Source organism: Nyctibius grandis, chromosome 4, assembly GCF_013368605.1.
Source record: "Nyctibius grandis isolate bNycGra1 chromosome 4, bNycGra1.pri, whole genome shotgun sequence".
NCBI classification, from domain to species: Eukaryota; Metazoa; Chordata; class Aves; order Nyctibiiformes; family Nyctibiidae; genus Nyctibius; species Nyctibius grandis.
The window spans coordinates 72367404-72655761 of record NC_090661.1 but is presented as its reverse complement, the minus strand read 5'-3'; the positions used below and the strand labels follow the sequence as shown (position 1 = coordinate 72655761).

Below are 288358 nucleotides of genomic sequence, written 5' to 3'. Positions count from 1 at the left end.
ATCACCTTTACAAACACAGAAAAGCATTTCTAGACAGTGATTAAAATCATATTGCACATTTCTAAAACCCAAATGCACTTTCATTTCTTTTTAAACATGTGCTCAGTATCTAACTGTTAAAAAGAATTAGTGTATAATATATTTCATTTAAGTCTGATAGTTTCTTCTGTATTTTTCATTGCAACTTAATTTGTATTCACATAGGCTGAATGTCCAAAGGAATACAAATGCCCAACATTTCCATTAAGTCGGTGGGATTTTTGAGGATTCTGAAACATAAATAAAAACTCTTATTTCAGCTTGATTTACAGGTAGGGAAATTATTTCCTTTTGTATAATTAAAAATTATTCTAAATCAGGCCAGGTAAACAGTTTTACTGTATTTTATAACTGAATGGTTGACTGATAATCTCAGAACTCAAAAAATGGCCTTCTACTAGTGACACTGTTATGGAAATTTATCTAATGTGTTTGGGATTTTTTTTTTATCTAATCACCATTCAGTTACACAACAGAAAAAAATAACAGACTTATGTTCCTAATAATGGGCTCCAAATTTAACAGAATGAGAAAAGTTGACTGGAATTCAATGATAACTCAGTAGAATTCAGTAAAAACATTAAAATATATTTAGCGTCATATGGCTTATCTTTATGCAAACATTGTTACAAAGGATTCTGTTTTAAATGAATGCTAATCCTAAACTGATTGATGTGGATAATTTGTATTTTCGCTAATTTTGTTATTTAATAACATTTCAAATACTACGATCCTTAAAATGTTGGACAAAGATGAAATGAAACCTTTTTTGTTTGTATAGCTAGTGTCCTCCATTTTACAATATCATTGTAGTTTTTAATCCTGAGGTTTGCAGAAACAATAATCAACTTAATCAGCACACAGTGCAGTGGATAATGTAGCAACAGAGCTATACATATTAAGAAATAAAATGTAAAAGGAAAGGAAGCATATAGAAAAAGAATAAATATGGTAAGAGCATCACTTTTATGTGTTTGTTTTCATTCGACTGCTCAAAGTACAGTATTCATATTAACCTCATCCACAGGGAAGACTCTCGGCATCACGCAGCAGTTGGAAGTGAAGAACTAAACATGATCCTTTTGAGACTTGTTCAAAAAATGATTAGAAATTACAAAAGACACCTGGGCAGTGTGGTGACCAAAGATTGCTACGTGCTGTTAGCACACAAATACGTGCAATGTACAGCGTGCAGTTGTTCACTTATGCCCCCACTGACGAGTCTGTACCTTGAACTGACGAGACAGCCCAGACACGCCAGTTTGATTCTAGGCAAACTCAGTGGTACCCCCTCTGCTAGGATTGCCAATAGTTTTACCAGTCCTAACAATGGTTTGGTTATACGACGTTCCAGCAAAACTCTTTTAAAATAAAACTCTTGTATTACCTCCTCATCTGCTTCACTGTAACACTTGTTATTTTGCTCTAATGGTTTAAGGAGTGTACAAAATTACCTTTCTGAACTAATAATTTTGTTTCTTTAGATACTGTTTTTACCAATGACAGATATTCTGTAATATGGTAGGAGACTATATAAGAAACCTAAGACAGACAGAATTATAGATTAATCCCACCTTCTTTCTTAGGGAAAATTATATTGACTAGGGAATTATATGAAAAAGTATTTAATAACTGGAAGCATTAAATGAGATGCTTATGCATATGATAAGGAGGCATTAATGATTAAAATATGTCCTCTGATCAATTTAATTATCTACTTAGCAGTGCAGATAGATAACAGAGATCACAGAAAAGAAAACAAAGAGATCCTGCGCTGTAGATGAATTTCACAGAGATTTTGGCCACAGCAACCTGAAACGGTGAGGCTACAAATGCTCCCTCAGAGGTGAAAGAGCAGCTCAGACTCTCTCCCGATAGATGCAGACCATGTTCTACCTCCCTGAGCTTGGTTCATCTCTCAGCCCACTCAGGCGTCCCTGCTGGCTGTGCACCACAGGACAGTCCGTGGCTGAACAGCTGCACTTTGTGCAGGATTCCAGCTTACCAGAAGCTGCCACAGGGGATACTTCCCACTTGCTCAGCTAAAATGGTAATTCATTCTCATTTATCTCATCCCAGAGAGGATCCTTTTAAGAGGAATCATACATTTTCTGAGTCTTGATTCAGAGCTGAAGCAGACTGCAGAAAGGAATTAACTCAAAGCGATATTGTTTCCACGAATACTACTTCAATCATATTCTTTTTTTCTATGCAAATAATTAGTTTCAATTAAATTAGAGACTTAAGGAGAAATACAAGCAGACTGCTCCAGTAGCAAACAGCACTTTCAAAATACAGTTCAGGACTTCAATTTTACTCCATGTATATATTTGACCCTAATCTTTCTTGTCTGAACATGTGAAAGCATCAGAAGATAAAAAATGAAAGCTGAAATGCCATTTTTCAGTGATTAAATTACATTTTCAGTATTAAATGGCAATGAAAAACAAAGAGCTCAAAGATGCAGATTAAAAGATGCAATTGCTTTTCCCCTTTTTGTGCACGTGGCAGTAACGTGCACTGAGAAAAGAGTTGACCTTGCCCAAAATTATGTATGTGACCAGTCTAACCGGTATAGCTCAATAATTAACTGAATGTTTCAGAGCCCCACAGGAACATCAGGGACGGTAAGAGTGTATGCTCAAAATCATAGTCATCTGGGAAAATCATGAAATATTATATCAGGAAATATTTTGTGTCATGTAAGGGTTTTTTTCCTCTTTTATATTTACTCCCTCCCCCCTTTTATTAGCTCTAGTTACTCAGGAAAGCTATGTTTATATATGCATGAGTGTATAAATAAAAACATTTATATAAAATGTAACTCTTACATGTACACTGATATACATATATGTGTGTGTGTGTGTGTGTATAAACAAAGTTGTTCTAGGCATTGGAAATCACCTAGAGAACGTAAGTGGATAATTAGATGATTCCTAAATAGCAACCCTGGGCTGTTGGAGATAGAATTTGTACAGGTTGCTGGTGATTGCTCCTCCAAGCGGGGTTGGTTAGCCCATCTCCACACAGGCTGGAGGACAAGCTGTCACTGTGCCTCCAAGGTCCTTCCTCAACACTGCATCTTGCTGGAAACTGTTTTCAAAGTCAAACATAGTTCAGTTGCAATGAGTGTTAAGTACTTGCTTTCCTGTCAAGTAAGAAAGCTGAATTCTCACAAAGAAAAAATAGAAATTTTATTCTTATAAGCTGGCGCCTGCCCCTGATCCATGGACTTCTGAAGACATTATCTCAAGAGATTCTGACAGTTTCCTGAAATACTGGCACCAGAGATTCAATCACTGCTCTATCTAGTAAGGCACTTAGCAAGGTTCTGCTGTACTTTTGAACCAGGAGATGTTGAAGGTGTTTTTCTCTGAGTTAACAATTACTAGCTGTAGATAGCAGCAAGTTCAAAAGTGACTGAACTATTTGAGAAATGCATGCAGCAAATAATAATGCATATGCTTTAAATGGTTGTCACAAGGCTCAAGGACAAATTCTAAACAGCACGACTCTAGCATTTTAATGGCTAAAAATATGGCTTCAATCTACATTTTGAAATAGAAAATGCTGGCAGACAAAAGGTTTCATGCAAAATTATAAGTGAGTAAAACTGCAGCTCTTTCAGTCTCACTATAGACAGCTATGAAAAATATTTTGCGCTCTAGATCTCTTGAAATCAAGGAACTCCTGGTGCTCTGCAAACATGCATGTATCCCCAGAATATGTTTCAGAGTTAAGGCTACTTCTAATTCATTTTAAATAAATGGAGGTACAGAAAGGTGCCAGGATCACACTGGCAAGCTAGTGTCAGAGACAAAGCTGGAATTCACCCTTCCTCACGGTCAGATCGGTATATTTAGGACTGAACCATGCAATACCATGTACGAAACTCTATCCCATCCCAAACTGGTGTAGAGAAAGAACATGAAATTCAATACACTGAGTGTAAGAAAGCTTTAACAGTAATAACTGTGAGTAAATTACGAAATATTTGTGGATATTCATCTAAATGTTGGTGGATAAAAACAGAGGTTCTGAACAGAGGTCCAGAGAGTCTCGGAGGTGCAGAAAAAGGGGACAACACAAACAAGCTGAAGGATATTTCTTTCCTGAGAACGCAGTTAAAAGTGAAGAACTAACTCAAACTGTGATGATGATGGACATAATGAAAGTACTATTAGATAAGCGCTTAGAAAATGGTAAACCTACAAAGAATGCACAGATAGGTGGATAAGCTTTAGGGGAACGTCTGGCTTTCCTCCATCCTTTAATGTAATTTTAAACTGTTTATTTGATTGCAAACATTTTTTAGATGTCTGTTGGGTTTTTTATGCTACATTTTTATAATCCACTGTAATCCTTTTTCAAGAACAGTATGGTACTCTGGCAACATGACTCTCTAAATTGCAAGAAAAAGTGAGGACAAATATTTTAGAGAATTCAATCAGTAATATAATGACGGCTGCTGGGTTTGAATATGGTATCTATGGGTAAAGGAGGATCTTGGTGAAAGGGGAATGTTCTTCTGAATAATTCACTTACTAAAGTGAGAAGGGTACTACCTGAACTATGGCTTTTCCAATGCATGCAGTGACATGGGTTGTTGTATGTTTATAGTATTTAATTCATACTAAGACTCCAGATTCCTCTGCTGTGTAAGTGACATACAATGTTACACACCTTTGCATGGAATATGATTTTCTTTGTGTCCATCAAAAAGCACTTAAGGAAAAAAGTTCTCCTCTTGGAGTCAGAATTTCTAATCATAATTAGCTCAAGACACAGTGTGGTATCCAGAGGGAAAAGAGGTTTGGAGGCGTTTTCATTATAAAAGAGATACCTTATTAGTCCTGTGAAAATCTGTAAAGATGACAACCCTCATTAACGTGAAAATTGAGCAACTTAAACTCTCTTACTGATTCTAAAAGACTTCACAAGAGAGAAATTAGATGGAAAAAAGTTTTTATGTTAATTTTCCTTAGGACAGAATCCTTTACAGGTATAATCACTTATATAAATAACTGTACCCTTCCATCCTGGCAGAGGTAGTGTGATAGTGTGCATTTAAATTGACGTATTTCAGTATTAAGAAAATAGCAGCATGTGCTGCTGATGCATCTAAATCATGAGCGGTATTGCAGACTAGCTAAGAGAAACGAGCCTTAGTTTACCCTGGAGTTGTGCTTCTCTTATAGTCCTAGTATCCTGGAAGTCTTTTGCTTGTGGAAAGCATAGAAGCATCTGCAGATAAGAATATTAAGCAATATTTCTCTAGATGCAGATGACCTGGAGTGGTCCAAATATAGGCAAAACCAGAGGGGAATAAGAGATTAGAAAGAAGGGGAAACAGGAAAATACAAAATGAGACAGAAAAAGGTTTTCTGAATCAGGAGTAGGCAACGCTGTTAGTAAGAGAAGATCAGATCTCATGAAATATTGAAGAGAGAAGTAAAAAAACATAGGCCTGCCGTTTTCCCCTGGAGTGGTGGAAGCCCCTACTTTGCACTCGCTTCATGCTGCTTTTGATTCCTGATGCTAATACAGGGGCATCCCCTAGCTAGATAGATACATGGGAGTATCACTGGGGAGGCAGAATTACGATCTCTAAAATTTTACACCTGAGGCCAATTTTCAGTACTTAGCTAAATATATAGTTTGCATATTCAGTGAGTGAATTAAAATATATGTATCAGATGGAAACATCATGGTCCTTAGATCTGTCTTTTATATCAGTGTTTATAGGTACACGTGAATCTCTCTTAGTTTGTTAGTTGCCGAATGAATAGGTGCCATTTCATGAGCCGTGGAAGTTTGTTGTCATTTTAAATGCAGAAATGCTTACCGGGCAGTGTTAATGCATTAGTACCCAAGGTTACTGGCTTTTGGAAAAAAGCTCAAGCAAGGATCTGCAGTCCTGTGACACTTATAGCTCTGTCCTGCTCCTCCAGGTGCATATTGTAAATTCAATATCAGCTTAGGTAATATTTCAAATATAATTTAAATGAATGCATTCTATACGCTTATTTTCTGTAGGTTGATGATGGGTATGCAAACGTTTACCACCCTCATAAGCTTTTGGCTTAAGCACAATGAATCTACAGAATTGCTGCTTAAATTAATGTGGTCCCATAAATAAATTTTAAACATTAGGATTTTGGTTAAGAGCATATTGGAAGACATTATCATTTTTCCTACAGACCCAACAGGTCTTTATTAAAAAAAATGCACCTAATCTCTTACTGCTGTTAAAGATCATAAAAATCACCCAGCTGCCTGCTTTCTTCACCAGGTTGTTGCACAAAAGTATGTTGAGACCAAATTACAAAGGGGTCCACAGCTGATGGTAAACATCAACTCTAACAATAAAAGTTGATTTGGAAGAAGAACAATGCAAAAATATATTGATGGATCTTTTCAGATCTTTCCATGATTAATAATTCAGTGGAGGGTGATTTAGGCATCTTACAAATTTAGAAAGCTATGATGATAAAGGTACCATATCAAGAAACCTGAAAACCAAAATCCTATATTTATACGTGACTTAGAAACAGCTCTAAGGACTGTATTGCACTGCCAACACATCTATCCTCTAAGCTAAGAAATCCTCTTCAGAGGAAAATACAGTTCATGATCCATGTCTAATTAGTCTATGGCCTTTTTGCCAAAACTGCTAACATAACATTCGACTTTATTCTATAAAGAGCACACGGTCACAAGACAGAAATATTGATACTCGCCGAGAATACCAGTTTTCACTGGAAGTTTGATCACTGAGGACTAGACTAAGACTATCAAACTTACTCTGTTGCTCTTTTAATAACCATCAGACCATATTGTCTGCCAGAAATAATACATCGTCTTCACTGAGATGTGACCCAGTTGGTGACTGCGAATTGAATCTCGCTATATTCCCTTTACTACTCCTTTGAGATAAAGACCCTATTATCCATTACCTCTGACTTTGTAGAGCATATAATTTCTTACAAAATTTACTCATTCAGAAGCTAATAATATGTTTAAAGCTCTATATTAGATGGTCTTCAGTCACTGCCAAGAGGGAATGAAGTTAACACTAAAAGTTCATCAATGTGTACAGCAAACAGAAAGAATAAAAATAGATTAGTGAGAGTCGTTTTTACACTTGCTCTGCAACACTGAGTGCTGTAAAAGAATATATACAAGTCAATAAATTTCCATGTCAAAATGCAGTCAACAGCAGGAGACTATATTTTGATTAGCAAAGTAAATTCTGTATTGGTCAGCTTACAAATAAACTGAGGGGAAGAATGAGAAGGAACGAATATACTGGAGATCTGTTGACAAAGATGTTTCTTTTCTTACTTTGAGGGGAAAAAGTTATCATTATTACAGGTCTGGTGCTTTCCTGTTTTCATTTAACTTTTAGAATGTAAACTAGATCCATATTTTGGTTTTATGCTTATTTTTATCATTCATTCACCTGTCTTGACTTTTTACACCTATTTTTATATATGAAAATATATCTTATATATTTATATACATATACCTTGCCAGCTTGTTCTTAGAGGAATGAATTCAAGCACTCAGTCCCGTTGGCTACTCAGAGACTTGGAAAATATGCACCATTGCTGAGCCATTTCAGTCATTGCTTTTAACTGCTTTACAGGCCATCAGCTTATGGAAATACTGAGACAGAGTAAGTCATGTCTTGCTAATGCCAATTTTTTAAAAGTAAAAGATGAGAGAAGAAGAATAAGGCAGAGAAGGAAAAAGAGGTCTCCCCAGCTTTTGTTTGCTGGTGGAGATGAGACTGCAAGCTCAATATTCCTTATCTCTGGCTTATCTAATCAATGTGTATCCCAGGATCAGGCTAGAAATGATGCAGTCTTGAGGAGGGTGTGACGGGAAGCAGATGGACTTCTCCAAATCCCAGGGATACTAAAGATGGCAAAGATGACAGTAAAATTCCTTCCATCCTCCCAGCCTTTCTCCACAGCCACTTCCCACGCTTTTTAATGACTTCAGAAGACATAAGGAGCAGAGTCATCCCCCCATTACCCTGCCTGCTAGGTTGTTCTAATTGCCAGCGCATCAATTATGATCCATTAATTCCTGGTTCCATTCTTCCCTTGTTTACCAGACATGATGTCAACCCAGTCCTTGAGTTGTATCAGTAGATGGGTTTGTTTTCATTAGTTCAGTAATGCACCCTCTCCACCATCTCTCTCAACAACCATTGTTATAGGTAAATAGGACCTTTTATGAAATGTCTCTCACTTAAAAATCCAGTTTACAGTTTGGTTTGGCCCGATAAGACCTCAGCAATTACAAGAGAACATCTAGTATGTGAGTGTCTCCTAAGTATTTATCATCTTTGCTCTATTTAAATGTTAAAGCTAATGCCATTATAAATCCAAATTATCCTGCCCTCTAGACCTGTAATAACATTTAAGTAGGAAAAGTATTATGTGCTGTGTTCTCTTTGACAACTCTGTCACTCCCGAGTGCTCCTGGTACGGAGAGTATTTCCACAAGGGCAGTATTGGTTTTATTCACCCACTATGTGCAGCATGTCAAGTCATTCTTTTCACATTATGCACTAATTAAAAAATAAACATGTAGTATGACAAGTTAGGTTCAAAAATCTCTGAAGGACAGACCTGCATACAGCAAATCAGCTGATACTTTGTGCCCTCAACTATGACTTACTACTGTTCTCTTAAATTACATTCTACCGGCTGATCAGTTCATAAAGTAAATGGACATCTGCAGCAGAGAGCAGACATTTTAATGGTAGAGTGCTGTAGATGTGGCTGATGGCCAAAGAACATATTGTTAAAGCAAGCAGCATAAAATGAAAAATTAAGATATTGGCACCAAGACCTACTGGTAAGAGCTGAGGGTCAGTGAAGGACAGAGCAATAATCTAAAAGATTTTTTCCACTAGATTAAATTTAGGACAGGCAAAGCATCCTTGCTTTGGATAAGTGTTCTGCAGTGCTGGGAACTGAGGCCAGCCTCAAACCAAACATAAAAGACCCTGTTGGCTGTCCTGGCTGCTGCCGCTTCTCTTCTTGGGCAATTGGCAATTTGGTACAATCCTTCTTTATAGCACAACTGTTGCAGCTGGACACACCACTGTTCAGATCAGTTCTGCAATGTACTTTGTCAGTAATCAATATATATTTTAATGTATGCATTTTATTTGATACTCTATTTTGTTTTGTTTATTTGGAAAACACCAATGATTTCTTGAAACTGCCTTTTGCCTGAAACAGATACAGAATAATAGCAGCAAGGGAAAAGAATATATTCAGATGCTCCTTCCTCAGTAGCTGCCACTGTTACCTCCAATTAACATACATTGCATATGAAAATGGTTTTGAGAAGTTCTATAGTTCAATGGCTGAGCATTCATTATTGAGGAAACTCCAAACATGATTGCACATCCCTTCCTCTGGGTACGTGCATTGTGCTCCAATCTTTACTTATCATCATGTACTCTTACTCAAATAGCATCATGATTTTTTTATTGCCGTCTTATACAATTACTACAGTATAGCCTGTGATGTGTCTTTATTCCCCTCAGTAGCTCTATTGTCCCTGTGACCCACTGCCTCCTTATTGACTCTGACTTCTTTACGTAAGCTGTATTTCACTCCACAGATGCATTTAAACAGTTTGTCAGCATCTGTATACCATGCCATTTATTTCTGTGCCTGAGAGTACTCCCTCCTTTGGAGCAATTTAGAGCTGACGCAATTAAGAAAACAGCTACAAATTGAGATGATGAAACTCTTCAACAATGTCTTATAGGATGTGTAACTTAATATTACAGTACAGTCCTAAACTTTTATTTGCTTGTTTGTTTATATGGAGTCTGTCTAGGAGTACTCCCAGTGGTCCCTGGAGACCACAGCTAAGAATTAGGAGAAGTCTTCTCAACCTATGGCTGCTCACAAGCAACAGGCAATCAGAGACGCAGATTTCATTATTTGGAATCATTTAGCCAAAACCAAAGGTATGAAATACAGCCTGTGTGTGTGCCAGGAAATCTTGTCAGCTCAATGCAGTGAGATTTTCTCTTTCAAAGCAGAGCAGCTTTGAAATCTCTAAGGTGAATCATAAAGAACGTCCTTTTATGAATTTTCATTATAAAGTGGGAGCATTACTAACTCTTTCAATGATTTACAAAGTTTATAGGGATTGAGCCTGAACATCTTCAACACAGTATTCATTATTCATCTGTGGTAGTTGAGCATAGCTCAGCCTTCTCCATGTTGCATTGGGCAAGAAAGCAACGTGTCTGCGATTGTCAGCACAGAGCCAACCCTGCCATGCGAGGTGATGAGAAGAGGGAGAAAGAAGGGGAGATCTACTCAACCACGTGATGGCAAACACGTCACAGGACGTGGGAGTTTTTGTGCCACATCCAACCGTGCTCACATGGGAGAAGGGAGGTGTATGCCTCCCGTGGGTTTTTTTTCTTTCCTCTTCACGCCACCTAAATCCAGGATATTTACCTGCCGCCTCAGACTGTAATTGCCATCTCATTGGACAGATTGCGATTCTTACACTTTAAAGTTAGGACTTTAATGTAAGGTATTTGTCTGACCTGCTCCAGATTATTTTTAGACACCACGAATGAATTACTGTTATGAATAATGCTGCTTTCAGACATTTTGGATTAGCAAACTATACAGAAGAGCTTGGGAAATATTACTGATTTCTCTTCAGTGGCTTAATACAAGCAGATGAAACCAATGGAAAAAAATTAGCCTTTTTCACAGTACACATTTTAACAGGAAAGCGTGTGACATTTGTACCATCATCTAATTTCTCTTACACAAATCATCTCAACAGGGTATGAAATGAAAAGTCATAGCTTCATTCTCCTAAGCGTCCTCCATGAAATTTTCAGCTTGGGTAGCCCTGTGTCTGACACCCTGATCAAAAGGTGTTTAAAAATGCAAGTCTCTAAGATACATAGTCGGATATAGATGTTTTATAACTGCATGCGTACGGATTTTTTTGGGCTTATCCATTCTGGCCCTAATTGATTGTGAGTGTCCACTCGCTTTATTTTAGAGCAGTCAGAGAGCCTGGGTCAATTCCTCATTAGAAAATTGAACTGCATGTGCATTATGTTAATACAGGATGAAGAAACAGGCTGAATATAAGGAAAGGTTAAAATCTGCCACAGAAAAATCAATCTGACTCTGCTTGTGCACGCCTTGCTTGTCACAGGCTGTACCAGTCAGGGCTGATACAAGCACAGATATTAAGCTTCCTTCCATTTTAAGCAGCATTATTAAAAAAACCTGAAAAGTGGGACAACGTAGCAGCTTAATATCACTCTAACACAATATGGAGACTAATCTCTAATATCTTTATTCAGGACGCTCCTGCTCTGGGTCCTCTGCCAACACCCTTTCGCTCAGCCCTGTCTCAGCAAGGGAAGATCTAGGTCCTGGAGTGATTGAGGTCACTGGGGCAGCCAGCCCCAGCGATATAATCACAAGATTGCAAACCACAGGCGTTTGAGCCTACCATAGCTGACAAAATTACAGCCGCTGGCTGACCCACATTGGGGGAGAGAGGAGACCCAGACAGACTCACAGCTGAGCCAGCCATCAATGCAGATGCCTCAAGGCCCGCGAACAAACAGACTTTCTCACTGGTCCTCAGTCTCTTTGAGAGCATTTTAAGCATCGTTTGTCGCTAGAATCCTGAAAAGAAAAACACCACTACTGGTGGTTAAGAGAATATATTAAAAAGGCTACAACAACAGATTCTTTTCTGAGGGTTGTATGGAATAGGCTAAGTCTAATCAGGGGCTGAAGACAGATTGAAGGCTAATATGAATAATCCTTGTCCTAATACCTCCTACACATATTATTGCTGATAAAGTTGAGCTATCAATAAGAAAGGCAATTTTAAGGAAAAAAAATTGAAACACAGGCATAAATTGGTGAAGACGGAGTAAAAAATAACAGTTACAACAATAATGATTGCAATAAAGAGTATCAATTTGTTGCATCTTCTAGAGATGAGACTCTCAGAGTAATAAAGTAATGTACATACTAAGTATGTTAAAGGTTAAAGTAACACCAAAGCTCACTTATTCCCATTCCTCTGCCTTCTGAAATCCTCTCTTAAATTTTAAGGCTTCAGTGACATCTGCTGTTGAAGGCTTACTTAATTAATTAGTTGTAATTTAACAGATATTCCCTCTAAGTAAACATGTCTTCTACAGAGTTTCTGATATTCGATTCTATTTGTAAAGTTCCCTACAACCACGGAAACCCTTTAATCTGATCAGAAAACCCCCAAGACTGAGCTCTTCTGTTGTTCTATTCATCCAACAAGCTGTTAAATCACTCTTGGTTTTTCAAAGCAACAGAAATTTTCTCTCTGCCTTGCTCCTGCCCTCCCTTCCAATTTTAATACGTGGAAACTTGCACGAGCACATGTTTAACTGCCAGTAAAGCTATTCCCTATGCATTCAAATCCATCAGTAGAATACCAAGATGGAGGTTATGATCAAACAGCAACCACGACAAAAGGCTCTGTGTAAAATGATCCCAAAACTTAGTAAACTAATGCTTCTGCGCTCTCACAATAGCCTTTAAGGAGGACTAGCAGAAAAGAGTACACTAAAGATTACCCTCATTAATCAATCTGTGGTTCCCTTTCATGTGTGAGGTTAATGCTCCCCAGAGCAGAACAGAAAGGCCAACGGGCCCCTGCCAAGCCCCTAATCCAAGCACTTCAAGAAAGGCTCAAAGTAAGGCTGAAAGTTTGATTCTTCAGCTCAGAGGAAAAAGAGAAGAATTCAGAATTAAACGTACGGCATTGCTCAGTTGATACCACCAGTTGTGTGATAACGGTGATTAGAAGGTGTTGTGTCAACATAATACTCCATTAACAAGATATGGTCAAGCAGTACGCAGAATACTGCTGCTTAGTTGCACTTCTTTCTTCTCACTCTGGAAAAAAAAATATTTTCATGTTAAAATTAATGGCCCACAATTCTGTGGTGCATTGGAGTTAAGGCTGAAGAGTTGGGGTCCAGAATTTTGCATCGTGGTTCTGCTATAAAATTGCTGTATGAACGTGAGCAAGCCACAAAATCAAATCTTCAAAAGCATTCTACATTTCTGGGTGATCAACTTTAGACACCGGATTTCTCTTGCAGAAGCACCCAGTGCACCCATAGCAATAATAGAAGTGACTGGAACATGCGAGTGTTTTGCACCCAAGAAGCCCTAGACCAAGGTCTACCAAGTTGCTCACCCAGAAATGGAAGCATTTAGCATTAAAGTGTCTTTTGGAAATATAGATCTTATGTCCCATTTCACCGAGCTTTTATGGTTGATACATTAATTCCCCAGTATTTAGGCCCTATTCATTAGTATTGCTGAGTTGTCAACGAATAAAAAGAAAAATGTGGTGTAAAACCCAAACTACCAAAATCCTGACTCCTATCTTCTAGTTACCGAATATTAGACACATATTAATAGTGCATTGTCTGAGTTGCTTGCCGACAAAGCAAAAAGATACAAGCTGACATTTTTATTTTAACATTTGAAGCCCATAGCAGGCAGTGACTTTGTAATTTTATTTCATTAAAACACTCAACACGTTAGAAGTCAGAGGTAAATGAGCAAAGTAAAGAAGCCAAGGGGAAACCTGCTATTGCCCCATCAAATTTTCAGTCCTCGACATCATTGCAAGCCGATGGAATTTTAACACTTACCAAACATAAGATTGTATTATTTATTTCTAGTCTTTTTCAAACTGTGCTGTGACTGAAACATCCCTTGTCTTAGCATTTTGTCCCTGGCTACAGCTGTACTAAACAGAACCAGTTCAATTTAATGTTTTTTCCTCACTGGAAGGGATCCAGATCCAACTTGAACAACTGTTTGTAGATTCTTAAGAGCTTCTGTACAGCTGCCTAGGCAAGGCAGGGTCCAAGGGTGTGAAAAATAATTGGCTGAGGAAGAGAAACCTCTCTCCACCAAAAAGGAGGTAAGCATCAGCAATCCACAAATTTAAAGAACTAAACTAGGTGGTAAGAAATCTAAACTCCATTTTGGCTTATCCTTTTAGGAGTAAAATGTTGCACAGTGTAAAATTAAATAAGAAAAAAAACAGGAAAAGATAATTCTCTATCTTTCCAAAATGTGTTTTCAATGTACTTACAAAGTTACATTGTTATATATTATTTTTAAAAATTTGATTGTCATAAGACTTTCTTGCCAATATTTATCAGGTAAAGAAAGCTGCTTTAGTATGGAAAGCTTATTCCAAGGTTATTTCCCTATTTTTGGAATCAAAGCCACACAAGTAGTGTACCAGTGAGAGGTTCCTCTTGCACAGAATAAGCAAATATTTGTCACTTCTTTAGTGGAGTGTTGGTTGCATTTTTACTTATTTGTATTTGTTAGATTTCTTGAACTATAAAAAAGCAAAAATAAAGTTGTCATATTTAACAAATTTAAATGTGATATTCTTTTACTAACATGTAAAGTCTACTTAGTAATATTCTGTCAGTAATATTAGTAAGTCTATTAGTAGTATTTAATATTCTGGTAAGTTATATGATACATTACCTGATAAATTCTCTTCCATATTTAGACCTTATGATGAAGACTTCCTTATCAATCTGATTTTTTTCCATTCCAACGCAAGTGGGATATGGATAATAATATATACCTTTTTTAAAAAATCAGTTTTCAGGAGAGATATAACTAGACAATTTTATTTGGAATACAGTGCTTATATTTTGCATAAACCCTCACCGCACAATGGCAATGCAAACACGATGCCCAGAAATCCAAAGCTATGCTGAAAGCAAGAAGATCTGAATTTATAAATGAAAAGTTACACAGTCCAACCACTGTAAGAAGGTAAGAATCGGGCGCTGCTAGAGCTCTCTTTCAATGTGACGCGCATGCTCTGGCAAACCCCCTGCACCAGCACAGCTTTCCTTAGGTGTGTCTCGCTTCCTCTGGGGTCAAGTCACATGGGGAAAGATATGTTTACACAAAAGGATTGCTGCTGCGAATAAAGTTCCTGCAGTCTGTCGCAGGGGATTTGTCTTTTGCTGCTTGGAATGCCAAGACTCTGAAAGAATGACAAGAACTGGAATAATTACTGGGGGTTTATTTCAGGATAGATGGTAATTAGGCTGCTATATTTACTCAGGTAAAATTATGTTTTTACTAGTTGAATTAACGTCATTTTTTGAGCTAAGGAGATGCGGGATTGATTTTTTTTGAGCTTCCTGATACTCCAAACTAGGATATAAATTCCTTAAAAATCATATTTCAGCTTATATAAAAGTTTCTTTATCAAATAATTTACAGTAAGTTTAAGTCAGGCTTTTGTATATATATTCTTCCTGAAATAACTTCCATTAGAAATTAAGGACTTCATCCCTAAGTGAAATCTTTAAACACAAAGGTTATGATTATCTCTAAGACCTTGACTGCTAATTGCACATTTTAATAAAAAAAAGTTAAATACGCTAAGCTTGACTTGCGAAAGCTACTGCCAGGCTGTGATGCACTTTGATACCCACTGTCATTTTTTCAGGACCCTACAGGACTCAAGCTGTGAATACCTAGTGGCAGTTCATCGTCACGTACCTGATTTTACGCCCTCTCACAGATAGACACAAAAATCCCCAGGCTGCGTTATTCTTTGCTAAAACATCAGCAGAACCAGAGTGCCAATAGTACACTATGCCCTGAAAGCTGTGAAGGGGATAGATACGGAGTTGAGTAAAACTTTAAATACCCTGTTTTCACAGGTCTGCTCTGAACCCTTTCTCTTATTTATCCAGCTGTTTTAGACATGCCTTCCCCCTTTCTGCGTCTGCTGTAGTTGATGTGAAAAGCCTCTGTTTGCTTTTTCATTGCCTTGAAATTATGCTCCAAAGCTTAAGCATCTCCTTTTAAATGGCTTAAACACACTTTTCTAGTCCTTTGACTTGCAAAGACCAGAAATATGAGATCAAAGGGGAAGCTAATATGTTGATACCTGTTGAAGTCCAAGACCACCCAAAACGTCAATTAGTTTTAGAAATGAAAACTGGTGCTTTCATCTGAATTAACTGTTAGTTCTATTACTTGCAAGTGAATATAAAATAATGCTTAGCTAAAGTTTCCAGCTAACACATTTATGACAGTTCTGAGATTGCTGCCCCACGTTTGCAGATATCCAAAATGCTAAGTGTCCTACTCGGATAGTTCCACTATATCTGAGTGGTTTTAGTATAAAAATATGTAGCTCATAGGCAGCAATTGCTAGATAGCAACCTGAATTCCATCCTAATGCTAAGGAAATATGCTTGTATATCTCTTATTATTAATGTTGCATTCAATGAGATAGCTCAAATGAAACAAAAATTGAATTTATGTAAGAATCTTAGAAACAGTAAAAACAACAGCCAGTAACCCAATTGCGTGTTAGCTCTTTGTACTATGATTGCAAACCCATAGACATCCCTAAAGTAAGGCTGACCAGGAGATGGAGTTCATAGTTTTAATGTATAATCTATGACTCTCAGGCCAGACACAGGCAGTAGGTAGGCATCATCTAGGCACCAATTCTGCCAGCATGCTAAAATTTTCCCAAACATTACAATGACTTAAATAAGAATTAAAGTGATTGCCCTCAAGAAGCCCAGCTCACTCCCGTTTGCATGCAAAGACCAAAGTTTGAAACACGACAGTCCTAGCAACACCCTTGAGCACATTTCTTTTAAAGGCTGGAAGGAACAGATGGCTTCTGAACCCTGACGCTATTGGCGCTGTCTGCATGATGGAGCACCGTATCCTCATTTGTACTGATTGGGGTCAAATCAGCTCTAGCCTTTAATTCACCCTAACCACTGAGTATTTTTTCTAATTAGGATAGATGTCATTACCTATTCCTACAGTAGTGATAACCTACTGAACTCTAATGAATCAATCCCATCTGCCATGCTGTGCCTACACTCAGCCATTTCACCACTCAGAATCAAAAGAATTCACCATGGCACCCAAGCTAGGAATCAGAAGTGCTGCTCCATGTATTGCAATGTAAATTGAGCAGTTATTCTGGGTTGCACTGTGATTTTCTGCAGAATTTTATTACCGAAGAGTCTGTAAGGTCATTCCCATGAGAACCTTTGAGAGCCTGCAGAGCCAAACACAAAATACAGAAGCACGGGCACTGTTCTTCAGCTGAGAATTGATGGTCTTTTGCGAAGGACAGAGATAACGGGCACCGAACAGATGCATTCCATCTAAACATCAAATTTTAAGCTCCGGTAGGAGTTCATACATTATAGATTGAATTTTGCTGACTTTGACACCTGGTTTAGATCAGAGGCATTTGAGCATCACCCCAACAGGTAACAGATGGGATCCTGGCAGCTACTACAAAGCGATATTCGGAGCCCTTGCAGATCTGTTGATGTCCTGGAACGCCAGTGCAACAGTTCATTTTATCCTACCAAAGATGCCTTCCAGGCAGGAGAGCCGTGGAAAGCCCACATGCCATGTGTTAAGCTCAAAAACAATTTAGAAACTGCTGCTTATTTAAAGAGGATTTAACTACTGATTCCAGCTCATTCTGCCATAGACAGGAATGTTTCACAGGAAAGAGAGGACAACAGCAGTTAGATTACTAACATTGCATCAGGTTTAAAAACACTTTTCACAGGTCTACAGTTTGGGGGAGAATAGATTTGCTATTTTTTTCCCCCATAATTGTGCACATTCAATATTTTATTGCCTTCCATTTTTTTCTCTTCATGCTTTTCTTCCTGCTTTCATGCCCAACTGACTGTTAGTTTAGTAAGACAAGGTGTGGAAAAAAGCTCAGGAACTAACAAAATCAATTCAAAATTGCTAGAAACAATTGTATGTGATACACGATCTGACTACAATACAAGAGGCTGAATTCACCTGGGAGCTCAGACTCCCTGTGCAGAGGGGGTCTGCTTCCTCCATTATTTTGAACTAGAACATTATCAGCAGCCAGTAATGACAGAGTTTTAGGGAATATGGAGACCATGGCCATGTTTCTTCATCCCAAGCCCTGCATTTGCCTGCCTAGAGGGTGGCAAAGGAAGCGTATGCATCCTTCAAACAGATGCTTTTAAGTTTTTGACCATAAATAGTGTTTTACTGTTGAACTGTACAGCAGCCAGAGTTCACCAGAGAAGCAATCTGAACTGGGAAAAGGATTCATAGACTGGGAAAATTTAGGCTGGCAAATAGTAATCCTTATCCATTAACTCACAACAGATCCCAGGTGTCTGGATGAGTTACAACAGAGCAGCAGAGCTGCACAGAAGTTGCTTAGTTGTGCATATCAACAGTGGCAGAAAAAATCTGCTTTGATCAGCCCCCTAAGACCTTTGTGGGAATACTCTCTTTCCTCACAAGGGTGTTCTTTGACACACAGCCTACTTACGCTAGCAGACAGATTTGATCTCTCAAGACTCGCTGCTTTGAGTTGGCCTGCAATTATACCAGTGGCTGAGAAGGAGGATTGATTAAATTGTTAAATTCTTCTGGCTAAAACACATTTGTGCTTACCTTACATGGAGCTTATAAGTGAAAAGAGATGCTTCTAGCTTTTCAGTTTCAGAATAATCCACCCCAGATATCTCTATTGTTTCTCAAAGGAAAGGCTTAGGAAAATTTGGCTCGACATGCGAGACATTTTCTGATCAAATTTGTATTGCTAGATTTTGGCAGGAAACTCAAATTCAATTTCCAGATGCAGGTATTTGCTTCTGGAGTACGAAGAACAAAAGGCTTGTTTCTGGATTTCTCCACTGCCAATAAAATACAGATGCAGCAACAAACCCCAGAGATTTTGTCAGCATAAAACTGATGCAGAACAATGGGAAATCTGTAATGACAGACTCCACACCAAGTTCTCACAGAAGGGACGCACCAGGGATTAATTTCTATAGGGAGGGATGTTAGATCAGTATTGTCCGGCTACCCACTGTCAGCTGGTCTGGAGGGTCTCCTGGGTCTTCCAAGCCAAATGGCACCAGGAACACCAGTGTCCCTTTAGTATTAATTATCAAAATAACAGGTTGCTTTCTAACAGCTTGGTGTACTATTTTTTTTCTAGTCTGGGATTAGCACAAAGAATAGATGACAACTGCCCGATTGGACAGAAAAGCAAGATCACGTGCAGTGTGTCCGTGGAGCTGTATCAGTTCAGGAGAAGGCTTATATGACACAGTTGCCTGCAGTACCAGGGAAGTAGGTAGAATGGCTGAAAAGATCAGTTCTAGCCTCACAGGCTAGCCTGCTTTTGGCCTGAAATACCATAGTCTGTTAGCAAGTTTTTGATTGATCAAAGAAAGCATTACATAGGTGTAATAGTCCATTAATGCAAGTATTTCGTTATTCCCTCTGCATGTAGGAGGCATAAGAGTGGAGGAGGCCTTATGAGAGAGCATAAGCAGCCTTTAGTAGGCAACATCAGCACAGATCTACAGCTTCACAGAAAACTGGTCTAGAAAGGACCAGATCATTAACAAGAATTAAAATAAATGTTCTGCAGCAAAGCGTGGTTTCTCCTCTAGATTTTAGTTTGGAAAAATAGACATTAGTTATTTCACCTTAATTATTACAGTAATTGTTACACATATTAGTTACCCTTGTTTATCAATGGCAATGCACCTATGCTATGTTATATTTCTACTTCACCTTGACAGACATGTAGATGTACTAACTTAATTAAATTCTTTGCAATCCTTTACTGACTTGGAGGACTTGGAGCTTATAATCACTAAACACTTTTCAGTCAATGGGATGCTTGACAGGAGTGCCATATAGCATGCAGTAAATCCAATTCAGTTAGTCACTCTTGAGAAAAAGCTTCAGATTGCTTTTGACAAATATTCTGGCACCAGTAACTGAACAGGCTGATTACAATTCAGTCTTGAGGTAGGGATTTGCATGATGTATTGTTTCAAGCTGCCAAAGCAGAACGGAAATAGCTTTCAGGGTATGTCCTCATGGTGTTACAATGGCAATAATAGGAGTTGCTCTAATGTTTTATCTAAAATGTAGCCACTGAACTACAATTTTCAAAGGAGCCTATGAAGCTAAAACGTAGTAGAATAGACCTATGAACACTGGCTGAAATTCCTTGCAATACCAAAGCCTTAGATAACAAATGAGATCAGGAAAAGCTTCCTGTGAAAGTAAGAAATCCCATCCCAGTTCCTCCCCCAGTAATTTCCAGAGAGTTTGGTATATAACCTTAAAAAGGAAGCACTATTAGCGCACTATGGAGCTCCAAGTGTTAGCAATTACTTCTAGTATAAGCATAGACAAACATTTTGCAAGCAAACCCAGGAGCACACTTATACTGCAAAAGCTTCTTTCTCCCATCACCTTCAGGAATATTCCTGACATTTCCCACAATGTCAGTTCCGGTAACACTCTTTATTTTCACACTTTTCAATTAATGTAGCTGCATATTAAAGTGCAAACTGAACACAAACTTTTCTTTATAGTCCACACCAATGAATAACAGAGGGTCTAAACTATTATTTACTTATTTACGTATTTGCTTATGTATGTGAAAACACAGTTTAAGTATACAAGGCCAAATTCTCACCTGGAAAGGAACCTAGCTCTCACCCATGTAAACACACCTCTGACGAGCAGACCCTTTCTTTGCAGAAAGCCTGAGTTCAAAAGTGTCCCACCCTCAGAGGCAGGGAAGTGTAGGTGAAAAGATGACAAGCAGAGGAAAAATTACAGTTAGTGTTCATCAAGAGATATTGGGCCAGGACCTGATCTCTTTTACCCTAGTGTAAAGACCCGTTTCTCTCTCTCACGGGGGTATTGAAAACGTTTAAAACAACAGCACTACTTATTACAGTACTCCTAGTCCATGTTAGTCAATGGGCAGTGGGATTACACGGTATCAACATGGGTGATGCAGCAGCCAACCTCACGTTGGTCCCATTTCTCAAGCAATGTACTTCTTACTTTCATGGGACAACAACGTTTTATATATGTGCTAGTGAAAAGGCTGATCCCACGTGCCATGTCCCACCATCCAGCTCTGCAGTGCTGCCTGCGCGTTGTTCAACATCGTCACATCTTTTCCTTCACAGAAAGCTCCTCTTGGACTGTCAAGGGAGGGGAAAAGTTCTCCCCATGCTAAGGAAGAGCTAGGTATCAGAGCCACACGGGTTAACTGAATGGGCCAGGGAATTGATTTGTCCGCAGCCATGTAGCAGAATGATGCATTGCAGGATGACACTGCAAAATGAGGGAGTCATAACCCCGAGGAATCCAAGAGGAATTTTCCTGGTATCTGAGCACTGTAGATAGGTGTCTGAAATGTATCTTAGTGTGCTCATGAGACCGAAATGGATCTGTGTAAGGGCATCCTGCAAATTCTGCATCAATAAACAAAATGTTTACCACACAAGTGATATACAAGTTTAACTTGCAAACTCTACAGAATTTTCCTTATGTTTAATACAAGGGACAACAGTTACAGGACCGTGATGGAAAATTAATAAAACCTATTTTATTTTTTTTCCCCCTTCAGTCTGCAACAGCTTTCCCAGCTGCAGGCTGGAATGCATTCAGCTCAAATCCTCCCCGAACCGATTCATAAACCAGCTTCTCTTTTTCACTCTGACTTTTGCCTATTGTATATAAATAGCTTGAAAATTCGAGAAGCTATCTAAACTTGTATTGATGAGTTCATCTCTCAGGCTTTCAGCTCTTACCATCATCCTAATTATGACAGTAATAAGAACAGTAAGAACAGTCATTTCTTCAAAGCCTTTATCCTGTGGCATCTAAAAATCTCCTTGGCCTCAAAGGAGAGTACTCACAAGGCAGGCTGTGGAAAGGCAAGGACGCAGCCACCCTCCAGGGACCTGGCCAGCTGCGCCGAGTGTGCCTGTCACAGCCAAACAGCAAGGGTCATTTGGTTTCTTTGTCTTAGTCATTTGTTATCAGTCTGGCAGCTTCCAAGCCAGCACAGAAACAGGCTTCTTGTGCTAGAAGCTTAATCCTAGCCACTTCAGAATATTATACGTATTACTTTCTTCATCTTGCTGTGCTGGGGGGAGTTCCTTTCTGAGGTACCATGTTCAGGAAGAGCAGAGAGTGGATGCTGAAGTTTCCTCCTGGACATCTAAAGAAAGAGCAAGGAGGGCAGTTGCTGCCCAGTAGCCCCAAGGGCTGGGTGTATATTGAATATACTGTTACCTGTGAAGGTACTCAGCCTCTCAAACATCACTTCCCCAGGGCACCGTGCAACTCTAGAGGGCTAGAGGAGTACAGAGCATTAGCGTTGCTTCAACCTAGGCTACAAAGCAGATTAGTGCTGCAGCTAACCTATTTCTTCATAGCACCCTTTATTAGTTTAAGCCTGGCTACACGCAGTATGGTGAATACATTGCAGGGTTAATTCTGCCCAGATGTATGACAGTTTATGAGAGTTCCTTGTAAATATCCAATAACCAAATCCAGCCTAAATAAAAGGGGAGAAAAAATTCCAGGAGAAAATATTCCAGGAGAAAAGGAGAAACAAGTTTCAGCAGTTAGCACGTTGAACAGAGTATGCTGTGCATCTGCTCTTGAGTTACAGCAATGACATTTGTGGCTAAATTGCCATATCTAAATGGTGATGCTGTAATTATAGTTTAGGAGCTTTTTCTATTCAGAATAACATTTTCTTCCTTTTATAACTGTCACAAGCTGTATAATAGTCTGAAGTAGATAATGTAAGTTCTAGCCCAGAAATACTAAATGAACAGCATAACCATTTTTAATTAGGTCAGTAAAAAAGCTTTATTTTCATATACCCCATGCCACAGACTCCTGTGGTATGTGCATCTACCTAATCCAGCTCTGCTTCTTCCCAGCTCATAAGCCTGTTCATGGCAGTACCTAGGGATGAGAGATTAACACTTCCCCTGGCATCCAAGGCCTTTCCCCTTGCACACAGGCAGTCTTTAGTGCAGTCTGGATCCATCTGGATCTCGAAAAGCAGGAGCCAATGAAGGGCATTTTTATGGACTGCCTTACAAACATGGGAATACTGCAGAGCTGTTGAAGTGCTCTGCTCCTGTTGGTTTCCTAGTGTATTTGCTGGGGTACTGATGGGATGTGTCAGGTTTTGGAGATTTCTGGATGAGTCACTTCTTTCTATTTCAGTTGCCAGCACCTCAGTGACAGGGATTTTTGCCTTGAGTAACAACAGAGAAGTTGCATCAATAACCTGGCACTGTCATGGGCTTCACCTGAGAGGGATGCTAGGATGTGTAAATCCTTGGCATGCAGGTGACGTTAGAGTGCCAAAGCAGCCTTATAGTCTGCTTATCCTGAGACAGAGAGTGCACCTGCAACAGCAGGGCAGAACCTGGGCTACGTTTCATGGACACTTTACGCTATGGGCACATGGGACACGTGGCTGGCATGTGGACAATTTTGTCCTGCAGCAGCTGGGGAAGCCCTGGGGTCAGGCCAAGGTGGCCCGATAACACCTTAGCGCTTGCCAGGTCCCTGGTTAATCTGACACTATCCTGACATTATTAAGGCCTGTAATTTATAGGAGCTCTACCTGCTTGTGTGCAGACTGCCAGCCAACCTTCTGCCCACCCTGGATGACTAGTAGGACTTCCTTGTGCTGGAAGCTGCTGTGGGGCCCAGGGGAGAGCCAAGCACGTCAGCCTCGCATAGCCCTTGTGCTGGGCAACTTGTAAAGGTGGCTGTGCAGGCACTGCACAGAGAGAACCACATCTGGAACCCGTTCCCACATTATCTTTTCAGGAAACCTACTCATTGAGACATACACACTGATGTACTCCTTAATCGCTTTTTTTTTTTTCAGGCATTTCTTACAGCTCTGCTATAATTACAAGCCCTACCCACATCTCCTGAAGTCAGCAGAACATTCCCATTGGAGCAGTTCCTTTGAAGTTTCTTTTCCATAGTCAATTTAGATGTGAATTAACATTACAAATTTTCTACTGTATTAATTTCATCATAAGTCCTTTTATACAGTTGAGTAATTAATTTCAATTCTCATTAAGGGCTTTCATTAAAGTATTGCTATTGTTGAAACCCTGTTTTCACAAAAGAATGTGGTATTCTCTGGAAAGAGATTTAAACGGTTCCTCAATTTTAGATAAAGTTACAGTGTGATTGAAATTACTCATTGTATACTATTCAATTTAAGTTTTATAACGTTTCCAGGCTCATATCTAAAATTAAAATGAAGGCTAGCTTTTTTCACAAGCTCATACAGGAACTGCATTGTTTCTGGCTCCTTAGTAGCCAGCTGTTTTGATTTGAATTCACATTGTACATAGATATCTATAATAAAATAATTTAACAAACTGATATGCTCTACTTAATAATTTCACATTTTAAAATAAATGTACAAGTGACAGCCTACATTTTTTATTTATACGTTGCCTCAGCAGCATGAGATTGAATTATTCTATTGAGTTTTATATGGAATTGAAATCTCTTTTGTTCCCTTTTTGTTACATGCCTGTGAGGCACTAACCAGCGCTACAGCATTTTATATACATGTATCAAAGACTGTAGGTAAACAGCATGCGAGATCCCAGTTCTCCAGGCCCCACATGGGGAAAAGAGCAGGGAGAAGAGGTTGCCATGCAAAACCTTTGTGCTTTGAAGTTGTTTTTACAAACCTGGACATAATTCAGATTCAGTACAGCCAGTACAAACTGGAACCAGTTTGGGGCATTTCAGCATCTACTCTGTTCCTTATACCCACTGAGGGGGTGGAGAACAGCAGTAGTTCAATGTACTGACCTCCACCCTCCCTCCTCTGTCTTCCACCCTGCCTTGCCAAGGCTGGGCTCAGAGATGCCCAGTGCCTTAGTTGCAGCTCCAGGATGCCTCCCCCATAGGATGGTTTATGTGCTATTTCCAAATCCTCTATCCGCTGCTAGATCAATGAAAGGGAGCCGTAAAAAAAAAAAAAGCAACAGCCCTACCCTAATGAATGGAGTGGTTGACAGCAAGGAATTTCAGCGTCCCTGAGGGGAAAAAAAGGACTCATTCCTAACCGGCACTGCGAAGGCTGACCTCAGCTGCAGCACCATCTCAGCTGGCCTGCCCTCGGTGCTGGCACTCACTGAGGGCCCTCAGAGCCTAGGGCTCTCCTGTGAGGGGCTCTGGCTGGAGTTGGGGGAGAAATATAGTGTGGTATGGGGTGCTGTATTGTATAACATATGGCGTCTGAGTATTGACTCCATACCCTGAAGGCTGAGAATAGGGCTAGACCTCTCCCTGTACACATGGCGGTTGCTTTGTCCAGGCTCTGGAAAACTGGGATAAGTCTACACGCTTATTGTTTGACTTCCTGCATTGCTTTTCAGAAGCAAGCAATTTTTTTTTTCTTAGAGAAGGAATGGAACAGGTATTTATTCTGCGAGAACAAACATGATTTTTGTGTCTGTGTTTGAGAAGAAATAAAAGGGCAGCAGTAAACAGCAAAGCTTCAGATTCAATAAGCTACTTAAAGCAGCTGTGCTGATGCCTCCAGCCAGCAATGTGCTCATTTCAACAGCTGCATGGCATAAATAGAAGCTGCTCACTCTTATCTCTCAGCTAAATACAGACCTATGGGCTTTAACTCCTGCAAAAATCCTGCACTGTTCCTTCAGGGGAAAGCAATTGTTTCCTAATTGAAAAGCCTCTGGCCCCATAAACAACAAGTTAAATCACCAGGAGACCTGCTATAGCTTCCTTTTGTATACATACTGAGAGTCCCCGAGGTCTTTGCTGGGGTCTGAACTAAGGGAATCTGACCTGCTTACTTATCCCAGTATGGACATTGTCCAGACTATTAAAAATTTTTAAAAATTAGTTATTTAACTGAACACTTAGTACATTTCCTAGGCATCCACAAGCATATTTCAAAAAGATACCGTTACAGCCAAGACTTTCCCCCATTTACACTTTCTTGTTGTTTTAAAAGCATACCTGAGTCTCCCATATGCACTCTGAGGCAGACTTCTAGTCCATCAGCCACTTGTACACCACAGCGGTCTGGCATGTTTCTGCAGTTTGGGAAACTTTTAACTTTGGCAAAATAAGCAATTCCAATGTCCCTCAGTGCAAGGAACCCAACGTAACAGCTTCACAGCAATGTGGCTCACTATGAGGGAAGCGTAGCCAGCTCCCTCCCACCCCTAAGTTTGTACTACGACAGCACAGAGGGCACAGCCTGCCCTAGCACACAGCCCTGTTATACCAAGCACCAAAAAAACAGTTTATGTTGCTAACCATCAGCAAAGGCAGTACATGGAAAGGACTACACCACAAAAATCACAGCGCAGGTCAGCAACCCACTGCCTGACTCTTGCTAAACACAGTATTTGTGATACATTTAAGCAGCGTGTGGTCCCTGGGCAGGGAACTGCGGACCGGAGGTTGAAGAGTCCCTGTGAGGGAGAGTGGTGCTTTCTCTGCAGAAGCCAAGTTCCCCCCCAACTGCTGCTTCATATAAACTGTTAGTGCCAGATTTAGGGTTTGACGGAAAGGGACCTTGACTTGATGTTTCAGAAGCAACTAAAACTCCAGCAGAGATTGTTTTACAGAGTCTTTAGCATTAGACCAACAAAGTAAAAAGCAAAACATTACTTCTAACACTTGCTTATTAAAAGTAATAAGTAAAATATTTCAGCTGCAAAACAAATAGAATTGTTTTCCTTCCTTTAATTTATGTTAAATTAAATCTTTTAGACATAAGAAAAACATTTTCTAAATATAATTTGCGCTGTCGTCTCCTATGTGTCTCATAAATTGCTTTTCAGTGTATGTTAAATAAGATTCAAATAGTTTATTGGATAGTCAAATTTTTATGAATTGTTTTTGAGGGTTTCCTAGTGAGGTGTACAGAAAAGAATAGACGTAAAATGTAGAAGTGATTATTGTGGAGTAATTGCCATTTATTCCCCATGAAGGGAGCTGTTTAACAGCATGCACTGTAGCAGAATTTTATTGCATGTATGAACAGGCGTGTTAAGTAGTACTTTAAGAAGACAGAGGCTGCAGTGCACCTGACACCACATCTTCAATACAAGGAATAAGTTACCCTAATTATACAAAAGATACATTCCAAGATGAGGAATTTTATGTGAGAAAAACAAAAATATGGTTTGGGGGGGCTTGCTTTCCACTGTCTACTGAATTAATGATATTTCAGAGTATTTAATAACGCCTTGCAATCAAAAGTTGAGGCATGAACTATGAAAGCTTCTCTTAATAGAAAACCCCAAGGGGCTGTTCATACATTCTCTTCTCAGAGCTGAAAAATGATTTATCTATTGCTCTAAAAACTGATTGTGTTTTTCAAATTGAAAAATCATAGCAAAAATAGATGTTACGAGCATTTCCAGATGCAGCCTTGTAATTAGCATCATCAGCTACTTAGTGTATTATGCTAATTATGTTACCCAAATACATGCAAATAATATGAAAAGGGGAGGGCATTTTTAGCTGCCTTTATAGTATTGGGCAATTATCCAATTAGACTAAAAGATGCCTCTAGGCTAATCCCTGCCTAGATGTTCAAGACAGCCAGGCATTTTTTGAAACGTTACTGATAGTCTGGAAATGTACCTTCTATGTAAAACTGCATGAATTTTAAGGCTAGAGTGTAAGACCGCCCCACCCAGATAGGACACGAGAGGTAGCTGTTAAAGAGAAAGCTTTCCCAGTAAGGAGAGCTGGTGAAACAGAAGTCTCAGGGAATTTGTAACAGGATAGCAAGGTTTTTACACTTATGTCTCTGGTTCAGATCCTGTCCACATGGGAAATTAAAGTAACTACAGGCTTTGGCAGCTGGCTAAATGGGTTTGTATTCTCAAACCAGTTTTAATGGGTGAAGTCTCTTCTTCAGACTGTAGACATTACTGCAGGCGTAAGCACCTGCTTAGAGCAGGCATTCTTCCTTGACACGCTGCAGTTACAATCTCTGATTACCAGTGCAAAGCCCTGTAAGATACTGAAAAAAGTGTTTTGCAGTGCATTGAATAGATGCTCTACGGACCTTGCCCCAGTAAGCAGCTCCATTTGTTTTTTTTCACGTTAGCTCAGGATTTGAAATCACAACTGAGGCAAAACTCACTAATTGCTGTCTTTGCCACTATTTTGATTGATTCTAATGGGAGCAGGACATGACTGCTTCATGTTTCAGCTCCGCCTCCTCAAGACAGCAGACTAGCTGTAAAGTCTAGTCCAAACCGAACAAACCAGACTGGAGTAGCAGTATCAGTTACGGGGCTGCCTGTGATTATGTGGCACTAGGCTAGATGACACTACTCCCTTCTCATCCTGTGTTCCTGGCAGATGAAAACTTCTAGTGTTGTGAGCTGAACTTTGCTGGCATACCAGGCATACACCATGGCCCTCAGAGTGCTTTACAATGATCTGTTATTTCATATGTAGCTGTGTTATACTGCACGTGAGAATAAATGGCACAGCTGTTAAGATATATGGCAGACTCTATGCATGGCTTTTTGTTGCTGTTTCCTGAACATACAGATAAGCACACAATTTCTGTCACAGTATAGAAAGGGGTCATTTTCACTAGCCTTATTAATCCTAAATAAATAATGATGATAATCGCCTACTGCAAGCTCAGTTTATAGTTTAATTAACCTGCATCTGCACCCAAGGATCAAAGGCAGAAAAATATTGTTGAAGTATTAAATAATAGCTACCGTTATACTTTCAGGGCATTACACAGAATTGCAGTCAGACAGCTCTTACTGATTTTAGAGAGAATCATGTGGCTTAAATGGTATGTAAAGCTTTGAAAATCTAGGAGTTAAAAGAATCCATCTGACCTGCTCAGCATGCTGAGCATTTCAGAGCCATAGTGAACACTTAGCACAAATAACTGGGGGAAAACAGGTTTAAAAACAGGTTTAAAAATTATTGAAGCTCCTAATATGCATTTAAAGATTTGAGTTGTGCAGAGATCTCTGGAGAAACCTCTGGAAGAGGCAAATAAAACTAGGAAATTCAAGAATTATTCTAGAAAACAGTACAAGTCCTTAAGGAGGTATGTCACAGCTTAATACATAATACAACAGTGCTATTAAGTAATATCTAAACATCACTCAGTGATCCAAGGCCCTAATTCTACAAGTGGGTTTATTCACAAGCTAAGCATCTCTGTTCTCAGAGTCAGAACATGGCATAACGGTGCTCTTTCCTGAAACAAGCACTCCATTTTTGCTGTTCACTTTCTTAACCCACCTTTCAAACACAGGGCTGTTTTATCCCAGGTGGCGATGCAAGGCGGTGTAGATAATCTTCTCAATTCATACCTTGATGTAGTATCTCTCCAGGGAGGTTGTGCTGCAAACAAGCAAAGGCAGTTATGGCTATAGAGGTTTATATGGTAAACTCCTCTATTCTGGTTTAGATGCTCATTTTATAAATAGTAGTGGGGTTCATTTTGTCCATTACTCTTGTGTTTCCTAGCTATCAGTTAGGAGGCTGTATAATGCAGCCAAAAATCCTTAAGCCTGTCTGTCTGCCAGAGGCTTAACCCTAGTACAAAACAAGACATAAGCGACAGAGGTAAGCATAGGAGTACACCACCAATAAAACAGCATCGCTCATTGTGACAGGCAGCGATCTCGGCACACCAGCAGCATTGCTTAACTCTTAAACCTCTTCATTTGCCATTGAGACAGTGGACAGTTTGGAAGAGATTCAGATGGAGATTCACATAGAAATTTTTAGTAGAATTCTTACTAATATTTGTTATAGAAAGCCCAGAGGAATTTGAGAAATCTGTTGTACTGGAGTAAAAAAATAATGATATCTTTTGCAGCCAAAGGGATGGTCAACATTGTTGTTGTGGGCCAGTCAGAAGCAAGGTTTGACATCCCACTGCAAAGGGTCAGAGGCACTAGACCGTGAAAGAAGTCAAAGGAGAGATCAATAACATCTTGTGCTAGAACAGGGAGGAGTGAAAGATAGGAAACTCAAAACAGGCTCTAAACAAGACAAAGTCCTTGCCTTGGCATGCCACGAGGATTCAGGAACGCTTGCTAAGAATGGAGAGGTGTATACTGCAGTAAGAGAGATGTGAAAGGGTTACCATCTGAGCAGGAGATTTAATGTGGATGGAAAGGAAGGACTGTATCCTTTACAGCTTTCATTCAAGGTCAGCTTGTGAAATATACACCTCTTTTGGACATAAGGACACTTACAGAGGTCTAGATGATACCCACACAGTGGATATCACCCTGAGTCACAGCAGGACAGTGGTGATGCCTGCAGTAGTCAGAAAGGGAAAGCTGAAAAGCTGGGCTAAAGTGAACACTGACATGGTGCCAGCAAGACTGGCAAAGGCTTTCATTTGGAGGGAGGGGATAACAGAAGGAGAAGGATGCTGAAGTGTGTGCATAAAGACAGTGGTTACCTGGGGCTTTGCAGGCAAGATTTCCTGCAGTCAAGGTGCAGAGGAGGAAGAAAATGGGATCAAAACTCCTGTGATCTTTCCAGCAGTCTCTCAGATCATTACAGAAAGATCTTCCAGCAGACACTGCTGAAGGGCAGACAAAGGACTAGACAATGGCAGCACCACAGAAAGCACAGGACAGGTTTTGGGTGGAAGAGCATAGGGAGGGATGTGGAAGGCAGCTGACTGGCCCAGAAGGATGAAGAGGGTGTGCTTGATACGAGCTCTGTGGGGTCTGGGAGGCTTTAGCAGCACGGGCAGAATTACTAGAGAATAAACAGAGGCCCAGGGCCAGGCTAGGAGGAAAGGGACTCCAGACAGCAAGGACAGACAGCAGTCGCATCACAGCAGTAAAGGGGAAAGCAGGCAGCAATTGGATAAGCAGGGGGAGATCGTGGGTAGGTTCCTAAAGAACATGCTTTCACATTTTACGTTACCAGCTAGCAGACCCACGTTTCACATTGTCGAGGCTGAGTTCCAGCTTCCATTATAACTCCTCTCTCACTCCCTCATCACTTTCTGAAATAAATTCTTTAGGGATTGTAATTTTCCACATTTGGTTGCAGCTTAGAGGGTGAAAGGTGCAGAGTACTGAGGCTCAGCAAACGCATGCAATGCTTGTGGTTCCCCCCGTCCCGTACTACGTTTCTGCAGATGCAGACACACATTCGTAATGTAACACGCTCCACACGCTATTGATAGTATATTGCTTGACAAATAACATGCAATAGAGAGGTGGTATCGCAAGTCATGTGAGAAGTGACAGGGTCCATCTGGGCTTTGAACCCCAGTTCTGCATTTCTGCACATTTGATTTCAACCTTAAATTGCATTTCCTGATAAATGCTTTATTGTCAGTTTTACTATTCATATTAGCATTATAAATACAAAACATGAAGACAAAAGGATAAATACACTATATATGAAATATACGTACAAAATATCATTCTAACAATAGATGGAAGAAAATGTTTCTCAGATGTAATGTAAAATTGTTTTAGAATTCAAGCTGAAAAATGCCACCATTTTTTCTTCCTAACCTGTTTTTTCTAACAATGTATTCTGAAAGTCCTATTTTTTTTCCTGGTAACGGTTGTATTTCACTTTTCCACATGTAGTCCCTCACAGATGGGAACACACGGTTGGATTGGAGAAATTAAGAAAATAGCAATAACATATTTTCTTGAAAATATGAATGCAGGTCACAACTTTGCAGTGAAATATTAAAGTATTAACCTTTTTTTTGTAGAGGGGAAAAAACTAAAATCCATGGGGGTGTCACAGAATGAGCCAAAATGGGCAGATTTGTTGCCTGCAGCCTTGTGTTCAGCACCCACTATCACCATGCTCCAGATGCCATCCAAGTTGCTTGCTGCCACAGCCATGCCCAGCGAAGGTGCTCCGAGGGGATGCAGTACGGCTGGCACAGGAGCACAGCAGCCCTGCTCAGAGGCAGCCCGTGGCCTCTGATAACAACCCAGGAGCCGCACAAGTTCACCAGTAGCGACACTGCGTAACCGCTGTAAGAAACTTCATAAATCTCACATCAACTGGCCAATACTTCTATCCTCAGGTCTGGGGCGGCAGAGTAAGGGGAAGATTTCCCTGCTACAAGAAGCTGGCAAGGACTGCAGCCTGCTCCAGCAAGGGACCCAAACGTGTGATATGCCCCACGTAACAGGAGCAGGGAGAGCCTCTCTGCAGCTCCAAGAGCTCAGCAGCACTAGTCTGTGTATCCTCCCAGACGGGGACTCTGAAGCATTTATGTGTTGAAATGGAGACCAACACAGTGAGGCCATGCCTAGGGCTTACAAAAATAAGCAGCAATAAGCTAGCAAATGCAGAGCGTGATCTTTATCCAAGCCTGTCTGAAAAGAGGTGGGGTAAAGGGGTCTAACACCCCTCCCAGTGCAGGACAGACAACATCTGGCAATGAGAGATGGATTACACTAGCTGTGACATAAGAGAAAATGAAGTGGCAAGAGGATAAAAATAGTGGGTGAAAATTCCATGTTAATCTTAGAGGATAAACACTTTATATTGATGCTTTCAAGCACTAGCTTTAGATATACATTCTTTAAAATCAATTTTTTTTTTTTAAATAATGAAATTACTTTGTGACTGCACTTACAGCTTTGTTTTTACTAAAAGCCTCATTATTAGCATTTATTAATTTCTGCAAAAGATGCCATCAAGGATGTGCAACAACATACACTGCTAACTGAATACTGAATAAAAATGGCAGTCATTTACAAGACTGGCAAGTTTTAAATTCAAATGTTTCAATCATAAACCAAAGCAAATTTGCATAGAAAGGCAATTTAAGGATATAAGCATTTCTAATTGTTTTTTGTCTGTTATAGGCCTCTCAGTTATCAGAAGCACAGCTTTTATCCTCAACTTTGAGCTCAGACTGACAGCAAAAGGAAACTTTTTTCAGCATTAACCTTTCATTGAGTACCCTCTGCTGGCCAAAACAAGCACAGTCAGGGAAGCCAAAACCCCAACCTCCAGTAATGAAAAAGATGCTGAAAAACCATCAGTGACCTTCAGCAGAGATGACCTAATCTGTCACAGGGGAGAAAGCTAACAAGCACGCTCAACCCGAAGTAGAAAAATCAATACAATGCAATGCAACGCATCTCTCAAAGCCCAGGCAGGTTTTCACAATGCAGGAAGTGACACAAGCGCTCTCAGATGTATCATCAGCTCTATTCACTTCCCTAGCATTAGCTTTTGTTAAAAATAAAATTGCTGCTTAGTCACCTGGAAGGAATGGTGAAAGCCTTAAGTATTTGGCTGCTTCTTCCTCCTTCTACTCCAGAAGCAATATATGTGAATCACATCATAACCTGATCTTCCCTTCTTCTCCCTTTCTACAGCGAGACATTTTTCAGTAGCTATTATGTATGAAGATTTCCAGCCATGAACTGTACTGTCTATAGCTGGAGACACAGACAATCAGTAAGCAGGGAGCCCCTCACCACTCCTCCAGCTCTCCTTGCAACCCGTGAAGCGCTTTCCTTCGACCAAGCTATCGGGCATGGGCCACCTTTGAGCAGTGCCCTGCTTTGCACAGTGACTTAATGTACCACAAGAATATGATCAAGGGAAACTCCAAGTAATTGCTCTCAGCCTGCGCTCTGCTCAAAGTTCACTGCTGCTTTTCAAGCCCAGGAAAAAGCCTTCCTGCAGCTTGTGTTAATCAGTCGATCCTAGGCTTTACCTCTCCCCACAAACTGCGAGGATGACTGGTTTAACTCATGAGAGAGTCACGGACCATGCAGAGCAGCACATTTATCAGGCTCAGCTCCTGATCCAGAGCACTGGCCCTGGCAGCGGTACTGCAAAGGCATCTGCTTTCCTCTTGAAATTACCATCCCCAGCACAAATGGGTAAAGGCAGAGCTCCTCTCTGGCATTTTCTTTCCTGTTTCAGGAAAAAGCTCTGCAGGCTCACGAAAAGCAGCAAAGCTGTTGGACACTGGTGTCAAATAATGAAAGCCAAGCAGATGTCTGAAGTGTATGAGTGTGTTTGCAGGCCTGCCGCAGGTCAGGATGCAGCATGCAATCCAAACACCCCGGGGAAACCTGTCACTGGGCAACGATACCAAAAAGCTTTGCCTACTGGGTGATATGACATGCGATTCATTTTTGTCTACAGCTTATAAAAGCAAAGACAAACCATTTCACCAAGAGTTACATCAGCATAGTGATAGGGAAAGGAGAAGAGGAAAGTGTCATAGGGAGATTTGACACAAAAAAGCCCAGCCTTGCTTACTACTGCTTCACCACATCAGGGAAGTACGTTAGTGCCAAATATGTTACACTGTGGTCTAACCCCATCAGACAGTGGTTTTAAACTATGTCCTCATGATGAGGGTAAAACCCCAAAGGTCTGGCTTTGGTTCCATATATAATCTTGTGAACCATGCTGTAAACAGTCATGGGACCGGCATTTTGTAACAGAGTCATGACCTTAGCAATTGCTGGAGTTGAACTGGGCTCTTAGGTGCCACGTTGAAAAGGAGATGCCTTTACCAGAATCCACGGGGACGCCTGAGCTGCCCTGCCAGCGCCAGCAACGTGCCCGAAACAAGTCTCCATCAGCAAGGGAGAAGCTCCAGCAAGCAGCAAGGCGAGGTCTTGTCACATCCTTTGCCAGCTAGAGATCTATTCTTTTTTTTTTAACCCTTTATCCCCAAATGAAGGAAAGCTTCCTGAGCACCACAGGTAACTCTTAGCTTTCCAGACCTCACGTGATCTTCCACCAGAAGGATTTTGGTTGTCCCTCCCAGCACGTCTATGCTTCCAGAATTTGGAAGGATAAGGCCCCCCAAGTAAAAGTGCTTCGTCTTTCCTGTTTCATCTTTGAAGGTGGCAGGAAAAGAAGGAAAACAAAAAGCAGGTACTGGGCCTCACCTACCTAGAAGTGCCTAGAGAGACTGCCAGCAGGAATAAGGTTAAGGCCGCTCAAGAAGTGTCAGCCCAGACAAGCAGTTCCCTGTCTTGCTGCTGCTGCTGTGTACACAAGGAGGTGAGCCCCTCCTGACCAAGCCTGGCTCAGCAGGGACAACGCACCAGCCCTCCTCGTGCCTGCTGGGGTGGCTCTGCCCCAGGCAGGTAACTGGGACCAGGGAGCAGACAAGCACTGCAGGCCAGGCCAGCATGAGCCTGGCCAAAACACGGCAGGGGCTCAGGCAGGGAAGCTGTGCTCATCCTTCTCCAGGCCACTCGATCTCTATTTAATAGCAACACAGCCAAGTAAACTTCCCAGGGTGATTGCCAGCCCCACGTCGCATCTGTGCTCTACACCAGGGTATGCAGCAAGGAACCAGATTATAATAAAGTAAAAACAGGAGAGGGGTAGAAAAACATTCTTCCTAGCTATAGTTCATCTGCTTAAGAAAACCTGTTTCAATAACAGGTTCATTGTTCAATAACCTGTTCATTGTGAGAGCTTCTAGAGTTCCTTTCCAGCTTAAGTCCCCGGTTTCCCATGCACCTCCCATGTCGCTGAGGACCAACCGTGGCATCAGGTAAGAGCACTCATGTGCTCTGGCACACGTTCAGTCCTGTTTTCTGTCCCGTATATGCTAGTCGCCTGTCTTTTTTTTTGACCTGTCACACAAAGTTTGCTGAGCAACACACAGTGACAACCAACTCTTTTCCTGAGTCATTCGTTAAACAGATAACTCTTCAGTACTCTTGCATGGCTTAAATTCATTCTTCCCATTAGCATTATATAGCATTTATCAATTCTGTATTTAATTTGCCATTGGAAAGCTCTGAAATCTGAAAGCTTCTTGGAGTTCCCATCACCTCATTCTCTCTTAACCTCAAAAAACGGTTCCTTGCATATTGTGTAGTTTAACCTGGGTCTTAACAAAATCTTGAGGTACATCATAATTAACGCAGATTTGTGCTGAAATTTAACTAAAAAGCTTTTCATCACTTTGTCTTTTCACCTGTAGGTGAACCAGGACATTGCTTTAATCCATAATAGCTTAGTGCTTTAATAAGCTCTTGAGTGGTGTTGGCAACAGATGGTTTTTTTGAGATCACAAGCAAAGTATGCCGCTGTCCGCTGTTTCGCTGGTGTACTTGAAGTTCAGCAAATTAGAGGAACATGATTTACTTTGAAGAAGCCATTATCCAACCAGGTTTATAGACGGACTTTTAAAAAACTGTTTCACTACTACTGCAGCCAAAATGCATGATGGTTGAAGTAAGACTTACAGCTCTGAACCTTTATATCACTCTTGCTTTCTCACATTTTTAAAAATACATAGGATATACCTGAACTTCCAGTATTACAAAAATGCTTTGATTGTCTAAGTTTATTCCTTCCTTCCCTTTTGGGAATATTGCAGCGGAGAGTCCATACCTCAGAACATAAACAGAAACCACAGATGTGGCCAGCAAGAGCTGAAAAAGCTTCATTATCTACACCTCCCCTTGGCATAGCGTGCTGAGGCATTTTTCCACTAAATCTTAAACTGAAAAATCCCCTCCTGTTAAATAACAACACATAAATTCTATAAATTGGGCAGGCAGAAAGTTCTGCTTCCTTTTCCAGATGTGCTTCTGTTTTCACTCCTCTTAAATGCAATGCATTTCATTTCCAGGTGCATTACCTGTGGCCCAGGGCCTGGGAAGGTACCTCCTGAAGGCTGCATCTCTGGAGAACTCCCTCATCATTCTCCAAGTATGGTCAAAGCCTGAAATAAAGAGCTCATGTGCTGAGTGCTCAGCAGGCAGCAGTACCTCCTGGAGCTCCAAGTTTAACTAAAAATACAACAGCATGGACCCTTCAGCTACACATTTCATACTCCCCAGAGGCTTTTACGCAGCCACCCAGTTAGGTGCACACTGCTGGTGAACTAGACTCCGGGTACCCATCCTGCCAACACTGTATAGCAACTTCAAGTTTATGGATTGGATTCTCGTCTCCCTGAGCTGATTTTTATGGCAGCTTTGGGGCAATGTAAGGTATAATATGAGATATGAAGAACAAGCTGGCAAGTTGCTTGTTAGGGTGGTGACATGCAGGCGCTCCACAGAAAAGCCTGTTAAAAAAACCTGGCTAGTACAAGCATGGATAACATTACTGGCAAACATTTGACACAGCCTAATTTGGGCTTGCAGCTCATATTACTATTGCTTTATATGAAAACTAAGCAGACTTTAGCCATGTTCATTTGAAGCAATTCACACGTTATTAGCTATCATACACTAAATAAGGAAGGTATTTCCAATTTACAGCTCTAGAAGTTTGCCTGTCTCTGTAGGTATTTGTATGCTCCTCATTCCTCCGAAACACTCAGGCGCTGTAAACATTAATGACTTACCTCTCCCAGTCCTGGGAGAGGCGTACCATTTCTGTTGAACAGATGCACTGAGATCAGATTTGCCCAAGGTCATTCAGAGGGACAGTGGAGAACCAAAATATTTTTCAAGTCTTAGTTCAACTCTTCCTCAACTAGGAAGCTTTTTAGCCTACACCAGAGAGGACAAACTGAAAGATTAAACCTTGAGAACTATTGCAATCAAACAGTAAGGCAAAGCATCATGTTGAGCACAGATGACCTCCCTTTTGGCCCTGTTGATCCAGATTCATGAACTTTAAGACCAACTTTTCTCTCACAGTGGAAGAGCCAATATTACATTCTTGGCCAAACCTGTGTACTGTTAATCTATTTTAGTCACACAAAATCCAGCCCAGAACTGAGGTCCCTAAACACTCTAATCTATTCTACACATTTTTGCAGATAAAAAAGCAGGACCAATGTTTTCTAGGACTGTGTATTATTTGAACCTAAGCAGGTGAGAAGCAGAAAAGCAGAGCAGTGGAAGGAGTGGGAAAGGAATCAAGGAAACATATGAAAAAGAAATACCAATTGAAAAGTATGAATGACATAAGAATACCGTGCTTTTTCCTCCTCCCATCTATTTCTCCTCCATCACTTCATTGCTTTCCAAACACCAATTCTGTTACTTTCTTCTTCATTCCTAGCACTGGCAAGCCTAAGCATTCCTAAATCGAAAGTCAGGCCCTCAGAATTACTTGATTGACTTACAGATCACACAGATCTTGAAAACAGCACCCCTGTGGTGTGCCTGCAGAGTTCATTTCTTCACACACAGCATACGCCCACAAGGAGCTTAGAGTACAGCTGATACACTAAATACTATTAGAGAAGAGCAAGAGCTTCTTACTAGCTCTCCTTGGCCCTGAAGGACCAGACTGAGGCCAGCTATCTAAACCACAACGTTCTAGAGGGTTTTGCATTTAAACTCAGACCTTAAAAAGACAGGCATGCTTACCTATACTAAGCCCTTTACTCTGCTTTCTGATTTTCAAGTTATTAGGACTTGCTCAGATCATGTTTCTCTGCCATCGTATGGACTTTTTTCTTTCTTACACAGAAGCTGAAAATAAAACTCATGAGAATTAAAAAGAAAGCCAGAGTTAGCAATACTCTGTCTTTCTTTCAAAAGTAAGCTTACTTTAATTGATATTTAGCTCAGAGGCATGTTGCAAACACTTGGGGCATTGCCGTGTTCCCACAATTCTTCAAAGAGAGCAAGTCTGTTATTTGCAATCCACTTTCCACCCTCTGAGTCCTGTGACACAGATGGAAACAAGAAGGTTAACCTGGATGAGTGGATCAGCTGTTTGGTAGATGGCTCAGAAACCTGGTACAGGGATTTCACATAAGTAGAAAATCCCTAAAACATTCTGTTAGCATAGGAATCAAATAAATAACCCCTACTGGGACCCCTAGGTCAACCAAGCACACACTTGGAGTTTCAGTCTACACGGTAGATTTGTTATACATATATTTAATTATCTCACAGCCAGAAGGCTATAAAATTACCTGGCTGATACCTACAGTTAAAACACATCACAGTCCACAGGCTCCCAGAAACCAGCCATTTTAAGTGCCAGCAACACAAAGCAAAGGAAAACCACATGGAACAAAAGAGTTATTTAGTAGCCAGGAAACAAGCAGATTATTAAAATTGTGAAGGACACCTTTAATTACTTGCAGCAGTTGTGGGAACCATTACCAGTTACATCTCTATAACAGATTTGAATTTACAAGTCATCACTGGAAGGCTGTAATCAACCCTGAATTTGTTTTGCAAGCCAGTTCAAAGAAAAGTTTAAATATGGAAACAAATACTGTGTCTTTTCTATGGAAAGAAGAGAATATTTTTTATTTCTACCAGCTTCAGATTTCCAGCAGATTATCTTAAAAAAAAAAAACCTTTTAAAATACAGCTGCAATCATCAGGCTTGAGAGGTATTACAGAACATGGAACCATGCAAAGGGATTAACTCCTAATATCATCCAGCTGAACAGCATGAGCTCATCTGGGTTTAACCTCCTGTGTCCATTCCATTTGTAGGACTGAAGCAAAAAACAATAAATCACAGCTAACAAGCAGGCAATTTTTATTTTAAACATTAAGAAGGATGGATGACTTCCTTTGCATCTCCATTAAGGAAGCAAATTTTTCCTGGAAAGGGCGTATTTATCCGTTCATGGTTGCCATGTTCCCATTAGTGCCAGGCAAATAATTCATAAGGGATCATCTGACACAGCACATCCCTTGGAGCTCACAGATTGGCCATGAACACACTGTATTGCTCTCCAATTCATTTGTTAACACAGAACAAGGAGCACAGGGCTGGCAGGTGGAGTGCAATTGCCAGTTGGCACATGGGCTTGGGGACTCAGCATCGCACAGGGCACAGATCCTTGCCTGGCCCAAATGGAAGAGAAGTTCAGCCAGTTGGTTGCAGCGTATGGTGGAGAATGAAACCCATCTCTCCCTTGTAATTTGGCTTTTATATTCATAAATGTATCACTGGAGCCAAAACCACACTGGAGACCTGCTCCAGGTAGGCCTGCTCAGAGCAGATAGATGGGAACAGCCCTTGGGCTGCAGTGAATCCCACACAGGGAGGAAGAGGCCCCACAGAAATCTGTGTGGATAAGTTTCCAGTGAAGGGAGGGTGGAATAGCAGGTAAAAAGGCAATTCCAGTAGCTCAGGGTATGAATTTCCTCAGTGAACCTCTAACTAGAAAGCCTAAGGAACTCAAAAAGGTGGAAACTGTTCCCTCTTTACCCTGCCTGCAACCAAGCTGATAAAGTGAAACAAAAAAATTGGGATAGCGAGGCTTAGGAAAACTTTGCGTTTGGTAGAGAAAGAGGACATTACCAGTGGAATATCTAAGAAAGCTCTTTGCTGTTTTCCTGTGATTGTTGACCGTAACCTCTGCCCATTATCCACGCCTGCAACGTCTCAATCCTCATCATCCAACTAGAGTTAAGTGGGAGCTTCACAGAAGTGAGACTGAAGACTCCAGTGAAGCAGGACATGCCAATAGTCATCTCTGTGCACTGTTGGGCAGTCCTCAGGTATCCCATCCCCTGAGGTAGCGGCACTGACACCCTGGGAGGGCACAGAAGGACACACTTTGAAATGCTTTGCTGCCCATCCTACAGGAAGGGGTAACACAGGACTGAGCCAGCAAAATGGATCTCTCCCTGCCCCCTCCCAAAATCCCCCATCTCCACATCTGAGAGCAACCTTCCCACTCCCATGTGCCCTCCAGTAATCCCTGCCCATACAGCCTTAGCAATAAAAGCAAGCCCAGACTCTGGTTCCCTCTATCAGCAACATGCTGCTGTTTAACCAGCTGGCATTAGCCCTGGCTGCGTAACTGCCTGTGTAAGGGCTTGCAGAGAGCAGGCACCTTCTGGGCCCTCGGATACCTCTTGGCCCTAAGTAGATTTTAGCAAATGAGCATAATGGTGGCAGTGGGGAAAGGGCATTAGTGCTCAGAGCTAAGTTCAGACTTAGTGCACAATTTCATTGCTTTCAGTAGCGGTGAGCCAGCTGGCTGCCAGGCTCTGAAAGATGAAAAATACAAGTCTTTCCTTTTAATCCCATTTGCCCTTCCAAGAGTCTGGTTCTAGAAAAATTAGTGGCCAGTGCAATCAAACACGGAGTGAAGGGAAGGCTGTCAGAAGGACAAGATGGACCAGAAGCAACACAGAAGCACCAAAACAAATACTGAACCAGGAGCTGTGGGTAGGATTACACAAACTGAACTGCTGTGGCAGCCTCTCTGCTCACCCTCCGCTGAGAAGAGGACTCACTGCTTAAAAAAAAAAAACAAACAAAAAACAAAAAACCAAAAAGCTGAGAGACTCTTTCAACTTCAGTTTCTAAGTTTCCCCAGCATGTTCCCCTTCTGCACAGCCAGGAGGGCTGAAGGAGAAGGGCCAGGCAAGGCAGCCTGACTGCACGTCCACATTTCAAGCTCATCTGGGTAGGAAGGCTGCAGCATGGCTGCTTTTTGGCATAATTACCTAACACCCCCCCCCATTATTTTTCTTGGTCCATCCTGAGTTATGCTTCTTTTGGCACCTGTATGCATCCTGCCTGTGCTTCGTTTTGAAATGAAAGCTCCCTCAGGAAGCACCATGGCATAGCTGTACATACAGATCCAGCCTGAGCCATCCAGGACCAACCCCGTCCAAGTGATAACAGTTGAAGGTAATTAATCATTTACAGCATGTGTGACTTATTGCATAAGGCAATTAAAAATGCGAAGCAGAGTTCCAAGTCTGATGCACACCATGGCACGTTTAATAACACATTGCTGATTTCTGGGGCACGTTCCCACCTCCAAACAGCGGCTCAGGCCATGGCGGGGAGACCATGCTCCCCACTCAGCGGAGACCCAGCACATGCTCCCTGTATTGCCCTTCCTCTGCAACACTCCTCACTGCAGGCTTCATGGGAGCTTCTTTCAAACAGTTATCCTGTAATTATAAACCACACTGGATAATTATGCAATTTTTACTGACTAAGACAATTTGATTGTTTGGGATGATTCAAATGGGTCACATGATGTCAGTTCTCATGAGGGATGAATGCAAAAAGACTTTTGATATGAATATCCATCCCACGGCATTTGAATTGCAAATATCCACATGTGACTGTGACATTTGCTTGTTCAAAAGGCTTTTCTAGAAAGCACAGCTATAAACTTACAGGAGAAATCCTGGAGGAGTCTGAACAAACCTGAAAGGAAAAAGGGAGTAGAAATGAATTTAAGAGTCCAGTCCCTATGCAGAGGTGTTATTACACTCACAGCTGATATGTGGCAGTATTTTCCTCCATTCCACCAAACGACACTGAATAGCTCCATGCAGAAACACTATCCCACTTCAGGAAAATTTCAAAGCCACCAACCAAAAGGGGCATCTGCCTTCACTTAAGAGCCAGGACTCTGGCCCTTCACTCCCAATTACAAACTACACACACAAAATAAGAAGCATACAACCAACACAGTAAGGTAATTTAGGAATAAGATTCCCAAAAAATAAAAGACAGATAGAGACTTGTTGAACACTTATCAAGTAATTCAAACTCACCTGCAGGACCACTACTTGCTGAGTTTGTGCACAGTTGCTGCAAAATTACTTTCAGATGAAGTAATTTGGCAAGTTGAATATCAAATTTAACTCTGACCAGGGTAGTGCATCTGCTACGTGGGACTTTTCCTTACTTTTAGTTTTCTCTGTTGATCCCACTGGAAATGGTGAGTGCCTGAGAGCAGAGGCTGGCTCCAGGCCTTTTGGGAAAACAGCCTGCCAAGGTCATTGCCCTTGTCTGCATCCCTTCTGCCTCTTATTTATGTCCCCTGCTGCCCTGACAAGAAACGCTAACACACAAAGGCCAAGCAGCAGACTGCAGATTAGTTGTCACTATGCTGCTCACTGTGCCCGTGTGCCAAGTTGTAGGTGACAGAGGAAACAAGCAGCATTCACACACCTGCTGGGCTGGCTCAAAAGGCACACACAGGGATGCTGCTGAACAGAAAGACTTTCAGGAATTAGCTGTAAAGGCAGATTCAAAATGGGTGCCTCTAGCTACTTCCACACACTCAGAGGTGGACACCTTTTCCGTGCCTGAGCTGGAAGAAAGCCCAGCACAGCTGTAGTCATGACAGTTGAACTACATATTTATTTTTTGTTTTCTTGCTTTACCGAAATAATTGTTAAATGCCTCTATTTTTCCTCAGCTGTCAAACTGGGATCCAGCAGTCTGACAGATAACAGGCAGCCATCAACAAGAAACTGTGAACCCACAGAAGCACAATCCATTTCCTCTTCACCATTCAGAAAAGTCAGACCAAAAGTTGACCACAACTGCTGAGATGCATGGAGTTGCAGCTCCTAGCCATGGAATACATTATAGAGCCTCATCTTTCCCTGCTTCACATCAACAGCTCTCTACAGGTGTGTGCAGTGCTCCTGGATAATGCCCGGTTGATTGCAAGTGCAAAGGATGCTGCAATTGTAAATCTTGTTCTGCTCTACATGTCTTCCTGAAGGCATTGCAACAGCAACCTTGCAGAGTGCAGAAAGTCAAACAGCATGTGCCAGCTTTAGTACCTGCATGGGACATGGGGATCTCAACTCCAGGCAGCCTCCTGGCGAAAGCAGCACCTGTAAGCCACCCCTTCAAACACAAACACCTCTTCCACCAATGCACGAGGCACTTGCACTAGTTAATAGATCACAGAACAGTTAGTGCCTGAGTGACAGAAACCATGTTGCTCCAACAGCTACATGCATCCTCAGCTTGCAATGGTTTGGGATCAGAAGGGAGTCACCTAAATATTTAATGCCTTCTTCACATTTATACTTTGTTAATAGTGAGGAATTTCTTTCAAGAGCTTTGTAACTCTCAGCACTTCTGATATGATCAGGAAGCAGCAGGGGCCAGTTGCTCCCTAAGGGACAGGGAGGGAAGCAGGCACAGTACCAGGGCTGGCAGGACACATGCCTTACCAGCCAGAGCCCATCCCACAGTACCTGAGCAAGGCAAGCTGGAGATAGCAGCCCAGACAACTTCATGGCAATGAGGAAGGTCCTTGATTAAGCCAGCCCACAGGTCTGGAGCAGCAGGGTCCACAGCCAGGCGCAAGCATAGCTGAGGTGGAGACCAACGTCTCTACAACATAACTCTGACCTGAAGGCCCAGGGCTGAGCTTAAATAGAGCTCCTGGGCCCATGGGCAGGGGCTGTGGGAGGATCCCCAGGTGAGGTTGGTCAGGGCCATTAACACCTATTAGTGGGACTAGTAAGGACTAGTTTCTCTACAAAAGGTGGCAGTTTGGTATCCAGCAGAAAGACAAGTGAACTATCCAGAGACTTTGTGTGTCTTTCTATAATATAGATGGTACTGGCTTAAGCTCACTGGAGTGCCTCAGAACAGCACTGAGAGGGAGATAATAGCAAAACACACCAAGCTGTCTAACACATTTTGTCCTTATCTCCTGGTGCAGTGTGATTGTTCTCTACTCTAAAAATTCAGTGAATATTGATGAAAGTTATAGATTGACAGCTCTGCAGGTAGATTTCCTGTGTCCATCAACAGAGCAGCCACTGCAAATAAAGACATGACAAATATAATGTCAACAGATGCAGTAAGACAGTGACAATTCTTCTCCCATGCTGTCAGGAAGAAACTGCTCTGTAGAGCGGTTTCATCTCCACACAGAGTGTAAGCAGCGTGGTTGCTTAGATATTAGTCACTCAATGCAATGAGACTGCATAGCCTCACTATTTAAAAATCACTTTCAAAACTATTTAAGTGCTTATACAAGGTGATCCTTTCAGATCTCTCAGGGTAAGAAAGATTTCCGTCCAGTTTGCATAACCTCCTTGCGCCCTTTCTCTTTCCTGGTGCAGCAGCATGTTCTGCACAGCCTCTGACTGTGCTGGTGAGGCATGTGTATACTCTCCTGATCAAAAGTACCCCAACCTGATTATAATGAGGGGTGTATTGTGGGGGGGGGGGGGGGGGGGGGGAGGGAGAGACGGAGAGAGGGATCTCTCACCTGGAGAACAGGACTTACACCATTTCACGGAGGACAGTCATAACTCTCAATTGCATTAGTAGATCCCAAAGTTACCTGGAGTTGAAAAGCTCCATATTCCATTATCTGAGATCAGGAAAGTGAGATGCTCTGTAATTTAACCCCTCACACAGTGGCATTTTGTCTCCTACTTCAATACTCCGAATGCTTTGAAAAATGCTATTAACTCTTCAGAGTGATGCTAAACTACTGGTATTTTGCAGTTTCAAATACATATTGATTTTTTAATGATATTGCAATTCACCTTGTAGAACAATGCTTCCACTTGTGGATTTATAATTTTATTAACTTGCATTCTTTTAGAGAAATTATTATGTCATAGTTCATGGTGTTATAAAAAAATAAATGGCATGGTGTTAAAAAAAAAACAAACAGCCATTATTGTCAGCTATTAATACTGAGGACAAGTACCCCTCAGACTGTCTACATCTCCATCTATTACCAAAACTGCCCAGAGGCCCATCAACTTGTCCTGAGCTAAATGAATGCCTTTCAGCTCCTCAGGGCGAGCTCTATGAACCCCAGGAAACACTCAACCATTCCTCTCCTGCGCACTTCAGAATGAGAGGGAAGAATGAAGTATTGGGAACCTAAGGCCTGAATTTAAGGCTTACAGTGCGATGTGCACTCAGGCATAGCCAAAACAGGGATCTTACTTGTGATCAGGTTGCTTATCTGAGGTCAGAAAAAAGGCCTAAGAGCTGTGGACCTGTTTGGAAAGACAGAGCAAAGAAATTTAGGATTTTGGTGGAGGTCAGGAAATTGAGGAACTCCTTTTTTTTTTTTTTTTTTTTGGCAGCATCTGACTTCTGAAAGGCAGCAGTGTGGTGTAACAGTGAATCAATAAAGAGAATAAATGATGAAAACCTAAATGGACTCTCAACATAAAGCTGTGCTGTACAAATCTGTCCACCAGTCCATCTCAGATAACACTACATGTCAGATAACATTGATAAACGCCCTGAGATAAAGCATAGGGAGGAGTAGATTAACTGATTATCATTCATTTCAGAATGCATCCATCTACTTGTAAATGTGAGTCTTAAGGAAACAGTCTTGCCTCCTACTTAATCTGCTCTCTGCTGAAAATCAGATCAGTGACTCAACTTTTCCCAGTTGTGACTCTCCACAAAAGTGCACTGTTCACAGTACTCTGGGTCCCAGCTAGATCCTCACCCCACCCTGCTCCATTTAGCAATGCAGAAAGGACAAGGTCATGATCAGCAAACAGAAAACAGTTGACTTAAATGTAGGAGGAGCTGCATACTCACATACTTGAATTCTCAAGACTAATTTATGAGGGAGACAGGCAACCTGTGCTCTCATTTATGTCCACTCTGTGAAACAAGTGGCGTCACTAAGTGTGCAAGTTCTCATTCCTGTCTGAGGAGAGGAATTTTTTTTCCTCAATGGAGGAAGGAGCTTGCTTCCCAAAGGCTCCAGGGTTGGAGACACAAGTATGAGCAATTCCTCCCTGAACTCCTTAGCGCAGAATTATATGTTGCATACTATGTATTTTCTCAGGGATGCCTGGATGAGGCTGATATCCCTTTTTAAACTGGAAGCAGTATTATTTCATTCTACTGAATTTATTCTTGTTTCTAATTATGACAATGTATCTATCATCCCTAGCATGGCGCCTTTCCAGCATTATAAATACACTTGTTCTTCAATCTGCAAGAGTGCTGGATGGGTAGATCACATATTACAAATTAAATTTCCATTAATAAAAGTTCCCTCTTTCCTCCTACCTGTGAGAGAGGCACAAGAGTAGTGCTGTCTGCTGTTTTATCCTTTGGTTAGTGGCAGCTCTGCAAGGAGGGAATCTCTTCTTCCTAAAATACAAAGACACAGCAGGTGAGGCAAGAACCTAGGCTAAAATCTTTTGAATGACAGGCTAGTGGAGCGAGTACCAAATTTGTCACCAAGTAGTACTGCCAGTGTCCAAAACGCCTACATGCTCTTCTCTTCTATTTCAGTTTAAAGAGCTGCTTTAGTTTGAAGAGTTTAAAGTGATTTCCCACATAGAAAGGGTTTCCCTCTGGCCACCTCTCTGTCTCACAGGGAATTCTCCCCATGAGGAGTACCTCCACGTCTGGTGCAATACTGGCTTGAGATAAGTCTCACATCTGACATCGCCCCCCACCACCCATGTTCCCATCACTACACTGTATGTCCCACTTTTCCAAACAGAAAATGCTTGTAGAGCTGTGCTGGGAGCTAAGAGAAGGGCCCAGCTGCAAATAACCCCGCTGGAAAGGTTCACACCACAGGGCTGGGAACGGTTCTGTCCATTGGCATGGGAGAAGCAAAAGGGTTGTCACTGAAGCAATGTGCACGTTGTGGAGTGATTTTGCTTCTAAAGGAAAGAAAGGTCATTCAAGCTGACATAATGAATAGATCTGACCATGGTCTTCACTTACTGTTGCGGTTCTTTAAGTGCATGTTAAATACAAAGACAGTCTCCACAGTAAAATACAGAGGATTGTACATGTGGGCTCACCCTACGGAGCACCCAGAGCCACCGGAGCTTGGGCCTCCTCCCCAAAAAAACTTCTCCTTGCTTCAGGCCAGTGTGTTACACCCAAGGCTTGTCAGTCAAGCCCTCATCATTGCCTGACTGTCTTAAAGCCCCATTAGGGGCTGATGTAAAGTGTTAAAGCTGAGTCTGATTGTATCATCTCCTGCGAAAAGTAGCAGGGAAACATGATGTCTCAGGACTCTGAAGGTCAAAGACAGAGGCCTAATCTGTGCTGCAGAAACTATATACATCACAGTACAATTAAGAAGCTGATATACCATCTCTCACAGGTGCCTGCTGTCCACTTCTGACAGACAGAAATAGAGGCAATGTCTCCACACAGGAGTCATCAGTCGGCTTTTTAAGATATGTTTGATGGCAAAATTTTCAGGGGCAGCACAACCTGTTGAATTGCAGCCTAACTTCTCTACATATGGTTCAGAAATTGGTATTTTAATATAGAGAAAATATAAGCAGCTTCAGCCATGCTATGACTACTATAAGTTATGCTTTTATGTTGCTGTGAAACTATTGCTATTATTTCCAGATAGTTATTTAGTTGTTTTCATTTCTGGCACCTAAAACAGTTTGTGTTTTTGCCAGGGTTTGCAAATATTTCTCAAACTTTCTTTAATCTTCCTGACTCTGGCTTTAGTAAGAAGGCACAAGTATTCTATTTCCCACTGAACGGAAAGGGCAGACCAAAGACACACGCCTGCCCAGAATGATAGACTCAGTTAACAGTGGAAACAAAATTAGAAATAGGGAGAAAACTGAAAGCCTCAGTACTGTATTAAAAGTTCTTTATGGGAAAGTGTCATCTTCACAAATTGCATTGCAGGGAACCACGGTCGGGACTGACTGAGGCTGTGTGTTCCTGTGTGCCAGGCACGGCGCCCACCAAAGGCAGACACAGCTCAGTGAAAAGTCTCCCAGTGATGGGTATGAAATGAAATTAATTGCGGTGGGAACACGTAGAGAGAATAGGAAAGTGGAAGAGTAAGAGATAGGGCTCAAAGGAAATGTAACCAACAAAGTACCAGATGTGACTTGTCTTCCTCTGTTTAGACCAGCTAATATTATGTCATCCCATTTTTCATATCCCGTTGCCCATGGAAAGAAAAGCCTGGGGAGGACATCTAGGAGAAAGCAGGCTTTTTCACTTTTTAACAAATAAAACATGATCAGCAACAGAAGTCAAAACAGATTTTAATTAGACAGAGGACCTCTATAAGAGGACCTTAAAAGCATGTGCAGTTTGAAGCCTTTGCATCTGCATATTTAAATGCTGATATATATTGTCACTGTGTAATAAAATGAGGGCACTTCCCTCACAAGTGCTTGGACTACATCAGCTAAAAGACCCTGACAACAAGTGAGCTCTGCATCTGCAGCAGCTCGGCTAGAGTTGGTGACTTTACAGAGTATCGCCAGGAGGAGGAATAGATTTGTCCTCTACTTTCAGAGAAAGCTCTTAGCATGTCTTGCAAACAACATTTGACATTCAACCTATCCTACAAGAGAAGAGCAGCTTCTGACAATGTTTTCTACCAGCTTCCGACACTGTTTCCTACCAGCTTCCACTCTTTTTCCTCCCTGTTTAGCTGGAAGGAGTGTGGACATGTCAGCAGAGTGCAGACCATTAGCTAGCAGGGGTGGTTAGGGAGGTAAGTTAAGACTATTGAGCCACTCTTTGCAGGATGTTTTACGGTGGGGGAGCTCAGACAGAGAAGGTTTTTCAACAAGGTATCATAGCAATCTCTTTCTCTCAGCATTAATATAATCTGCACCTGTGCTCTCTCTGTGTCACTTTTAGGGATTTCTGGCCAAGAACAAAACCGCTCCCCAGGGTCAAGCTCAGCCTCTGCGAAAATGCTCAGCCTGCTCCTCTGGTGTGGGCTGTCTGGGGCAGCACGATGCTGTGATTGGTTTGCTGGTGATCCCCCAGCATACGGGCCTGGCACCTCTCCCCTGCACCGTGGTACACAGTGCGGACTTACGTCCCTCAAGCTTTCCAAGTAATGAAGGTAGCTGCAGTCTCAGATCCTCCTGCGGGAGCTGCCAACATGGAAAAGGGTTTTTTGAGAAGTGGAAAATCTCAGGGAAATCTCTTATGTGGAAAGGTAGATACCCTCAAAGCAGCTTGGAGAAATGGTCACACACATTTTATTTTAATAAGTCGAAAATATGTGGTCAGACTGCCAGATTTATCAGCCTCTTTTGTTGATTAAGCAGCTATATAGAGATGACGAAATTGTGGGGGGTTTCTATCTCAAAGATGAGGGGCCCACCTCTGGTTAAGCTGGGCTGTTTGTCGCATTAATCATTTTTTTAATTGGCTTTTTTAACTGTGCAATTACAAGCACATTCTTAGCACCTTTCTAAGCCAGAATGGGTTCTCTGGGCCAAAGGCTCAGCTTCATAACTGCTCACCCCTGCGCATAACTTCAGTGGCAGGAGAAGCCTTGTAGCGCTTGCAGATTGAGGCCCTCAAGCACTTTTACTGTTGTGAAGAAACGAAAAAAAGGCTTGATCTGTAAAGGTGTGACATTTATATTTAAAAAAATGAACAAAACTTTGAAAAGACTTTGTTGGCTTGTTCATAAGAGCACAATGGAGCTAACTTAATCGTCGGCTCTGAAGTTCAGAGAGCTCATCTGTGGTCTTCTGAAACTCAGGAATAAAGCCAACTTGGCCCAAACAATGTCTCATTTGTATTGACCATTTAGATTGCTGACTTTCCTTAGCCTCCTGTTGGATTTCACATCTTTATACGAGTGCAATGTGCATTCTCGAGTTTAGCTTCCTTCTATGGCCGGATCACATTGGCATGTTGGAGTGTGAAGGTGAATTTCATTTCCTTGCAGTCTTGTTGTTGAAATATGATGGCATATTCCTTTGAATGCATTCCTCTGACAACCTGCTTTGTATTTCTGAGTAGATCCTTTGAGGAAAATCTACTTTCTTACACCACCTTTCTCCCCCAACTCCATTTTAGCATCTTTCTCTGACCCAAGATGCTTTATCAGATTTTCTTCCCTCCATCAGATAAATAAGTCAGGTGCATACTGCAGTGAAAAAAGATTTTTAATCAATTAACAGAAGTCCCCTGCTGACAGCAGTGCAATCACTCAGCTAGTATGATAAAGATTCTCATGAGAGGCGATTATGAAGAGATTAACTCCTTTAGGAATTGACTGTAGCTTCCCTGACAACAGTGCTGGGACCAGTTTTGCTTAGAAAGGTATTCTCCCAGAGCAGACATTTATCAACGTTTGCTTTCCCAGCAGTTGGTTGTTCTTTCTTAAAAGTTCCACTTCTCTGTTTCTTCCCCTATTCCCCTGTGAAAAGGGGATTTATTAGCATAAATCAGAAATATATATCAGGGATACCGTATGTTGGACAAACTGACCCCAGGAGCCAGGTGAGGGAGGACATGTTTTTGTTCTTTGGCCTATGTAGTGCCAGGTTGTGGAAACTAATAAAGCAGATCACACGTTCACGCATGTTGCTCCAGCCAAGAAGATCTGATAAACCTGCATTGTAAAAATGGAAATAGAAGAGCAGCTCCCCCCGCCTTCCATCACCCAGCCTTTAGAGGCAATGACCTGGAGCTAAAATGGTGTGGCTGTTCCCACTCCCTCCTCTGCCTGACCTCCTGGCTCTCTATGCACTAACTCATTCCCTTTGCTCCTCAGATGGCAGCTCCTCTCTCTTCCTCACTGCTGCTCTCCATGTCGCAGGGAGTAGACCTGCCATCTGGAGCAGCATCCCTGATGCTCTGCATCTAATTGAATTTGAAGAGAAGCAGGGAGTTGGTCTCGGGAAGAGACATTTCCTGACCCTGCCTTATGACTCCTCCAAACACGGCATCTGCTGGAAGAATTAAACATCCCCTGAAGCTCTGCTCCTTTTTGCATCCACAAGTTCAACAGTTGCTTGCTATTCACCCTGTGGCCCACCATATCTTGAAATGATACCTTTCTCCTACAGCAGACTTGCACTGTAGCTTCCTTCTCTGGTGGCCCCTTCTGTGACAGGAACGTCCCACCCTTGGCCCAGTACCAATTCCATGTCTTCAGAGCAATGAAACGTGTTTTTTCCTGTGTGGAAGGGTCAGATGTGGCCCCCAGCTCGCCTCTCACTCTCTTGAGTTGTGTGTAAAACAGCCAGAACAATAAGTTCTCAGCAGCCCGGGAGACAGACAGCACCCAAATATGAACAGCCCTCCGCATGAAGGATTCAGGGCAGGGAATGTCAAAACCTAATGGTTTTGCTTCCTATTGCACAGGGTAGGCCGTGCTGATGGATAACCTGTTATATGGCTAGTGAAATCCAGCAACAAGCAATTTCTAACCATCACTTAAGGAAAGTATGAAAAAACGTAAATGAACATGCAATCCAGATGAACTTGGAGATGCCAAGGCTCCGTCAACATCACAGCGTGAGGGAATTTATTCTTAGTATCAGTCCTAATATTAGACAGACACAAATTAGAATCAAGTCTGACCCAAGCCAAGAACAATTCCTGTAGGGAACGAACAAGGCATTAAACTAAGTTCACAGAAGCTCACAGATAGAGAAAGAAAGCTTAAAGATTTCTGATAATCAACTCCTCTTTGACAACCTGTTCTCCAGACCTTCAAGGAAACTTCGGCCTGAAATGGTTTGGCATTACATTACCAGAACCTCCAAAAGAAAATTGGACATAGGAGCAAGAAGCTGAGGGGCTGCCAGTGAGCAGGGCTGGCAGCGTGGGCCATCACTTACGGGACAGGGTCCCCACACCACCCTGTGCTGAAGCAGTCCTACTCTGAGCAGCCTCCTGGAAAGCTGTGCACTGACAGGGAGCACTAACAAGGGGGCGAAATTTCATTTCATGCTGAAATCTACACACAAGACTTAGTAAGAAATGGCCACTGGCCAAGCGGTAAAATAAATAAGGCCAAGTGTCAGGAATAAATCTGAAAAGCTGGACAACACCGGAGCTAATCCAGTGTCAGAAACAGTATTTTAACACAGACCAAGTCTGACATGTAAGTAGCTGTGTCAGCGAAGGGCAAATACTGAATTAGTCCCACGTGAGCTTGTGGCTGCACTTTTGCATGCATTTGCCTCTGATTCAGTGCAAACCCAGTCCCAGTAAGCATCATGTAAAGGGTGGAATTTCCCCAGATCCTCTGTGGTCCTGCCTGTGCAGTGCCATCACCGCTTCCTCTTGTCATAGGGTTCTCCAGAGGCCCATCATGAGTCCAGGAACTTGCCATGGAGACTAGGGGTCATCTGAATACAGTGGAGGCACAGAAAGGGCAATATCTCTTATCCCTGCACCAGATATCTCATGTAATCCTCCAGAATGGATGTGCCATTAGAGCTGTCTTAGTTTTCCCTAGTTTCCCCTTGTGCTGCAGAAGCCTTGTGGGGTGATTTGGTGGAGTCTTTTTTGGGGGATAGAGATGAAACCACATGGTTCTGGAGTCAGGACAGAGTCACAGTTTCTACCCAGACCACGCCAGGACTCCAATGGATAACCTGTGATCTGCAGAACGTGAGGGCCAAACATCTGCCACAGGAAAGAGGGAGCACAAGGAAAGTGAGCTGAGAGTGTTGCAAAGGAAACCCCTCTTCCACCAAGGGCTGAGCAGTGCTCAGTCACTGCTGGTAGAAACTGCCTGGAACCATAGATGTTAATGTTATGCCAGATCCTGTGTAGAAGCAGAGAGATTCATTCCATTTCATTATGAAATGATACCAAGCACCATAAAGTGTCAGCTTTCAAGTTCATAATTTATAAATTAAGTGTAAATAGCCCATATTCTGAGCTCCTCTCCAGCCACTCATTTATCCTCCCCTGTGAAAAATTAATGAGTCTACAAAATAGCTTGTAAATTTAGAGGAGTCATGTTTTTTTAAAAAAATCAACAGTGCAATTTTCCTAGAGACCCTGAAGCATTAGCTGGCTCCAGCCACTGCTGTTAATCACTGGTCTTAGGTGTACTACTATGCTACAGCAAAGGTTTATCCACCTCCTGCTACAGACCAATGCCAGAGACAAGATAAAGCACGCTGTGGTTATTAGGCTGTCCTAGTACAGCAATCCCTGCTTTCAGCAGCCTGGCAGACTGCTTCCTTCAGAGGGTGCTTGAGGACTTAACATCTTATCCAAGACATCAGGAGAAGAATTAGCAAGACAATTTTTATAATCAAATTTTCTAAGTGGAAAATTCACCCTGGGCAAAACTTCTGGTCTGTGGGAAGGAAAACGAGCAGAACCAGATCAGCTAGCTCTGTATTTCCACTAAGAGGATTCCCTAAGGGACTCTTTTGCTATTTTGTGACCTTTTGGGCTTGCCTCTGGACAAAAAGCTGTGTTGGTCATTCTGCAAGGCCCTCTGCAACTCTGCAAGGACCTGTATTCCTGCGCATTGGTGTGCGCGTTTACCAATCCCATGTTAAGATCAGATAGGAGTAGAAGACAATCAGAGGGCAGTAGGAGACAGGTAGGCTGAGGAACGGACTGGGGCAGGCACAGTGCTCCAGGTGTTGGAGCCGTGAAGGACCACAACGGAGGAGTGCAGAGAAGGGGCAACAGAATGGCCCGGAGGTGCCCACGTGGGTGTGAAGGCGGCTTTCCATGCAGTTGGAGACATGCCCCAGCCTACCTCCATTCTCTTCTACCATCTCTGGGGACTTTGCTCAACACCCAAATAAATGCCCATGAAGCCTATGCCAAACCAAAGTCATTCCTACACAAGAACTCTGTATCAAAATGAATTGCTGCTTGCTGGTCTGTGCTTGGCCAGGGGTGCTGGAAAAGGGAGAGGGGGTTTCATGGCTGCTAGGGCATCACAGCAAGGGATGTTCCGTATCGCAAGGGAGGGTGATACCAAGAGATGCAGGGTGAGATGGCTGTAGGATGAGCTCCATGATTTTCTGTTCTTTTTTATACTTATGCTTAACATTTGGAAGGATTTGCTCAATAAAGAAATTTTGGCTAAAAAAGTTGTTTCACACAAACTCTTATTGTTAAGTTCTCTCATGAAATATCCAGCTCTTTTCAATTGAACAGGAAAAAAAAACACATTAGAGTAAACAAGGCAGAATAAACAAAGCACAGCAATTACTTTTCCCCTTCTGTATACATATGTATGAGTATGTTTTATATTCCTTCTTCTATACAGTCTATCATGAACGGCAAGTCGCTGTGACGATTTATGACAAAAGTGGCAGATTTTATTAGATGTAATGTTAACTTATTCATTAAATTCCTACAATCAAACATTAAAATGGATACTGTTCCTCTGGGGACAAGATGGAGAGATAAACATAATAACTTTATCTTTGTTGCATGTAAAATATTTGTAATTGAGCAGAAAGCCTGATCCCAAATGCTTAAAAATATAAGGCCAGTGCAGTAAATGTGATTGGATTTCTTATAATCTAATCATTTTGCTCCATATGTGGCCCCCAATCTGTTTAGGATTGTTAAAATTCCTGGGTATTGTCGTGCCTTCCCCAGAGAACGCTGGGAAGGGCTACGGACAGCGTGGACCAGATGGGATGCCAGTGACTCCAGCCAGCAACAGAAAAGAGGACAGTGGTTAACTCCTCCTCTGCCAGCCACCATGGAGGAGGTCCAAACAGGAAAATTAACACAGACTGCTTTCCTACACTGTAAAAGGCAGTTTACAGTTTAAAACTCCTGGGAGCAAACTGCTGCAGCCCATGGGGACAAACAAAGCAAGGATCGACAATCACATGCTTCTGAGAAATTGTTCGGTGCTGTAGGTGGAAATTCCAGTTGCTTGCAAATTCCCCGGGGTATGTGAAGGAAGGGGGGCTCCCACAGAGCCCAAGAGGGAAGCGAAAGGCTGTAAATGAAACCAGCTCCTACAGATGAAAGGCCTCTTGGTCAGATCGAAAGTGTTTTTAAAAAGCTTACGGAGTAGCGCCGGATCAGAGAGCCTCCCTCCAGATGTTGAAATTCGGCAAACCCGCGCTTGATTTAAGAGCAAGAGCCTGGATGCTCGGCATTCCCTGCCCCTCTCTAACTTACCGTTGCAAGGAGTTAAACCAGCACTTGAGAACCTCCGCCATAGGAAACACTTGGATGCTCCTCGTCCACCAGGGTGGATTAGTTCTATTTATATGCGTTTAATCCTTTGGCATATAAAACAAGCAAAACTGTAGCTAAAAAAAATATATAGGATCACTCTATTAAAATGGCGCACTGATTACGGACAATGCCACTTCTTTCCTTCCTGTGACTTTCTCAACTGAGATATCCAGCAGCTTTTAGCTGAGCTGAAAACCTCACCCTATTATTCCGTACCTACCCAAACTGTTATGCTGCTTTGATGGCTTGAAGGGAATTTTGTAGGTGTTTTCTAAGGGCATTATTTAACAGGACTTAACCTAAAATCCTGAAAGCTTAGGGGTATGGTAAAAGGAATAGGAAACGAAAATAGCAGCTCAAGGCCTTCAATATGTTTTCCTCTTTAATTCATAAAGAAGCTGTTAGTGTAATACTGACTCCTGGCTGGGGACTGGAAGATTTTTCTGCTGCACCGAATTTACACTTTTGGAGGAACAAATTCTGTCATAAAAATAAGGAATTTTCCCATTAAGTTGGATATAGTAACCTCAGAAGCAATCCCTCACATCCCATGAGATCAGAGCTTTGCACAGGAAATCTCCCCTACATCACGTCTATTATTTCTCGACAGACTGCTCTGACTAATTACAATCGTTCTTAAAAATGTCGAATACAAAAATAGTGAGGGGTAACCATGTGTCCATAATCTTTAGATTGTTGCTTACTAAAAGATCCTTCAAGGCTATCTTTAGTTTCAACAGCATCAGAAAAAGATCATTTTCAAGTGTAAAGGTGCCAGCATCTTATCCTGGAGAGGGACTGCTAAGCAAAAAATTCACATGTAATTTCAGTAGATACAGCAATTATCAATATATAATTCCCTGGAGAACTTTTCAACATGCCATAATGGGGGCTATGGATCCAAAATGTAGAAGGCCACTGGCTTTTTATCCTACAAAACCAATATGTGCTGCCAGGACAACCCACCAGCTTCCAAAACAACCTATTCCTATACTCTTACCTGGGTACATGCTGCAGGAAAATTCTAAGTCTGCTTTTGACTTATAAGCAATTCCCTGTCTCTCCTGCTTATTAATGCCTCTGAATAGGAACAGACTAGGGCTTTTCTTATCAGACAGTCCTTTGAGTGCTTGTACATTGCCAGGATTTGATAAAACCTGGAAGAAATAGAAGCAGCTGCCCCACTATGGTACCCTCAATAGGTTTTAAGTGCCAGACTTTTGCTTAGGCTTGACTTTCACAGCTTCAAAGGAAAGTGTGATTCTTTCTGGAGTCCAGCTGTGTGTCTAAGAAGATATTTTTTGAGCAATAATACTAACCAGAAGTATGTTAACTTCTCAAGGACATACTAGCTCCCCTAACTGTCAAGCAATGATTCCAACAATCCCTCCACTTGGGAGGGGATTTTTACAGAAATTTGCCCCCGCCTCCTTTCCATAGCCATAAGGACAAGTCAGAAGGTAGATTCTTTTGCCAAGAGGAATAGATTGTAACTTGCAGCTATGGAAAATACAAAATGTATTTGGATGCTATAACTCCCCCTGCAGCTCTGATATGGAAGACATTCAAAAATGTCAGACATGCCTAGCTACTTCCACTCAGGGCTATGAACATAGTTTATAAATGCTAATTAGTTAAGAAAGTATTTTGCAGGCAGATAGGTAGCTGAGAGCCAAGGACTAACAATTTCAACTCAGTTGTTCATAGGACATATGTGTGTGTGTGTGTGTAAAAGACAGAAAAGGAGACTATTACTGAAAGACTAGATTTCTGTTTCCCTATGCATTTTTAACGTGCTTACAGAGTTTCATGAAACAGAACTCCCTGGGGGTGCAGGGAAGTTGTCTGTGTTTGGGTAATGGCCTGGGTTCCAGCCAGGGCCTGATCCAGCTGGGTGGTGGATGGGAAGACCGTGCAGTCTTGTTACCTCTCTGCCACATATTGTACTAACAGGGATAGAGCTCTCATGGCCTGTCACATGGATACCATTTCCTGATGAAGGTGACCTGACCATCTCAAAGGTAAGTTGCCAGAGCAGGGGAATTGCCTTATCAGAAATACACGTGGTCAGTTTTTTTGCATCGCCCCTGCCAAGTACAAAGCAGTGGTGCATGGGGTGGGCTGGGGCACTCTGCACAGCTCTCCAAGCATCCTTTTGAAAGGGGTGCTGCGAAAGAGCAACCAAATGCTGTGGGCAGGGAGTGCTGAGGGACAGTGTGCTGTCAGGACTGTGGGATGCTCCTCTGGCTTGCAGGATCCCTCACCTGAATACAGAAACTGGGACTGCAGTTCCGGGAAATACACATCTGAAGCGTCAAGTGAGATCCCTGATGGTTTGACTCTATGCTCCTGTTTCAACAGCGCTCCTTTGTTTTTAGCGTTACTGATCTTTTAGCAGAGCTACTACATAACAGTATAAATCAAATCTCTGGTGTCAAAGGTGGTCATCTCTTGCATTTGTGAAAGGTGTTGATGGCCAGCAGGGTTGGGACAAAAGTAGGATCTCTTGAACAGCCCTCCTGAACTCACTGATTCAGCTCTGAGGCACAGCAGAGCCTGCTCATTACAGACTACATTTTTCTAGTGAGAAGTCTGCTGTATCAGTTTTATGCCAAATCAAGGGTATGATTCATCCCAGTTGTAACTCCACTGAGTTCAGTCAAGCTGTATGAGTCATGAATTTAGCTCTTAACTTTCTCCATAGAGAATACTATTTTTTCCTTTGATACGGCTTCAGTGAACCTCTAAATCTATGAACATGCATCCTGCTCCAGCAAAGCATGTAAGCACACATATGTGGGAAGTATGCAAGAAATCGTTGTGAGAGGAACTGGACTACTTCCATACTTAAACCATCTTGTCAGCCTCTTTCACCTGACATCTTTGCTCATGTTGTTCAGCGGGAGACAGAGTACTCCTCCAAGCATTTGGCTTAACACTGCTGAAATTATGGCCAATGGAAATATTCCTATTGACTTCCTTGGGAGCTGAATTGGGCCCTGGGTAATGGCTTGTCTTGATGGCAGTGGGGAGGTTCAGGGCAGATGAGACAGTGAGTCCATCCCTTCTACAATAAACATGTCTCCTGTGTCCATATTGACTAGGGATTTTACCAGAGATGAGCAATGTCTGCTCCTGAGCCCTGCCCAAAGATCTTCCTACTTAACAACACTGGTTACTTCCTTCTAATTCTCCCTGCTTACTTCTGCCCATGAGTCCCTCCAAATCTCAGCAAAACCACACTGTAATCCCTACACTTGTATTATAGCCAATATCTTGTCTCTTGTGGCCTGTTTTCAGTGCACATTTTTTGATGCACCTCATCTGACCTACATTTTCCTCTTCCAGGCCTGTTCTGGGAACTTACTGGACCTTGCAGCACCTTTTTCTCCTGCTTCTCTTTCATTAAGGGAATGGTTTGCTTCTGGCTAGGTACTTACATTTTTATTAGTTCCCATGTCTGTTACCCAGACATTACCTGTTCTGGATTTCACACCAGAATGACAATTTGTCTGAAAGATCCTATTTGCTATTTACCCTACTTTTGTCACTTGTCTAGCAAACATCTTGCTATGTCCCTTCCTAGCTCGACAGTGCCAATATTCTGATCATACAGTGCCTGTATCAAGGCTCCCACACACTGTCCCTTTTTAAAAAGCCCATTTATTCTGCAAAATTTTTCTGCAAATAAAATTTTAGCAAACATTTGACGAACAACATAATTATTCCTGCCGTCTTCTGCAGTGAGAGTAAACACACTGTAAATATTTCTTTCCGTTACATCAGTTGATAAGCAATTTTACATTTTCATAAGGACCTGCTACAAAGAATCTGTTGAAGCCTTTTTCTACTTCTCCTTCACCTGCCCCTCTTCTTAGCAAACTTTTAGTCTTGTGACGGCTTAAATAATACATCTCCAAATCCAGGGGGACAATGGCAAAGGGTTACTGCGAGTCACTCTCTTCAAACACTGAACAAGACACTTTATTTTAAAATAAATAAAAGGCCTAGCCTCCCTACTATAGGCTCTGTCTTTAGCCTCTGCAAAGTGCCTGCCTAGAAGCTGCTCATGCAGGTTTCTGGGGCTTGCCTTTCTGAGAAGACTCGAAGAAGCTGAGTACACATACCCACAGGCACAACCCCAGGGCTCCTTTCTGATGTCTCAGGCCAAGAGGGCAAAAAGTACAAGCAGCACTCGAATGCTGGCCATACCCTGCCCTTGCTCAGCAGGAGCAGACCTTTTCAGGACCATGGCTTTACTACAGCTGCTTTGTATCCCCAACTGCAGAAACAATTCTTTGCGCTCACTTGGAGCCATTTCCCATGCACCCTTTTCCTGCCTGCTCCCTCAGCCACAATACTTTCACACCAGAAATACTCCCCCAGCCCATACACTTTTGGAGTTTCTTTCTTACACAGCCTCTGCAAGCCAAGAAATCTGCACAGCTCTATTCAGTAGATTCCTGACAGTCTTCAAAGGATTGCTAATTCCAGTCTGCTCAAGGAAAATGCAGAGCATTCCCTCCCTTAGAGCTTTTCTGCCTTCCATTCTGTAAGCCAGTTGGCACCTCTTGGGCCATAAAAAACACACCAGAAACACAGTACACCTGAAACTACCTGAAACTTCTGCAGTGCTGTGGGCAAGGAGATCGCATGCTCCATGGAAAGGCCATCAAGCTACTAATGTAAAAATAGTTTTCTGGAGGCGATCCGTGTGCCCCTGGCTGGGTTCTATTAAGGGCTAACAAGGGTTAACAGTGTTTGCTCTCTCCATCTCACCCCCTCCTCCTCCCTGTGCATTTCTGTCAGAGAGACCTGCTCTCTGGGAGCAGCCACTGCTGGGATTAGGCTGCTCCAACAGTCTGGCTGACACTCTGTGCACGAACAAAGTCCTGCTGTCTGGAGGCAGCACACTCAAACATGCTTCGCAGCCCTCCAGAAGGAACTCTAGAACTGAAAGAGCAACAATCAGGACTTTGAAGATTTTAAAATTGTGCAAGTTTAAAATAACCTTTGAAAACACCCAACTTAAGAAAATACGAAAACTATATATTTTTTTTCCTTTTCTTGAAAGACTGCAAGCATTTTAGTTACTATGTCTGGTCAGGAGCCATATGGAAAAATCAGTTCTGTCCTGTTACACTGGTTGCACAGTTTTGGTTTTCATCTGTCTACAGAGATCTGAAAAGTCTATGTTGTTTTATTTAATGCTTTTTCAGCAAAGAAAGCAAGTGGTCTGGGGATCATCTGGCCAGGAACACAATAGGTAAGCATAGTATTTTTTGTGTAACGTATTTCCAATAGTCTGAGACTGTTTGTGTAATTGAGTGAAATCAGCCTTTAGGATGATGTTCTCTTTGGGATAAGCTGATTATAGGTTGGTTGATCGCTTGGTTTGTTTGTTTTCCTGGACAAGAAAAGCTCAGCTGTCGTGGTATCAGTGTGGTTTGCAAGATCCTGTTATTTAAGCAGCAGAAAGACTTTTTTTTTTTTACCCTCTCTGAAGCGCAGAGCAACTCAGATTCTACTGTCAAAGGTAAAACAAAATATTTGGGGTTATATTTTGAATCTGTAAACTATAGTTAGACTACAAGAATAACGAAGTGGCAAAGTAGTGAGTCATAGAGTCAGAGTCATAAGGAAAGTTCTAAGAACATTAAAAATGGAATTGATATCAATCTTAACTACTCTTTCAACTTGTTCAGATGGTTGTTTAATCTTGCATTCAGCCAGGTGGTAAAAATATTACAAAGAGGAAGAGAATATCCTAACTTTATTAGGATGTTAAGTAGGACAGAATATCCTAACTTTATTAGGATGTTAAGTAGGACATTCAGATGACCAGGTAGTGATAATTTCAATAATCATCTCACTGATAAAGATGCTTGTTACTTTGGGAATCACAGATGAAAGCGAATTTTGTACATAAAGACCTACAGATGTATTCAATACTATGTTTAAATGTGCATGTTTGAAATGGATTTATAAAAGAACTGGTCCTTTTCTAAAGTCACTTTAATTGTAACAGACAGCAGGTCTGCTGAATTGTAGATATTTTGGCTGCCTAAGATCTGCACGTTTGCAGGCACTGCAAGGAAAGGGCTGATCTCAGAAATGAATAAAAATTACAAAGGACTAAGCCTTTGTCTTTTATGTTCTCTTCTGTCATTAGCCAATAATCAGATTTAACAGGGATCTTTACTCCTTACTGCTTCTAAGATGCAATAAGCCGCTTTTTCCTCAAAAAAGGGATCTTGCTCACATAGCTCCCTCTGCTTTCCAAATCCTGAGCTACAGCTGGCACCTGTATTAAAGGTCTGTGCCCTTCCTTCTTCTCCCTTTTATGCCCTTTCCACTTTTGCACTTTCCCCTCTTTCTGAAACGATATGGCAGACACAAAAGTCGTAAGGATAATCAATAACCTCACACAGTAGTGTACTGTCAAAATTTCTTGTCCTAACTGGCGTCTCCTACCTGTGTAGCTCTGTGTTATATACACAGCACAGTTTAAATAATTTCAGCATTTGTGGAAAAGATTTTTCAAAGCTGATAATAAAGGCTCCTGGCAAAAGGAAGGGGCATACATGATTTTTTAAAAAAATGTCTTAGGGTGAATACAACAGAGCTGTTACAGTTCCAGTGAGCAGCAATTGCCAAGATGGGCTGGAAGTGATGCAGGTGTGAAAGGGATGGGCAATACAAAAATCTCAGACTGATTTATCCAGCTGCCCTACAGTAATAAAGCCTTCCTCCAAATGAGATACACAGAGCGTAAAATCTCCTAAGTACCAGTTTGGGGATTCTTACCCAGTATCCTCTTTACACATACCTACAGTCACAACAGGTGAAAAAAATTAAATTATCATCTCTGACAGAACAGCAGCAGCAGTGTTTGGGATATAGTGACCTCCCGTCAGTTTGAAAGTGACAGTTTCATTACAAATAACCCAGCCTTGAAATTTAGCAAATGAACACTATAAACTAGGAAAAATATTTTAAATTTAATTCTCCACTCATTTTATCAGCAGTGAAAGTTTTTTTATAACTGTCTTGTGATATTGCACTTGTGCTACATTGACTATATTTTTCTATAATAAAAGACTTCATAGCAGCTTCTGCCATTAAATCTTTGCAGAGAGATCCTCTGAGAAATATTTCTCTGTGAACTTTAAGCTATTTAGCAAAATGGAGACTGGTACTGTTTGAATGCCTGGCTTGCTATGATTATGATAAATACCAGAAAAGGCACAGAAAGAGAGGGTCACGGATTATTTTCTCCTCCAAGACAGCAGTTTCAATTCACTTCTGTCATCTCACTTTGCAGTACTGAAGATGTCCTGGTTCTGGTTTTACCTGCCTCTCCACCTTCTCATGGTGGCTTGCTTGTGTCATTCCATAAAAGCACCCACCACCAGTTTCCAACAAAGCTTCAAGACCGATCTCTTCAATTTCTACCACTCCCGGATACTTGCTGATGGTAAGGAAACTACAATTCACCTGCTGAAGGATATACCTAAAAGGTAAGAGCAAATCAGTCACTTCTATTCTCAGATACTTCCCTATGACACTGGTAGCTGCACACTGCCAGTACAAGCCAAGAATTTCTATGCACCTGCAGAGCGCTGTCAGTATCCACTGAATTTCCAGAGAAATGCCCCACTGCTGTCAAGTTCAAGTGTCATTACATCGCCCAGAATTTGGAACAACCCTCTGAGAAGTTTATGTTCACGTATGCATTTTCACATATGCATTTCAGGCAGCTTTCTGTGTGGTGTATGTCAGAGCAGCAGAGCTGATACAGACCAGGTGGGCTCCAAGAGCAAACATTCGTGTCACATAAACAGCCTGGCTTCAGAACTGCAGAGACACATCGGCCATCCTACATTCACTGTAAAATATGAGGATTTTACCTAGCAAATTAACTATCCCAAATGTCAATATAATATCTGCATAGATTTCTTGTCTTATCAGAAAAACTTCTGCCAGCATCCTGCATGCTGGAAGTGTTTTTGTTGAACAGCACTAAAGCTTGCTAAGATCAAAAGTGCTTTGCATGTGGAAATTCCATGGATTCTTCACTTCCCCCAAATATCTGCAAAGTTTTCTGCCATATCTAGATATTTAGGTGATCTAGATATTACAGCTGGCACTGCATCTTGGGTAGCAAAGACTGATCTGCTTGTTTGGGAAGAGACATGCTTCAAGTGGTTTAATCAGACTCCACTTTGGACAGTGACCAACACATACAGATTTTGACATACACCCAGAGCAGAGTGGTCATGGAGCAGAGGGTGAGCCAGATGTTCAGTCATGATATGCATTGCACAGAGAAATGGGCACACAGCACAGGATATATAATATGACAATGCTCACAAGAGCAAAACTAGGAGCTCTCCTTGTTAAAGACAAATGGGTATTGAAATCTCAGAGAAAACTGAATTTTGCTGTGCTCTTGGGGGATAACATTAAGATTTCAATTAGGAAGCAAAAACCCCTTCAGTTTAGATGATCAGGTAAGGACCTTCTGAACCCCAGAGTCATCCAAACAAGAAACCAAGAGATGACAAGTTTTGGCTTAAAGTAAAAGACTCAAGAATGTGGAGCTGTTTCCAGTGAAGCTTGACTCTGGCCCAGTAGCCATACCCTGAAAGCAAGCCAGACCTCTAGGCTGACATGATCTATCCATAATGACTAGGCTTGTCTCGCCAATGAACAAAAAAACCTCGAGTTGACTTCATTTAACTGCACACTGACTGACCCAAGTCCAAATGTTTCTGTGGCTGTATACAGTCCGTACATACCAAAACAACAGAAATAAACAGAAGACCAAAGGGGTGAAACAGAAGGCTGGGCTTTACTGTAAATAAGCAGGAATCAAAACCTGACTGAGTAGACTGATGGCGCTTTGTACTGCTCACGCACAGCAGCCCCCGTCACGAAGGCAAGTAAGTTAGAACTGGCCTGGATGAAACTGCCATTGACATCTGATAACCTTCAGGATTGGCTAAAACTATTCTGTTATATCCACTTCACCTGATACCCAGGAAGACCTAGATACGCAAGCACATATGAGAAAGTATACGCTCTAAGAGCTTTCGCTGAACTCTAGTCAGGATATCCTGGGAAAAAAGCATACCAAATTCCTCAACGTTCGCCAATGGGTGGTTATCTGGAAGGCAGTCAGTTTATCGCATTCATCATCCAAAATAACCAGGTAAGTACTGAGCTATGATATTCACCTGAAGTATGTTAGAATTCAGTGGGAAGAATACTGCCTATGTTAAGTAGATAAAATTTCCAGCAAATATTTGTGTATTAGAAAAAACAGAGCATGTATTCGTCCCACAGCTGAAGATTTCAGACATCTACCATCCCCTTGTGTTGATGCACCTCAAAGGGGAGCGGTCATTTCTACCCCCAGTGGAGTGTTCCACATCAGAATGGCTGATTACAAGGAGTCTCAGGCAGACTTGAATTTCCTGACACTTCCCCTCTGTTTTTAATCCACATTTACAGGTACTACTTTGTTTTGGAAGAAGGCAGAGCCCTTGCACCCTTCACAATAACAGTGACCCCCTGTGATGTTCCCATCGAATGGAGCATACTTGTGCACAAGGCTTCAGCAAGTTTCCTTGGAAAAGCAGCACAAGGTAAGACCCTCAGTCTGCCTGAGCAGAGATAAGGACAGTGTAGGTTACTCCTGAGGAGCTGCGTTACAGGAAATTCCCCACAAGCCTAAACATCTCATGCTTTCCTCTCCTGTAAAATGCTATGGGCTGAAGAGGACATCCCTCTTTCCATGGGTGAAATGTGGGAACCCATGGGATTTTGCCATCAACTCCAGTAAATTAAGGATTACATCTGAAAAAATCAAAATCACAGGGTAATAGCTGGGAATACCGCTGGGTGTTTGGGCCTCTACAAACACAGATCAGCTTCATAAGCCATTTGTACTGGCCCAAACTTCCCTCTGCTGTCTCAGCTCTTTTTCTGTGGCTTAAGCCTCTTGAAACAGTCATTTTACTCCCCACAGTGATGTCCAGACGATGTAGTGTTTATTCTTCTAGGAATACCATCTACCATGGCAGTGGGCATTACAATGCTTTTAGCCAAGAGGAAATTCCATTCTCTTTCATGATTTTTTGAATTAATTTTTCAAACTAAAATCTGAAAGCTACCTTTAACAAGTTCTTACCCATCAGGCAGGTACACCTGACTGAGTAGTTCAAATAACATTCCTTTGAAGTAATAAATTCTCCCTCTTCGTAGGAGACAGTCAGTGGCATAAAACTAAACCAAAGAAAACTCCTTTCATAGAAAGTATGAGTCTGCTTGAAGAATCCAAAGAGACAGCCATCAGAAGAAGGAAATTGTAGGGACATCAGGCACAATACAAGTTAAGCTTTTGCAAGTTGTGGTTTTATAATTATATTCTTTTTGAAAGCATAATTCTATATCTGCACTGCTAAATTAAAAGCTACTCAAATTTTATTTTAATAAATTGCCAGTAGCAAAAAGTATTCTTAGTTGTAATTATAGTTTTCAGAAAGAAATAGGATGTTCCCTGACATATAAACAATAAAACCTAAGCAATGTGCTTTATTTCACATCTGTTAAAACAAAAGTTACAAGTCTGCTTTTTGTTTGCAGGTGATCATGATACACAAGAGGTCTCAAAATCTCAGAAGGCTCCAAGCATGGTGTCCACCATTTTTAACTATAAGGGAAATTCTGTGGAGACTTACATGGGTATGTCTTCTCATTCTGCCCTTTACATGCTAGAGTTCTTATCCACTGAGCGAGACACACACATTACCGTGTACTTAACAACTGACACAACATCTGGGAACCTCTATCCAGAACTTCCAACGGATCCACGCATAGATGTTATTGGCATTGGGCATACAACAGTGACTCTGACCTGGAAACACAGTCCCTCTGTCTTGCAACACAGTGAAAACATCCAGTACTGTCTTCTAGTTAATGAAAAGCACAACTATAAGAGCTTATGTGCTGCTGAGACAGCAATCAGGTCCTCTGGAATGAAACTGCCACCTACATTAGCTTTGTCGCTCTCTCCGTACCTTCTTGAACCACAGCAGGTGATGATATTGTCCAACAGTGAGTTGAGCATCATCAACAAAGCAAGTACTGGGGAAGTCAGGCAGATATGCATGGGTACCAAGAACACTTACACAGTGGCCAATCTCAGTCCCAGCACTCAGTATTACTTTGATGTTTTTGTTGTCAATCTCCTCACAAATGCCAGCGCTGCTTACACTGGGACATTTGCAAGAACCCTGGAAGAACCTGAACCTAAGGTGATGGAGCTGAAAGATGGGAAAGTGATTCAGGTTGTCCTGGATGGGAAAAAACAGAAATTCTACAGTCTGCAGTACCAGGCGAGGTACAAGAAAATACAATTCACCTTTCAGTTGTGTCGTGGCCAAGTACAGGTTCACATAACAAAGAATGGTAAAACAGTGGCATCAGAAAACATCTCAGGGCTGAGGTATCTCTCACTGAAGGGAAAGCTGCTGGACACATATTTGGTGCAGCTGAGGTCCACAGAGGAATCTAACTCTTCTGTGAAACTACAGGTGTCCCCTCATTTCCACAAGCCCTTATTCCCACTTCTTCCAGAGAGCTTAAAAATTAGGTCCTTCAGTAAACTCAGGACCTGCAACTCTGTCACCATTGCCTGGCTAGGAACACAAGAGGATAACAAGTACTGTGTATACAAGAAAAGGATTGAAGAAGATCAGGTCTGGATGGAACTGCAGAGTGCAAACAGGTGCTCTGGACCTGAATCTCGGCACAAGTCAGAGAAAGTGCTGTGCAAGTATTTCTATGATATAAATCTCCAGCGAGCCGTCACCACAGAGACCATCAAAGGGCTGGATGCAGGGACACTTTACTTGTTTGATGTTTATCTCTTTGGGCCATCTGGCATCCCTGTCAGATATCACAGCAAAGCTGTGAAGACCAGAAAAAATTGTTGAAGGTTTTTAAAGAAATGTTTTTAAGTGAGTGAATGAAGACTATTATCAAAATCTATGCCCATCCATGCCATAGCCTGTGCAGTTTAAAATATGCTGACTCAAAAAATTTAAAGCCATGAGATTCTATGGAGGAAACATCTTAGTTGTCTAGATCATTACACTTACTTTTGCATCTTCTCTCCTATATAAGTTTTTTTTTCCCCTCCTCAGCTGTCTCATTCAGAGATCAAACATAGACCTGTGAAACAAATCCATGCACATGGAAATAAAATACCCCCAATGGCACCCCTGAGAAATAGATTGCTTACATAAAATGCTTCTGAAATCCAATACAGAAGTGATGGGAAATGCTTCAAGAAGCACACATCATTATTTTAAAGTCCCAGAGAGTTTTTCACTTTGTGGAAGTCCATCAGCTAACCAGGAACTGAGAGACCCCAACAAGTCAAGCTGCTCCTGAGAAACTGAACTTCCTCACTGCTCGAACAGGGATGGAGACAAAAAGAAATTTTAAAAAGTAGTGGAACTGGTATAAAGCTCCACACCTTGAGTAAAGCAGGCTGAAATACATCTTCCCCTATTACCTGCATGTTTTCTGGGCTTTCATTTCTATAGAGAAACTGTGCTTGTTAGAAACAGACAAAATTCAGGCCAGGAACTGGCTCTGGATCCAGATTTTCTGGGGAGTATAGAAATACACCGCTGTGCTGCTGCCCATTGAGGAAAGCAGCAAGGAATCTTGCCATGGAAAGGAGGTTTTTATCTCTAGTCTCTGATATCAAGCACCATGTGACTCCTGAGTGTAATATACTCAACTCTTTACATCCTTAACCCAGCCTATATCAATGAATGTGTTGCTTTAGCAAAAATTAAGTGTGGTTTTCCTATTAAATACCATGGAGGGAAATATTTGTAGTAAAAATCCTGACAAACACTTTTTTTTGTTGTCTTGCTTCCTTGATTACCTTCCTTTGATGACAAGAAACATAGTATAAAAAAATGAAAAAAATTAAGTTTTCATAAAAAACACTTATGCTCAATTTCAATTATCAGCAGAAAAATTTTACCTAGGCTTTTGGCAGCTCTGGAATTTACACATAGAGATACAATAGATTCACTGACCAGAGGTTGCCAGAGAAATCTTGCCTGCTGCAATTCTTTCTCCTCTACAATTACACTAAATGAAGATATAAATGATTAATTCCATTATTTTATATTTCAGAAGTTCGCTTGCAATTCAGGGCCATCAAGGTTCTAGTTTACTCTGAATAATTATTACCTCCAAGCATGCTTGGAGGCACTTGGTAAGGACTGAACCAGTCCTCTGTGCATACACAAAGGATCATGCGCTTCCTGCTCCAAAGACTTTACAGCGTTGTGCACCCTGTACAGTGCACACTATACATTTGCAGACTCAGTCCCAGAAGGGTTCTGGCCTTCACATGGGATCAGCTGCAGTATCTGGGTTTTGGCTAGGCTTTACATTCCCACAGGCACTATTCTGGATTGAGCGGTGCCACAGCAGGAGCCGTGTGTTCTGTGACCTCCTCCCCACACACTGTGGGCCTTTTGGCTAATTACAGGGCCTGGCAGCTGCACTGCCTTCTTTCCAAGGCAGGCCTTCTCTTCATTTTGCTCCTGCCAAAAATAGCCTGAGCTCAAAGAGCAACAGAGGTCATCCCCACTTGGAAATCTTAATGTTTTCTTCTGCCTTCCTCCTCAATTTCAGGCATTTATATTCTGGATGAACTTCACTTAGATGCCCTACAAATGACTAATGACCATAATAATAATAGAGGAGAAACATGAAGATCTGTTTAATTGCAGATACAATATATTCTTAATCCACTGCCCTCAGCCTGTCAGAGTATTAACCCTTGCTTTTGCCCTCAGTACACAAATGCCACAAAAATGTCACTTGGAAGAGGAAGATACATTGGCACCTTGCTTGATACCAGTGCCTCTAATGAAGAATATCCTTCACAACAGAACTGGCTTTAGACTTCTCAGCAAAACCTTCTTTTAGGGCTGTAGCCAAGAGGTCTGAGGAAGGGACAGAAGGACAGTGTGGGAGAGCACAGAAAGAGAGCTGAGCAGTCAGAGGTGGTACATAAGCAAAGGCTTGGGGTAGCACTGAGTTGGCTGACAGTTAATCAGCATCTGGAGGAAAGGAAGTGCAGGTTTGGAGATCAGCAGATATTTCAGGGGGACTTTAAGAACCAAGAGATTCTCCTCCTCCCAGCTTCACCAGCTCCTCATCAACCCACCTGCCCCTGGCCATTGCCACATGCAGAGGGCTGGCTGATGCAGGGACCAGTGGGGAGCTCTGAAGGCCACAACTTACTGCTCCTGCAGCCCAGGCTGTGATACAAGCAGACCAGCGACTACTGCTGCTGCTGGGAGGGCTGATGCTAGTCCCTCTCTCACAGGAGGAGCTGCCGCCCACACACACCAGTCCCTCCATCAGCAAAGGCCCCTGCGCACAGGAGGGAGATCTTCACTGTAGAGAGGAACATGCGGTTCTGTCAAAACCCATTGCCTCTAATATAAGCAGAGCAGGCAACATGCCCTCCACATAGCAGCCCACTTTGCCTGTGCATGCAGCCAGCCATGGTCTGTAACGCAGACCCCAGGAACAGCAGCGAATATTCCTCTCCTTTGATCTTTCCACTGTGATCCTGCCTGTGTGCACCAGACTGCAAACCTGTTTTCAATTCACTCATGCCCATACCCTGCTTATGAGGTAGCCTCTGGGTGCACTGGTTTTTAAGTTGAGTGTCCATTTGCTGACTGCTGTCCTGGGAGTGAAGTTTCGGAGGTTTATCCACAACAAAACTAGAGGTACTGTGTTACACCATTGCTGCTCTTCCTACCCCTTCCAGCTGCCCATGTGCACAGCTCCCTGTTTTCAACACTCACAAGCCCTTCTCTTTCAAAGCTGTTTGACATCTTTCCATCTTCTCTCCCTCCAGTTTAACTAGTGCTTGCCCACTGCAGTCTGACCATAAACATTTCCCAAGCTACATTTACTTCCTTTCTTTATGCTTTCTGCAGTCTTTCCTGATGAATTTCTAGGGAAGCTCAGTTCCTTCAGTCCAGCCTCTAAGCTGTCATCAGCTCTTCCCATCTGCTCCTCATCCCTGCTGAATCTGAGTCACATAGGAAGTGCAGACAGATATCTTCATGGAGAAGATTTCAAGAGCAATGTTTTGCTTTTGTGAACCATGTAAAGTAAGTCCTCAACATTGTTATCAGACCAAAGTATTGTGTTCAGTGGTGGGTCCCAGCTTTTGTGTGCTTCCAGCTATTGTATCTCAAGTCCTGTCACCGCTGAGATCAAAGCCTGAGGCCCTGCATCTCTTCGCAGCATTTTTACAGAATTGCTCCCATTGCTAAGGCACCCCTCCATGTGGGAAGTGGGGGTCAGGGGTATCAAAAACAGAGGGCAAGAGAAAACAGGTTTCATACCCATGTTTCCTTCCCCTCCCCTGTGGGTTCAGCCTCACAAATCACCACCACTCTGGAAATGAGGTGCAGGTATCTGAAACAGTGAAATAAAGCACAAGCATCTAAGTTTGCCATTGTGTATGCCTGTAAGTCACAAAACTGTACAGCAAGGGGCTCTTCAGCATCGCTTCCCAGTATTTCACACAACTGCTATTGCTCAAAACTTTGAAATGTAACTTAAGACAGTAATAACTGCTTGTTTAGGTTATACACTTTGAACAATACTGCTACCTAAAACCAGTGTAGAGGCTTCTGACACTGGGTTCAAGGACTGATGACATTTATGAGTTAAATATTAACTGACATTGAGAATCATCTATTTTGTCATTTCTTTTTCTTCCTGTATTTAACAGCCCATTTATTCATTCCCTGTTACTTTGAGTTTCCTATCAAATGTAAATACCGTTCAAAGTGGATCTGGTAGTCTTTTAGAAATTGTTCCCCATCTGCCCACAAATACATTCAGGGATGCATTCACAGATTTGAGTAAAGATTTTTTTAATTTCATCTTTGTATCTTTGCATGTTTTTTCTGGCTAATGCCTTCCCACTCAGAAGACTTGCTTCTAGCTTAAGAAACATTAAAAATAGTCTTGCTATTTTGGCCCCAGGTGCTGGACTGAAATCCTACTCACTAATTGCTTTCAAAGACACAGAGCTGATGTGTTTGTTTACATGTATACACATTACCCCCATTTTGGTCTTTAAACCTATTGTTGGTTTTTGGTGGGTGGAGGTTATGAACCATGGACACTGCAGTTAAGCATCCTAGCAACACGTAGCTTTGCACAAGGCTTAAAATCTAAATTTAGAAGTCAAGTAATATTAGCACTGACAGCAAGTCCAAACTAGTGACCCCAAAATGCCAAAGGCTCTCAGGTGCTGTTAGAGCAACTAAAGCACTCTGGCATTTAGAGAAAAATGGATGACGGTGCAGCTGAACACTCATAGCAAAATAACCCAGGCAAAACAGATTATTGTATCTTTGGGGATGAAGGTGAACAAAAGATGCATTGCTGCTCATCAGTGTTACCTATTCTGCACATGCTGGATTGAGAAATCGACAGCATAACAAGGTACAGACAGGTGAATGTGATTCTCTTGCAAAACAAGAAGTATTTCCTGGGCAAGTCTGTCAAGGAATATTAAGAAATAGCATTGTAAAAAGCAGCTAGATTTACTAAAAGAGGCAAACAGTAAGTATGTCACGCTCCTGCATTGCATTCTTGTGCAAAGAAACATGCTATAACTCAAGGATGAGCCCAGAGGATAGCGGGCTAACCACTGCTGGCGTGAGCTGCTGTCGCTCCAGCTGCCAGGAGGTGGTTGAGCATCCCAGGCAGCACACGAAAGGCCATGCTGCTGCCAGGCCTGGGAGCACGAGAGGGCAGTGTCATGCTGTATGAGAAGCAGAAAGAGCTTATTTGATAAGGCTTATCAGGAGCAAATATTTCAGCAAATTTAGCAAGCCAAGCATCTTGCTGATAAGATTATTAAGGCAGAACAGATATAAGAAAAATCCAAGAAGCTTACCTTTTATTTTCTTTTCTTTTAGTCTTTCAAGTGTTCCAAGTTTGGGTTGTTTTTTGTTTTTTGGGGTTTTTTTGTGTGTTTTTTGTTTGTTTGTTTAACATTAAAGAGCATAAAAATGGACAGCCAAGGAACAAAAAAAAGATAAGCACTTACTGGAAGAACTGTTACACCAGTGTTTCTGGTGCCTTTGAGAGGTTCAAGACTGCCATGCCTGAAGGGGCCAAAGCTCTCATAAAACAGAGAAATACAGTGGTGCCAAGGAACAGTCACAGATTTGATGAGGTCAAAGTGAGAAGTTCTAGTTCAGATACAATCTGCCCAGGAAATTGTGATCCCAGGCACCCCCCTGACAACTCTACCTTCTCCTGTAGTGCCCTTGCCCTGAGGGAGGGTCACTGGAACATTATTTCCCTGCCTCACTGACTACACTTAGCAGCAACTTACCTCCTACCAGAGCTGGATGTCCCACCAATACTCTGGGACATGGGCAGACTCCACTTTGTCAGGGGTTTGTTCTTCAGGAATATGGGCACTGATCTTATGGCCTTCACAAGAGACTGAAGATTTGCCATCCTTGGAAAACTGTATACCCTGTCCTATACTGCTAGTGCTCTGAGGAAGGTTCGCAGTGCTGCTCCTCTACCTCAAACTTAGGAAAGCATTTGAACAAGGGTAGCCTGCCCCTAGAAGACAGCCAAGTAGACTGAGGAGGGAAGCACCAGAGTGTGCTTTTTCTTTTTTGCAGGTATTGGTATCAGTGACACAGGACAGACTCTGAGAAGGTGACCTGGGAGCTCAGCGTAAAAGGACTGTTTCAGACTCCTATGGTAATTTGCTCTGAAAGCAGAACCCAGTAGGAAAGGAGACCTTCAGAGGGCAGAGTGGGAGCAAAAGAAAAGCATGAATAATCTGAAGGTAACAAGGTAAAATTGGAGTTTGTTAGAAGCTTCTAAGGAAAGGAAGGGCCCAGCCTGGATCCACATTTTGTATCTGGCTCCCATTTTTGTAAGATGCCTACTACTCAGGAAGCCTTTTTGCCTGGACAGAGATTTATCCAGAACAACATTTGTTTTCAGCAGGAGCTCTGATCAAGGCTGCCAGTGGGATACATCAGTCCTGGCCCTTCCTGCAGCATTTTCCAGGCACCAGCACCACAGTGGTAACCGTGATACCAATCACTTTTTCATTCTCTTTCCAGCAGAAGGAAGATTGTGCTTGATTGAGCTTCACTACTGATTCATTTCTGTCTCCAAGATTCAGTGCCAGCATATAAACCTACTAAGCCCCTAGTATTCCTGTAGCTCATGACTCACACGAATAGGAGAACTCAGCATGCAGCGTGTTGTCTGTACCAAGATTGTGACTCTAAGGAAATACTCAATCTCTGAGTCTCCTTTAGAGGCCTCTGAAAATAACCACACACAGGACACTGTTAAGGTGATATGCTGTAGGACCTGGATTTCACATCTAACAGAGCAGCTACATAAAAAACCCCACAAAACCAAAACAGGGAGTTTAAGTAAATTGGCAAAGTCTAGCTCTTCTGCTTTTCACTTTCTTCTGGGAGGCATAGGTCAAAACCAGCCTGGCAACATGCGAAGTGGTACTACACAGCACAGCTATGGTGGTACCATTGCTGAGAAAAACATCCAAAGATAGAAAGTACCAGTGTGGGCTCCCATACTTTCTGTGGAGGCATGAGGAGCCTGGAGATGGCTTTAAACAGGTTAAATGCATCTCTACTATGAGCTTAGGGTATGATCTGCCTCTTCTAAGGCCACATACATAATAACTAGAAAGTTTAAGGTCAGCTATTTGAGTGGATCTCTCAGTTACAGGACTGCAGAAAAGCAACTTTCCCGCCATGCCCCAGTGGAGAGTTTCACAGGTATACCTCTGAGAAATGGCTGAGAAACACAGCTAGCAACTTGACTGGTTTCCTAGGCCTCACTGATGAGGTAAGGAGGATTCAAGGCTGCTGAGAAGGAGCGCCATCTGGTGAGAAAATTATTTAAAGTCAACACTTCTGCATGCAAATAACTGACAACATTATGATATACTAAGTACATTTGTAAGATGTATAGGTGGGAATCTGTAGTGCCTCCTCCTGAAACTATCTTCATTTTCATAAAAACCTGTGCTCCAAACAACTTTGTGAAGTTGCACAGTGGTATCTACACATATCAAGTAATTCCTGAACAGTGTGTGCTCTAGGTACTGCTAAGGAAGGGAGCTAAAGCTTTCTCCACACACTCACCCAGACACACATGAGGCTCCTTAACAAATCAATGCTTTCAAATCCCATTGAACTTGTCTTGGAAGAAGTTAACCATGAGCAGGGATTGGAAAAACTTGCCATAAAGCATAACTCAGAACATGTTTCAAAAATGGAAAAAAGTACAAAGGAGACTGAAAAGAGCGTATGGGTCAGAGCTGAGTTCCTCATAATTTCAGGAACTAATGAAGGTACCAACAACATACACAGCATTGCTGGCTCTCACTGTGTTTCCAGGATGTTTGCAATATTGTGATAAGAGTCATGGTGTGGGACAAGAAGAACTACTGCTATTCACTGCAGTGGTGCCAAGGGTTCCTCTCCTAATGCTTCACCCACTGAACCCCTACAATTAGGGAGTTAATTCCTTCCTTTACCTTTTCCCCATTCTTGATAGGTAGAAAGTAGCTGTATGCATGAGCTACATGGCTTAACAGTATCTCAATGTCATGACTATGGGCCAGTTTCATGATTTTTAAGCATTTGTAGTTGATAGTACTCATGACAGTATTGTCAGCTGCAGATTCATGAAGGACCATGAAAGCAAGAACAGTTTATGATGACTATCAGGAGGCCTCAGGATGCTTACTGTATATGGTGGAAAGTTTTAACTTGGAGGATTCTTTAGCCTTTTTTCATATAGAAGAATTCCAGCCAAAGAGGGAACTGATATTAAGCACTACTGTCAGTGACCAGTGCCTTTAAGGACAATAACAATCCACCCACAGAGAAGGATTCCTTTCTTTACCTACAACTCAAAGAAGGAAAAAATTTTATTATTGGGTTGGCCTAAAAAAAATTCAAAGATTTGTATTCAGGCAGTTAGTTTCATAAGTGGGCCAAAACCTCTGGTTTTGTAATGTGGCACAGTCCTCTGAAAGCCAGATTTCCAAAAGCACATAGTACCAGTTGCTCAGCTCAGACTGAGAGCCCACAAATTGGCTAGACCATCAGAAGTGCTTTGCACATATTATCTCCTATTGGGATAAAATCTTTTAAAATCTGTCTGTAACTCAATGAAACCACAACAGTTACATCTGCAAACAATTTGGCCCATAATATTTTCCTCCGTAGTCATGCTTATGCAAAGGAAAAAACACTACTTTTATAGCAACGACTTTATCCATGTTATTCACATATACTCACGCTCAACTTTCTAGAATACCTGGGAAAAAGAAGCAAGGTAGGGGTTTTTTTTTGTCCCAGAATAGAATTTAATTAGCTACAAAGAAAAAGTCACTTCTAACCCCAAAACACAACTATTCTGTAGCTAAAAAGCAGATGGTTTCACTTTGAAATGAAACTTCTCTAAAAGTGATATCAGAACTCCTATTCATGCAAATAGTTTTTGTTTGCAAGGGTAGTTATTCTTGGAGAAATGACTTGAAGATGGAATTGAAAGGTGATTCAGAACATGCAAAAAAGTGTAAGTCTATAGTTCAAAACAGGACATTAAAGAAGAAATCATCAGCTCACATTGTGTTGGTCACAGTCAGTTCTGGCTAGAGTAACTGAAAATTACGTTATTTAATAGCCTTTTGAGTCTCAGATATTGGCAGCAAACCTAACATTTCAGCTATTTGGATAAAACTGTTCCTTGTCTCTAGGGTATTGCTGTTTATTTGCCTCAACTCTATTAATTCAATCTTAACCAGGTATTCAGAAAATGTGTGATAGCAGCATTGATCAGTCAAAACATACTGAACATTCTTTTCCTGAGGATTGAGAAATAATTCATTTAAGTAGTTCTTTTGCAACATCCTTTGGCTACACTGTCCCTCCCACTAGCTTCTTGTAAGGATAAAGGATTACATCTATTATTGTCCCACTACAGTTTCTTTCTCTACAGACTTTAGCAAAATATTCACATACACTTTTAATTAATTTAGAGCAGGTAATTACATATTTCCCCCCGCCCCCCCCCAACAAAACAGTTCCCCACCCACTCCCCAAGAAAAGTATGTAAATTGGCACAGCAAGGCACAATGACATCCAATGCTAAAACTGTAAGCATGCTCATGTCCCACTGCTAAAGCATATTTAAAGGTTTGCAAATGGAATTAAAAAAATAATGGAAAGACCAAATCTTAAGTGTATGAAAAGAAGGAAACTAGAAAGAATTACCTACAGCCTTCACACAAGAAGGAGCAGATCCATGTCCTTAATGGTTGCTTTGGGCAGGTAAAGAGACTGGCTTCCAGGCTGTAATTCATCTACAAGAACCTGACCTCCTCTGCATGTCTCACCAGACTTTGTAGAGTTTCTGGCTCTGTTTTTGCTCGCAGCCTCTTTCACCTTGTACCATCCCTCACCTGCTGCAGGGGGGTCCTTTTGCACATCCTCCAGCAGTCTGCCCTGTGGAGTGCGTTCACTGTAGAGCTACCAACTGTGCAGATAGCACAACTGCTCTGAAGCACTCAGAGGCCGTGAAGACTGCAAAATGAGGGGCATTATTGTCATGCATCCATACTATATTTTCCATGTTCAGAGCGGCATCTTTCCACTTGCTGGAAATCACAAAGGGCCAGCACATTGCAGCATTGTGGAAAGAATACAGAAAAAAAATCTAGACACAAACCTAGGATCCCTATCTGAATTTTCTATTCCCAAAAAGAATAAGGGTAGAACAGCATATTGAGTTTTTCATTTGGCTTTTTACAAAATTATGGGTTATTTTCAGAATGCAGCTTTGATTTAAGTTCGGGTTGGTTTGCTTCAGGCTTGTATCCAAACCTTTTAAAAACCAGTTCAGTTAAAACAGTTAAGGGAAGTAGTGTATGATTTACTGTACTTTTTCCTTTAACAGTGAAATGTTTTGACTGGAAGCAATTTGGGTCAGGAGCCATTTTTTTATTATATGTATATTCAGGCCACAGCACTGATCCTGATGGACCTAAGTGCAATAATAAACGTGGTGGGTACCCATTGTTTATTCTCACTTTAAAGTAACTGAATAGTTTTACCATTAGGTGGCACCAGAGAATATTTTAACATTAATATGAAGGACCACTGGAACCAAAATCTGGAAGAGTCTTAAAGGAGATGTAGCCACTAAAAAAACCCATAGTCATCTTTGCTATGCATATGAGCACTTTAATTAGTTGACTGTGATAGCTTTACACAGCTTATCAGAAAGCAAGTTACAGCTAAATCCACGATTTCTTTATTAACAAGTGTTTTTTCTATTTTTAATCACACATGAGAAGTATTTAATGGGAAATTGCCATAGAGTTTGATTTAACCAAGATGAATGGCTTTGTGGTGTTTTATTTGTCTTACTGAAAAGAAAAATATATCTCTGCCTAGACAATTCCAAATGTAGGCTATTAAAAAAGACCCTTTCAAGAGTCCCTGTGCATATCTGGTACAATTCCAGCTAGGTCTATGAATAATTTACCAGCTAATGAGCTCTTTTCTGTTTATGAAATAATACTCTTAAGAATAGTAAGGCAGGACATAAGCAGTAGCCATATGTTTCTTCTCAAATTCCAGCTAGACAAATGACCTGAAAATTGCTGTTGCAAGAACTTCTAAAACATATGGCTAAGTACAGGGAATTTGTTAACTTCTTGTGTCAGATCCAAGAGTTTCCAATTATCAACAAAAGATGGCATACCAACCCAATTACTCCTGATATATTCCAGTCAAGACAGATTCCAAGTAACCATAGCTGTGTGGGTGTATGTGGTTTGAAATAACAGGAATGACTGAAAATTTAGTGTAAATAAAAAAGTAAACCTTCTACATATCACATCCAGACAAATGTGTCCCAGTATGCTGAATGTGCTTTCAACAGGAAGCAGGAATTTTTAGGCATTCTACCAACACTGACTTCAAGCCATCATAAACTATTAGAGGTACATTTAGTTTCCAGTGTTACAAAAACCTCCTGCAACAGCTTATTTCATTTGTCAGAGTGGAAAAAAATATGTTTCTTACATACAATAACAAAAACATACCAAATACTTTTTTTTAAAATTATTAATTGCAGATTGCTTTTTAAGGCAACATCCTTGTAGTGCTGGATAAACACAAGGCTACAATTAACAGTCAGAACACTGGTACATTATGCACATTACTGATACATCTGACTAAGCAACCGAGTCCAGTCCCATGTTCTTACTCACAGTACTTAGACCCACACTCTGAAGACAGAATGTGTTTTCATACCATGCCTTACCCAAAGAATCTCTAGGCATTCTACTTGAGAGCAAGATGGAAAAATAATGATATATTCACAGCAGTGAACTAGAATTCAGAAAACCACTAAGGAAAAAACATGAGAAACATTTGTAAACGAAACAATATTTCATATTCATACTGTAAAATCTGTTACATCATCTTAAGAGCTATATAAACTGTCACGGATTATTCCCACTGTACTATGTCAGTGTGTCAATCCAGGTCAATGACAGTATATTCTTCACTGAATATTTTTCTGGGTTAATTTTTGTTTTAATCATACATCTTGCAAGGAACATAATGGCCCACAGGTCACTGTGCTGCATTTATATTTGAATTCAGCATGTTTAAAGCCACTGCTTAGGTCCTTTATATTTAGCTTCCAACTACTGCAACTGTTCTAAGGTTTTAGTATGTTTTGCTACCACCCATGGCTTAATGACAATTATCCATAGGCAAGCCAATTACCGAGATTGCCTTTTGATCAGTCATAGCCCTGCAGTCACTTCTCAGACATAGGTCCCCCTGGGTCAAGTTATGCAATCCCTACCAGAGCAGATTTCACTTACTACACTACAGACCTCTGGCTTTGCTCTAGCAGGAGTACAGCCTGACTAAAGGCTGCAGCAACATCCCTAACAGGCCACTTGCTGAGGAAAAAGCCTGAAAGAAATTGTGCCACTGATGAAGTGAGAGGAAAAAGCTCCACAAAGCCTGAGAACCTCCTCATCTTCCTCAAGATTTCCAGTCAGAGAAGTTGATCATGAGGAAGACTGGTCCATTCCAACCAAAGTAAACAAAATTCCTAGAAAATGACCCCCAAATACTTAGAATAGACTAAACATTAAAATAACTGCATGCACAAAAGATGTTTTTAAGAGTCTAGAAATGCAGTCTTTTCCTAATGGCTCGGTTTCCACTTTCATGAAACTGCAAATCACTAATTTAACTAATCCCTCATTTATTGTATTGACTTTAAGAGTAGTACCTGAGCTATTAGTGTAAAAAACAGGCAGATTTTTTTTTAAAAAAATAACTCTGGTCTAATTAATGTGTCATGAGGAAGGAAAAAATACAAGTGAAAAATCACTTTTTGTACTTGCCTGAAGTTATCTAACTACAGTAGGAAGATTCCTAAAGATCATTCTGAAATTTCCTTCGTCTGTGCTATCAGAGTGCAGATGACTGATGTATTTCTCTAAAACTCAAGATAAAAACTAAACTGTTGTTCCTTATCAGAGCAAATAATATCTGACACTGTTCATAGGAATTTCCAATATTAACCCACCTGTAAACCAAAGAAAACATTTTCTCATAGCTCAGGAATCACAGTGCCATGACAGCTCATTTGCGAGACACAGGAATGTTGCTTGTGAAACTTAATCTGGTATGAGCGCATGGAGGTTTTTCAATGATTAGCTACTGTTTTATCAGCTCCATGATGCAAAAAGATGAGTTTTCACCAGAATGTTACTAGTATCTAACTGGCAATGCTTCCTCACCAACAGAATAAATATTAGTAGTCAATAGGTTTTCCCTTAGTGTCCTTATACACCTTTTTCCTACTAAAGTGTGGAAAAAGTGTTCAGAAGACTGTGCCATGAATCAAAATACCTACTTCTAAGTCAGCAACAATTCACTTGCCAAAACACTAAGCCCTGCTGCACAATATGCTCCACTTGTCAAACTTGGGCGCTCTGACTTGCATATAGTAACAGCCAAATACAGATTTATAAGGTTTATATCTCCTCCTTTTCATGCTATTAATCTTGTTGCAGATAGTACTTTCTTCCTGAAGTGCATTGTTTTACATGCTGTAGCTTAAAGTATGTGACTCCATTCCAGCAACACACTTCAGCAGACACATGAATTCAATCATGTAAGTAAGCCTATTGATTTTGGTGAACCTATTTGTATGCATAAAGCCAGGCTTAAGCACCACAGGGAATGATGGCCTTTCTTTATAGTCTTATATACTGTCTAGAATCATCTAGCTATGTTAATGTCACGAAATTATGTGACATCAACCAGCTTTAGCTATTTCAGAATAGTTGCGTCCATGATTTTTTATGGTATTAGCTAAACATTGATATTGTGGTTCCACTGAGTTCCTGCCCCAGGGATCTGAATTCTGCTCACCCTCCCTCCTGAAAGACAAGATATTACAGGTGAGTCTCTTGACTACTACACTCTCAAAGGGGATCCAAGAATTCTGTTCCTTTACATCAATGTTCAGAGTTACTACAGTAACTGTACGTGCACCAGTGGATTATTTGTCTGTTGCACTGTATTTCTGGACTGTTTCATATATTAATGATTAGGTATCTTTCATCTGCTCTCACCTCAAGACCCACATGCCTTTTGCCACTCCAGCACTATTCAGTTTGTTACATCAAATGAGATCAGGAAGGGCACAGATTAGTTAAATGAGCTTCATTTAGCACACAGGATCTGTGCAGAAGCCCTTGCATTGCAATATTACACCTCATAAGTGAGAGTCCCCATCTCCCTGCTTTCTTACATCAAGCTCTGAAATTGTACTGCTCTTCACTAACTCCACCAGCTCCTTCTTGTGCGTGATGGCCGTATGGAAGGGCACTGCTCTGGTTAGTTGGAATCACTGCTGAACCTCTTAAGATAAATTTGGTTCAGTGGTCTCAGCCAGTGGTTTTGTGTTGGATATTAAAAGATTTGTTTATTTTAAATATCCCAACATAGTCAGATAAGACACACTCAGCCCATTTTAGTATAAAATGCATAACATTCTTAGAGCAAAATGTGCAAAACTCCCACAACTATTTAAGTTAATAATTGAAAGGCCTTCCCCCAGGGTTAACCAAGTCAAGTTAGTGATTCATCTCATTTAAAAGTGCACATACTAGGACAAAAAAGGAATGGAAGACTGTTTAATTATTTTGCATTTCATCCATGCATAGCTCTGTATTATGACCGCATACAGAAGTGCAATATGCATCTAGAGACATAAAATATTGCTACATACTTTGGTTGCTGTGACACAGTGCAGCAAGCCACATACCTTGAAGCCACCCAAGCCTCTCAGTACCCCTCAGATTGCTACAGAATACATACCTGCATATCTGGAACTACCCTGGTGACCGCACCAATTCACACACTATGGCATTCACTCAGAACACAGACAGACTTGTACATGTAAAAATACATTCACAAAGTTACGTGTACGTTATACCTCCTATATGGTCCATGGTGATTTGTGACTGGTAGTCCTAGCCAGTCACTACTCCAAACAATGTTTGAAAAGCAAATGTGCTTTAACCCCAATATTGTTTGCAGCTTTGCAGAAAGACTAAACCATAGGAGGCAGCACGTGGAAAAAACATTTCTGGGGGCACAAAAGAAGTTAAGTGCTTGATTCCTATTGTAAATGAATCTAAAATTGACTGCCTAATTCCCGTAGTTTTCTGAGAATCTTTTTTTTTAATGTACTCACCTACACCAACTAAATCCAGAAAGACAATAATCCCAGCAGTCTCCAGTTTAACATTTTGGAAAGCAGATCTGTCTCTTCTGCTGCCAGAAAATTGCTCAGCAGAAAAACAATGTTAGTGTGGTCAGCCTTACAAAAGATGACTATTTACTTGATACCAACCAATTGTAGCATGTAGCTCCAGGGAAGAGACTAGTTACTGACTCCATTAAACAGTGCTTTCATGCCAAACCTAACTCTGTCCCCATGCCCCCATCTATAGGAATCAAAGCATTATGCAGAACAAGAGAAAAGAAGCAGCTCCAGTTATTACTGGAGGTCCAGTAGAGGTGCTGTATTTCCCAAATGCCATTATCACTCCATGCAGGTGATAGATCAGGGACCATCTTTTTTAAAAAAAAAAGAAAGAAAAAACATGCACCACAGTCCTCAGGAAAAAATGGCATACAAAAGAAATGAGTGAAGCACCAAATCCAAACCCAGAAGAAACTGGGAAACTGGAAAGATAAGATGATCTTTAAGGTCCCTTGCAACACAAACCATTCTATGATTCTATAATACTAGAACAAATTATTAGTAAGTGATTTTTTAACAATTAGGACAAAGAATGGCCAGATTTGTCAAGAATATGTCATGGCTTCAACTAGCAGATGTAAGTGTATAATAATAGTAAGATAAGCCTTTAATAAAGTTCCACATAACATCCTTATAAGTAAGCTAGAAAATTGTGGTCTGGACCAAGTTTCTAGAAGAAAAACATACAACTATTTGAAATGCAAATTCAGGAAAAACCCTCAATACATTTCACATAAGAAAACAGAATGATAGACTTAAGGTGGAAGGTCATCAAACCCAGTCCCATGGTCAAAGCAGGGCCAATTAGATCAGATTGCTCACAGACTCATCCAGTCAAGTTCTGGTACCTCCAAGGATGGAAATACCACACTCTCCCTATGCAACCTGTTCCACTACCTGACCATGCTTAAGGTGATCATGTTCTAAATAAAATCTGTTCAAGACTGTGTGCTAACCTGTGTCCACTACCTCCATCCTCTCATCAGCTGACTACTGTTTTAAAAAAAGAAAAAAGAATGGCTATCAATCAGGCAACCCTGCTGTCTGCAACCACAGTAACACTGGAGATTGAGCTGAGGGCAACACCAATCATTCCAGAAAAATACCATTAAATTGATTGTTTAAGTTTAGAAATAAATATTAAGTTATGGCTTACACTATTTTTCAGATGAATTCTACATCAGCATACAATCTTAGTAATTACAGTGAAAGCCCAGGTTTGGCTTTACTATTTGCAGCCCATTCATGCAGTAAGATAGCAAGTATTCCTACATAATTAGTCTTGTTAATAATTGTGTTTAGAGGTATCTTTTTTTTAGAGCAACACAAACATTAGCCCAGAAATCATCAAAACACAGGATTTTGAAAGTAACATTTTAAAAATCAGCATATTAGCAAATTGAGAGTCAGGTATTTATGAGGCAAACTAAAGAACACGCTTCATGGTATTGCCAAAGAGCATTTGTTACACTAAGAACTCTGGATCAAATCTTTATCTGTTACATGTGCAAATTCATTTACTCTAACATATCTGTGTAAAAATGTCCAAAAGCAAAATGTATTCCTTCATGTCCACTGAAGTTCTTGGCTATTTACAGTCACTAACCTGATAAAACACTATTACAGACTTGTTTTAGGAATGTAATTCAGTCATTTCAGTGCTTCCTGTCTCTGCCTCCGTGGGCTAGTAAACTTGACTTCAACAGTTTAGTTACATTAACCTAGCTTTTCTTGCCATTACTATGATGTTTTTCTTTCTTCTGAGTACTGTGAGTCATTTCCTTAAATCTTTGCTGGTTTGGCTGCAGTCTTTAGGATAGTAGGAACTGCCAATGCTCCTCTTTCACTTCTGGTTTTAATTCCGCTGTGTGCTAGAATCATTTCTCTATTACATTGGTTTTATCTAAGGTATTTCTCTTGAAATAGTTAGATTTTCACCTGATGTAAATCATCTAAGCTCAGCTGTCAGCATAGCTACTTTGAAGCCATACAAGTTTACAGTTGTTGAGGGTCTGAGCCCTATGTTCTATTACCATTCTGACAAAGCCTTACAGAGGACAAACTGTTTCCCATGTGTTTAGAAACATGGCTGTATCACTCCATTCTTTGATTCCTCAGTTTAGACTGAGAGAATAAATGGAAAGACATCTTTATGCCTAAGCATGTAAAGTCTTCTGATGCATTTTGATGGCTCAGATAGTCCTTTATGTATTCCCAAGCCTTGAGCAGGGGAAAACACACAAAAAAATGAACAAGAATTTCTATACCTGAAGAATTTGACCTCCTGAAGGTGATTTTTTTTTTTATTCCTTCATTTCACTACTGGATCACACACAGAACTAATTCTTAATAAATAAATCCAGATGGAGAATACAAGTTTCCTGAAAGATGTAGCTCAAGATGATAGGTCCAGAAAAGACCAGGCAAACATGATTTGCGTCATCTTTGAACCACTTTGGCTCAAGACTGTTACCACTACTGAAATGGTTCTTGTTGATAGTTTAAAAGACTCCATAAAAGTATAAGATCTCATGCATCCTTGCAATGCAATTTGTGCAGCTTGGCTACTGCTTTACACATAGCTATGTTTAACATTCAGAGAGGTATTATGATGAATCTAAGGTAATAGCTATACAAACAGGGAATAGAAAATATTGAGAAACATCGTCTCCTAAAAACTCTGCCTGTTCTGAATTGCTAAAGCAAAACTAAGCTTCTGTAATGCAATGCAGAAAAAATCATGCAAAAGAAAGATTATTTCAACTGTCAGTTTCGTTGTGCTTATGATGAGGCAGTCTCCTTTCCTCTTGCTGAGTACTTGCATGTCTTCTCATAAGGAGAAGTTTTTTGTTCTTACAGCCAATTGAGTGCTAAAGTTCATGGACCTTTTGTCTCCCTCTCTTTACCAGAGGTCATATGTTTATTTTGTCTTTGAAAACGGAACAAAAAGTTCTTCAGGAATCATGCAAAACTGAAGACATCAAAGCTACTAAGAGTATTAGAAGAGGAATGGAATTGAATAAAAACTAAGAGAAGGTCTTTTCAAGAGTAGGTTTTTTTCCCCTGCGGTTCTATGATCCAATGAAATATCAGGTCTGCTCAAGTCAACAAATTATTTTAGATAAAACAAATTAAACACATTATTCAATTTCCAAAGGGAAAGAAAAGTAAAAATCCACATTTTTTTTGTTTTATATAACTTCTCACTCTCTCTATATTGTACAGCTACTTATACCTTCATAAAATAGACATCAGTGTTACCTTGGCAATAAATTATTGAAAATGCTGAAATAGTAGTATTTGATACTGGAGAAATAAGTGACTACACAGAGTAAAGGGTATTGGAGAAACAGTTGCCTGGAGTTCAGATTGCAGCTCACAAGGATCTCCTTTTTTCTGATTCCTAGAAAACCATGTCCATATCCTCTTGTGTTACCAAAAAGCCTGCTGTAAAACTCAGTATATCCCCACTAGCATAATTTCTACAATTCCAGTCACAATGAAACAATTTAAGTTTGCAGTATTGACACTTACCCACTTGTGAGTTGGGCTCCTTTTCAGAAGTCAAGGACAGCCAGCTGGTAAGTGGCATTCCTATAACAAGAGGGAAGTTCCTACCAGAGAGCAGCAAGGGCAGGGCTACTCCACAAAGCAGGAAAAACCAGGAGCATAGAACAAGAGTGCCTCACCAATCCAGATGCAATTCCTCACTATCTCAACAGATCAGGAAGAACAGGGTGCTGGTAACAAGTCCTACCAATAGTCTCAGACATGGGTCAGTGATAAATCACCAAGACCCATCCGATGAATCCATGCAGGAACAGCAAGAGACAGGACACCACCTACCTAGAACACAGGCCCAATGTCCAACCAAGCCAGACAGTACAAGAGGCTGAGCTCCAATGTAGCTCAAACCAGGAATAAATGCTCAGGCCAAGCTTAAATAGAGCTCCTGGGCCCCTGGGTGGAGCGTGTAGATGGGGGCCCAGGTGAGGCTGGTCAGGGAAATTAAAGCCTATTAGTGCACTCAGAGCCCTGACAGGGCAAGCGTGTGGCTACTGAGGACTGACAGATGAGTAGCTGTGTGGAATAAAAACAAGCCTGTTTTAATTGCTAAATCTATCTAGGTGGTTTTTTTACAGAATTATGACTCACAAAGTGCAAGCAATTTTACAGTAACGAAATCAAGTATTAGACTTGTATGAGAAAACAAAAAATCCTCAAATCTCATTTTTCTGTTTGATTTCTGGTAGATAACCAAAGGCTGATCTCAGCAGCTGTTAGCCTTTAGTACTAAAGTGCAAATGCATGAATTACACCAGCCATTTTACACAATTTGAAAGCCTTGAGTGACCGAGGGTACCTGTGCAGTGTCAAGGAAAATTTTTATTAGTTGAGGGACTATTATAATAATTTAGTAAATCTTATCTGCTGATACAAATGGAAGAATAGATTTTAAAAATGCATCATTGTTAAATGCAGAATTTTAGCTATGCAGGATGCTAAGAATGTACACTACGTGTACATACACTAGCAAAACAAAAATGACCAGAATATTATTAATAAAGAAGGTCGATCCATTTGGAACCTGACTCCAGAAAACACTTTAACCTATCTCTAATTTTTTTTTCTATTACTTTAGGAATATAGAGGAAAACTGCTTAAGCATATATTTGACTTCAAGTAAAGGATTAACTCCCCTCAGTGGCAAAGTTATATCACGAATTATTTTAGATGCCCTCTCCCTCTTCAATAAAGACACTGTTTCCTGCCTGGCACTTTAAACTTATTTGAGTGAAATAGAAAGAATACGAAATACCTAAAGATCACCTGTGAGGATTACAGTGACAAGAGGGGAGTTTCAGAACTGGAATAATTTTTCTTAATCCAGAAGGACTTTTTTACAGTGGCTTCTAAAGAAAAGAGAGAGAGTCTCTCTTGCTCTTAAGTAAGGAAAGAACATGGTTGATCAAATTCAGGATTTAGTATTTACATTCTAGTTTACTGAAAACATTACAAAACAGCTTTTTCTAATTTACAGATATGTAATGCAGTTTCTTTTACAGCAATGCAGGATATTACCTGACTTGACAAGGAGATTGTCAGTGCAATATTCATGTTCTCGGTCTGTTTGGTTCTTTATAGTGCAATCTCCAACTACACTCTAATTCATGCTATTATTTATTAATTACTCTCCTTACAAATTAGGCAATATCAACATATTTTTTCTAACTGGTAATATTTAAATCTCTCCTTATAGTTGTTTTCTAATTAGATTTAGAATGTGAATTTACTACTGTGCTTATGAGACCCAAAAGAGGCAGGTTCCACTCTTGCCAGAAATTGCCGGTGCAATTTCCAAGAGTGAAAATTACTGGATTTCTGAGTCTTGTACATTTGTTTCTAATTCTTCTAACATTTCAGCAAAGACAAGGTTCACAAAGTCCGGCTGTTGAAAAGTCTTCCAGAGATTAAGATGTTTAAAACTGAATGGCTATACTAAATAACAGTGTATATATATAAGGTTATACAGCACATTGAATGTTACCAAATGTTAACACCTTGTGTGTGATCAGTCAGACTTTTGAGCCTAGATCCTATGGTTTTCTGTCAGGTTCACCAAGGCTTTATTTATTCCCCTGCTCATTCTCACAACCATTAATGGCTTTATTTTTAAAATTCTTTGGTGATAGGTAAGAAAACTCAAAAAGGTCAAATACAAGAGACTGTCTTTAAAAAAGGCAGGAAAGGAACCAAGAAATTTTGGCCTAGTCAGTTTAACTTCAGCTCCCAGAAATATTCTGGGGAAAAAGGTATCACACAAATTGGAACAGGTATCTGGAACAGGTAACTTAAGAAGAAGATCTATACACAACCAGTATAGATCTGACAAGAATAAATCCTATCATCAGATTAATGGGCTGCTATAATAGACCAGGAATGTCTGCAGACACGGGAGTAGCAGCAGCGGCCACACTTCAGGACTTGAGCAGAGTTTAAACTCCATTTCCTGTAACATTCCCATAAAGTATAGCAAAATTGTCAGTCGATGACACAAAAATGGGAGAATAGGCATCTCCACACAGGATTGTTATGATTGTTTCACTGTCAAAATGGAAGGATGTATCAAATAGGACTGTGATATTCAGTTCTGGGCCCGTATCTGTTCCTTGTTTCATTGATGATCCGGGTGAGGAAACAGAAAGCATGCTTCTCAGAGGCATAAAAAATAAAACTGCAGAAGTACAGCATTAGTGCAAATAGATGTTAAAAAATCAGGAAAAGAGTCTTTAAGAAAAACAGGGTGGAAATTAACAGGGACAAGACCAGGAGACCATGCTGAGCAAGAGTAATCAACACCACAAACACACAATGAGGAACAATTAGTTAGACAGTAGTTATTCAGAAAAGGACCTAGTGATTATAGTGCCTCAACACAAGGCAGTAATGTCATGCCACAGAGACAGGATGAGCATGACATGGAGTTGAATAAGCAGGAGTATAATTTGTGAGACACCTGATAAGATTGTGCAGTTCTGTTCAGCACTGGTAAGGTCTCAGCTGGGGTACTCTCTCCAGTTTCGTGCTTTGTATTTCAAGAAGGATGTAGACTACTGTGGAAAGAGTTTGTTGGAGAGCAATAAGAAACATGACCTCTGAGAATGGGCTGAAAGACTTAGGAGTGACTAGCTAACTGAAGAGAACACTTAAGGACTGATCAATGCTTGATGAAAGTCTTCATAAGCATCGAAGCTTGATACAAAGAAGAAATAATAAATACACCATGTCCATGGTGGACAGGACAAGAACTAATGGCTTTAAGTTGCAGCAAGAATAATTCAAGTTATTTATTAAGGGGAAAAAGTACTTCTTGATGGTAAGTGAAGCACAGGAATTTCCTGGAGAGGTCATGGAGACCTCATCATTAGAAATTGTAAAGGAGTGGATAAACAAATATCTGTCAGGAATGAACTCAGCATAGTTAGGAGATGAACTAGATGACCTTTTTGAGATCTCTTTCAATCTTTTTTTATGGTCCCATGATTCAGTATAACTAAGAAGATATTTCAGAATCTCTGCTCTTACGGTTAGAAAAAGAATTTATCTTGGGAATTTCTAGCGGTGGAAAAGTTTTTATAACAGCTGTGGACGACCTTTTATTTGTTTGCTGGTGTGCCTTAAGTGCACGGTACTTTAGTACATAGTAGGCCACATTATATTATTCTGAGAAATTGGAGTTAATGAGGCCTACTTGGGGAATAGGGCACAACATCATCAAAGTCAAAATATTACGGGCTTTTCTGCAAAATAAATGAATGCAATAAATAATGCCTTTCAAAACGCCCCCAGCATTCATTTTCACCAGTAATAAACCTCTCCTAAACAACTAAAACCAAATTTAGCATTCTCCCTAGAAAAACGTTTCTAGATATTACAGATCACTTTTAAAGATTCTGTATGCCTCCTTCTCTTTCCCCACCCTCACTTCATAGCTTTCTGAGCTGGTCCTTTCACACATGGCTCCCACCTCAAAGAAATACAGATAACTACTTTGCTTCATAATGGTGTTGTGAAGTAAATATATTTGAGAATAATAAATAAACGCAAGCTCTGGAATACAGACCGTGCTGTATTAATGATAAGTTACATTGCATCACTCTTCCATTTATAGATAACCTCTACATCTTGTGCTCGTGGAGTGCAGAGCCCTCAGCTTCAAGCTTTGGCAGCAGCCCTAAGGCAGGCCCAAAGCCACCTAATGGTGCTCTCTGCTTGCTGACTGTCACTTCTCATCCACAAGCCCAAGGGCAGACCCGCACTCTCCACAGGAGAGGTCCTATACCACTCTGAATCTGGGGGTTCTATGCAGTCCCAAAGGGATGTGACATTACAGTAGATCAGCCAATTCATGAATCTCCTTCAGATTCACAGGATCTATTCCACCCCAACGAATATTATACGATAGACTTTGCATGCAGGCTGAGCGTGAGAAAAAACACTTTTCTATTCAGTTATGCTTTTTCTGAGATTTGCAGATACGAGGTGTGTGTGAGGTGAGGAAAAGAGACCAGGATGAAAAAAGGAGAGAATGTAGCAAAATAGACACGGTGTGCCAAAATGAGAAAGATCCTGTTATTCTTTTCTTTGATCAAGCTACTGGCCACAGAAAAATGGCCCACATAAATTATATATGCCAAAGTCAACTTCAGCTGATGTTCTTTCTAGCCATTTGATCTTTTATCTGCCAACTTCTACCCGTTTTCCCCAATTGTATCCACATTTAATATTATTTTAGCCATTAAAAATGTGGTTTTCTACCTAGTTCAAGTTTTCTGGGTAACAGACATTTTATTCTCCCACTGCAATATACTGGAGAAATAAAATGCCATTTATGCAACAGAAGTGATACTCTACTGAATATATACTACCAATAATAACTCCTAATCACTAAAAGTGTTTATTTTTTGACCATTTATATGGATTTAAATAGGAAATCAGAGTTCTTATTTTTAGTCTAAACCCACACCATGAAAGGGTTATTTTCAATGAATAAAAACTAAACTGTGTGCATCATTATTTTTTAAGAGATCTTTGATTTATTATATTGTTTACATGGCTGCTGAAAAAAAAATACTGCTGGGTTCAACCATAGCTAATTGACGAGAAAGAAGGTTTCTGTGGCTGTATTGCAGGAACTGATAAAACACAATGAAAGAGACCTCCTACACTGAGAATCTCTGACTGTGAATCTCACTAGTTTATGAGTGGAAAATACCCAAATAACTGTTGCTCGGAGGTGCCAAGCACCTGTAGCTGCTGTGGACTGTAATTGGCTCTGTCAACACTCATAACTTCTGAACATTCGGATTGTGTAACTTACTGGTCCTGGCATCTAGAAGACAAGATAACTCCAGCTGGTGCTGATTTGGGGTGAGGCAGCAGATTTTGCTGAATTTCAGGTTGTTTAGATACGGACAATGTTCACTTTCCCATCTGCAAAAAAACTGTAAACTTCTGAAGTGGGAAGAAAAATACTTTCAGTCTTTCCTCAGGGTGCCCTGCACACCCAAAGTATTATCACGCTACAAGCAAACTATTGAGAGAAACAGAGATTGTGCTGTTTTCATGACCTGTATTCATATTTTGTTCTATTGTTTTTGACTTTAGCCATTTTATTTCCCATGGTCATGGGAAGTATCAGTGGATCTTGTGAGCAGTCTGTTGACTGCAAGCCACTGGCTTAGCATCCACAGAGGCTGTGAGACCACCAAGAGAATTAAATTCTACAATTCCACTAAGAGTGCCTCCCTCCGTGCACGTAATTTTCAGTAGAAATGAAACCACGGGCTGGACACAGCACAGTTTCCATCTACCTGGAGTATCAGCACAGCTCCTGACGAATTTTAACGTGGTCCTTCAAGCTGATGTTAACTACAAGTTCACCATCATGTGTCAGCTGTAATTTTTGTACTCCTTTCCAGCATGCATACAGCAACCTGGTTTGGCCGTCATAAATATGCAGATGCTCCAGTACTGAAGAATTCAGATGACAGGCGTCCGCAGTACTGCAGGTGAGGCGTGATGCTCTCAGGGAGGGATACCTGGTGGAATTCCAGACACGGCGCTGCCAGAGCGTCTTGTAGCAGACTGCTTTTTCACCAGAAAACAGGGATTCATCAAAACAGAAAGCTTTTGTTGGGATGCGTGATGTGCAGCGTAACTTTTTTGTCAGAAAGGGTTTCTCAGATTCAGGAGAAGCGAGCTGGCTGGCACTGGAGAGACCCAAGGAGAGAGGGGTGTGCACGCCTCACCCTCGCCTACCCGAGTTGGACAGCCAAACTTTGGGCAGCGATCGGCCTCCCGGGCAGCATGTCTGGCGGCAGGAACAGAGAAACAGCACTGCTGCAACCGGACCAGGGTCACTGCTCATGCTGATGCCTCCTCTACACCAGTGCGTGCTGTCTGTAAAATGATACGAACTGCGCCGTGGTAAAATATAGCACTGAGATACCGGGTGTGGATCAACGCAGTCACGCCTGGAAGGTGAGGGGCGCGTAACCCCGTTCCTGGCAGCGCAGCGCAGCACAAGGCGCTTCGCCCTTCGGAGGCTTCCCACAGCAAAAGGGCCGAGCTGAAAGCCAAGGCCCTCATGGCCACGAGGAGATGTGTCGGCCACGCCAAGCGAGCGGTGTTTCCAGGACGTGCCGCCAGAACTTTGCCTTACTCGTCCCTGCCGCACACACAGGCACGTTCGGGGGGATCGGTTTTGGGCAGGGCTGTTATTTAGGGCCCGTTTTCCCGGGCGGCCACCCCGCCCGTCCTGTGTTTCACCCCGCACCGCACGATCGCTGCCGACCCTCCGTCAGTCGTCGGAGGCGGGAGGGCTGAGGGGGCCGCAGGCAGCTCGGCACCCCCGCCCCGCCCCGGGCACCGCTCACCTCACGGCGGGGCCTGCCCCGAGCCGGGGGCGCCCTCCGGGGCGGGCACGGCGGTGGCAGCGCCCTCGGAGCCCCGCTGACAGGGACCCCGGCCTGGGCCGGCCCGCCCTGAGGCGGAGGCGGTGCCCTTGGGGGCGGCATCTCCCCTCGCTTCCCCTCCCCTCCCCTCTCTCCTCCCGCCGCGCCGCGCCGCGCCGCTGCCCCCTCCTCCCGAGCCGCGGCCGGGGATATCCCCGGCCCCTCCCCGGCGGGCCGGCGGCGGCCCAATGGAGGCGGAGATGCTGTGCGGGCTGCGGGCGGGCTGGGGGCGCCGCCGAGCCGCGGACGCCGCCGCCGGCCCGGGGCCGCGCGCACTCGGCGGGGAGCTGGAGGCAGAGGCGGGCGCAGACGGCGGCGCCGGGGCCGGGACTCTGGCAGGCGGCGGTGGCTGGGATGAGCCGGGGGGGCGGCTGTGGGGGCAGATAGCGTCCCGCGGGGAGGCGGCCGAGTGGGGCTCGGAGCGGCGGCGGGGTCCGCCCGGCAGCGCCATGGCGGCTCAGTGTGACCCGCTGAGCGGGTACCTGCAGCAGCCGCTCTCCGACCCGGGCTCCAACAGCGAGCGCAGCACCGACTCGCCCGTGCCCGGCTCCGAGGAGGACTCGGCCGGCCCGCCGCGGCCCCTGCACAGCCCCGAGTGGGGCGAGGAGCGATTCCGGGTGGACAGGAAGAAACTGGAGGCCATGCTCCAAGGTGAGGGCGGGGAGAGGCGACGGCGGTCCCCGGGGGGGCGCGGGGCGGCGGCGGCCCGGGAGGGGAGGGGGCCGCGTCCCCGGCCCGGCCCGGCCCGCCGTGCTCTGCCTTCCCCGCCGGGCCGGGGATCCTCCTGTCAGCCCCTTCGGCGCCGCAGAGGGGCAGCCGCTGGCCGGCCGGGCGCTGGACCGCGGCCCTGAGGCGGCGGGAGCCCCGCGGGCCGGTCCCGGGCTCCCGGGCGCCGTCGTGGCCACCCCGGACGGGGCTGCGCGGCGCAGGGGGAGGAGGCTCCTTGTTCCCCCCCCACCCCTGGAGCGGAGCCGAGCGTCGTGGCCTGGGCGGTGGGTGACGGGGGTACCCCCGGGTCGTCAGCTCTCGCTTGGGGCTGGGCCGGTCCCGGCGTCGCGGGTGGCGCCGGTGCCCAGCCCCGCCGGGGCTCGTCCTGCAGCGGCAGCCGGCGCGCTGCGAGGCGGCAGCTCTGAAGGTCGAGGTCTCTCAGAACCCCCTTTGCAAACACCACATCCCCGCTGCCGCAGGGTGGTTCAGGCTCTCGGCTTTCGAGGAACAGCGAGGCCGCCGCGTAGCGGGCACGGAGCCGCTGAAGCCGGGCGTCCCGGCCGGGGGAGCGGGGACGGCTCCGGGAGGGCTGACAGCGGCAGCCGCAGCCTCAGGACTTCCTCTGCCTTTGGCTCAGCTTGCTTTTTTATTTATTTTTTGTTTTCCTTTGAGACTGCATATTTTGAATTATCTAACTCTCAGTGGAAGTTACGTAGGCAGTTTTTGACAAAATAGTGTAAGGGCAGCAATTGTGGGTTTTGTTACTAAACAGCAGATAAATAGATTTAAACCAGCTGAGGATGTTGCTGAGTGGGGTAATTCCCCTGGGGTGTTCCCTGCTGTCTGCTCTGAAGAGCCCATGAGAACGGAGGTGAGTTTCAGGTCTTATGTTGTCAATTCTTAGGGCATGTTTGCGTCAACAGGGAGAGATGATGGTGGTTTTGAGAAGCATACTCTTTCCTCTGGGACTACTGTTTTGTAAACGTTTAATGTTACATTTAACATTATAACTCAAGTGTTTACATACATTTTCAAAACAAATAAACCCCTGACAAATATTTCACTACTGTTCATGTGGCGTGTCACATGGAAGGCATTTCATTCACTTACTGGAAACCATAGGCACTGACTTGCTGACCATCCCCTGTCAGAGCACCTGCCTCCTCCAGCGATGGGAGGCTGTGGGAGCTAGCAGAGGAACAGGAGCTGGTGAGTTGGCCACTGAAGAGCTGCGGTTTGACTTGGTGACTACAATGATTGGAATTTTTTTAATTGAGATTCTCTCTCCTGGGGGTGGGTTAATCTTTAATCAGTTAATGCTTTAGTGCTGGTAGAAAAATCTCATTATGTAATGCAGTAAAGAGAAAGGAATTCAGAGAAACAGAAGTCTCATAAACAGCAACAACTATTTATAAAGATGTGCTCATCAAAAGTGTCTTAAAACCAAAACCACGTGGGTATTGAAAAGAAAAAGTATTTCTGTTTATGAAGTGGTAGGAAAAAGGGTCGAAAGTTACAAAGTGCTGTAAGAAGACTGAAGGTTGCCTTAACATTTTCCTCCAATAGCAAAATAAATTTCCATTATCTCATGCCACACACAGTCCTTCCTTCTACTGCCTGAGGTAGTAAGCATGTGAGGATAAACAAAGCTCCTACGCAGAATCCAAATACTGTGTAAGTTGTGTCATCCAGTAGTAGCCAGTGTCAAAATGTGAAATTTTTTTGATAGCTCCTTTTAAAATTTGTTTTTCTTAGTCTCATAAAAGTGTAGTAAGAAGTGTAGGATTGATAGAGTACGGTGAGTAAATGCAAACAGAATGCTGCCTGCTTTTTGGTGAGGGGTTGCTCTATGGTCTAGAATACACGCTTCAGGTGACGGTTTGAAGAGTTTCTGCATCAGATAGTTACCCTTTTTGTGGGGAAAAAAAAGTACATGTTGGATTCAGTAATAAGTAATTTTGTGTGAAAAGCTGAACTTTCTGGCTTATTGGTAATAAAAAAACTGCTTATTAGGAAGCACAAGGCAAACATAATGGTTCTTTCTGTCACAAAACTGTGAACTGTTTGTTAAACTTTATCACTTCCACTCAGTTTCCTCTCCCTACTTCACAAGTTTTTGTCTCATCTCTTGACTTCCTGCAAGACAGGTTTTACTTATCCTTTTCTTGGAGGAGAATACCTCAAGCACCGGCTGTGTCTCAAAGGGCATCATGAAGCCAGATCTGAAACTGGTACCCAGAAATTCAGAGTCAATTATACTGCTGATTACCAGCCAATGTCGATTTTATTTTTTTTTATTTTATCGCCCCTTTTTTTTTTTGTGGCCATCTTTTCGGAGTGGAAGCTTTGACTACCCCTAGTAAGAAAGCAACAACGGAAAGGAAGCAGTGTGCTGTCTCCAGAAACTAACTTTTGTTAGACAGTTTATAGGGTTGTGTTTGCTATGGTTTCTAATACCAGATCCTTCACTGGAAGTTCTTAAAATATGCAGAAATTGCATCATGGAAGAGAAACATCTCTGTAGTCTAAGTGATGATGACCAGATTTCTGATTTCCAAAAGTTTTCCAATATTTTTTTTTAATTCAAGGTGGTGTAAATACAGCTTCTTGTTCATATTAGATGCTTAAAGGCTCTTTTGCTTTTACCAGCTGCTAGAGAGCATGTTTACACTTGTGAAAGTTATTTTATAAATGATCTAAAAACTTACCATTTCTTCTAGTGTTCACTGTAGCTTTCTTATATTATGGGAAAGTGAGAATACATCATCTTTAGTTCAGTTGTATTTAAAGCCAAGTTTGAAACAGCATCTGTTGAAGAAACCTGTCAGGAAATGTTCTCATTCTTGCTCAAGGATCCCTTATTTTTTTGCTAGTTAACATCTGTTGTTTACTGTACTAATGTTGAAATGTAAAAAACAATCAGGGGTAGCAAGAATGCGAAGAAGCTCAGTGTTCAGCTTGGTGTTTCGGTTACATTCTGTGGTTGCGTTACTGAATTTTATATGCATTTCTGCCATCGTTTTGTTCATCTTTCCTGCACTGGATATTTTGTGGATAGTTTCTTGGGGGACAAAGTGGACTTCAGCGAGACTTACCTGGGCATAGGAGCCTGTATGGGTATGACTGGGGTACCTTACAGTCTGATACAGTGTCCACAGCCGGAGTAAGTGCTGTAGCAAGACACAGGGTAGCTCTCTTTCAAACAAGAGTTGATGTGGCTAGGTTGCTACCAGTTGTATCTGAAGCAGAAACCAAATCTGAATTGAGGTGTCAGAAAATACTGATAGATTTGAGAGTGCTACTGGTATTTTTTTTTCCCCACTTTGAAATAATTTTTTAGTATTTTTGGTATTTCAAAGTTTGGTTCTGAATAGCCTTAAGATAAATATGTTAAATGAAAGGTAGAGGGAGCTTCTCTAAGAGCTTTGCTTTTTCTGTTTGGAATACCAGAAAATTCAAAAGCCGTGGTAAAAACCTTGAAGATAAAAATAATTATTTTCTTGTTGTGTCAATTATTCCAGTCATCTATAAGCAAGTAATAAAACAGTCACACAAAATAATGTTCCATAAACAAAACTCAGTCTTTGCAGTGGGCTGTAAGCTATCTTATGCTTCATGTCTTCATCAGACCTTGTTGGTGAACAGATCTCTTTAGAATACACTTTTATTTTTTCCAGGAAGCATATTTGAATAAAATTTATCAGCTATTCTTTTCAGCAGTGACAGAAGATGATATTTCATAGTAGCCATATTAATTATAGCTGCTCTGCACTAAATTCTAGTGAACACTCAGGTGACTTAGTACTGTGGAATGATTTAGTGAATGTTTGAGAGCCTGTTACCATAGCAGCTGAGTATTATTACAAAAATGCAAAACACTAAACCTAGAGAAGCTGTCCAGAAAGTATCTAATGGCTGATGTCGCAGCCATCAATAGACTGAGACAAGTTGGCCATGCACCAAAAACCCAACCAACCAACCAAAAAAAAACCCCCCAAACCCCCCCCCCCCCGCCCCCCGACCTTTTTGTCTTGTGTGGTGTGTCTTATTCTTAGCTACAAAGTGTTATGCCAGTCTTGGGTTTCATATAATCCTTTTTCTATATCATGTTCTTGAACAGATATTGGGAGTTTTGATGGGATGTATGTACAGCACATGCTTAAGTACTTTGTGACTTTATAATGCACCGTCACACAACAGTACTTGGGGGGAAAAAAAAAACAAACCTACGTAATTGTTTTTTTAAGAGTCTAACCCTAGCAGTGGTGTGGATGCCATATTACATATGGCTCTTTCTTTTAAACAACAACTGTATGCCTGTTAGAATTCACTTTTCTCTGTTCTGTTTTGATTTTTTTATGCATCATCTTTCAGTCTGGGGACTCTTTTGGGTAATTTTAATTTTGGGATCTAGAGACTTTTTTCTGGGTGGTTTCGGGTTTTATTTTGTTTTTCTCTCATGAGGTAATTCAGAATTTGTCATGAGGTAATTCAGCTATTGATAATGAAACACACGAAGAAAAGCACAGACCTGCGTGCTCAGGAAACTCTGAAGAGTACTCAGCACCGCAAGCACCCTGTTTGCCATTGAGCTCATCTTCCAGAGCACGTTGTGTTGATACCAAATGGGAATCTTGGAAATAGCAGTGCCCTGTGCTGACTTAGTATTGACTGTCACTGACACCTTCACGTGTTAACTGCAGTAGGTCAGAATTTATAGAAATCATGTCAGTCTTAATTTACATAATGTAGACTTGACTTCAAAAATTAATAAAGGATCACTTATCATTTTTCAGGCAGTAAGGGTAAAAGTGCTCTAGTTCAAATTTAGCGTGAACAGTCAGAAGCAGCTTGAGTACCTTTGCGTAGCTCTCCCTCCTGCCATCACAGAGTTGGGCGAGCTCTCCCCTGTCCTGCTCCCTCAGTTTTGGTGCTCTTTTCCTGTCAACAGGAGTTAGAAAAATGCTCAACTAGTGATTTTTCACCAAAAGAAGTTGTGCTTTTCTTAGAGGGAAGTAACATAAATACGTAGGTAACTTTTTTTGCACAATTCAATCTAGGTGAAACTTACTTACTGTAAATCTACTGAAAATCAATTGTTAATTCCTTTGCCTAAAGGTCACCCTTTAGGCCGTTGCCCAGTCCCAAGACTGTACTTATGCAATACCTGGTTCTGATGCTTGGATGATAACCAATTTATTTTGTTTGCTGATCCATCAGGTGAAACTTACTGTATTTAAACAAGTATATTTTCCCTACTTAATGCATAACTATGTGGGAAGGTGTACTTTTAATACTTCTCTTAGACTTCTCTACTAGTTTGTTGCAACTACAGAGAATGACAAATTGATAAGTGTGACAGGCAAAGTTGGGGAGGGAGGGAGGAAAAACACTTGAAAATACTAAATAAGATGGAGATGTTCTCGGAAACCTGGGTCTCTGCTGAGACTTTGCTACAAACAATGGTTTTATTAAAGGCTAGACCTTGAAGACATGAATTAATAGATTTTGAGCAAGTTAGCTGCTTAATAGGCAATCATAACTTAGAGTGGTCCTGACTGTGATGGTTTGTGTGTGGGGATGGCAACCTTCGTGTTAAATTTGTGTTGGGGTTTTATGTTTAAATGGCTAAGCAGGAATTATTGCTTCTATTCTGGATAATTTTTGGTATGTTTGATGGTGGCAGAAATCTGTATAATAAAACTAAATGTACTGTGATCCTTCAAATAATTAGTGTACCTTGCTTGCAACTGAAGTTAAAAATACTCAGAGTGCTGTTGATTTATACTCCTGTTTAAAGTTCCCCATGTCCCTGTTGGATCTTTAAGAGATGTGAAGCATGTCTTCTGTTTAACTGGATTCTTACTGAAATATCTTCTCAAACTCTTTATTTTAGTAGGTCCTAAACACAGTTTCTTTTCCTAGAGGAAGAAATTTTTTTTCTACTAAAATGTGAGATCTCTCGTGGTGGTTTTTATTATCTTTTTTTTGTTGTTCTTTGCGATGTATCAGCATAACCTGGACAAGGACATAGTTTTGGGGTAACTGGAACCTTTCTAATAGCATTTACATTTGGTGTTTAACTTGCGTGTAGAAGAAAAAAAAAAATTCAAGTTCTTTGTCAGGTTTTCAAATCCCTAAAGTGCTGAATAGTCTATTTCTACAAATATAAATATATGAAATGAATTTGTGTGACTTGTAGTTTAAAAATGTTCTTGCATTCCACTGTTAACAATTGTAATAATACCACTTTCTCAAGTTTCAGTGTTTTTTAAGTAGTACAACGGACTATCATGGTTTGGCATGAACTGCTAAGTTAAGTATTGCTGGCTTGCACATTCCTGTTGGTTATATTGTAATCTTTACCTCCATTGGAAAATATGTCCTATTTTGAGTACTTATTTCAGGCTCTTGGCTTTATGCCTGTAAAACAATGAAACATGCTAGTTTTTTTTAGTTTCAGACCCTCTGTGTTGAAGAACTAATAACTTTATATTTTTTACAGTAATTTTTTTGCAGTCTTCTTACTATGAAGATTCAGTAGTGACTTTCATAAACTTTGAGCATAAAAACTAATATGATTATACGCGAGTTGGAGTTCAGATAGGTTGTTAACTGTGGGTACTTTTTGTAGCTGAAGGAATGAGTACTTGATTTAAGGATTTCTTCTTTAAGATTCTACCTGTTAATCAGTGGTAGTTTTAAAAATCATTTTGACTTAAGCAACTAAAAACATTCCTTGAACATATCTGCCACTTTTGTTCAGTATCTGTTCTTGTTTGTGACTAGTCTTTCTTGTCTCTGGTTCAGATCAGTATGACTGTATTGCATGGGGCAATATAACTTCATGTTTCAGTGACTTTTACAGCTGATTTATGTAAAGATGTCTACAGTGATATCCTCTTTACTGGAATAGGAATACATAATTTAAAAAAAAATTGTTTGCTGTTAAAGGCTTATTGATGTTGTGAGGGAACGCTCATGAGTGATAGTGACCCTCTGCCAGGTCACTGTATGTGTGGAGCTATTGGAGTTACTGTAATCCTCATAGAAAACACAGGGCTGTATCCTTTCTGCTGTTATCTCCCTAGCTAATAGAGTCTAAGGAATCTGGGTATTCACTGAGTTTTCTCATTTATATGTAAAAGTGTGGGTTTTGGATACTGGGGAGAAAAACTCTTGATGTCTATGCAAGAAAATATGGGTGTGATGGATAGGGGGTTGAAAACAAGTACAGAGCAGGGATAATGCTAGGTGTTTGAATGGGTAAATAAGTCACTTGCCTAGTAGCATAACAATGTTTGATTTTTCTGCTGCAAACCAGATTTCATGAAGAGAGGTTGATGGGCATGTAGCAACATTGGTCTGTCCTAGCCAATATCCTGGCTGTGTAGCCCTAGGGTAATAGAAGTCAGGGCATAGAAATGGGGAAGGCATGCAATAGGCATGGGCCTGCAGGACAGTGACAGGAGAAGCTGTTGTACCTTTTCTGGGAAATCCATGTGAGTGGGTACCTCCCTGAAGTGCCTGATGCTAGTGGGGGCAGCGTTGATATCAGACAGGTGGAACTGGGGGTCTCCATGCAGTTGCAGGGCTGTGATCTCTCTGAGGTTGGAGAGGTGTGGTGGGATAGCTATTGGGATTGGAGTCCTTCAATGAGTGGATACAGGCTCTTTAGGATGGACAGGCTGGGATGCTGGGGAGGAGGTGTTGCACTTTTATGTGAGAGAGCAGTGGGGTTGCATGGAGCTCTGCCTTGGGACAGACAATGAGCCAGTTGAGATTGCATGGGTCAGGATTATTGGGTAGACCAGTCTGGGTGGTATTATTGGTGTTTGCTACAGACCATCTGATTTTAGGAAGAAACAGCAGACGAGGCCTTCTTCAAACAACTGGAAGAAGCTTCATGTTTGCAAGCCTCAGTCCCACATAATTTTGTGGTTGTACGTCAGTGAATATAAGCAGATGGAGCCAGACTCTTCTCAGTGGTGCCTAATGACAAGATGCAAAATTTAATTTTATGACTTTTCTCCTTTTTCTGAAAAGGAAACAATCCACAAAATCTGGAGACTTGTCAGTTTTGCAGTATTCAGTGCTGAAGTGAGATCACTAATGTCTCTCTTCTGGAGAGCAAAGGAATCAAAGGATTCTTAACTACAAAGTTTAACATTAATATTACATTTTCAGTTGTTGGGTTAAATTACTAAACCTAATATTGGACTGTAATATTAAATCATAATATTTATTAATGTTATGTATTGAATAAGACTATAAATATGAATTTTTAGGTAAATACTTGATCAGGTACCAGTATTAAAAAGGGCACTTTGAAGCCTGAACTGTACTCCAGGGTTGATAAAATTGTGACTGAGTATAGGGGTCAACTTGCCTTCCCCAGGGTGGTGAGAAACATCTGCTGGGAAAAAACAGTCTGTACACCTTTAAGTCCTGGTAGGTTTTAGATTTTTTTGAACTTCAGATTTCTTATGCCTGATTATTGATGCTTTTTAGTGTCACGTCAGTGAAAATTAAAACGATGGAGCAGTCAAAAGTTATTTACATTGCCATTGCATTTTTAAGCTGTGTTTCTCTTGAACAGGTAGAAAATCAGTAATACTTTTAAAATTTTTATTCTTGTTCTATTTGTTTAGAGTGGTTACTACTGTTCTTTAGACACTTACCACTTTATAATTTATGGTGCCTCCTAAATATAGGCTAATCATCGTCTTGCAAGCCATTGTTTACCATTTTAGTGTTTCCAAATTTTTTGGGGATGTGATATGCAGTTTCATGGGCCGGTTGCTGACCACTGGCCTCTGCCTGTGAACTGTTGTTTCACGACGAACAGTGAAGATCAAAATGTTGGGGCAGCTGACCTCTGCCTCTGTATACCCTCTTCTTATTTTTATTTTGACCCTTGTGTCACCTCTTGTGCCAAGGCTGTATCATGTCTTATTTCCTTAAATATTTATATATTGACAAAGAAGGAAATATTTTGGATAGTTTCTGTCAGGTGTTGATACAGCCAGGGCTTTAAATAAGCGGCAGTGAGAACAAGGTCTCCTGTGGCAATGCATTGAGCACCGCTGCTCTGCTGCCTTCAGACAACTTTTAAAATCGTCATCATGCAAGGATATAATGACCTCTGGTTAGCTTGTGTGTGCTTCTGAACTGCCTGAGCTTAAACTGAGGCGTCAGGGTTTGCTGACAGGAGCTGGATAAGCTAACGGGGGGTTCAGAGGCCAGGCTGTGGGAGCTGACTGCGGGCGGGAGTGGCCTTGCTGCTTCCAGTGGTGTAGTTCAGGGACTCCATGCTATGCTTTACCTTGCGTCCTGCTAAGCTTTACGTTCTTGCTGATGGCCTGTTAGCAAGTTGTGAAAACAGGTCTTCCTAATGTGGCTTAGATTGGAGCACAGTCGTGTTATCTCTGTCGCTTGGATTCTGTTGTATAAACCACAGAAAAACTTGTTGCTCAATGTACCCTTCCTGGAAGTCTCGTCCTTGCACATGTGAGTGAGAACAAACAGGAGATTACTTGTTCTTTAGGTTTCTTTTCTTTCAAGGGTGAAGGGTTTTTAAAAATGTTTATAAATTTATCACATGTGACGAGAAAGACAGACAATAACAGACATTGATTTAAAAGACATGAGATTTCCAGTCATTCTGACTACCTCCCAAATGGCCAGCTGCCAGCAGCTGTGTCTTTTGAATTTGGCATCTTGAGATCAGCAGTTTTATAAATTCTGTGGAATAAAGCTACTCTTTTTAATGCTTAGGGTTTTGTTTGGTTTTTTGTTTGTTTGTTTGTTTGTTTTTTTTAACAAGTTGCCCAGGTCGATATCCCCTAGAACTTTAAAGATCAGATTTTGACCCATTTTATTAGAGTCTAAGGACTACTAGAGCATACTGTGGTCACTTGGGAGGTCACTTGCCAGGACACACATGATCTGCAATTAATGTTACTGGACTAGGAGCAATATCCTCTGTTGATCTGCCTCGAGGCCTCAATTAAATTGCTTTTCTTTCCCCAGTCTGATTTGACTGTTGAGCCTTTTCCCAGAGGTGGGAAGCTGGTCAGTGTGGTGCCAGCCGCAATGCGGCCTTGAATTCCCTGTTCCCATCCAATTCCAGTACTTGCCTGGTGTGTAAGGGTTGCAATAAACCTTGTGAAAAATACTCCTTATGTAGAAAACTTGATAAACTTGTATGGAGAAGCTTACTCTCAAATAATAATTTAAGAAAATAGTGACTCCCCACTCCTCTTTTGGCTTTTTGCCTGTTGGGAACATGTGTAGATGCAAATGAAGCATGAGCCATCCATTTTCCATTTGCTGAACCTCTGTGCAGGCCAGGCCTGGGAGGCTTTGCGGGATCTTGGTTCCATTTTCTGCTAAAACTATGTGATAGGCATCAGGTCTGTAAGAATTGTTTTTGAGGAAAAATAAGCGGTAATCTTTGTGCTTATATGGTTATTGTGCAGCTTGCAGTATGTAGATGCTGAAGAATTTCTTTGTAATACTGTGGCTTTTATAGGTACTTGTTTCCTCCTGTCCCACAGAAAGGTTTTTTTCTGACTTCTGTTTTTTTTCCTGTGGACCTGCCCAACATTTTATTGAAGAAGCTATAGGATGGTCATTTTTTTAGGTTTTTCAGTCCTTCTCTAAAGCTTTTTAACTTGCAAAGATAACTTCTATCTGTAAGAGTTACAATGCCACAGGATGGTTTTGTGCTAGATGCTAGAATATTACAGAGCTTCTGAAAGCAAAAATTATATAAAAACGAGTCCCAAGGAAACAAAAAATGAAACCTCATTCCAGATCATTCAAGTGAAATAAGGATATAATTTGAACGTGGATATAAAAAAAATGGGCTGTTTTATTTCTTACTTACTTGGTACGAAGTATCTGTAAAAGCTAGATTCATTGCCCGTACTACCAATGAGATGACTAGCAGAACAAACATAAAATGTCATTCTGCTGCTTGTGGAAGAGATCAGATCATGAGCTTCGTCTGATTAAACTTCAGTCTTGGAAAGGATTTATGCTATATTTCCTTGTGAGGAAAACTTGCAACATTTTTATGATGAAGTTCAGCTAAACGGTTTATAGTGTAATGCATCTGAAAATCAGCATTAAGCCAAGTAAATCTGGCCTGAAAGAAACCATGTTAATAGATAATTGGAGGTAGAAATTGGTAATACTAAGGATTTAGCCTTTTTAAAAAGTGCCATTTCAGTCCTTTTGAACATGATATACATATGTGATTTTTTTCCTTAATGTAATATGTGCATACACAAACTGTTTTATGATCTACCTGCGCTGTTAGTACCTTGCTCTGTAAAGTTTTAAAATTTTTAATTGTATTGATATTCTAAAGTTTCATGGTGAGGTTACCAGATGTTCCAAAGTTTTAAATATATTTTCACCATTTCCTTTTTTGTGTATAAAGTATTTTTTAATTCTACTTACAGGTGATGATACTTTTTTACATTTTAAGCAAAGTCTGGTTTTAGGAATCTGTATTGCCACTCTGGATTAGTGGTTTAAACTAACCTTCAAATTTGCCTTTTTCCCTATTGCCAATAACTTTGAGTGGAGGGCTTTGATTATATCTATTTTTATTGGCTCTGTTCTGTTCAGACTATGCTTGCAATAAATTTATGGCAGTTGAATATAGGAGATTAGTAACTTAAAACTAAGCACCTTGAGAAATGTAAAATATGAAATCTGTAATTCCAAGGTAAATATTAGGTCAATTAAGTGATGCAGTGAAGCATTTTTATGTTAAAGCAAGCTTTAGTAGAGGGATGTCTTCTGAAGATATTCCCCATGACCTTTATGGTAAGATAATTAAATTGCTTGAGGGAATATAAACTGGGATTCAGTGAACTGTTTGCAGCGTAATTAAACCAGAAGCTATGTTGTAAGGTAGTTCCTGTGCAGAACACTTCACTCATCATGGCTTTTGTAGTGCAGTGTAAGGTTAATTGTGTGATGGAAAAAAAAAATCTGTGTTTAAAATCATGTCTCTGTGTGTGTAATACAGATATTGAAATAACAAATATGTGTATGTATTTGTGTGTAATTCAAATGAAGGGTACATATGCATGTCATCCTTACTGTGATATGGAAATTCTTCGTTTCATTGTGATCTACTTCAAAGAATATAAGACTTGATCTCACTTTTTCTGAATGTGTAAGTGCATCCATGGTGAGAAGTGCTACAGAACAGTAAAATATTGGATTACATTAAATGGGCTTTGTTTATATGCAGTTAGAGCAGTTAAAATAGCATTGATTTAAAGAGTCTGGATATGGAATACATTTTTAAAATATTGCTTTATATAGTGGAAAAGAATCTTGGTACATTTTTATTTTTTTTTTAGTAAAACAAACATAAGTGCTGTTTTTCCTGAGTAAATTTATTGCTGGAGTGTGTGTAAAATAGCGGATAAGAGAGAATCTGTTTCTAATCTATTCCATGTGCAGAAACAGTGAATAAATTTGATCAAATCTTTAGTCCTTTATAAGCAGTTCCTTTTTGAAATAAGAACATAGCCTGCACAATTTTCTTTTCTCCCTCTGTGTGGAAGACATTACCGTCACTACAGTCCAGAATACATGGATTTTCAGTGTGTGTGAGATTTTTTAAATGCACTAAACAATTGAACATGTAAGGATGTTTTCTGGGTTGCTTAGCAGCAGTCAGGTTTTTTACTTTAAGTGGCCTTCAGTGACATCTTCAGATTGTTCAGAGATTTGGCAGAAATAAAGTCATTCCAGTGTTTGAAACATGAGGAATCATTTAAGCCGTGAAAAAAGTAGGGTTGGCTTATTGTAAAGTTTTGTTTAAATATAAACATTTACAAAACTTTATATTCTGTGTTCTTGTAAATGTTTCGGAGAAGTGAGTGCTAGAGGAGTATTCTGTTGGATGTTAAGTGTAAGTTTAGGTGACTTACCACCTGTAAGACGCAAACTTTGATTACAGATCAAAGTATCTGAATGAAGTTTTTAAAATTAGTGTATATCTAGTTGGAAGTATATTTTCTGTATTTATATGTAGAGCTGTGTATTATTAGTGGTGTTTTGAGTTGAGAATATAATTCAAACCAACTAAAATGTAAAGTATTAAATATACTTTTTTTTTTTCCCCTCATGGGATATCAAGTGCATATTTACAAGAATCTTTTAATTGTGTGGGTCTCTTGTATCACTGAAGAGCTGGTGTTGGCAGTGCCTTCCACCCTGGCTGGAATAGCCAGCAGAGAGTTTGAGACTGATTTTAATGTGTTAAAGGGTTACATGCTGGCAGCTTCATGCTGTGGCTCCCTGCTGACTTAGGATGCTTTTGGTGTCCCCCTTCCCCACTACCTTCTTTCTAGGTTGCACAAGTTAAAGGAGCAGAGCGAAGTAGTGGCTTGGGTCTAGCGGGAGCGTGCTGCTGGACTGAGTAAGACGTGGGAGAAGCGAGTGGCTGAGTGAAAGGAAAGATTTACGTAGCTGCCCGTGCAGGTTAGCCAGCCCGGAGTTTTAGCAGAAGGATGTAAAGGCCAAGTTTTTCAGACGCATAGGAAAGATTTTTAAAGTGGGAAATCTTGGGACCCAAGAGGCGAACGGAGACGTGACTAAGAGGATTATAAAAGTCCAGTAGCTTTGGGCGCGCACAGGAATGGTCTCCCTGTGCATCACACGGCGTCCAGACGTGCTGTTCCAAGAGGAGCTGCTCTCGGCGCTTCTGTTCGGCTTCTCTTGCGCTCTCTTTCTGTTGGTACTGTTTTATGAGAGGAGAAACCACTCACCAGCTCTGCCTCCTTCCAGCAGTGTGATGAATCAAGATCAACTGGAGCGCGTTTTGGCATCGTTGCAGCTGGTACGCAGACTCGGGGCTGTTGCCGCTTCGTGCGAGCGAGAATGGGCTGAGGGCAGGCACAGGGAGCTGGGAACCTGCAGGGGCCAGATGAACATTGAACTTTCTTCCCTCCTCTCCTACCCTGCCCTTTCAGAGGGTGTAGGGCTTTGGTGAACACGTATATTTTAGTGTAGGCTTTGGTGTAAATACTTTTCTACTTACCTACCCAAGGCTTGCCTTCTTTCCATGCGATGTGTTGAGTAGGGAGATCTGGTACGTATGTCAGAAGAGTGTTGCTCCAGTTGGTGGGATCTGCTTTAGTGGAATGGAGGCAGTGGTAAGACAGCGGGGACTAGTGCCTTTTCTCTTCATAGTGGTAAAGCAAATTCAAATACTTTAGTGCATATTGACTTCCATATTAAAGATTTGAACTGGAGGATCATGATGGAGAGCTGCTGATTGTGCGTCAGTCAGCATTGGTTTGCATCATTCTACTCTAAAGAGAAAAGCAACAACCGTAAAATAAATTTTGTAATCTTCTAGATGATGCCAGAGTTTTTAAGATAATAGATTTGAGTACAGTTGAGTATTCACTTTGTAACATACTGGTATTGAAGGTAGATCAATTTCACCTGGTAGTGTGATGGTAATTGTAAACTTATAGACAAAGCTTCTTATTCTGAAACATTTTGAAGTCCTTAGTATTTAGCATTATGTTGTAATTTATCCTTTCTTACATCATTTTAATAATCAAAGGAATAAGAGCGCATTCTTAACAATGTCTAAGTAATTTTATATCCTGCAAAGGAGTTTAGCATCAGCAAAAGTTAAAACATTATAGAGTCCTCTAATTATAAAATAGAAAAATATTTCATTGTGATCTCTTGTAATTTCCAAGTGATGTAGTCTTCTCAGACATTCTGCTCTTGGGCTGTATCTCTTTAGTTCTGGTTCAGAAATACCAAGGCAATTTATCTTTTTAAGTAGTTCATGATTAAATTTTATCGAATTTAAAGGAGTGGTATTCCAGTGTTTTTGAGGATAGAAGAAGAGATGAAGAGGCTTGTTTAGGAGGAAGACACCTTTTTAGGCAAGTTATTATGTAACTGTTAATTCAGGTTTTTTTAGTGTGCCCTAATGACTCTAGTACTTTCTTCTGTAAATGGCAGTTACTGCCCCAGCTGGACCGCAGGTCTAAACGAGCGTGTTACCAGCTTTGTTTGCTCAAATACAGACTGTTTTGTGACTTTCTGGCAGGAACTAGTTAATTACTGCAAAGTAGAGGTTGGCAGCTGACTGAGCATCCACACTGAATACATTAGAGATTGGTGCTTGAGCTTAGCTCCCTGATGCTATTTCTCTAGCAGTGTAAGATTGTGTTTTCTTTTCTGGAGAAACCTCTTTAGTATGTGATGAAGTGGGCTCATGCAGGCACAGTTAAAGCTGGTAAACATTTCACTGTGACAGCTTAGGCAGCAGAAGCCAATTTGTTTTTTTCTGAAACAAAACGTTTCTTCTGACACCTTAAATTTGGTGATTATTTTTCAGCAAGTTACAGAAAAGATTTGTATCAATTTCTGCAAATTGGTTTTGCCGGGGTTGTGGGTTCATAGTAGCCATCTCATGATTTCAGGGTAGCAACTTACAGACCTGAAAAGTATTTTATGGTTAAAGCCAGTTGAGCTGTAACAGGAAACCTGAATTCAACCAAAATCAAAATAAAAGAAAAAAATGCAAACAGGAAATGTTGCTTTTTTTGGCAGTCTTCATAATAATGGCTTATGAACTCTTCAAATGGAGTAGACCAAACTTTCACCTCTGTTAATTCTAGATTTTTTTTTTTTGTTATGCACGATTGAGATTTGCAGACACTTTAAGAATCTCGTGTGCTTTTTTGACTTTTATTCTGGCCGTTACAATTATTCCCTCTATGTCAGTACAGCTTTGGGAGCTTTGCTATGTCTATGGAAAAAGAATAATTTATAAACTTACATGCTTGTCCTTGCAGAACAATCTACTAGTCCATTAATTAGTCCTTATTATATGCACTGCCTCATTATTTTTAGTAATGTGCCAAAAAAAGCAAGCAATAGCCAAATTCTGGTTTAAAGGGACAGCTGAAATAGTTGAAGTAGCACTGGTAAAAACAGCATGAAGGAAGAAGCTTAAAAGCATAAATTGGGTGATAGTCATTGTTCGCACAGTAGAAAACACAGTACTGTCATATTTGTCTCAAGATCAGGCAGTAGAATAAATTACTTTTCTCAGATAGTGGAACTGTTTGAAGTGTGAAGATTGGAGCCACATCTGATGCGTTGTACTTGTGCTATTGCATGCAGCTGATGGTTACACTTTTGTAGTATCTTGAGCTCAAAGAATAAGTAGTACTGATGGTAAGTATTGTGTTTAGAATGTGGTCAAATAAATAAAGAGTGTGTACTGTTTATATTTTTTTTGTTAGAATACCTGGATTTCAGTATTGGGAGATGGTATTCTGAATCTTGGGTTTGCATTTCTGTGAGTATGTGGACTCAAGTATTTTTTTCAACTGTAAAAATAGACTTGATATAAAATCACTCGAATCTCTGCAACTGAGAAACTGGGAAAATTCCTACAGATTAATTGCAACTCCAGGAAGACCCAGTTAAATAAAGTCAATAGTAGGAGGCTTTGCTTCATACTTATCACGTGTGGGTAGGGCTGTGTTTGCCATTTTTCTGGAGTAGGCATAATGTAGTTGTATGCTTCTTATAATAAGTGGACACTTCCACTTTAGGGAGGATTTTTCTGAACTTCAAATGCTCATTTTCTCTGGTGTCCATTGCATCTGCAGTGTGACAGCAGAGCTGTCTCTAGCTCCACTGCTGGAGTTCTCTCTGTGGTGACTTGTCCTCATTCTTTCTCAGTGCCTTGGTGATTTAAGATTACTGAATGAGGGCTCCTTTAAGATTTCCAGAGCTAGTTCTTATGCAAATACTTCATGTCTGGAAGTGGAAGTTTCCAGTATGATACATTTGCAAGAAACTCTACCAGTGTAACTCATAGTATTATTAACCTCCTTCCTCTTCAAGTGCAGTCTTCTGCAGCCTTGAAATACTGTTTACTCTACTTAAAGACTCATGAAACATGAATTTTCCAAACATTCAACAGAGGAACTAGAGCAGCAAGTCCTCAATTTTCCCTTTCTGCTTAGTTTTAAATCTAATCCATTTTAACTGCACAAAGAATGTACTTTTTCTGTTAGCTGGTTTGCACTGCACGAAGCTATAGTTCACGTTGTGGAACATCTTGAAGTCTATATTATTGTAATGGAAGAGGAATGTTAGGAATCTTTTGTGGACAATTTATTTTTTGCCGCAGAGCTTTCTGTGTCGTTGCTTTGGATGGCGAAGAGCAAAGACTATAATCGCTTGTTTAATTTTTCTATTCCTTAGCAGTAGGCATTTTCTGATGCTAGGGCTCCATGATCTAGCCTCTCCTTCCTGTCTTAGGGGAAAAAAAAATTGTAGGGTTGGCAATTTTAAGTAAGATGCATATCCTTAAATATCCCATTTTCAGCTGGTGGCAGACCCATGCTTTTTTGGTTTTTTTTTTGCTCCTGGATGAATTAGTGGAATTATTCAGCATTACTCTAGGCTTTGCACAGTTCTTGCAAACCTGTGAGAATATTGATCTGTCTTTCTCCGTCCTGAGTTGCTGTTTGTGAATAAGAAGGCTGAAATAGAGGCAAAGGGCTCAATATATTGAGAAAACCACTTAATTTAAGAGGGGGCTCAGTGGAGGTTTTTTTCTTAGATTATAAGAGGAAGAAGCATTAGAGGGTAAGTTAACTTGCAGAACTTCCCAGAAGTGTATATTGGACCCAACATATGAAAGACTTCTTTTCTGAGGACTTGATAAAGCCTAGAGGAAGTAATGGAGGACTTAAAATTTTCAGATTTTTCTGTGGTTCTGATACTTGCCTGTATGCACTGCAATTTCATGTTGAAAAATCATATAACTTAAAATAGTCATCAGAAGAAAAGTGAGACTGAGTTAGTGTGTCTACCTTTAGGTAAACTATATACTTTTTAATGGGATTTTTATATTCCTGCTCTTAATTGTTTATAATTTTCTCATATTATTATCTTCTCTTAATACAGACTTTGATGGAGAATGAAAACCTAAAGCAATTTTTTTCAGTATTTATTAATTGGATCTGATTTGGAACTAGAGCAAGGCACTGTTGCTTTTTTATTTTTTTTTTTTTTTTTTAAATCAACTACTAACTGGTGTTTAGGGGAGACAGTAGCCAAATGCAAGCACATAAGGAGTATTGACCAATCTGTACTCCAGGGTGGTGGTGGTTTTTTCTCACTGAAATACAAAACTGAGATCTCCTGGGCTGTCAAGTGACAAAGATGCCGTTGTAGTTTTACTCTCCAGCAAAACTGAGTACTCAAGGTTTGGTTTATTAATTCTGTTGAATGTAAAATGCTGATATCGTTCCTTTTTTTTGGCTGAAGATACTACTGATGGCTATTGCAAACAAGCATATAGTAATTTTTTTTGTTGATGGGTAACTTGTCTCCTTCACAGAAGCCTGACTCCAGTACATGCTTATGTCTGGGAATGCTGACCTTGAGCTACTTTACCCTGCTCTCAAGTGGACTGTATTTCTTTAGGAAGGTTTGCAGTTCAAAGACCCTTGCCTGTTTAAAACAAAACTGTTATTTAATTAGAAATTACTCATTCATACAGTGTTCTTGTTTTCCCATATATCAACTACAGATATGATTATCGTAAATTAAAAATAATTTATTTGTATAATTGAATTGAAAATAATTTATCTGTGTATGCTCACTCGTGTTTTACATTGTATAAATCAAACGCAGTTAGGTACTTCTCAGGAGCAGACATGGCTCCACAAATAAAGGAGTCCTTTTTCTCATATTAGGCATCTTTATCATTCCGATCTAGAATTACTCTCACAAACGATCTCTAATGTTCCCCACTTATGGCTGTTTGCGGTGCTTCTTTTAAAAAGACTCTTGGATGATATGTTTCCTTTTGCCAGGCTTACTTGATATTTAAAATGATGTTTTAGGCTAGTTAGTTCTTGGCCTATTTTAGAATAACTTTATCAATACTTATGTATCTATTAAATAAAAGCATGCTTTCCTGTAGTTAACAGTCTATCTGCTGCCATAGCAATATAATCTTTACATGTTCTTGGATAACATTTTGTTAATGATTTTTTTCAACAACTGGCTGTTGTTTTGGTTTTATTCACTATCAAGTCATCAAAGTGATGTGCTCCTTGATTATAAAATATGTCTTAAAAAATGATAAGGCTTTTGTACTATATCAGCTTAGCTTCAACAGATCTGGATGTGTGCGTTAATCATTTCAGTTAATTATGGCTACTTCAAAGAACACAAATTGGGGCGTGACAGGGCAAATAACAAGGTTGTAAAGTAAATTTGATTTTTCTCATTGGTTCACTGACATTCCTTGCAAGTTAGTGAGATTTCCATGTCACTTAGAAAGCGAGTGTTTTGGCAAAAGCTTTATGCGGGCATGAAACACATGGACAATATTTATAAAAACTGGGATATTTTGCAAGTACAACATGTTGAGAAAAGTTACACGATGTTTAGTCCATAGTGCTTTATACTGATAGGTGGTAACATCATTCTGCATTTACTGATAAAAAATTATGATTTTTGTATTTTTCACCCCATTACTTAAAATCTGCTCTAATTTGAAAGAGCTCTATAGGCCTTTATTATGCAGTGTATTGTAGTATTGTCTTTGAGTATTTTTTAGAGGAGTAGGGTGGTGTGCCACCTGGGTAAAGAGGCACTTACCACTGTACTTTACTCTGTAAGCTTTTTGCTTAAATACTGAATATGCATACAAAAGAAAATGTAAATATAGACTTTAAGGACACTGTTTATGCTGGTAAATGACATGTTGGGATATGCTAAATGATTGCTATGATGCTTACCATCATTTTGTCATTAATTGAGATGTGCCTTGCACTGATCAGCAGATGAATAAAAATGGCAATTCGAAATATTAAGTCATGTTCGAGGTCGTTTATAAATGTGCATTATGATGTATTAAAACTTTCTGCTACAGATTAGGTTTTTATTAACTTATTTCTCCTGTATACAAGTTACTTCATTACTGCGTGAACACTGAAAAAGGAGTTGATACTTGACATAACACAGAAGAAAAAACATATTCACATGAACTTTTACTGAAAGGATCTGAGTTGAATAGTACTGAGCAGAAATGGTAAAAAATTATTCCTAAATGCAGCATTACATTAAATCAGCTGCACTAACATCTTGCTACTTAATACTGTTTTTGTTTGCAAAAACACAGTATATCTTGGGCTAAAGCTCCCACGCAGGAACTGGAGGCAGAAGTAGGCCAAATATTAGTTCCTTACTCTTTATTGTTTGTTTTTCTAGATTTTGGCAGAAATCGCACATTCTTTGTTTTAATTTTTCACTTCCCCACACTTGACATTTTATATCCTTTAAGTTTACAAGTTTCTTTCCAGTTTATTTTGCATGAACTTTAAAGGGTTTTGGTATTGTATCAGCTCTTCTAAGCAGGGCTTTCTTGGGTCTTAAAAGTGGAAAAGAGGAACTTTAATTTCAGAAATACTCAAGGTTACTAGATAAATGAGTTGCGTAACTCCGAATTACAGTTGTCTAACTGCTAAACAATGCTTTCTTGTTTACTTGTGGTCATTAATTTAGTTTAAGCATTTCCTGCGCTCTATCGCAAAGTTGTGTAAATGGAGTTTTGTAGAATTTCTTTGGCTTATATATTTCTTGTAAACAACAGTTTTAGAAATAGCTTTGTGTCTATAAAAATACAAATTAGCTAGCAGGGGGCTAGATGCTAGTCTTTGAGATCGTACACTGTAGGCAGTGATTTGCTTCTGTGTAATTAGAGGAGTCTTATGATTTGAGTAACATGTTTGGGGCCTGTTTGTGTAGGCAATGTAACTTCAAAACAGCTCTACACTTCCTGACTGTTTTTTAAACGCCTCGCTCAGTTTAATAAAGTTTGAATAAAAGGTTCACCCATCCACAAAGGCTGGCTTTCAAATCTTGTGGCGCATACTCATAAGTGTTTATTTAGAATTAGTCTGATACCCATAGCAGTTTGGTGATATTCGCTTTGACTGCTCAAACCTATTAGAGGTTTCAGTCCTCTGCAGGATTGCTTTCTGTGTACCGAAAACTGCAAATGCAGTTTTTTTTACATCTTGCAAGTGTAGCAGTTGAAAGGTATTGCCAGGACTTTGCAGTCTCTTGGGAGCGTTTCAGCTACCCTGTGGCAGGACCTTGCCTCTAGCAGGTGGAAATCACAAGGAATCTTGTGGTTAATAGGTCTGGCTTTCTAAAGACCCATCTGTTAAGAGGGTCAGGGTGGTTGTATTTCCATACATCTCCTATGTAACCAGAATACATAATTTGGAAACCAAGAAAAGTTTACTTGAGCATGTTTGTGTATATGAAAGCATGGCCCAAAAATACATGTGGGGTTTGATGGTTGAGCTATAAAGCTCAAGATAATCTTTATTCCTATAGCATGTTCGTATATTTTTATTTGTTCAAGTACTGCAAAATTTGCATCCTTGACTAATTTTTGTTGTCTTGATCAGCCTAAATTTGGGAGAAGTCCCCATGTGAAGATGGCTAACAGCCTAGATCAATACTTTAAGGTGAATGGGGCAGTTAAAACTTCTCATCAGTTTTCCACCATCCATGCGTAGTCTCAGTGATGTGTGCTTCCAGCATGTCTTCAAAAAGAGCTTTGGGATCTTTCTTAGACAAGTCTCAATAGCATTGAGCTATTTGAATATATATCATTGCACGTTCTGCCAAATAAGATTTTGTTTTGTTTTTTTAACCTTTGGGTGACTAACTTATGGCCTCTTTCTTTTGACTCTGTAATATACAGCATGAGCTCAACTTCATAATACTTGAACTATCATGCATTCTTTGGAGGTACTTGGTTCCAAGGCAATCTGGAGAAGCTTGTGGATTTATAGCACCTAGGACTATAAAGCATTAAACTGAGCAGTTCTCAGTGAAACGGTAATGAAGACGTTACTTTGCTGCTTGCTTGGGTAACTTGAAATTCTGCTTTTATATGCCACCCTTACAGTTAGTTTGGCAAGAATACTTAGGTTTTCTGAAATAGCATTTAGTAAACTGAATGCAACATGCAACTGGTTAGTTTTTGCCCCAATGAAAGAGATTTATCCTCCTGCCTGCCAGCTCTTCTTTCACTGTAGAGAAAATATGTTGTATTTTTTTGTAGTTATTGATAAAAAATTAAGTAGAAATAGTTGGTGAAAGAATGTAATTATTGTTCACCTGAAGTTCACAACGATTTGCTGCTACTCTGCAAACATTTTATAGAAGATAATTTGCTTTGAAAAACATGTTGGTAATAAAAAGATACTCTACCAGTGTAAGTGCAGACTTCCTTGTGGAGCTGCATCTTTTTGTTCAGAAGAAGGCTTTTTCCTGGTGCCAATTTAGAGCGGTGTTTTTCTGGATATGTATGCTATGTCTCAGTCCAGTACTGTTTATATCTGTAGCGTTGCCTCAGTGAAGAAGGTGGGATTTCCCAAATGGAGTAATTTAACTTAGGAGATAAAACTAATGTAGTTGTTCTAATTTATTTTTGTCTAATTCTCTAAAATTAGAGTGCTTTTGCTTGCCTTAAGCTAGCTGTCCTCTTTTATGCTAAACAGCCCACAACACTAAATTAAAAGCAAATAAAATGTGCTTAACAGGTAACGCAGTCCACATCATCTAACATCGCATGATTTGAGCTGGTATGGATGCTGGGCTGCCAGCTAAATTTTATCACTGCAATGTAAACCAGTGCAGGCTTTTGTCTTAATGTAAACTGTATCTGGAAATCCTGATTACACAACATGGCATACAACATGGCATTCTTTTTTCACTCTATGTATGTATGTTTTTATTTATATGCTTAGGCATAAATGGAATCATTTAATGTTTTGGCAGCTGCATATAGCAGTGTTTTAATATGGGAACTCTTCATAAGAAAAAAAAAAATCATGTAGATGTTGAAATTGTGGACATAAAAACAGCTGTGAAAATAAAAGTTGTTCACCTTTACCAGAAGGGTCTAGACTTCTGTTGTGCTTTGATCTTCTTTCCTAAACAATTACTTCATTTCCTTAGTTTACTCACAACACCAAGATCTTTCTGCTTTTAAACTTTAGTTTGGCGAAGTAACTTATATTACTGTGTTTTTGTGCTGATACGTAATTTGGATTCCTTGCTTAGCTAATGTATGGGAAAATGGGTGACAAATTAGTGCACGCTTTGTTGTGGTAATACATAGCTCTAAACTCGATGTATGGGTAAGTTTCTAATCTCCTCTACCTCCACCCTTTGGGAAGATCCATCTCACTCTTCTTTACACAACTTCTTTGCAACTTCCACATTGATGTTGTTTGCCTTATATTTTGCAATGCTTAGAACTAATTGTAGTTATTCTTGAGTGAAACAGATGAACTTTTCTTATTCAAATATTGTTTAGATTATGGTGATATCTAAGCATAAGCTGAACTGGGACAATTTCTGTCTTTAAGGCTGTGAACAGTACAAATTGAAACATACAATGCATTGGCGTAAGTTGGGTTACGTGTTAAAATGTGACTTTTGCATTCAGTGTTAAAGTACGAGGTTTTGTATTTTCTCAATCTTTTAATTAATGAAATACTTCAAAGCGTTGTCCCAGTGCTTATGCATGTACTTATTTAAATCTGTTAATATCTTACGCTTTTCTTCCGTGGCTTTTTAAACTTTTTGTCCTTTGCTACTCTATACTAGTTTATAGCCCAGTTATGTTTTTCGTGAAGTATCTAAGTGGGTTTACATTTTTCTGCATGTAAACTTAGACTTCTGTTTTTTCATTCAGGAGGAATAATAGATACAAAAAGGATATGATTTACTTTTACCAAATACTCAAAGCAACAGCTGATATCAAGTGCTCACTGCTTCAGTAGTAGTGTCAGTATAAATTTAATCTAGAAGAGTAATTCACAATGTTACCCTGAACTGGAAATTGGTTATTTTAAATTTAACAGCCCTCTTCTAGAATTCTTCTATAGTCATATGCCTTAGAGCCTAGAATTTGAATATACTAAAAATAAGACTGAATTGGATTTGATAAATAGTTGAAATATGGATGAAGGCATTTTATGCTTCTGTATGAAATGGAATTTTATAGGCTTGTAATATATATATTTGATAATTAATAGAACTTATTTTCATGATGCCAGTTACATGTAGTACAGTAGGTACTGAACACTTGACCTGAGTACTAAATACTTTGCAAGGAGACTGGAGATGTGAAACAAAAAGAATAAAAGGATCTGTGAATGGTATCTGGAAAAAAATTTGCGTCTGAGGTGATCCATATGTTTTCAGACTGATTAACAGAAAATGGAAGAAGGCAGACATTCAGACTGCTTAGGTTAAGGGAAAAAAAGATGCCAAGCAGCCTGGACGTGTGGATTGGTGACTGTGGTCTTCTTCACATGAGGTGTTACCATCTGTGTAGATGTGCAGAAACAGGAGCTCAGATGCCTAGAAAAGGATTCGTAACACGTATCCTTTAAAAACTCTTGAGGCTGTGGTATTTTCTTCCAATAAAGAGACAAAAATGAAAAGAAAGTGAGTTTTGGACAGAAAAAGGGAACTGTGTGTGTTTTGTTCTCCAGATATTCCAGTTGCATCCAGGAAGCTGGAGAGCGTGTGGTTGGTTGGCTTTTAGAAAAGGAAGAGACCTCTTAATTGCAAATAATGTTTTTTGTCCCTGTCTGTATGTATTTGCAGAATCTTGTTGAGCGTAATGGTTCCAGATACACACAGTGTCTCATTACTGTTTGAAAAGGCTTTTTTTCCCCTGTAGCTCAGTATGTAACCTGCATTGCAACACACTTAAACTGGTTTCCTGTATAAAGCTTTGTCTTTGACTTAATCTTGGCTTCTCTCCTGTAACTCCACATCTGTGAATGACTCATAACAAGCAGGGCCATCAGAAGAATATTGTGTACGTTTTTATCCAAATCTGTAGGGCTTTTGTTTCTAATTTTTTTACAACCTTGCTACATTCTTCCCTCACATGTAATGAATCATGCAGTATCTGTACGCATACCTGACAAGAAAAGTGGTGGTGCACTGAGAGAAAGTTGGATCGCTAAACAAATAGAAAGAATATCCCCAGCCATCAATCTGCTGAGAGCAGAGCTTTTGTATTTGGCAGTTATCCTCTGTCAGCCCCTGGGGCACTTCTGATATTATGATTTTCTTTCCCCCTGTAAACAGCAAGTTCTGTTAAATGGATACTCTGGCTTGGGGGCAGAGTTGGATCTGTTGGGCACTGGCAGCAAGAGAGGTTCTGTCTCCTGAGGCACTCAAGGGCTTTTTTTTTGAGCCTTCACAGCATCCAGTGACTCAAGAAGGCAGCCCTGCTGCAGAGCTTTTTAGAAAAATGCCAAGCTTTACATCTCTTATTTCTTTTACTCTTACATGAATGTTTTGACTCCTTTCCAGATGTGTGACAGCATGGGGGTAGCTCAGTCAGCTGTCCTGTCCTTTCTGGAGTGTTTGTGGGGGCTAGGCTGCAGGGAAGAAGAAAAATGTTAGAGCCTAAAAGATGGGTCCTTGTCTTCCATCTTTTCCTCTCACTAAATATCTTCCTGGGTGAACAACAGTCCCCAAATTCAGCATGAGTTAAGTGCATGTCAGCTTATGCACTAGTAACAATAAGAGAGTCAACTGAGGTAGGCAAGATGAAAGCATGGCTGGAATGGCTTAACCCTACCACATTGTTTTGATCTCTTCCCTTGTGTCAGGGAGTAAGCATATAGTAAGGGAAAAGTCAGTTGCTGGCATAGATAGCTTTTCATTGCTGTGATGAGAACTGTTTTATAACAGCAGTGGGTCCTATGGGAGATCGGTGAGATTTTCCTACAGCTACCAGAGCAGCCCTTCTCCAGCTGTCTACTCCAAAACTACCTCTCTTTGTATCATGGGTCAAGGGAATTGATATTATCTACACTGTGCTTAATGTGGGAGAGCAATCTTACTGACTTCATGGCTGGCCGCTGACTGCTGCTGTCAGTTTTGTGCCTACAAAGGTATTGGAACAAATTAACACAATATGAAAATTGTTTTTAGCCAGCCTATCACTTTGACCCCGGGTTCCCAAATTTCTTGAAAAATGGAAATGCAGGAAGGCCCATTTGAAGGAAGGGAGACAGTTAACTCCTCGAATAAAATAACAAAAGCTAAACCACCTCATCTTTCCTGTTCACATCTCAGTAGAGGTGACACTTCTTGGGATGTGACTCCCCTTTGCATCTTCCTGGAGGGCAGCTTGGCCAAGGAGTGTAGGAAGGGTGAGGTCATGGATGCTTTATTCTTGTATATTTAGGTAGCAAAAATGTTTTATGAACATTAGAATGAGTCATTTTCTTCCCTTTTTAGTACTGTGTCCAATATATTCTCAAAAAATACTCTTCTCAAAACTGGGGGGAAATACTGAGCTGAGCTACAGTGCATGAATGTACTTAATATAATGTTTTAATCAGGTTTCACTGGTGCTAATAGCCATGGATTGTAATAAAGCTCTATCATTGTAATTGACTGTGTGGTAGTTTCACTTCTAAAAAAGTGATTATCAGTAGCACAGATACAAATTCTTTGTCTTGAGAGAAGTTAGAAATAGGTTGTTAAACTCAGCTACTACAATATTTAGATTCTGAAAAGTATGTCTTCATCCATTGATTAAAATGGAAGAAAAATGTTGCTTATAATTAGAAAATCTGATTATAGTAATCTGGGAATCTCTTGGTGAAAAATTATCAAAAGTTAGGTCTCTGTTCTCGAAAAGAAACCTCTTCACAAAGCAAAGAAAGCCTCAGTTTGCCCACATCAAGTATGTTCTCTAACTTCATATAGCATATCTGGAACTTTAACAGTGTTATTTAAGTCCTGGTGATAAAACAAGAAATAATTAAAATAAGTTTATAAATTTAATTTATGAATGCTTACAGTAATGCACCAACTGTTCTTGTTTCAGAAAATGATCCAGTATCTTTTATGACCAGAAGCCCTCTAGTTAGAATGCCCTGTCTTGAATTCTTTCTTCCTTTGAATTCTTATCTCCTTTCCTACAGCCTGGCAGCTGGCTACACTTTCTGCATGGATAGTCTCCTATATTTTTAACCTTTTACAATGCAATTAAAGTGCTTACAAACTTGAAATGAAGTCTTTGTATTAGCTTGGGACTCCTTACGCTTTAAGGAAAATCTTAAGTGACGTCGTGTTTTGTTGTTTGTTTTTTTTAATACTTCAGTGGAATTTTTATTAGCAAAGGAATTTCCATCAAGCCCTCTGCTCCCAGGTGCAGGACCATTGATTTAATCTCTTGGTCATTAAAACCATGAATTCAGAAGGGTTTTTTGAAGAAAAGTGTGGGATATGTAGTAGCTTCCAGAGACTCTTTACTCTCTGTTTTATCAGGTTATGGTTGAGTAACTGAGTGTTCTAAGGGAAAAGAAGCTTTGGTTTCAACCTAGATTTTGACAGTGAGAAATAGAAAGGTGAGAGCAGGCTCTAGAAATGCTAGCATCAAACTAAAGAAGTTGGTAAAAGTTTGGATGAGGGAAGAGGAAGTTGAAACCATCTAGAAACATCAGCTGGCATGTCTGCTATGGGAAACAGCAGAAGTCCTTGAATGCATCTGAAGGCTGACGTAGGAGACTTCCAGGAATATTTTACCCAGGATGCTAAAGCAGAGAGTAGAAGAATCGACTTGTGCAGTGTTGGGATAGACTGCCAGTAATCATTCTTGCCTTTTGGCCTCTTCCTGATGTGTGGTTGCACTTCTACCATAGCAATCCTAATCAGGCTGCAAAGGGGAAAGTTTTGTAACGGGGATTTCCATATGCAGGAAAGAAAGGCATAGTAATAGAGATGACAGGGTGTTTGGGGCTTTAATAGTGAACAAGTGTCAGTCTGAGGCAGCTAATAGAATAGTTGTAATCAGGTAATATGGTGCTGACAGCTAGTCAGTTTTCCTGGCTTCGTTCTTAAGAGTTGTTGGCAGGAAGCAAAGCATTCACTTCATTATCTTCATTAAAATCCTAAATCTTGTGCCATGCACTCGACTGTGCTCCGTGTCACATAAGGAAGCGTTCTGTGGTTGTGCGGATGAGTTAGACCCCGTGTGCCTTTCAAAGGAAAGATATCTAACAAGGAAAAAGGGGCTCCCAAAGCAACCCCAACTTCACAGCCTGCTTTCAAGCTGTGACTTGGCTATAAAAATAAATAAATAAACAGACTTTCTCTATGCGGAGACTTGGCAGACAGCTTTTTCCCTAGAGAGAAATTTGTTTTGCAAAATTAGAAAAATCTGTTGTTAGATATCTAAAATTTACAGTTGTTATGTATTAGATTATTGGTTCTGGATGGACTTTTGTAGTTATGCAACTCTAAAAATATTGATGTGGGGGGGGAAAATTGACAAGGCAAATAGCCTTCAGTGTAACTCAATTCTTTTTTGCTTTTTCTCCCCCTCCACCCCGATGCTATTAGTCACCAAATCCATGGAGTCCTTACAGAAACTAGAAGCAAATCTTTAGGAATATTTGTTCAAAATAAATGTCTTTTTGGTCTTTAGAGTGTATATGCTTTTTTTTCCTTGTATTCTTTCTTGGCAGTGTATGCAGAGGTAGTGTAAGTAAGCATAGTTTATTTTAAGGTTTCCCTCTTTCTCTGCATTGTAGTTCCTTTATTCATCACAAATGATGGATGGATGAAACTTTATGAATTTTGGTTGTAGGATGGTTTTAGTTATTTGCCAATAATGTTAATTTTAATATCGTATGCAGGGGAAAAAAAGGTTATTGAAAAGTAAATATTCTAATAAGTGAATATGCCTATATAGTCTTCATGATTCTGTGTCTGAGAGTAAATGTGGGCTTAAGGGGAGAATGAAGAATATGAATGTCTTACCTGTCTGTGTTTACATGTGCATTCAGATGACCTAGGCCTTGATCCAAGAAACCTCGTCGAGCTAGTAAGTAGTCTGAAAAAAGGCCATAGATGCTGGGCTTCCAGGAGACTCATAGTCACTGTATTTCAACAGCAGCCAAAAGTATCCTATACTCAGTCTGCTTTTTCCCCGGAATTAATTATATTTGTCAGAAGTTATAGCACATCTGGCCTCTTTATGGATAGCTTAGTAGCTTGCATATCAAGTTCCTTCTAACAGAAGGAGTTATAGTGGAACCCACCCAAAAATGTCCAGATATTTAACAGTCTATTTATTGTCATTTACTGAGCATGCTGAAATTCTTCCAGTTCTTCTTTGGCTGCTCTACCGGAGGAAGAATGCTCCCCTATAAGCATTTTAAGTTTGTATCATGGGTATCTTCTGTCTGCATTTTGTTTTTTTTTCCCCCTAACTTCTTAATAAAAGGCGACACTCTTGTTTTCATCTTCAATCCAAGAGTTCTTTTGTCACAGAACACGTAGATGTTGGGTAATTTTTGTAATATTCCAGATATCATGTAGGTCCTGACTTGACAAATTTGTCAGCATGGTATATGGACAGGTATATTTTTGCTCTTTTCTTGGTTGTTGAGTGTGCCAGTAATTTCTTGATTATTTTGGGGTTTACCTCCCTTTGCTCCCCACCCCACCATCCCCTTCTGATACCTCTGGTTGACTTTGTGGCTTTACTCTGACCTGTCTACAGTGAGCATCCTTAAAACCTAAAGGTTGCTCTATATAGGAATTTAAGAGAGTTTATATGCCTGATTTTTTCATTCATTGACTCTGGAAAACTTGGTCATATTTATGAAGTCACTGGAGACCCTAAAATGCTGAGATTGATGGGAGTTACAGCTTACTTCATGAAATATATTATAATAAATTTCAAGTGAGAAGAATACAAAAATGTTACTGAAAAGTCAATTGAAAAATAGTATCCAAGATTGTTTGTTACGCAGATTTCTTGTTTGTTCACGCCTTGTTACTTTTCTTGCCAGATCCTTTCATTTTAGCTGAGCTGTCTCTCTATCTAACTTCTTAGTTTCTAAGCTGAAAACTGGAAGTGAGACTGGCTTTGTAATTAAAAGAAAAATGGAAAATTGTTTTGTTTGGATTTCAACGAATTCAATTTAAGGTCAGATTCTTTTCTTTAACAATGTCTGCTCTATCTTTTTGTTCCTAACGGCATATTTTCAGCATTTTGGCTTAACTTTGTGGCCACTGGGGTGGAATTCTTTATCTTGGCTTGATATGAGCAAGCTTTCAGAGTACGTATGGGTTAGTGTCTGACTTTGTGCGCAGGATAACAATCTTTTTGTCAGGTGGTTTCTGGTTTAATGAAAAAAGTTTTTGGTTGGGATTTTTTTGTGTACGATAACCAGCTTGGTAACTTCTGAGAAATAACTCAGGCTTTCAGTATGAATAACTGTCCATTTAATTTAAAAAATTATATATAATAAATAAAAAGCAAGCAGGCTACATAGCTAGCATGCTTCTATGGCAGTTTAAGAAAAAAATCAAATCTAATTAACATGAGGACAATTTCGACATAAGTGTTATGAATTCTTTCTCGTTCAGTGGATAGGAAAGGTGAAGGATAATTGATCACTCACCTTCAGGTATATTATTCTACAGTTTCTTGAAATCCTGTTAAGTTGATTTGTCTTGCTAAAATTAAAATAATATCTAGTTATCTCTCCTGTTAGAGTCCTTTGATGCAAGGAATGATTTTGTTTCATCATAGCTGAAACCTGAAGAGCGGAGCATACTTTTATGTTCTCTTATAAATGTAGTCTTTCAATGCAGATAGAGGAAGAAGTTTTGATACTAATCAATGTAAAGGCAAGTTCGCAAACATATTACACTGTGTTTTCAATAACGATTTCAAGAGTTTAGAAAATCATACACAAAGCTGTTGTGTGAGATCAACACAAAGTTACAATAATTCATTTAAACAAGACTTGACTTAATCAATCTTGGGTTCAGTTCCTGTAAAATATGGCCTGTATTGTAACAGGGTTTTTCATAATGAAAATAACATTTGAAGTAAAAGTTCAAATTCATTTTTCCATGTGAACTTAGAAGAAATTACAGTTGGGCTTTTTTATGATTTGGTGATTAAGTAGACAAGTGGTGTACTTCATGGGTACCATAATAGTTAACACCTGTTTCAACTGTTTTGTATTTGTATTGGATGGAACCTCAGCAATCCAATATATCTTGAAAGGCAAAAACCTAATATAAAATATTTCACGGTATGGAAGAAATTATAATAAACAAAGTACAGCTTAAAATATAAAACGCTTATTATGCACATTTACATAGCCTTTCATCTGTATTTCTGAAACCAATGTTACCATTTTGTGTAAAAATAATCCTAGTTTTTGTGAAGGTCAGTTAAGTGATTATTCAATACCATAAAATAAATACTGTTTCTAAGAAAACAGTATTTCCTGAGTAGCAGAGGTTAGTGGAAATGAATCAATTTGTCAGTCAGAAGTCAATACACTGTATTTATTACTTTTTGGTTTGTGGATTCTCTCAAATCTGCTTTGGGGACAGGCACCAATGGCAGAAGGGTGGAGTGGTCTCTGAAGGTGGGTAACCAGGCATGGCTTTCCAGGGCTTGTCTGGAAATCTTGTCAAAGCAGTAATGCTTTCCTGTTTCTCATTAGAGACACGGTTAAGCAGTTGTCATTGTACACATTTACAGAATCACAGAATGGTTGGGGTTGGAAGGGACCTCTGGAGATCATCTAGTCCAACCCGCTGCCAAAGCAGGTTCCCCTAGAGCACATTCCACAGGTGGGTTTTGAATATCTCCAGAGAAGGAGACTCCACAACCTCCCTGGGCTGCCTGTTCCAGTGCTCTACTACCCTCATTATGCAATGACATTGATTTTTTTTTTTTTCTTTAAAAAAAACAAGCCAGAAACAAAGGTATGCTTGCTTTGGAATTATTTCAGGCAATGTACAATCGGAATCACTTGGCATGTAATAACTAATAAATAATGCAGATCAGATGTGATTACTCAAATGACTGTAGCTGAGAGATGTAATTTTCCTGTCTTGAAACTGTATGAGAACTGGTGATAAAATTCACAGTTTATTGTTTGTCTGTTTAGTACTTTAGAAATATACCAGCACTACTAGTTACCCAATGTCTTCTATTTGTTATGTTATAGTAAACTACATTTTCCACTCATATTAATTCTAAAATGAGAAGATAATTACTGGGGATGAGAAAAATCAGCTTGTATTTTGACAGGCAGTTTTCCTTTTTCTTTTGTGGAAAAGAACTATGTTATCTCCATTTCTTTTAGAGCAGGTGCACAGTCACATAAAGTTGTTAATTTCGGTATCCAAGCAGAGTTCAAAATACAAGAAAACTTCAATGTAAACAAAAAAAAATACATCATGAATAAAATACCTATTCTGTATGAACTTCTGGCTAGTTGGTGTCTCTCACACTGTAAGATGGGAAACCTGCGGTGTGTTTACTGTGAAGCACCTTACTTGTCCAGTGGTTTGAGCTGAGTTCAAGGAGTACTTTCATTGACTTGGTAGCACTTTTGCTGTAAAATGCGCTGTTAGAAAGTTAACTGCTCTTCTCCTACTTGGGTCATATTTGTGGTGCCTGGTCCTGCTGGCAGAGGAGCCTGTGGTTCTGGAGAAGACTTACAAAAAGATAATTTTGTCTGCTACAGCTTCTTGAAGGTGTAGTTGCCCGAACACCTTCAGCTGGTGTATGCCAGGGCTGTCAGCTAAGCGAGCCCGGAAGATCCCCTTCCCTCTGCCCTTCCCAGCTACATAAGACCAGGCAGCTATTCCAGTAAATGCTACTTTTCCTAGCAAGTATAAAGCTAGACCTGGTCTCCGCTGTGGCTGCACAGAAAGCTGTGCCACTGAAGGAAGGAGAGCAGCACAAGGTGGAAGTGAGCAGCAAGGGCTTTTTCTTTTGGTGGCTGAAAGCATTCTTATAAAACAAAAGTCTGTCTTCTGCAAGTAAATATTTGGACTTGTCTTTTAAAAACATTCTCACAGCAACTGAGGATAGTGGGGCTCTAGTGACCTGCATCTTTAGGAAGAAAGCTCTAGAAGTGTTTTTTTAATCATTATTTGAAGTGGAATTTAGCAAGCCATTAAATAACTGAACTGCGCTTGTTGACATAGTATTTCCTAGATCAGGATTAGTGATGGTAACTTAAGTGCTAGGCATTAGTGTCACTTCTTAATGTTGTTTGTTACTGGTATGGTATTTTGAAATCGTTAATTTTGTTTACAAAGTCAGAAAATGCAAAACTTTGTCTATTAAAACCTGAAAGCTTATTTCAAATTTAATGTTGAGATGGACTACCTTGTGCCTTCCATGCAGCACAGGTACAGCACTGCTGGCCCCCTCAGCCTCCCACAAAAGGCTGCTTCTCTTGGGTGTGTGAGAACTTGGAAACCTACTGCTTTGGGAAGAAAACTTGATATCATATTAAAATTGTAATTAATATTAGTAAGAGTACTAATAATCTGCCAGAGTACATCCATCAGATGTAAATTTTGGGAGCTTTTCAATATCGTATTTCAGAGATGAGGTTTATTTTGAGAGTCGGGGTTAATACTCTCAAGATTTATTTAGAAATAAGTTGAGCTTAGGATGCAATGACCCAGCGGACTTTTTTCCTAAACACAAATTAACGCTTGCTTTTATCTCAATTTATCTGATTTGAGGTAAACCTCAATGACTTACTAAATTACAGCTCGTAGTGAACACTGTAAATGGTTTCCACTTTTAATGACTTGTGCATAAATTTCGTAACTCTAGAATGCTTCTCTTGCTCATTTCCCTGCAAAAGATGCTGGTTTTGTTTTGTTATTTGAACAAAATCTGTTTAGCCTTTCAATTGTGAAAGAAATTTATACATTTCCCCTTGTGTTTGGCTACTTACTGGTTTTGGAAGTGCTAGAACTGTCTTTGCCTGCTTTGGAGAGGAAGAAAGGCTTCAGGATAATTTCACGTGAACAGTAAATGTTTCCCACACATGTTGGAAACTTTCTTAAATATATGTACTATATATGTTAAACATATATAGTACATATATTTAAGAAATATAAGATTTAAGATTTTCTTATATATATGTACTATAAATATATGTACGTGGATTAAATAGTGCTGCATCATGGACATGAAGTGACAATATACTAATATATTGCAATATGTTTTTAATCATGTGAAGAACTGCTTTTAAGGTCCAGAGACCTTAAACTTCAGTGTCTTTTCCAAAAAAACACCACACAGTCTTCCCTGCCTTTTTGTAGATATCATGAGTCCTGACACATGGGTTATCATAAAACATATCTTACGTGCTGAAAAGCTATAATGAAAGACCATGGCTTTATAGTATGGTGTAACGGCTAAAACTGCTGATGATTAACTGAAGATGTTTCTGAAGTGCCATTTGCTCCAAGTTCACTATTCTCTATACTGTTTTTTTTTTTTCTGTGAACCCAGTTTAGGATGTTCTTATTCCCTCTTTTTCTTACTTCGTCCGTGCTTGTTGGAGTCTGCCTGTTGTGCCATGCAGTTGTTGGTGGGGCCAAGCTGTAAATCAGGTCACCAGAATGAATCAGATTAAAAATAAACCTACAATAAAAAGCTTGGAATTTGCTTTGTCAGCATTCTGTTTAAATGCCCTGCAGAGCATCACTGCTATTATCTAAGCCATCTCTTGTTTGTATTCAGTTTAGAAATCATGTATTTGCAGCTGGAACAAAATCTGGCTGTTCTCAAAACTGCAACTTCAGCCTCACATCTGTCATGTTCTCATCTCCCAATTTATCTCCTGTACCCTCTGATTAAAAGCGTGTTGGTCCCACATTTCACTTGAAATAGTGTGGTGGTACTTCTCATTTCCCAAAAGTGTTTCATAGCTATTCCTGAGTTAATGGAAAACTTGTAAAACAACATGCATCTATGAAGTGGCTGCTGTCAAAAGGAAGTTGTGTTTTTCTGCTGCTATCTGTAGCTTGTAAATCTGAAAAACTGAAATCTCCCCCAATTGTTTTCTCTGCTCCCAGAAAACCTTGTTCTGGTGAAATGTGCACCAGTTTACTCTTCTTTTACAGGCACTTGTGGGTTTTGAGGGCAAGGAGGGTTTTGTTTTCTTCTCGGACTCGTGGAATTGCAGAGTCTCTAATTGCTCTGCAGCAAGATGACGTGCTTGACAGGCTTCATTCACTGCCTATGCTCTGCCTACACTTGAATTAAATAACATGAACTTCTGTACTGTATTAGATAAAACTTCCTAGTGTACACTTTCTCCATGGTATTTTAAGTGTTGGTATTTTGAGAAGCCTATTTCAAATGTAGTGGCATTGCTTCCTCTCGGGTAGAAAAAGCCATCCCATGCCTCTAGCCTGTATCTGCTTGGTTGCATTTATTCTTAGGTTGCGTTAGCTGAGTTAATGTTGACTTAAGAGTTTCAAATTGCTTGTGTAATCGGAGGAGTGGGTAGAGCTAAGTACCTGAAACAGAGTTTTGAAGCCAGGGTGATGGGGTGAGCTAGAGGTTTGTTTTGTACATGAGAAATACAGAAAAATCACCATGACAGTGAGCTTCTTCAGCAATCCATTACCATTCAGGAAACGTTTCTTTGCTCTTAGAGGTCCATTTGGAGGCATCCCAATCTCCAGGGAAGAGGAAGTTATCCTCTTCATACTTATCTTGACCTAATGTGTTTTGAATTGGTTGCTAGGTCTCAGGTTGCAACATAGATAAGCTACAAATTAAGCTATATGCAGTTATATCATTTTAAGTGCAGTCATTTACACTAACTAAATAAACAGTTATGGGTTTTAATACACATGGGAGATAATCCAGGTCTTGCTCTTGAAATCACAGAATTATGTGATTGCTTCTTGTAAGCCTCCATGCTGTGTTCTGCAAGGGTGTTTTGTTCTGCCATTGTGGTGGTGTCTGCATTGCTTTTGAAAAGTGTTCTGAATGCTCTATGCTCTGTTCATAGCCTACATGTATTTAGTTATTATTCACTCTTCCTTTTGTCAGCCTTTCCTTTTATGTAAAGACAAATGTCCCAGTGTGACCAGTACAGCCCTAGAGTACAGGGAGCATTTCAGTGTGCTGGCACGTGTACCTCTGGCGATGCCTCTCTTCCCTGCTCACCTGCTCTGAAGCTGAGGTCCTGGGACCCCCCCATGCTCAGCCCCTTGCATTGGGTCAGTTGACTCTGCAGGAGGTATGTGTTAGGTGTGAGGAGGAGGGTGGTCTCTTCTCCTCCAAATAGGATTGGTGTGAAGTGTTTTCTGATGGTGTTTCTCTTCACAAAGTCAGAATTTTCACCTTTCAGCCTTTAATTTCCTAGGCTAAGAGGGTCAAGGGCTCTTAGTTTTTCACTGCTTAAACAAGTGCTTCTTTGCCCACAGTTGCGAAGCCCTACCAGTAGCCACGTTCAGTGCCACTTTTAGCTTTGAGTCATCTTTCTTGAACATTTTTCTCAAATGTTCAAATGTGCTCGTGCCTCTGGTTTGTACAATGGCACCATTTCTAGTGGAAGTGTCTAGGGTTGCCTTTTGTTTTTCAGCTGCTTTGAATGTAGTAGCTCATAAACATTGGTGGAAAGTACATGTTGCAACACTTCACTGGATGGCAAGCAACTGAGAAAGGAATGTTTAACAGCACTAATAAGTTCAGATTTTTGTGGCGCTTTTGCAGTGCTCAATAGCAATAGTTCTATATTTCAGTTAGATATAAAAAGTAGCAGAATAGAGGAAAAATATTTTTAATGTTATTCTCGTTTACCATAATGCTTATTCTTGTTTTGGTTCTAATTTTTAATGTTGACGTAGCAAATCTTGTGCCCTCCTAGCTTTCTCTTGATCCTCCTTTGGTAGAATTACACGGCAAAGTGTGCAGTGTGAATAAATCATTAGACTAACACGACCGTATTTACTTTGTAACTAAAATGTGTATCAGTATATTATAGCTCTAGTATCCAAATACAAACATCTACTTGGATTCCATCCTTAGCAAGTGACTTGGAAAATGTTGTTCCGGGTATTAGTCAGTTGTTGATAAATGTTTATTGCATGAGAAAAAAATTACCCAGAGTTATAATTTCACAGCAGTGTGTACTCATTGATAATTTCTATATGTAAACCTATACATTTTCTCCTATGTATTTAGTAACCAGATCCCGCTTTTGTTTTACAGCTGCTGCTGAGGGCAAAGGGAAAAGTGGGGAAGACTTTTTTCAGAAGGTAAGAAAGATATTTTAATTCTATAACATCAGTTGACTAGGGGAAAATTATGCCCATTGCTCATTCATGAGATCAGCTTTGGTGTGTGTTACTGTCGTTCATGTACAACTACTTAATTATTCTTTAACTAAAAATATCAAAATATGCATTATGAAAGTTTATTTTGTTCAATAGCAGGGGGTTCATCCAAAAGATGTTATGAGGTGGTCTTAAGGTTTTTGTCTATGGATAAACACTATATCCTGTCATTAAAAAACTGGCACGAAACTTATTGTGATATTGTTGAAAGCATAAATATTTGGTTGAGAAATGCAAAGGCCTTTTAAGAAAGAAATGCACAATCCACAGAGTGATTCAATAAAGTTTGTGGTTAGACAGAGGCACGGAAGGACTGGAAAAAATAGTCCTGCAGCAACTAAACTACAAAGAGAAACATGGTCAAGGGTAATGACTTTGACATTACTTTTGCAAAGCAACATGTTTTTTTTTTTTTTTCAAGAATAGTGTGTAAAATATTATTTACAACTTAAGTTAATGAAAATCTGCATAAAGTATGCTGATGAAAATGATGAGCTGTTTTGTCTTTCTGTACTGTAGAGAAGACAGTGTAAATTTTCACGCTGTGTACTGAAATGCCTCGAAACTCCTTCTTTGACTGGTTGTCTGTTAAACAAGTAGTTTGCCATATTTTCCATGTTTTCTTCATATTTATAAGTGGTACTTCTAAAAGGTCTTTTTTTAGATATGAAAGAATACTTTATCCTGCACGTGGCTGTCAGAGGCTTTGATGAAGGCTGCGGGGGGGGGAGTGTGTATACTGCCAAAATGTTTGGTTTAGACAGTATTTTATGGGAGTCTTCAGATTATGTTGCTCTTGACTGACAATGAAAGTTACTTTTCTGACTGTGGTGCTTGTGCTTAACTGTCTAATACTAGTGTGCACAGAGCAGAATGTGTCAATTTTTCCTTAGGATTTTATCAAAATGCATGGGGTTTTTCACTTGCTGCAACAGAGCTAAGCCATAGTAGCATATACTTCATTCTACACATCATTAATTTTACAACACAGTGTTTTCTCACACTTGTATGTATGTGCTCATAATTTTTGAAGCTGTAGGCAAAATATTCCCTCTGTGTGGGATTGAGTGGCTTGTATATTTGACATGTATTTGGATACTTGATTATTTACTGTAGGTATGATGTACCTCACAATCATGTAGTTATCAGTGTAATAGCAAAAAATACTGTTTTGAATTTAATAGGAAAGTGAAATGTGCTAGAACTTCAAGTATGTGAATAAGAGTACATTACTTATCCATATTGATAATAGATGTAGTGGCTATTTTGGCATTAATATATTGTCATATACGTGCATAATTATTATATAGGCACAGCGTGGATACTGCGATAGGTTAAAGCTGCTTCATTTTGACTGGCATTTTTCTTACAGTTTCATCAACTCTATAGTTGAGATTACTGAAGTTTCTAAGTACGTACACATGGTACAAAACAGATGGAAACTATCTTCTTTGCAAGTTTTCTTTTGTTCAAAAAAATCTTTGGACAGTTGCTCACAGCTTACTCACCGTCTCTGTCTGTGCAATTTCCTTTAATCAGGGTTAAGCTTTTTCCTTTCTCATGTGAAATGAATAAGGCAGAGTTTCTGGAGGTAAAATGAAGACTCTTTTCATGTGTTTCAGGTTGTGTAGTGAGGAAGAAAGAGATTTGTAGCATTAGAAACACATTGCGAATTAAGGTGGCAAGATGCTTCAGAAACAATATGAATTTGAAGCTATAGTAAATGCATTTTTTTAAATAGTTTTGAAAACAAGACTTCTTGAGAGCGTTATTGGCAGGCTTTTGAGTGGAACGGGGAGGGGAAGTGCATCATTAAGAGGCATATCAAGAACTGAGGGTGTAATTTGCGTAAATAATGCCATGTATAATATTTTCTGTCAAACTCTACCCTCAATGTGCTGAAGTTATTGTTGGGTGGAAGGGGTGTGTGAGATGAAAGAAGCTTTCATATGAATGCTGAAATGACAGAAGTAACAAGGCAAAGATTCAAGGAGGTGGTTCCATATGTCAAGACATGCAGACCAAGAGGGAGGAGAGAGGAGGCCGGTACTGGAGGGAGTGAGACAATCTGACTTCTTGCAGATGGCTCTGTAACTGGCTGCTGAGTCTTGATGGCCGATCAATGGGGGACAGCACTCAGTTCTTCATTAGCGTGCCCTCAACAGGGACAGAAGTTGCTCATATGCTCTCTAAGCTGGGCTCGAAGTCAGGGACTCAGTGTGGATTGTTAAGCTACATCCAGTATACTGTAATGAATCCATCATGCTTTTAAAGAAAGTTAAGTTAATACAAGGTTTTGGCGCTAAGTAGTCTTTTACTGGTCTTCAAACATGTGAGCAAGCAGTATTACTTTCTTGGATTTTCATAATCAAACAGACGCTCAGTGGATGTGAACTGGTCCTATCAGCTTTTAACTTACAAAGTTTAATAATAATTTAAATGTCAAAATGCATTATTTCACTGAGCATTTTAGCAGAAACAAACACACGTTCTGCATTTGCTGGTGGAGTTACAGAATAAGCCCCAGTTCTTGGCTGCAAGGCGCAAATTAAGCTAATATTTCTGCCCTATCATGGCAGGGAAGATCCAGTGAAGCGACCCTTCCTCTGCTCCTGAATTAAAGTGAAAAGTAGATAAATGTTTTTTGGTAGTGTCACTTTAAAAAAATCTGAGGACTTTGGCATACTTTCTTCTAATATTTCTAAGTTTTAGTACTCCTTCAAAGGGGGGGAAACCGAGCATAGTCTAATGTGGATTTTTCAAAACCACTGGGAGCTGCTAATAATTTAGCAAGAAATAAGTAAATAATGTGATAGCTTTCTCTCTAGAGCTCTCTGATCTGCAGTTCAGTTGACAGGTAATCTTAAATAAACATGGATTGTTTTGCTGTTGTATTACATACTATTTATGTAAAAGATCCTTGTGGCCTTTGCTCTATATATTATTGTCCTAATTTATTCTGTGAGAGTAATACATAATATGAAGTTATTACTTGTTCTTGATCCAAAGCCCATTTTCAGTTGATGGTGGAATTTTTCCGTTGAGTTCCATAACATCTGGTTCACGCCTCATAGGCAAGCAAGACCCTTCCCAGACAAAGCCAGGACATTGTTCCAAGGAACACATAATTTATGTAGCACTATAGATATGCATGGCACTCTTACATAGAACGTAAGAAGGTGGTGGGTCTCTGCCCTGAAGAGTTTGTAATCCAAAACAGATGAGGGTTAGCCGTGTGGACAGAGGGGAATTTAATGCATCATTTCTGTTCGCTTTTAGTTCTTGCCTCATCAAGTCTTTTTTTCTTAAACACTTGGAAATCTCAGTGCTGATGATAACCTTTCATTCTGAAACTTCTCAGGGCGAGAGTGTACATCTAGCCTTATCACGGGACTCTCAACAGGGCGATAGGTGCAGGTTGTGGGTTTAGCAGAACTTGGATGGAATTCTTGGGCTAATGTGGGACTGCACGTGCAGAAGGTGGTGACTGGAAATGATGCATATGTGGTGCTCTGCCCAAGTGCCTGACTCTAGGTCAGATGTAAGCTGCTCATTTCAGCATAATTCAGTGTGCGTGTGTGTTAGTCATGGGCTTTTGGAGTATTTCTGAAGGGGCTCCTCAGCCCTTCCTTTCCTGGCTTTCAAGAGTTTGTTTGCTTAATGTGGCTTTGTGGAAAGCACAATATACTACCAGCCAGCTATAACTTGTGGGTTTTATTGTTTCTGAATGTTTGAGATTATTTAGGTTTTGTGGGGAGTTTTTTTGTTTGGTTATTTTTTTTTAATCAAAGAGAAATGGTGTTTGTAGGAATATATTCATTTGCACAGTTGCAGATAACGTTTTTTAAGATATCACTGGATTTAGGCAAGATGTGTGTTTAAATGCTCGTGCCTCTCTTGACTGAAGACTCTCTTATCCCCTGAAGGGGATGTGGTCATGCTTGGAAGTGTGAAGATGCAAATGGGCAAATGTTGCATGTGTGTACCAGAATTTCTTCTCTTAATTATTACCTTAAGAGTGTAAAGGAAGACTAGGGTTTTCTCTTTTTCATTTTCCTTCCTGTCCTTACATGTAACATAGTTCATCTGTAGCTTCTTATTTTATTAAATGAGTAGCACCTTAAAAGATACTGAGGCCATTTTGGAAGTAATATTTGGTGCAGTAGCAGTAAAAGATTAAAAAAAAAAAAATTGCCATTATTTGAAGATGTGAAAAATAAGTGTGTCTAATTGCATCTTTAATCACCTTTCTGTTAAATTCCTCTTCTGTATGCAGTAGTTATTAATGAACGTACATTACCTTTTATTTATTTAGGAGGCTCTGACAGCAAAGGCAGTAAGGAAGCTGCCTCAAGGCCTCTTTGTTTATCTAAGACAGTAAAAGAGCTTGTTTTGCAACATCCTGTATTTTCGCTTGTATCTTTGAAAAATGTTTGTTAGGTTGATCTGGGGCAAACCTTTAACTTTTGCAAAATTCTTATGTGTGAATGTATTGATACAATGTTTATGTATACATGAATGCTTTTGTAAGTATAGATAGTATATACTGATACAGATAAATTTAACTGAAAAATGATATTTTTCTGTCTGCAGTAGGTCAGGCTGAAAGTTGGTCAGTCTTCCTTTTTAATCTCTGAACATGAAACATGTAGGTAGAGCTTCAAATGTGAATGGCTTAGGGCATTTTCAGGCATGAAAAATATTAATCATTGACCTGAGACTAAGATGTCTCAGGCTGATTATTATCTATGTTCAGCAGTAACTTCTGAAGGGCTTTCCATGGGTCTTCATCCATGACTTCTCTTGAACTGCCTACTTGTAATTATAGTTTTCCTGGGGCTATACTCCCGTTTCTGATGGCAACCGCTCAGCTATGGGTTTCTTCCAGTGCTATTTATCTTGCTAGTGAGACACAGTGAATTCATGGTTATTTATACGTTATCATGGGTTTTGTCTCTCTTTCAACCATAGGGGTTTTGAACTGCAGAAACTGGTTCCACACCTTCCACCTTTTTTTGGGTAGAAATCAGTATCTGCATTAGCATTAAAATAACCTCCTGATGTAGAGTTTGGCTCATATATGACAAGGATATATTAAGGCCATACGTTTCCAGAATGTGCTTGAAACCCCTGGCTGTGCTGGGCTGTGATGGGAACCCTGGCATGTGCTTCTAATTTACATTGAGCTTCCTCTCATTTAGCTTCCCAGGAAGAGGAAGCAACTGCTTGGAGAGGGTGGTATGGATTAGACAGTTGAAAGAAAGTCAGTGGCAGTCAACATTTGCGGGAAATCTTGAGATGGGGAGGTTTGTCTCCCTTTTGGCAAAACCACACCCAGTGGAAAGGAGGAGACTGTTTAGGTTGGATTGGTTTCTCTAAAAAGGTAAATCAAGAATGCTTACTTAACTTTTTGCTTAGTTCAGGCAGAGCTAAGTGGTGGGAAGGCTTCATTCTTGTGGAAAACTACATTCATCATGTCTCTAGTATAGCAATCATTCTGTTATGTGGATTGAGTTATTACAAGGTTTTTTTTTTTCTTTATTTGATCTTTAGTTTTTTCTATGTTGCTTCTGATATAATGGGGACAATCTCGAGAGTTCACCTGTAATATGAAAATGTTCTCTGATGAGCGTAATCCTTGAAGTGCCCACTGCAGGTAGAAGTCTTAACCAGCGACTGTCCTTGTTGGCTTGCTTGTGAATGAGCTTGGCCAGAAACAGTGCAGATTTTGATCCCATAGTCTTATACCGACTGACTCTACATCACTGCTTTGAATCAAAGTTTTAGTTGATGATGAAGTTCCATTTTATGCCACCTTATTGCTATACTTAACATTTTGTGCAAGATGTCTTGCATTGTAAAGCAGTAGAGAAGGAGCAATTTGTCACCACAGTCTTGATTGAGGCGCTCAATCCTTTTTACTCTGGAAGTTAAATCTTCTCTTAAAATAGAAGAGGGATTTCGGTCCTCAGAAATGCTTGTACTCTTTCCATTCCCTCTGAAGAAAAAAAAAATGGAGAGAGGAGGTGAGTATGAGAATGATACAAATTAATAATACACACTGGGTTCCTGATTTGTAGGGAGGAGACTTGCTGCTTCTGCTTCTGGAGAGGAAAGCTGGCTGCATATTTGTGTTTCTAACAATGTGCTGTAGGGGCTTCATTGTTAAGTAATATTTTTTTTCTTAGATAAATTTCTCCTTTTTTTCTATTACTTGTGTAGAATTCATTAAAGCTGTACACACAGATACATTTATAGCTTTTTTTTTTGCATGCTTAGATAAGCCCTTTACACTTTTGAGTATACTTTCAGTCATTTATTTAAAATAAAAGTATTACCCGTAACCTTTGAACATTTTCATTGAGGGTGAACAAAATTCAAGTCAAGTAGAGGAAGGACTTTAGTGTTTCTCCGTAGGTAAGGGCATTTGATAGATAGGGTTTTCTTCTCACTTAACTTTATTTGCTGTATTTGTAAATTAAGTACAAAGTTCTGTAAATGTTATTGTTTCAAAAGCTTCACTTAGAGCAGTTTTTGGATGCAACACCAATAAATACTTGCTTAAACAAGACCCTTGTTTTAAGAATGATTTTTCCCAGTTCAGTTCAGGTAAAGTGAAGGTTAAAAAAAAGACGGAGTGTGTGTGCGTGCATGCATGTGTTCTCTTCACTTCTAAGCTAAAAATGCCTTGATGGAAAAGGAAACAATATAAATTCCAAAGCCATATACACATAAGTAGCTTTCCTCAATTCTCATTACTGATTTAGAACTTTTATTTATAGCCTGAAAGTTTGAGTTGTAAAGCTGATGTTGTTTACTCTGCTGCCTTTATTGCCTTTACATATAATCTAATTAGTGTTTTTGAAGTATTATCAGCTGATACCCATTGATCAAAACTATGAATAAATGAATACATTGCCTATGATGTTAATCTTGTCCTCTACCCTGCACATGCTTGCCTTAATTTTTGATAAAGTCATTAGGAACAGCTGTGAATACCTAGTGAAGATGGTAAGTTTGTTTAGAGTTAATCTATGTTATAATATAGTCCTTGACAATGAAGAGCCTGCTTGCTTCTTTGTGGAAGTCTCAAAGTCTGTACATGCAGACCACAAAATTATTGGTCATGAGAAGTTGGAGGAAAGCTTGTTAGTATTTTGCTTAGTTTGACATGACGCTGTGTAGAAGTATGTGAATGGGAAACAGGCATGTTTTCATTCTGTTGCCTTTTTATACCTGAATCTAGATTAGTTGGAAAATTCAGAAACACTAAGTTTTTGGATGAAGTTACTTTGGCATTTAATAAAGTTAAGATAACATAAAAATCAGTTTAACAAAGATGGACAAATTGGTATATGAAGATCAAATTCCTGCAGTGTTGGAACAAATGACTTGAAGTGAAAGCATGAAAAAAACATGTATGGCAATATGGAACCTTATCCATACAGGTTATCCCATAGGATAGTCTCTAAAATAATTTAGATATTACCCTTTTCAAAGATAAGTAAAATTAGGGGAGAAGGGCTAGCCAAGTAGTCACATACAGATGCTTTTCTAAGAACGTTTGGCGTTTCTGACAGTTGGAATATAAAATAGGAAAAGCAGGTACCCCTACCCTACAAGAGGCACATGTGCTCAGGACCTTGCCCCTTGGGAAGGCACTTTTTCAGACTGCTCCTTCCTGTACAGAAACTTACACAACTGGGGCTCCATCCTTGTCCCCTCTATGCATCGCTTTGTTGTGTGTTTTTAAGTAGTTTGTACTTACATGTAAACTATTAGTATTGGCAATCTAAATTAAGAACAAACTTATTAAAGTGTTTTCTATATTTTATAGTTTTAATTCTCATTGTGCTGCCACTCTGCATAGGAGATGGTTTTTCTGCCAGGCAGGAGCACAAACTGCAAACTCTAACTGGTGTGTTAGTCTGGAACGCGTGGGTGCCCCGGGGCCAGCTGGTACTGCTCCTGCTCAGGAACAGCCCCTCGCCCTTACCGAGGGCTACCGAAGGGTAGCGTTAACACTGCGGAGTCAGATGCACTGTACTGCCTTCTTTTTAGAGTGGCATTTGTAATATAAACAGTGAATTCTAGTTTTGAATCTTATATGTAGACCACCTTAGGAGAAAAAAGACCACAACAGGGCTTGGGATAAGAATCCATTGCTATACCCCGAACGTAGGCCAGACTTGCAAAAGAGCTGCATATTTGCACTGAGCTTTGGGCTAAATTTTGCCGTCTCCTCTTTTTTGACTTCTTACATTCCCCATATTTCCTCACCAAGCCCAGTAGTCCTTGATGGTGTACCATTGATGTGTTCTGGCTCTGGCATCTCAGCGCTTACTCCAGCCTCACCAGTTTTAAAGGCTAGATTCACACTGTCAGTTTCTGGGTAACTTTACGCAATTCCTTCTGGTGTCTTGTTCGTCCTTCCCATCCTTGTTCTTCCCCTGCGTCATCCTCCCCCCTCTCCCAACCTAAAAAACCATTAAATATACTACCCCTTCTGGTTCCAGCTACACCCGTTGCTCTATTCTTGCTGCCAAAACTCATGTTCAGGGATTAGTCATCCTCTCAGATACTGCTGCTTCACCACTTCTTCAGTAGAAGAAGAAGAAATAAGTATCAGCCCATGTAGAACTTTACTTGTCTACCGTGACTCTTCAGCTCGGGTCTTGTCCTGCTTGTATAGAAATATTCTTTTTAATTTTCATGCAAATGATATTCCATATTTCAAATAAAATATAGGAGTAAACTTGTTTATACTGCTCTAAATGCATACATACTCAGGGAGCCACACTAATAGAACTTTTCTGAAAGCAGAAGGTACAAGATGAACATTTTATGTCTGTGAAACAAAATATTCAGAGACTGGCAAAACTTGTGTGTGTTTGTTTTTACTGGACACCCTGAGGCCTGATTTTAAAATTGTTACCTATTACCATTTGGTTAATACTGAATTAGATTGTACATGTAATGGTTCCATTTTCTAAGATGAAATGCTCATTTGGATGTTAAAAACTCTTAACAAGTAAAATCTGCAATACTGAATTTTGGATTATTTTCTGGGAGTTAGTAAATTGGATAACTAATCCCTTTTGCCCTGGTGCTCTTGCATTGTTTATTACAAGCAGATTTTGCATCAAAACTGTGACCATGTTTATGTTGAACTTATTTTGTCCATGTCTCTTTCTTCTTGGAAATAAAAATGTTTATGTTGTCAAAATTAAAATAAAATTACTGATCATCTGGAATTCCAAACTGCCCAGCTTTCATTATGGTTCTTAAAGCTGTGTTCGGAATAAAGGCTGCTTTTTTTCATATTCAGTTTGATTTAGGAATACTTGTTGAGTTGCCCCATCAATTTTTGTGGCTTTTTGTTGAGTTGAAGAAATTGGAGCACTTGATTTATGAAAACTGGACATTTTAGCAGAAAGTGTTGGTATCAAACGCAGCTTCTGTCATTTGTAAATGATGGTGGGTAAGGACCTGTATCTGTCTTAAAAGGAGTATTTGTATACTAACAAGCTATTTTCCAGATGTTGCTGAGATTAAGACAGTAGTACGTGTCAGTTTTATATTAACCAAGTTCACTACTTATTTAAGATTGTTCTAGGTGTAAAGGAAAATTAACAGGCACAAAATGAGGACTATGTTTATCTTGTGGTAATATAAATGTGATCAAACCACTCTGATCTCTCTCATAGCATTTTCAGTTAACTACTGAATTAACTTTGTATCCTGAAGAGTATTTTAGGTAATATATGGAAAAACAAATGCTTAAAAATCTGTATCAGATGATGAATCACAGTTAATAAGTTCCATCATGTTTTGGTCTCCTTTTTGTAAGAAACTTGGCTTTGGAGTGGTTTTGATGCTTTAAAAAAAAAAAATCTTACTTGTTTCATCTTTTTGTTTTTAAAGCTCACTTTATCATTCAAAACCATACTTACAAAGCTTTTGCAGTTATTTCATCTTAGGGTTATTCAACCAGCATTGTGATTTAACCTCACTACTTAAGTATTTTCCATTTTATCTTTTAAACAGTGTGTTCCTCATGACAAAACCATTAAAATGCACCTGTAGAAGAGCAAAAAGATATATGGTAGGATTCAGGAATCAGTTGTGTTGGGAGAAGTGGGGGTGGGTGTTGATGGCAGGAATCTTTATGCCTGCCTGCAGAGCTTAGTAGAATATCAACATAACGCTTGGCTTGCTTTCTGCACCCACAACAGCAACTGCTTGACTGTTTTGGATCCGCAAAAAGAGCGTTAGTTTTTATGACAGTAAAACTATCTTCCTATTAATACTCCATGTTTATGGAAAAAAAATATTTGTCAAGTTTTGAAAGGCCATTACCATGGTACTACTTTTTCTTTTACTATTGATATCCTGGATTTTGCTTTTTTTTTTCTCTGCTGTCTTGCACAGTAACTTTCATCTTTGTCTTCTGTAAAATTGATGGAACAAATTGTCTTGAGGATTACGGAAAAAAGGTTCTCAGAAAACATTTCCATTAAAAATGGAGGTGGATACAGTGATGTAACAAAAAGGTCACGTTTCATTCAGCAGCTGTGTATGAAATATTTCTTGGGTACGAGTTACCCTCCATAGACTTATAGATCTATGGTGATCCGTAAGTAATTGCTGTGTTTTCTTTAACCTGATGGAGTTTGAACTTCAAAACAAGATTACCAAACATCTACTTATAGAATTTCTATTATCATGACCTTTATGTAAATAACACTTTTTCTAATACACTCTGTCCTTGTCTTACCTTCACACAGGGGATTTTCTCCTCTGCAGCAATTTTTAACTGTCCACATTTACACTGGGAAGCACTTGTTTTTCTTAGTAATACATGTTGGGGGTTGCTTCTGGCTCCAAGCGCTTTATAGTTCTTATCTTATGTCAGTGGAGAAAGCGATTTTTATTGATGCTTTGTTCAAATGGAGATGTTCCAAATGGTTATGTTGCCAATAATAATTCTCTAGAGGTGCCATTATACTTGCTGCTCCGAGATGTGCTCACGCAATATAAATGAACAGTCTTATCTTGCATTTCCAGCCCCCACCCCAGTATCTGCTTGATGGAGAACTCGGTCTTTGCAAATTTTCTTTTTTTTTGGGGGGGGGTTGTGGGGGGAGGCTACTAATGCAGCTCAGCCATCTATATTTTGTCTCATACTTCAGTGTGGTTTTGTTCTTTTTCTAATTCACAGTAGTTTCCCCCTCTTTCCCCATTCATTTTTGCCCTTGACTTGTTACATTAGCATTGCCTCAAACTTTTTTCAATTTTAAACTTCATACTGCTAGGGAAAATTGCATTTTATTTGATCATACCTTTTTGTCTTGCTGGAAAATGATTTTATACTAAGAAATGTTCTCTCTGTAGGGTGTGTAAATGCAGGTTTGAGAATGACAAGAAGAGATTCCAGAATATAATTTGGGCCCTATCTCGATTGTACACTTTGTGGTAATTTTTTTTGTCTGCACACAGGGGCAGTCTCTGAGTAAAAACCAAGATCTGGAAGGATATAATTATTTTTCCCTATAGTGTCCTTTTTTGCTTTGTCACTTAACCTGCTGAAGGAGAAAGACCTGCTTCCAGTACCCCAGAGGGAACTGGATTGCTTTTAGAAGGGTTAATTAAGTTAGAAGAATCACTGCTTGGTTCGCTCCCTCCTTCTCATCCACCTCTGTGTTTTGTTCTGCCTCGGAGACAATGGTTTTTATTTTCATGGATATGACCACCTGTAGTTATTCAGCTTAATTTTCTTCTGTGTAACTTACACAACTGGTCTGCTCCAGCCATTTTTACAGTCGACTCTTGTAAGAAGTAACTTTGCCTACAGTCTTGAGAATGCTAGAGGTAGTTCCCTGTTAGGGAAAGGGTTTTTGAAACTTATTTCTTGGTGCCAAATTAAAATGGAAGTTAGTTGCTTGAATTATCTTCACTTACTGACTTAGGTCCTTGCTTACAATGTATTCTGGATTTTATTGGAGCATTGTGGTTTTTTTAAGCTAAAATACTTGATACAGGATGTTCAGCTTTTGACTGTTTGTCACCAGACGCTCGGACAGGATTTGCAGTCTGCTTACAAGAAACGGAGCATAGTCTCTGAAATATTCCAGGTAGCAAAGAAGTTAGGTGCTCTCTGAGGATTTGATTTTTTTGATAGTTGAAAATAAGGTACCGTTGCAGTACTCATACATTTAAATGTCTAGTGCCATTGATGTTGATCTAGACCTAGATGTTTCTTTGTTTTTAACCTGCACAGAGGAGAACCTAGGAAAACACTTTGAACACAAAAATATCAGCTGTTCAAAACATGACATGGACAGAGAAACAGGAACACCAGTGGGCATACCATTTTATTGCTTTCTAGGGTTTTTAATAGCATGAAAAATTCAGGGTATCTGCAAAATCTACTACTGTGTATTTTAAAAAAAACTTTCTTAACTATAGATTAAGATAAACGTGTATCTGTTCTAGAAATATACTTTAAATGTGTTTACAAGGTTTTTAACATCTATGCTTATTCACTAAGTACTCTACATGTTAAAATGGTGTATGTATCTTCTGTTGTATTAAGCAAGGGTAAGCTGAGGAAGCTAATTGCTCACACTGAAAGAGAACGTTTTTCTATTATAATAGAAACTGGCTTTTTTTGGCAGTACACTTGCAGTTTTGAGAGTTGCTTTTGTCATTTCGGTTGGAATGAGCTTGTTGACTTAAAGTTGAGAAAACCAATTGTAGAAACCCACTGGCAGATGCAGGTTCCTCTCTTTACTCTTTTTTCCTTTCACTGTGAATGAGAACTGACGCAGAAACGGCCAAGATGCCCGAATCCCCAAAGTGGGAAGATCAGAAATAGAAAACTTCGTAACAACACTAACTGTAAAGAATACTACTGTCATTTAATGTGCTTGTTTAAAATGAAGAAAGGTCTGTTTGGTAGGTTGTTCTTTTTCATCTGCTGCCTGTAAAATACTTCCTTGGAATTCTGAAATGCTCATGGGCTTTTGGGGAGTTTTGGTTTGTTGGTTTTTTTTTGCATTCAGGACATTCCAGTTTCCATCCAAAATCAGCCAAACAAAAATTACAACGTAAGGAAAAATAACTACTTACTGTCTTAGTGTAAAAACTCCCCAAAGTGCTTAAACTGTGTTTTTCAAGCTGGAATACAAGGAAGCCAAAAGCTTTTCCTCCAGCTGCATTACAGCTAGAGGTTCTTTTTCATGAAGGCCCAATGATTTGCAACTAGAGCCAGTTTTTTCAGGGTCAGAGCACAGTCTTATTTGTTTTGTTGGTATCTTCCAGTATTTTGTGTCATCTTCTGTATGTTCTCCACTGAGAATAGCTTACATATTTTGGCTACGTAAACACCACAATTTCTCTTGGGGAAACGAGAGGAAGGGAAGATGTAGATAAACTATTTCTTAGGGTTTCCTGCATTTTGAGAAGCAGCAGCATGAGATTATTTACTATGGGATTAAAACTTGCTGCCAAATGTGCATGCTCCTTCTTTCAGTCAGTTGATCCCTCAAGGTGAGGAGACTGCTGATTAGTATAAAATCTATCACTTATTTTATGTGAAAAGAAGGGAGGCATGAACAGAGGTGCTGTTCTGCAGTCTAGATGATCATGAACTGATTCACTCATCCCTAGGCTGAACTTCCTCTAAATGTTTTGTAACCAAAGTATTTTACGATTAAAATACATGTATATATTAACATCACTTGTGAGTTCTGTTTTCTGTTTTGTTCATTTGAGAGCAGTACTGCTCTTTTCAGGGTATGTGGTATAACACTGAGATTTCACCAATAAAACTATTCCATTGCAATATGCAGTTGAGGGTTTTATGGAATGATTCCAAATTTTTTTCAGGAAAAAAAAAATATCCTGGCACTTAAAGGGGCCTGGGTTAGAATAGTAAAACAGACCTAAAAGTCGATGCAGCAGTGATATGTGCTGTGCAGAGTTTTACTGTTGCCCAGTTTTCAACATCATGTTTACCTTCAAGTTCAACAGCTACAGTAAAAACTCAGTTTCTTGTTTTCTAGAGCTTTGTGACACTCCTGCTCTTACAATAAATACAATATGTAAATAACAAAATAAATACAATAAATAGTTAAAAAAGCAAGCAATATAGCTTAAACTCTTCTTAAGAACCCCGATTTCTCAAAAGTAAAACTAGAAGTTGCTTTCCATTGCAAACCTTTTTAGGCAGTTAAAATTCTCAAATTGTTTTACAGGCAAGATGAATTCACTGGTCAAAAAATAAGTGCTGCAGCAAAAACGATTTTATTATTTTCCTATGTGATATGTGGCTTTCAAAATTGTGGAAAAGATGATTATTGCAATCAGCTTGGAATTTATGATAAGGTTTACTGCTTGGAGTTAAAAGCCAGCACATACTCTGAGCAGTTTTATACTTCAGTAAATGCACTTAATTTAAATGCATCCAGACTTTTTTTTTTTTTTTGCCTAACTGCCTAAGACAGGAGAGAAACTTTGTCTTTGTAGTGACCAAACTGAGTCTTCTTTATGGTCTAATGTGGTGATTTTTAGCACTGCATTCTCCAAAGAGCTTAAGGATATTAGATATTGGCCAAATCTCAGTGGCTGGCAGTCAGACTTCTTTTCCTTTGAAGATCTCATATGCATCTTTCTCGTGTGCATCTCTGAAGTTGTGGGCTTTCATTTTGTTTTGGTTTACCATGAGAAATGGGGAGGATTTGTTTAAGACAAAAGGCTCCAAACTTTGTTGAGAGGTTAAAGGACTGATGGGATGTAACACTTGTCTTGAATGACATTCATTCGCTCCTTTTCTGTCTCCTCTATTGTGGTTCCTTTTATGTTGGATCTTCTTTAACTCAGTCCTGCACTATTTTAGCATCTCCCTTCTCCTTTTAGCTCATGCCTTCCTATTTTCTGTATATTCTGTTGCCTGTTGCACAATTAAGAAAAATCCTGGCCCAAAGCCCTCTATCAGACACAAGTGAATTCTGTGAAATAGCTTTTTTCACATCTGGATTGGAAAATTGTGAAAAGTATGTGTATGTTGCTGATAGAATTTCACCCTCCTGGAAATGTCTTATTTCAGCTGTAACTTATTATCCAATAGTTGCTGAAACCAAAAATATAATATAATGAAGTCTGGCTGACACTTTCAGTTTTTCCACATGGTGTACTAATCTGGAAGTTGTTGTGGTGTTCTAGGGATTTGGATGTAGAAGATAAGAATTAAGAACTGTTAGAGAATTCTGACTTATTTCTGAATTATACTGTTATGGAAAATTTATTGGTATTGTAGCTGTGTTCTTAATGCATTCATTCTCTTCTTGGAAGTGGCTCTGTTAATTATTTTGGAATTTGAATTTTTTTATTATTGCCTATGCTTGTTGCAGATGACTAGAAGTACTAAAATGTACTGCTTTGCTTAATTCCACCACCTGCCCCCACCAATTCTGGGGAGTTGGCTTTTTTGGCTAGTGTCTGCTTTTTGTGTATTGCAATTCTCATTTGTACCAGCAATCAAAAGAGCACAATTGGATTTTTTTTTTCAGTCTTCAGTCCTTCTGTGGAAATTGGACAAATATTTGTTATACAGGAGGAACCAGACCCTGAGATTTGCCATCTGAAAAGCTCTCTCCTTTTCATTTCCTACCTGTTTCCTACTTACAGCAACGAAGTATTCTCTCAGTTCTTCTGATTTAGTTTTTTTTCCTAGTTTACAGCCCAAGTTTGCAGTGAGCACTTGTTTAGTAGTTATTATATGTATTAAATAATCTCCTTAAATAATCTCTTTAGTACTTATTACCCCTTCTTTCTGGCAAAAGTATTTTTACGTAGACTCGCTAACTAAAATAGTGTGACTCAGCAGATGAAGGGCAGTGGTTATTCCTGTCTGCTTAGTTGCTGCAAGGATGCATATGGAGTACTTTTTCCAGTTATGTCCCCCTCAGCCCAAGAAAGATCCTGATAAGTGAGAGTGGCTCCAGTAGACAATTAACAGGTTGATTAAGGCCCTGGAGCAGTTGATGTCCCACCAAGTCTCTGTAATTGCCACTAGATCATAGCCCCCCGACCGAACACGGATTTCTAAGGATTACTACTAAATGTGTTAGTGATGCACTGTAACTCTGCTAGTATTAAATTTTAGTATAATATGCCTATGGCTAGTGGACTCACTGAAACAAAGGCGGCAACAGAATGAGAGTCTACATGGAGTCAAATGATTGCGTGGATTTCAAATTATAAGTGTGAGTGTGTGCGTTTGGCAGTCCGGATAGGCTTACAATGAAAAGTTGCTTCAGATAAAAGTGAGGCAAAAGAAAAAAAAAACCCACCTGTGAAGGCAAACTGGTATATCTTGACTTACGGAGACTCAAAAGGATTTGATTTAAATTTGATAGGCTTTACTTAGAAGCCATTTTAAGATAACTAAAGAAATATGTTTATTGAGTTGTAAAGCTTAGAAATTCCCTCGGAGATAGACCTAGAGCATTCTGTAGCTAGTAGTGGTCATTTCAACTTCATGGAAACTGTTGGGCGTCTTGATTTTCTTTTGAATTATCAAGAACACGTCTCCACCTATCACCAGACGAAAATTCTTCTCAAGAAAACCAGAAAAGTAGTTAATGACTTGTGCTATTTATAAGTAATAATAGTCAACAGATTTAAAAATGGTAAACATCATCTTTTCCAAAAATGAAATTTTGACTTTGTAAGAGAACAATAAAAACTTTTTTTTTCATAAATGCTTTCTTTTTAACAGATTATGGAAGAAACAAATACACAGATTGCTTGGCCATCAAAGTTGAAGATTGGAGCAAAATCGAAAAAAGGTATTTTGTTTTGTTCTTTTTATAGGGTGGATTTTGTTGTTAGAGTAGTAAAACCACAGAATAAACAATTCTGTCTTTAGAGTCACCATATCAATACTGGACACCTGAAATATTTTCGTTTGTCTACTGTTTTTATAAGAATTGTTGAAGTTATCTCAGCTTTATATAGGTATTTGATGTACAAACCCATTTTAAGTAGCTTGCACTTCTGTGAGTAGTTTATTATCAGTAATATGGTACTTACTGTCTTTAGCATGTGTGCTTTCTTCTGTGTAATTCTACGTCTAATCTGAACAGTGTCTATTTTACAGCAGCTAAAGCCAGTTAGTCTTTCTGGTAACACTGTAGATTAGTGGGTGTTCCGTGGGGTTTTTTTGTTTGTTTTTGTAGGGCACAAAGATGTGTGTTGGTCAAGCCCAGTTAGAACAATACATACTTGTGTCCATGACAGAGACAGTCTGCATGCTGCTTTGGTTTCTTTAAGAAACCTAATTAGAGCTGTTTCTTAGGAATGGCCAGTATTATGTGTTTTAAATTATACTTCTTTTGGAAGTGCAGCCTATTAATGTGAACCAAGGTCTGGAACATCTCTTTTTGGAAAAAAAAGCCTTCTAGTTCTGTTCTTAAAGAATCATATCTGTGACTGAATGAAAGTGGTACTTAATTCCTACTCTGCAGGAAAAATGAAATTGGGAGTGATTTTTAACATTGCGTGTATTTCTGTTCAGGCTGATACATATTAAAAACCAAGAAAGTGGAGTTCAAATGACTTCTTTGTACATTATATTTAGAATGTATAGGTGGAGATGTGGGCTAACCTTTGTAAATGAAAAAGGTCTCATGGGAAGAAAAATAATCTCTGTAAAAAGGTGCAGGTTTAATAACATTTTTATGGTGTAAAGTGAGATTCAGTCTCTGAGGTACTGATACCACATGGTATTGAAATACAAATTGATTTAATTCCCACACACACACTTGCATGGAAAAAAATCTGACTTGAGAGGGGAAAAACGGGGAAGGAATTCAGACTGGAAAAAATGCAGGTGTCGTGTATGTCTATATTCATATGTGGAACTAATGTTTATAGTAGTGTGAGAGTGACAAGGTCTCTGCGAACCTGTGCTCTGTCCGTGTTCTTCTGCATATTTTCTGCCTGAGGTGCTATGAATTGATACACAGCTAAAGCTCCTCAGGAAACGGAGGCAGGAGAGTTTGTTCTTCTTTTGAGGGGAGAAAAGAAATAAAGCAGTACCTGCATTTGTTTCCTTTAAAATCTAAATAAGCCTCGTTCTGAAGATGAAAAGCACAAATGAAAGGCCATGAAAAGAGGGGTAAGAGAGATAGCTGACTGGGATTCTGGATTGAGACTTAGAGATGCAGCTTTATATGTAGATTAATTTAACCTCTTTATTAGTGTTCTTGAAAGAAGATAAATGTTAGATTTGTGATGAAACTCTATCAGTATATGGAATGAATTTGAGTACCAGGGGAAAATGCAGCTAAAAGTTATCAGCTGATAATAAAACTGAAAATTGAGAGCAGGGAACACATAATACAGCTGGGCATACTGAGTGCGTGTGCAGTGGGAATGATTATCCTGGGAAGTCTTTGTGCCAAAAGAAAGTTTAGATAGTGATGGGCTGCAAACTAGGCATTTTAGCAATATGCTATACTATTTAAAAAAGTGTTTCAAATGCCTGTGGACTGCAGGGTTGCTCTGCAGTTGAGACTTTTACACTCTGGCTAGCTTTGCTCTGGGAAGTTGTGTGTATATATACACCTAAGATAGTAAATTACAATGTGTACAAAGAACCTCTTAACCTAGAGGTTCCTATTTCTGGTGAAATCAAGTGTAGTTTATATATTCTGTTTATACTCAGTACCAATTGTTTGTAATTCAGTAACTTTCCATTTGCAGCTACAGCAGCTGTTTATATAGGGAAAATATTCCAAGTATTTAACATACTCTAGCTTCACTTAATGACATTTTGTGATTGAGAGGAGAGTCTGCAACAAATAACTGGCCAGCTCTCCGGGGACCTGAACTCAGAACATGCTGTCTTTCCACCTCTCCTTGGCTGGGAACCGAGTGCCCGATAAGCAGTCATTCAGTGAGGGAGAAGCAGTTACAGATGGACAGTCTTGTACCCCAGCCATACACTGTACCCTATCATAATCAAGCAATACCAATTTTTTCACATAATTTTCTAGTATAATTTGCCTGCAGTTTCAGTAGCGTCACATTCTGTGGATGTATGTTGCAGCCCTTGGTCATTCACAGCTTTCCTACCAAAATATGAGGGGAAAAACAATCATTGGGAAGACATCTCTAGCTGTGTTGTTGTTTCTGTCGTGTTGTTCAGTCTATTGTGAAACATTTAGGGCTTAAGGTAGTATTCTTCTCACTGCTCTTGTCAGTTTTTAATTTGAGATTGTTAATACCAAATCAATAAGGGCAGAGTACATATTTTCTTTCTCATTACAACACATACATACTGAAATTTGCAGACAAGGTGTGCATAATAAGGTTCAGCAAGGCTTTAAGATCAAGTTCTGTATGAGACCCAGATCTTTTTCTGATCTTGTGGGAAAAAAAATACTGTGGTGAAGCTGAAACGCTAAGAGTAGATTACCTGCAAGTTGCTAAATTGTTTCTTTTCTGTGTTATGCTGATTACAGCTTTTAAATTGGTGATTGAAAAATACTATATATAGAGTGTCATAATGGTGATTCATTAACTCAAACTTGATAAATATTTTCTGAAAATTTTAATTGCAAAATGCTAATGCCTGGATTTAGTATTACGCAGCATTTAAACAATTTGCTAAGTAAAATTTCTTGTTTACTATGAAATTGCTAAAATAGCTCTTTGCAAAGGCTAGAATTAAAAAATCAATTATGAACTCTCACAAGTTTCATAAAGACCAAAACAGGAATTTCCTGGCTTTAATAAGTACCAGATGCTGCAGTCTTGCTCCAGTGATGAGTGTTAATTTTGAAATACATGTTTAGAAAACACACAAACAGATATAAATCTTCCAGTAGCATCTTTAAGCAAGCCGTTTGTTCAGGTTGACAAAGAGGTCCCGTAACATCAAGGTGTCAGAGAGGGAAGTGAAACAATTTAAAGCACTACTGTAATGACTGATTGCTGTCCAGCAGTAATGAAACAATCTGCACTGGCATGATCTGCTCTGCTTTGCATGGGTGCTGAAGAGCCCAGGGCATACCAAAACCTCATGTGCTGGAGGCTTCCGATCTTCTGTAGTCCAATGAATTAAAGATCAAACTGAGAGACAGTAACTTTTCTATCCATTTCCCTTTTGCTCTCAACATACTTTTTCACTCTGTTATGGTTACTGTTCCTTAGGAATGCTATTAATTGTCTTTTAAAGATTTATTCAGTGGTATAAAAGTTCAGAGTAGATAGCCAAATCCTAAATCGTCAGATGCTATAGTTCCAGAAACACTTTCAAAAGCAGGCGTAAGCTAATGTTTTTTCCCCTCTCCCTTCCCAAAATACTGACCTGTCCTGCTCTCCTGTTCTTGTTGTCCAGCCCTTTCTGCTCTGCTGTCACTGCTGCTTATGTGGTCACACAGGGGACTTAAAATTACCCATGTGTTTTTTTTTTTTTTACTATTGGAGAGGGTTGGGTTTTTAGTGTGGTTGCTAGCTGGTTTAACCCACTGTATCCTCAGTCTGCTTCACCATATGGCTGTATGAATCTGTAGTGCTTAATGCACTGGGAGCAGGTGAACACCATGTTATTCAGCAGCAGTGTTTGTTGAGGGTAATTTCAGGTGCTCTTTAGGAACTTCAGGGAATGGGTATGTGTGAGTTTAGATTTCACCCATATTCCTTACTCTTTCCTCCTTTTAATTCCCACCCCCCTATATATAGGTGCGTACCTTTGTATTTCAACAGCCATAAAGAGGTTGTGGGGATATGCATGTGCTCAGAATGCAGACAGCCTTGAAACAGCATTTGGGTAACAACCAGCGTAAGAATCATTTCAGCTCCTGGAAACTTAGTGGCTCTAGGCAGGAATTCGTTCAGAGAGTTGGAGTAGGGGAAATTTTGTGAGGTTACAAAAGGTGGTAAGGGGAAATGCAAAGTAAATTGAGCTTACAGAGTGGGGAAAAGTCTGGGGTCTCTTTCACTGTTCACTTTAAAAAAGGGCTGCTTTTACTGAACTTCTGTTGCTCTTGTTTCTTTCTTCCTGTTCTTCCCATATTTTCATTCCTCTTCTGCTTTCTCCAGATTACAATCTCCAGCTCTTCTTTATCTGTGTCATCTGTTGAAGCTACCCACTTGTTTCTTTTCTTTCTTTCTTGAGCTGCTCTTACGTTGTTTCACTTGTTCTTTCATTTGCTGTTTCTGGTTTTGGGGTTTCTCGGGTTTTTGTTTGTTTGCTTTTTGTTTGTGTTTTCTTGTTTTTCCCCTCTTATTACTGATGCATTTTAAGTTGGTTAAAGAAAAAGAAATCCAGTCCATGTTTTGTTTGTATATTTTTTTCCTCACCTGATTTTTCTTTTTACTTATTCTTTCTATTCCTGTTTCTTTCCATTATCAAAACATTTACTACATGCTATTTTCATTAGCACGTATCAAAGGCAAGTGAAGTACATAGCATGTCAAATTCATATCTAAGGAGAATGGCAGGAGGGGAGGAAACACAGCAGCACTAAAGACATTAGAAGGAAGGCAGAAGTAACTAGCAGTGGGCACTGCTGGCATTCGTTGGTGGGCAGTTTGGTTTCACACTTTTTCATTAAACTTTGCCTTTTGCAAGCTATCTTGCAAGCAGAGTCCAGTATTTCCTTTTTTGCATCTTCAGCTGCTGAGACAATATGCAAAATAAAGTTAGCAACTGTAATACTGTGTTTGAGGCAAATAACTGTACTGAGAGACTTCAACCAAATTAGTAAAATATTGCTCCCATTTATTTGAATGTTGTTTAGACACAAGGGAAGAGCTTTGCACATTCCAGGAGGCATTATGATAAATGCTAGAGACTTACCTTTTTGTTAAAACAGAAACGTAACTACATGGTGAACTTAAGGCCAAACTTGCATGCAAGTTACTGCCTTAGATATCAAGAGTAAGGTAAAATACAATCTCTCTTTGTTGCTTCAGACCTTTAAGTCAACTTTCAATTGTTTCCCAGTATTGTAATAAAAACTGAAGTTTACATTTTGAGAGGAAGAAGGGAGGGAGAGAAGAAAAGATGTGGCATCAGGCTGTGTAGCCTTGTGAATGCATGCAAATACAGTGCTGGGTTATTTACTCTTCTGGCATAGTTTTTTTTGATAAAACTCCAGTCTGATTTTATGCTTTTCAGATAATTCATTTTTCTCTTTAGAAATACTTAATTTTCTCAATTTAGTTTGTCAACAAAAGCTTTAAAAAGAGTGAAAACTGCTTTCTGTGTGAAATCTCTTACAGTAAAATATCATACATGGAGAAGTGCTTAACATAAGAGCAGTTCAGCATAGTACTTGCCAGTTTTTAGTGTGCCATGTGCAAACACTTCATAATTTACACACGTGTTCCATGGAGAGATTACATCATTACTTAAAACATAAATGCATCCCTGATTGTTATGCAATATTGCTTTCAATAGTGGAACTGAGCTGAATCCCAGAGTTTTACAAAGGAGTGACTGCCTTTCCCAAGTAGAAATTTCAGTGAAACACATGGCAAAAAAACCCTTACGTATAACACGTAAAATTGTTTGTTCCAATCTGTTAGTGGATGGAGGTAAGACATTGTCAATGGTCATGTTCAAACCTAATGTTCTATGATGAAATGTCAGTAAAAATGGAGTAGTTAACCCCGTGCAGTATCGTTCTGTAGGAGTTCCGTGAGCTTTAAACAGCATCATAACCTCTTCTAGTATGTCTGGAGGTCTCTGGATTCTCCTTCCCCCCGCCAAAAAAAAAACAAACCAACCAACTCCCCAAAAAAACACCAAACCAAAACACCCCGAAGCACAGCAATGAAGCTAATGAGGCAGCAGTTGAGAAACTGAGTACTGTGAAAAGTGTCTGTGTGGCATAAAGTGGTTTTGGCCTTCACTTCAGGAGATTGTGTCTCATTGTATTGATGATACTTTGTAATAAATTAAAAATTTAGAGAAACGAATAGATTTCTCTGCTTTCAATTATCACAGGGATCGCTGGAATACTAAAAAGATTTCAGTATATGCTGCTAAACTTTAAGTTAGGTACTTAATCTTTTTCTAAATACGAGGTGGCTTGATGTACTTAAGAGGCTGGCGTGTTTGCAAAGTGCAGTTATATAACCTGAAATTTTCCCGAGAAATTGGCCAAGTCTGAGTTTAGTCAAACAAGCATAAAAGTAACTAAAAATTACCTAATGGTTTAGGCTATTTACTACTTTGTCTTATATAACTGCTTAAGTTGAAAACTGTAGACTCTGCAGTTTAAATATATAATGCTATGCTGTATACGTGTGTGTGTGTATGCATATAGAACAATGACTCTTGGGATTGCTTTAGTTTTAAAAGCTTCAGTGCTTTCCTTTTCTCGGGCTTTATATGTACATGTTATCCCTACTTAATACAGTTGCAGCTTTTTAGTTCTCTATTTTCATTGAATGACTTCATTATTCTGGGCTGAAGAGAGATTAGGGGTGTTTCTTCCCTTTTCACAATGCATATATATATTATACTTGCTTTGAATTTTGTTTCAATTTTGTTGAAAGTAATTTGGAACTAGCTGTATTGTGGAAAAACTGCAGTTGTTGGCAACACAGCATCTATTAACTACCCCTGTTGAGTACCTGTTGAGCTCAGAGACCTTTACCTTCTCATTTTGATAGTGGGTGTGGAGCTAGTGTTTCTTGTTTGGCTCTTTGGATTAAAAAAAAAAAATCTGCCCCAAGAAACCAAAAACCAACCAAAAAAAAAAGCAAATAAACATCACAACCTTCCCACAATCCAAAATCCAATATGGGGCTGTGAAAACCTGTTGGTTTAAAAAGCAAGAGCTCTTTTATAATGAATTCTGTCCTTGTGCGTTGCTTTCAATAATGGTTTCATTCTGTTCAATATCATAAGACCATTTCTAAAAGTGTTCCTAGAAGTGAATGGTAAGGAGGAATTGCTTGTTTTGTTTCGTTTTTGTTTTTGTGTTTTGTTTTGTTGTTTTTTTTTTAAACCAATCTATGTATATAAAACTGGCGTTTCAAAAAATGACCAGGTAAAAGTATCTAATGTGTTTTGGTTAATTCTGTCAAACTCAACAGTTCATCATGTCAGGCTAGCCTGGTTGTGTATGAACCTCTTTGCTGTTTGTACAATGTAGTGAGGGAGTATAATATCACCTTTTTCATATTTGAATTAAATTCTTCATGGAGAAGATCAGTATAGTCTGGAAAGTTAAAATACAGGTGTATGTGAAGGTGTGCATGTATCTAGATATATGTAATGGAGGAAAATAAGCAACTCTACTCTGTGAATATGGACACTGAGTTTAAGAATATTCTCAGACTACTTCATGTAGATTTAGACAGTTTATGGCCTCAACCTGGGCATAGAAATGCTTCAAATCAATTGGTATTTATTATATACAATGTGCTTGGCAAATTGAGGCTTAAATCTCAGTGCATGAGGATGGGGAATTTACAGTTGTATATAAACTTGAGCTGCCACATCAGCGTGTGGTATTGGTTGTTCTTTTTTCTTCAAAGGAAATTAAAGACTGTCTGTTTTGGAGATGGTTTAAGTTGCATGAAGGCGCTTTCTTACAAAGGCTAGATTTCTTAATTACACTTGATTTGATCTTAATTCGTGGAATATAAAAGTGAACCCTGCTACTTTTCTAAAGAATATGCCCATGTAAATTGTGTATTAGAAGTCTGCATGTGCATAAGACCTCCTATAATTTCATTCACTTCTAAAATGACGGTCTTTTCATTCATAATCATATATAACCTGTGAAACTGCAAAAAAAATGACATGGTGAATAATGGAAAACAAAGCTTAACATACTGGAATTGCTTGTATGCTTGCCAGTATGTATTTGTGTAGCTAATTTATCAGTCTTTAAGCTTAAGAAAAATACTCTTTACTGTAAATTACCGTAAAAAGAGTTCATAGTTTGTGTTTCTGTAAGTGCAATAATGCATTGAGTTTTATTTTGCATGTTCGTCTTAAATGCTAAGCCAGCCCCACCTGAGATGGTCGTGGCGTCACAGGACTACCAAATACTTCAGGCGTGTTAATGAAACAAGTACTGTAATGGTAATTTTTCATAGCTTTGGTCAAGTTTTGTGCGTGACCTACTTTCATCTCTTTGTGTGCTGTTTCTAGTTACAATAATTGTAGCTTCTGCTGTTCTCACAAAAAAAACCTAAATAGAGTGGAAGAGAGTGAACATGGGATACAATCAACTAATTTTCCTACCTTAGATTCTTACCTATGAATTCTTACCTATGAATAGCCACTTATTTGGCTTAGAGCCTTAAGCTTCACTTAAAAAAAAAAAAAAAAAAAGGGGGGGCGGGGGGCAGAGGGAAAATAAACTAATCAGTCCTTTGGAGACCTGCAGTGTTACATGGAGTTTTTTGACAAACTAACTCCTAATCCACGAAGATGCTTTTGAAAATTGTGCCAACTGTCCTGCAAGGCTGTACCCTAACTCTGATAGGAACTGAAAATATGTGGAGCGATGTCTGCTTCTGAACAACCACAGCCTATTCTATCATCTTTAACTAGGGATGTAGAGTGATGCAGAAAAGAAAGCACCTAAGCCTCTGAAGTGCTTAGATGCTTAAGTGCTTAAAAAAAAGGTAACTTTTGAATTGGTTCATGATAAAAGTTTTAATTTCTGTTGTCTCAGCATTGGTTTCAGTGCAGATGAATAGAAATACAGGTTCAAATTGCTCAATGTGATGCTGCTTCTCACAAAGAAAATCACATACGGTATACCAGCTGGAGCTCTGCCAGCAGCTCTGTCACTGCTGCCGACCCAAGGATTGTTCTAGGCTCTCGCAGTGCTGTTGGGCGCCTTGCCTTGTTCATGTGGATCACCACCTTTACAGGGCAAGGGAAATGGTCCCTGTCAATAACCGATCAGGTAAGGTGGGTGGAGGTGATGATTTGATGACTGTGCTGTAGGAACCTGTTCCCTCAGGAGAGGAGCTCTTCACTTGGTTACACATAAGTCAGCAGAAAGGTGCTGTAAGATGAGCTTTTGAAGTTGCTCCACATGTCTTTCTTATCCGTAAGTGGAAACGGGATCCTAGTGCATCAATTTGAGACAACTTCATACAATAGCAGTAGGCACAGTGGTTTTGATCACCATACTCCTAGGACAGCCTTACTCTCTATGTTGCGAGTAGCAATAAAGCTGCACTCGGTTGTGCATTTTCCAGGTAATCCTAAAGGGAAGACTGGTAACTACTTCTGCTAGAAATGAAATGAGGGGAGGCGGAACTATTTTCACAGTTGCTAAGCAGCACAATTTTGTGGTCTTATCTCTCTTGCCTTACTGCGTGCTTAAGGTCTGTCCCTCTGCCTCCATAGCTACCTGCTAGGCAGCTCAGCCCTCCAGCCTGGCATGCCCTGGTGTCAAACTCACTGATGGAGAGGGCATTCAGGGATGCTGGTTTATTGAGGCCTGTGCTCTTTTGTCAGCAGAATTTTTCTTAAAGCTATTTAGTTTTGGTTCCCAAGGTATAAAGTTGTAGGTCTGACATCATACCAGGTCAGTAAAGGTTTTCTTAAAAATCTTGGCATTTAAATGCCTTTTCCTTGTTGGTGCCCGTGACAACAGAACCGTTGGTTTGGGTATTCTGTGTCAGCTCTTTGTGTGGAGCAAAATTCCTTTGCAGCTTTTATTTGACCTCACTAAAAACAAGAAAAAAAGATTCATCCTGTTATGCAATTGTCCAGCTGATAACTGTGTGTATAAGTAGACTTTTAAAAGTTATGCTCATATCTTAGAAGCACATGAATTTCACAACAGTATGTTTCTGCATATTGAAGGTAGTCATGTCAGGAGATAAAGGATGCTCTGTAATATTTCTTGAAATGCTAACAAGAATTGAGGGGAAAAAAAATCATTTCTTGTATCTGCAGTTGCTTCATAAAATAAAATTTCAGTCAGATGTGGTACATGATCTGGGAAATGGCAAGTTTTTTTCTCTTCCTTGGAATGGTATTAAACTTATTTTTGTGCTTGACCTTTCTACAGAAAAACTAATGCTATTTTGCATTTCCTCATAGCTAAAAGGGGATTAATTTATCAATGGGGCATCTTATGTAGCTTTTTTAAAATCATGCAACTTAAGTGAAATAGAACTGATCAGTTACATAATCTGAAATTCAGAATACCTTTGTTTTGGAAGTTCTTTATAAGATAGAGAAGAACTTGCTCCGTTATTTTGTGCCTTTCTCTTAATTATGCTGGATTGTAATTTATGTCTTCTGAATTGCTTAAAATTGGTTTATCTGACTTGATCTTGCTCTGATATAAATCAAATAGGCATTTTCAAAAGGAATAAGGTTACAAAAATGCATTAATAGCCTGCATTGTCAGTGACGACCTTCAGAATACAGAAAATGCTGCTTGGGTAACTCCCAGCAGTCAGTCAGGTTTTTAGTCTGTCAGGCTTTAGGATGCAGCTCTTGAGGAGGCTGCAGTCATCTGCTTGCAATGCTGTATGTATCTGCTTGTTAACGATTACCGCTCATTAATACTCTTTCTTTTGAGAATGGGTTATTCATACTCTTTAGTATTTTTCATAAGAGAAGATAAACTCTGGGTGTCAAATGTCACTTGAAGCCCATAGTATTTTTTCATTGTTTTGCTTTTCAGCATGTACTTTTTCCTCGGTTTGGCTGGAGCAGCGTTGAGAAAGGGGAAGTGTCATGTTTTGTTTTTTTTACATATAACTCACTCCTGCTTCCATGTGTTTAAATCATAATGGTTCAGAAGGTTTCAAGGGATGTTGAGAAGTTATTGACGCCAATCTAATGCATTATTGTATGCAAACATTTTACACTAATATGAAAAACTTATTGCAAGCCTAGTTGAAGCTGCTAAATTAAGCACATGAGGTATGCATTAAACATTGGTCAGTGAGTGGTAACGATGTGTTAGGTTAGTAAACACGATTGAAATTTTTGTTTTGATTTGGAACAAAAATGGCTTGAGTGGAGGAGGCCAGGACCCCAAAACAGCTTTCAAAAGCGTGGAGAAACTAGCACGCATAGCAGAAATCCACTTAAGGGTCTCGTCACAGTTTTAAAAAATATAATTAACAAAAAGTCGTATGCCCACCAGTATTACTGGAAATACTCTGAAAGAATGATACCTAATGTGTGATATTCTGTAGCTGATAAACATTTTTATAGTCTTTCCAGTTTCTTGATACTGTATTTCTGTAACTGCCACCCAACAACCAATCTTCCCCAAAGAAAGCCAGTGCCTCACCTGATGCTCCAGGTTTTCCTGCTGACCGTAGCACTTGCAGGTAGGACTGGCTGCTGCATTTCCCTCCTCAAACCTGGGCAACTCCTATAAACTGTCTAGAGTTACAGTGTAAGTGAGTACCATCCTGTCTCTGCAGATCTCTTTGTATTATGAAAGAAATTATGATTATTTTTTTTAAAGTTCTTTGGTTTCAAACATTCTTTATAGTGTGCATTCTAAATATAGACTGAGTCTGTGCCAAAGACCAAGTGCAAACATACAGAACCATCATTGATAGAAAGTCTCTTTAATGACTTCCTCTGGAAACTATAATTTGAATCATATGATTTTTCTGGAGTAGCAGTAGGAGGGAATATCTGAAAAATAACTATAATATGGTTTTCAGAATTTTAAGCTTTTCATCTGTACAAACTTAACTTTGTATAAACTATGCTAGTCATTTTATTCCTTGATTATTGGCAAGACTAACATTTCCTGTAAAGCAAGTCAGATCTCAAGAGAACAAAATCCAGGGCATAAATAGTGTTCTTGTGATTTTTATTTTTTTTTTCTCTGCCCCCCCCCCCCCCCCCCCCCCCCCCCTAGATTTTTAGCAGTTACAAAATAATTGTTATTTTATGGTAAGTGCTTCTTGAGAGCTCTGGTAGCCTGTAGTTTCAGCTGTGTGGTGGCAACTGTAGCTGCTGAAGTGGTACAGTTTAGCTAGTGAGACTGATACCATCTGGCAATGTTTATCAAGCAAGGCTAGTCACGGAGGGCTGTTGGCAACATACATTCCCTATATTAACCCCCGTGAAAGGGAAAGGCAAATGATTTCTTGTTAATGGGAGGAAAGCTGTGGGAAAGGGAAAAGCTGGGAATGAAGTAGAGTGGGGGAAGAGAGAGACATGGAGAAGAAATGAGAGACTGATGAAGAGCCTGAAGACAGCTGGGGAGAGGTAGATGTGATTCAGCAAATGAATGGCAGGAAACATGAGGTTACAGTGGGAGTCTTAAAGAAATGAGGCTTTTGAAAGAGCAGAGTAATAAAGTGTAAATTATGAAGATAGTATAAAGATAATGTGAAAACAGATGGGAGGTGGAAAGAGGAAGATGTGGGGGAAGGACCGAGTGAAAATGTATATACTAAGAAGTGGAGGGGAGGATTACAGCCCAGTGTTCATAGGTGTCTGGCATGGACTTCCAATGCATATCTTAGTCCTGGAAATGAGATCAGACACAATTCCAAAGTTTCTGCTTGATGAATATCCTGAGGAAAAGCTGGTAAACACCACTGTATTGATGCAGACTTTCATCACTGTCCTAGACCAGTGATAAATATCTAACATGTCACTGTTCTCATCTCTAATATCTTTGTGCTGCTTCCATAAAGATGCAGTTTAGAGGACTGCAATTTCAATTTGTTAAACATTTAACAGATGTCTCATCTTGCATCAAAACATACGTATGATTTAAAATACTGGGAATGCAAAACAGTGTTTTCTAGTCCGTGGGAGTTAACGATATTGGCACTTTCTGCTAAAAATCACAAAACAGAATTAGAATGTGTGCAAGTAAAACAGAATGGCAATAAAAAGGATTAAATTTGAGTGCAACTGTCATCCAGCTTATTAGATTTGTCCAGTGCAATGTCAAATAATGTAAATCGCTTGGTTGCGCAATGCTGGAGGAGAATAGCCAAGAAAGTAAGCTGAGAAAATACTGGGCTTCAAGACAACACAAGCTGTTTTGTGGAACTTGCTTAAAATATTGTAATGCCAAACATTTCCCACCAAGATTTTTAGCAATCAATTTGTAGAGTTATACTAAGCTATACATGTGCAAAATACATTCCTGTGTATGTTTCTTATCTCCTGTTTCTATTGTAATGGAGTGCAGTGAGAAGTTAAGCTCATGTTAGCTTTTCTGCCTGTGGGTACCGTCACGTGGAGAATTACAAACATGAAGTGACTTGCTTATAGATACACATTTGGTCACTTCAAAGAAATCAAAACTTTCAGAATGAGTATATGCTTTCTGAGAGGGGGGAAAAAACACTGAACATGACTGTTTGGGTGCAGTATTTGTTGTTTTCTTTTCTGTTTGCAGGAAATTTGCCTGAAACCTAAGGAGGTCCAGTGACTTCCCATCCGTAAAAGGATTGAAATGTAGCATCTTCCTTCTGTTAGATATTCTGATGTACTGTTCCGTACTGGGCAATGTTTTCATTGATCATTAATTGATGGGATAGTGTGTATTTATAAAGTTTACAACTGGCCTCAAGTTGACAGAGGACATGATTCACACTCAAATTGGAGAAATGATGCAAAATTAGTAACAACTCAGTAATGGTAACCCAACACAGGCTGCTTGGAGAAGAAAGAGCAGGTGCACAGTATTGAAGAAAGGGGTTTAAACATCATTGTGTACCACAGATTAAACAAGCACTGGAGTGTGAGGCCATGTCCCAGAATAAAGCAAATTGGAATGTATATTCAGGCTCATGGTTTGTAAATAAAAGACACATTTATTTTGTGCAACTTAGTACTGCTGAGGTTTCACCTGTGAAATCATAGCAGTTAACAGGGCTGATCTTCAGAGTTTGGACAATATGAAGAAAATCCAGGGGAAAGCAAAGGAGACACTTTGAAAACAAGGATTGGGAAGAGTTTTTAAAAAATGTAATGTTATATATAATGAAAAAAAACCAATGAAGACTATGTGGGAATTGGAAAAGAGGTGATAATTATCAGTGTCTGCCTAGGACAGGATTAAAAGCAAACATTTCTGTCACAGAGATGTCTCTTGGATTTTAGGGAGGACAAGGATAACTAATTATTGCCTTTGGCATCCCTACTAGCAGAGATTTTTCAGGACAGATAAAATAACTATCGACAATGCTCTAGTATACTAGATCCTGACACAAAGGTGGCTTAAATAACCACCTGTAATAGTTCAGTCCTTCACTTCTGAGACTTTTTTTTGAAAGAACTGATCCTGATTTAGATGCTTACTGAAGGATGCTGCAAGGAGGAATCCGTGTAGAACAGCCACGACAGCGCATACCTGTGCAGTAGGGAGGGGAGCAGACTTTTGGATTTTGTAAGTAAAGATGGGGTTCATCCAGAGTGAGAGGGTTAGAAGAAAAAAAAAAAAAACACCAAAAAAAACCCCCAAAAATTGCTATAGAGAAGGCCATTTGTAGCATGATTATTGGTAAAATGCAGGACAAATGAGATAATGAAGTCTATGAGCTTATGACAAAACAAATTATGCCTTTAATCAGGTGACTCATTATATTAAAAAAATACTACTTAGCACTGTAAGTAGCATATCAACCCAAAGGAAGAAATTGTCAAGTAAGAAACTCTTGGCAATTAACTTTTTCTTCCCTTCCCCCCTCCACCCCCAATATACAATGACAGACAGGGATTATTTTTTTTTTTTTGCATATTTTTTGCTGCTTCCTCTTTTGTCATTTCAGTAAATAAAACTTGAACCACTGTCATCACCGACTTCAGCAGCAGCTGAAAATGAACGTCTGGTAACTTACATTTGAGCGCCTAAATTTAGGTTCCTAAATCTGTGTCTGCAATTGGTGTCCTTTGCTGTTCTGTTCTTGACTGCTGGCAGGGAAAGGATGCGAGTACGAAGCTGGGGTGAAAGTTGGTGCTGGGGACAGGGTGGGTATTCCTCATAAGGGAGACTCTGCAGAATATTTTGGCTTTTTTTTTTTTAAGTTTTTGCGACAGCCCCAACTGTGTGTAGTTGTATTATTTCACAGCCAGTATTCTGCTGTTAGCAATGCCTAGGTGTTTAAAACCAAGTGGTGAATATTGTGCTGCCCCAGTCAGTTTTGCTAGTGGATGGCAGGGTACCCAGGTCTGTTGTGTGTTTTGGACCAAGGCTGTTCTACGCAGCGGCTCAGCCATGCCTCCCCTGGCCTTCCACTGCCTTGTTAGGTGGAGGAAAGCCGGTCAGGTACAGAGCAGGTGTTTGGAGAGGATCAGAGTGGTTGGTTGTAGGTAGCCATATGACAGCTCTGCATGTCCACACTTCACCACCCGCTAAAGCAGAGGAGAAGGAAGCTGTAGGACAAGCAGCTCTCGGATTCGTGCTGAGTTGAAAGGGCAGGTTCTGAAATTGCTGTCAGAGGATGGAGAGTTTGCTTTTTAAACCGGCTGTGCCTCTCTGAAGGAAGGTGGGACTCCAGAGGGTTGGATGAGTAAAGTGGGACTTCTGGGAGATGGAGTTTGTATTTGTGCCACTGAAGAGTTTTGTTCTGAAAATGTTGCATCTCTCTACTTCCTGCTATTAAAATGGACTTTTCCCCTTGCTGACCTTCCTCAGTTGCCACTGGCTCAGTCATCCTAGTGATACAGCTTTTTTTTTTTTCCCATTGTTATGGGCAGGCTAAAGTTTATCTAGACAGTGAGGTATGTAAGTCTATAGCTGCTAATTAAAATATTGACATAATCCATTGCCCAGCATTGACATTCAGGAGTTAAACTGGCATGGTAGCGTATGGGGAGTGCTAGGTTGTATTTTTGAGTTTCTCTCAAGCAGCGTCTTTGTTTTATAAGTCTTGTGTTTGCAGGTAACTTTTGGAGTGACTGTTATGCCTGGTAGTAGCAGTAAACAAGAACTGGTTGAAATTTGCCAGAGTAAAATCAGTTGAAGGCAACTTTTTGAATATGACATAAATTTCTTATCAATTTCTTATCAACTGAATTATCAATTTTTACTTTTTTACTATACTTGTGAGCTAGAATTTGACTTTGTGACTTTGCTGGAAAATTTGTCTTCTCTCACAAATATTTAGACAGCTAAACTGTGGGGACAATTTTCAGCTGTTTTATGTTGTTTATCCACAGCTGTTGCTTTGCATTTTCCTGGTTTAAATTGATGGGACATGACAGATTCGTAGGAGATGCTGCAAAGAGGCTGTAGTTTTGTTGGGCTTTGTATTTTTTTGTTAGAGAGAAACAATTAGTGGAAAACTAATACTGGGAATTTTTTTACTTTAAACTGTGAGTATAGAAACAAAGATGACTTGAGTTTCTCAGCATCTCACTGCCACCCTTTTTTCTAAGGAGACATATTCTCTACCTGAAGGCCCAAATTTCGTGTACCTCCCTATCTTCTAGTCTAGTTTTTCTATAAGTTGCCAAGATTGACAATATTTACCTGTTTTGCAATCTGAAATGCATGCATGCACACAAAATATGCATTTTCTTTTGGGAGTGGCTGCGCTCTTCAGGCTGAGATATAAAGCTGGAAAAGTTCAGCTGTTTTCTGTGTTTATGCTGTTTGGCTTGTGAATATATAGAGGAAAAAGAATCTTTGTAGCTTTAATAGTTCTCCGAGTATCCGCCTTAGGTACTTGCTGCTAAGCTTCTTAAGTAACCTACAGACTACCTGTTGCAGTTTTTAAACTATTGCTTATCTTGACGCAACTTTGTAAATGGTAAATATTTTCTGTAACGTGTTGCTAAGGCAATCGATGCATAATTGATTTAAAGCAAGTCTCTTGCTGACATTGTGTTTATTGTTTGGAATGCCAAATTAATTACAGCATGTACTGCAATTGCTGTATTATGAGCTACATCTGTTTTTTGTTAACTTTCTCTGTAAATGAGAAACTGTCAGTGCACGCTGTTTCTCAAATTCTGAAGAAAAATTCCCCAAACCCTATAATTGTGTACTTTGAAAATTAAAGAACCGTTCGTTGTGTTTAGATCACAGGTTCGTTTATTTCTTTTGTTTCTGGAGGAGCTGACTCAAGCATAGATGACTCTCCCCTGTTTTGCAATAAATAAATGAGCAGAAGACTGTCCCAGGCCATTTGAAACTTGGCCGCAGGAGTTCATGGTGATTCTCTTCGATCATAGCAGTTAAGACACGCACAAATCCACAGCATCCCTTGTGTCAGCAGCTGGCAGCAAATACTTCATTTACTGGAGTTATTTCAGTGAGCCTCCAGCTCGCTACCATTTCAGAAACCAGCCAGATCAAGTGATTCTCCCCCCTTTGCGTGAAGTGTAGGTGACAACTGAAAGTGCTTTTAAAGAAAGTCACATTTGCTTAAGCCTTTTATCTTGTTTGTGGCTAGCTTGTTGATTCTTCTGTGCCTTGGTGTGTGTGTGCCTACAGCAACAAATGCTGATTTTATGTAGAAACATGAAATCATGAATTTGTATCAGCTCAGAGAAAGATACCATACATTTATGGTCACGTTTCTAAATGATTTAAGGAAATAAATTCTAAGGAGCAAAGGAGCCAGAAGGTGGGCATACTACTTTAAGTAAATTTACAGCAGAGTGGTTTGAACTGTGTTGATTCCTGTAAGAAGAGTAGGAACAAAGTTTTGGGTTTTTCTATTTTTGATTAGGGCTTGCTGTACTTGCCGTAAAGAACAGCAATTTGCTTATACTCAGGCAGATAAGAGAGAGCCAAAATACAAACACAGTTGTAATGTGAAGGGAATTATCAAGGGACTTGACATCCAGTGAGAGTGCTTGGCAGTAACTGGAGTAAAAACTGAAATTTCAGGCTCTGGAATGTAGTAATATAAACTCTTATCATTCTAATCAAATTACTTGGGAATAAAAATTTGTCACAATCTTTCAGCAAAAACTGGAATTAGCTAGCGTATTGGTTTTGGGAGCTTCTGGCTGTTAGCAGATACCTTGCAATATGCTCCATACTGCATTTACATGTAAACTAGAGAGGGACAGTCTTCCGCTCTGTGATTCCCATCCTTCTATTTAAACTCAATTTTGGGGCACACAAAAAGCAAATTTATCAGAATGACTGCTGAAATTCGCATCACACAGATGCTCAACAGGAGATTAATTTTTTAGAGGTGAGTTTTGCTATTGGTCTAATACTGGAGAGAGGCAGGTGGTTGGAAGAGATGCAGAGAAAACTCATCTGCGAACAGCTCAGGGATGGTTTCCTGATGTAGAAGGCAACACTTGACGTCTTTAGGTGTTTTTTTTTAAGCATATCACAAAGAAATTACGGAGGAACAATGTGAGTAGTGGGTTGTTTACTTGCTATGACACCTGCCCTGAAAAGAAATGCAGAAGCTTTTAAGTAGATCAGTGGTCCTCAGGAGATGAAGGTTCACTTCCCAGATCAGCTGCAAACTGCCTGTCATTCTGGAGAAAATAATTTAATATCTGTGGATAAGGATAACCTTTTAATGTAAGATAGACAACTGCTGCAGTGCCATACGAACATTACTGTGCTATAAGCCAAGAAACAGTACATTATTCTATGATTAGAATGTGTAATTCAGTAATCCCATCAAAAATTGTTTGTATAAAAGCATCCTGAAGTTTTCAATAGTCATAAATTTCCACTAGATGTCTATTTTTTTTTTTCTTGATTAGATGCATTACAAATGGATTTAGAAGGAAGACGGAAACACTACTTCCCTTATCTGCCTGTTTGCTTTTTTCTTCCTGGAGACTACAGCCTGCACAGCAGTGATGCATGGAAAAAGCTATTACATTGCCATGCTGGCTGTAAAAAAATATACACCTTGTGCTTTTAAAAAATAAAAAAAAGAAATAATCTTGTTCAGTGAATGGCAGAAACTAGTTGATAACAATCATAGCAGTTTTGAGTCAAATTTCATGCACTTAATATTATCACAACTTCAAAATATGTATTGATATCTAACATTCCAAATTTTGAACCCAAAATGTAGAAATGTAATGTACATGACAATGATCTAACTTTCTGTATCAAAAAGAAAACGACTGCCTTCTTTATAGCTTCAAAAAGTTAAGCAGGTTTTTCTTCCATAGTATCTATCAATATAAGCAATGTTATTTGTATAGTAAGCAATGTTATTTGTATATGGTAGATGAAAAGACAAATTAGGCAGTGAGTATGATTGGCTTGCACTTGAGTTTGCTTTCATAGGAGACTACTAAGTCATTAAATCAGTAATAGACTGTGGGACTGTTAGACTGGAGCTTTACTGGATTGTCAGCACTGTAAGAAAACCCCTGTGTTGTGCTGTTGTGAGTCCTTATCGTGCCTCTGTGTGTTTGCGTGCTCCGTGTACCAACACTGCGCAGGCAGCTGATGTGGATACATCATGCACTAGGATTTACAAGCAAAGCCAATCGCTTTTCAAAATATACAGGTGTTTTTTATTATAAATAAGAAAAAGTAAATACTGTAAATAATGTGTGTTCAAGATGAGTAGTAAAAGGTGTGTTAGAGCTCTAAACCCAGTCTTTAACCATAGTTCACTAAAGTGCAAATAGTAAAACCATCTAATGGGGCTTTTTATGCTTGGCGTTTCCAATATTTCCTCAAATCATACTGTTGACAATGCAGTGGCCAGAAACATCTCTCTACCATCTACCAATTGGTCATACATAACCATTCATATTCCCTGGTTATAACTATTCCTGCTCTTAGGCTTCCAGCCTCAGCAGGCACCAGTCTGTTTCTGAGACCTCCTGTTCCAGCTTTTGAGCTACTTGTTGCTCTGCCTCCAATATGAGCTCATCGGAACCTGCCTGTGATCTCCTGCTCTTGCAGAGGCTGTTTGCTGATGGGGATCTCCTCACTGGGGTGCTCCGCTTCTCTGCGGGGTGTTGCATCTTTGCACTATGTTCATTGTGCTTCAGATCTTTACTTGGCAGTTGATTTAATTGCTTGATGTTGTGCCCCCTATGTTTGAGTTGGGGTGGAAAGCTTAGAGGTACCCTTTGAAAGGCACATACACTCATAATGCGTGATCTGACTATGCCTTGCTGTAACTTGAAATAAGAATGTAGCTGTTGCTACTTGGTTAGCTCTCAAGATTGCACAGCTGTTTATTGAACTTATTTTTCTCTTTATTTACAAAAAAAAAAATAAAGACAAACCCCCCTAAACCCCAAACAAAACAAAAAACCTGTTCACCGTGTTCATCAGAAATACAATTGAAATAAGAACCTCTAAAAATATAATACTCCAGGAAAGGGAAACTTTTATGCGGAGGATTCATTTTGCTCTGTAGAAGTGTGATACTAAAGCAGAGAAAATAAGAGTATTTGTAATCGTAACCAAAAAGACTATTGGCTGTCTTGGCTTTAGTCACCAGGTGTCTGATGTCCTATCAAGAACCATCTGTTTACATCTTCTGATAGCATTTCATTTCATCCTGATTCTCAAGAGGACAGTTCTGTTTGTCCTGTTGCACTTGGTGTATCTAGTGCAATAGTCTTTGAAGGACTGGCTGGCATCCTCCTGTTCCAGCCACAGAATTAATACTTTCCAACGGCTTTATAAAAATCAGCTCACACAGTGGAATGTGGTCAGTAGAGCAATAAGACATTAAAAGGCGCAGCAGTAATCAGGGAGCATGAAGATGCAAAGTAAGTTAGAAGGGTTTGGGTGTGGGAGAATTTGCACAGAAGGTTGAGCCTGAGGCATGCATTTAGGCTCATGAGTCAGATGTTATGATGCTTTTTATTTTGCAAAACACAGCCACAATGACTTTTTTTGCAAATTTGTGTGTAAGACACTAAAATTAGCTTGAGGCTTATGCATCAAAATCATGACCTTGAATATGAGTCTGTGTGCAGTGAAGATATAATGGTGTTATTTTTGATGGGAGGTTGTGTGTTGTTTTTTAAGTCCTCTATTAAGTCTGATCTTACAATTACTATAGCTTTTTTTCATCCGTTTATTTCTTCTTTCTTTCCCAGGCATTGTGGGTTCTGTGTTTGTGCTTTGAGATAAAATGGCAACAGACATTTAAGTAATGAACCATTAATCATTGGTTCCATGCTGAAAAATAAGATATAACAGGACTGTATCCTGCTGAGAGATTGCCTTGCTTTGCATGGCTGCTTAGGCTAAAGGCTGAGGAACCACTGCCCAAGTAGCAGAACTGCAGCATGGTGTGTGCCTTTTAGTGCCTGAATGCATTTATAAAATGTCCCTAATGACCTTTTTTAGAAAAAGTAAAATAAGGAGTTTAAGCTAATTGTGGTGGTAAGAAACTAAAATTGTGTGTCTGAAATGGAGTCTCTGGGTGATTACAATTAATTAATTCTCATTTCTTCTTTTCAGGTTTTCTTCTTCTCCACCTTGGCCTTCCCCTTCTCCCTTCAAATCTGGTCACTTTTCTGTTTAAATTGCCGTATGTTCCGTTTACCTCTTCCTTGTCTTACCTCTTTGCTTATGCTTTAAGAGAAGTCTTTTCAACTTTACTTCCTCTGTCACTGGGTCCGAAATCTAGTCATCAGTAGTTTATCTCTCCAAAAATAATAAGTTTTACAGGTAATCTATTTTTTAAAGCTTATCTGATGTTTCTGGCTAATTTTCACTTAATTCTAGGCATTCTGAACGTTTATTTTTGGTGTTCTGCTGGGAGATTTCAAGGCTGCTAAGAGACCTGAATGATTTGATATAGAAGTGCGCCTCGTTTTATTTCTGTTCATTTGTGAGGCTATATCAAACAGCTATTTAACTTTAAATAGCCATTTTATTTAAAGTAGACTGTTACATGTTTTAAAGTTTTCTTTTGAACTACACTATGAAATCCTTGTGAAACAAGATTCTTTGCTCTGCCAGATGTTGCACAGCATTTCTTCAATTTTGTGTATGTAAAGTTGGTGTTGTTTTACCCAGTCTGCTTCATGAACGTCTGTGTATATGTGTGTCTGTGTGTATATACACATATTTTTATAAATGGTGGAGAGAAGTAAGGAGGGAATAGTAGGCTTCACCACCATCATACAGTTGTTACGGTGAAGGATTGAAAAGCAATGCTCGGATATTTAATGCGACTCACGTGACTACATAACAGCAACCAAAATGTAAAAAGAGCAAAAGATTGCATATCAACTGCTTTCCCTGGAGCTGTGGCAGAAGCAGTGCAACGTACTCTGAGTGGAACAGGAATTCTTCTAAAGAAGGTTTGGTGTTAGATGCCAGTAAGGGGGAATGTTGAGAATCAAAAACTTCTGAGAAGACAAAGAGTCTTTCAAATGTGTGCGCACATATAGGCAGTGGCTCTAGCTCTTCCCAAGGACATTTCGTAATCAGCTGTTTCTCCACAACAAAGAGATCCCCTAGAATGCCCAGAGCCTCAGGATATGCCTACTCTGAAGACACTATTAATTGCTTGCAGCCCATGTTGAGTTTTGTGGTGCTTTGGATAGGCTTTTGATCATGCCCAAGTTAGCTAGTTGAAATCTCTTTCAGAGATGATGGTGATGCAGTCTGATTTAAACTGCAAAAAAAACCCCAAACCCAAAACAGAACAGCCCATGTTGTTGAGTGATGAGTCTTGAGGATACATCAGGAGTACCCTGAGGGAGTCTGCAGTAGGAAATGGCCCATTGCATTCTGCCTTAATACAGGAGTAGCTTTTTTTCTTCTGTGGTTTAGATACTGGGAGGTGAAGTATGTGCACTGAGGTGCACTGGAGAGAGGGTGAGAATTCTTTTGGGCTGATAAGCCAAGAGCAACAAGTCCCCAAGTGACAAATTTCCCTTCTTATTCAGTCGAGTTACTTTGCATGTGTCCTTAATAATGAGCATTTGCTGCATGCTTTTAGCCTTAATGTTTCTTCTCCATGGGAACAGATTGAGCCTATTTCAGGGCTGTCTTGGCTATCATCAGTCCATCTAGTTTGGTCAATGAATATCCACTCTAACAACTGTACACACAGTATTTCCTAATTTATTTAGAAGCATTAAATTATTTCAATTCAGGTATCCTTTTTTTCCATATTAATAGGAAGTCCTACTTGACGTTTTTGATTAATTCACTTGTTTTGTACACCTATGTTTCATCTTGTTGTAGGGTGAATAATGTACTCTTTCAGTTGAGAACATACCAACTTACATGTGTTCATTTGGCTTTCTCTTTTTATTTTAACTTCTCGTGTAGTTTAGTGTGTTTTTGCTAGTAACTTTGGGGCAGATATTTTCATAACTTGTCCTTAAAATTGCTAGGTCTCTTTTGTCTTTGTTTTTCTTTGAATGGCTCAAGTTCAGTTATACTCATGGGCTATTCAGATCTTAATCAGCTACTTACTAAGAGTGACTGTCATCTGCCCTGGTGTTGCCCAGTTGTCTACCTATTTTTAGACTAGTGGCATTTCTGTAACTTAAGTAAAGTCTATTCATCCTGTAAACAAGCTAGATGCGTAGCTGTGGTCTGAAGAGCTTGCCCAGACATTAAACATAGTCTGATTTGCAGGAGAGGCCTACATAGTTAAATGTCTTAATTATTTGAAATACTTCTTGCCTGGCAAAAGTTAGTGTAGATGCGTTTGCACTGGCACAAATTTATTTTTGCTTGGAGGAATTTGATTTTGTTTACTGAAATGTTGCACACAATAGTAGCAAAAAAGCTGGAGGCTTGCTGGTATAGCTGTGGACAAAGACTGAGGAGGTGGAAACCCTGCCAAAGTGTGGAGTGAGGAATTTGAGGATAGGAGCAATAAAAGGCCACTTCAAGGCAGGAGTCTGGCAAAATAAAGACTGTTGAGAAAAATTTCCAGCATCTTCTGTTGCGTAACTTTAGCTTTCTATTTTACATAAATATTGCCCCCCATTCCTAGAGGGATAATCTGTTAAAATTTAAATTTATCTTTTTCATTCTCAAGGAAAAAGATACTGCCCGTCAAAATCAATTAAAAGGTAGATTACTATACAACGAAATTTTTTATATTTTGCGAAACACTAATCGTGTTTCTTATGAGTCAAGCTCTTTTCCAGTTTCTGGTACTACACCTGTATTTAGAGCATTAGAGCCTTATGCTTTTAGCACACAGACTTCTTCTGAAGCCATTGTTCTGTGTTTGCAAATAGTTTGTAAAGCTTTGGTGTCCCATTTCTTCATTCATGGTGGGCTTCTGTTCTTTGCTGTAACTCTAGTTTTATTTAAAGTATATTTTCAGTTGTGTTCAAAAGCTTAAAAAAAAAACACAGAGGAATGGGATTTTTTTTCCAGTAAAAATAGGTACCATAAACAGTGTTCCTCAGGGATAAAGAATGGCACAACATCTTGATGATCTGATCCAGTTGTCATCTGGACAAAAATGGCATTGTTATGTCCCCAGTCTCACCGAGAGCCATTTCTGTGGGAATCAGATGGTCTTGTTCCATGGGTGGTCTCGTTCCAGTTAGGACTGTGGAGGCGGTGTGGTCAATTGGGTCAGTCTAGATACTGACAGAAGGGGTGATTTTATGCTTATCTGTGCTGACAGTACTATACATACATTATACCTGCTATACCTTTATGACTGACAATCCTCTTCAGATTTTTAAGAGTGCTAATTATCTTGTGTTGGACTTCATTGAAAGTGCATTGCTACAGTCTCATTCTGTAGGTATTTCAAATATTAAATGTAGAGCTTTATGCAACAAAGATTTTTTTCTTAGTGCTAAGGCAAGGTAGTAATTTTTTTCTAAATTAAAAAAAAATAACTGTAAATCCATGGAATAAATAGTTGCACCTGGAAAATAGGTGGTGAGGGGAAGTTTTGTGTTCAGCTTAGTCTAATGTAACTAATGCTACTGAGCAAACAGTCATCACTTGTCACACACAAGTACTGAACACCCTAAGTTTGTGCTGCCAAGGAGTAACAAATTGTCTGGAACCATTTTTAATATATTTGGCTCCTTACTGGTGGCAATATCTTCAGAAAACATTTAGAAAGCTTAAGTCAACTGTTTTAATTACTCCCTTGTATTGATGCGCAAAGACCTTCCATAGTCATTTAATTCCTACTCAGACAGAAATCCTGAAAACAATTTTCACATCCTATCCAGTTTCAATCTTTTCCACAAAATAGTTCAGATTAACCAGAAAGCTGAAACTGAAGGTAAATGCTGATCCTGTTAGTGACAGGTTTTCTCTATTTATTGGACAGTTACTGAGGTCAAGCACAGCCTGATCTGCACTGGGCTTCCAAGAAGTCTGGGAGAAGTTTGCCTTTTGATTATCTCCTGGTAAATCCACCTGTGGTGTAGTGTTTAAAAACAGAAACAGGAAGTCCTTTACTTGGAAAATAAATAATTTAGCCAGGAAAAAAACAGGCAGCTTCTCTAGCTCATTTTTCTTATCATTGGTCAAGTTAGAGTATTGGCTTGGCTCAGAAAAAGAGTTAGTATCATGATAGATGATTTGCTTAGCATATATGGACCTTCACTGGAAGACTCTATTGAACACTAAGGGTTCTTTAATCTCAGGAAGGGGGGGAAAAAAACTCAAGAAACAATGAGCCTAAGTGCAAATCATGTCACAAATCAGGCACAAATCTGGGAGGCTGAAACTGATGAACCATTAGAGCAGACAATTTTCCACTTTTCCACATTTTCCAGCGGAACTGCAATGCAAACAAGCTAATTAATTCCATACAGAGGTATATTTAAGAAATCTAAGGGTCTGTAATATACAGAGAATCAGATTATGTGATCTAATTGCCACTCTGAATTTTTAAGCAATTCCTGAAGTGATCTGTTTGTTTGTTGATTCAGTATTATTTGGGTACCTGTTGGTTTTCCTTTATATCATATATAATTTCAATGTACTTTCAACTCCTGCAAAGCCAGTTCAAAGAATTCAAATTCTATTAGTTGCAAGTAACTCTTCTCATGCAAAATTTTCATGTGGATGTCATATCTAAATTGTGTTTCCTTGAAGGAAAGAGTGAGCGAGTCCCAAAGGAAGAATTCTGTTAACTTAAAAACAAGTTGCTTCATATCCATTACCAACCACTGTGTCATTGAGAAGAAGTCAAGTAAGGAGAGAGTACTTCAGACCAATTTTGAAAGATTTCATAGCATATTTTAGAATTGTCACTGGCGTCAGTGGATTCTTTTTTGCTTTGTGGATTCTTCTTTGCTTTTGTTTTTAAAGTTAGTGAGCTTCTTTTCCCCTCTAAAAAGCACAAAGAAAGGTTAAATGTAGAAATATGTGACTTTTTGCTGCAGCTGTCAGTATCAACAAAAAAGAGGAGTCCAACTGAGATGAGAAATGGGAAAAAATAGGTATTCTAAAATGTATTTTCACCGATGGCTAAAGAAATAGTATTATGGAATGGTAGTAGTCGTCTTTGGTACTAATAGGATGCCAGGCTTATTTCAGATATTTTTCATACTTGTGACCAAATGTGTATTAAAATATAATGCTTACAAATATGTGAAAATCAACCCCAAAGGGGTGGTGGTCTGGCTTTGTGTTTTTCCTGATTGCCTCTAAAGAGCACTTGGAGCATACATAGTGTGCTAGAATCTGCATCTGGGAATTTCTGCCTGCAACATTCACTTCAGATATCATTCACAGCTTAAACACATTAGAACCACATAGCTTACTGTCAACTTAAAGAAAAGAAAAATTGCCCTTAAGACTATTTTGTTTTGGTTTTTTTTTCTTTACTTTGCTCCATTGTGAAAAGGCTGAAGCAGCAGATTTTTGGAGCTTCTGTAGATTCTATGCACATTCCATGTTTTTGCAACTACAGTTTTTCCATTTTTAAAAATGAAATATATCTGTTCCTCAGAACTCAAAATGCTGCATTTTTCTTGACTTTCATGAAACTTGGCAGCCAATCCTGTGCTCCTTCAGTGTTTCTGTATCTCCAGCTGAATGTGCTCAGAACTTCCTGATGGTAAAGACTAGAGGTTTTTTATTGTTGGAACAAAAAGGGTATCCAGGCATGGCTTTAAACAGTTTCAATTTTCAATTGACTACAACAGGTTTATAATATGAAGTTGTATTGTGTGGCATTCCTTTAGTAGTGAAGTGATTTCAATCATTGAGATGATGGGAAAGGCAGGTATGTTGTGTTATGTCTATGTTTTCACCTGCCATTGAGAATATATTTACTTTTATATACCCTAAGATGTATGTATCTATCTAGCATAATGATTAGATTAATTCATTAGCCAGAAGAGGGTTTAGATTTTTTTTTTTGAGAACAGTTCATCCCATCGCAGAAGAGAAAGCGCAGTTAATGGTAGAGGACTCAAGAAATGGGGAAAGAGAAATAGGCATCACCTGCAAAATCATATCCTTGTTTCTAGTACTTAGAAATTTGGATTGTAGTTGAGGATTTTGTTTGGTTTAATTGAACCGATGTTTAATGTTTTGACAGCAGTTTTGCATTGTGGCACTTCAGCTTCTGGACACCAGATGGTGCTGCTAAACTAACTAATGTGTCATTTTCACACTTTGAGTAATTGATACTTGATTTAGTTCCAAAGTCAGTTCTGTACTTGCTGACCAGGTGTATGTTCCAGGATGCAGAACTGTACCTGATAGCTCAGCACAACACTTTCTCCTGTTTAAGGACAATGGTCTGAAAATTGTAATGTAAACTGAAGCGTGGTGTAAAACGAACATTTTGCATCTCACTGGGCAAAACCTGCCATCAGCTGGTGTATAACTTAGTAGCAAATCTTAATTTATATACTTGACACTTCAAAGACTTGATTTATTATTTAAGTGTCATTTAAATTTGATTTGATAACTTAAATCAGAAAAATTCTGGTGGAAGCACCTTCATTGCCAGGTTAAAACTGCAAAGGATACTTCTGGAGACTAATTAACTATAACAAAGTGATGATGAGGGTGGGGGTTTTTTTAGACATTGTCTGTGTAAAGCTTGAGTAAGGCTGTCAAAAAACTTAGATGGCCTCTGTTAAAATTTGTTTGAGAAGACATAGTGGCTTAGCTACGTAACTGCGCTGCAGACTGTTAATACTGTGATGTACATTTGATGTTTGAATTCTATTTATTTTAAGTTGGTTATCATATTTAATAAACTCATCTGGTAATCCTAACCATGGGGCTGAAGGGATGGAATGATACATTTGGTTTTTAGCTGCATCCCAAACATTGGTGATACAGTTTATTGCTGAACTATAAATAATGGATTTAAATTTATTTAAGCAGTGAGGAAATTTTTGATAGATATTTTACTGTATTTTTCTCACAAGTCTTTATTTCTTTTATAGATCCCCATATTAAAGTCTCTGGAAAAAAGGAAAATGTTAAAGAAGCGAAAGAGAAGATCATGTCTGTCTTGGACACAAAAGTAAGAAAGAACTTGTTTAGAATGACACCCTAAACCCTAATGTTGTGGTGACATTGATCTCTTTAAATGGGCTTATTTGAACAGAAGGCATTTATGGATGCTCCGAAGCAAAGCTTCCAATATATTCTTTCTGGATGCTGATATTTGGTGTATACACACATATTTAAACATGCAACAAGAAGATACTTGCTTGAAGTACTTTTTCCAGATCTGAACAATATAGAAATAGTATTTCCAGCCATATGGCTAAAAGCATACATAGTTTGTTTATCGGATTGTTTTTTTTAATTTAAAATCTGAAATACATCTTCACTGCAAACAGGAGACTATAAGGCCACTTTGGCAGTTCTATTTTTAACTGTTACAACTATTAACAACATTATTATGGACTGTTAACAATATAGCTTTTAAGAACAGCCATAGGCAGTGCTTGTATGTTTTAAAAATTGATGTACCAGAAAAATTTGGTATGGTTGTTAAAGAAGGAAAAAGCCCTGTTATTTTAGGTCCCATGGCTTTGTGATTTGCCAAAGTCTTCATCATATGATCCTTTCAGATCACACAGGGGGGTGTGACTGCAATTGAAATAACCCAGAATTAAAATAAACCAGCATGGATTGCAAAAGGACATTTAAGTCAGAGCTGATAAAAGCTAAGGCAAGTTTTAAAAGCCTTGGACATTTTTTGAAGATATATCTTTGGGGTATTATTTCCACGTTATTTCCTCATTGGAAAGAAAATGTGAATGGTTTAACATCTGACTATGATCCATATTAAAAACATCTTACTCGAATAGAAGTTAAGCCTCTGCAAAAATACTTTGAAAACACAATTTTGAATGTCATTCTTGAGGTTACATTACTCTTAAAATACTCAGGTTTTGCTGTGAACAAATTAATCATGAGTGCTTGATTTCCAGAGCAATCGGGTAACCTTGAAGATGGATGTTTCACATACAGAACATTCTCATGTGATAGGTAAAGGTGGCAATAATATTAAAAAGGTGATGGAGGAAACAGGGTGCCATATCCATTTTCCAGACTCAAATAGGAATAATCAAGCAGAAAAAAGCAACCAAGTAAGTATTGTTCAATATTTTAACTCATTTATACTGTAATTCCTGAGAGTATCAGACATTTCTAAACTTCTTTCATCATTTTAGGTTTTTTGGGGATGAGTGAGTTCATGTTCAGGGAAACAGATTTTTGGTATTTACACTCTGTGGAAAGCATGGGATTTATAAGTGAGCAAATCTTCAAAAACAGATGGAAACAATTTGTGATGGCTCATGAATTACTTTTTATATTTTTAAACTAAAATTATTTTGAGCATACAGAAGTCAACAACTTAGTGTGAATGGTAGAGAAGCAGTATGAAAAGCACTACTTTTGTAAATTTTTTCCCATTCAACACCTGACTTATTTAGCATATTGATTGACTTCTTGGTGGTTTTGGCTTATGGTGTAACTTAGGTGAAAGCTAAAATTGATGGATATCTAGCAAAAATGAATGTCCTATTGTAAGAGTTCAACTTTATTAGAATAAGTCACTGAACCTGAATTGTACGTCTTTTGTAATGTTAATATTACTGGAATGTTTACTTTCAAGTCTTTAATTACCATATCTAGAATTCCCTCTTATGCATCACCCCAGTGCCTGCTGAGCAAAATACAGTAATTTCAAAATGTTCAAGAAAACCTACTGTTGTTGAATATCAGCACTGAGCACATGTGTACACTAGTAATTCCATTATTTTATCCAAACATCTGTGTTTAATGTATCAATTTTTTTCTAGTTATTTAAGCCTGTGTAACCTAAGATGCTGTAATATTCATAGATTATTTTTTTAAACTGGTTTTAGTTTTCAGCTACTGTTTAGAGAACACCTAGGATGTCACCAGGTGTGAAATAAGTGTTTTTTAATTTTTTTTTTAAAAAAGAGAATACGGATATCTGAATAACTTTTCCAATGCCTCATTTGAAAATGTGATACTATGTTTTCTATGTTCTTCCTCTTGCAGGTGTCTATTGCAGGACAGCCAGCTGGAGTAGAGTCTGCAAGAGTTAGAATTCGGGTAATAGTCTATTTCAGTATAGTGTTCCTTCGAAAACACCTGAAAGGGAAAAAAAATTATAGTTTTGAGAACCCTAGGGTTGTCTGGCTCTGTCTTATGACAGCAGAAATATAGGAATAATGTGAGTATCCATATGAGTAAAATGCAAAGGGTGTTATAAAAACAGTGATTCACATTCTGGCCACATTTTTAACTAGCCCAAGGTGAATCTTGAACACGAAGTCTACAGCATAAGCAAGATGTAAAGTATCCCATACTGTGTCTAAAATTGCATCTTAACTTACCCTCCACAGATGGCCTGTAGAAGTTCAGGCATCCTGTGAGAATCTATGACTTAGGAAAGGCAATTGCCGCCTTCTTAATTTTAACCATTTTCATGTATAATTTGTGTAAATAATTTGATGGAATTCAATTCCATTCTCCACTTGCAGTACTTTTCTGTCTTTACCTTCTAGCTTTAATTTATATGTGTATTTTGGCATGGATAATAATAAATGTAATGAATTATGAAGACTTTTTCGCAATTGTTGTAGTCAAGCATGTCACTTACACAACCTTGGTCTTGACAGCCCTGAACAAAGCTGATGTTTACATAGCTCTGTAGCTGACTTCAGAGCTCCAGTTAATCCATGACAGACAAGAGACTTCTCTAGGAAGTTTTACAAATATGGACATGTTTGTAAGTCTGCATGGATAAGTATGGGAAATTACCTGGCTTTATTGTTGCTACATAGTTGCAAAAGATCCTGCGATTTGGAAAAAAAAAACAACCAACCAAACAAAGAGCCCATGCAAAACAAAACACTCTTGTGTCCTGGGAAATATCAGTACCTTTTTCCCAACTCAGGATATGATAATATTTTTATCAATGAACCATGGGCAGATGATGTATTATGTCAATTTAGTCACCACTGACCAATACATTATGATTCAGTAATAAAATTATTGTCGTTTTACTGAGTATGATTTCGATTTTCAATATTTGCTCTTCTATGTTGTTGTAGGAGCTGCTTCCATTGGTACTTATGTTTGAATTGCCTATTGCTGGAATTCTCCAACCAATCCCAGATCCTAATTCTCCCACAATTCAGCATATATCTCAGACGTATAATATTTCAGTTTCTTTTAAACAACGCTCTCGAATGTATGGTGCTACAGTCATTGTCAGAGGGTCACAAAATAACACTAGTGCTGTGAAGGTAATGTGTCTTCTTAAGCAGGTTTCAGCATGTCATAAATATAATCATAATTTAGATACTTAAGAACTATATTAATGTTATATCCTGCCTCATCAGTACATGTTATTATTGTATAATCACTTTTGAAGCCTGAGGGTTTGGGGTTTTTTTAAACTTAACTGGTATAGGTGAGGTGTAAAAATGTAGAAAATAGTTTTAAGTTTAGGATTTAGCATTCTTTGTGCTAAGCTTTTAATCTGTTTTTCATCTTTTGCACACCTGTTTGAGTTTCCAGCAATTCTGGAATATGTGCTAATATATTTTAATTAAATTATTTTTCCATCTTTTAATAAAAAAAAAAAAAAACACAAAAACCACCCCAAACAACCACAAAAAAACCCCCATGAATTCTTCATACTTTGATCTTCTTGATGTGTGTTCAAATATATAACCTTGAAAGTTGCCCTAAGAGTCAGTAAATCTGGTCTTGTGAAACCAGAATTGGGAGATGTGAATTTGACAGTCAAGTAAAAGAACTGCCACGAGCCTATTTATCTTAACAAAATTTAAAAGTTTCCTTGTTAACAACTGGCAGTGTGACAGATTGATATGGTCTCAGATGGGTGTATGCAGTAAGAACAGTAAATTCATCTTAGGCCAAAATTGAAAGACAAATTTTGCAAGTGTATCTACCCAAATAAATCTCTATTGACTTTTATTGCTATATGTGGGCACAGACAGTCTATTGTGACCAAACCATTAGACATTGTCTTACTGCCTTTTACAATGGCAATTAAATGCTACATTTAGTCATAAAATGGGAATAGTAAGTAGAGTTTAGTCCATCTATTACCCTTAACAAATCAATCAGGTTTTTAAACAAACCAGAATTTTATCTTGAATGTGGAATGCATGACAAGTAAGGAAATGGTCTGCAATGTTTTGTATCCCTGTGGGCACTGTTTCACCGGTTTCTTACATTCCCCCCCACAGGAAGGAACAGCCATGCTTTTAGAACACCTAGCTGGGAGCCTGGCCTCTGCAATCCCTGTGAGCACACAACTAGACATTGCAGCACAGCATCATCTCTTTATGATGGGTCGAAATGGCAGTAACATCAAACATATCATGCAGAGGACTGGTGCTCAGATCCACTTCCCTGACCCTAGTAACCCACAGAAGAAATCCACTGTCTACCTCCAGGGCACAATTGAGTCTGTCTGTCTTGCCAGGCAATATCTCATGGTAAGTACTTTCAGTGAAACTTGCTTGAAAAAAATGCCAGACTATAGAGAGTATACTCATTCTGCATGTATTTATTGGTCAAATCTAAATTAGCCTTAGAGAGGAAGGATGACTCCTCACATTGCAAAGAGCCGATTCAGTTGAGTGCTCTATTTTTGTCAGTGTTTTGTGAGTGTTTGTAGTTATCTAAAATATTTGTAATCTCTGGTATCATGATTTGAAGAAAGACCTTTGCACTATAAATGCAATGTAAGCAATTTAAATTTACAATAACAATATGCTGAGTAGAGGGCAGACTTTTGGAGGGTTTTGTTGTTGTTGGGTGGTGGGTTGTTTGTTTTGTTTTGCCAACCTGCCTTTTCCATGTTTTTCAGGTAAGTAGGTTTCTTTTGGAAGGAAGTGGCAGGAATTTTTTAGTTCCTATGTGGGCGAGTTTTCAAGGAAACTGGGGAACCATAGGAAGTACTTACTCATTCTGCAGTCTTACATTCTTTCTAGTACTATAGCCTCAGTACTACAAGGCCTTTTATAAAAATAACTCTAGTGATGAATATTATTATTTGTACAAGTTTTTCTTATATTGGTCTCTAAGCTTCACAGGAACCTTTAGGCCTTGTAGTACTAATGTTTGTACACAAATTTATATATATATATATATATATATATATGGATATGGATATTTACAAACAACACATGGGAGGACTGGATTCAAATCCAATTCAAAGCTCGTATCAGGATAAACCATGGTACCATTCAATTCCAGAAGTCCACATCTCTCTTACATTGCACTGTGCCTTGCTGTATAGTGGAAAACAAAAACATGGTGCCTTTCCGGTTTTCCATTTATATTCATTATTATTATTATATTCTAGGATATTATTGTCTGTAAATACTAAGAGATAGCCTTATTCTATGTTATTTCCTTGGTGAGGTTTAAGTATTACTTTTCTGGAGGTTCATGAAGTAGAAGGAAATGCAAACAAGCTACCATAAGAACATCAAAGCACACCTTTAATCTCGAAACTTAGAATTATGTGAGGGCTGTTTTTCGAAATACTGACGTTTGATTTAATAATTCCAAACACAGCAGTACAACTTAGTACGCCAAATCACATCCACTGTACCACCTTTTAAGAACTTCACTGGCCAAGAGACTTGGTCTGTTTCAACTCACGGGCATTACATGTCCTGAAACTGTTTCCAGCTTTGTAGATAAAACAAGTTTTAAAAGCAAATTTTGCAAGGAAGGAATATGTCTTTTTAAACAATAAAAATTTGAAAAGCTGAGAGAAGAAGTAGCTAACCTGTTAAAAACTTACCTCCAATTCCTTACTTAGTGCAAACAGTATTTTTCAGCTTCAGATAAAAACACTATAAGATAGCTGCAATCATTCTTAGCTTCTTTTGAAGTAAATTTCACTTGACTTGTTGTCTTCTTGGGCATTGTTCAGTGGGATGAGACTTCTGTGTTGTGGAGTGATTTCTTGCAAGGTGCGACTGCATGCTGGTCACCTCGCCGTGGTCACCGTTGTATTGCCTCCTGCCAGATCCTGAGTCAGTTAGAATGACAGCTGATGCTGTTTCAGAGCTAGGCAGCACAAGTGTCCTATGGAATTAAAAGCAGTGATTTGATCTCTGCAGAGCTCCTAGGAATAACTATCTGGAAGCATCTGAACACCAATACCAAGAAAAGAAATACCCTAACGTTTTTCTGAACTACTAAATCTTTGTGATCTGTAATTCTCATAAGAGACTAAATTTGAGGCAGAGTTTACAGTATCAACAGAAAATGCAATGCAGTGCATATATACCTTACAGTAGGATATAGGTGATGTCTTGGTGCTATCTTTAAAAATTGCTTAGCAGCATGTCTAAATGGAAACTTTAATATCAACTAGCAACTGATTTCATTGAGAAGGCTATGAATTCTGTGGTGTATAAATTGTGAATATCCCTTATCTCTGACAAGCGTTGCAAGTCTCAGTTTCTAATCATCAGCATATTGCTTGCAGGAATATATTCAATGTGGTGGTGAAGACAATATCATAATAGTGATGAGGGCAAATTGTAAAAGGAAGAAAGAATACTTAGTGATTTAAAATGTAAAACTTTCCTAAGGAAGAGGGGTTTGGAGTCATGTTTAAAATGTTCTGTCTTTTCCCCTTATTACAAACCCTTTGGTTTCATCTGTATTTTGATCATCACTAAAAATACTGAGACTTATTATTTGCAAAACTAACAAAAAAGTAATGAGGACTATACTATATTTAATTACAGAAGACATATTGACAGCTTATTCTTGTTCACTTGCTTCCTGTCAAAGAACATTATTTGGTCTTGCTCTCTCTTATCATGTAGGTGCTCTAAACATACATTAACAAAACAGTAATGTAAAAAATGAGCCCTTGATATGCTTATAAAACCTGACATTTCAACTGGGAAGCTTCTGGTTTTCCTGCTTTTCCTGTTAACTTTTAGTTGCGTTTTCATTCAGCAGGCTTTCGGTGAGACCTTCTGATACTGCTTTCTGTAACTTCTTTGCAAAAACATTTTGAACATCCAAGTATGAAATGCTCTCAGCAGTTCTGTTACCATAAAATCCTTGTTTATCGTTTTCAGTCTATTTAAATAGACTTTATACGTAATTGTTCTTTTCAGACAAGTTCACTTTGTGGAGTTAAGCTGTGTTTGTTAGTCTTCCTGAAATCAAAATAGTTAAGAAGCCCTGTTTTAATTTTCCTTAAGTTAAAATTACTTTAAGTTTGGGAAGTGCTGTGTAGCTATAGGTGGTAATGTTGAGAAGGGGTATTTGAATATAAAATGATATGGGACTAGTGATCTGAAGAATAAATACACCAATTTGCTGCTTTTCATTCTGAAGCAAAAGCAGGAACTTGATTAAATATGACAACTTTATTGAATGTATCTTACTGTGGCTTTTTTCCTAGTACATTGATACTATGTTTATTATGAATCTAAATTCACAAAAAGTAGAATTTGTTTTTCACTGACTTTCTACCCTCTGTGTTTGTTATTTTATGAGAAGTAGCAATCAAATAATTTCTAGATATCCTGTGACTGAGTTTTTTGTTATTGGGGTGCTTTTTTTTTTTTTTTTTTTTTAATTAAAGTTTTGGAGTTTCAGATGTTTCAGAGTGTCATCCATATCACTGGAAAATACTTATCTAGCTGATCTAGGATGGGGAAGAGAAAGGTAGCAGTTAAGACTTAGGCAGTGGTGACTTACAGAGAAATTTTTTCCGAGTTGTGTTTCCTTATCTCAAACATAGCTTAGCATGAGCCATTTGAGTGTGTGAGTCCTGCTATCAGTTCCTGACAATATTTTGTTCTGATTTAATACGTAATAGTGGTTTCTAAATTTAAATCCTCCAGACACCTCGAAGTCTGTATAAATAACTAGCGTGGGGTGCATATGTGCTGATTGGAATGTCAAATATTCAACAAATCATTTCACCCTTATACCACCAAACTGTTTTTTCAGCATCCCAGGGTAGAAAGATACACCTCTATTCTTGCATACAAGGAAATGGCTTTACTTAAAACTTCATCCTTGCTATTTTTTCTGAACTTACTATATCATGATGTACAAGTGTTACAATCTCTGTATTTCAGTTTATTGCTAACATTTTCATGGGAAGAGGAGAGGGTAGGTTATAAGTTTTATGAATTTTTGCATCTTGTCTTTTCAGGGTTGCCTTCCTCTTGTGCTCATGTTTGATATGAAGGAAGAAATTGAAGTAGAACCACAGTTTATAACACAGCTAATGGAGCAGTTAGATGTCTTCATAAGCATTAAGCCGAAGCCAAAGCAACCAAGCAAGGTTGGTGAAAAGCTAATGTATTCTTTTTAGGCTTTCATGACAACTTTTCAGAGCTGATGAGTTGACTTGTCTGCTCCTCCTCCCTGACTTAATGGATCGTAAACTTGTAAAGGGGATATATATTTTCTGCTTGAAATATCAATTTAAATGTTACAACAGCTCTCTTTTATGGTAATTTGACTTTCTCATTACATGTTTGACAATACAGAGATTAGCTTTTGTATGAAAGATACTGATAAAAGAAATAAACTATGAAGAGATAAATTTTTCTGACTAGAACTACTCTTGATTTATTTTTAAAGACATTCGTCTTAAATTGCAGCTCTCCCACATAACTGCAGTGTTCTTTAGCAATCAGAATTAAACAAAAAAAAAACCCCAAAAAACCAAATAACATGACTATGAGAAAAGTCTGTGTTCTAAACAAGATGTTGAAAAGAACCACAAGAAACGGAATTACAAAATACCTCTAATGGGAGGTGTTCATTGTAAAATATTCAGGCGAGCATGGATAGGAGACACTCAGTTATCTGCAATGTTGTATAGAATGCCATAACAGACAAAAATTTTAAAATATTAAATGACCATTCCATTGTGTCAATAAGTAAGCTTCTCTGTGTAGGGGTATATAAAATCTATACAAAGAAACATTGTGTAGAGAATGTACCAGAAACAAATAATGGTTTTTGTAATTTAATTTTCCAGGCATTTGTCACTTTATTCTCAGACAGCTATAATTTTAATAGCTGAATTTAAGATGAACAATTTTTGTATCCACTTCGAGGTATAGACCTCTGATAAAAGAGAAGATAAGATTTTAATTATCGGTTCACTTCTCTAGATTTTGGAGCACTTGAGATTTGATACGCCAAATAGCACCAAGGTACAATAATAATTGTTTTTCTTAAACAGCAAAGACTTCCATCATTTTTGTTGTCAAGTGCATACAAAATCCCTAAACTTATGTCAAGGCCACTGAATTTGAGTAGTTGCTAATGGACATTATCTCATGCTGTCTCACACTGCTGTGTTACTGATAGCCATGAGGGATTATTAAGAGTTGTGTGTGGTGCAGATCCATGTTACGTAGTTGTGTTACTCACTGGTTTTCCTTTTTTGTTGTTCCTTGTTTTCTTTCCCTACAGTCTGTGATTGTAAAAAGTGTTGAACGAAATGCCTTAAATATGTATGAGGCACGGAAATGTCTCTTGGGACTTGAAAGTAGTGGAGTTACCATAGCATCAAATCCCTCTACTGTCTCGTGCCCTGTTGGTCTGTCTTGTCCTGGTTTGGATATCTTGTCCTCAGCAGGACTAGGACTCACTGGGCTTGGTATGCATTCTATTCTATATATATCGTTATTTTTTTTAGTAGTTATATGCTTGAAACTTAATTCACTTGTACTAGAAAAGAGGACTAGATGTGTGTTTTGCATAAGGAATCGTGTTAAAGCATTAGAGAATTCCAAAAGCATCTGGCCTATCAAGGGCTTGTTGTTGTAAAACTTCCTCCAGGGCTTTTGTAATCAGCCATGTGATTATCTCTGTAGAAAATCCTCTGGAAGCTCACAAACCACTCAGCTGGAAGTGAAAGGGAGGGAAGTACAGGTGAAGTTAGGGCATTGCTTTTACAACTTTCAGAAGAATCTCTTTCAAATGACATTTCTTCTTTGGTAATACTGTGATGTCTCAGGCTGTCCTGAATTTGGGTAGGTACTTAAGCCTGTCAACAGTACCATGAAAGTTAACACAGCTAACACCACATTTCAGTTCTGGCTGTATCTCACTGTAATTGAGGGATGCACGTGCTACTAGTTTAGACCTTACTTATCACTATGAAATGTAGGCCAGAAACATGTAAGCTTTCTACCTTAATGTAATTTGATAGAAGCAGCACATAGTCCAGACTGGAATTAACATTTTATTTTCAAGCTCTGCAAATACCCTATTATCAGAAATGTATAGAAATCCAAGCAGTCCCAGAAGAATTTAGTGACAAATCTTGACACGGGATCTTGAAACTTGGAGTTCTCATGTAACCACCATGCTCCCTTGCGACCTGCCATCCAGGAGTGCCGCGTAGTTCCATGTCAGATGCTTTCTTGGGGGTCACACAGGGGCAAGCGTTTGTGCCATTTGACTGTGTTTTTTAATGCTGCCTTTGTTACCATTCTTGTCATGCCTGCACTTTGGGGTTGTGTTTTTACCTATTCAGAGTGTAGTGCTGTGAACTGCCTTGTGGATGCTCTCACATGAAGAGCTGGTTTGAGGGAATGCTTTGGGAATAAGCAACGCATTTGGGGGATGATTTGCAGTCAGTTTTGGAAGATGCAAAAAGGAGTTGAATAGTTCTTAGTGTGGAAGTAGTGGTTTGTTCATATGAGCTTCTAAGAAAAAAGTTATTGTCTGAAATGAAAGTAAGGTTGTGAAGTGCAGTTACTTTCTTATTCTCTAAGTGATGCTTCTTTGAAACAAACTGACGGAAGCAATGAAGGGGATACAAAGCGATGGTGGGGCTGAGAAGCAGCCAGTGCAGACCTCTTTCATTGTCAGAACAGACAATAGTTAGAGTCCAATAGAAGGACATAAGTGATGCTACAACTCTTCTTGGATATATGATTCCCAGTTTAAGAATGCTTGTTCTTAATGTGTTCTCTGCAGAAGATTAACAGCAGGTTTAATGTTAAAATTTGTTTGTAAAATACATGCTGGTGCAATTTAGTGGGTTTTTGTTGGTTTTTAATTGGTACTTATGTAAAAATACTTTTCTGTAAGTCTTAACTAAATACTCACTTGTATTATTTTTTGCAGGCCTTTTAGGTCCAACAGCCCTGTCAGTCAACACTTCGACTGCTCCAAACTCTCTTTTGAATGCCCTTAATAGCTCTGTGAGTCCCTTACAGAGTCCAAGTTCAGGCACGCCTAGTCCCACGCTATGGGCAACATCTCTCACTAATACGAATGCCACAGGTTGGTAGAAGTTAAATGTAAATTAAATGAATTGTGCCACAGTAAGTTGTTAGAGTGACAATTGAAAAATCCAGAGTAATTCATTCTTTAGGGCCTTAATAATTAAGTTTATCTTAACACAGATTAATAAATATCCAAATGTAAAGTTATAATTTAATATAAACTTGTATGACATGCTGTCACATGCAGTGTTTTTATCTGTTTTATATAAGAAAATATGTTAACCTACAAAGTAATGGTTAGATAAAGCAATACAGTTTTGGCATGCAATTCTAATGGAAACTTGTTTAGTAACGTATTAAAGCTACATAGAGATTTATATAAAGTACTATGATGCCTGAGAAAGCTAAATGAGAAACTTAATCAGAACATGACCAAATTTTGTTACAGGTTTTTCTGCTATTCCACACCTAATGATACCATCTACTGCCCAAGCAACCTTAACTAGTATTCTGTTGTCTGGAGTACCTAGTTATAGTCAAAACACCCCATCTCCACCACCAGGCTTGACTCCTGTTGAAGTCCACGTTAATGGCATGCAATCAGAGAGTAAAAAAGGCTCACCTTCTTTAAATGGTCACGTAAAGGTAAGTGGAGAACCAGACCTCTACTAAGAAAAGCTGAAAGAGAAAAGTAGCTATATTAGTAGACTCTTAAAGCTGCGAAGTTTAGAAATAGAACAGTGGCGTTTTCAAAATACGACTTAAAGATTGAAAATGGAACATTCAAACATATTGTTCTCCTGCACAGATAGAAAAGGGAAATTCTTTCAATATTTCCTTAAGCATAACAATCACTGTAGTGATTTCTTGACAATAATTTCAGACCTCAAATATCAAGTATGCTGCACTGTCTGCCACATCGCTAGGAGAAAATGTGTTGAGCACAAACCACAGTGATGCGGTAAGACAAACAAGTACTCATGGTGCCTCAGAACAAGTAGCTGCCAAGTCAAATAGTGCAGAAGGTAAGATTTGGACGTTTTATTCTTTTGTCTAATAGTGTTTGTGCAGTCTATGTACAGTTCATGAAACAAAAATGGAAATACATTGCCTGTGTATTGGTTTTGCAGCCATGTTGCAGGAAAATATCACTGGATCTCTCAGGTTTGTTGTCAAAGAAAGTAAATAGAAGTTGTAGTATCTGAGCTGTACTGTTGATAGAAACACCTTAAGTGTTTACATGTTTCAGTGTGCACGTGTAATGCTTTATTTATTCTCTAAGAGCAGAGGGAAATAACCCAGGAAAATTTTAGTATGTTTTGCAGCAGGTTAACTTCATTGCTTAAAACAATCTCTGCTGGTTTAAATGATGTTGTATTTTTGCTTTTTAATGAAAGGAAAGAATTAATGCCTTTGAGAAGGTTATTGCAGAAAATGGCGTAGATCAAACCTAGATGACACTGGCAAGCAGAGTTTATTTGCATGTTTTACAACAGCATTGCAGTTATGCTGCCTTTTAGGAGCTAAAGGAACTAATGAACTGTCATTCTTGGAGGGAGGGAAAGCTAGTTCCACTTCAAACTTGAGCAAATACGTGTAAAAGCCTTGTTTCCCTTGTAAATACTAATCAACAAGGAGATGCTTTTTTATTAAGGGTTGTGGTCATTTGAAATGTTGATTCGAATAAAAGGTACGTTGCCCAATTAAAGTGATAAATGTTTGTAAAAACACATTGTAAAGATATTTGAACATTAAGTGGGGAGCTTTTATTCCAGCAAAGGTTATCTGAGCACCTGGCAAGGTTTATTAAAACTGGATATAAAATCGAATTTGTTTGAAATACTTAGTCACTTCTGATTGTCAATCTTCAGATTTAATATTACCTAATATTACTTAAAATAATTTTTTTGAAAAAGAAAATACTTAGTGTGTCTACTATATATGTGAATACTATCACCTTTTTTGTGCATTTGAACTTACATTTCTGACTTCTTAACCTTGACCAAGTTCCTGGAAGACTAGAGTAATTCTGTAAGGAGGAAGAGCAGGTTTTTTTCTATAGTTGTCATTCCTTCAGTAAGTTCACTAGAACATAAGAGGGTTTTTGTTGAACAATTCTCTTTATTGGTCTTGTAGGTTGCAATGATGCTTTTGTAGAAGTGGGCATGCCGAGAAGTCCATCTCATTCAGCAAATACCAGTGACCTGAAGCAGATGATGAGCTGTTCCAAACAGGCCTGTGCTAAGAGACAAACGGTTGAATTACTGCAAGGCACCAAAAACTCTCACTTACAGTAAGTTGAATGTGCAAATACAGATCAATGGAACTTTGGCCATCCAAAAAATACTTATTTGGCTTTGTAGGTAGAAGGGGTGGTTTAGTCATAAGATACTCAAAGAATTAATTTAAATTGGGCTTGATTTTTAATCACATTGGGCATTAATATACCCCCCAGTTTGTCTGATAATTGCAGACTTAGAAAGCTTTTTGTATATCCTAAGTATTTTTTTTGTTTGAAAAAAATAAATGCCTTTCCTCTCCCACAAAAGTGGGGATTATTTTCAGATGAACTTTCATTACCTATTTCTAAAGGATACATTTTTGCACTTTTTTTATTGATTGCTTTGAGAATAATTCCTAACTGACAGTCTTTTTCCTTTTGTGTGTACCTGAGGCTGTTTTCTTCTTAGAAAAACAATATTTGGGGAATAACAGCATGTTCTCAAACACTTGTCTCAATGATTTTTTTGTTTGGTTGTTTTTTTTAATGACCCAGCAGTGGGAAATGCTCTTTTGAGTCATAATATGTCTTGGCAACGCAAGTTTCGTGCTTAATACAATGTTTTGTCTCATGTACTTGAAGTACTCTTTTCACTGTTCCTTTTGGGAACTGTTTATCATCACTCTTTTGAGATACATATTTTCTCTTACCTCATTTATTTACACTGTTAAAGCTGTGATATGTATTTCATTCTGCTCTCACAGTTTAGAAATCCAAGGATTCCTGCTAACTAGACTCGGTTGTTTGTATGTCAGTCAGTTGTTTGTATGTCTTCTTCTTTTTGTTCAGTATATAGTGCTCACAGTTTCCTTAGGGCATTTTTCTGGGGTAGTCTACAAGTGATCTAAAACATGATCACTTTGCTTTGAAGTAAGAGTTTCATGCCTTCTAGAGTAGGCATGAAATGTGGCTGATTTTTAGAAAGCAAAAATTACATTAAGAGGTGCTTTGGCATGTAGGAATGCAATTATTGAAGCTTTAAAAGCAAGTAGGATGTATGTTAACTTTCTTAGTCCTCATTTTGCATCTCTTTTTATTCTGCTATGATCAGTCTGTTAGAACTGCTGCACTACTGGCCTGAGCAAGACTGGACAGCATAAAGTCGCACTGTGTAGGGGTTTCATGGGATAATTCCAGATACCAGGCAGCTCAAAACTGAATCTATGAGCTGTGCCTCGTGCTTGGTAATATAGGAAGCAGCAATACATGCTTTGTTTCACTGACAGAGAAACAGGTAAAGGAGAGCTGAGACTTCGGAAATACTGCTAAAAACATGGAGATGTTTGTGTACTGGCATTTCTTGAATTTTGCTGCCAAACTTCTCAGGGTAAAGCTCAATTATCAAAATAGCTTTGAATGTTCACTGCTTGTGAAAAAGACGACTGGAGTTAATACTGACTTTGCTCCCGCAGTACCGCAGAGAGGCTGCTCTCCGATGCAGAGGTAAGTGCTTCTGAAAGTCCCATGGCTGATAAAAAGGCTCCTGGAAGTGAACGGGCAGCAGAGCGAGCAGCAGCTGCCCAGCAGAACTCTGAAAGAGCACGTCTGGCTCCACAGCCATCATATGTAAATATGCAGGTACGTTTCCCTGAATAAACCCAAATCTAGTGCAAAACTTGATAATTGAAAAGTGAGATTACCACGGAATGCAAAGGTGACTGTTGACTAGTAGACTGACTTGCCATTACTGTTTCAGTAAAAGCATTTCCCATCAAAGTTGTTAACTCTTTCAACTGAAGAGTGGATTGTCAACTAAAAGTCTCAAAGACAAAAAAGCCCTTATGCTTCTGTTGAATAAGAAAAATTTAAGTACAGAATAGATTGGATGGCTATATTAGTCTACGCAAGCATTGTTTGTGTGGAAAAAATCTTATATTGGTGCTTTGAGAAGAGAGATTATATCTACAAAAGACGTTTTACAACTTTTCATAAGTAGTGTCAACACAATTTTTTTCTATAGCTTCAGGTTCATATACAGGGGAATTTACTGGAGTAACTACAGTGGTTGTACTTTAGAAGTACGGATCTGTACATACAGATCTGTATTTAAACTTCAAAACTTCCATTGTCATAGGCAGTGCAAATACAAGGTTTTTTTAAATTCTCTTAAAACTTAGATTCTTTTCCTTTCAGAAGACAAGTGCATGGAGAAGAACTAAACTTGAAAGAAGGTTATTAAAAATAACTGTGGTGCCTAGATTTGCAGTCTAGGATATATATATATTCTCTTTTTTCGTACTGTTGAGGAATGTTTTAAATGCTAAGAACAGATGATTAAGGAAAAAATGTATTATTAAAAAAATTAAAGACAAATTCTGCCTAAACAGTTTGTAAATACTGCTGCAGCCTCACTCAAATGGATATCAGATAGTTATTTAAAATCTTTGTTATCTATGTTTGAGTGAACACTTTAACTAGGCTGTAACTGGACTACTGTCATATTATTGTTCAGTACTTCAGATTTCTCCTAGATGTATTCACTGGCCACTTTCAAAACCTTTGTTTTTACAAAGAGCTCAGTATTGGTATGACATTTAGATAGAATTGCAATTAAGCTGTCTTCTGCATGTTTGGTTTTTAGGCATTTGACTATGAACAGAAGAAGCTACTAGCAACCAAAGGTATGTGGATAAACAGGGACTTCTGAAAAGTTTGTTAGTACACGGCTGAAAGAATTTTCTGGAGTTTGTTTTGTAATTTGGTTTTTAATCAAATTTAAAGCTAATAGTGAAACATCTGTATATTAATTTTCATGTTATAAAAATTTCTTTATACCAATGTAACATAGTACAAAATACAGTGTAAACAACTTGCAGATGGGATATTCTCTGAGTATATCCATATGCAAATGATCCATGTTGCTTTCAGAGACCTCAGATGTTTGTCATATTGGCAAAGTTGCTCCTTATTTCAGGGATAAATTAAGTTATAAAGTTGATAAGGGACTTAACCATATTTTTGACTCAGTTAAAAATAAATCAAATACCCCCACACCAAAAGAAAACCAGAAAACCTTGTTTTTGAAACAGATATGATTATTTTGGCTTCCTTGCAGCCCTGTGGGGTTTAACTATCTTATGACAGAGTAAATTGCCTTAAGGAAGGGTAGGATTCAACCTGTGTAGCAAGTTGAGGTGTTTAGAGTTTACCGTTTGATGGGTTGAAGTCTGTTAGCATACATGACTTCAGGATTATCATCTCAGTACCTTTACTAAGGTTGAGATTTACTAATTTGTCTCTGTATTGTTCCAGCTATGTTAAAGAAGCCAGTTGTAACAGAAGTGAGAACTCCAACAAATACGTGGAGTGGTTTGGGATTCTCAAAATCTATGCCTGCAGAAACTATCAAGGAACTAAGAAGAGCGAATCATGTATCATACAAACCATCTATGACAACTACATATGAGGTATAAAAAGACTATACTGTAATGGAAATTTTATTTCTAGTGAATGATACAGTTGTTTCTCTTGAGAAATGTCTACAACTTCTATAAAAAGAACTCTTGCAGATAAGATTTTTAGGTTTCCTCTTAGGGTTCTAAATATTTTTTTGTTGTGAAAAATGTTTCTTATGTAAATATTAAGGCATATGGAATACATTCAGCCAAACAAAATTACATCCGCTTTATAAATCTTACTCTAGCTTTATAGAAGTCTACTTCTGAAAATACAGTTGTTTAAAGAAATTTAGAACAACTTATGGGACCAAATGTCTCAATAGTTGTAGGCAAGCGGTAGAAATTTTGTAACCTAATTAAAACAATGTGTATATAACAGATAAACTATATAATGTGAATCACTGCATGGTGGAGCAGAATGTTAGAACAAGAAATGGTTGCAGCTCATCTTATCTTCTGTTGACAAAGCTGTAGAACTGAAAGAGCTTGCTCTATTTCCACTATTCACTGGGCCCAGAAATTTTCCAGGGAGAAGGCAGCCATAGGGTCATGCAAGTCTCTTCATAGTTCCACCACAGGAATCTTGCAGGGAATTTATGTTCCTTTCTTTTCAAAGGCATTCTGAAGTTGCTTTTTAGTGTATTTCCTTCCTGTAATCTTTCCCAACTTCCATAGAGACACACTTTTCTTTATTTCTGTCCTACTTACATCAAATGTAAACGGTATGTTTCTTCAGGACTGGGACTTCATACTGCTTTTCTCTAGGATATACCTATCTTTTAATGCAAAAAAAATATTCAACCATGGTAAAAATGTGCCTTAGTGTTCCCCTCTTGATATGTGAACTTTTTATGTCGTTCAACTACATGTGATAGCTTTGGATAGACATAATAAGCTTGCAGTAGTAACTAGGGGGGGAGAAAAAGCTGCAACCAAAATCTGTGAATTTTTTTTAACGTACTTTTTCTATACTGATTGAGCTGGGATGGGGTTTTCCCCCAAACCATGATGCACTGCTACAAGTCTCTAAGCAGGCATGTCATTCTAACCAAGAACACTATCTTAGTCACTCAGAGTCTGCCCATGTGCAAACTACAGGCTTAGCTCTCTCTAGTGAAATGATAGCGTGTTATGACTCCTGTTTCTGTTGTTTGGTATGAGCTGTTATGGAAATATCTGGGGAAGCTAAAAAAACTTGGATTCCTTGTATCCTTCTTCTATTTAGCAGTCTTCAGCATCGTTGGTATTAGAGGCAGTACTGCCACACTTCATTTGTGCACATACACGTTTGATGAGAGTCATGTGCTGAAGGCTTTGAACAGATGTAATACTGATATTATAGTCTAATGTCTGGGAAGCTAATTTGTAAAATAAGCTCACCAAACGTATTTCATCTTCACTGTGATATTTTACCTTGCATTCAGTTTTCCAGAAACATTGGATGACATCTTTTTTATTTCACAACTCTTAGCTATCACTATGACCTAACAAAATGTAGAGGCCCTGTCTTTTCTTGCTTTTCCGTAAGACTTGAAGTTAATTCCTGCCTTTCTTCATTCATTGAGTCATACTAACCATAGCTCACACCTTCCTGATTTTGCCAATGACAGGGAGCTTTTGCCTTTTTTCTTCAGTGGTGTCAATTTTCCTGAATAGTAGAAAAGATTGCTGCCTCTTCAATTGGAATTTGATACACATGTATAGAATTAAATTGTTCATTTGGCATCTTTTTTTTGGGCACATCCCCACCCATTTGCATAGTTAACTACTGGTTTCAGGGAATACTGTTGCCTTATTTTGGAACATTCTGACCCACAGTGATGAGAGTTGATAATTAGTACTTTACAGGAATATGAGCATCTATCTAAAAAAAAAAAATAAAAAAATTACAAATTCACAGACTACTGCAGAATTGTTGTATTGTATACCATACTGTTGTCAAGTATTATGTACTTGATCCACTTATCTTCAGATAGCTGTTCTGTTGTGTTCTCTTCTCTGTGAAGGGATATAGTCGATAGACTGCTTTGTCTAGAATTTGTGTGGGAATTTGATACCATAGAACATTTTGGAAACAAACTTGGAAATACTGAGCAATTTGTTTTGAAGCATGGTCTTTAAATAACTTATGCTTAAAATCTGTAAACTGCATCTGTTTTAAGCACACCTGCTGGTTTTGTGTCCAGTTTGCAATTATTTGACTATTGATCAACTGCCAAAAGAACGTTTGCAAGCATTAAAAGCTGTTTTTTTTAAACTGAGCTGCTTCAAAGAAAACATCTGAGTCACAATGAAACTTCTGTTTTCTGCCCAAATTTTCTTTTTTGCAGGGTTCATCGATGTCTCTGTCACGGTCCAACAGTCGGGAGCACCTGGGAAGTGGCAGTGAATCTGATAACTGGAGAGACCATAATGGGCTTGGACCCACAGCTCATAATGAATTTGTCTCCTCAATTGGCAGCCCCAAACGGAAACAAAATAAATCAGGTTAATAATTTCTTAAGATCTGATTAAAAAAAAAATATTGATATCAATGAATATTTGTTTTAATATGTTTCCTGACATCACTAGGGCTTTAAATTACTGGCACCTGTAAAGTAAACTTATTTTACAAATTGAAAAGTGAAAGCATATGCAAGATTGTGTAACATGATATACGAATAATGGTCCAAAAGGAAAACTTTTAAGGAAATTTTTTAAATGCAAGGCATTCTTGCTGAAAGCTCTTTGCTGTCTTGGAAGGGGTTTTTCAAGGTGTACTGAAAACAGACCTATACAAAAGCTTTTTTCTAGACTACCATTGTTCTGCTCAATTATCAGCGAGGCAACAGCCAGGTCTTTATTGGTCTATTTGCTCGCTGGTGGTGAAGTCATAATCTGTGCTGATCTTGATTTTTAAAGCATGATTCTCTTTATGGTGATAAAATAAGACTGTCCATGTTTGGCATGGCCTAGCACATGATTTTAAACACTGGTTTCTGTGGATACAGGCTGTAAAATTTATAATTACATTAAAACAATGTTTAAAACTTAAAATTTTACTTCAGTTGAACTCTTTGAAACTTAATTTCATTTTTTTAAATAACTTAATATATGCCATTCTGAAAGAGTGAAAAATGGAGGTAGAGAATACTGGTCCATACTAACTGACTGCATTATGAAGAAATAACTACTATGGCTGTGTTTACTTTTTTTTATTGCATTTTTCTTATAAAGGTGAATAAAACCTAAATCTCAGATTAACTGCAAAGTACACAGATAGTAAAAGTTGGACATCCTAAGAAATGATAGCTTCAATTACAGAAAAAATAATTGGTATATTTGTAATTATTTATGATTTTAAAAAGCACATGAATCAGCTGTGAATGGCTGCATAGAATATTCTAAGTACTCACAGAACAAAAGAGATGAAAAAAATGCCATTGATGTTTCCAAGTGAATTGGACAAAAATGGAAGCTCTAGGTTAATAAAAATAAATAAGGATTAAAAATATATTTACATATGCATTAGAAGAAAATTAGAAACATGAATACATTGGCAGTGGGGGAAACTTTGTTGTAGCTTTCCCAGAGACCAAAATGTGTGGAGGAGGGATGAAAGAAACAGGAGTTGGCTGGACAAATGTATTTACCGTAATGTATAGGTGCCAGAGTACTAAAATGTGAGTCTTCACTGACACAATTGCATAGCAGTGTTGAATTTCTTCTTTGTTTTTTAAGATAATGGTTCCTGACTGCACCAGTAAGAAGAATTTCCTACTATTCAGTTCTCGGTACATGACCTTTCATCATCTGCCCTGAGTGTAGGATCATGAATTTCTATTTGGGTAGTTTTAGTGTTATCTTACTCTGATAGTGAAGAAATTGAGACACCACCTTTTAAAGTCTAAAAAATCGACTTAGTTATTGCTTCATTTGTCAAACTTAATGTTCACATTTTCAGCATTGAATGTTTTACTGTATTTTAAAACGCTTTTCCAAAATGGAGTTGAGGTTGATAGAAATTCTCCAAACTCTGTAAATCTGATCCCAAATGCTTCTAACTAGTCTGTGCCCAGAAAATAAGAAATGTAGCATAGCCAGGGGTGAAAAATGGTGGTTTTCACATCCTATTGCCATTCTGTGGTGGAGGCCATAGCATGTCTCTGCGGCAATCTTCATTTTACTTGCCTGGGAAAGGATCCTTTACCTCCTGCAAGCCTCTTATGCATTCACTGTTGTTATTTCCTGTGTCTGTAACAAGGGAGGGAGCACTCACAGTGGCCCCACTCACACAAATGCATGATGCACTCCCTGGGAGCTATCCTTTTCTTACACAGCATGAGGAAAAATAATTATGAACTACGTGGTTACATATGATCAGTATGCACAGACAGAGGAAAGGGATTGCACTGCTAAATCAGTTTTCTTGGGTTTTTTAAGAACCTCACCCTGGCAACTTTTTTTTAAAGATACACCTTTTAGGAAAGTAATTTAAAATTGGATAAGGAGTGTATGTCCAGTTTTACTCTTTTATAAAACTATTGCATTTGTTTTTTGTCTGTATTGTACTAAAATAACAGCCAAATCATGTGGCTACTAGGTAGTTCCTTTAGCAGGAATTGCTCCAGCATGGTGGTCTTCCCATCCAAACAAAAAAGGACTGGTTACATTTCTGTGCAATGGTGTTTTCCAAAATATTCACTGGAGAAAAGAGGAGAGGGATTAAGAGGAGGAAAAGCAATGGGGTCTTGCAGCTCTGTTCCCTGTATGAATTCCTGACTTGTATCCATGTGACAGTTCACGTAATGTGATTTTATTCTTTCTCTAGAAAACAAACACTTGAACTTAATTAACAAAAAATTTGCTTTATAGATTTAAATATTTTGTTAATTTAATGATCTAATTGAATCCAACGTTGATATGACAGAAAATTGTGCACTTCCATGACGTGACTAAAAAGGGCACTTCTTCCCTTTCAGCTGAACACTATCTCAGTAGCAGTAATTACATGGACTGCATTTCCTCACTGATAGGAAGCAATGGCTGTAACCTGAACAGTTTGTTTAAGGGATCTGATCTGCCTGAGCTGTTCAGCAAACTTGGTTTGGGCAAATACACGGACGTATTCCAACAGCAAGAGGTTAGTATTCCTTTGAAAGACACCTTTGTGTTTGTAGCCTGTTTTCCAGCAGCAGTTGTTCTGTCTCTTGACCAAAGCCACTAAGAAGTCTCGCTTTGTGACAGGATTTTTGTCAGCTGTTCTTTCAAAGATGTATCATAGGTCTTTCAATCTCCAGATAGCCACCCTGGACACGAGTACTATTTTGTCCCGTGCATTTGATTTATACTTAAAGAATTCAACTAGGGTGGTTTTTTTTCATTCAAGAAAGTTTAAACCTTGGCTCCTACTTGTAAACTGGGATGCTAACTAGCATTTAATAGCTTTCGGTCAACTTCATGTATAGGAAATCCAGTCTGCATTCAGTAGTAACATCTTGTCTCAGCTGATGCTGGCGTCACATGTATTCATCCCTCGCCTCTTCCCCTGTGTGCCAGTCGACTTCCTTTGATCCACTAGCAACAGGGAGATAGTCATCTCTGTGAGCTTTCCCCCTCCTCATCAACTAATCTGTTTAGTCCAAGTGGTGGTATTTCATATAGTAGAATACTATATAGGTAGAGTCAGCTTGGTTATCTGCAGGTAGTTTATTCTGGTGACAGATTTAACTGTGTCACAAAAGTACAGTGAGCCCAGCCACAAGACTCACTGGCTTAGACTTAGAGCCCCTGAGCTTGTCCTGAAGGCACTGTAGTGATATGTGGGAAGTTGTACGTGTCACACCACTGCAATTGGGTGTACTGGGGAGCAAAACAGATGTCCGTGTGGGTTGTGTCAGCACCTCATGTGGTACAGGGGAAGGACCACAGCTGGATTTGGCATCTTCCTGTGTTTTGGGCACATATGTCCACTTCACTTTATCAGCAGCGAGGTCTGCACCAGCTGCTGGTCTCGGATTTGCACCTGCATGTTTTCTCCTAAAAGACCACACAAAGTGAGTTTTTGCACAGATTGCAATGTCATTAAGAGAACCGTGCTTGTGTTCATGAAGAACAAACTCCAAGAGGACCTTCCATTCACATTGCACAAGTTGCTTTGGTGTGCCAATCTTTAGCTTCATATTTGCTTACACGAGAGGAAAACTGCGACACCAGGGGTGCATTGAAGCACATACTACACTATCCTAAGGGTAGACATGAGGCAAATTTGTACCTTCTCACGTGCACTAAGTCACTCATGTATATGTGCTTGCAGAAGCAACACATGATGTGTATTGCTGCTATCTCAGCCTGGGGGCAGCTGGATCTGGTGTATTTCTTGCCGGCATTTCTTGTCTCTCTAATCATGCTGCTTAAGTGCTGTGGGGGAATTTTATTCCTGTGCAGTACTGCACAAAAGTGCTTAGGAACTGGCTGCACCTGAGCTAATGAACTCTTGAATTGCAAAGCACTGGCAGGTGTGGGATTGACACCAGCATGGGTTTGCCTGCAACAGTCTGAAAGTGGTAAGGTCAATCCTCAACCTGAGTGAATAAATCCAGCTATGTCTCAATTAATTCTGTGTACAGTTCCTCAGCTCCTCTGCAATCCCCTGCATGTTCCATAATACCCATATTATCCAGTCATTAATCCTTCCCCATTATCTTAGCCACTCTCCTTAAAAGGAGAGGTGGCTGTGTTGGTTTCTAACACCACAGATGGCTTTTGTTTGACAGGTGGAGTTTTGTTTTGGTTTTTCTTACCTCAAGAGTTGCTGATTAGGTGTGAGATGAGCCAAGTAGTTTGGCCAGAGTGAAAACTAAACAGTTTTCCACTACATATCTGTGAATTGTATTGGGAGCAAAAAAACCCACAAACATACATGGTTGCACACACTTTGGAATGCTCTAAAATACTCAGTGCTTTAACTCAAATGTGTCACCAGTAGTTGGGCAATCATCCTCTGCTAACTCACTATAGTCCGAAGCACCTACTATATGTAAAGAGATGTATACCTGGCTGTTCCCAAAAACATTGTAGCAATTGTGTTAAATACTGAAAATCTCAAGAGTCACAAATAAATAAAAATAATTGATCTTCTGTGCTTTTCTAAAACTACTTGCTTTTTAGTTTCTCTTTATCTGTCAGAAATGCAGAGTAGCAAATGTAGCAACTGTGTGAAGAAGCCATTGGAAAGCAATGATTGCTGTTGACATGCAAAGAATAGGTTGGCAGAGTAACTGTGAAATGCAGGAGGAAAAAAAATCATTACGCTATTCTGAACCACATTTATGGCTTAATACTTTTGGGGAGAGACTTGCTTTGCATAATTTTCTTATTTCTTTGTACTGTAGATTGATCTGCAGACTTTCCTTACTCTTACTGATCAAGATTTGAAAGAGTTAGGAATTACCACTTTTGGTGCCAGAAGAAAAATGCTGCTTGCAATTTCAGGTGAGTAACACAGAACATCATTTGTTGATTTTAAGTATTGTTTGTATTCTTCTCACTTGAGTTGTGTGTTTATAGTTGACAAAGGATCATGGAAAGACTGAAAAGTAAGAATCTAGTCCACAGAGGTCATGACATTGGCTTGCACCTCATCAGCAGGAGCTTAAAACCAGGCGTTACAGAGCTTTCACATTACCTAATAAGATTTCAGTTGCGTAGTCCTGTGTCCCCTTGTCAAGTTGGAGCTTGGTAGAAAGTTTGTTTCACAGCAGATTGTGAACTTTGTTGTATGCCCCAAAACTGTGGTTCCTAGAAGCTCTGGGATTACAGGCTCTGCAGAGTCTGAGTGGCACTACATACTGGTCGGAACTGACATTTTCAGGCTTTTGGTTCCCTGTCCTCCGCTTTATTATTTAGCAGAGCGATCATCCTACTAGGAAAAACTGCCTGGGTTTGGGGGGGGCTTTCTTTTTGCTTTTTGTTTGGTGGTTTGTGTTTGGTTTTGTTTTTTTTTTTCCGCCAAGCCCAGTTGTTTCTGGAAAATGCATAGGTTTGAAAAGAAACACGTAACTCTTACTTGGAATTTTTCCAACCCACTTAATAGAAAGGTTGTCTTGTACCCTACATGCAGAAAGATGAAACCAAATACAATTTCTTACAATTGTTGTAAGTATATAATGTTGTAGTATATAATGCCTAACTAGATTTTTTCTAATTGTAATAAATAGCATGAGATTTCATATTACATTGTTTAAGCAATAAATCTGTATTAGAGGAAGTTTTCTTCCGATGCTTCATTGTAACACTAGACTGTTTTTCTCCTGATTGCATCTCTTCTACTGATGCCATTAGTGAATGTTTTTTTTACTAATTTAAAAATAAAGAGGTGGCTTAAAGAGGGTAAAAAAGCAATGTACTTAGTTCAACAGCAGTCATGAAAATCTATGTAATCTTTCAGTGATTTGTATCTATCATGGAGTTTGTTTACAAGAATAGGAAAGTGGAGAAAGGAAAAACATTTTGGATGAACATTTGCTAATACAAGCTTAGGGTGCATGTTTGAATGAGAGGTGAGCATCTGTTTTTTCTAAGTCCTTATTAAAGAATTGCTTCAGTGTTGGGTTTAAAATAAATATTTGTGCATTGAGAAACGATCAAGTCACTAATAAGCTTTTCTGTCATCTCAGTTTACATTGCATAGCGGTGCAGCAGCCATACATTCTGTGTGCGTGTACCTTCAGGAAGATTACAGCCTTTGAGTATTATAACAGAACCTTTTTAACATGTTTCAGCTAAGTCAATTTGATCTAAATCAATATTGCAAAATATTATCTACTCCACACTTATCAGTGCCAATTAAGAATTGCACCAAATATAGAGGCTGCATGGGATGCAGGCATCTGAGTCTTAACCTGGCCCTCTTACTATCCTATTGAACTGTTACATTAAATGAGTACCTCAGATATTTTCAGTTCATACTGTTCTGTCTAAAATATTTTGTTTGCTTAAATAGAAGTTTTGCTTTTGGTTTGGACCAAAATATTAAAATTAATTTCTGATGAGAGATTTGGGGTTTTTGTGTGACCTTTATAGAACTGAATAAAAACCGAAGAAAGCTCTTTGACCCGTCGAACATACGTGCCTCGTTCCTGGAAGGTGGAGCTAGTGGAAGACTGCCGCGTCAGTATCATTCGGACATTGCTAGTGTCAGCGGTCGCTGGTAGCAGTAAGTTGTGGCTCAAAAAGTCAGCTGTAAAGATGGACATGGCAATCCTGTGGACAGCCTTCACTGCACACCACCCTCTGCACTTTGGGAGTTTGGGTGTCAAGGACCAAAGCATTTTGTCTGCACAATACTGTGCCAAAAAAAAAGAGAGAAAACACATTTTGTCTGTTGTCTTTCAAAACACCAAATGTGGGTTACGTTTTACTCGTGTCGATTGGACAGAATTTGCAATAATAATAATATAGGGTTCTTTGTTTAGTATTTTATTACCTATAACTATAATGTATGCACTGAATTTTTACTTTGTTGAATGAAGGAAGAATGAAGAGCTGGGATGCCAGAGAGCATAGATTTTGGTTTTATCAAGATGGATTTTTCTGGTACTGCTTAAAATAATTATTGAGGTCTTTCTGCACTTTACATGTTCTGATTTCTTGTCCTGTGGAAATTTATTTCTCTCTTTCATTTCCATATCAATTTTTATATTGGCACTAATCAAATTTTTTTCAGGTGTTCCTGCATTAGGTCACATCTCACTATAATGGTACTAGAAACTGGTTCTTATGCAGATTTTTCCCCTCTCTCTGTTTCCCTGGTAGTTATCTGAAGAGATTGTTCCAAAATCAAGCCACTTGGTAGTGGACCAGTCCTATTACACTCTTATGAAGCAGTCTAGTGCTGCTTGCAATAATACTGACTCACTGTAACAGATGCAATGAAAGACCAAAATGGACCTTGCAATATTAACCCTTTGCAGTCATCATATTTAACTGCTGCCTGTTATGCTAAAACTGTTTTTAATGGTTGTCTCAAAGCAAAGGGCTATTTTTAGTACCCTGCCACTAAGGGACACTTATTTATATCAGACTTTTATTTTTAGATTCTATACACCTACAATACGTAACACATTAAACTGATCTACTGCAGATTTATGGTAGAGAATGAAAGGCATTCATCAAACTAGAGCTCTGGGCTGTCAGTTTGATTAAACAGACAACTAATCTAATTTGACAAGACAGCACTGTTGCCATTTAATAAATGACGCATATTACTTACATGACTATGCATGCAGCAATTAAGTGACCTACATAAAATAGGTGTAATAACATCTGTTTTGTTCAATCTAGATTTGTAATTGTCAGCTGCAGAAGTGTTTAAAACTCTGGAGATGAACTATTTCTGAAACAAGTTATGTTCAACAGAAAGAGTCCATATTGTAAGTGGCTAGAGCCAGCTATTGCATTCTTATACTGTGAAAGTCCAAATAATTTGGCAATATTATTCCTCTGTCTTTACAGATGTCTTGTTATGGGTTTATGAAGGGTTCTGTTGTAATGAAGGAATTCATAAAGTGCCTCTTTCTGCAATGCAATATGAAGTTTCCAAGCATTAATTTGTTGAAAAGCATTCCCATGAGAAATATTGTGTATTACCTCTACTGTAATGCATTATTTATGTTCAGTGTACAAGCCTTTTGAGATGGACATAAACCACTATCAAGTGCTCTTAACAGAAGGCATTAGAATAACATTTACAGTAGTTGGTTTTTATGCAAAAATGGGTGAGAAATAGTTTTGACACTTTCCATGGATAATTCTTTCTTTTAAGGTGAGAATACAAGATGATGTATAGAGAAATTTGCACACACAAAGGGAATTTAAAGAAACTATTACTTGAGGGCATAGATGATCGAGCAATAAGCAATAATATAGTCTTATTGCGGTTGGCAAAAAATAACTGCTCAGTACTCATTTCAGCCATCTCTACTTAATGGTGTATAGCTGGGTGACTTCCCCTGTAGATCAAGTAGCAGTTAGCTTCCTCTGGTTTTAAAACTACTAGAGATCTGAATGCATAAAACTGCATCTTGTATGCACGCAGTTCACGTCAAAGTTACTGTGCTCAGATGCCAGAAGTCAATATCCACATATCTATGAGATTTTTGTGTGTATGTGTGTTACACGGGCAAGAGCAACTTCATGGAAACCCTTGTGGAAGCCACAACTTCTAATTCTAATACTATTTACACTTGTCCTTACTTCTCAGCATGTAGGTGGTTCCATTCACATGGACTACTTATGTGCTTAACAGAGCTGCCATTTAAACTGTTTGCATTCGCAAGACCAGTGTTTGCAAATCAAATTGTATTCCGTCATGTTAATTTTATAAAATATTTTTAATGAAATAAATATTCAGCAACACTTTGTACAGATTTTTCTGCAACCCCTTTTTGCTTGTTTTGCCTAAATTTAAAAGCATCAAAAAACCTTTACACCTTTTTAGTCTTTTGTAAGTACATACTCTGTATCTAGACAGTACTATACTCAGAAACTGATTTTATTACAGTATTAAGTTGATGTGGTCTTTTGCTGAGCAGTGCTTATATCGTCTACACCAAAGTGAAGAATTTCCCATTAACAACATTATTATTCAATAGGGCTTCACACAAAAAAAGAACACACTGGAAGAAAAAAAAATTTCTCACTTATTTTGAATCCACAAAGGGAATATGACAGTACAGTGTACCGTATTGTTAGTGTTATATTATGCACAAATATTTGACTTGCTACATAAAAATGTTAGTTTTAAATCTGTGCCTTAATAGTGACCAGTTATCTGTAAATATAGAGCAGATACAGATTGTATTTTTGTGGGCTGTGTCCTTTTAGTGATTTTTTTTTTTTAAATAAAAGATGAAATTAAAACATTAAAAATGGGAATTTTCAAAACTAATCAATGTTGCATAAAATAAATTTATATAACTCCCTTGTATTCTGATTGGTTAATGAAGTATTTTTTATATAGACCCAGTTCCAGGGATGCTTGCTTGTTAATAAAATATAAAAAGCAGTATTTGACACAATTGCAACATGTTTCTTTCACGTGCTAATGCTCTGTGTGTTTTACTGTTCTTTTTATATCGCATACAGTATGTTTGTCTGGCTTCTAAATGAGAATGCTTTTTTGAGATACCTTTCCTTAAAAATGAATATGAAAGGAGTTAAATTATCTCAGGTTCAATTCATAGCAGGTTTTAATGGTTTGGCGTACATGAGTTTTATTCTTTCTTTGGTCTTTGCATTTTAATGACTATATGTTTTTGTGTGGTTAGCAGGACAGTTGTATGTACTCTTTCGTGATGGTCATTATACTATCCCTTCCAGTGGAGAAGTGGAAAAAAAACAATAAGGATTCTTTATTTGGGATGCTGGCCACACAACCAGTCAGGATCTAGTGAGAGGCATAGCTTTCACACTGAGGTAATATGTACATAATGTTACATCAGTCTTGTCTGTTTGCTTGACATGTAGTGATACAAGTTTAATATTACTTACCTCAGTGCATTCCGGCATTTCATAATTCCAGCCTAATGCGTTGTCTTTGATAACTGTTTTATACACACAGGCCTCCACTTAAATTACAGTGTTGCTGGTTCACTGACCTCTTAGAAACCTTTGAGTTATTTTTCTGAATACCTGCTGGGAATTGCAGATGTGGGAACAAGTCTGGGAAGGGGACAGATCAACAGACTCTTCTGTTGAGGACAACTGAAGGGTACAGTGCTGAGTACCAACTCACAAGGCATTGGCATAAACTATGTGGAAATGGCACAGGCAGGTGGACTTGCAAATTGCACAGCATTTATGATGCCTGAGCAGTAGTGAACTACAGAGGTCTGAAACAAGATAGTTTCCTTTGTGGACCATTTATTTGGGAATATTGCTTCTAATGGACCACTATGTGGCTTCAGTCAGCACAATGGTAAAGATGGTGTGAGAAAGAGGAGGAACGGTGATGGAACGTCAGAGGTAGATGGCCGCTGTCCTTGTAGTGCGAGCAGTGTTCCCAGCAGCTGGCATGGCATGGCATGAACAGGATTGCTCTCTGAAGAAAAATGCTTCTCACTATCCAGATACTCATCATCTCTCTCTGCTGCCAGTCAAGAAGAACAAAACTGGTGATTTGCAGTCTGAAGAGGAAGATGTCTACTAAGAAATGTTGCCAATACACAAAAGAGGTGGATTCTGCAAGCTAGGTAAAGGTTAACAGTGAGACATCTGTCCTTACTGTTTGACCCTACTCCAATCAAATGCTTGGTGGAGGAGACTGAATTTTCCAAAGCCCTAGAAAACATGGTTACAAAAGGTGTATGAGTACTGTTGCAGGCTGGTCAGGAAAGGTGTAGTAGGCAAGGATATTCAGAAATCTGTGCTTGTACTGTGAAGTAAGCCAAGAAGTATTTGATTCCAAACAAGTCTGGACACTGCTGGAGCTACCTTTTATACCTGAAGAACCTGCTTGCTTTGTGTCACAGACATCTGAGCAAAAGAAAGGCTTGGCTTTCATTTGGAGTTGCTGCAAAGTTCTTGAGGATTTGAGAAGATGGAAAAGCAAATGGACTTCTAGAAATTTTTTGCAATATGCATCATTGGTGTCTACAATATTTTCAACAGCTTCTCTGAAAGTGGAGAACTATAAAGACATGTAGGCAGCTAGGGAAAGTGTTTACAGAATGCCTGAAATGGTTACAAGATAAATGAGCTCTTATTTTGAATTGGGGTAGTTGTGAGTGAGGAAAACCTGAAACCTGAAAAGCACCACACAATAAACTCAAGCTTTTGGTATGAATTTCCTTTATTTTTCTTTTGGCTTAAGATACTATCTGGGGCACTTCTATATCTGAAAACTAAATCCAGAAATTATAAGAGGCTTTATGCAGATTATGATTTGCCATTGTATTAAGGAAAATTTGAGGTTTATCTTTTTCTGTGCTACGGACATACAGACTTTTCTGTTTCTAGTGTTCTTAATTTTAATGTTTTACATGATTTCATGAATCAACAAAGCAAATTTTATAAGTTATATAAATTTTATAAATTGTATAGGCTCAATAAGAGTCAGCAGTGTGCCCTGGCAGCCAAGAGGGCAAACTGCATCCTGGAGTGCATCAAACACAGCATAACCAGCCAGTCAAACGAGGTGATTTATCCTGCTGTATGCAGCGTTGGTGTGGCCTCACATTGAGCACTTTGTGCAGTTCTGGGGCCCACAATTTAAGAAGGATGTGAAGGTCCTTGAATGCGTCCAGAGGAAAGCAACCAAGCTGGTGACAGGGCTGGAAGGCATGTCCTGTGAGCATCAGCTAAGGCCTTTGGGCTTGTCTGGTTTGGAGACAAGGAGCCTGAGGGGCGACCTCATTGCTCTCTGCAGCTTCCTGAGGAGGGGAAGTGGAGAGGAAGGTGCTGAGCTCCCCCTGGTACCCAGTGACAGGACACATGGGAATGGTTCAAAGCTGTGCCAGGGGAGGTTCAGACTGGACATTAGGAAGTGTTTCTTTGACGAGAGGATGGCCAAACACTGGAACAGGCTTCTTTAGAGAGGTGGCTAATGCCCCAAGACTGTCAGTGTTTAAGAGGCATTTGGACAATGCCCTTAACAACATGCTGTAACTTTTAGTCAGCCCTGAAGTGTTCAGGCAGTTGGACTAGATGACCATGGTAGGTCACTTCTGACTGAAATGTTCTGTTCTCTAAATCAAAATAAAGTAGTAGAACAGTAATATTTGCCATTTTTGAATATTGACACAACTATTAAGAGGAGCTAATGGTTGTTAATTAGATTTATTTTATCCTCTCACTTTGAAGAAAGTATACTATTAAAGAACAGACTCAAATGTTAACGAACTACTTACTGTAACAAGGTTTAATAGCAAAACAACCATAAGGAAAAGCAAAAGCAATTAACTCATAACTTCTCATCAAAAAGCAAGTTTTCAGCCTTGAAGGAAAAAATTGTTTGCAAACTCTCAAGTTTGTTGTGTTTTTTTTCTTTTTAATAAATAGTGCAGAAAATACTCTGAAATTCTTGGAATTACATGTAAGTGTATTTACAGTGTATTGTTTTGTTATTCCCAGTTTGCTTTAGAATATCTTGAGCTATAATTATGAGAAGTATTCTATGAATTTCTTTTGACATTGAAATGAATCAGAGTAGATATGAATTATGTTGGGAAATGAAGAAACTTGATTATGAAGATGCAGAAACTTATGTGCTAGTCAAAGCATCGTCTAGTGTAAAGTTTCTCCGTTCTTCTAAGGAGTAAGATTTGGGCAATATTTCTCTTGAGAAATGCAGAACGATTCCAGATGCTTGACGAAAATATGAAGATGAATACATTGTGATGGAAACTACCTAGTTTGTGCCAAAACTGTGTTGCAACTTCATGGAAACTAACAGATGGAAAAAGCAAAACATAATATGAGAAAAAGAACCAATTAGATAATGAAGTAAAAATTTGTCACTTCTAACAATGGGTGATGAATGTTTTAAGAAATAATGTTGCCACTGATGTAATAACCCTAGGACCATGAATTGATACGGGTGTTGTTACACTTTCTTGCGATGATAAAAATCACAGTTTGTCACCTGTGAAAGACAGATTTGAAGTGGCCTGAAATGCACAAGGCACTAGGTTATAGTTCCCAAAATTAAAACCATCTACGGACAGTGCAATTTCATGCTATATATGGACCATATAGAAGAGGAGTGGAAAAGATGTAAGATTTCTTGGAGAAGGATAACATAAGAGACCTTCAGTACTCAGTAACTATCTTGCCAAATATGACATGTGAATGTACTAAGGGAAAAGGAAGATGGAACTCAAGAACAAATCCATTTTAAAGCAAAAGAAAATTAAAGTTCAGATACAACAAACCATTCACAACCTTTTCCTCTAGCAGGAGTCTCTCCACCATGCAGCAGAACGGTTTTTGGTTTCTCAAGAGTAAGCCTCTGTTTTCATGCCTAAGCTCACCTCAATGTGAAGTTGCTGTTGCATGGTACCAAAAAGATCCTTAGTCTGAAATAGCTTGAATGCAGCATTGGATACTTAGCAATGACAGTTCAGTACTAAAAATACTGATCCTTTTGGTACTGAAAGTTATTTTTTTTATGTAGTCCAGCATCTAGAAATCAGTACAAAGTTAACACAGCAAGTGAGACTAAACTGCTGACAGACTCCAGTCTTGCTTGGAAACTGGATGGGAGACAACTAGCTACTAATCCCTATAGGCCAATAGATATTTTTGTGCAGCTATATTAAAATCAGCTTTGTCCCAGCAGTGTTTCTGCTTGCACCAAACAGTGACAATAGCCAGCAAGGTGGAATACTGAAGGCATCTTTCATGTAGGAAGGTTCCTCCTGAGCATGCCTCCAGCACTGGTTTATCTTCCACTTTCACTGAAGGTGGTTGCAGACACTCCACTGTTGACTCAGTGCTTGCTTTCCATTATACTTTTGGACTCCAAATGCTAGAAAGGGCTAGTTTTTAAATTTTACACACAGTTTCATGAGTTTTTTGCTTGTACAAGCACAACACTCACTTATTTTCCTATGAGTGATTAATGTGGACAGTATCCAGAACTGCTAATGTGGATGAGAGCTTTGAAGGATTTCTTTTAAAGAGATTTAAAAGTCATGACTGGAGACTGGAAATGACACTTCTGGCACTGCTGCCTTTCTTGGCTGCTGGTGGTGTCTGCTCACTTCTAGATTTTGGCTCTCCTGTATATGGCTCTAGTTTCTGCTGTCTTCTGGTGAGCAGTCAAGTTTCAAACAAATACTACTGGGAAGTTTTGAAGCATTTTAAATTTTCAGGCAGACTTGTTTCCTTTGCTTTTTGTGTTGTTCTTAAAAACTATGGCAGTGAAGGTACAGATGCTAAATGGTCATTGTTGGCTATTGTGAGGAATTAAATTCGTAATCACAAAATAAACAGTACGTTGTGATTACAAGGCCCGTTTAGATGAGGGCATAATTCCTTCAGATCAGCGGTTGTTCATGAAGAGTAAATAAAGGAAACATTCATTTACTTGTTTGGTTCGTTTTTTTTAATACATTCATAGAAAGGAGCATCTGTCCTTTTGCACGGTGTTCTTATTACAGTTTAAAAATGATTATGCAAAGTGACTCCACAGAGCACTTCCTATAACCAATAATAAATACATAATTATTTATAGACATAAAGATTCTTTAATGTCCACCCATTTCCTCTTTAACATTAGTTATTGGAGTATAACAGCACATTTCTTCCTTGCTTCCCATCTGTCTGTAATATTTTTGCTGAGGCCAATGGCCAATGCATCCATGTTCTTCAGTTGCGTATTAATAGGTGGTTATTCTCTGCCCTGGAGCTGCTGCAGGGACAAGATAATGAAATCCTGAAAACAGAATCGCTTATGATCTAGTTCCTAGTTCATCATCTTGCTGTGTAAACTTGTCAGGAGGTATGAGAGAATTTGTGAACAGATATGTTGGTCTGCTGAAAACTTTGAAACCTAGTATTTTCAGGTCCTCTCAGCTTAATCATTACATGATGACTTCGTAAGCTTCAAGATATTTTACATCTCGTTCTGTTTGTCAAATCACTTTCAAGTGTTCAGTTTTTTGTGATTATACTATCTGGGATAAAATGGGCATTAAATCAAATACTGTATGAAAATGCATTGTCTTTTCAAGGCTGTACTAGAAATTGAATATGGGAAGTGCTTTGTACCCTTGGTCTATTTAGAGTGTCAGTGAAATTTTATGGACACTTCAGAATTCATGTGTACACATAAAAACTCAGAATGTTATAACAAAGAATCACTGAGACTCTGTCCCTTCCCAAAACCAGATAGCAGTTCAGGGTTTCATCTTAAAGCATTTTTTTATCTAATTAAGATTTTTCCAAGCTCACAAAACTTGGCAGGAGACAAATGAAGTTATTTATGGTTCCTGAAGGCAAATAATCTTCTGATAAACATTCTGGTGTGTTTTCATGTGTATTCAACATGGGAGGTGTGCGGAAATATCAAAAAGATGTTGAAAGCTTTCTTGCTTGACCTCTAACTCTTTACCAGGTCAGCTTTGGCTTTTGCTTAAATCTGGTGAAGTTGTTCTGTGTTTAAGCCCAGAAAGAAATCCATAGTAGAGCAATACTTCCTCTGAGCATGCTGTGATCTTGCCTACATTTTTTGAAAACAAGCTCTCCAGACTTCTAGACTTAGTAATACATTGTAAGAAATGTCTAGCTGCTACATGTTCACCTACTCAGAGAGGAGAGGCTTGTGCTCCATGATGAACAGGCTCTAAATCTGTGTACCCAAGGGAACCAATTTAGGCCCATATTTCATGCTCAAGCAGCAAAAGGCAGAACTCCAAGATAATATAAATTTTCAGGTCTTCCTTTTGCCATAAAAGCTGTCTCTTGCTACGCTGCTTCTGTGAAAGCAGAGTTCTTTCAGTTCCTGTTAAATTAAGTGGACTGCCCCTGTTAGGTAGTTATTTGTCAAAACAGTGTTATGGTATATCTCCTGGCAGCTACTCGAGTCTGCACAAAAGTGAGTTTTACTCCACGGGGACCCAGAACTGGAACAAACAGTGGCAAATGCTTCTTTAATGTTTTATTTTTATTGCAGCATTCACAACTTTCATTATGTAACATCTTCTCATTTGCAAGGTATAATATTGCCATATTATAAACAAAGTGAGGAGTTGGGTGGTCAAAGATTAATGTGAACAGGTATTAGGAAAACTGGATGTAAGTGTCCATATTTCAGTTTGGGAAGAGTTGCTGCAACAGGTCTTGAAGAAACAGAAAATATTGCAGACCTTTTCTTTGCCATTGCTTATTAGCTGGAGTGGTAATGATTAACGACTAGAGGAGGAAACCAACTGTGCGGTCCACTGTGCATTTTCAGGAGCTTTATCTTGAGTGAAAATGGGCAAAGGTACCTCACAGGATGCTGCTATGTACAGGTTTTATTACTTCAGTTGGTACAAAGTGGCCAAGATGCACCCTGAGTCCCTGTGGCCGGTCAACTGTGGCCAGCGGTCAGGCACCCACCCAGCTGCTCTCTCACTCCCCTCAGCAGGGCAGGGGAGAAAACAAGGTGAAAAAGCTCATGGGGGGAGATAAGAACAGGGACATCCCTTAGTGATCATTGTCACAGGTGAAACAGACTCAGCTTGGGGAAAATTAATTTCATTTCTTGACAATTAAAATAGGTTTGGATGGTGAGAAACAGAGCCAAATTAACCCCCCACCCCCCTTTTCCCTGCCTCTCCCTCCCTCCCTCCCTCCCTCGCTCCTGGCGGCGTTTTCCCGCCTCTCACCTCCGTCCCGCTGAGGGGCCGCCAAAACCGGCGGCAACCGGCCATGCCCTGCCCGGCAGCCCCCGCCTCTCCTCACAGAGACCCCTCAGCCCCGCTGCTGCCCCAGATCCCTCCTTGGCCCTGCTGAGCTCCCTCTCACTTGTGTGGGTTTGGGAGCAGCCTTGGCCAGCTCTGGCATGGAAGATACTGCCTTCAACCAAGGAGAAACAGCGCCTCCAGCCACCTCTCCTCCTCACCTTGGCACCTGCAAGCCGGGGGGCCAAGGCCGGTTGTGCTGGTTTAACGCACAAAGGTGAGGATGTCCCAGCTGCGGGGAGCCATTTGGGAGTGATGGTTTTGGTACACAATGAGGTGCACCTGGAGAGGCTATTGGTGGGCCACCCCAGGCCCAGGTGGGGCCATTGCTGGAGCTGAGCTGCCCTGGGTGCAGGTGTGGGCCATTGCTGGTGACGAGCTGCCCCCAGAGCCCGCCCTTCCCTGGGCGTTGGCCAGATCAGGGCAGGATGGAGCCTCTCAGCACTGTGTTTTGGGGTTGTGAGCAGTGTGTGAAGCAGGTTCCTTCATTGCCATGAGCTCCTGCCTGAGTTACCCTGACACGAGGAGCGCTAGCCCTGTCGAGGAGAGAGAGGTGAGGCAGGAGGAGCAGTGCACCAGGGGGACCTGCAAAGGTAAGTCCTCTCTTAAAATCCTATAGAAAGAAGCAAAGTTGATTGTAAAGCTGCTTGTGGCATAGCTGGGTCTGGGCAGCGTGTTCCTTCTCCTTTGCTGTCTGTTACATGTGTGATGCGGTGCCTTCGTAGTAGGGTCTTGGGTCTGATGCGCCTGTACGCAATATGTTGTCTATGTGCTGGGTTGTTCCTAAAAGCTTTTAGGTGTCTGACTGCGTGTCAATGCCTGTATTTGGACCATAGAAGGATTGTACAGAGGATGATTTAATCTCCAAATGCTTGTTTTTCCTTGTTCTACAAATGCTTCTTTGTAGCCATGTGTATTTGAATTGGATCTCTAGCCTCAGCTAGGGCTTTGTTTGTCAGGTGTGGGTGTAAATACTTAAATCAAATAGGGTCCCCTCCACTGCTGTATGCTTGGTCCCCAGATCTGGGTGCTGCACAGGCAGAGACAGCGTGTTCCTGTGTATGACACTGCGTGGTTTCAAATTGCATTCCAGTGCGATAAGTTGCGTGATGATTTCGGGTCTTGGCTTTGGGAGAGATCGTGTTATTCACACGGGTCAAAAAGTCATCTGCATCACAGTTTGAAAAAAAAGGGTTTTGTAAGAAATAATGTCTGGGGTTAACTGTTGAATATATTTAGTTATTTAATACCAAACAAATCTGACCTTGCATCTGTATTTCCTTAATCTGTGCTGATTTGTTCTGTTTGTATGAATATAAAAAAGCAATCAAAAAGCAGTCATAATTCAAATTAACAATGTTTTTTAACATTCTGATAAAGGATTTGCTTTCTCATTTAGAGTCACCGATATTTTTGTGAGGCATGGGAGTAAGGCAATAGATGGCAAAAAAATTTCGCAGCAGACAGCGGTGTGACATCTAAGCAGAGCTTTCCCAACACCCCTGCTGTGGCAGCAGATGGAGAGACTGGCAAGTAGGGAGTGCTGTTACTTTTATAGAGCGCGCCAGTGCTTCGAAAGACGGGCTTTTGCCGGGTGAGCCGGGGTTGCAGAGCCTGAGCGTGCTGCGTCAAGCCAGGGCTGAGGGGAAGAGGAACAAATGCTAAGAGGATGCCAAGGGCACCACAGAAATGTAAGCAAACTCCAATGGGTTTTTCGAGGTTTTCATTGCTTTGACCTTTATGACTTTTTCCAAGGCAAATATCAAGCAATGGTGGGCTTTCCGTACAACCTGTGGCTTGTGTGTGCACACGCATGTAGGAAAAGGGAAAGTTCAGCATTTGTAAACCCCTGCAAAAACGTTTGGAAACCCTTCTGTTGTTTCTGGGACAAATCAAAATTAAATATCTGAGCACCATCATTCAGATAATTGCTGTCACCCTGCACTTGCTATCAGAAGTGTTTAAAATAACATCTAATTGTGCTAGAAATGAACCCACCTTTCTTCTGCTACAACTTTGATTTTTCAGAGCTGGTAGAAAAATGAAATTTTATGAAAGCTTCTAGGTTAGTTCTTATTTTACATCTGCATTATCTGCCCCAGTATGTTTTCTTGCAACCTATTTTCACTCAACCTATCCAAAATGATAAAACTTTGCCATCTCTTTATAAGCAATCTCTGTAGAACTGATAGTTGGAACTGCAGTTCCAGTGGTCAGATTAGCATGCGAAAATCTTTGCTTTTTGGACTTGTGTTGACTAGGGTATTATTTTTAGGGGCTTTAAAATGATATCCTGATCTAGTTGAAGATACCCCTGCTTGTCGCAGGGGGGGTTTGGACTAGATGACCTGTAAAGGTTCCTTCCAACCTGAACCATTCTATGATATCCTTAACAACTAAGAAAAACAAATTAAAAAACTCCTAAATAAAGTAGTTTAAAAACTGAGGATTTTTAAAGAGTTGTTGATTTATTGTCTGTGCTGAATAATGAATATGTTTAAAGGGAAACCATTTACAGGATTTTTTTTCTCTGCTTCTCAGGCTTTGCTATCAGCTTATGGAAATAAAAAGTGTTTCTTCAGGGAGCTATGGGGCTGGCATGTCAAACAGACATGAATCTCCTAATGTGGCTGTAAAGAAGTGTCATTGGACTTGATGGTTGCTCTGGTAGGGTGCAATGAGAAGTGGTGCACATCCACTGTGCTGTTAGACTGGTATATGGGAGGCTAAAGAGTTTCAAAGAGGAGTACAAGGAGAGTTACAGCTTAAATTTAGGTGAGAAGCAATAAAAGAAACCTCCATGTGAGTGTCATTGACTAATCATTAAAGTGAAAGATTTTTCTTCCTTTGCATGTAAAGTTACAATAGGTTAAAATTGCACTCGGTGGGTTGTTAGCACAATTACGCTTATAGCTAGCTGAAGCTTTGAGGACAGTGACCTGTGAATTGTATTTTAAAATCTGCCACTGAGCTTTGAGGTGCCCAGAGGCACTGTCTGAACTCGTCAGGAATCGTGAAGCAGCTGTATTTCATGAGAGTCTGGAAACTTGACGGGTAATGAAATCATAAACTTCATTAGGTCAATATAGCTACAAGAATTTAAAACATACTTTTACAAGATTATATAAAAACATCACATGTTTACAGGCCTTATAACTAGTGAAGTCTGAGGAAAATTACCTAGTGCTTATTAAACTTTCTTCCATCCTCTGAATTCTGTAGTCAACAATGCTGACATACTTTGCCTATTGCTCTCTTACTTTTTATTCAAAGAGAAGAAAATAAGTTAAACATTTTTGTACCTTAGACATTTCAATACTAAATAACTCTGTATTTTATACGGTTTGTGGAATTGCAGTAACTTCCACTTCATTTTTTTTATTTCAGCATATGATTTATGTAACTTCAGGAAGGCAGGTAGAATACTCGAGGTTAGGGAGCCAATGACTGACGTTTTATTTCTGTGAATGTTGTATTGTATTCTAAATAACTTTAGCTTTTGGAAAGCTGTTTTTGAGAAGTCACAGAGAGTTGGTGGTGATGGTGTTCTTCTGGGTATATTTATCCCTACTTTTTTCAGTGATTAATATTGAATCAAATGTAGTACTGGAAATGGGAGGTTTAGTGCATCTCCTGTTGTTTGCACAAAAGATTAAGGTAGATTAAGTGTTTTGGCAAAAGCTGATTGCAGGAGTTAAGCATGTGGGAGTTTTTTCTTTTTTTTTTTTTTTTATAAACCTTAGAAAGGTATTTTTTTGCATGCATCTGCGAATGTGGGATTTTAATGCAGGTTTCTACAACGTGCTACTTTTTGTCTTGTTTTAAATTGGGAGATTAGCTGATGATTAATCTTTAGAGGTCCTGAAGTTGTAGAGAAGAAAATCTTCCTGGTAACAAATGAGAAACATATTTGTACTCCCTAAGTAATGGGAAGAGGAGAGGTATAACTTTTATAACCGTAGTGTGCTGCACAAGCGCTTCAGCTGTATGTGCTAAAAAAAGCGACTTTGTAAAGCTTTGCTTGGTGGAAGCAGACAATGGCATACCTGGGAATGGCTGTGCTGGGGTAGGTCAAGGTCTGTCTGGTCCAGGACTGTGCTGCCAAGAGCCATGAATATTCCCTAGGATTTCCTCCTGGGCTGCGGCAGATTACTCGGAAGCTTCCACACAACAGGATCGGCTTTCATTTTGATAGTTACATTGAGAACATGGGAGAAAGGTCCACCATTCCATTTTCTAAACGTTGTCTTTTTTTCTGAGTGCGTGGGAGGAGCACACAGCCTGGGTGCCCACCCTTTCTGGGGTGTCCATCCCTCTCTGCCCCCTTTGCAAGTAGGGCAAATTTCCATTGCTGCTGCAACACTAACCTAGTTCTTTCAGATTTGTGACTTCTTGTGACTTTTGGGTTTGGGGTTTTGGGTTTTTTTTCCACGTTTAAAAGTGTTAACCTCATTTCTTGATCTACCCTAATATTGCCTGAGTAAAATACATGGACGAATGGGGGTGGGGGGGCAGGCAATGTCATCCACATGTTCCTATGTTGTCCACACAGTAAAAAGGGGGTGAAATGAACTCTTCAGTGGCTCAGGCCAGGCTCATTGCTTGGTTATACAGGTTGCAAAACTCTCCCCACGAGTGATGCTCCTGTGGTACAATGCTGGGAAAATGTTGGGTTGTTTTGGTTTTTTTTTTTGAACAAAAATGTTGTTTTTCTTATTAAATTCTAGAAGTTTCCTTTCAAGTTCTCCAAGAAATCTCCAGAGCTTCCCCTTCCTGACCAACACTGCCCTTGATTTGCAGTTGACCCCTGTGGGATGAAGTCATCAGGAGAAAGTTCTTGTTTTCCTGTATCTGTTTTCCTACATAGCCTTGTTGCCTTATTAATTTCATTGGAGTAGGCATGTGTTTTAAGTCTGACTTGTATTACGTTAGGAAATCCTCCCACAGCACAGACTTTTCTAAACATTGTTTGTTGACTTACGGGAACAAGATCGTTCCTGTTGCTCCACGCTGGCCTTCAGAAACGGGCTGACATTTGTGTGTAGCAGCCACATGCTCTGGGAGATGGGGACAGCTCAGTCCCCCTCCTGTTTGCAGAGTCAAATGAATAACAACAACAACAACAAAATAAAAAAGCTGTTGTCTGAGAGAGGCTGTTCTGTGTTAAAATGCATGGCAAGACAGCTTTGAAGAGGCACCACTTTTATTAAAAAGAGGTGTTTGCAGCCAGGAGGCTCCTGAGAGCCTCGCATGCAAGTGTTTAGGGAGTAGGTGGTATGTCTGTATCTGTCAGCCTGCCCGAAACAATCAGGGCAGGAGTGTCCAACTGAAAAACAAGCACCAAATTCTTCTCATCCTAATCCATGTCCACGAAAAAAGAAGCAAAAAACTTGGGGGGGTGGGGGGACTATTTGGCATCTCCACGAGGAATGCAATAATCCCAAACATGATGTGAGAGCACTTCACGATCACGCACTGGCATTCGCTCCCTGTGGTTGCTGCCAGGTTCCCTCCCACGCTTGCTCAGTCTCGGAGGTAATGCGAGTCTGGGATGCTGGACAGTTAATCAACCGCAGGAAAATTAACGTTTTGGAGACTGTTCTTTGGTTGCGAGGTGCTTGCTGTTTAATAAAACGCAGCACGCTGTCACGTATCGCATACTTAAGCGACCCTGCTGGCCGCCTGCTCTATTGGCTTTTGGTTTTGGCTGCGGTTTAGCATTTCTCGGTGTTTCTCTCTTCTGTTGCCATTCTCAAGGGGAGGATGGGCCATGCCGCACTGGGGAAGGCAGATGAAGTCCGGCCCCAACTGCCCTGCCTTTTCTCTGGGGCTGCGGGCCCTTGAGAGAGCAGCGTCCCATTGTCCCTGGGTACCGGTGTGCAAAGGGGAGAAACACAATGTGGAAATTGCACTTTGAACAGTCCTTGAGAGACTGTTGTGGGGAGAGTATGATGAAGGGGAGGTGAAGGGCCACCTGCTGAGCGGTGTAGAGGGGTTTCTTATGCTGATTTTTGTGCCAATGAGAGGCTAACGATGGCTATGAGCCTGCAGGTATGGAGCCAAAATCCCCTCCTATGGCAGACCCCCTCTCCCTTGAGGATGAGGATCCTTGCACAGTGTGAGGAGCCTTTCCAAAAAGAGCCTGACAGCAGTGCTGGGGTTGTTCCTGTGAGGGCAGAGCTGTGGGACAAACACAGGCCAGCCATGGAGAAGAGAGGAGGTCTGCACACAAATCCAGTACCTTAGGTTGTCCACACCTGCCAGTGGTCACGACCCTGGCACATGCAAGCCAACCCTTCCCTAAAAATGCCTTGAAGTCGTTCTTTTGCTACAATGAAATATATGAAAAATATGTGCTATGAAAGATAACTCCATTGGGTGAAGCATTTTACCATTTACTGCCTAGAGTTTGGGTAACAGTAGTGCTGTCTCCTTCCAGTGAGGGTGACTTAGGGAGTGGTGTGTAAGTGATGTATGTAAATCCCACGTCAGCAGTATGTGCCTTTGCGATGTGTTGTTGCCCAGCGTGGCCCGACACACGGCCCCTGTGCTCTGGCCCAGCTCATGTGTTTTTCTCTGGAAGGGCTCAGTTTGCCCCATCCCACTGGCCAATAAACGCATACAACTGCTGTAATGTTTTTGCTTGAGCTTTAGCTTTGGTTCAGTTTAACATTTAAATAAATGTATGGAATGTGATAAAGAATAGAACAATGAGTGTCCTGTGATATAATACCCAAAAGAGACTGCAAACAATACACTCTGACTCTTAAGGAGGATTTTTCACTTTGACTTTGCTCAGATAGAAATCGCCATTACTTTACCTTTTTCTAAGTCATTAAATACTCTATTTGCCAGCTCTGTGACATTTGAAAAATGTAACAGTAATCTTGCTTGCTCATCTGCAGTTTCTTACAGGGCTTGACAGCTCTGCCAGCCTTCCTTCTCTCAGGCACTGATCTGTCTGGGTAAAACACCCACAAATTCAGCATTGGAAATGTAACGGACTGAAGTTGCTCTTGTGAACATTGTCTTTTTTTTTTTTTTTTTTCCTGGTGTATGGAGTGATTTCAGGAACATAAGGAAAAAAACATTCACGTAGCATATCATCTCATTGACCTTCACCTTCAGAACGGTCATTTTTGTGCACTCTGGAGGAACGGCTGGAGGAACTCTCTCCAGCCCAAAAACCTGGTTGATGTCAAGCAGCTGGGACGGCGCGGGTAGCGCGTTGTGCTCTGGGGTTACGCTCACAGACCAGAAAATGAAGCTGCGGCTCAGAAAACAGCAGAGGCATGTGACTGGAAGAGGTATGCAATTTTAGGCTTGTCCAGAAACAACTGAGGTAAGGTTTTAGAGGGATAATTTAGTGAAAGGAAATCGCTCTCCTCCCACTCGTCGCATGCAGGCAGATGCTGGGAGGGGTGGCCAGACAGAGGCAGAGGAGGGGGGGATGTTTTGTACTGACACGGCAATGGCGTTGTCTGGAGAGCTGCAGAGACTTTGTCACTGTTTCAAAATAAACAGATGACTTTGGACACAGGAGAAAATACAGCAGCTCCTCAAGAAGACGTTGACCGCTGCCGTCAGCAGAGCTGTGTTCTCTCACCACAGGAAGAGCAAAGCTTTACCCCATCTTTACGTGAGGGCTGTAAAGAGAAACTCTGTTTTCTGGTATTGGTTTGCTAGCCAGGCAAGAGAGGAGCCTCCAGGGTCCGAGCTACTGCCCATCTGGGTCTGTCCAGGTGCCGGGGGCCTCTTGCCTTTCCAGACAAAAGCATCGTGATTCCTCTGAGGAAGGACAGCACATGACTTCTCGCTCCTATGCTCTAGGAGAAAAATCACTATGAAGTCACTATGGTTATTTCCACTATTAAGGAACAAATGGAAAATATCGGCATGGGAAAAATGTTAATTGTTAGGGTGTTAACCGTTCCTCACCAATGAAACCGGTCCCAGCATGCATCTGCTCTTGTTGGGGAGCCAAAATACAGTCCCAATTCAATTTAAGCTCTAATGCTTTATTTTATTAGGTACTTTTATATATTAATATTTGTCTTAGGTGCCTCTCTAAAGTCCTGTCAGTAAAGCAGACATTATTGCAGACAGCTGAGAGGCTCAGGATCTTGAGAGTGTTCCCATAAGCTCGGCAAGGCTGATCCTGCCTTGGGAAAATGCTCCATCGTGCTCCTCCTCGGCAGTGCTGGTCTGTGATGGCTTCCCTGGTGGTGGGTGCTGAGCAGATTTGTGGATGTTTCACCTTTCTCAAAGTAAGGCTCCTCACTGAGCCAGCCTGCTGCTCTGCTTATTGCAAAAATGCTAATTTTGCACTGTGGCTCCCCTCTGCTCAAGCTCTCCTCTCCACCCCTACTCTCCAGCACACGAGGACTGTTAGACTATAGATTTTTTTTTTTTTAATTAATTTTCTATTGCAAGGCGGCAAGCGCAGCATCGCTTGATATTGATTTCTGACAGCATCGCAAAGGGTGCGCGGGGCATTGCATTTGCAGGGCCAGCCCATCTGTGGAGGAGAGCTGAGCCCTGGTGCTGCAGAGCTGCGCATCTGTGTCCCCCCAGTCCCAAAGGAAAGCACAGGGGGAGAGGGCTGATGCCAGAGGGGAAGGGCAGTACCTGTCAAGTGGCTGACAAAAACATGCATCTGGGTTCATCAGTGGGGCTGTGTTGGGCTCAGACTGCCGAAACTTGGGAGTTTTCAGAATCTGAGAAAATCTACACCATTCTCAATCTGTTCCAAGAAAAATACTCTGCTGCTCCCAGTACACAACAGGGACTGGGTTTGTTCAGCACCTAAATAAAGACAAAGCAGAAGTGAATTGTTCTGCACATCCTAAAGCACGTTGTTTCCAAAGAATTTCATCCCGAATTGTTTTGGTTATTCAAGGGTCTGTTCCCCTTTGACTGTTATATTCCATCTAGGTAAAGCTGCAATCACACTTTTAGTATTTGTCTGCATGAATAATTTCTAATGGGTCTGGGACTTCTGTAACTAGGACTGACGCTCAGGCTGCAGTGTTATGTGCTCCTGCTGTCCACATTTGAATTGGAGACAACTACAGCTTTGCAAAGCATTTGATCTAGATCTGGACATGAAATTTAGGATTTGGAAGTTTTTGCAGCCTATCGGGATACATAGAGTGCAACATCGATGCAGGATTTTAATTGACTCAGAGCTGAGAAAAACTGGGAGTTGTTTTCAGCTCCAGTTGCATCCCAGGGCTGTAAATGGAAGTTGCGACTCAGTGCAGCAGCAAGGGCCATAACCTGTGGGCTTTTTAGCTTACAGCAAGTAACAGAGGTGCAGGCAAGAGCTTGCCTGTGGCTTTTGTGTCCCCAGAAAAGACAAAGTTTTGGTCCTAGGATGATATGGTAAAGCTAAGGTCAAAAAAGAAAATACTTTCCCTGGTGCTTTCCTCTCCCTTCTTTCCTTGTGCCCTTCCTGTGTGTCATCATAGCCGGTGTTTTGCAGAAGTGCAAGGCAGAGTTTTTGTTATAGGACCTGGGTGCTTTGTTAAGGCACAGAGGCTGCCAGGGACCACACAGTTGCTCTTCACCTGGAGCTGGGCAGATCCTCTGGTGCTCTTTAAATCCTGTGGTGCAATGGGTCCCCTTCCAGCACTGACAGCTTGAAGAAAGATCAAATTAAACTGGGACCTATTCAAGTCCTTCCAGCAAGAGTCAAATGTGTGCTTGCTTCCTTCTTATATCCACATTACAACAATTCAGGCTTCCCATACAATAAAAGGCAAATCAGTTCACCAATCCCAGGGAACACCCATAGATATAAAAAAAAAAAAATCTAATTACTTTTAATATATCTCATATGCCACTTACACCACTGTTTTCCCCGCCTTCTTGGTGGCCTTCTTACAGGGCAAATTTGCCTGAAAATAAATGAGTCAAACTGTGTGACTAATGGCTGTAAGGATGGGGCTTTTTTCCTCTAAAGCAGGAAAGTTAAAAAAAAAAACGAACCTGTTCTCAGTTCCTTTGCTTAGGTGTGAAACTTGCCAGACAGCTTTCAAACCATGCAGGCGCTTAATTCCCAGGAAAAAGCGGGACTTGTCTCCACAGTAATGAGCTCACTTTCTTAGAAGATGTTGGCGCTGTAAGATAAGAGGGTTTTCTCATCCAAGTCAGCATTTCCATTGCTTTATTACCCTTATTGGAAAATAACCTAAGAGGCAACAGAACGAAATTTAATGTAATAAATTGATGCATTTAATAAGCTACCAAAAATCTTTGTTTTAAAAACAGAAACAAAACTCAAACAAACCACCCCCAGTGAATCCAAGAGTAGTTTGATTGTTTGGTTTTTTTTTTTCCCTCCCTTCAGATCAGTCTGAGCTTCCCTCTGTCCGATCCCAAAACAAACATGTGTGGTCTGCGCATGTTTGGAGAATGTTAGCTTGACTAAACCATTGATACAAAATTTCAGCAACCTTGCATGTTACTGCTGTTTACAAAATTATTTTGAACTAATAGACATTGCAGAACCATGACTGGTGGTTTGTGGTTTTTTTTTTTTAATGGAGACTTTTCAAATTAGCATGCATGCAAAATTATATGTTGTTTTGAAATTACAATGAAACAAAACTTGGGAACTGGGGCACATAGAAGCTTTTCTCTGCTTAAAATCTCTACCAAATGTCTCTTCACTACTTTCTGGCTACATACAAGCTGGGAATGGGCTCTTACTAGGCAGATTTTTGCCTGAGGTGCAATATCATCAAAATACTTGTATTCTCCTTTCAATCTGAGGCACTTTGATAAATAGCAGCTTGATTAATTGTGATACTTGTTCCTTGCACAACCATTTTAAAGATGCTAGGGCGTCTAAAGACAGCAAGTTCTGAAAGAGTTTTTTGACTTATAGAAGTTACGCAGACCTCGGTGGTGTGCTTTGTTGGAGTTGCACTTGCTGCAGGTACATCTGTGCTTTCTGCCCCAGCCCTGAGCAGTGGCAGCTCCTGAGCAGAGAGGCATTTACTAGCTGCTAAACTTACTTGCTTATAAAGCAAACACGCTTTGGAGGACCTGCATCCAACGTGATATCACTGTAATATTGTCACTGGGCATGAGTCAGTGTAAGATGTGGTGCAGGACCGAGTGCTGGGGGCATCTCTCAACCCGTTGCTGAGAGCAACAGTGGTGGTGTTTGTGAAGCCTCAGAGCAACTCTGAGGTATGAGATCTCTTCTTGCTTGGGATTTTTGTGTACAGTTCAGTACACTGAATTGTGTACTTCAGTAATGCATTAATCTCACAGCTTCTAAAAGTATTTATTGTTAACAATGAAAACATGTTGGTCTTTGTGGGAAACTTGCTGCACTTCCAGAAATTATGTCAAGGAGGAAGAAAATTCCCATGTTATCAGCCAGGACAGTTTTACTGTCATTCATAATATAGTTGAGAGTGCAAAATGCTGTGTTTCATCAGTACTTTGGCGTAAGTTTCTATAGTGTATTTTCCTTCCTTTGAAATACTCTGCATAATTGAAGTTGCACAAGTCTTTTTTGTAAAAAGGAAAAAAAACCTGTGCAAATAAAAACTAAAAGTGAATATTGTGCAAACTTTTTCACGTGTGAAAATGTTCCTGGTGCGTTTAGTTTTGCGTTTTTTTAATCTAGTTTTCGCCATAGATTGCGAAGCTTTCATGGACCTGAAGCCACATTCCTGCATGCACTAGGAAAAAATGATACCCCTAGGATAAGGAATAAGCTATTTATGGATGTCTTAATAGTAGTTTTTTCTCTGTTCTGATGAAAACCCGTTAGAGGTATGCTTAAAAAAAAGTTTTGAGCACTTTAAAGTGTTCTGGTTTACATACAGTATTTAAAGCCTTAGCGAAAGAAGTGAGTGAAATTAATCTTGTAATCAAAGCCAAGCTCACCAAGGCATGATTCTTTCAGTGAAGGGAGCTGATGGCCACAGCCTTGGTGACTGCAATGTCCCCGGTGGAGGGGGCCAGGGAGGCTGTGGCTGCCTGAAGGAGATGCTTTGCCTTCCTCCTCCTCACTGGCCAGAGCTATGGGGGAAAACCCTCCCAGGAGGGTGAACTTGGCTTTTGAGATTGTCCCCTCAGGCAGCTGCAGAGATCCGGGCAGTTTTGCAGCCCAGTCAGTTTCTTCAACTACAAAGTGGTAGATCCCTAATATCGTGCTTGTACAGAGCAGAAGTGCTGCCATTTACAGAAGGGCCCTTTCCCTGAAACATGGAAAATAGCTCAAAGTCCCCTGCAGCTTTGGACCCTGTGGATATGGCACAGCACTGGTCTGTTTGGGAGATGAAGGGCTGCAGTGGTCCAGAGAGATAGTTTCCAGCCAAGGATTTGTTTGGGTGAGGAGGAGCCCTATGGGTGACTGGATGAGGTCTGGGGATGGGGAGAGGGCGTTTGCCACGTGTGTTTCTATGCCAAAGGTGCTGCAAATTCCTGTTGTGCTGCTGATGTGCTGTGAATCAGATGTCAAAGTCTTTGGAGCCAGGTCGGGAACACAACACCAGTTGTTGAGAGCAGAATTGTGTGACTTCCTTCACTCAGGAAAAATTTTTGTGTTAAATGCATATTAGGCACTTAAAGCTCAAATGGAGCGTAAGCCGGCACAAGCCCTTCTCATAACTGTAGAAAATACATTTTAAAGTTAGGGGGGAAAAAAACCCGTAGCATTCTTTTCCCATTTATCTGTTTCTGTATTTCCCCATTTTCTTTGAGGTAGAAAATGAAGTCCCCAAATGCCAAAAATACATTTTTCCACCTCCTGTTTCTGCTGCAAGCCCAAAACAGAAGTTCTGCGACTCTGATAGGAACCTGTTCTCATGGAATTGCCAATCTGTACCCAGGAGAGGCACTGACTAAGCTTTACTTCAACAATAAACCAGTCTCCAGATGTTTGGGGCTGGTACAAATAGCTGCATTCACCCATTTGTTCTCCAGTTATATGCCTTTTGGGCTGCAGAGAGTGTTCTTTGATAGACAGCTGAATACTGGCAACCTGACTGCGAGGTCGATGACGGCCGTACGGGCTCAAACTCATAAATCCATTTTTCAGAGATATGCATGTAGGTACTAGAGAAAGTGTTAAACCTTGCATACACAAATCGGTAAAATTCAGCAACATTAGCTGGTGACCCTGAATACACAAATTGTTAAAACACAGCAACAGTAGCTGCGCAGTATCTGAGTTGCTTGGCTATAGCATCACCCTGTGCACTGGGATGTAATTTGCTCTCTGCTGTCACAGCCAGATTGTCTTTGCTGTCACTGTTTTTGAAGATTGACAGAGTACCAGTTACATTCCCTGTTTCCCAGACACATTAGTGTAGGTAGTGTCACACAAAAACCTTGCTTCATTAACTCTGCAATCTTGAGGTCTTGCTCATTTTCTGCAGTTCCCTGGGTGTTTAACACTGTCTGTACTCGAAAACAAAAGCTTCTCCCAACTTGTCTTTTTGGGTCCCCTATGCTGAGTCAGAAGGACCTAACCTTGCTCTGTCAAAGCTCTGGTAGATGGTAGGAGGACTCTGTTTTACAATTACATTTTTTTGCTGAAGCTCCGTGGCCTGCTTTGTATCAATTTAACTGCATTTCAGAGCAAGCCAACTTAATTAATGTTTTCCCTCAGGGTATCAAACAGCAGTATATCAGATTTCTTACTGAACTCCATAAACATTAAATTGTCTCAAATTCATTTCTTTAGTCTTTAACTTTTTCAATTTCTCTTAAAATAATACAATCAAGCTTGTTTGGCAATATTTTCCTTTAATGAACATATGTTGTTTGATCATCAAGATGTGAGTCATCTTGACCTTGTTTTCAATTAGCATTTCATGCTTAGTAATGAAGAAGATGCCACATCATCTGTTGAAAACCCATTCTTCGTGTGAGACTTTGGAAATCTTAATTCCAAATTGCCAAATAACCCGGTTTTCTCCTTCCTCATAGACAGCCCTCTGTTGAGGAGCCAACTAAGCAGAGAAGGGTTACTTTTAGACTCCTTAAAAATAATGATTTACTGCTGAAAAATATTCTGCTCCAGTTTCTCCTTTGTTGCTATGCCAGCAGTTTCCTACATCCGGGAGGCTTCATCATTTTTTTTTTTACCTCACAGTTATGAAACCATCTAAGGGTTTGATTATGTTTCCATTTCAACCTGTAAAAATTGTGCTGCTGAGGTGAAGGGGATATTTGCTCAGGAGCACAGGGGAGGGGAGAGAGAAGAGCTGGGTGTGTGTCGTGTTGATGGCTGCACTGTCATGCCGAGGGTGCTCCTGCAGAGGCATGCAGGATGCGACCGACTTCAAAGTCAAGGCTAAGAAGTAAAAGGGAATACCTAAGAAGTAAAAGGTAGCACCAGGATGCAGAGTTTAGGTTTCTTAAGAAGTGGGACAGCTTTTGGAGTAAGTGTACACAAGAAAGACGGGCTTCACCTGAGCTGAGCCTGGATAGTTTTAGTTATTCTGGGGGCATTATACATCACCAAGGCATATATGCGGGGTTTTTTTTTCCAAACTGGAAAAGCCATTGTGCATGGAAGACTGCACAAATCTGGCTGACACATCACAAGAAGATGAACTAATGAAAATCCTGTAATCCGGGAATAAAAATGATAGTGTGTAATAAAATTTGTGAAGGAATAACAAAGAATATTACAAGTAAATAGCCCCTGATAATCACAACATATAAAAACAGATAATAAACAAATGTAGACACATTTTATACACAAATGCCACAGATCTAAACAAAAAAAACCACCTACAGTGCATAAAAAGATATGCTTGGTTTAAATCAGAATATAGATATAAAAGATATGTCAAAAGCTTGGTAGAAGAAGTGGAATGTTGTAATAAAAAGAAACATCATACAGGCATGACAGCTCCCACAATGAGAAGTCATACTTACCAAGCTGTCAGGTTTTTTAAGGTGTTGTCAAGAACAAAACAACGTACTTCATATAGTGTCTTTGGATGTGTAGAAAAGTTATTATAAGTGCTTCAGCACATGTTCCTATAGAGACTAAGCTGTTGTAGGATAAGAAGGTTTTTTTTTTCCATGGATTAATAAACACAAATAGATGAAGTGGAAAAAAAGGAGGAACAAATGGCCAGTCTTCACATGGGAAAAGGTCTCCATTGAGAATCCAGAGCAATCCCCTGTTCAATGAACTCATAGCTATGTGGGAAAACAGGTGACTAGTGAGTGACAAAGTTGGCTGAAGATGTCGACTCATTTGGGATGGTTCAAGCAGGTGTTACTCAGTGTTATTCAGGGTGGTGGAAATGTGGTTCTTAAAATTCTGAGCAGCTAGCTGAGAAAATGGCAGGGACTTTGTATTGATAGGAACCGAATTTTAAGTTCAACAGCAGTAGGAAACAGCTCCAGCGGTACTAACCCAGGGATGGGCTCCAAATGAGCTACTGCCTTTTTAGGAAACAGTTGATAAGGTCATTATGGAAACTTGTCTGAAAATGTTTGCTCAGTGCCATTAATGAATATATCTAATGAAGTTTTCCTCTCTGATGACTAACAGGTAGGGTTTTCCCTGTACGACGTCTCTTGTTTCAAGTAAAGGATCCTCCTCTTGCTATCATGTTAAGTAAATGAAGTGCGTTATCTATCCCTTTCACTTCCCAGTTTAATCCTCTGGTATTTGCAGGGGTGGGTGTGTGCATTCCTGTTTTAAAACATGCTATCTTGTTTCAGGTCCAGCCTAGTTTCTAGTGTAAAGTTTTTGCTCTGAATTTTCTCAAAAGCTTTCTGTCAGTATTTTCTTTTAATCAATATTTTGTATAGAGTTTTATTAGCGTTAGAAACCTTCACTTCCTCTGCATCAGGGATTTTCTTAATTCAATGGAGATCTAGCACTGGTTAGAATTTTATACAGTTGAGGTGATCTATAGTTTGCAAATGTGGTGATATTTGTAGATTTTCTTGAAAGAATTTGTCTTTTTGTTTTATAGGCACTATTTATCTATAGTAGATATTCACAGCTGCTTCTGTTTGCTCAGTTTTCTCTTGACATTAGTAGGCTTGGACGCAGTTTGAGAATTATACCCGAAACAGTTATTAAATAAGAACAGTAAATTGATTTCATAAACGTTTAATTTCTGAAGGATTAGTCTTTATGAGCTTTCATTCAGAGGTTGACTGCATAGTGCTTAAAATAAACTTCTTTTAAATAATCAGAAAAGAACCTTCTGGTATAATAGCCTCTTGAAATCTCCCTTGTGATTTTCACCATTTATATAATTTAACAAAAAATATATATTTTTTGCAACATTACGTGGACACAAATATTTAAATTGTGTTTGGATTGCTGACCAGAGCAGAAGCTATTGCTTCTTGCATTCGCTGACCTGATAATTGTATAGGAAAATAATCAAAACATGGTAAATCTCCATCTTCCTTTTCTGGATCGTTACACACAGAGCAAAATTCACTACGCCCACATTCAAGCTCACTTTTGCTAACCCAAACTGCTGGGCAGGTGAAATTTCTCTCCTTAAGGAACTGCTTTTGGGATTCGTGCCCGAAAGCAGCTGACCAGGTGCCTGAGAAGTGGGGCCCACCACAGTGCAGTGTGCATGAGGGAGTAGATTGTTTGCTTTATGAAATTTAAGCAGCAAAATGAACTGTAAAACAGTTTTTCATGATTGAAAGGTCTATCTGCATATAGAAGTATTCATATTCAAATGTGTTTCATACAGAAATATTATACAAGCTTTTCCTTCTTACTGCTGAGATACTCATTCAGCAGATTTGTTTCCGTTGACCACACAGATGCATTTGCTATTCTGTACTGAGCTGATCCACATTAAAAAAACCCTCAGAGGGTTTTTCACGGGAGTTGCTTTTCATTAATGTGTTGCTGATAATATATGCAGGAAGATGGAAAGAAATAAATCATTTATTGTTTCATTTGAGGAAGCCACTTAGGATTAATAAGATTATTGGTTTTTTTTCATGGAAAGTGTAATAACAGACCATCAAAAGAATGGGCTTATTGTTCTGACAAGATATTGAAGTCTACTTTTTAATGAAAATATTTTTTCTAAGCCTCATGTTCTTAAATGAGAAAATAGAAATTAATTCATTGCTTGTGGTTACTTATGCCGCACTGCTGAAACCATAAACAAGAATTTAATCAGAAGAAAGAGTAGTGGTTTCTTCTCTGTTCCTCTCTTCTTCCCACCATCCCCTCCAAGTCTGGTACAACTATGAATGCAAGTTGTAAATAAGATATTTTAGAAACAAGTGTTCCTTGGCTGCATTGGAGCTCAACCAAAGTTTGAAATCTAGAACACAAATACAGAATTATCACTATAAGTTAATTGCTAATTACTTAGACCTAAGCTGAAGAATGGTTGCAACTGTCACAAATATTTTCTTTAATATCTTTTAAAATTAAATTTTTTAGAATGTATAAATACTTCTGAGAATCACATTGGTTCAGTTGAATTACAGACAACTCCTCAGAAAGATAAGCTCAGTACCATGTAGCACTCTTTTCCTTTAATTGAGAAAGTAATATATTGTCCTATTTTATCATTTTGTGAAAATATCTCAGGAGTATCCTCCATTAAGTGAGAGCTAATCTGAGCTGATATCCACTTTCTCTTTCCCCATCACTTAGGTGGGAAGATTGGTGTAATGCCTTGCTTTCAAGTAGGAATCAATTCACAGGATGTTAAACAGAATCAAACAGGAAAACTTAGCTGTTATGCCATCCAGGGCACCTTCCTCCATCTGGGATATGCCCAAATACTGCCCCCATTGCCTGCTGGCTCCAGAAAACACAGCAAGAGAAGAAAATGCCTTTCCCCGCACATTTGTTGCACAAATGATGGAAGGTCTTGTAGGTGGTGGGTCTGTAACCCCATTGTGAAGACCCCTGTTTTTTCAAGCCCAAGGGAGGGATGTGCTTCCTCACCTTGGCCTGTGTTTCTCACCTTCTTCCTCTCTGTGCTGTGTGCTGCCAGCTCCTGAATTGTAGTTCTTTAAGAGAAAGGAACAGCAGTTTCTGCAAGGAGATGATGACTGGCAATAAAGTTGTTCCTTGGAAAAAGCAGCTGGACATGACAAGAAATGGCTCCAGCATCAGAGGAAGCATCCTGCCACGTCCTCCCAAAGCTTAAAACAAAGGAGAACAAATGCCTTAGAAGAAATATGAAGTTGTGTATAACAAATCCCAGCCTCATCACGCTGCTCGTGGAGGCAGTGACAGCCCTGTTTCCCTCCCAGCTCTCTTTCTCCATTCATGGCTTCAGGTTCTTGCATGGAGGTTTTTAGTCCCACTGCAGCAGAGCTGTGGAGCTCCCTAGAGACTGAGCGTGGTCCCCTTTCTCCTTAATTTTGCCCTACCCAAACTTTGGTGACTTAATAGGAGCTATTTCTTATTTCCCTTGGTGCAAATAAAGGGCTTGGCAACAAAAATGCTCATTTTAGCCTCCTAAAGAAAGGCTTATAATGAACTGCTATGTACTTTCTACCTCTGGACTATATTGATCTGCAGGAAGAGCAAAGATGAGCCTGGGGGTGAGGGGAGAAATATAACAAGAAAATATTTTATTTCCTGAATGCTCCCTCCCCCAGGTACCGATATAACATTGATGCTCTGGTGTCCCTGTGGTCTGTGACTTTTGACTCTGTGTTTTATAGTGCACAGAAGTCTTGCAAAGAGGGCACGTGGCCTCTCTCTGTGCCTGGAAAGTACCTAATGCATTTGAGGCAGTAGGCTGTCAAGTAAGTAAGAGCTTATCTGTCTGGAGACCTGCACAGCCCGTCTCATTTCAGGCTCCTACTTAACCTATCTTTTGTTTGTTTTACCTATGCAGAGAGGAGACCAACCCCACCGTTTCTCTGGCACCACCCTTTCAAGTTGGCTGAACTGTGTATATTCTTTACTTGTGTGTATGTATACAAGTATGTATTAGTTTGGGGTAAGCTGATGCAATTCTGAGAACTTTTCAGTTATTTTTTTTTATTGCCATTGGCAGAGTTTGGAACCATTTGAAATGCAGCCACGTTGGCCTGCGCTCTATAAGAAACGGGGAAGGAATCGGCATCTGCCAAATGGAAAAGGATAGAACTGGTGTAATGATATGTTGCAATCATGCTGCAAAACCTACCACAGTAAATTACTGCTGTAACAACCTCCTTCTTGTTGCAAAAGGCTCCAACCCAGGCTTTCTTGTCTCCCTTCCTGACATTTCAGTTCTCTAGAGAAAGTTATCTCTGCAATCCTGAGCACTGAGTGACTGCTAAGCTTCTTGGAGGACAAACTGAAAAGCAAAGATGAAGGTCAAGAGGGGCAGGTGCCTGATTTTGGGCTGAGTGATGCTGCTGGACAGTCTGAGTGAGTGCCATCAGTCTGTGGCAGCTGACCCACAGCATTGTGGGCAAGGCTTCACCCAGCATGTTGGTCTTGCTGTGTAGAGTGTTTTTCCCTTGTTTGCTTTCTGGTGGTTGGTGTCAGTATTTGTAGGTCACACGAAGTTTTCATGGCATTGCCTGCACAACCCAAGTCCTGGAATGCTCTGCCCCGTGCCTGCAGCAGCGGTCTGGCCAGGCTCGGTGGCCCGGGAGAGCGTTGCCCTCTGAGGTGGCCTGTGGGAAATGAGCTGCAGCTCCTGCTTTCGTCCATCCCAGATGTATCTCCTCCCCACAGATGTTGCACTGCGTTTGGCACACAGTCAGGTTTTGTCAACACTGAATGAAAGAGTAAAAAGGGAGAGAGTCAGAAAACCAAATTACTGTCCTGGTTTCAGAGCGATCCTCCTAAAGGGAGGGGAGAAGGTGACAACCTCAGTGTGGGAAAGTTTTCAGGCTGCGCTCTCAGTTGTTTATGTTCTGTGGAGAGAGTGGTTTGAGTCTCCTGAATCCAACTGCATGTTTGAGAAAGAATTATTCATCTGTTTAGGGGAAGGAGGAAAGAAAGCCTCCTCTTTGAGGGGAAAGCAATGAGATCTTGGTGGTTTCAGAGGTGTAAGGTGATGGCCCTTTGACAGCGCTTTCCAGAAAAGCATCACACATCTGACGGTTAGCACTAAAAGAGGAAAACACTGGGAGGAGCTCAGAGCTGCCTTGTGCTTAAAACATGCGAACCACCCAGCATGATCCAGGATTCAGGCTGTCAGACCAGTGACCAGGGTGGCATCTTTTCCCAGCGGTTTCACCTCCTGCTGGTAAGGTGGATGATAAGTATTGAGGTTACTGGTAATTAGACAAAGTCTGGGAGTCCCTGAAAGCTGAGTGGAATGGAAACTCGCTTTTCTCAAGGCACTTTCCGGACTGGGGAACGATGGGGCTCCCAGCACCCTGCGCTTGCGTGTGTGCTTAGCTGAGTGCTGCTTCAGATGGTCTTGGGCTTTCCACAGCTGAGCCCACTGTGCTATTTCCACTGGATGCGAATGAACTCCTTCGAATTCCTCTTCTGTGGTGTTTATACAATTAAATTTCTTTCTTTTTTTTTTTTTTTTAAAAAAACATCATCTTCCTGTACTTGAAGTTCACTACCACATCCTTGCACTCCCCAAGTCCCCAGCCTCTGCTGCTTCCAATAATAATAATAAAACCTGAAAAGGCTTGTTTTGTCCTCTTTACAGCAACAACAAAATGGATGTAGATTTAGCTGTGCTTTTCCCCTCAGATATCTGGCAGCGCTCCCTTTCTCTTTCTCCAAGTCCTCCCTGTGAGGAATGAGCACAGCTGATCACAGGGATAAGGACCAGCTCAGGGGAACATGTACTGGCCAGGGAAATTTTTTCCCTTTGATGCCCATTGCTCCCCACCTCTGATGTCTCACGCGCATTTCACATTCTCCAAGCCCAGAGTCATCTGAAGTCACAGGCCAGAAGCAGCTTCTCTCCCCTGGCTGTGCAGACCAGATCACCCCAAGGGGATTTTCCCTTGTTAAAATCGCCAGCAAAATATTTTGCATGGCTTAAGTCGAGGTATCAAACTATTTCCCAGCTATGGCCAGTTTGAACCAAAGACTGTTATGAAGAAATCCTGTCTTGTATATTAACATAAGTCGTCAAGAAAAGCCCCAAATAAAAGCTCTGAACGGACAGGATCCAGTTGGCCAATTTATTTCCTTTTCTCTTGTGAGTTTGACTAGACTTTCTCTCTTAAAATGAAATCTGATATTTATGGGAATATCTCATTCTCTATAAAGCTATGAATTTTTTTTTTCATGAACAGACAAAACGCTACATATAAACTGCATGGAACAGATAAGTTGCAATATGTTTAAAAGAAGTGAATTTTTTTATATAACAGAAGTGGGTGTTTCTTATTCTTTCATGCACTGGATGCTCTCTGTGGAAAATCCATAAAATAAAAAAGGAAATAAGAAACCATTTCTCTGCTGCTGATGTAAAGTGACAGAGACGAGGAAGTTTCTGAATTATAATGGGTCAAGCAAAAATACCTCCTTGACTACTCTTTCCAAAAGTAAACTGAACAAGTCAGAAATCCTGCATACCAATGGATCAGCTTGGGCTACTCGGTTCAGTTTTGCATCAAGGGAGTTTGGTTGTATTTCTTGTGATATTCAATTCTCTTGGCCATAAGTACCTTTAATCATGAATGTCACAGAGTATCCATTTCAAATCCTGTTTGGGTAATTACTCAAAGTGGAACACAAAGGGAATAGACTGTGGTTTGGGGTTAGACCGGAAAGGGATGGCCTATCTCGGGCATGGGGTTTAGTTTCAGTGCTGTGAGGACCAGGCATCAGGAAAAGGATTGTGGCTGGAGGCAAGCAGGAGCCCAGGCTGGGGTCTCGCTGCTTGGGGCTGTGCTGTGAGGGGAGGATTTTTGCTTCTTCAGTAGTCCCAGAAGTCAGCTTCTCACCTTTGTTGCTGCAAAGAGAATGGGTTGGGAAGCACAGCAAGGGTGGATGCTACCACCTCATATCTTCATGGTGGGTAGGTAGCAAGGGAGGTGGTGCCTGGGCACTACTCCTCCCATACCACCTTGGATGGGGGCTGCTTTTGCTCTTGCCCCATCCTTCGCTCCTTGAAAACCTCTCAGAAGTCCATCTCTGGCAGTGAAGGAGGAGAGAAAGCCCAGGCACTGCTGCCCCATCACCCTGCATTGCTTTAATCCCGTCATGGCGAGGAGAATTGTGGCAACGAATGGCCCATGGAAACATGTAATTCACTGCAGCTGAAAGCTGCCTCAGCAGAGGGATTTAGTTTATTATTTCTGTGTATTGCTCCAATAACACTGGCTGTCCGGCCTCTATTCAGTGAATGAGGATTTGAGCTCTAGGAAGCTGTTTTGTTGCTGTCACAGCTAATGGCTTGTCAGAGTTTCCAAGGTAATTCTAATATTTCAGGAGAACAGTTTCTTGATTGTTTCAAAATGCACTGGGCTTAGTCCTGTCAGCCTAAGGAATACACTTCTTTGTACACCCTTTTCTTTGGAGCGTACCAAGCAACTTTGCTTGTTTCTGTTTTCTGCTTTTTTAAAGCTTTTTTGAGCAAGTCTGCAGCCTGCCATGGGGTTTATCTCTGTTCTTCCCCTGCTTGTTGCCCGCTGCTGGGATGAGCAGAGCTGTGGATGAAGGAGCACTCGGCTGGGAGATGTCCCTGCCAGATACCACTTCCCCATCAGCTGCACGAGAAAAAGTGGCATTTTTACTCTGCTGGGCCACTAGATGGGGAAGTTGTATTTACGTTTTTGGGTTGCAAAATGGATCCTGGCAGCCGGGAGGGAGCTCTTGGATAGCAATGAAGCATATCAAGCCTGTTACCTGCAAGAGGTGCATGATGATTACTCAGACTTTGTCCCCTTCTTCGGCAGCGACGCCACAGCTCCTCTGCAAGGAGCCAGGCTCTGCCAAGCCATGCTGGGGCCCGATGTGCTTTTAGGGAGCTACTCTGCAAAATTGACCTTTACCAATGTCCCCTCCTTTCAAAGGTTTCTGTGGTGTGGGGCAGCAGAGGGGCTGCTCCTTGGGACCACTGAGTGCCTGCCCCACTGCCAGCCCCTGCACGCACCCCGCAGCTTCACGCCAGAAATGGGGAGAGGGCATAAATGTTTCCACAAATTTCTGAACAAGGAGCTCCTAAGGCCAGGAAACCATCTGGGCATCTGAGAGCTCTCTCCAGGTTCAAGGCAGAAACACAAGGCAACTTGGGTGCTCAAGGTCTTCTCTTGCTTTTGGTATTTTGCTGCTGCTAAGCCACTGGCTTTTTCATGATGGAAGTATTTCTGCACAGAGTGGCAGATGTGACAGCTGTACTGTGACACCGGATCTGACGGTGACTGGTGGTTATGGGGCAGGGTAATTCATAGGACATGCTTGAGAATATTTGGTAGGCACGAGAATATTTCAAAGTTGGGGATTAAAGATCTTTGCCCCAAACATGGTGAGTATCAATTCTCAACCATTAGATCATTCTGACTTAAAGCAAACATTTTGGGACATAATGTTTTTAATCTTTTTCTTCTAAGAAAGCAGTAAGACTGGTTATAGCCTGTTTTGGATTACCCAAAGCTGTACGTCTGCAAGGTGATTGGTGACTTGGTAATACTACCTCAAGATGCAGTTAAAAAAAAAAAAAAAGAGAGGAAAAAAGGCAGAGTGCACATCACAGTGATGATTTTCCTTGCTGCAGGGTGTGAATGATGGGATCGCAGCCTGATGTAGTGCTTTTGACTCAATGTTGCAATAATTCAATAACAACTTTCTCTATGCAGTGCTACTTACAGAGCAGATATGCCTTCTGCTAAGACATGTAAAGTTTTTCAGACTTTCTACAGATAATATAACTTTGGAGAGCAGCTTTATTTCTCTAAAGGTATTGCTGTACTATTTTGGGGAGGATATTTAAAGTGGTGCAACTGTCACAGTGTGATAGCAGCTGTAAAAATGCACATCTCTACCTGTGCAGGCAGGGAGATGCGCCGTACCATGAGAAATCACCTTCACAGTACCACAACCAAGTCCATGCAGCGCTCTGTTCCCACATCTCCCTGCCAGCCTCCGTGGGGTGCAGGGTCTGCACGGGGTCCAGGCCTCCTCCTCACTGCACCGCGGCGGCACTCACTGTGATGGGGCTTGTCATAGCTGATGGATGCTTTTGTGAAAGCTCAGTTACCCAAAGTCAATGTCAGCTCAGAAAGAAGCCATAAGAATGTGTTTCAATAAGCACACCTGCATCTTTTTGGCACTTGGAGCTATTGTAAATAGCTTAGCCAAAAATATGGATGAGTGTTTATATACTTTCAGATATCACCACGAAGCAACTAGAGAGCCAGTTGTTTTTACAGCAGTTGTGTGCTGCTTCTGCATATGCTGTATTAGAGAAACAATGTCTTTGGGTTGCAGTCTGGACATTAGAGGTGTTAAAGAAAGAAGATGCCTTCGAGCAACAGTTACAATCATCCTTTTGGTGATTTCAGTTAGCTGTTAAGGAAGACATCTTTAACCAGATTTACCACTAGGACTCTACACTCAATTAATTGGGGAAATTGTGCAGGGTCGTTTACTTCCGTGCCTTCGTCTAGGAGAAGTCTCTGCCATGTACCACAGTGTGCTTGGGGATGGATGATTTGTGGAAGTTTTCCCCTTTTGATTCATAGAAATGTTTCCATAAGGGAAACCTTAGGCCAGGGGTCCCCACGAATTGAGAAAGTCCTGGTACAGGAGTAGCTCAGTGTGTGCTCAGAGGAGCCAAGGTGCTTGGGTAACAGCAAATCTTTTCTGTGCCATGGAATAGAGGTAATCTTTCTATTTCATGAAGTCATCTGCTTTTGTGTTTTTATCCACAGATCTTAAAATGATTCACACAGGATATAAGTAAGATTATTTCCATCTTAAATATGAGGAAACAGAGAGTGTGTGTGCACGCACACAGGAACAGAGCCTCTCCCTCCCCACCCCAACCTGTGAGTCAACTTCAAATGGGATAAATGCATATTCCCAGGACACTTCAGTGACAGGAGGAAGAGGCAAACATTCTCCCAGGCATCTGCCCTGGTTTTATGATTGGAAAACCTTCCAGAGTGTATTGAGTCTCCATCTCCTGACATGCAATAGTATGGCATGGCAGGTTGCACCGCTAAGTCCCTTAAAACAAGCGGTGCTTTGGCTGAAAGCTAGATGAACATCAATATCCCCTGCTTTGATCTCCTACCGTAGTTTTTGGGTTTCCTTCTGTTGTGTTGGAGGGGTGACCGTGGTGTGAGTGTAGGCACTGGTGGTGGTGTTGGAGGGGGCTGCAGCGCAGGGCTGGACCTCAAAGGCTTATGCAGCAGGCTGCAAAACTGCGGGCTGCTCTGGCATCCCAGCAAGCCAGACTGAGTTTCCAGTCACGCCACAGTGACGGCACCGCAGAACACTTTCTTGCCTTCTAACTAGCTTTCACACTTGGTGATGTGCTTTCTGCACTCTTATTTTTCCAGACAAGCTAGGGTTACTCTGTATCCTAAACCATAAAGAGCCCTTTTGTGCAGAGTTAGATGATGTCTGTCAGCTCCCCACCCTGTCTGATGGAGCTGAGATTCAAAGATACTGCATCAAAATTAGGCTTTAAAAATTCATCCATGAGCCAGCATAGGGAAATCTAGGAGGTGAGACATAATCACAGTCCCACTTTCCCTGGGTATTGAAATGTAATAGAAATGTCATCGTTGCAGCCTTAGCTTGCATTTTATGCTCTTTGTGTAAAACCTATTTGTCGGTTACCTTGATTTATCCATGGCCACTCTTTGGCCGATGCAGGAGCTACCACTGAGCTTCGCTGCTCCTTCTCACTGTCCCTTTGCAACTGTTGGTTAAAGAAAAAAGCTGCAGACCACATACTCTGTGTAAAGGATCTGTACCTTGGCAAGAGAGAGATAGGACAGAATTACTTACCCTTCTCATTTGGGTATATGGCTCGTACTGGCTGGCTTTATAGACTGAATTCTGGAGAGAGGCATAAATATGTAACTGACAGTTTCTTCAGTCCCTCAAGGATTTCCCAGAGCTCTCTGAGATCTCATTTTTAATGGAGGACCATCTGCTGCAAATGCACACGGCTGTTAGCAAATGCCTACCTAATGCTGTTCCAAGCAACACCCAAGGTAGATGAAACAAATTAAGAAAATATACCACCTGCTTTTCTATTTGTTTAGTTCATTGCATTTCACAACACATTGTGTATAGTCAGTTTGTCAGATTTTGGTTTTGTGGGGTTTTTACATGTGTGGTGAGAAATAATAGAGGAAACTGTAAGGACTGTAAAATCACAAAATAAATAGCTGGAATGCAGAAGTACAGTGCCTGAAGCTATCTGAAAATGGAAAAGGGCTAGATTTGTAGTAAACAGCAATGTACCTTCAAAGCCCAAGTTATCTTCAGTCTGCAACTGTAAATTTGTAGTTTCTTGCCATCTCCCTGTTGGTTAGGCTGCAATTCCCAGTGCAGTTGGGAATGGTCCCCCTCTTGCTTTTGAGAGCCCTCTAATTACAATTAATTAATTAAAGGATAGATTTATCTCATTTGATTTCTGGAATGACTTACCAAACTCACATCTTTGCTTTCAAACTTCTTGACATCTAGACAGTTTGTACAATTTGCATATTCAATTAAAATTTTTGCTTCTTTGACCTTTGATAGACAATGTGAGCTGCATTTGTGAGCCTGCTCTTTCATAGTCAACGTTATTAGGAAAAGCCTTCTAATTATTGAGCTATGGTTGAATGCCTGTGACTTGACATTTACAAAGCTAAGTACCAAAATATTGTGATGCTGCATATGGCTGTTCCTAAGCTCTGAGACTCCACTTCTCTCAAAACCTTGCTGTGCATAGGGCAAACTATGTGCATCTTCATCTCACCAACCTCTGCCTTGTCAGGGTAACTACCAATGAAAGGTCAATATTTAGTCCGTGGGAATTGCCCTGTGTGCATCACTACATGGCTTTATTGATCCAATACCTACAGAATGACTGTGCCCAAAAATAAGAGCAGGGGACCCAAGGCTGAGATGACTTAATTTCATTATTAATTTTGGATGTAGGATTTGTGACTGTCCCCTCTTAGTGAGAGGGAAGGGAAAGGGATGCCCTTACCCACCCGAGGCAGCCCTTCTGTCCTCCCTCCTTGACAGGGCAGCTGCCCTGGGTAGGCAGAGGCCTCCCCTTGCCTTCCCTCCCGCTAAGAGCAGAGAGCTGAGCTGCTTGGCCTTGGATAGCTTTGTACTGGCAGAGGTAACACCTGCAGTTTCCTTTCAGCAGTAGGTAGTTAAGGCTTTTCCTCTCCCCACTTTAGGGAAAATTACAGTTCAGCTACACAAGAGCAGCTCAAAGTTGTGCACTTAATGGTACCCACTCTCCGATGAAGGAATCCTTTTTGCTCTCTCTCCTTAATTGAATGGGCTGTCTCCGCACGAAGCTGGTACAGCAAATGTCTAAATGAGGATCTAGAAATCCCAACTGGGCATTTATATAAGCCTTTTGCTTTCTCTAGGCCCAGAGCTTGGATAAATAATAAATGTATCTCTGCTGGTGTGTCTTTGCAGACCTACCCCAGACAAATGCCCACTTGTTCTGACATAAAATGTCCCAAGTGTCATAGGCCGAAACTAAAACGTGTTGTTTTCTCTCTCTCGCTCTCTCTTTTTTTTTTTCTTCTTTTTTCTATCTTCTTTCTGGCTTGGCTTTCAATTACATCAGTAATACACACAGCTGCAGGCTGAACAGGGACGTTCTATAATCTGGCCGATACGACAGTGGTATTGCATGGCACAGCCCAGAGAAGCAGTCAGCTTTTCATGTCTCCCAAAAATCTGTCACCTCCTCATGACTCTCCACCTGCCAAGTGCCAAAGAGTGTGGATTGGTGCTCTTGGGAGGGAACATGGCTTTCCCACTCCAAATATCCTGCAGAGACTTTGTACTTCCAATTTCTTTCCCTGCCCACATGCTGGGCATCACAGGTAACCCTAAACTCTTGCAGATTGGCTGCTCCTGGGATTTTCTGGCAGGTTATTCTGTGTCCTGTGATTTCTTTGCTTTTGTGATCAAAATACCCTTTTCACCTGGTTCCCCCTTTGCACACCCTAGGTTGAGGGGTGACAGTGCAGGGCAGCTTGCACGGGCAGCTAAGCATGCTGTGCTGTGTCCTAATCCTGCTATTAAACTCAGAAAGTTTGTGGGGGATTCAGTGTAAGGTGGTTTGCAAATTGAGAACTTGTTCCACTTGATTCTTGCAGTGGGAATACAAAGCTTCAGCAGTTTCTCTGCAGAGAGAAGCGTATGAATTATCTCTACCAAGTGTTATGGGATCATCAAAGTACCTGTGCTGCTCGATTAATTTGCACTGTATCCTCTGGGTAACTTTGCTGAGCTGTGCTTGGAAAGAGCTGAAATTGCTCCACGTGTGCCGGACTGGGCCCAGCAATTCCTAAACTGTGTACAGGTTCCCACAATGCTGCAGCCACTGGCTGTGTCCCCTGCAACCATGTTTGTCCTTTCTGGCTGAGCCTACGCTCAAGCTAACTGCGCAGCCTCCAACTACATGGGAAATACCTGCCGTGCACTCTTTGGGAAACAGAAAGACTGAGAAACCGTGTACTTGCACAGGTGATGGGCGGCAGGAGGGAGCAAGGGCTGGCGGTGCTCGCCAGGCGTGCATGAGGGATGCAGCCTCCAAGCGTGTGAGCCCCTGGCAAAGTGTGAAAGTCAGAGAAACAGAAGAAAATAGATGGTAAGAGCTCAGCTCAAAATTGCAGAGAGTAACTGAACTGCCTATCTATTTTTTTAATAATGTGGTCTTCTCCCTGTGCTGTCCTTAAAGCCCGTTTTGTAAAACCAATTGTAAAGAGCCTGTATGATTTACTGCCTAGTTTACTACAAAAAACACACAATTCATTACAAGAATTAAGAGATAATGTCATACTAAAAAGCATACAGTCTGCAATGTAAACAGCTTGTAGGGATGGTTAAATATCAGCACATCATGGGAGCATTTAATAACCACAAAAGCCACTTATTCCAAATATAAAAGACAACATGAAGGAAAATATTTTGCTTTGGTTTGCAAGAGTTGGAGAGGTCTGAACCACTGGTGCTGATCTCTCAGGTTGGCTCTCAACATGGGCCAGGAGGAACAGGATGAGGAGGTGGCTGGCTGAGGAGGTCCGAGGAAGTGAGTAATTAATCTTGGCCTTTATTTAGAGGGGGAGAAAGGCAGATCAGTGTTAGCTGACTGGCTAAGGAGGCTGTGGCACTCGGCATCCTGTCTTGTGTTTACCTGTCTTATTAAGCACCGAGGGGTGCACAGCAGCTAATGGCGATTGCTCTTTTTGATGAATGTACCCATGGTTTGAGAAACTGAGGCTTTAAACCATTGTTTGAGATTATACCTTGCATGAAAAAGAAACGGGACAGGTAGGGAAGCAAAATGGGATTTTGGAGGGTCAGAAGTCTCATGACATTTTAGGTAATGCCAGTGCTCCCAAAGAGCTGGTGTTGCAGCTTTTTAAAAAGGCAGCGTCACACAGGAGCCAGCGAGGCCGTGCACATCTGCCCTGCTGCTGGGTGCCCTTTTCTGAAGGGAGCCACGGGCTCTCCAGCAACACAGCCCGGGCCTGTCCCTCTGCAGAGCGCAGAGCTGCACGCCTGGGTGGAGTGGGCTGCCGCTCGCCTGGGGTCTGGCTCCATGTGGCTCTGATCCAGCCCCTTGATGTGCTGCTTTAGGGAAAGCATTCCCGAAATGCTTTAGGGAATAACAAATTCCCACAGATGCAGACAGCCACACATTTGGTTTCACAGTCTGCTGCTGCTTTTTTTCCAGTCTTCCATTTTGTTTTCTTTCCTTTCGCCTTTGTTTTGTTCCTGTTCTGCACTTAGGCAGGGAGCCTCTCATCTCTTGCCAGCTCATGCGTAGCCCCAGCAGCTGCTGCCAGGAAGGCCTGACCACTCTTTTATCACCAAGTAACGCCATTGTTGCTGCCCCAAGTCTTACCCTGACTCTGGATACGTCGCAATCACTGTTTCAATTGAAACCATTGCCTTTGGCCACAAAGAACTATATCTGATGGGGACACAGGCAGCCATGTGGCAGCATGGGAAAACGGAGCTGCACTGCATGTTTTCACCCTGTCATGAGACATGGGTGCTGGGGCCACCCTGCATTCCTGGATGTGCCACTCGCATGGTCAAAGCACAACAAACCCCAGTGCTGACACATGAAACAGTATAAAAGGATTTTTTAACCTTCTTCCCACCTGCACCCCTCTCTCCATGGTATGTGTCAGTGGGGAGAAGCAGCAACTGAGGCATGTCCCTCTGGGATGGGCAGGAGCTGGGACTGAGGTGCTGCTGACTCCCCACCCTCTGCCTCCCACAGCCAGCAAAATTTCAAGGTACTTATCCTTTTGTGAGAGGGCAGCAAACCACAGGGACTTCCTCAGGAGAAAACTCTGTGTTCAGGGTGTGAAATTTCTCACTTTTTCTAGCTGCCAGTGACACTTCTCAGCTGCAGCAATGATGTTATTAACCTGGTCTTGGCTCCTCCAAAGTAGAGCAAACTGCTGCAAAGCAGTCCCTCTCCTCAGGGTCTGAGGAAAATGGAGTCCCAGTCTGAAAGGGAGATACAAGCTGTTGGTTTGTATTTCAGTCTTGTTTTCCAGTGAATGTTGCACAGCTGCAGGACAGTGTAATGCAGAGCAGAAGCAAATGTGGACAACTCTGGACACGATGGTGGCAACAGCAGAAGGGGCACAAGGAGGTCCCTGTGGGGACAGCAGTGGTCAGGGAATACACATACTGCTTACTTATTCTTCAGGTTCCCTTATCCTCTTATGCATGGGAAAGTGCAGCTCTGGCTGTGGGCTGGGCTGGACCAGGAACATGCCGACACCTCAGTGCAGCTCCATAGAGGATGTTCAGACTCAACCTGCCTGTGTCTTTGCCAGGCACTGATTCAAAACAGCTATTGAAATCCCTGGCAGAAGTACAAAGGAGGAAACAGTCTTGCTATAAAAAGCAGCTTCTCTGCCCTGCTGATTAGGGACAGCAGGGCTGGTACCCCTTTGCAGAGCCACAAGGTGCTGGATGTGCTGCTCTGCTGCTGCCCAGGAGCAGCTTGATAACCTCCTCCCGTCATCTTGAGACTCAACCTCCCAGTGCCTCTACTGCACAGAGCTATGAGCCCAAAGGGTTTCAAGAAATTGAGAATTTAGGCAACTCCTGAAAATTTCACCACTGGGGAAAACTGTGTTCCCCTGAGTGACAGAGTCATTCAGTAATGGATTACATGACCGCATGCTGACAAGCCCATGGTTATTCCTTTAATCTATCATTAGCATATGAGATATTTTAAAAACAAAAGTCAAACCCCTTCAGGACAAAGAAGCCTTCGCTGCTCCATCAGGCAACGGCTGGTTGCATTACCTGGAGGCTAGAAGTTGCTTGTGTCTCAGTCTGGGCTTTTCTGTCTGTAGATGGAAACAGATGTGAGAGATACAGAAGAGGAGAAAGCACTGGGAAGAGAAGGGATTGAATGGTTCAAGATGAAGATAGCACTAACCACTGTACAGTGCTGTACAAAACAAGACCATCTTTGTTTTCTGTAAATGAAGTGTGTTCAACTGCTCTCTCCATCTCATCTCTTTCATTCCTTAGTAAGACTGGTATTTCTGTTATTTTGATTAGCCTGCAGACAATATCGAAATGAAACTTTAGCCTGTCTTGGAAATGGCTCGTTTAATCAAAGGAATTTACACAGAAGTACTGGGATAAATATGCACCTTCTGAATGGAACACTGAAGAGATGTAGATTTGAGATAAACCTCTGTGTGCTCTCGAGTAAATTAGTCTAAATTTGGTGTGAATATAGTGCTTAGCAGAAATCCTGGCTGCTGTTAGGAAGTATAAACCATGCTCCATTTAAAAACAAACACACATGCCCCCCAGCAGCAATATAGCTTGTTGTTAATAACCGCACATGGGAAGTGAGTGTTAGTTGAGTTAAACACAGATTCCTCTTTTTCTGTGTTTCACAGCCCTTGCCAAACTGTACCCAGTAGTGTATGAACACAAACCACGGTAAATCCCAGCTGGGGAGAACCTAAACTCTCAATTGTTTGTTTTGCTTTGTTTAAAAAAAACCCACCTGATGATCTAGAGGTGTTGATGGCAAAGGTATGGCACCCAGCAACATCCCTGGGCATGGCTGAGTTTACTGGGTTGGCTATGGTCTGTGTGCTTTGGGTCCCCACCAGGCACGAGAACAGCTCCTCGAGCCTCTCCACAGCCCCCTCAGTCACACACAGGGGGTAGCCGTATTCAGTATGCTCCGTTTGGTTTCCCTGCATCGCTCTTGGGTCTGTGCTCTCCGTACCACAGACATGTTGTGCAAGGGGTTTTAAAGCAGTTTTCTGCTTTCTTTCATCTGAGTGAACTGTGCATTTGTGAGGTCAGCTTCTGGGATTTGTAAAGCTGCATCGATGGCAGCAACTGCGCCTCCTGGGATGGGAGAAGGCTACAGGGGGAGTAAAGCGAAAGGTTATTTGGGATATGGGTGTGATGGCGTTGGAATAACACAGTGCTAATAACACCTTTCCGGCCTATCTGAGAGGGTTTGTCACCAAAACAACACAAATAAGAGCCTTTTCATGCAGAATTAATTTTGCTCTTCACAGCCCAGTGGGCACACCTTTTTAATGGAGTCAGAGGCGCGCCTACACGGAATGTGTTTACCTCCGTGTGTGTGTATATATGTTTTTTTAAAGCAGCCTGCACTGAAGCAATGTTAACCTCTGCAAGAAAGATCCAAAAATGTTTTAAGTCTCTAGGAGAGTTGAAACCAGAGGGGGACTGCCATTATTCTGCTGCCAGAGCAGAGCTTAGGCAACATGCTGTGCTAAGGTGCAGCTAAGATTGTGAAGATGTCTTGGGTGCGTGGACTGAAAGCCTGGTACACTCAAACTATACTACCAGAAATACCCCAGCCAACTGAACTAGGATTAAATTTATGAAAATGAGGAACTCCTGATTTTCAAAATCCAGATCTGGTTTGCCTTCAGCTCTAGGCTTTGTAGGCTTATTCAGCTTTGTTCAGTTGATGGAGGAAATATTCCATGTAGTTTCTATTGATCTGGTTATTTTTACTGTATCCCTTCAACAGGTTTTTAGGCTTTTATGGTGTCACGTGGGGCTATGATATCTCAGATAATTCAGGTCACTCACAGCCTGTCCACACCTCTGGTTTCCTCAGCCTGTGGGATACTTGGTGTCCTTGCCTGCTCCTTGGGAGTTCACAAAATGTCCCCAGGGATTATAAACAATCCTTTTTAGGGCAGTAGATTATACAAGTGACAAATTATTGGAAAGATATGCATCTGGGATGAACAACATGAGGTTTGCTTCACTGAGATAGTCTGTGCTTCCCGACCAGGCAGCGTTTTGCTCCAGGCAGTGACAAAGTTTGGAGCAAGTTGTTCTATGCGCGCGTGTGAGGCACTTTCTCTCGTGCGATATTACCTGGTGTTTGAAATCCAGCCTAACCTAATGACTCAGCCCTTCATGCCTAAATCCTGTGAGCACCCTACCCATGGCAGAGGCTGTAGTGGGAGACTTTGGTGGCATTACAATTTTCCCAAAGCATGAGCACCGAGCCTAGGAGGCTCCTCTGGCGAGGGTGATGTGTGAGGCAGCTGGAGAGCTGCCCTGCGAGAGGGGTTGTCTTTGTTCCCCCAGGCCCTTTCACAGGGATAGTGTGGTGGCAGAGTGCTGTATCAAGTATGTAGGTGTATGTCAACGTGGCACTGAAGGTTTTATAAGCAATGCCCAGCCTGCGGAATTTTCCAAAATTCAGGACTGCTGCCATTCCCTAAATTATGCTGGGGGTCAGCAGCCTGGAACTGACCCTGCTGTGGTGCGACCTTTTCTCTCTGCAAATTCATCCTGTCATGGTGTGGTGGGTTGACCCTGGCTGGATGCCAGGTGCCCACCAAAGCTGCTGTATCACTCCCCCTCCTCAGCTGGACAGGGGAGAGAAAATGTAACAAAAGGCTTGTGGGTCAAGATAAGGACGGGGAGAGATCAGTCACCAGTTACCATCATGGGCAAAACAGACTGGACTTGGGGAAATTCATTTCAGTTATTACCAATCACGTCAGAGTAGGGTAATGAGAAATAAAAACTAAATCTTAAAACACCTTCCCCCCACCCCTCCCTTCTTCCCAGGCTTAACCTTACTCCCGAATTCTCTACCTCTTCCCTGCCAGCGGTGCAGGGGGATGGGGAATGGGATTGTGGTCAGTTCATCACACATTGTCTCTGCCACTCCTTCCTCCTCAGGAGGAGGACTCCTCACACTATTCCTCTTCTCCAGTGTGGGGTCCCTCACACGGGAGACAGTCCTCCACAAACTTCTCCAACATGAGTCCTTCCCACAGGCTGCAGTTCTTCATGAACTGCTCCATCGTGGGTCCCTTCCATGGGGTGCAGTCCTTCAGGAACAGACTGCTCCAGCGTGGGTCACCCGTGGGGGTCACAAGTCCTGCCAGGAAACCTGCCCCAGGGTGGGCTCCTCTCTCCACGGGGCCACAGATCCTTCCAGGAGCCTGCTCCGGCGCGGTCTTTCCATGGAGTCACAGCCTCCTTCGGGTACATCCACCTGCTCCAGTGTGGGGTCCTCCATGGGCTGCAGGTGGATATCTGCTCCACCATTAACCTCCATGGGCACAGCCTGCCTCACCATGGTCTTCACGATGTGGGGGAATCTCTGCTCTGGCACCTGGAGCACCTCTGCCCCCTCCTTCTTCACTTGCCAAGGCAAGTGAATGCAGAGTTGTTTCTGTCACATAGTTTCACTCCTCTTCCAGCTGCTCTTGTTGTTGCGCAGCAACTTTTCTCCCCTTCTTAACTGTGTTATCCCAGAGGCGGTACCACTGTCACTGACTGGCTCAGCCTTGGCCAGCAGCGGATCCATCTTGGAGCCGGCTGGCATTGGCTCTGTTGGACATGGGGGAAGCTTCTAGCATCTTCTCACAGAACCCACCTCTGTAGTCCCCCTGCTACCAAAACCTGGCCACACAAACCCAATACACATGGAGGGAATCATACTGCCGGTAGAGGAAATTATCGTATCAAGATATGTATAAGAATACCTGTTCTTATCTAAACAAACTCCCTGTATGCATGGAATCCTCTGTTTTATACAAACACTTTTCACGTCAGTAAATTATAGGTTCTTCAGTTGGTGTGAAAGTCGCTGTGCTCAAGCTGAAATCAGCTACCTTTATAAGTCTGTACAAGATAAAAATGAAGACTAAATGGTCTATGTGAAAAGCTAGGGGAATTTCAATTACTCAGGATTGTGCCCAGAACACTGTATGTTGCTATAGCTGCCCCTGCAGAAAATGCTGTGGGAGTTTTGTTGCTCAGGAGCAGTCGGTGCCAGCACTGCACGAGTGCGTCATGGTGAATTGTGGGCTCTGGCTCTGACTCAGCAATGCAGCGATATGATGAAGAGCCCCTCTCTCCACCCTGTGCAACCGCTCCACATCCATCCTGATGCAATAGCCTTAGTAGTGTTCCTGTGACACGTGTCTGAGATTTGAAGCGTGATATTACAAAATATTTTGTGCAACAAAAAAGGAAGTTTCTTCCCCCACTTCTGTGCTGTTTAAGTTCTTATCCCAGGTTGACCAGCCTGAAATATGAGTGCCTCGTGCTCTAAACGCCGTGTCACTTATCTGTCACCCAATGTGGTTCTCCCCTTCCTCGGGGAGGGACAGCATGTGGGTTTTTTGTGGGAACAGATGTTTTGTGCCCAGGCAAGTGAGGAGGAGTACGCCTGCGGGTGGGGAGGAATGGCTGGATCTGAGGTGGCTCTGGTTCTGCTGGTCCCCAGTGGCTGCTGTGTGCCTGTCCAGGGGCAATGTTCACCACAGCCTGCATCCAGAAGTTTGTGGCAGTAATGGGATGTTACTACCTAAAAATATTCTTCCATTCAATGTTCTCCCAGTGACTGAAAACTCTACTGTACAACAATTAGTAAAATACAGTGTACTACTCTTTTTACCTGATTCAAGTTATAAAAAACATTAGCAGTGTGTATGTCTAAACTGTGAGTCCCCAGTTCATCCCAACAGCCATAAAGCATTGCAGCATGGCTGTAAGAGCCCGTGCACGGCTTTGAGGGCGAGTATTAGCCTGACCTGCGTGGTGCGGCTGCACCCCAGCCTTCCGAGGGGCAAAATGCAGAGTGCCAGGAAAAAACAAAACAATCTCCAACTACGTGGCTCTGAAGGGTTGGGGTCAGGGAGCATGTCTCCAGTGCCTGCCCTTTATTTTCACCAAACGCATGAATTTTAGAGTAGGCGCTGACCTACCTAATGGGGGAAGCCTTGCCTGCAACGGTTTCTGGGAGATTAGCAGAGGGGGCTGGGTGTGGGGTGTGAAGGGGTAATAGCATTTTTACGTGTTTTTTTTTTTACTTGTTAGCTATTTAAAGTCCAACCTCATTAAACATAAGCATTACAATTCAGTGGCCTTTGAATGAATGAATGGGTTAATTCAGTGTTATTTTATCGCTTTCCTCCTGCACCCTGCAGCTGTGCAGTCTAAAGTTATCTTGTTTTCTCATTTATAAGTGTTGTAAAGGAAGCTCCCTGGAGATGATGCAGTGTGCTGAACACGAATGCCTCTGCTGAGCTTGATTGCTGTGAACAATCATCATAACAACTCAAAGCTGCAGCCTGGGCCACACGTCATGGGGGATGTATTAACTGTACATTTCCCCTTTTTGCTGTTTCACCTAGGGATCTCTGTGAAACACCTAGAAAGGTGCAGAGCATCAAGGCAGCAGTATTGATTTGTGAGGTTTGGGCTCATTTTCCTTTGGTCTGGGATGACTGTGAATTACATCTTCTGCCAACAGCATCAAAGCAGCTGCAGGTCCAGAAAAATGGTATGAAGAATTGGAATTTGTGCTCTTCATTGCTTTTATATAGGCAATGCTGGATTTTGGGTTCTTTGTAAACAGAAATCTCTCACACTGAGCACAGCAGGCTTTGGAAAAAAATATCTAGAATATCTCAGGCCACTTGTGCTCAGTGGGCACTAGGATGGCTGTGGTAATGTGTGCTGCATTTTAACAAAAACCTCCTATCTACTTTGGCATAACATTTGACAAGCCTTGCTGGATTTTGTCTTTCCTGGTAGATAATGAAAGTTTGATTTGATTTTCAGGATGGACGGTTATTCAGGTGGTAATAGGTGGTAATGCTATCTGTAGTCAGCATGTCTACAAAACATCCTTGACTTCTCTGGAGAAGGGACTGAAGGGTGACAAACCTCATCCTTTACTATCCATAGCTGAGTTGCCCCTGGCCAGCCCTCCCCAAGGGCTGGTGGAAAGAAAAGCCAGCAACATTTCTAGGGTGCAAACTTCCTAGGTACAAACTGTGCTGTAGGACCCCTCATCTCCCTGAGCCTTTTCCCTCCTGCAGGCTTCATCAACCACATCTCACATTCTCTGCGTTTGTGTTTCAGATGAAGGGGGGACCACCCAGCACTGCCACAACTCTTGCAGGGAAAATCTAGGAAACGGAGGCTTTCCCTTGGTAAATGGGTGTTGGGTGCCGGTAAAGGAGGTGGTGAAATCTGCTTTGTGGTGTAGGCAGGATGGTCATCGCTTGGATGAAAGCTCCACTGAAGGAGCCATTTTAGGATCACCTTCATTTTAAGATCAGCCATTTTAGGATTTCAGAAGCTGAGCTGTAAATGCAAGAGAATCAGTGGAGCCCTTTCCACCCACGCTGCATGCTGTACGCTCTGGCCTCCTAGAAGCCCATTACATCTTTTGCTTTATCCAGAAGTTTCCTTTTATTTTAGTTCAAACATCTCCTCTGACAAATCTGGGATAGCAACCCTCCCACTGAACCTTTTTCTTCCTGTAGAATTTTAATATGAATAACTTCATAGCTGGAGATCTTAGACCTCTGTGCAAGTTCCCCTGTGAAATGGGCAGCCTGCCCACAGCCTGGGGAAGCAGGGCAGCCAACGCGAGCAGGTGAATCTCTGTGGTTTGTTTGGAGGACACTGGAGGCAGAAGGGAACTCAGAGATGACCCAGAAGGCTTGTTTTGGCTCCTGGTCTAAGGGTACTTGGGTGTACTTCATCTCCTCTAAGGAGCACCTCTGCAGACACTGTGGCCACGCACACTGCACGATCGCAGGGAGGCTGAGCTCTCCGCAACCTTACTGCTGAGAAATGGGAACATTGTTGGTGATGCCATGAGGGCAAGGATGAGCCACCTTTTCTTCAAACCAGCCCAGCCTCTGTCCTCTGCTGCCCAGCTGCTGGGCACGCCGTGTATGTTGTTTAGGCTGGGTGTTCACAGGTCCTGACTTATATTGCCTTGTAGGATTCATTCCTCTGTCCTGTGGCTGATACCACTCTACTCCTGAGATGAAATCTGTTGTCCTCATGCCTCTTGCCAGCTACAGATCCTTCCTGCAGCAGGAGGGAGAGCCAAGAAGCTGTGTCCCAGGAAGGCACACTTGCTTTCCAGGAGTAAACCACAGCCTCAATCCAGATGTACTTTTCTCCACTCTGTGTTTAATGTTCTGTTTGAAGTTAATGTTGCATCAGGGAAAAGCTGATAGGTAAAGGTACTTAAAGAGTTCCCAAAGGCAAGGTACTTAGGCTGTAAAATTTCTTAGACTACTCCCTCTCTGTAGGTAATTAGTAAACTGCTCACTGAGATTATTTCCTATTAACAGGTTTGAATAACTGCATAGTCCTTATGCTGCTTTGGGGTTGGTACCTGATAGCCTGAAACCCACATGTAGGTAAATGTGGAAAATAAATTACTCACCAGTGCTCATGGGCTATAACTCCAGGTCTAACTATGTGTGGGCTGGCTTAATGCCACTTTAAAGTGTTGTTTATGAGGAGCTGGATGACAGATCTGCAGGAGCGAATTAGACTCAATGTGTCCTCTACCTGTTAATTGAATCAGGCTGAGGTGCTGGCAGGGAGGGTGCGTTCAGACAACATCAGGGCTCGGTTTGTGCCTGTACTGCCCTGGCTGAAAGCTGGAGCTGCATCTGTAAAAACCTGAAGGCAAGTGATGAATCATCTTCATTCTAAGACAAGACCAAGTTCACCTACTTCACCCCTGAGAAATATTTGTGTAACCTCTTAAAGCCTTCCACAAAGCTTCCCTGAGAAAAACTGAGTGTCAGGCCCTGGGCCATACTCATTCTTCCAACTGAGGCCTTACCAACATTGAAGACAAAGGAATAACTGCCTGCCTTATTAATGCAGCCCATGAAATCTGCCTCCTGTTTATCAGCATTGCTTTGCAAACTCCAGTTAAAGATGACTCCTAATACTTTTCTACATATTGCTGCCTGACTATTTATCACTGTTGTTGTCCTGCATATTTGATTTTGCCTTCCTTGGTGTAGGGATTTGCCTGTGATAAAACATTTTGAATCATGTCAGACAGGAAAGATATATATCAGAAGCAAATATGGCTTCGAAAGTCAATGTAGTTTCTAACGTACAGTCAATTACTCTGTGATAGCTGCTCCAAGAATAACAGAGAGATTTCATTTCCATTGGTAGGTGTTATGTATTTTGTTTCTAACAAATTTAATAACTGCAGTAGATAGTAATTTTCAGCTAACCAGGAAGCTACTGATTTCCTGTTGTCTCCAGAACACATCTGAAGGTGAATATATTTATATTCCAGACCATAGGAAATTTTGTGCATTTATTGGTACAGTAATTTTGGGGTTTGTGGCATATAGGAAAAGACCATGAGACAGGATATATGCTGATTATCAGTGTCTTCTCCTTGACTACAATTAGCTAAAGTAGTTTTCTGTACCTGTTCTGACATAATCTTCCATTAATATAAAAACTTGAGCCCAATGGTATGTTCAGCTTTGTGATACCAGCCTGGGGAGAGAAATTGTGCCCAACATGCAGTACTATTTTAAATGTGGTTAAAAGAAAACTTCAGTACTTGGAGAAGCTATGTGAGACAGCTTAGGACTTGCTTGAATTTCTTGATACATGATCTCCATGCATGGAGCTTTTGTTCTGTTTACAGGTGTAAAATTACCCTGGGTATATGCAGATGGGGGTGTTAACTTCAGCTTCAGACAGCTGCAGTGATTCTAAATAGGAATAGGATGGGTCACAATAATTTATCAACGGACTTGTTTTCAGCCTCATGTTCTAGGCTGAAGAACCCCTTTGTGCAACAGCATAATAACCAGCAGGCAGATGACTTTGACTCTCTTACTCTCAGGGGCACATGAATAAGACCTAATGAAAATAGCAGGGAGACAAAGAGCGATAGCTACTTCATGCTGCTAGCAAAGACAGCACTTTCTAACACTCCATACATCTGTAACAGTCCGCATCTCCAACACACTGGACAGGGCTAACAACTGTAAACAGCGTTATCGGAGGACAATGTGGGCTGTATGCGTGTTTATTCCAGATAAATTAACACAGGCCTGTTCTTCACGGAGCAGAGAAAATAAAGCAATTCTTTGTCACTCTGCAAAAACCTGAATTGAAAAGAGCAGTTTTAACCAAGAATGTGTGGAAATTGAATGTTAGTTGTGATGAGAGGCTGATCTTCTGCTGTCTTATCTTTCACCATCATCCTTGTTGTTGCCTAGAAAGAGGGACGGTATATAAATATGCTGCCTATGAGAAATGCAAAGGAATGTAGAGAGATGTACGTTCAGTCCAAATTTTTGGTTATGGTGTCCTCATAGCCTCCAACAGAGATGTTTAATTCCCTGAAATGATATTTGCCCTTTTGCTCAAAGAAAAAGATGGCCTTTTACCAATGCTGAAAACCTGCATAAAATAGTAAGACGAATAGACTGAGCAAATCCCTCCCTACTAAAATGAAACATCTTTAAAATGCCATGTTTGGTCTCATAGCAAAACTCCAGCTGAATGCACCAAAATAAATGGGATGTTTGCCTGATAGTTCTCACTACCTGCTAGTAAGGCTAGACACAAAACACCCAGTATAAATTATAAAATGTAGGGGCAAAAATAGTTCAGTTTTGCAAAATACAGCTGTGATAGATGTGCAGTGCAATAATAGCTTATGCAGTGTTAGCCTTAAAGAAAGTCTTTACTGTATTACTATGAAAATAATTTCCCCACTTCTACAAGTCTTGTTTTTATTTTTTCCATAGTTTTATCCCTGCGCTTTCCAAACAAACAATGGTATATAGTTAGGAGACATACTGGGAAAAGAAAGCCTGAAGAAGGTAGTGTTGAGGTTTGATGCTTTTAAAACACACCCCCCCCTCACCCTCCCCAGCCTTGACTGGCACCGTTGGGTACATTCCTCACAGGTGCCACATGACTCGCTTTGAGAGTAAATCCTGAGACCTGCACCTTGTGCTCCCCTGCACACTCACCCCACACCCATCCCACAGACAGAAACACTGAAAAGCATTATTTAAGGCATTTTGAAAGCTATGGTTCTAATAATGCCCTTATACAAATCACTCCTAAGAGTTATCCTGGAAAAATATATGGTGCCCACATTGCTTATGTACATGAGAGAAGATGTGAAACTGGATCAGGTAATGACTGAGATACAGAGAGTATCGTATGGGAGAAGAACAGAAGGGCTTTATTTTTTCAACCTAGGAAAGGGGAAGAGGATCTGTGACCATGTTGTTAGGTGTATCAGGGAAAGAAACACCATGAAAAACTGTCTTCATTCAAATAAAAAGTTGTCATAAGGAAAACTAGGTATAAAGTAGTCACAAATCTGAAATGGAAAGAAAATCACAATTTCTAACCGTCACAAAAAAAAGTTATGGTTGGGCAAATAATGAGTTTTAAATGAAGTGTTTATCAGTTGTGCAACAAAGGGCATAATGGGACAAAACTCAATGGCTGTTCTTTGTTCAGGAAAACTTGAAGGCTTTTTTTTTTTCTTTTAAAGAACAGTAGGTGCAGCAGTTCTTGTGTGTTTGAAAAACATTCATTGCTTATTGAAGAACCTTTTATGCTCAAGGGACCGATCTACTTAATGTTAATAGGTCTGTGTGGTACAGCCTTTGGTTGTGTCACAGTTCACACTGAGTAACAACCCTGCCGCTCTTTGAAATACGTGGGAAAACTTCCACTGGCTGTACTTACAGTAGCCCTTCGCTGTGAATTAGGCAATAGAGCATCCATCCCTGTCGACTTTGCAGCCCCAGCTGTGTTTCACAAAGTGCTCGGAGCAGGCAAACATGCGAGGACTGCTGCAACTGTGCCCACAACCTGGCAAACAATTCATAGTAAACAATCCATCAGGCTTTTTTTTCCCCTGTTTATTGTGAATTATCTTTGAACAGATGGTTATAATGAATTAGTTCAGCCTTTAGAATTACTTCATAAATGCTTTTATACCAAAAAATTCCAGTCTGAATCATTTGATTTGACTTTGAACTTGACTGTTCATCCCAGTGAGATGAGCTCCCTCTCTGCTTCCTGGTTAGGAAGGCCAGAGGACTAGGAAGTGGTGCTGCTCTTCTACCCAAAGGTAGAAGAGCCAAATGTCGAAAGCATCGTGGTCCCCATTTCCAGCTTTTTGGGAAAGAGGGTCCTATAGCAAGTTGGACTGAAACATTGCCAAAGCCTCAGTGTAAAGCCCAGTTATGCACTGATTGAAAGTAGTAGTAGTAGTTACACTAAAATCAGCTGAAAAAATCAGCTAAACAAGCAAGAATATACTATAGTTATCTTTTGATATTTTCATTTACACTACTGTAATTTTTAACTTCATTTCATTCAATTAATATATTATTGTTGTTTCTAGCAAATATTTAAAAACAGAACTTAATTTACTTTAATTTTAAGTATGATTTTATTATTCTTACTTCAAGTTCTTTTTTAATTGGAGTGCCTTTCCATAACAAAGGAAGGAAAGCTATTTGGCTTGCTATCTTCTAGTCATCCCCTAGAAATTAAACTAATGTATTCTGAATAGATACTCTGGAAGTAAACCTCTCAAATGATTATTGTCAGGTTGCCAGGGTCCACACTACTAATTACTTTTCTTTTGCTATCAAAGCTGTATCTGAAAATTGAGCAGTGCGTTTACAGATGTTTTTTTTTTTCCCACCCTATAACTAGAGGAAAATACACTGTAATTTGCAAAAGACTATTAGCGTGCAGGCAATCACCTTTCCTTGTGTTAGTACAGTTCTTAGAACAATTATGCACCTGAGCGCTACTATAGCAGGCATGAGTAGCAATGATGTGATAAGTAGCCTATTAAAATGACAGTCGACGCCATATGAATAATTTCCTTCTCATCTGTCATCAGTCACTGCAGGACTGGAGATGCAGGAAGTTCTTTGTAAAGGCAGCGTCTCCAGCGAGCTGGCCTGGATGCGAGGCTCGGAGAACAGGTTTGGGCTGAAGCGAGCATCCAGCAGTGGCTGCCCCGCAGCCCCAGCACCACTGTGCAGCAAGACCTTGCAGCCTGCAAGGGCCAACTTTGTCCCCTTAGGCGATTTTCTGTCTCGGGTGTTTTGGTGGCATGCATGCGTGTACGGGAAGTACTTCTGAATGTGATCTTGGGTCGGCCTGCTTCTGCCTCAGCTTCTGTGTTTGCATGTATATAACAAACGTGGTTGTGGATGGAAGAAAATGACGTGTGATTTCATGAGGAAGATGCTGGCCTCTGGGAACAGTTTGCTGACATCTGATTTGTAAAAGCAAGAAAAAAGATTGGGGTAGTTTGGTGTAAATCACGTTAAGTAAGCCTAGTTTATATCCACCTTGCCTAGACAAAGATGAAGACAATTTCCGTGCAGCTCCGCACGTCTCGATGCCGTCCCGTGCTCAGTGCGGTGTGCGAGGCTGCCCTGCCATGCCACTGTGCTGAGCTCTCGGAAACCGCCAGGGTCTCGCCAGTGCTGGGAGAAGCCTTGCAGCGATCTGCCTGCTGTGCCAGCAGCGATCTGCCTGCTGCAAGTGTGGCTACACCAGCCTAGCTGCTGCTTGTCTTGCTGTGGGCATGCTCCTAAAAGCTAGGCTGGTGAAAACACAGTTGTAACTCTACAGTACAGTAAGACTTCTGCTCATTTCGCTATGTGAGTTGGGTAATGTGCTTCTTGCCACCGCAGTTAGGCTGGCACAGGTAGGGGTGGGAGCAGGAACCATCAAAGTGGTGGGATTAAGAGATAGTCCCCCTGTCCGTGCTTGGTCCTGGTGGAGTCTCAGCACAGTATTTGACTTGCATCTTGTAATAGCGAGTGCAGCATTTGGGGAGACCTAGGGGAAAAAAATGTTTTGTGCATTGTTATGTTCCTGGTTTGTATAAAACTTACTGGGAGATAAGAGCTAAGCTGTAAAGAGAGCCTGACTCTCCCCAGTGGTTAGACTAGTGTCAGAAGAAGTGGGAGACCTTGTTCCATCTGCTGCTTGACATCTTAACTTAGCAGGACATCTTGACATCCAGGGCTTAGCAGGACCCTGGCTGCAGCTGCCCAGCCTCACACGCTCTCTCTGCTGAATAACTGCCCGCTGCAATGGGGCATCCCCTGCACTCCCCCAGAATACCAGATAATCTCATGGTCCTCAGCGCATGCACAGCAGATGCGAAAGACTGAGGCCATGCGGCCTGGGAAGCCTCTGGATTGCACTTTATCTGAAATAGATATATTTTAGTTGGGGAAACTGGTGCTTATCTATTGATTACAGCTCACAAGCATGTACTTTCTTTGCCATAATGAAGCTACAGATGCATGCTGTTTGATTTAAAGTTTGAAAAAAGCAGCTGGCTCTGAAGCCTAAACCCATATTTCTGCAGAAATGAAGCACCTTTCCCGTCGGAGTTCTTCAAAAGGACCTAATGGCATCATTTCCCCAAAGTTACACAACATTAACTTTGTATGTTTTTTCCAGAAATTAGGGGAAATTATGTGAACATCTAATGCAATTAATTGATACAAATATGCCTTCTGGCAATAAAGAAAACCAAATAATGTTCTTCCTTCAATGTAATGAATCTGTTACATTTATTACTTTACAATTTATTGTCAGACTTTGAATTTAACAGCATGCACTGGAAAAAAAGATGCTGTTAGAGCCACAGTTCCAGAAATGTTCTATTTCTCTGAGATAGCAACAGAAAAAGAGAAAACTTCAATTATAAATAGAATAAACTGAATATCAACATATTTCATGCCTGATAATTAAGAAATCAATAATAATACTATGTGATATGCCAGGCTCAGCTGCTTTTGACATTTCTAGGGCCTGAACCTACAGACTTTTATGTAAACACAGGGTTTTATTCATATAAGCATTATCGTTGTTGTCAGGGAAACAGTCACTCGTCTGCTGTTGCCACACAGAGCATTTTAATCATCCCTTCTCCAGTCAGAATTCCTGCTTTTAAAATAGCAGACAAAGGTTCCTTTTCTCACTTGCTTTGCATCTAGATATCACGGTTAGACAAGTCCTGCATCAGGTCATGTGCAATGAAGGGAAAAAGTCATTCTCAGAGAGAAAAGAGGCACCTATTATTAGTGTTCCCAAGACACACTGTTGTAAGAGAAAAAAATTGATTTTTTCATTCTTGATGCGTTCTGTGCCGATGCCTGCTATTTTTGCTGTTAGCTTTTCATATTTGCTTGACTGTTTTATTTGTTACGTTTTTTAATTAAAGCAACAACCACCTCACACCAAAAAAGAAAAAAAAAAGCAGACTGGTAGGAAGACTTTTTAGTCTCTTGTCACTGAATTCAATAGAAACTGCCAAAGACCAGAACGCCACAGAATTGTGGGAACCCTGACTGCTGCTCATGTGTTTTTAGTATTACTGAATAATTTATATTTTGAAGGAAAATGTGCAGTCTTTGTCACCTTTTATTTCTGTCTTCTCTATAAATTTAAATTTCTCAATGAGACAGTATGGAACTGCCATAAACACAATAGGGATTGTGAAATAATTTCAACCCCTGTAATGTAAAATTTGTGTCTGTCAATGCAGAATAATTGCTTCTCCAAAGACTAGCACTGTTCGCCTGCAAATTCAGCTTCTTAACCCGATCACTGACTCCCAAAGGTATCTGGGCTGTGATGCAGGCTTTGCGTAATTCAGGGCTAAAATAAACACACAAAAAAATACTGCAAAGTGGTTGGGTTCGCGTGTCCCTCTGCACTGTGTTAACACTACAGCCACGGTATATCATAAAGCTGTGCTGAGCCATCAGGTGATATCTCAGCTTGTGCCTGGGCCAGGCTGCCTGCTCTTGGCAGGCTGAGCAGGGATGCAACCACCCTGAGCGGGCCAGGACGAGGATGTCCTAGTGAGAATTGTGTTACCAAAAGATGAGTGAGATGGTCTCTGTGTATTGATTGTCATACCTTAACTCCTGCTAACCCACGAAAGAGACTTTAATCTTTTTTGTAAGTTTAAATAACTAAGTAATGGGCTCCTGGGGAATGGAAATGGGAAATTCAGAGTTTACGTTGGGTTTTGCACCTTGTTTTCCTGTGGCCCCTGGCAAGTCAGATCCTGTCTACTACCTCTATCTGTAAAGACCACTTATTACTTGTCTTGTGGGCGTGTTACAAGGGTTGTTTAGCTAATATTTGTGAAATGCATTGAGTGGAAAATGTGTTGGACAAGAGCTCATGTCTTTCTAAACTCTGCTTTCTGAGGTAACTATAAGCAGGTATTGGAGTGGTTTTTCAGAGCTACACAGCTACAACAAACAGCTACTGTGTGAAGCAGCACACACTAGCTTGGTGGTTTTTTTTCTTTTTTTTTTCCCCAAGTTATTTGAAGAATTTCTCCAGGGAGAGGGCAAAGCAGGGAAAATTGAGAGTCTCACAGGAAAAGCTTACACAAACGTTAAGGAAACTGGGCTAAACCTTGGGATCAATGTCAATATTTCTTTTTAACATTGTATTGGAAAGGAGGGACTCCAGGGATAAGTTATTTAATTTTTCTTTCAGAGGTGAATGTATGAGATACAAAATAATCCTACTGCCCAATAATAAGTTGCTCATCTCTGCTTATGTACCTACGATGTGACAAATTGGTGCCACAACTAATACATGGTCATCGTTATCATCTGCACAAGTATGTTAAAGGATTCATAGCAGATGAAACTTTTTTTTCCTAGACAGTAGACTTCCTTTCAAATTAGGGTCAGAAAAAAATATTTGCACATAACCAAAGCTGTCTCCATGTTTAATTTGGATTTGATGAGCAGATTCTTTGGGAAAACATATGTAAGTAGGGGTAGGGACTGAGACTATACAAATAAAATTAATTTTTATTATTCTGTTAGGGAAGTGTTTAAATGAAAGGCAAGGAAAGATCTGATAAGGAATGAAAGCTTAATGTTCCATTTCAGGTGGAACAAAACATTTCAAATTACCTGACCAGGCAAACAAACTGAAAGAAAAATTTTCACTCTGCTCTACTTCTTATTCTTCTATGTTAGCTGCTTCTAGAAGTAAAATTTTCTTACTGTGGCACCCTGCCATAACTTTTGCACAGTATCCATTTTGATTAGCACCTCTGGGCAAACCTGTGCCCAGGTTCCAAGAGTAATTTGCTGCTCAAGCAACAAGAGAAACCCATGCTGTTTGCAAACTGCACAACTTCAGTTATCCTAACTGTAATTCATCTCGTAAGGCAAAACTTTCACGATACAGTTCTGGAGATAATAATATATTCAACAAAATGTCTTCCCAAGTGCATGCAATGTCATACGTCTGTGTAGATTTAATATGAACTGAGCCTACGTTCAAGAAAAAGCCACCAGAATTTTCTAACCCAGTGGAGACCCACGTATTGTGTAAAAGTGTAGAATGCCAATAAAATAAATTTGGCAGGAGAATTAATTTCCATTTCAGTATAAAATCCAGTTTTCTGATTACGGAAGTCAATAAGGAATTCTGAAGTCTCCAAACAGATGTATTTTTTTTTCTTGGCTGTTTTTTCAGAGTTAGTAAGACTGGCAGACTGGGAAGGCAATGCTACCTGTACCTCATGGTGTAACTGTATTTTACAGTGCAGCCTAAACACTACATCTTAAAGTCATGAAGTATCTTATCGAGCTAGATTCTCTCCTAATTACACTGGCATAAACAGTTGTAGCTTAATTGAATTTGGTTGAATTGAATAATTGCTGTGAGAACAAAGTAGATGTCATTGAATTCGCAGTCCAAATTAATGTTTTAAAAACAAACCCAGTACACTCAGAAGCTATGCAAAGTGTTGAATGTTCTGAGTTCCTGTAGAAGTTCAAAAGAGTTGCATTACATTGGTGACAAATCCTCATTTGGTGCACATTAATAACCTGCTAATTCAACTATGCATTTTTGTGTGATGTTCCATAAGCAATAGAGATACATAAAGTTTAGAAATTAGATTAATTTGCTTATCTAGCAACAGAATCCAGTCCCTTTTAATTCTTCTGAGAAGCACATTAGCCTATGCACGGCTTGCAAGGGCTGCTTTTGGGAGTGCTTAAGGCATAAAGCGTGCAGATAGGACCTGATCCTTCAGGTGAGCCAGCTTTGGAAATGGACCAGTCCATTGCTTCCAGGGAGACTTCTTGGAGTAAAATACTTCTCAGTGAAAGCCAGCACAGCATGGTGACAGACACACAGCAAAAACAATGCACAAAAATGTATTATTGGTCAAATGGAAAAGGAGTAGCAGGGAAATCTGTAAGCTGCAGCTGTAATCTTTCATTCAAAGTGCTTTAAAAATACTAGTTCAGACTCACAGCCTCCTTGTGGTGAGGAAATATGATCATGCCAGAGACAGTTTCTGCTTGTTAGGATCATACACTTAGTGGCAAAGTGGGGACTAGAAGCTGGAAACACCAAGAACCTGAAAGGCTTGAGGATATTCCTGGTAATACAGCAGTGAGTCCTCATGAGTATTTGTTTCTTGGTGTTTATGAGAAATTTTGCCTTGCAGGTCAGTTTCCTAACTCTAGGAGTTCTGTTGATATAGAAATACCACAAAGAATTATTATGCATGAAAATTATTGAGGGGAAAAAGTTTACTTAACTGATATTTTACTAATCTAAAAAAAAATTAAAATTTCCAATGCCATAGAGACATTTGAATGACTTTTTAGTGTTCCCTTGAGGAGCCTTAAGGTGACTTTGAAAGATGAATACAGTATGACCAAACTTCACCCTTAGCGAGGACCCGTTAGTCCCTCCCTAACAGGCTCACCTGAAACACTAAAAAGAGCCAGCGAGGTAAGCCACTGAAGCTAGCTGGTGTGCTAGCACAGTGCCCATCTGTTTATGGATGCTCCCCTAAAGAAAGCTTATCAATAGACAGTGCGTTTGCTTCTCAGCTGTTCCGCAGTGGCAGCAGTAACCAGGACTCATCACATCACTGTTGCATATCTTTTCTTGTGCTATATGTACTATGCATGTAACCAACTGCCATTTAAGTTCACTCATACGACGTCCCCTGTGGAAATAAACAGATAAAATACTTACTGTGCAGGCAAGATAATACTGAATACTATGGCAGCTAAATATTGTAGTTACACTAAGTTCCTGTGAGCAGGACATAACTTATTCATATTCAAGAAGTGCAAGAACTCTTCCACAAGCTAGATTTTTGTCAGTCGTGATGATTTTCCATGTGTTATGTACTATAGGAAGTCCTCTTGAAAAGAGGACAGTAAATTATTTACCATACAGGGAGCATGATACTAAATGGTACAGCAGATAAACCATGTAGCTACAGTGAATTTGCATGAGCATGTTCATGAACCGTTTATTTAGCCTGGCTTCCATGCTAAGCTGGTGATCACTGTCAGCCCACATATGCTTTTCAGCTGTGAAACAGAGCTGTCCTCTGGAGAGCAGGCACAGGTTAGCCCTTTGAAATCTGCAGCATCTTCATATCTGTCCAATAAACAAGTTACTCTTGCCCATGTAAATCTACAGGAGATATCTAAGTCATTATGGTGTCTCTAGATAGCACTCTGCCCTTTTAATTTGTTGTCATGTGGGGCCAGACCCTGCCTCTGGTGGGCAGAGACTTAATCATCGCTTGGCAAGGTGATATATGTACTGCTGTGTGATGACTGCAGCACATGGTGCTCTCAAGGGTTATTTTGAGGTGGAATTGCACCCTGCAGCTCATGTACAGCACACTGTGTACACGGTATAGTCTGCCATAGACATTGATATAGTGTGACATATTGTTAACGAGAATTCCCCTTTAAAAAGGGAGAGAGAAGAGAAAAATGCCAGCAAAGACAGCAGATGGCATCTTGAATACTCAAGTAAGTGGACTCCAGTGCTCATACACTATAATGGCAGAATATTCTTTTTGAAGACCAGACTCTCTTTGGAGGGCTGGAGGAGCCTGTTGTCACCAAAAAAAGATTCTCCTTTGTTTTATACAGAAGCACTTTGAGGTGTCTGTGACAATTATTGTGGCTCCTGCATCATGTTCTAGGGTACCTGGAGCCTGGTTCAAGGAGAGAACTCTCCTTGCTGCAGCCTCTAAGCCCATGCTTTTGTCCCTTAGTAGGGGAAGAATATGAAATATCAGTGGTCACAAAATTTTTAAGGAATGAATCAAGAAGGAAAATTCACTTTCTGCTTTCTCATGCCTGTCCTTAGAGTTCTTCAGGTGCTTATCTCTGTCTTAAGGACTTTTGCACCTCCTGCCTCCAACCTGTAGTGCAGTGGTACTCATTTTCTCTGGGGGCTGAGAGCTCCTGTCTCTCATGCAGAGATGTGTGATGCAAGCGGTGGCATAGTGAAGCTCAGAAACTTGCCCTGAGCAACACAGCTTGTGACTATCTCTGGTGACTGGACAAACCTCCTTTCCTTCTGCAGTGCTGCTGAGGAAAAGGACTTGTCATCCTCTTTATAATTTCATGTAGATATAGCAGCACGAGAACCAGTGTGAATGCAAATTGGAGAACATTTACCTGCAGAGAGTTAAAATCTGCTTGTCCCATTCATTCATGTAAGCCTATATATAAATGTGTTTATTGAAGATAAATCAGCTACTATAGCTAATTTATTCTGCATACTTCGTATTAGCTATGTTAATTCCCTTAACTCACCCCACCACATTTCTCCTCTTTGCCTCAATTCTGTTTTGATCCTCTCAGCACTGGTTAGAATACGTTTTACAGCATGACTGCTGTGTTAAAATACTTTCCAGAAACAGCCCTATGCTTATTCTTGCTTGTGTAGCATTTCTCTCTTACAGCATGGAGGTTTTGTGTTTTGTTTTTACTTTACAGACCCTGTTGCAAACACAGTCGTTTTTGGGTTTGCCTTATTGCGCCTTATAATTTCTGGAAGCACGTGTATTTTCTTGCTTTTCACCTACTTTTATACAATAAAACTGCCCCTTGATTAAAGCCTACACTGAAGCCCTGAGCCCAGTACTGTGTCTAGAGGGACTGTGCAGCCCTTTCTAGGGTGCAGAAGGAAGACCTGTGTCTTGCTGACATTTATAAGGGATGATGCCATTTCAAGTAGAATAGAAGACTATGTAAAACAATGTTTGTTTAAGTCATTTAGTAAGAAGTGCTAAGAAAACACCACACAGTACACTTAGGGAAATACCATTCCTTTTCCTGCTTTGGAAGTTGTACACTGATTTTGCAAATGCATTTGCTGTTCAGTTTTTGAATGAATGCCTTGTGCAAGCAGATTTTCCAGCAGATTTCTGAGGAAACTATATGCTGCTCATTCACCTTTAGGTGCTCATGCATCTCAGCTGTGGGATGACACCCCAGGTGTGTCCATGCGTGGTTTACAGCACAACTGAACCTGGCAGCTCTGTTACCTCCATGGTTCTGAAAACTCCATTTTGACTATGAGGCAGCTCATTGCCTCCCGTTTCTAAGGGAGCTCGCTAAAGACTTGCAGTATGGCGTTGCTGGTTAAGTGCTATACTGTCAAAATCTAATTGCTGTAACCAGTGAGAGCTAAACTGTGGCTTTCCTGGCAGATGACAGGCTGTTGGGGAGGAGGTCACCCTGGCAACGCCGCTTGCAGGTACCTGCTGAGGATGGCTGATGAGAGCTCATCAGGGAGCTCTTGCAGAGCAGCAATGGATTTTTGCAAAAGCAACCGTGGCTTTTTCTCAGGCTATTTCCAGCAGCTCAGTGAGAAACCCAGAGAGGCAAAGGAAATCCTGCTTTCCTTAAGACTGTCAGATCCTCGGGGACTAGGAAAGGAAAGGAGAGCTAGTGATAACCATTGCGTTTCCAAAGAGTGTTGTTTCTGTGATGCCCTGTCACTTTACTGCTTCAGGTATAAAGCTGTGGCATATTCAAATGCCATGAAAAGTATTTTAGTTCACAGCTATTACAAATTTTCTGCAGATTTACCTGGAAAACAAAATCATCCTCCAGTGGGAAGAGGGTGTTAAAGCATAGTGGAAGTCTGAGTCTCAGCTGGGACACAGCTGCCTGGGGATGCAGTAACCCAGCACCTCACAGTAGTTCGGTGAGTGGCCAACGTGAAATGCTCAGCCAGTGCTACTATAGCAGCATGTGCAAGTCTCCTGTGCTTTCTGTTCAATACCTGGACAGTCTGACCTTTATGAACTGTAGCTTAGAATTTTATAACATATTTCAGAATCTTGTTTTGCTTTTCTGCTTTTTATAGCCACATATGTGTTTGTCTCACATTTTTGCAAGTAGGGCATGACGTTTCTGATGCCCTTTGCATGGGAAAAGAGGACTATTTCATGGCAGTGAACCACACAACAAACCGTTTTCTAATCAGGTAAATTTCATCCTCTTGGTCAAAGTTTGACCCTTCTGTAGTGCAAAGGTATTAACCATGATCATTCCCTCAAGGACTTTAGACAGTCTTTCAGCCAAGATGAGCTTTGAGCTGTTTCTCTAGAAACAGAGTTAAACCAGCACAGACCCTCAGCATCAGAGCAGGGCATCTGCGTAACTGTTATTTCAAAGCACCTTCGGCTTCAGAGCAGAGACCACAGATGGCCCTGTGGGACACTTCAAGGAAAATCTGTGCTCTGTAGCAGAGCCCTTCTTCTTCTTCAGATCTTCTTTGCCACTCCTTCAAGTCTGCTCTTACAATAGGACTGCAATTAGAAGAAGCTGGTTGGTGTGTCAATTCATATCGGCAAAATATTCCCATGAAAAAAAACGAACCCAAGAAAACAAGCAAAACCAATCAGTCCTCTGCCTGTCATGTGTGTCCCATCTGCTGCCCGAGTGAGGAGGTGAGGTGAGGAGGAAGCAGGGCTGGAGGTAAATTTTCACAGGTACAGTGTTGCCCGTGCTCACCTGGCAGATGCAGGTTGGCATCTCTTGCCATTTGCCTGTTCTGAATACGTCCATCTGAGATCTAAAAATCTCTTGCTGTGTTTAATTTACAAAACACTCTGTTAATATCACCCTCAAATGCTTCTAATGGAATTACTTAAGCTTCAGTTTCTCAGGTTGTTATCTGTCTGTAGAAATGGAGCTTCAGAGATAATTTTCCACCACTTGAGACAAAACCTATTGGCTTGATTCTAACATGTATTTCTAAGCAAAATGAGTGGTGCTAACAGCTCTGCTATATCTAGTCCTTCATTTAAACACCCTCAGACATGAACTTTGATACATAGATTACAAATGAGAAGTGCCATATTTTAATGAGGTTGCAAGGTACAACTAGGGAACATTTGGGTAAACTGGAAGCTATTGCATGCATAAAAAGCACGAGCAGATGAATCAAAAAAGATTTTTTTAAAAATAAGATCAAAACCAATATATGCCAGAGGCTTTCTGCCTTCACTGAGGAAATATATTTTCATCGAGCAGTGATTTGCCACATCCCTTCATAAAAAGCTTGGCTTTTACTCCAATTTTAATCAGACCTGCAAGAGCAAAATATTTGCCACGTCGATGATCAGAAAGGGGGTAGTCCAGTAGTCAAACACTAGAGAGGAACATACTATTGATACCTTTATTCCTCAGAAAATTTACAATAGCATAGCTTTCAGTAGTTGAATATTTATCTAGACAAGTGTATGCACAAACCCCAGTAGAATAAGTCTTTTCTGTCATGATAAAAAAGAAAATAAATCTGTGATGTGCTTTGATTCATGGTCAGAGAGGGAAAGTTCCAAAGCAGGCACAAAGCACTGCAACAATTTAAATGGAGATCGTTGCTTGGCAGGCTCCAGTTTTCACCAACAACATAAGCTGGGGAGTTAGAGCAATTAGTAACTATGGGAGGATGTCCTTATCTTTCACGGATCTCTGATAACTGCTGCTTCTCCACAAGACCTCATTAATGCCTTGCAGATTTGGAGCTAGGAAGAGATTAGCTTTTTGGATTGGAGTCTTTGCAAGTGCTTGCCAGATGACTGGCCAGTCACACCCCACTAAAACAAGTTCATTCCCAGAGAGAGTTAACAAAACAGAGCAGGGGGGAGTACCACCAACATGCTGCAGAGAACTGCTAAAAGGGAACATAAGAAGACAGAAGAGCAGTGATGTTTACCAAAATTTACCAAAACATTGTCAAGAGATGTGCAGAAAATGTTTTCTTTCCTGTGTGGATGCAGTACAAATTTATTAGTGTTACTAGCACAGCTTTTTTTTTTTTTACTTTAGTGTAATAGGAGGCCTTTGCAGAAAGTCCTTTTCTGCTGTCCATCAGGAACTAGCCTGTGAGCAGGAGTTTGTTCCTGTTCCTTGCAATCAGTGCTGGCTTGTCATGCCTGCAGCTTGTGAAAGGAAATCAGCCTTTTCTGGTCATGGTAATTCTTCAGACAGCATGAGGGCTGGAGGAGCTGGGGATTCAAGACACCCTGCCTAAAGTTGGTCATGTCAGTTTAAAGCGTCCAGTTCAATCTGAAAAAACAAGGGTGAAAAATTTCTGCAACAGCCAAAAGTAACAACGGGCCTTGAAAAGAACCCGTGTAGCTTGTTGTTTCAGAGAGTGACTGCAGGCCACAGAGAAGAGTGATATTTCAAGTAGTCACTGACTTCCAAAAGGAAACACGCTTTGAGTAGTGCCAATTACAGCACAGAAATTTCATCTTGGTTTTTGATCAGAGGATATATTAAAAGAAAAAAATAACAAATGTATTTCACCTTATGTCTTTTCTCTGGCTAATACATAAATAAGGTTTTGGAAAACTGGGGGTTTAAGAATTGGATCAGATGTCTGTCTGCTCCAGCACATGTATTTTGCTGAACCCTATTTCTCAGGCCGCCTGATTTGTTACTTTGGCACAAGTGCTTCACATTTTTATTCTACCTTTCTCTTCTGAATTGTGGTTTCCCAGGTAAAACACAGACAGCACAGAGGGGTGAAAAATACACGCAAACCTCTTCACTGCAGCTTTCTCTGACGTATATGAGTAGAAAACTTGATTTACTTGACCAGGCATGCAGTTGTTTGTTGATGTTCTTTCCTCGTGATTCCTGGTCTAGGGCAAAGTGCTGATACAGTGTTTTCTGACCCAATGTCTAGGATACTTCCTGTGGTATTCCCATGGCTTCTTTATTCACCAAGGTACTTTGTTTACACACATTTAAGTAATATCATTTTAATTCTCGCTTGCTTCCTTTGGCAGTGTTTACTTCAAACCTTCTTCTGCAGGCAGCATCATAAATCTTGCATAAGGTGCCTACATCTTTCTTGTCACGGCTTTTAATGAGTTCAGCGAGTCTGCAGTCACAGTCGCTGGTCGTCTTGTGTTCGCTCACTGCTTTTTCTGCTTCAGTGCAGATGCTGGTTTCTGTTCATTGTTAGCTAACAATAAAATTTCTTCATTATCTATCCACTATAATGTTTTTATTACAGGTGTTCCACTCTTTCTTCATCTTTTTTTCCATTTTATGCTGTCAGATTAACCACTGGTGATGATCCCGTGGCTTGGCTTGATTACATCCATCCTTGTCTGAAAGCCTGATGGGAGCTCTCTGATTATATCAGATGTTCTGAAATAATTTCCCAGTTGATGCAGTCTCGGGAAAAACAAACAATGCATGGCGTGGTTTGTGTGTGCCCCTACTACCTGCCTTACCTGAAAAGGAGGTAATTTTCAGTGCATGTTTTTTGCTTTTATGCCCAAAACTGCCTTCAAACACAAAAGCATCCCCAGTGCTTCACTGTACTCACCAGGCAGCAGTGTATCAAAGCACACACCAATTTTCGTTAAACATCCTTCTTCTCTCCTCTTCAGTGCATTCCTGAGTTATTGGGCTAGGGTGCATTTGCAGGAAAGCTGGACTTTGGACAATAATTAACTAGTCATGTTAGGCTGGCAATTGACAGTGTACGGAAGCTGCGAGTGCAATACCTCTTAAATGCAAAACTGCTTTCTCTGGGCGGTGAAAGGGTTTCCATTCTCCCGTGTTGACCTTGGGAGAGCAGGCTGTTCTCCTGGCCTCTTGCTGAGGCAGGGGAGAAGGTGGTGCTTAAAGCAGAGCTACAGGGCTGTGCGTTACCACACCATTACGTAGTGATCCAAATACTCCTCCCAAATGTTAGCGATGAGGCCCCGGCAACTGCCAGCACGGTATCAGGAAAAGTATCGGGAAGCTGTTGGTTTTAGCAATCGACTGGGATTGCCAGGATATTGTTTTTAACAGGACTATTTTGTTTGTCAGGGCCTTGGCACTTAGATTAGGTAAATCTTGTATTCCCTTCTCTCTTCAATCTCATGTTTATCAAGTCTCTCCATACATTTATTGTCACTTGGCACTGAGAATGAAAGGCGGCAATTATAGGCAAAAATTACATAGCTAATAGATAGTACAGTATGTTGTCTCTTGATCTTACCTCTATGCACTGATCTGAGCCTCCTTCTCCTCTTCATGTTAGCTCTTCTCTGTTGTCACTGTTTTCTTTGCTGAGCCTCCAGAACAACCTTCTTGAAAACTGTTTTCTTGTATTGCATGTAAAGCTGTAGCAACACATTTATATAATCTGCGATGTTGAAACAAGGAATAAAAATAGAATTAGTCACACAATGTATTTGTCATTCATAAAACAAACTACACAGCTTTGCACCCAGGGACTGGAGGGTTCTAGCTTTGCAGTTTCCCAGTTGCACTTCCCTTGTGAAAAAAGCATTGAGCCTAGGTGGGTGGGAGAGCGGCAGAAGACTCCTGCGCTGGCCAGGGAGAACTGTGCTGCGGGATGTGGCAGCTACCTCCCCAGCTCCAGCTTGTGCAGTGGATTTTCTCTTTATCCCAACTACATAAATAACCAGGACACCCAATTCTAGCTGCTACAATTGACACACACATGGATTTCCTCCAGAAAAACAGTTAAATTCCACTGTAATCTAATAGGACTTTCAAACTATCGTAAGCAGCTTATTCTTTTTCTTCTATGACAGTGCTTCTAAATCATACGGATTTTACAGATAGGATTTTAAGCCAGAAAGAATGGGGCAATCTGTACCAAGGTAACTGGAACCATTTAATTTGCCAAGTTTATCAAAAGCCTTTGGTCTGCACAGAATTAGGATAACATTTAGGGAAAATTAGGAACCTGGAAGGGGATGGATCTGAATTAGTTTTCTGATGATGCATGTGTCTGTTAACTGGACTATTATAGAGACCTCTGCTTGTATTAATTAAATTGGTGAATGAGAACAGATTAGTTCTGATTCAAATGCATTACTGCTGCAAAGCCCATCAGAAGATACTGGTGGGGAACCTTTTGTGGGTCATAAATAAAATGGGAGAACATGACACACGATTTCCTAAGTCCCTCTCCAAAATGTGGTGAAAAAAAATCAGGGCTTATGGGAGAAGGTCACTTTGAGCCTTAAGCTCATATGTTGAAGTTCTTAGGCACCCAAACTGGAGCATTATTAAAGTTCTTAATTGTAAAACCAAATTTTCTGTTTCAGAATTTCTTACTCTTTGTACACAGTAGCTGCATTTTGAGCCTAATTTCTAAGAAGGAAGGGAGTTAGTTGGTGGGTCAGAAATCAGTGTTTACACAGAAGCTGGTGATCGCAGCCTGATTAAATCAATAATGGATAGAAAGAGGACCAGTCCCAACCACTGTTGTCTACGGTGGCTGATTCCTAAGGTCTGCTTTATCAGAGCTGAAGAAAAATAAGGACAAATATGATGTGTGTGTATATATGTGCACGCACACACAGAAAAATATCAAAGAAATCTCAAAGATCTCTAAGATTTTTCTACATGGCCAAAAAGCCAATATTCCTTGGCAATGTGAAAATATTGTTTTGGCTAAAAGCATATTCTACTTTAGGAGAAAACAAAGTAAGGAATTAGAAATATGAAATGTAAAAAATGGGGGAAAATCAAACAGCATACATTAAAAGTTTTGAAATGCAAAAGAAGAGCAGAAAAGATCAAGAATATCACCATCTTTCTGCAAGATCAGGGAATTTGCTTAGTGACATTTCCAAAAAATGGACTACTTCTCATTTTGTAAAGAAAAACAAGAAAAATCTTAGGAAAAAAATTTCTGAGAGAGAGAACTGAAGAATAAGAGTGTAATCAATGTGGTCAGACAAACCTGATTTCAGCCTCTTAGGTAAATTTACTTTTTGACCGAGATGTATATTTTTATCACTTAGCATTGCAACATCAACCATGTAAAGTGCACTTCAGTGAATGATGAACATGCTAAATGGCAGGCGCAGTTTCTCAATAATCTGAAAGTAAGCATTAAAAATGGGTAACACAGTGGGAGAATATTAAATAACAGGATGAGCAGGGTATCGGAGATATCTGAGCCACTTGCTAAGCTGATTAACTGATTCTTTGGAAGAATACAACTCTAGGAACAAGGATTGCCAGCTACATGTATGGAAAGGGGTGCTGTGCCTATTGCTGAATATGACAGGCAACTAAGACAATATTCCATGTACAACTCCCAATATGTATTCAGCACTGAAAAAAAAATTCACAGATGGCTAAAGGAGGCATAATAAATGGGAAAAATTGGATGATACTGTTTTGTATACCTTTGGTAAATTGGTATTGGGGAAGATGATCTGATCATGGTTTAAAAAAAAAGAGAAAAGAAAAAAAAAGCAGCAGCTAGGAAACAGCAGTGTGTGGTAAGATTTGAGGGCTAGAGATAATGCTTTCCATGGAGAGGCTTAAGGAGCTCAATCTACTTAGTTTATCAGGAAGAGGCTTGAGGGGCAACTTGATTACAATATATAAATACTTTAATGGGTTCTAACGGGCTCTTGAATCTGGTGGAGAAAGGCATGAAGGAGGATCATCAGCTGGAAGCTGCAGCCAGATGAGTGCAAATAGTAAGACAAGAATGTTTAACAGTGACAGATATTGGAACAAGATATCAAAGAAAGTGATATGTTCTGCTGAAGTATCCAGTTCCTTACCGACTGCCTTTCAGCGTAACATGCTTTGGTCTGATAACAGGTCACTGGATTCAGTTCTGGAGCCTTTAATAAGCAGGTCCGGCTACAAGACCTGCTTGTTTCCCGTCTGGCCCTTCAATATCTTTCTAGAATAGATACACTTGTACATTGAGTGAAGAACACTAAAAACTTCACTATTTGGGTATAATAATGAACTCCAGCACATTCTGTTACTGTATAATAAGTTGAACTGGCTGAAACGTGATTTTATTTTCTGGAAAAACAAAGAAGTTGTAAAGTTAGAAAAACTTCTGATGCTTCCTTTAAATATGGTTTTGATAAATCCCTTCTCCCTCTCCTCAAAGCTCTGGTAAAAATGGGGTGTTTTCTGACAATGTATACTTAGGTTTTTTTAAAAAAGTATTTTCAAAGCAAAGACACTGAAGAGGATTTTGAGTGATGTATTGGATAATCTCAGATAGCTCCTGATACACATGTGCCATATGGCAAAAAGATATTTGTGGTATATTAGTTCTCACATTTCAATTTTGGGATTTGTGTCTTTCTGAAAGGCCCCTGCGTTTTCAACCCCAAAGCCAGGTTACCAAAGTCACGTGTGCTTTTGCAGAGCTGCACTGAATTAGCAATACTGTAGGTTTTCCAGTGTTTCAGTCCTGACCACAATAAACCATCCATTGCACTCAGACTATTTTTATAGTTCCAGAACCATTCACTGACTACTGCAGAAACTGGCAAGGCAGGCAATAATTCATGATAATTGTGATAAATTTCTGTGTCAGTATTTTAAAATAAGTGGTCTCAAACAATGTGCTACATCTTACATAAACCACACACGGTGCATGCAGATTGGGAGCTATACCTTGCTGTAGGCTGGGAGCTTTCTGCTGGTGCTTGCTGTCCCTTCCCCTCCCTTGCCTTCGCCTATCTCTCAGAAACATTACAGTGCTGCAGTGTGGAGGCCTCACATCACAGCAAATGCTAACTTCTGCTACATACACTGTGAAAAGAGAATGCCTGACACTATGAATACACTGAAAAATATTAATCCAACCAGGAACCCTGAGTTAAAAGGCTCTACATCATTGTCCTGAGCTAGTCACTACAAAATAACACTTGCCAAAGCACACGTGTAAATGTGGGGAGAGAGTCCAGAAGCTGAAGTTGATCCACAAATGAATTTTGATTTTGTTCAGAAAAATATGACCTCCCTTTTTGTAAACCAGACATATATTAATTTACCAACCATTCATGCCATCCAAATTTGAAGGCAAAATCTGCCCCCAGACGTTGAACGTGCAAACACTGTTCTGGATAAATCAGTGTCAGAGATGCATGTACTTAAAGAATGAAATGGATCTTTTCTGAATAGGCCTGGGGGCACGGTCCTGAAACTTGTTCCTGTTTCATTGCAAGGCTCACTTCGATAGATGGAGGTTAGCCTGTTTGTGAAGAACAGTCCTGAATTCGCTAAGACTGATGGGGGTATTTAAATAAACGAGAATATTGTACAACTTTATGGAGTTTGAACATTACACAGAATCTTCCTGCTAGTAAAATTAATGGAGAATAGTTAGCTTGTGCACGAAAGTATATGTTAAAGCAATTACAGCACAGTAAAGTAAATGTTTACAGAGGTTGCAGGAAAAATCTGGCAATAATATCTTGCTCTGCAGAACAGAGATTCATGGAAAAACTGTGTAAGCCAAAGTGATCTATTTAATCTCATTTATGAGTACTTTCTTCTTTAAAAAGCAATCAAACAAACTCTTATGAATATGATTAGAATAAAAATAAATGCTAACAGGGCAAATATTTATATGGCTTCAAGTCAGAATTTTAGCTGTGATGAGGCCAAAATGAACACAATCCAAGAGCCAAAAATCTCTGATTGTGTTTAGAACAATACTTTAAAACAAAATAATCTGATCAATTTACTGTATAAAAACCCACAGGGTATATCAGTGCCAACATTTTATGCTTGAAGAGACAGCAGGCTTTCAAAGTACTAAATAATGAGGACTTTTTCAAAAACATCCTAATAGTGAAAATGAGGACACAGAACTGTCCCTTTGCAGGCAGAGGAAGGAACCCAGCAGTATTTACAGTGAATCAACCACAGCTGAACTCTAGAAATGGAGCAGCTATAGCTGTGCTTGGGAGTGCAGAAAATAGCTGCCTGTGGGCATTAGGCACCTCTTGCATGCAATCAGGTCTTTTGATGAGAGATTTTGAGGATAGAGGTAGAGTTCTTTAGTTCTTCCATGCACAATCTTTCTTTTTCTTAGAACACAGCCGTGGAGGGAGATGGTAATGCTATTCAGACAAGTAATTGAGGTGCAACTGAAGAAGTACGAATACTCAAAACAAGGAAAGCAGGAAAACTGATTATTGTCAGCAAAGTAACTAAACATTGGTTTGAACCCGATTGAAGCTACAAAGCTTTTTGAACACCCATGACTTGTGCTGAGTGGTGATTCTTCTCCTTTTAATCTCCCGTAGGTTTTTATTGTTATAATGAGCAAAATAAGTCTTTGTACAGCTATGTTTTCAGGTTAGGCTGGTTAGGGGATGTCAGTTCTGGAACTTCCCCCAGCACATAAGCCAAAGCTCCTGCCTTGGAGAAGTTGCAAGAGGAGATGTTGGCCTCTTTCACCCTCAAGTGCTGCCCTGACAGCCCTTACAGCTGTCCTGTCTCCCCGGCTGCAAAGCAGCAGCTCCGGCACAGCTCCTGCGGCTTTAAACGCATTTCTGATATGTGCTTGTTTAGGCTTCTCTTTAAACACTGAAGCATTTCTTTCCTGGGTAATTTCTCAAGGGCTTTGCTATCCTTACTGTTAGAAACATTTTCATTTTTTTATTTGCAAAGTGGTGGAGGAAAAGGTTGAAAGTGAGTAAAGTGTCTAAAGGTAGCTTCTGACAGAATTTTCCTCTTAGTGTATTTGCAGCTTGTTTGATATGAGAACACAGAGTTCTGTGTTCATTCCAGGATTTGAGGGTCATTCCTCAACAATCTCAGGCCAGAAAAAAAAGGCAATTTCAGAGCAGAAATAAAGCCTCTCCTTGGCTCAGCTTCCTGTCCTGTGTCTGAACCATTACAAATCAAAATTCACATGCCTCTTGATGGCACAGGCACATAATAAACCCACAAATAGCAACACGCAGGAGTTTTGTTACTGTCTGGGGGAAAAAAAATGCCATCGTGCCCTCTGTGGTTTTGGACTTTTTTCTCAGTTCTGCCTCATGATAAAGGCTTCGTACATTAAAACTGACACATACTCTGAGATCCCTTTTCATCCACAGTTTTCTTCTTGTAGACTATGGCAGCATTTTCAGGCTGAGCAGCAATTTCTTGTCAGAAAAGCAGCCAAAGGTAGGCTTAAGCTTTCGTGGCTTGTCTGTTCCTATTTTCCACCAGTTGCTTGAGACTGAAATAAAAATACTGACCACCCAACTTGAGTATTTCTAGGACTGGTGTGCCTTTAAAAAATAACACTAAGAGCACTTTATGTAAACCACAGAGTTTAGTAACTGTGGTGTTTTTTTTTCAACCACAATGTATAAAACATTTTGACCTCACAATATTCTCTACCAGTATCTGGCTTCATTATTCAAATTATCTCATATTATGTTGGGGAGAAGAAAAAAAAGGAGATCATAAACAGACATTTTAAGCACAGGTCTCAAAAGGCTGGAAAAGCCCTACAGGTAACTTCAGCTCTAAATCGTTTCTTTGGGTCTGCTCAAGCTCAGCAGGTTGTGTAGCCTCTTTGGTAGCTTATGCACAACATGGTGCTCCAGGATGTGCTGTTCCATGCAGTTCTTCTACAAACCATGTGCAGGGAGAGGTGCTTCAGAGAAGTCTTATAGTTAGCTGGGCTTCAGTGTACCTTTGAGTGGGCAGATGGATTATATAGCACCAAGGACATCATTGCCTGCTGGGCGATGCGGATTTGTGCACTGCCCTCCCCTTCTCCCATCCTGAGTGCCTCCAGGAGCTGCAGAGCAGCGAGGCTAACATCTGCCACGCACACGCTTTTTCCTCCAAGCAGTGAGGTGTGTGCAAGAGAAAGTGTTGAGGGTTTGTGTGTAAAATATCCTGTCAAGGTAAATTTCAGATGACGAGGTTGCTGGGGTGCTCTCTGAGAAGCCATTGCGAGTGCTGGGGGCCGAGCTGGCAGTGTGCGTGCTGGGAGGACTTGCTGCAAGGCTCTTCGCCTGCCGGAGCAGTGTGCCTGCGTGCTGCGAGCTCTCCCGTCCCACCACAGAGAAGCACTTCCAGGCAGAAGGGTTGGCTGTTGATGTGGTATGATAGAGAAGCTTCTATATATTGGTAGCTGAATGGTCCTGTTAACACTGCAGAGCATGTTAAATATCTTCCAAACCCTTCAGGATAAGAGATGCCATATAAATGTAGCAGAGCGGTGTGGAAAAATTCTTATCTGTGCTTACTGTCTAGGTCTAATCCTTCTCCCTTAGTGCCAGTGAGGTCTCTGACTCCAGCAGGCGCAAGGCAGGACACTATTTTTGGGAAGGTGTTTCTTTGTGATGTATAGTGCTTGTGGAATAACACTGCTTTGACCTGCTCTTTTGTGAAAAACAATAATATGTTTTATCTTTATTCATTTGGTCTGAAAATACTTTCGCTTGACCTTAGCGAGGCACAATAATTGAAACCTCCTAAGTACTGCTGCCTTTGTACTAGTTTTTGCCCTGGACGTGGACTTGAACATGGGCGATTCCCTTTGGACTAGCACACTGTGACTGTCCTTACACAGCAGCTGGGATTCTTTCAGCTGCCAGCTTTTCTTTCCCCTTTCTTAGCTATGGGTTTTGTGTATCCTTTTGTCTCTATCCTGTCACAACAACAACACAGAGCTGAGGTCAGATTTTACATCTGAATGCTTTCCTCAGACAACTGGGTCCTGTTTTCCTTCCTGATTCCACGAATTGGTACAATAAACTTTATCAAGCACTATATAACGATTTCCTTTTAAATAGCAAAATGTTTTTTCTGGCTCCTGTTTGTGTTGCTCCTGGTGACTCGAAGGTCTGTAAAGTCGCTTCCCCTGCCAGGCTCGCTCTCGGTGGGATGCTTTAGCAGCCTGCAGTTTGGAGGCACGTGAACAGACGTGTGCTGTTTTCCAAGGCAAGCACCCATTTGTTAGCGCGAGCTGCTCGCGCTCTCCTCTCCACGGGAGCTCTTCCCTGTTGAACTTTTGAACCACTGAAGCAAATCGAATCGTGTAGCTCTACAAAATGGAAACCTGCATTGGGGCTGCGTGAAGGAAGTGTTGCAGCTTCAGCACAGTTGCCTGGGGAAGCAAAGCCAACAGTCAACATTGTCCTGGATGACTAAAGAATAAGGGCCTGTTAAACGAGTCTTGTCTCTCAAGTTTCTCGTGTCCTTCTTGTGTTGTTTCTTAGGCGTGACCGCATATGCAAGATGATACAGTTTTGCAAAATTTTTCCTGTTTGACTGTGATTACTGAAATCTGTGCAGTACCTGCTAATATGGTTTCCAGGATTGGTGAGAGAGTAGGAATCAGTGACAGAAATAATACTCCTAAGTTATAAAGGACATACGTACTTTCAGTCTTGTGACAAGGGAATGCACCAGGTCTTACAAATGGGGCTCCTTTAGACCTCTTCACCTCCCATGCTCCTTACACACCACCTCCCGCAAGGCAAAGCACACGTGTGCTGCCCTGTGAGCCAAGCAGCTCCTCCTCTAAATGCCCCCATATGTGGGGGCACAGCCAGCAGCCACAGAGAGCATAGGTGGATCTCGGAGCAAAGGGCCTGGTATGCAGGGCATCTGTGGGCTCCCAGAGCAGCTCCTCTCCTCCCCCAGCAGCCCAAGCAGCAGATTTGGCTGAGCAGAGAACGGGAGCAGTGGCAGTGCATCCAGCTGCCAACAGCAAGTCCAGCAGCAATGCTGGGCAGAGGTGGTGAGGGGGTTCATATGAGCACACTTCAGTCCTGACAGGTTGAGTTCAGTGAAAAATGGAGGCAGGAAAAAAAAAAGGTTTCTCTTTAAGCTGCAAATAATAATTGAAGATATTGATTGAATCTGTTTATTGTTGAAACGACTTCTTAAAAATATTGCCATGAAACTAACTGCCCTTTGGTGTATGTTTCAGACCTACCACTTCCCTAAAATGAATTTAGAATGACCACACCTGCCCTCAGGAATGCTGCGTAACTGGAGTCAAAGTTCAGAAAGAAATCCTAACCACAGAGGCATTTTCATGGCCAAGCCAAATTGTCTATCAAAGAATGCTTCTTAGCTGATCTTTGGTGGATTTCTTTTCCAGTAACACATTAGCTCAAATCTTGTTGCATTCAAGTCTGTTTTCTTCAGAATAATGTCCTCAGGCTTGAGAGGACAGCACTGAGTCAAGTGGGCTCATCTAAAATGCCTTCATCTTTCATGCAAAGATGCTATCAAGCTAACACAACAGCAGTGAGTCATTCACACAGGATCATGGTTTTATTTACATAGCAAAAGTAAAACTGGTGTTCTTTGACTCCAACTCCAGCATTGCTAATGTGCAGGACACATGTAATAGATATGCTTTATGCCCTGGAAAAAACGAATTATTAGCGAGTGATGACACCTCCATAGTGGACAATCATACTGTCATTCATATGTATTAACTTATTTTTCATGTTCCTTTTCCTTCTTTCCAAGCGGAAATAAATCTGAATGATATTTCTGCACTTCAGCTGACAGTAGGAAAGGTCAAAAGTGCTAAAAGCCCCTCTCATACGTTAGAGGCACTACGATTGTAGGTTTGCTTTTTATCCTTAATAATATGTTAATTAATCCTGTTAAGGATGGCATATGATTTATACAAGCTTTAACAAGTGAATATTGGTCTATCTTTTTGACTGAGGGCATGATTCAGCAAGTCCCTTTTGCATTTGCCTGACTCTAAGAATGCACTAATCTCACAGAAAATACCTGTAATGCATCGCTGAAGCAAGGTATTGGGGCTGGGTCAAACCTGTGAAATTAAGCAAAATTGGTTTTAAGTAAAATCAACAGCTTTCACTGCAACTGGGATTCATATCTTCTGTATTTGGCTTTATCAATTTCAGGCATGTAGCCAAGGTCAGCCATCTAGGTGGAGCTGGTCATTGGAGAGAATCCCAAGACGAGGATGGGGTAGAGCGAGGTGCCTGTCCTGCATTGACTGTAGAGGGAGCCTAGATAGTTGTTAGACTAAATCCCTAGTGTATACGTGTCTACACATGGCCAGTGAGGTGAATCCTACCTAACTCCTGGTTCTAGTGATCAGCTTATGTCAGATGTATAATCAGACCACATTGTTTAAAAAAAAACAAAAAAAAAGAAGAAAAAGGCGCATTAAGCAAAGGATATATGGCAGCACAGTATGTGGCCTTAGTTTTTTAACTATCTCTTTGTCAGTTTCAACTAATTATCAACACTACAAGATAAAATAGCTTTTAATTTTAAATTATTCTTAAATATCTAGAGGTAGCACAACAGTAAGTCCAGTAAGAAACCATTTTATAAAACCTTTGAAAGCAAGGATGTTCAGATTGAATGATTTTTGCAGGGCACTGACTTATTTCACTGTGTTCAAGTAGAGATCTCTACATACTACAAACTTGAAGGCAACATAAAATAAGTGTCCTATGCCAATGCAGTTGCTTAGTCATCTTCCTGGTATTACTCTGGTTTTGTACCGAATGGTGTTTGGCTCTACAGATCCACTGTGCATTATAGCAGATTGACTGCAGACAAAACAGAAAATACATGTGCTAAAATTTGATACACAAATCAATAAATCATGTGTCCCTTTAAATATAATGAAAGTAAAGGCTCATATTGATCTACATCAACTCTGATTAGAGTTGCATGGTATTCTCTTGAAAAAAAAAAAGCAGAATAGCTGCTGATGAGTGAATTGTAGGCATCAGATATTACATAGCTAGCTCCCGTTGCAGTCAGGCAGAGGAGCCAAAACAAGTAGGGAGCCATAGGACTTTACCAGCTTCTATGAAATGGTGTCTGTTTGAAAGCTGGGGTTTTACAGTGTACTTTCTATGGCTCAAGTGTTCATTGCACATTTCATTGGTAAGAAAAATTTAAAAAAATGTATAGAAGAGAATCCCATCTCTGAGCTGAAGAAATATTGGCATACTTTGCAGTTTATTTAAGGTTTTGATTTTAGGAAAACTTGCTAAATACACAATAACAGGGCCTATGCTGCCAATATGTTCTGAGGAGAAGTAAAATTCTTCTCAAGATAACATCTATCTTCAATTTTCTGTGACAGTTTTTATAATAAGGTATCTAAATGATTTGCACACTTACATGCTCTAATTTGCTGAAATGTGTTGCTCTTTTTTGCCCGTGGATGCTAGCTGTACCTGCCCTCTGCAGCCTTCCTCGTGCAGGAGAGCAAGTTAGGTAAGGCAGCCTCCTCCAGCTCAGAAGCTTGTCAAGTGCCAGGATATCCACAAAGGCAAAAAGTCCAAAATCCTCTTTGGCTTCCTTTGCAGTTTGTTAACTCATACTTCATTTTCATTTGTGGCTTTGGCTTGAACATGATACATATCCAGATTGTCTGGGTTGGGAACACTTTATCATCAAAACTTGCTGTTGGCATGGTGTTGTTCTGCCCTTGACTGTAGGTTTCTGTTTGATTGTCTTCCCAGGGTTTGTGCAAGGTGGTGTTTTCCAAAGTGATGTTACAAAGGGGACTGTGGAACAGAGAGAAGCCAGTTGTCAGGCTTGTAGGGCACGTAACATACCACCCTGTGTGAGAAGGGTGTCTGGAGCTGGGGATGCAGGGCAAAGTGCAAGCCCTCTCTGTGGGCTCAGCGTGCGTGCTTACTAGGGGAATTCTGCAGTTGTGTGTCCCAGAGTCTGCAAATGCCTACATGCATTTTCTCCTCAAAATTGCTATCTTGTATTTAAGATGAGGATAGGGACCACTTTCAAAGAATAAACAAAAGCCTGGTGAGGAAAATGGGGAAGACAGTGGTTGAGCAGCATTTTTCTCCCTCTTCATTTGCTCTTTCCTGTAAAGTAACAAGCCTTAGGTATGGAAGTGAGTGCTGCTCTGCACTTTATAAATATGCTGAGGTAGCAAGGTACAGCACTACATGCAGGACCATAACATAGACTCCAGGAACATCCATTAACTATTTTACCATTGTCTGTCCTTGCGATTACCAGCGTTCCTTGAAAATGGAAGACAGTGCCTCTTCCCCCAGATCAAACTTCTCCAAATTTCATTTGAGACCTTATGCAAAGAACATGGAACAAGTCTGTAAGATGAGACTTGGGAGTAGAAATGAGGTGAATAGCAAAGCAGATCTGGGTACAAGTTCAGAAACCCCCACACCTGTTCCTGTGGAAGGAAAAAGCTACCAGAACCAAGCATCTCTCTTGAGCATATTACCTGACCCTGAAGAAGATTAAGTGTTGCTTTCCTCTAGCATTGGATAAAGTAAGTTGCTGCAATAAACTTAGCCTCTCCCTACTTCACCTGTGTGTTTTTCCTCAGGACTTTATCTCACCCCTTCTCTTGCTGTAAATTTAGAGAGACAGACAAATCACTATCACATGCAGTACCCTCATCGCTAGGGCTGTGCCCAGGGCCTTAGACTCTCTCTTCACCCTGGTCTGTCAGATAAATTCCTGCTGTGTTAATCATTAGGCAGTACCATAGCTCAGTGCAAAGTAAGTGCTGCTTTGGGTTATCTGTAGTTGCCACCAGTGCATCTTGCTCTTGTCGATTCTTGTGGAAGCTCTAATTTCATGTTACCAAAGGATATGAGGTCATCCTTTACACACAAGCTTTTCACAAGTTAAATCTGTACATTCTTCAAAACAGGAGCCAAAGTCTTGTTTCCATGCCATGCCCCAGCAAAACTGCTTTCGTGACGCGGTGCAGGACTACTGATAAGCATTTGTAAGGATGGAAATATATATTGGTCTATCTTATTGGGTTATTTGGAGCTTGAAATGGAGGAGCATGCATGAAAATGGGACACCAGTGGCTAATGCTCCTGACTGACATTTATGCAGAAAAACACTTTGGGATTTACTTTAGGACTGGAGTGTGTGGGTAGGTCTCTTCTCTGTCCGTGAGAGTAGCTGAGGAATGCTGTACTGTTCATTCACCACATCTCAAGATTTTTCTCATAGAGGAATGAAGAAATGTGGTCAAATCAATTAATAAAAGTTGCACTTTAGAAACAGTACATCTTCTTTCCCTTATCAGAGGGCATTTTGTGTGCGATATCTCCAAACATACTAGAAAATCCATGCTTTTTTAAATGTCGTGCATTCTTTGTGTTTATTATTGAATTCTTTTTTACACTGATTAAGAAATACTGGCTGCCCACAAAAGATTAAGAATCCATATGGATCACTTATCCAAGCTCAAATCTTGTATACAATTAAAATCCTCATGCAATTTTAGCTACGCTTTGAAATTCAAATGGATTAAGAGAAAAGCTCCTTAAGGAGATTGCAACTAGTTAGATATTTTATTGTATGTAAATTGTACATACATGCTTACAGACAGATATGCATAATGTGATAGTGTAGTTTGCTTTATCAGAGTCATACGTGGATTTAGAAAAGTCCCCAGTTCCATATTAGCAGGAAGTTACACAGGACCTCTCCCTCTGCTGCAGATAAGATCTGTATTTTGGCTTTGTTCTTGAAAAATCACGGATACTCAGCGTTATTTTAAACTCACGTACAGAGGGTATGTTTCATGTCTAATAACCTTCAGAGCAGCACATTGGAGCTGAGAGATGGAATGCTACTGAAATCCAATAGGAACTGGGCAGCTACATCTTTCAGACCCCCTGGAAAATCCCTGTCCGAACATGGAGGAATAATACAGCTGCAAAACAGATTAAAAACTTACTTGGAACAGCTTTTGTGAACATCTGAACGTGAAATATTTTTAAGGCCCTTCCTGTCCCAACTCTACCCTCTCATTTAGCGCTAAATGCATCCACAGCTCTGTGGAGCAAGATGCTGTGCTTTAAAAGCCATCACATTTTTATGTATAGAAAAGATTATTTCTTTTTTTTTGGCCCAGGATTGAAACTAACTTCTCTTGGGCTTTGAGGCAGAGTTAGTGTTCAAGAAAAGGTCTATGCTTTAATGCAGACAGCAGACTGGAAATGCCAGCTGTCTGAACCTGAACAGGTTAAAAACAGTATAAAACTTCAGAATAAGTCCCGAGAAAGAATGGTTGCTGGCCAGAGAGTAGAAAAGGTAATTAAAGGTGTTTAATAGGTGCATGTATCAAATAGCTCTGTGGTTTATCACATAGTTGTACAGTTTATCACAGGAATAGAACTTCCAGGCATTCCTGGCTGTATGTAAAATACGCATGCTAGCCCTGGCTTTTTTCCGCTCGAATATAACGTTTCATGGGAACAGCAAAATCTGTAGAAGACAGAGATCAAAACTGAATGTTATTTCCAAAATACCAATGATACACAGAACGCTGTCATGGAAACCTTCCTTACAGAGCCCTTAGCATAATCAGCAATCATCCCACACTATGCTGTGGAATTATTAATCTGTCACTACACCAGACTATGTAGTCAATAAATTGTAGTCACAATAAAAATACAGATTTTTCTCCCATTATACTCCTTTGCATGGACAAATGGTGCAGCCTGCTTTTCATGCCTGAATATCTGGCTCTATATTGCAAAGCTATGTGGGATCAGAAGGACTTTTTTTCTTAAGAAAACTGGAATTTCCTCTTTCCTCTGAAACTCATGTTAATATCAAAAGCTACTGTGGTTTCATGAACACTTTTTAGCTTGCTCCTGATTTGGGTTATTAGTTATAATTCCTGAACTAATTTATCTTTTTCCAGGCAATAAATACAAAGAGACACGGTACCAAATTTCCAGACGATAAGTCAGGCATCAATTTCTTGTCTTTATCGGGTGCAAAGTATAAGCAGATTAACCCATTGCAAAGATATAACATGACAGTGATATTTAGACTGAGTGTGAGAGGCAGAAATAGCAGAGAGTTTTTGTATTTATATGAAAGGTGAGATGAAGTTTTGCAATTACATTAAGAAAAGGGGTTTATATTGTGTCAGATTAATTTCCAGCTATGTGCCCTAGAGAAAGTGCAAATTCTGGAATGAGAGACTACAAAGCTATTCAGATAGATAAGCTATGAGAACACAGGTATCAGCTTACGTTGGATACGGTATATTTAAGTGAAGGGGATAGTGCGTTCAAGCATGTGTCACGGTATGGTTTTAGTTGCATGGTCAGTTTTCAGGTGGAATAGAAAGGCTGAATCAGGGAGGCTGAATCAGGGCATTTGGAATTTATTACAGGCAGAGAAGAGGGAAATCATTGATCTTTTCTTGGTTTGGGTTCAGATTGTTCCCAGTAGCTGATTCCTATAATATGTAAGTGAATTTTTTTCTATGCCTTTCAGTGCAAGTGGTTCAGTGCCTAAAGGGCATCAATGAATATTTAAACAGATTGCACTAACCAGAATGTATGTTAAAAACAAAACCAAAAACCCTCAAAATTTACATGATGGAAATATAGTGATTCATAAGCCTTAGTTATCATTAAAATGATTAAAGAAAAAGATATATACTCCTCTATGCCCATATAGGCACTAGCGTTAACCTCTGTGCCCCTTATAGGTATTATATCTTCTGAAACAGTCCCAGGAAATGCTACAGGTCATTGTATCCTAAAACCTTATTAAGATTGTCCATTATTGTACATCTACCTCTGAATAAAAAGCCAAAAGAATGCCAAATATCTCCTTTCTCATGCTGCATATTTGCAATCAAGTGTTAGAAATGAACTCATATAAATTATACAGTTCAGTGTAGGACTTTTTTAGTTCTCACTGCACAGCAAATAAGATTACAAGAAAATAATCGAATTGGCTACACAAAAATTATGATCATATAAGATTCTAGGACAAATAAGGAGCTGTCAGAAATTGGTTCTCTGTGAGCTGGGCTGCAAAGAATAAAGAGCTAAGTGTAGGAGATAATGGGCTTGGGAAATCTCACAGAGTTAATGGTGCTTGTAGCATTGTGTGGTATCAACTTTGCTCTGTGGCCTCTTATAAAAGATTGTCACAACATCACAGGAGGGACAGAGAGGGAGATGGCATTTGTGCATTGTGGAGTAGTGGGGAACACAACAAAATCTAATTTTCACTCTGGTTTTTGGTCTGACGTAACATTTGTTACTCTGCCTCTTCCTCTATCTACCAGATCTGTTTTTCAGGTGAGTGAATGCTACTAAGTTTTATGCCAAAGATGTTAGGGGATAAGTTGCCCTTGTGTTTCTATGCAAGCTGAACTAAGTAAATCTTGAGAAAAACTCTTAATTTACCTTCAGCTTGAATAGACATATCTGCTATGTTCTTACTCCATGCTGTGTTTTTTACTCCCCAGGAAAAAATATTTCGAGTCCTCAGCTTGAAAGGTTCTCTCTGTACTGACTGACCACTGACCCCAATTCTCAACTTCTGTTTTAGTTATGTTGTGATAGTTGCAACAAAACAAGACTTTAAAAAATCTGGAGTAAGTTGTATGAGTTCTCCCTCACAGATTGTGGGAGGCTTTCCTCATCGTATCAGAGAGAATACTCATCCTACCTAACTTAAAGCTGTACATGGGGTGTATTGGGAAAGAAAGGCTCTTCCTCCGATCTTTTTCCCTTAAAAAAGAGATCCTAAATAAGAGTTTCTGACTTTCTATTCAATATTTAAATTGCTCAGAAGCTCCAGTAATTTTTGGAAGAGGTCTTCTGCCTTCTGCTTTCATTTCCTCCCTTTTAATAGGAAACTCTTTGTTCCTGCGTCTGAAAGTGAAGAAAAGTACGCTTCATTAAGCCTGCAATTGTTTAGAACTCAGAAGTGTAGATTGATTAGCAAATACTCTACAATAGCTCTTATAATGGAGAGCTTTAAATAAATGGGTTTTAAACTATTCTTACAGTTCCTAGTGCTTTTTATACGGTCAAAACATGCTGTGTACACTATTCTTTCCTTGTTCCTGGAGGGGAATGAATTGGAATATTCTGAATGCCTTATGTAACGTATTTAGAGAACTTTTTTGTTTGTATCTTTGTTTGAATTTCTTGGACGGAATTAATTAATGGCAAAGTATAAAGGCCAACTTTGAAATCCTAGCTGACTTGTACACTAGAGCTCAATTTGTATTCTACATCAAGGAAATGTTTGGATTTGAAAGAAGGACACCATTATCAAAAAGATTTCTGTAGATGGCTCTGTTCTTCAGAGAGCCATCTCTTTGCCACACAAGTGCAGTTTTAACATTTAGGTAATTCAAAAGGAAAATGATTTTTTGATCAGAGTACATATTTAATTCTTTATTCAAAATTAAATGCAGAACAGGAAACAGTAACTGATTTGGGACAGGAAAAAAATTATAAAGTTTGGATTTATTTGAAACTGTTAATTTCAGGAGAAAGGTAGAGAGAATAAAGTCTGTAGCCTGCGCCTTTACCGGTCTGTAGAAATCTGATGGGGTAACAGCTTTTAGGAAAGAGAAAGATTCTTTTTCTTTTATCCATATTTGCATTGCAATTTGGTAGCTATATTCCTTTGTACAGTGGTACACTGCTGCACTAGTATGTAAGGATTAGTTTCTTAGTGGGTATAAATTTGTCTAGCTTCATTGAAGACAGTGGAATAAAGATAATTTACATCAGCTTGCAAATGTGGTCTTCAAGAGTTTGATCAGCAACGAGGAAGTCAGCAGGAGAATCCTGCCTTTTGTCTTTGCGGAAAAGGGGTTATTCGTGAAATGCCATATTCTGTTCCACAGACAACTAAAGCACTGTCTCACAGTATGTTAGCATGTGTGCTTCAGCCCTCTGCCCGCTCCACTGTGGGACGGGCAACAGAGAGCAGACGGAGGTCCTGCCTCCACACCTACGCTTTCCTAGATTTCAGGTTCTGCATTCAGGGAGGGCTTTCCTTGTAGGCAAAGCAACTCTGCCTAAGTGATAACAGGGGAAATGAAAAAAAATAATTTGAGGCTATAGCACATACACCAGCTTCTGTTAAAGCTACTGCAATTTCCCCTGAGGATACTGTAGGAGCAACATTAGCTCTTGATCTGTACGTGGTGGGGCCCAAGGGAAGTTTGACATGCAGTTTTTGCAGAAGACTAGAGCAGTACCAGTGTCACAGCTGTAGGAGGCAGAATGCCCCACAAGAAAGGCCAGAGGGTTTTAAGTCTGTTCATTAAGTTCAGGAAGCACAGGGGAATTTTTTCCAGTCTAGAGGTCTCAAAGCTTGGAGAGGGCCAGTCTTGCTGATTTTTTTCTGATCTGTTTCTTATGTTCTCAGGCACTGAAGTTTGTGTGGTCACTCAAATCTGCGCAAAGTCAGCATAATGCTCTGGTAGGTCATATATAGTGCCTAGCAGTAGGGTATTAAGACTTCTAGATAAATGAAAGATCTTGTCTTTTATGCTTTCCAGGATTATCCTCCCTGTCAAAGAGAGATTAGATAGGAGGGAGTAAATTGTTGATAACATTTTTTCTGCTTTTGAATATTTGTAGGGTAGACAGAGGATTGGTTGAGATGGTCTTTTCTGGTTTTAAAATAATTTTTCTCCTCACACTAGTAACTCTCTTTATTTCTTCTCAAACATTGTGAATTTTCTGCCTCATTTATTTATCTTTGTGGCATTGGCATGGTCCTGAGAAATGTTAAACACTGTCCAGCCTGTGTCTTTAGAAACAGTGGAGCATTAAAGACAATTTTGTAGCATTGAACTCTGAGTGAGAATATTTATCACAGTCCCGTCGTATTCTCTTGTCCTATTTCTCTGAGAGCGACAAACTTCCATATTCCTACAAGAGATAGGGAATGAGGATACGGACAGTAGCTGGTGAACAGAAAGTAGCCTAGATTCTCTGGCCTATTTGACACTGGGCAATCATGGATTTCCTCCAGAGCTGTTAAGAGCACTGTGGACAAGCC

At 40.2% G+C, this 288358-nt stretch overlaps 2 protein-coding genes across 2 annotated transcripts; both read left to right on the top strand.

The window, feature by feature from the left end:
• Positions 1-62990: 62990 nt before the first annotated feature.
• On the top strand, positions 62991-67660 carry LOC137663238 (protein NDNF-like). The gene is made up of 3 exons (XM_068400216.1): positions 62991-63178; positions 65175-65308; positions 66309-67660. Exons 1-3 carry the CDS (start codon positions 62991-62993, stop codon positions 67658-67660), a joined length of 1674 nt encoding a protein of 557 aa, XP_068256317.1.
• Positions 67661-93520: 25860 nt separating this feature from the next.
• Positions 93521-205503, top strand: BICC1 (BicC family RNA binding protein 1). Its single transcript, XM_068399702.1, has 21 exons — positions 93521-93865; positions 131115-131161; positions 148023-148092; positions 176526-176605; positions 177525-177683; positions 178627-178680; positions 179685-179879; positions 180852-181103; positions 184814-184945; positions 186091-186277; positions 187756-187914; positions 188305-188501; positions 188740-188881; positions 189993-190149; positions 191550-191715; positions 192719-192758; positions 193390-193544; positions 195866-196022; positions 198497-198657; positions 200909-201008; positions 202599-205503. The coding sequence occupies exons 1-21, from the start codon at positions 93664-93666 to the stop codon at positions 202727-202729; spliced, it is 2943 nt and encodes a 980-aa protein (XP_068255803.1). The 5' UTR covers positions 93521-93663; the 3' UTR covers positions 202730-205503.
• The last annotated feature ends 82855 nt before the right edge of the window (positions 205504-288358 follow it).

Coding starts and splice junctions, on each gene's coding strand:
- BICC1 (XM_068399702.1), top strand. CDS start 93,664: ATGGCGGCTCAGTGTGACCCGCTGAGCGGGTACCTGCAGCAGCCGCTC. Junction 176,606..177,524: donor TGTCTGTCTTGGACACAAAA/GTAAGAAAGAAC, acceptor CTTGATTTCCAG/AGCAATCGGGTAACCTTGAA. Junction 198,658..200,908: donor ACGTATTCCAACAGCAAGAG/GTTAGTATTCCT, acceptor TTTGTACTGTAG/ATTGATCTGCAGACTTTCCT.
- LOC137663238 (XM_068400216.1), top strand. CDS start 62,991: ATGTCCTGGTTCTGGTTTTACCTGCCTCTCCACCTTCTCATGGTGGCT. Junction 63,179..65,174: donor CTGAAGGATATACCTAAAAG/GTAAGAGCAAAT, acceptor CCACATTTACAG/GTACTACTTTGTTTTGGAAG. Junction 65,309..66,308: donor CCTTGGAAAAGCAGCACAAG/GTAAGACCCTCA, acceptor TTTTGTTTGCAG/GTGATCATGATACACAAGAG.